Source organism: Hemitrygon akajei, chromosome 16, assembly GCF_048418815.1.
Source record: "Hemitrygon akajei chromosome 16, sHemAka1.3, whole genome shotgun sequence".
In the NCBI taxonomy this organism is placed as follows: Eukaryota; Metazoa; Chordata; class Chondrichthyes; order Myliobatiformes; family Dasyatidae; genus Hemitrygon; species Hemitrygon akajei.
Genome location: NC_133139.1, coordinates 69,380,252 through 69,605,171, shown reverse-complemented (window position 1 = coordinate 69,605,171; position 224,920 = coordinate 69,380,252). Strand labels below are relative to the sequence as shown.

Here is a 224,920-nt window from a genome sequence, read left to right as displayed (position 1 = left end):
AAGTTTAAAGGAGATGTGTGGAGCACTTTTCTTTATAAGCACTAAGAGGGTGTGTGCCTGGAAATAGCAGCCTGGGAGAGTGGTAGCAACATATAGGATCTCGGCATTGAAGAGAGACATGAAGGGACTGCAGACAATGGAATCTACAGCCACCAACAATCTACTGGAGGAAATCAGAAGTTCTAGTCGTGCTTGTGAGCAAAGAAACTTTCAACATTTCCAGTCAAAATCTTGCACCAGGGCTTTGTGGTGTTTCAGAGGCTGCCAGGACACACATGAATATGTAGAGAGTTGATCATGGGTAGGCAGAACAGAATTAGTTTAAAATGACACATTGGTCAGCACAGACATTGCGGGCCGAGCTTTCCCGTACTTTACTGTTCCATGTGTCACACGCGTTGTTCATGATCAAGCATACGCTCTGTAAAACCCTGCAAGTCATCTTGAGCTGGATAAAGTAGAGTCAGAAACCAATACAGCTCAGATACAGGCCCTTCAGCCCAACAAGTTCATGCTGACAATTGTGCTCACCCAGTTTCCTGCTGGCTCATATCCTACTGAGCCCCAGTCTATTCAGTGCTTCTCAACTGATGCTATTGTACCTGCCTGAACCACTTCTTCTGGCAGACTCCCTACCTCATCCCAAATTAATCCCACTAGTTCTGGACTCCCCTAGCCTGGGGAAAAGGTTCTTACAATCCATCTTAGCTATGCCCCTCCTAATTTTAAACTTTTCTATAAAGTTATAAAGTATAAATTCAAAGATTCAAAGCACAATTGGAGTGCCGCGCAGTTGCAACAGGAACGTTCCCGCGCGGGTCTGACAAAGAGCTTGAAAAAGCACCAAGTTTTTCAATGGGAGTCGTCGACTGGAGTACTGTGCAGATGCAACAGGAGCATTCCCATCCAGGTCCAACAAAGATTTTCAATGGGAAACCCAGTCTCTATAAAAGAGAGGTACTGCCTAGCAGAGTGGTCCTCATGGGACCAGTCGTCATCAGAGTAGTCTGAGTCAGAGTAAGAAGGCTTTGGCTCAGCAGGGCCTCCACGAGAACTATAAGAACGTAAGAACGTAAGAAATAGAGCAGGAGTAGGCTATCTGGCCCATCGAGCCTGCCCCGCCATTCAGTAAGATCACGGCTGATCTGTCTGTAAACTCAGCTCCATCTGCCTACCTGCCTTTTCCCCATAACCCTTAATTCCCTTACTATGTAAAAACCTATCTAACTGTTTCTTAAATATATTTAGTGAGGAAGCCTCAACTGCTTCCCTGGGCAGAGAATTCCACAGATTCACCACTCTCTGGGAAAAACAGTTTCTCCTCATCTCCGTCCTAAATCTTCTCCCCTGAATCTTGAGGCAATGTTCCCTAGTTCTAATCTCACCTACCAATGGAAACAACTTTCCTGCTTCTATCTTATATATCCTTTTCAAAATGTTGTATGTTTCTATAAGATCGCCTCTCATTCTTCTGAACTCCAGAGAGTATAGTCCCAGGTGACTCAATCGCTCCTCATAGGTTAACCCCCTCATCCCTGGAATCAACCTGGTGAACCTCCTCTGCACTGTCTCCAAAGCCAGTACATCCTTCCTCAGTATGGAGACCAGAACTGCACACAGTATTCCAGGTGCAGCCTCACCTGTACCCTGTATAGTTGCAACATGACCTCCCTGCTCTTGAATTTAATCCCTCTAGCAATGAAGGCCAACATTCCATTTGGCTTCTTAATAACCTGTTATACCTGCAAGCCAACTTTTTGCAATTCATGAACAAGCACTCCCAAGTCCCTCTGCACAACAGCATGCTGCAATCTTTCACCATTTAAATAATAATCTGCTCTTCTATTATTCCTTCCAAAGTGGATGATCTTGCATTTACCAACGTTGTATTCCATCTGCCAGATGTTTGGCCCACTCACTTAACCTATCTATATCCCTCTACGCTTTCCACATCCTCTGTACAATTTGCTTTTCCACTCAGTTGAGTGTCATCAGCAAATTTTGCCTCACTACACTCAGTCCCCTCTTCCAAATCGTCAACGTAAATGGTAAACAGCTGCGGGCCCAGCACCGACCCCTGTGGCACCCCACTCACCACTGACTGCCAACTGGAGAAACAGGGATGGGAACCCACACAGAAATGAAGAGGGAAGTGACGCAGAGACCAAAGCTAGAGTTAGTGAAGAAAGGAGTAAGAGTAGAATGCATAAAAGTAAAAAGCAAAAATCGCATAGGTCACTAGATTCTAAAAGGACAATGAGTATAAGGGCACTTTATCTAAATGCCCATAGTATTAGAAACAAGGTTAATGAACTTGTGGCACAGATCAGTACCAAGGCACATGACTTAGTGGCCATTACAGAAACCTGGTTGCAAGGTGGAGATAACTGGGAATTAAATATCCAAGGGTATCAGGAAATACGGAAAGATAGGCAGAAAGGCAGAGGAAGTGGGTGATGCTCTTGATTAAGGATGAGATTAGGGTGATTGTGAGAGACAGCTCAAGATCTATGGAACAGAATGTTGAATCCATCTGGGTAGGGATTAAGAATAGTAAAGGGAAAAAATCACTGGTGAGAGTTGTCTATAGGCCACCTAATAAAAATACTGCAGTGGCAGAGGTGATTAACCAAGAAATAACTGAGGCTTGTAAGAATGGAACAGCAGTTGTCATGGGGGATTTTAACTTCCACATAGATTGGGTGAATCAGGTTGGTCAAGGAAGTCTTGATGAGGACTTCATAGAATGCATCCGTGATGGCTTTCTTGAGCAGCATGTTAGTGAACCTACAAGGGAAAGTGATATCTTAGATCTAGTCCTGTGCAATGAAACAGGTAAGATTAATGATCTTGTAGTCAGGGATCCTCTTGGAAAGAGTGATCATAGTATGATTGAATTTTGCATACAGATGGACGATGATTTAGTTAGATCTAAAACTAGTGTATTATGCTTGAACAAGGGAGACTACAATGGGATGAGAGAGGAGTTGGCTAATGTGGATTGGGAGCACAGGCTATTTGGTAGGACAGTTGAGGAACAGTGGAATACTTTAAAAGAGATTTTTCACAATGCTCAACAAAAGTATATTCCAGTCAAAAGTAAGGACAGTAAGTGTGGGGAGAGCCAGCCTTGGAGAACTAAGGAAATAAAAGATAGAATCAAATTAAAAGCTCATGTATACAAAGTCGCAAAGAGTAGTGGGAGACTGGAGGATTGGAAAACTTTAAAAAACAACACAGAACAACTAAATAAGAAATAAGGACAGGAAGATAGAGTATGAAAGTAAATTAGCACAAAATATAAAAACAGATAGCAAAGGCTTTTATAAATATATGCGGAAGAGGGTGGCCAAAGTCACCTGACTCCGGTGGAGTCTCGATAGGTTCAGTCCTTATTTCTTATTCAGTTCTAGAGAGGATGTCTACAAAACCAATGTTCTGTTGTGGGTGTCAGATGTGGGATTTCCAGCCTCCTCAGTGCCCACATCTGTGCCAGGTGCATTGAGATGCAGCTCCTTAGAGACCGTGTTAGGAAATGGAGCTGCAGCTCGATGACCTTCGGCCTGTTAGGGAAAGTGAGGCAGTGATAGCTACAGGGAGGTAGTCACCCCAAGGCTACAGGAGAGGGAAAGGGGAACTTCAGATAGTGGAGAGCACCCCTGTGGTCTACCCCTCAACAGTAAGTACTCCATTTTGAGTACTGCGGGGGGGGGGGGGGAAGGGGAATGACCTACCTGGAGGAAGCAACAGTAGCCATGCCTCTGGTACTGTGGCCTAGAAAGGTCGGGAACTGAAGAGGATGGCAGCAGTTATAGGGCACTCTATAGCCAGTGGGACAGGTAGGTGATTGTGTAGATGGATGCAGTTTGCTTCCCAGGTTTCTGGACACATGCACAATATGCTGAAAAGGGAGGGTGAGCAGCCAGAAGTCCTGGTACATATTGGTACCAAGGACGTAGGAAGGAAAAGGGAGCAGGTCCTGAAAAAAAATACAGGGAGTTAGGAAGGAAGCTGAGAAGCAGGACCTCAAGGGTAGTAATCTCGGGATTACTGCCTGTGCCAGGCGCCAGTGAGGATAGGAATAGAATGAGGTGGCAGATAAATGCGTGGCTGAAGAATTGGAGTGGGGGCATTGATTCAGATTTCTGGATAACTGGGACCTCTTCTGGGGCAGGTGGGACCTGTACAAAAGGGACAGGTTGCACTTGAATCTGAGGGGGATCAATATTCTTGCGGGCAGATTTACTAGAGCTGTCGGGAGAGGTTTAAACTAATATGGCAGGGGGATGGGAACCAGTCTGATAGAGCTGAGGATGAGTCAGCAGGTTTACAGGTAGATGATGGGTGTAACATGAACGTAAGGAAGGACAAACCATTGACTGGGTACAAATGCAGACAGAGCAAAGAGTTAAGTTATAGTACAGAGACAAAATTCGAAAGGGCGAAGAATGGAGAAGTGCTGTATTTAAATGTGCATAGCTTTCAGAGTAAGGTGGACGAACTTGTGGAACAAATACAGATTGGTTGGTATGACGTTGTGGGCGTCACTGAGTTGTGGCTGAAACAAGGCCATAGTTGGGAGCTTAATATCAAAGGATATACTTTCTATCGAAAGGACAGGCAGGAAGGCAGAGGCACTGGTGTGGCTCTGTTGGTAAGAGATGGAATTACATCCTTAGAAAGAGGTGACAGAGGGTCAGAGAATGTTGAATTTTTGTGAGTGGAATTAAGAAATTGCAAAGGTAAAAAAAAAATTATGGGAATCATATACAGGCCTCCAGATCGTAGCCAAGATGTGAAATTGCAGCGGGAGCTGGTAAAGGCATGTAGTAATGGTAATGACACAATTATAATGGGGGACTTCAATATGCAAGGCGATTGGGAAAATCAGATTGGGGTCGGATTGCAGGAGAGGGAATTTGTTGAGTGCCTACAAGATGGCTTCTTAGACCAGCTTGTGATTAAACCTCTCGGGGAAATGATATCTTAGATTGGGTGATGTGTAATAACCCAGATCTTATTAGCAAGCTTAACATAAGTGAACTCTTAGGAGGCAGGTAGTATGGCGGAGCAGACTCAATGGGCTGAATGGCCTAAATCAGCACCTATGTCTCATGTTCTAATTATTATCAAAATATGTATGGAGTATACAACCCTGAAATTCATCTTCCCCACAGGCAGCCACGAAACAAAGAAACACCATTCAAAGGAAAACATCAAACCCCCCCCCCACACCAAAAAAAAACAGATGGCAACAACAAAAAAGGCAAAAAACACGGAAGATAAAACATAAAATCAAGGTGTCTTACATTCTAAGGAATAAAAACCTAGCCTGGCCAACCTCTCTCTATACCTCAAGCCTTCCAATCCTGGCAAAGTTATGATCAGTCTGGCATAGCCAGTCCCACCCCAGCTGGAATCCAAACACCGTGACAGAATGCAAATCCAACCTGACCCAGAAATGTCAGGTTGCCCTGTTGAACAGTCGGAAAGTCCAAGTGCGGATTTCATCCATCAGGAATGCAAGAACGCTGCTCTGCTTATTCTGCACTTTGACACTGTGCTCCAACCCAGATCTCTGGGATTGTTACACTGACAGGTTCAAACCATGACCTGCACCTGATGTCCCATCTCCAATCCCCTGCAATTTCTCCACACTCGTGATGACGCAGTCCTGCTGTGGCGAGGCAATGAGCCAAGTAGGTAAGCGACATTTTTTAAATGCAAAACAGAATGACTGCAGATGCTGGAAGTCTGAAATAGAAGGAAAGGATGCCGAGGTACACAGCAGGTCAGGCAGCAGCATTTCAGATCACTGAAGAAGGGCGATTGCCCTGAAATGTTAAGACTCTCCACAGGTGCTGCCTCATTTACTGAGTAATCCTGGTATTTTCTGCTTTGTTTTATATTTTGTAGGCATAGGGTGCCTCAGTGGCATAGTGGTTAACGCCACGCTATTATCACTTGGGATGTTCCAGAGTTCAGAGTTCAATTTTGGCGCCAAATGTAAAGAGTTTGTACATTCTCCCCAGATGGGACTCCTCCGAGTGCTCTGGTTTCCTCCCAAATTCCAAAAAAGTACCCGTCAGTAAGTTAATTGGTTATTGTAAATTGTGCTGTGATTAGGCTAGGGTGAAATAGGTGGGTTGCTAGGCAGCAGGGCCTGTTCCACTCTGTAACGATAAATAAAGTTAAATAAGCAAGTAAATGCATAATCAGAAACAAGAAAAAAGTCTGCAGATGCTGGAAATCTGAACCACACACACAAAATTCTGGATGACCTCAGCAGGCCAGGCAGCATCTATGGAAAAAAGTACAGTTGAAACCCTTCGGCAGGACTGGAGAAAAATGCTGAGGAGTAGATTTAAAAGGTGGGGGAGGGGGGAGGGGAGAAACACAAGGTGATAGATGAAACCTGAAGGTTGGGGGATCAAAGAAGCAAAGAGCTGGGAAGTTGATTGGTGAAGAAGACAGAAGGCCATGGAAGAAAGAAAAGGGGGAGGAGCACCAGAGGGAGGTGATGGGCGGGCATGGAGATGAAGTGAGAGAGACAGGGCGATGGGAAATGGAGGGGTGGGTTTGGGGGGCATTACCAGAAGTTTGAGAAATCAATGTCCCTGCCATCAGGTTGGAGGCTACCCAATTAAATAATCAGAATCAGATTTATTATACTGTCTTATATGGTGTGATATTTGTTCTGTTGTTGTGGAAGCAATGTAGAGCAAAACAAAATTGCTATAACTTACAAAATAAATAATTAGCACAAAAAAAGGAATAAGGATGAAGTGATCATGGACCATTCAGAAATCCGATGATGGAGGGGAAGAAGCTGTTCCTGGATGGCTGATACACTGTATAAAACAATTTCAAACATAAAACAAGAATGCTGGAAGAACTCAATGGGTCAGGCAGCATCTGTGGAGGGGAAAGGTATAGCTGGACATTTCAAGTGCCCTGGATCAGGACCTGCCATCAATTTCGTTCCATTTTTGTCCTCTAAACCCATTTCCAAGCAGGTTTCTAAAGTATCACTGGTGTGTTGCAAAGACTGTTAACATCAAGATAAAAATTGTTTCAAAGGAGGCTTTGGAAAGGATGCAGAAGAGGTTCACTAGGATGCTGACTGGATTAGAGAGCTATGAGGAGAGGTAGGACAAACTGGGTCATTTTGGCTGGAACAAGAGGCTGTAAGGGTCCTTAGAGTGGTTTGTAAAGTGATGAGAGGCAGACGTAGGGCACAGAATCACCTGCCATCAAGGACACAGACACAGAAAGATGCCGGAAAAAGGCCAACTACATCACAAAGGATCTCACCCACCCTGTTCATGGACTGTTTGTTCCGCTCCGAACAGGGAAGAGGCCTCGCAGCTTCAAACCCGCCCACGAGGCTCAAAAATAGTTACTTCCCCCAAACCGTCAGGCTGATCAACCCCTCACCCACCCCATCACATCTCATCTCACCTACATATACATCACCTAGCGTTACTTTATGTGTGCGCTATCAGTCTATGTTACTCATACAGTGTGTTTTATAAGATTGCTATCTATTATGCTTCTTATCTTATTCTTTGTATTTATTGTCCTCTTTATGTTGCATTGGATCCAGAGTAACAATCACTTTGTTCTCATTGACACTCGTGTACTGACAATAATCAATCTTGAATCACAACAGAGGCTTTTCCTGAGCTAGAAATGCCCAATACCAGGGGACATGGCTGTAAGGTGAAATGGCAAACATTTACAGGAATTGTGCAGATTAAGCTTATTTTACACAGAGAGTGGAAGGAGCCCAGGAACCATTGCCGGGAAAGCAGTGGAAGCAGATTTGATCGTGGCATTTAGACAGACACATAGAAACCCAGGACTGGAGGGATACGGATAATGTGTAGGCAGAGGGGTTTGGGTTGGTTTAATTTGGCTTCATGGTCTACACGGACATTGTGGGCTGAAGGGCCTGTTTCTATGTTGCTGTACGTTCTGTAAAGATTTTTAAACAAATGGAGCTCTGTATTAAAATGCTATAAAACAAATTAAGCCTAAGACAGTGCTCTCTGAGCAGACCCCGCTTAAGCAATGTTAAGTTGAAACCTTGCGGAATAAGAAAGTCAAGACTCTAAATGACACTGTAGATTAGGATGGAATACGTTTATTAAATGTACTATACATACAGAGTATAGTACTTCCAAAAAAAGAGCGACAAAACTCTTGTTAAAAACCAGAAAATAAAACAAAGGGGGATTTGAGTCAAAGAACCATGGCATTGAACAAGTGACATTTGTGACTGAATTTGGGGAAATTAGAGTAAGGGTACAATTCAGGGCCTCCCTGCCCTGCCATATGCTTCTGGGACAGCAGGGATGCCTTTGCCAAATTCCCCCAATGCATTGGGAGGGGCAACGCGAGTGCCGAGTATCCTTATCCAGGCCAACATCCTCCGTGTAACGACTCAATCAGCTCCACGGACAGGTCGCGTCAAGACTTCCACATCAGGCAGTCTGTTGCTGCCCAGGCCATGGGGAAGGGTTGCATGTGGACACAGCAAGTGACTTGCCTCAAGATGCCTCGAGGAAAGTGACATCCTCACCTATTCTGATCTACCCAGATCCTCCTACACTCAACCCAGTCCCTGTGAACCTGTTTCCCCATCCTCCCCCCATTCTATCCGCCCCTCACCCCACACTACCTCTCCCACCGTCTGCCCTCCCCTTCTACTCAATCTGCCTCTCCCACTTCCTGCACTCGGATCCATCCTCTCCTATCAACCTCCATCATCTGCAGCCCTTTGTCACCTCCGCCCATCACCTTTTCCACCCTCCCCTCCTCTATCTGCCTCACCCAGATCCATCTATCACTTGCTCCACCCCTCCCCTCGCCTCGCCTCCTTATACCATCCCCCCCTCCAACTTGTCCGTCCATTGCCCCCGACAGATGCTACCTGACACAAGGCAATGTTGAGGCTCTATAACGCTCAGGTCAGTCCACACTCGGAGTATTGCGTTCAGCTCGGGTTGCCTCATTTTATGAAAGGTGTGGAAGCTTTAGAGAGGGTGTAGAGGAGACTTACCAGGGTGCTGCCTGGATTAGAGAGCACGTCTTATGATGAAATGTTGAGCGAGCAAAGGATTTCCTCTTTGGAGTTGTGGAGGAGATGATAGAGGTGTTCAAGAGGATGAGAGGAATAGACAGAATGGATAGCCAATGCCCTTTCCCGGGGCAGCAGTGGTTAATACAAGAGGGCAGAGCTTTAAAGTGATTGGAGAATTCCAGTCATAAGGAGAGATTGAATAGTTGGGGTGGTTTCAGCCCATCTAGTCCATGTCAGACTGTTATGCCGACTCATCCAATCGACCCACATCTGGAGCATAGCCCTCCACACCCCCCCCACCCCCATCCATGTCTGTGTCCAAACTTCGCTTGAATGTTGCAATCAAATCCGCACCCACTCATTCCACAAGAGGGAAGGGGCGCAATTGTTTTCACAGCAGATGGTGGGAGTCTGGAAAGTGCCACTTACAGAGGTGTTGGGGATAGATGCTTGAAAAATACTTGAACAGCCGAGGCATAGAAGGCCCTTAGCCATGGACATATTGCAACTAAATGAAATCAGTGTAGATAGGTAGGACATGATGGGTTGAAGGGCCTGTTTTGTGCTCTATCATTGTGGAAAATTCTGAAACCCACAAAGAGATACATCCTCTTACCATTTACCCTCTTAGAATTGTATAATAATGTCACCTCTCATTCTTCTAAGCTGTGCCAGACCTTCCAATTCCACACCCTTATTTCCTTCAGGAAGTCTGGATTCCAGTCCCACCAAAGGACCAAAACAAGGGTCCGGCCACTCCATTGGTCTGCTCTTGGGATGGCGGGAAGTTCCACACTTCCGCAGCTCTCAAGACTGTGAGGGTTAAATGCCAGGTAACGCAACAGTCCCCTCCTGAGTAACTGGAGATATTTACTCCTGGGAGGAAAGCAAACGTAACTTTTTGACCTTTTAGTTAAATGCATTTATTGCAGTTTTTATATGTTCCATTTTTAAAACATTTTAAATTTCTGAGGATTATTGACTATCTCTGATATTTAATGAGTGAGGAGGTGGGATCTTGCCAGCTGTCAGACCTGGAACGTGAGAACAGCCAGTTTGCCTGTAGTGAGCTGGGACCGGGACTACTCCTGGTACAGAGAGGCAAGCCACAATGAGCAAGCATTTGGTACAGCGGAAGATCTTTCCCCACTGCTTTTCTCGGGATATATTCTCAAGTTCAACTCCTGTGCTGTCTGTAAGGACATTTTCCCAATGATCGCGTGGTCCGCTGGTATCCTCCTATAGTCCAAGGATGTACTGGTCAGTCGGTTGACTGGTCGCTGTAAATTGTCCTGTGATTAGGCTAGGAGTAAATCGGTGGATTGTTGGGTGGCGCTGGAAGGGGCTGTTCCGCATTGTATATATAAATAAACAGAAGTTAATTTACAAATAGCTCCCTGTGCAAATGTTGTGATTGTAAACAAACCACTTGAGAGCCAGTGTGAAGTTTCCTACAGCTTTATTTGGAAGTTTATCCACCTCAGAACCTGTACTTCTTGCATACAAAAGACGTGACTTAAAATACTTTTCTGTACAGATTAAAGCTACATTTTTTTTTGTAAAAAGTCTTGAAGTATTATAAAATGCCTAGAAAATCCTTCTAAGAATAAACTGCCAAGTACATTGGCTGTGTTTCTGTGTGATATATGACTAATAGGAAATAAATTTTTTTATTTTGAGTACATAAAACATTTCAAACAACAAAGTACTTTTGAAATGAGTAAATGTTTTTTTTTGTTCTTCAGTTTGATTTATTTACAGTTTGTTGTCTTTTTTTTAAAAAAAAATCAGTTAATGCTATAAATGTACATTCTACTGTTTTGAGTTGTGTTTTCTGACCAAGAATATTGAGAAAAAATATATAATATATATATATAGGTCCTTCATAATTTCAGTCCTCTGGCAGGAAGTAACCCAGCTGTCTGGTGCTCTCCCTCTTTCATGAGCTTTGCAAGAATTAAATAAGAGAATCCGAGTGATTTTGAATTAGCTTTACCTTGTCTGTTCCATCCATGATAGGAAGCAAAGTAACCATTATATCTCTTCCTCATACCCTGCACCTCCCCTGACCCCTAGGGCTTAATATTTCTACGTTACCCTCCTCACCTACAAGCCTCAACACGATATCTCTCACACCCCACCTGACTCATCTTCTGCCTCTTCTCCTTCTCTAGGTTTGGCTGCTCATTCCCCAGTTCTACGTGCCCAGGCCTATCTATTATTGTTAAAAAAAAGGATATAAAAAATGTTTCTACCCTCTTCTTTTTGGTTATGTGTTAGTAGTCAATGAACCCCGGCCAACAACAGGACAGTCTGCTGAGTTCAGATAACAGTTTCCTCCATGTCTACCACAAGAAAGCGCTACCCTTCTCCTTCCTCTTGTGATTACAACTGTACAGCTTGTCAACACATTCGGGATGGGGACGCTTGAGCCAATGAGTCCAAGATTTAAAACAAACCAAAAGCGCAAGGGGAAACCTTCCTCCATCCACCTCATCACACCCCAAGCCAATTGATGTGAAGGTTCAAACTCAGATCCTGCATCTCCTCTGACTGGGGTTCTTCTAGGGCGGCTCTCTGGCCCCAGGTCGCCAAAGGGTGACCCTGGTCTGGGTAAAAAGCTCTTCCTTTTTATAGCATCTGCCAGTGTTGCGAAATATAAGGGGGGAGTTAGAAAAAAGATTTTGCTCTGGATTAACCAGTGGGGCTCTGAATTAAATTAGAATAAGACAACACCATGAATTCACTTTAATACATACAACTTTCCTTGCACTGTAGCTTGTGCCCCTTTGCCCAGGCTCGCAAAGAGAGTAGTTTGACTTCCCGACGTAGTTTGGGGATAGGTTGCATGCACAGAACAGATCTGAAGAACTGACAGAGAAACCAAACGGTTATGATCAAATGGTGGGGCAGAACTGATGGGCCAAATGGCCTAATTCTGCTCCAAAGACAAGCCCTGGTTTTTAACCACTCGCTGATCCTATCAAATTAAAATCTGGGCACTCATACTGTCAGAGGTTCAGTAGTGGGAATTTGAATCAACGGGGAAAATTCAGGTGTTCTACTGTAATAATGTCTGTCACTGGATTCAGCTGCACGGAGCAGCTAACCGAGCCCCCGAAGTCTGTTCTGATCTGAACATGAAGGGGATTTCAAGTCTCTAGACAAGGGCAGTGCGGATGGTTTGATTCCAATCAAACAACTCCCATTACGAATCGGATAGTGATTTTCGCACAAACTGTGATCAGCCAGATCCACTCCCACAAAGAAGAGCCAGGCTAAACAACGCAAAGCTGCACTGGGATAAACCTGTTCCTTCTTCGAAGGACAGTATCAGGATGACTTTTCTGGCAAATAACTACAGTGGAAATTTGACATTTCTTGGAAAAAAAAAGCATATTATCGTCAGGAAACTGGTAATTCAGATCATTTGAGCTTCTGAGTACGTCTGGCGTGGATCCTATGAATTGGAAAACCTCACTGATTATCTATTGGCTGATGATAAGCTCAGTATGAGCCCTGTGCTACAGTTGGCTTGAACTGAGTTGGTTTTTGAGGCCAAGGTTTGTCATCAAGCTCTGATTTTCCAACTGCAGACCCTGGATTTTGGACGCTTTGTGGAAAGATCTCCCAGACTCCCTCCTTATAATGGACAATAAAAAAAATAACAAGTGTTCCTGTGAAACACTTAAATAATCACAGTGACACATGGCAGCAACTCCCAAAGGCAGTAAGTGTTAGCAACGTTTTACACTGAGTAAGTGAACAGAACCACAGGGAAGGAAGTCATAACAATTCTGTATAATTAAATGGCAGCATTTTTCTGCTTGAGGATTTAGTGAGTTAGAGAATTACCTCAGGAGTTACCATAATGCTTACAGATCATTGGAGATTCCAGGCCACACTGGAGTCCTATGGAATTGGAACTCCATCTACTGTAACAGGTTAGCTATGTGGCACCGTCTCCTCCTTATCCACGAAAGATGGTAGTGTCAGTTTTCTGGCCCGAGTCTTTCTGAAGCCATCTCTTTTTATTAAAAATGGGAACTGGCAAATGCCTGAGGGTGCCAGGTATCAGTCACACCAGCAGAAGGCAGGGAACGTGCAGAGAACCGAGTCGGGACTGTGGCGGCAGAGGGTTCATTGGCTTGGGCAGTAGTGAGGGATTTTTAAACCCTTGACGAAACTGATAAAAATGTAACAGTGGACCTCGTCGGCGCTTTAACAGGCAGTGACAATAGTGAGGCCGAAATCCTTCAGTCTTTTGCTTTGTTAAATGAAAAAGAATCTCTATGAATTTCAGAATTAAAAGATGATCCCACTGTAGGTCCCGGCAGTGTTGACTCAGAAATGAGCTCCTTCCCACCTGTCTCTTTGAGATAACGAGAGCAGGAATCACAAAAAAAATTAAACAACAGCCCAGGTCCTTATATCCTTTAGGTATTCTTCTTTTGAAAAAAAATCGAATGAAGTATTTTATGCAAAAACTTGCATTTTGGTTACTTGTTCAGTCATGTGCTGCATCTGGGCCTGGTGTCCAATTATGGCAGGGCTGGGGCTAGAGTCTGACCAATCAGACATGGAGTGTGGCGAGGGGCTGGACCACTGTTCTGGAGACTCCGGCGATGGGGTCAGGTACGGGTGCTCATTCTTCAGGTGGAGGTAATGCTTGGGCGCGCCATCGTGCCCTGCTGTGTAGCCGTGCTTCGAGGTGGGGGGCAGATAGTCCTCAGATGGGGCGCCGCCGTGCTGCTTGAAGAAGGGCGGGAGGCCTGCTTGAGACGGCTGAGCCTCCTGAGGGGAGAGGCCCTGGCTGCAGCGGTCTGCCCTCCGTCCTACCTCACCCCTCAGCAGGCCCTGCTGGACGGAGGGAGGGATGCACCTCGGCTGTCCATTGGGGGCTTGCGAGGGGGCGGCCGGCTGCTCGGCCCGGTTCTTGACCGGGCTCTGCTGACCTATGAGCTGAGGCCCCATGCTGCCCATGGTCAGGTGGCTGGCCTGAGGCAGTAGGAGACCGTGCTGTGAGCTGCCCGCCCGGGCACGCCACTCGAAGGTGCCCATGCTGAGGCCCAGGTTGCCGCCACTCAGCAGGCAGCCAGGCTGGGCCACCATCTGGGGCACAGAGAGGCGGGGCAGTGGGGGCCCACGGCCCATGGAGAGTACAGCAGCGGTCGCATTCTGGCCCGCCAGCTCGCCCAAGTCCCCCAGCCGGGCCAGGGAAACAGTGAAGGGGCCCTCCAGGATGCTGCCGACAGGCTGGGTGGCCAGCATGGACAGGGAGGTGGCCGGGTGCAGGATCCCCGAGGTGGTCACCACCGGGGAGGTGGGGTTGGCGACGTAGGTGCGTGGCGAGTCCAGCGAGTCCACCGGAGACAGCGTCACGGAGCTCTCCAGGAGTGAGGCCTGGCAATCCAAGCTCAACTTCTTGCCCTTGGGCTTCACGTCCTTCAACTCCTTGCTCAGGTTACCAGAGGTGCCGGGGGCCGAGTTCTTCGAGCTGGGCCTCCGGGCTTTCTTGCCCTGGGGCGTCTGCTTGAGGTTGCCCAGGTAGCCGTTGGGCGGGCACATGAGGGGGGACATGGAGTGCCCCCCAGCCCCCTGCGGGCTGCGCACGGCGTTGTACTCGTCCAGCAGCTGCACGATGTCGTGGTGCATCCGCTCCTGCGCGATGTCGCGGGGCAGGCGGTCCATGTGGTCGGTGATGTCCCGGTTAGCGAAGTGGTCCAAAAGCATCTTCGCTGCCTCGAAGCTTCCTTCCCGGGCGGCCAGGAATAGCGGCGTCTCCTCCTGAAAGACAGGTCAGAATGACATTCAGATCAGGTTCATTGTCACCTGCATATCTAGTCCAATACATAATCACTACAATAAGACACAATAAAAACAGTGCAATAGAGGAATAGCAAGGTAGTGTTTCTGGAACGTTCCGAAATCTGATGGCAAGAGGAAGAAATTGTTCCTAAAATGTTGAGTGTGTGTCTTCGGGCTCCTGTAGCTCCTCCCTCATGGTAGTGATGAGAAAAGGCCAAGTCCTGGAAGGTGAAGGTCCCTCATGATGGATGCAGCCTTCTTGAGACTCTGCCTTCTGAAAGTATCCTCCAAGATGGGGAGGGCTGTGTCTGGGATGGAGCTGAGTTAGTCCACAACCATCAGTGGCCTCCTTCCATCCTGTCCATTGGAGCCTCCACACCCGGCAGTGATGCTGTCAGCCAGAATCCCTCTGCTGGAATTTGCAAGAGTCTTCGGTGACACTCCAAGCCTCCTCAAACCCCTAATGAAGTATAGCTACTGGCCTGCATTAACACTTTTGACCAAGGGTGCATCCTTGGAGATGCTGACACCCAGAAACCTGAAACTTGTGATGGGGTTTCAGAGAATTCACTTTGGCCACAAATAAAACAGTGATGGAAGTGAGTAAATCAGAAAGACCAGCTGTACTGGAGAGAAGTTCCTCTGAAGAGGCCGAGGACAAGCAACACAAAGTTAGTTCTAGGGACGCTCCTTTACAGGAGGTGATTGGGGTGTAGAATTGTTAATTTTCTTATAGTTTAACTTTCCTGTGCTTACTAGTATTTTTATATAATCACCTATACATGTATAATTGTTCAGTGAATTTTCCAATAATTACACTGCTGGTGTTTAGTGCAGTACAGGAGGTCCTCCATCTCTGTCAGTCCATAGTGTCTCACACAGATAGACTCTTCATTGCTGCTTCCATAACAATTCTTTGATTGTTAGCCCTGAGCTGAACCCCTGAATCTGGAGGACCGGTGGACCACTTTTAGTCTGGCCTCTACCCTTTGATCTGTTTAGCATGGGTGACCCTATCAAGATCCAAAGTTCAAGGCCCTGATTCTAGTCAACGAAGCTCTCTGGGTCATTGAGGCAAGCAAGCCTCCAAACCGTACGACAAGGTTGTGGTTATCTTGGAGGAGTCGCAGTATGAGACGAGTACGTTTCGCTTTATTTTTTCTTTGTTCTCAGTTCTCTCTTGCTCATTTTCTGCTCTTGTAACACTCAATAAAATGATCATAAGCAATAAGCTTTATGCCTCATTTGTGACCTCTGAAAAATCTTTGGATCGCAAAAATATCAATATCCAACATTAGTTATTCCAATGGTGGCTGTGGGCATGAGGAGGGGTATTGAGGAGGGCAAATGGAAAACTCAGGTCATGGGTTTGTAATCCAGTTCTAGGAAATTACCAACAGTAATTCCAGGATCTGAATGCTCACAATTCCCCCTGGCTCTGGCTCTGGCTCTGCCTCTCCCATCAGTCTGCGTGGAGCTGGATGGGTGAGCAGAATCAGGGCTGGGAACTGGATCAGGAGCATCAACAATCAGAAATGGGGGTGGGTTTGCGCCTGAAGCAGGGCTCTCGAGTGCTTTCGAGTTTCAGCAAGTGACGTTTACAAACTGATATTTACAAGCTGAAATTCACCCAGCTCAGCCTCCTGCTCCCCTGAACTCATGGGAAAGTTTATATTACTACCCCCACCCCAGGTTACCAACGTTCGACTTATGTATGGGCCTCACGAGCATTTGGGAGGGCGGAGGAATGCGTTTTCTGGGTGCTGCGGGGCTGCAAGCACATTCTGCCTGAGAATACAGCCACATTTCTGACTTCTGAACCGTCGGGTTACGACTGGCTCACAGGAATGGAACTCCCTTGCGACCTGGGGAGCACCTGCACCTTGTAATGTTGCAAAATTCTGAAACAGACATGTTGAAATATAATGAGTTGCACCCAAGAATTTGGGAAATACGCTGCCTTCAACGTTACAAGGACTTGGAGAGTCAGAAAATTCAGCTGATTTCATTCCTCACATTTGACTGAGCACCAACCACCCAAGCTGCCTTAACAGACAAAAAGTTAGATTTGACTGGTGTTACTGAGGAATGGGCTCCGTCCAGCCCAGCGGCCTCAGCCTGGCCCAGCAAACTAATGACTGAACTTCAACAATACCTATTAGCATATTCATCATTATTGATATTAGTAAGAATTAATACTTATTTATTAGTAATTGATAATAACAATTTTGAAAGTACTTAACTATTACTCTAATCAAATGATATTGTTAAATATTGGCTAGTAATTATTAACTACTAAAGTTAATTTCAACTGAGGCACGGGAAGAATTCCAACCAATCCAGTACTCACGGCCTGGGTGAGTGGATTAATGATCTGTGAATAAACAGGTCACTGTGGAAAATCATTCAGTAACTTTGAACAGGGCCCTGGGACTGAGATACAGAGGATTCTGATTAATTGGAATACATTGGAACCAGTCCATTTTGACTGCCAGTACATTAAGCAGCTACCCCAATTAGCCAAGGTTTCATGGAAATAGTTAAAAAGGTATATAAAAAAATAAGCTACCTTTTAACTGAGTAACAAATTATGTATTCACATGAAATGCAAAACAAATTAGATCACCAATGCTTCTACAGTACTATAAAACTCTGTATTAGTTCCTAATAGTTAACGATGGAGGAATTTATCCAGAGTACGCTGCTGTGTATGGGGTGTCCAGGGAGGAGGTAGCACCTCTGGGTCAAGTCCTGCTTACTCCTTTCCATAGATGATGCTTGACCTGCTGAGTTCCTCCAGCACTTTGAGCGTGTTACTCTGGATTTCCAGCATCGACAGAACCTCTTGTGTTTATAATTGAGCTCCATAACATGCGGACTCAGGCAAAACTAAAGCGTTAATGGTTAAGCCAAATTATTAGGAAGAATCTTCCAACAGGTAATACAGTAAACCATACAGCTCCTGCCTTATCACCTCCTTAAAATTCCACGAACTTAACCAGGCAGTTAGTGGAAAACGGTGAAATTATTCAGCATCTTTGAAGAAAGAAACTCATTTAAGGTGAATAAACTTTCATCAGAGCTGTTTGGAGGAAGGGGGTGTCAGAGGTTGCTTTTTTTAGTCGGGTGCGTGGAACACTCTGCCAGGGGTAGTGGTAAAATAAAACACATTAGGAATATTTAAGAAACTTTTCAATAGGCTCATGGATAAAGGAAAAATGTAGGACTATGTGGGACGGCACGGTTAGATTCATAGAACCATAGAACATTACAGCACAGAAACAGGCCTTTTGGCCCTTCTTGGCTGTGCCGAACCAATTTTCTGCCTAGTCCCACTGACCTGCACCTGGACCATATCCCTCCATACACCTCTCATCCATGTACTTGTCCAAGTGTTTTTTAAATGTTAAAAGTGAGCCCGCATTTACCACTTCATCTGGCAGCTCATTCCACACTCACACCACTCTCTGTGTGAAGAAGCCCCCCCAATGTTCCCTTTAGACTTTTCCCCCTTCACCCTTAACCCATGTCCTCTGGTTTTTTTCTCCCCTAGCCTCAGTGGAAAAAGCCTGCTTGCATTCACTCTATCTATACCCATCATAATTTTATATACCTCTATCAAATCTCCCCTCTTTCTTCTACACTCCAGGGAATAAAGTCCTAACCTATTCAACCTTTCTCTGTAACTCAGTTTCTCAAGTCCCGGCAACATCCTTGTAAACCTTCTCTGCACTCTTTCAACCTTATTAATATCCTTCCTGTAATTCGGTGACCAAAACTGCACACAATACTCCAAATTCAGCCTCACCAATGTCTTATACAACCTCACCATAACACCCCAACTCTTATACTCAGTACTTTGATTTATAAAGGCCAATGTACCAAAAGCTCTCTTTACGGCCCTATCTGCCTGTGACGCCACTTTTAGGGAATTTTGTATCTGTATTCCTAGATCCCTCTGTTCTACTGCACTCCTCAGTGTCCTACCATTTACCTTGTATGTTCTACCTTGGTTTTTCCTTCCAAAGTGCAATACCTCACACTTGACCGCATTAAACTCCATCTGCCATTTTTCAGCCCATTTTTCCAGCTGGTCCAGATCCCTCTGCAAGCTTTGAAAACCTTCTTAAAGCAGGTTAAAGGATCAGCACAACATGGTGAGGCTGTGACGTGCTGTACTGCTTTATGTTCTATGAGAAGTTAGTGAACATCACCCTCATCCCGAGGACAGATTTTGGGAAAAAATGAGCTGTGTGTTCACGTTCCCCATGAGTTCCTTGAAGGCTGTGTTGACTTCACCATTGGAGCAGAACGGTCAGGGTGGAACTGGCCAAGGCTGGCAGCAGGGTGTGTGACAGGCTTTCCCTGTGGTAGATTATTCAACAATAAAACAGCTGTTCGTGGAGTGCAGGGTGAAGAGGAGCCTCTAATAGTGGTGAGAAGTAGGACGCCCTTACCTTACTGTCCTGCATGTCCTTGTTGGCTCCGTTCTTCAGCAAGACCAGCGTGGCATCGACATTGTTCACTGCCGCAGCCCAATGCAGCGCCGATTTACCTAAACGTCCAGGGAAACGGACACTTGTTGGTTCACTCATGGCAGAATCACAGCAAAGCTTCGATGATCAGATTATTCACACTATGTGTACACTGCTCTCCTGGCAACTCATCTTCCCTCCTCCCTCCACAAACCTCACCTTCACAAGCCAAGCACCTGGGTCTCATTCATCCCCACCTCCCAGATCCTTAGACTTACTTTAAACTTTCCATCCTAGTGTGTTCAAGTCGCTCTGCCTCCCCCCTGCACCCGATAACAAGTCATGCAGTGCCCACTTCTCCAAAGATTCATGATCTCCCCCCACTCCAACACTTGCATCTGTGCCCTTAGCCAGCAGACTCTAACCCTTATATCCCAAAGCCTCTCTCCTTTTTCCAAACCTGCTGCTTTGACTAATCTTCCGCTCACACTCCTAGTACCTCCCGCATGTCGTGTGCTGCTTCGGACTTCCAGCATCTGCAGAATCAGGAGGTACAGGAGCCTTAGGTCCCACACCACCAGTTTCAGGAACAGTTATTACCCTACAACCATCAGGAGGTACAGGAGCCTTAGGTCCCACAGCACCAGTTTCAGGAACAGTTATTACCCTACAACCATCAGGAGGTACAGGAGCCTTAGGTCCCACAGCACCAGTTTCAGGAACAGTTATTACCCTACAACCATCAGGAGGTACAGGAGCCTTAGGTCCCACACCACCAGTTTCAGGAACAGTTATTACCCTACAACCATCAGGAGGTACAGGAGCCTTAGGTCCCACACCACCAGTTTCAGGAACAGTTATTACCCTACAACCATCAGGAGGTACAGGAGCCTTAGGTCCCACAGCACCAGTTTCAGGAACAGTTATTACCCTACAACCATAAGGAGGGTACAGAAGACTCAAGTCTCACAGCACCAGGTTCAGGAACAATAACTTCATTTACCTCAGCCCTGAACTGATTGCTTCCATAACCTATAGATTCATTTTCAAGGACTCTACAACTCAGTACAATTTATTATATATTTTTTAAATTTGCACAACTTGTCTTCTTTTTAACACTGGTTGTTAGTTGGTCTTTGTTTACGTACAGTTTTTCATAGATTTTATTGTATTTCTTTACTTTCCTGTTAAATGCCTGCAAGAAAATGAATCTCAGGGTCGTATACGGTGAACGTATGAATAAATTGATGATAAGTTGACATTGACATGTGACTTTCAAGTTGGAGAGGTCACGAGGTGGTGGTGCTCCCCTGTTAATGCTACCCTTTTCCTTCAATGATGTAGTAGTTTGGGGCTGGGGAAATTATCAAGATGAAATTAAGTAATAAATAGGTTAATATGACCAATTAACCCCCTAGCCCATATCCCTTTGGAATGTGGGAGGAAACTGGAGCACGAAGAGCAAACCTGCGTGGTTACAGGGAGATTGACAAAACCCTTTCAGACAGCGGTGGGAATTGAACCCAGCTTGCTGGCCCCTGTACTACTGCCCTGCCCCGGTTCTCCGGTCTGCTCGCTCCCACATCCTGAAGGTGTATGGACTGGTCGATCGATTATCAATTGTAAATTGCCTCTAGTGTGTACCTGAGTGGATAGGATTAAGGGGAGAATAAAAATGGATTGTGTCTAAGTAGGTGTTTGATGGTTGGTTCAGACTTGATGGATTGAAGGGACTGTTTCTGTCCGTATCATTCTAAAATCCCATTAACCTCTGTTCCTAATAAATCAAGGCTGCCGTACAATTGCAAGCTGCTAATGGCAATAACTATTTGACTTCAAGGGCCTGGATGCTGGTTTGAGGTTAGTGTGAGGTGTTCTCAGGCTCACCTATCTCATCAACAGCGTTGACGTCAGCATGGCACGCTATTAATTCCTCTACCATTCCTTCCACGGCAAGTCGGGCAGCCAGGATCAGAGCTGTGGAGCCGTCCACCATCCGTGCATCTAGGTCTGTAGCTCGATTCCTTATTAGGATCTGGTAGAGAGAGAACCAAACAGACTTTATCATTTCGATATCCGGTAAACACATGCGCTGGAGTTGGCACAGTCGAGTGGCAGCTAGCGTAACACTACTACAGCGCCAATGACCTGGGAGCAATTCCCGTCATTTTCTGTGAGGAGACTGTACGTTCCTCCCCTGACTCTGTGAGTTTCCTCCAATGCACTGGTTTCCCCACATTGCAAAGAGGTACAGATTAGCAGGTTAATTTTGTCACACAGGTGTAATTGGGTGGCGAGGGCTCGTTGGGCTGAAAGAGCCTGCTGTACCTCGAAAATACAAGGCAAAGACTTAAACTAAGATTTATACAAAAATACCTCTTGGACTTTATTTGGGTCTCGCATGCGGATTTTCTCTTACTTCATTAGACAGTCATCAACTTTCATTTTGCTTTTCCACTAGGGCAGCTTTTGCTGGCCATCTCTTACACGGAGAACATTCTGACTGGTTTGATCTGGTCAAGGGATATGGGGAGAAGGCAGGAACAGGGTACTGATTGTGGATGATCAGCCATGATCACTGTGAGTGGCGGTGCTGGCTCGAAGGGCCGAATGGCCTACTCCTGCACCTACTGTCTATTGTCTATTATCTCTGTCTGGTATGCAGGGGCCACTACACAGGATCGGAAAAAGTTGCAAACTCAGCCAGCTCTATCCTCCCCACCAGAGAAGACATCTTCGAAAGGCAGCATCCATCTTTAAGGACACCCACCACCCAGGACATGCCCTCAACTCATTACTATCATCAGGGAGGAGGTACAGGAGCCTGAGGACACACATTCAATGTTTTGGGAACAGTTGTTTTTCCCCTCTGCCATCAGATTTCTGAATGGAAAATGCACCAGAAGGCCATAGGAATAGGAGCAGAATTAGGTCATTCACCCATTGAGTCTGGCTCCACCATCCCAATATGGCTGATCTATCCCATCCCATCAAGCGCACAAATACTACCTCAGTATTTCTGCACTACAACTTTCCCAACAAATAAACCTAATTTTCTGATCCTGAAGATGGGAATAAGCTGCCTTTGTGAACATCAATCCCTCAAGTGAAGGGGGTCCCACTGTGCTGCTCGGACAATGGTACACATCCGCACCAGGTCAGAGGGCACGATGGAGAGGTCACAAGGCTGAGGTGCTCCCCTGTGAATGCTGCTGTTTGTGCTTCTTGTGACTAGTGGATACTGCAGCAATTTGGTGCTTGGGTCTCAGCTAATCCTGACTTGGCTGAGGGGATAGGTTCAACTCCACTGCTGTCAGTGAGGAGTTTGTACAGTCTCCCTGTGACTGCACAGGCATGCTCTGGTCTCCTCCCACAGACCAACGACGTAGGGTTTAGCATGCGTAGTCACATGGGTGTAATTGGGAGATGTGTGATATGCTTCTTAGGGCTGTAGGGGCTTGTTACGGTGCTGAATCTCTGAAAGAAAATGAAGTGAAAGGATGTAGAGGTTTGGGAACGCTAAATTATCAGGATCAAACTCGGGAAGCAAATATCTTGGAGAAAAGGTCTATCTTCAGATCTGCAATTTAAACCCGAGATATCATAGTGCATTAGTCAGCCAGCCTTCACCAAGAGAATCACAGAACACTACAGCACAGTTACAGGCCCTTTGGCCCCTCTAGTCTGTTCAGAACTATTGTGCCTAGTCCCATTGACCTGCACATCCCTCCCACCCTGGTGCTTATCGAAACTTCTCTTAAATATCGCATTTGAACCCTCATCCACCAGTTCCCTTTGCAGCTGCTCCAGCCCTCTCACCACCCTCCGAGTGAAGAAGCTTCCACTCAGGCTCACCTTACAATATACCTTAAATATTTCAACCTTAGCCCATGACCTCTGGTTCTAGTCTCACCCAACTTAGCGGAACCTTGCGTTTACCTTATCTGATAATTTTGCATACGTCTGCCAAATCTCCCTTCATTCTCCTACACTCCAGGAATAATGACTTTTTAATTAATTTAACCTTTCCCTATAACTCGGATCCCCAAGACCCAGCAACATTATTATAAATTTTCTCGTTCTCATTCATCCTTTTTGATATTTTTCCTGTAGGAAGGTGCCCAGAATTGCAGATATTACTCCAGATTACACCTCAGCAATGTTCACTGAATGCCAGTTCCCTTTGCCAGAGCACCAATCATTGCCAGTGTCATCATTTCTCTACGTTACCTGAAAGACCCCTTGGGCATCAGCGGCGACGGCAGCGTGGAGCGGGGTGCGCCCGGTGTTGTCCTGGGCATTTGCATCAGCCCCTGCGTCCAGCAGTCGCTTGGCAGCATCCGCCCGTGCGTAGCGGGCGGCCAGGTGCAAGGCAGTCTCTCCCGTTCGGTCCGTCTGGGCGCACAGGTTGGCTCCCTGGTAGATGAGGTCGGAGATGATGTTGGCCGACGAGTCCTCCTGCTCCTCTTCCTCGGCCAAGCCCGTGTCAAGCCCCCCGCCGCAGTAGGAAGCCAACATCAGCGGAGTGAAACCATCTACAACAGAGAGGCCTCGCTGATCAAGTGATTCAGTTTACTGTCACGTGTGTAAGGACAGTGAGCTACAAGTACATTGAAAAATTTGCTTGCAGCAGCATCCCGCACACATGACTTCAGACACAAATTAAGCTGCACGGTTACATAGCAGTTAGTGAAACGTTTTACAGCGCCAGCGGTAACCAACAGGGTGCTCAATTCCCACCACTGTCTGCAGGATATTTCTACGTTCTCCCTGTGACCACATGGGTTTCCTCCGGGTGTTCCACTTTCATCCCACAGTCCAAATAAGTACAGGTTAGAGTTTGGGTTAGCGAGTTGAGGCATGCTATTTTGGTGCTGGGAGGGAGGTGACACCTGCACATCCTTGGATTGTATTAGTCGATAGAGCAAAACGACGCGTTTCTAAGTACGTGTCACAAATGCAGCTCATCTTTTGTTTGGACAAAGTGGTCCAAATTGCCTTGCAAAACCCGTAAGGAAGCATTATACAGGGAACGACAACCCCAACCCCTTAAACAGTGTCAGAGTCACAAAGGGAGGTGAAGCGTCCAACTCAATTTCCACAAACATTGCTTTCAAATACACTTTTTTTTTTGAGTGATACACTTTTTTTTTGTAGTGTTCCAGCTCTAATGACCGGGGTTCAATCCTCCCAGATCACAGTATGGCTAAGATGGAGGGCAACTACATTGCTACCGGAATAATATCATAGCACAGCTCACCGTGAATGCACAGAATCGAAGTACTCTGCTGAAGGAAACCACAAGCTGCAGAAGGCAATGTAACCCCAGCCTTCAGGAGCTAAACCTGTCTCTGTACCGTGTCAGAACGTGAAAGTACCTGGGCCTCGGACGTTCACGTCCATGCAGTCGGAATCAAACTCTCCCTGCGGAGGAGTCAGGGCCATGGAGGGAGGCATCCGGATATCTGCCGCAGCAAGGTGATGCTGCGTCCACTGGCGACAGTCGACTGCGTCTTCGTTATCCGACAAGGAGGTTGGCTCCTCCACCTAAGGAGTAGAAGAGGGAGCTCGAAGGACCAGATAACCAATACTGTAGTAGGGTCACGGAAGCTCAGAGGGACCTGAGTCGACATTTACACCTTCAGTCTACAGGGCCACCCCCCAACACTCCGTGTCATTATCAGAAGGAAACAAACAGCCTCCTCCAGCACTGCACAAGATCACTGAAGGTCCTGGAACCTACTGGAGTGCACACGGCTGGGTAGAGGCTGAATGAATGTTGAGAAGTAATTAAAGAGAATATGGTGTTGGTATGCAGCATTGTGGTGGGGGGTGGAAGAGAAGGGGAGGGAGAGTGATTGGATAGAGACAGGCACAGAGAGAGAGGCGAAAAATATTTATGGGGGGAAGAGAGAGATAGAGAGACAGACAGACAGAGGCAGAGAGAGAGCAGAAACAGCACTGGCCTGAAATTCTGTGAACTTTGCTCTCAATTAATGTTGACTTAACTGCAAATTGGATGCTCTACTTTTAAAGAGGCTTATCAAATGCTATATATATCTAAAATAAATCAGATGGACACAGATCCAGGGCAAGATGGCAAATTGGATCCAAGGATAGCTTGGTAAGAGGAGGCAGAGGGGGATGGAAAATTGTTTTCGTGACCATTCAAAGTAAAGTATGTATAGTCATCATACATTACCTCCAGACACGTTTCCTTGCAGGGATCTACAGGAAAAATAAATAAGAACACGGGTCCCGCACCAGCACAAATTATGCAGTTGAATATCCCACAATTGGGGATATTGCACACCCAAGGACCTATGGGATAGCTTCATCCTGTAACCTCGGCCCTCCTGCTCACCGATGATTCCCTGCTATTGGTGCACCATTCTGATCTCTTCCACAATGCTTGCTGTTTGTGATATACACTTAATGGCCACTTTATTAAGTACACCTGCTCGTTAATACAAAGATCTAGTCAGCCAATCATGGGGCGGCAACTCAATGAATAAAAGCATGCAGACACAGTCAAGAGGTTCCATTGTTGTTCAGACTAAACATCACAATGGGGGAAAAAATGAGATCTAAGTGACTTTGACCAGGGACTGATTGTTGGTACCAGATGGGGAGGTTTGAGTATCTCAGAAACTGTTGAGCTCCAGGGATTTTCACAAGCAGTAGTCTCTTGGGCAGGGGTTCCTTTTTTCATGCCATGGACTCCTACCATTAACCAAGGGGTCTGTGGACCCTAGGTTGGGAAACCCTGCGCCTAGAGTTTACAGAGAATGGTGCAAGAAACAAATAAAAACATCCAGTGAGCAAAAGTTTTGTGGGCAAAAATACTTTGTTTACGAGAGAGGTCAGAGGAGAATGGCCTGACAGGAAGGCAACAGGAACTCGAGTAACCACATATTCCAACAACGGTGTACAAAAGAGCTTCTCTGAACACACATGTTGGACCTCAAATGGATTGACTAGAGCAGCCCAAAACCATGACCATATTCTCAGTGCTCACTTTATTAGGTACGGGATGTACCCAGTGAGGTGGTCACTGAGTGGACACTCACAGAAATTGGTGGTGTTATTGACAATGTAGCTGGCTGGTGGCGTAGTGGCATCAGCGCTGGACTTTGGGCTGGAAGGTCTCGAGTTCGAATCCAGGCGACTCCCGTGCACGCTTTCCACCCGTGCTGGATTGAGCGTCGAGCTAGCAACTCGACCTCGTAAAAAAGAAGCTGCCTGCTACAGAAACATCAACAGCAAAAAGTTGATGGCCTATGCTCTCTCGTGAGTTGAAAGGCAATTTCTTCTTCTTTCTATTGACAGTGTGGAAGGTTCTCTTACAATACGTCATGAGATAGCAAGATGCGTGGGGAAATGGCAGATGAAATTTAGTCTTGATGCTATGACATGATCCATTTTGGAAGGACTGATAGGGTTAGGCACAGAAAATGAATGGTCAGGCAATCAGGAGCATTGAGACAGTGCAGGGAGGTTACTGTACATACATATAAAACTATAATGGACTACCATGTGCAAATTTAGCTGGCCATTTATAGGAAGGACGTGATGCACTGGTGAGGTGATTCATCAGGATGTTCCCCGGGATAAAGTGCTTCAGTTATGAGAGCCTGGAAAGGACACATTTACTTTACCCTGTTCCATGGAAAACAAGAGATGTAAAGAAGTTATGAGGGAGGATAAATAGTAAGAAAAGGAAAATGAGAGGAGATTTGAAGGAGGAATACAAAATGATGAGGGGGTATAGATAAGGTAAATGTAAGAGAGGCTTTTCCCCACCGAGGCTGAGTGAGACTTCAAGTGGAGGTCGTAGGTTAAGAGTGGAAGGTGAAATATTTAGCAGGAACCTCGTCACTCAGAGGGTGGCGCAAATGTGAGACAAGCTGCCAGAACAAGTGTCCAACTGCAACACTAAAGAGATATTTGGATAAGTACATAGATGGGAGGGGTATGGAGGGCTAAGGTCCAGGTGCTGATCGACGGGACTAGGCAGAATAACTGGTTGGCAGGGACTAGATGGGCCAAAAGGACTGCTCCTGTGCTGTAATTTGCCAGGGCTAAACTTTTTTCTCCCCCCAGTAGCAGGAATATCTAAAACCAGAGGTCATACATGCTTCAAGGATATACGTATTAAACCTTCCTTTTCCCTCACGCCTTAGAGAGGATCAGAGGCAGATTCGTTTTACCCATGGGTAGCTGGAATCCAGAACACACTGCCTGAGGAGCCACAGCACCTGGCCAAGCACGTGAATTTGAGAAGTTATATGGGCAAGTGGGGATAAATGGAATTGGTGTGGATGGGTATTTTATAGCTGGCAATGACCTGGTGGAGTGGAGGCCTGTTACTCTGCTTGACTTTATGTAGACTCCAAAGATCTGCCAGGGGCAAAGAACAAGTCATGTAGAGAGTAATCACCTTGAGCCGCTTTGCTTCAGGACATTCAGTGTCCAACCACTGCTCGGTCTGCAGGCCTCGCTCGCTGATCAGACCCCCCTCCACCATAGACTTGGAGATGTGCCTGATGAAAAAGCAAGACGACAGGAGATGTAAGAGCGCTCCGGTTAAATGGGCCTTCTTCCTCATCATTCAGACAAAGGGAACCACGCACAACAAGCAATCTGATGGAGAATCGCAGTGGGTCATGCAGCATCTGTAGAGCGAAAGGAATTGTCGAGGTTGCGGGTCGAGACCCTGCAGTCGCACGTCTTACATAAAGGTGTTTTAACGATTGTGAAGGTTGCATTAAGACTTTAAATCAAACGTTACTCAGTTGACAGAAATGACCTTCTCTGGCACCCTCCTCCATCCCCTTTCCAGCTTTAAGAATTCTGCTGATTCTAATAACTCCCAAGACATCCATGTTCTTCAAACAGGGAGCATCCAGAAAGAACGAGCATTTCAGATTTGTGCCTGTGCTGGTCAGAATGGTATAAATAGAAGGTTAATATGGTAGCCTCCAACCTGACAGCATGAATATCGATTACTCCAATTTCCACTACCTCCTCCCTTTTTACATTCCCCATTCTGGCTCCCTTCTTACCCCTTCTCCTCTCCTCACCTGCCCATCACCTCCCTCTGGTGCCCTTCTTCCTTCCCTTTTGCTCATGATCTACTGTCCTATCCTATCAGAATCCTCCTCCTTCAGCCCTTTACCTCTTCCACCTATCACCACCCAGCTTCTTTCTTCATCCTCCCACCTGCCTATCCCCTCACCTAGCTTCACCTGTTACCTGCCAACCTGTACTCCTTCCCCTCCCCCATCTTCTTATTCTGGCTTCTGCCTCCTTCCTTTCCAGTCCTGATGAAGGCTCGCAGCTGAAATGTCAACTGAAATTTCCATCCCTAAATGTTGCCTAACTTGCTGAGTTTCTCCAGCATTTTGTGTGTTGTTCTGGGTTTCCGCCATCTGCAGAGCCTTTAGTGTTGAGGTTCATTTTGAAGTGAATGCTGCTGAACTCAACCTAGACTCTAGGTGTTAGCAGTTAATCCTATTAACTTCTTTCTTCTTCAGCCCTCTACCTCTTCCACCTATCAGCTGCCAGCTTCTTACTTCAGAATCCCTTGTGTTTAAGGTGGATATGGGTGTGGTCAGATACTGTAGTTGGGGTGTAGGGAAAGCTGAGACAGGGGCTGGTAAGAGATGGGAGGGGAGGATGATGGGCAGATAGACTCAAGTAAGGAAGGGGTGCACTGAGACGGAGGTTGGTGTGTGATAAGAGGACTCAGAAAAGGAAGATTTGATGGGCAGATGGAACGGGGATGGAGAGGAAGGGTGAGCAAAGAAAAAGTAAACGAGAATGTAAAACTTAAGTATGTCTTCAACTCTATTCATGGAACTTCATGCCGTGAGCTTAGCGTTGAGGATTACCACCGTGAAGAAGGGTGGCGGAGAATTTGAGAACCCTTACTTCATTCCCAGGGCGTCCTGTCCCACTGGCTCACGGCGGTTCTTGTTGCTGTTGTCTTTCTTCAGGGTGAAGCCCTCCGGGAACCAGAGCAGGCTCTGCTCCCTCTTGCGCCTCGCCACCAGCACACCGAGGATGAGGATGATCGTGAGAATCACCGCGGCCACGATCATGAGCGGCAGCAGGTTCATGGGGGGCGACGGCAGTGTCAGGCGCTCGCCTATGGTGAAGAACGGTTGAAAAGAAGCGTGAGTGCTCACCGCCAAGGTGGCTGGCAACAGATGCAGTCAACCTCACTTGGTCTAAGGTGGCGAGATCAGATACAACCATCTGCCCGCTCTCTACCCTCTGGTATTCACCATGGAAATCAATGTTCCCAATCACTCTCAGAAATTTCTACAGGTGCACTGCAGACGGCATACTATCCAGATGCATCACAGGTTGGTACAGCAACTCTGATCACGAGAAATCGCAGAAAGTTATAAACATTGCGCAGTCCGTTACACAAATTATCCTCTCCTCCACTGGCTCCGTCTATACTTGGAAAAGCAACCAACCCTCCCACCTCAGCCAGTCTCTCTTCTCCCCCAATCTGTCCTGCCAGACAGCAGAAGAGGTAGTCTAAAAGGTGGAGCTCTTGATTGACCTCTCACACACGAATTTTGACTCTTGATCTCCTAGTCTATCTAGTGACCTTTGCTCTTTATTTATCTACCCGCACTGCACTTCCTCCGTAGATGAAACACTACCTTCTGCATTCTATTTTTTTTTCTATTTACTACCTTGATGTGGCATGATCTACCTGACTTGCCAGCAAAAGCTTTTAACTGTATCTCGGTACATGTGACAATAACCAACCAACTTCAATCCCAACGGCTTTTTGAAGAGGCACAATTGTCAACAACTAGAGTTGATGTTGTCAAGCAGAAAGCCTCAGGTTGTGCCAGAAGCTGCAGGGTGGGATTCATAGATATGTTGTCAGGCTATTGTTCAAAGATACCTCCATCACTGTACCTGAAATGGTGGAGCAGATTCAATAGGCCAAATGGCATTATTGTGCTCTTACGGCCCCCGTTTGGTTAACTGTCCCAGACATCCTCTCATCCAGCATTTGAAGATTTTACACTTGGAGCAATGTCCTGAACTTGAAGAAACAGTTCCACTACTACAACCCATCACGGGTCAGGTTTGTGGTTGGAACCAAGGTCTAGAGTGCCCCCGTATTTCCTGTCCCTTTGAACTACCAAGTACGCTGGAAAATTTATTATATTACAGACCACAAGACATTTGAGCAGAATTAGACCATTGGGTCCATCGAGTCTGCTCTGCCATTCCATCATGGCTGATTTATTATCCCTCTCATTCTCCTGCCTTCTCTCCATAGCCTTTGATACCCTGACTAATCAAGAACCTATCAACCTCCGCTTTAGAAACACCCAATGACTGGCCTTCACAGCCATCTGTGGCAACGAATTCCACAGATTCACCACCCACTGGCTAAAGAAATTTCACCTCATCTCTGTTCTAAAGGGACATCCTTGTGCTCTGATGCCGTGTCCTTGGGTCCTAGACTCCAACTCTATAGGAAACATCCTCTCCACGCTCACTCAATCAAGGCCTGTCAATATTTGATCGGTTTCATTGAGATCCACCCCCCTGTCCTTTTAAACTCCAGCATGTCCCCAGGTTCTGAACACCCGACGTCGACATCTCCACATACCAATGAGCTCTTGTAATACTATTAAATTCACAAACCTGTTGTATATATAAACAGCAGAACTAGTCTCCCTATCTTTCTTAACTTTTACTAGTTTTTTTCTTATGACTCTCATGTGCTTTTGTTGCTATTCATTACAATGCTGCAGTGTGCTGTCCAGATTGAATGATTTCTGTGGATTTTCCAGTTTATGGACATTTGTAGAAATAGAAGCTGTTTTGTAACTGAGGGCAGCCTGCAAAAGCCCTTCAATTCCTCAATGGCCAATGAGGCTAAAAACAAACTACAGGGACAACGCTTCATATTCCCCCAGTTAGTCTAGAACCCAATGGCTTAACAATGAATTCTCCAGCTTCCGGTAACCTGTCCTTTTCTTTCTCCTCCTGATCTGAGATAAAGAAAGATTAGCTTTCCCTGTCACGTGAGACAAGTAACGCCATACAATATGTGAGCAGAATTAGGCCATTTGGCCCAGCAAGTCTATTCCACTATTCCATCACAGTAGACTTTCTTTTAATCCCACATTCTCCTGCCTTCGCCCCATAATACTTAACCCCCTTACCAATCAAGAACCCATCAGTCTTTGCCTTAAATTCCCTCAATGCCTTAGCCTCCACATCCCTCTGACCACAGATTCACCACCCTCTGGCTGACTCTGATGCCATTCAGTACAAGCACTGTGGAGGTGTGGTTAGCACATCAAGTGATTTTTGTAAATGGCTCAATTTACAGACAAAATAGACTAATGGCTATCTGCAAATTGGGGACGGTCTGTTGCCTGGGGCTATGTAACATATCAAATGAAAGGTTTGGGGGGCATTATCAGGAATAAAGCCCAAAATTCTGGAAAGCCTGTTGGCTAGCCTCCTCGAAGTTCGGAGAGTGTTAGATTACCTCTGTACACTGTTTACCCAAACTGCGGGGCAGTGGGAGCCACTTACTTTTGACGTCCTTGATGGGGTACGGGAAGTGGAGGTTCCCAACTGCGGATAAAGCCCCCATGTAGGCAGCAGCACTCTCTGCCGTTGGGAAGCATTCTCCCGCCCCTTGGAGGCACAGGCGGTTGTCAATCTCCAGATTCACCTTTGAGCTGCAGGAACAAGAACAACCCATGTCAGCCGCTGCGGGGACAATGCTGAAGGTGATGTCAGACCTGGTGATCTTGTTGAGACTACCATTTGTTTCTGAGTGGTGGACAGGCTTGAGTTCCAGAGGTCCAATCTTTCCAAGTCTTGGGACATTTCACTCCCTGACCCTGGACCCAGAATCCCTTTCATTAGTTGGCACGTTCTCAATAACCACCCCCACTCCACCTACCCAGGTCCATTCCCATCACCCCCCGCCCCCCCATCCCCAACAATCAGCATTCCATTTTGAACCCTGGCCCAATCACATTCCCATGCCCCATTCTCAACTCCTCCGCCTGATCCCAAACTCTTAATCCTTACCCCAATCGCTAACCATCCCACTAACTCACTGACCACACCCCCCGTCATTAACTTGCCTCCAACCTTGAACTCCCTCCCTAATCTGCCCCACGCCAACCCTATTCCCCATCCCTCATTGCCTCCCCCCCCACCACTTTTAGCAGGCACAGAAGCGAGGGAGTTGGCAAAATACTTTACAGCACCAGTGATCGGGTTCAGTTCCTGCCTCTGTCTCTTCAGAGTTCATACACTGCGTTCTTCCCCTAGGCACGTTCCAGCCTTCTGACTCAGCAGTGAACTCTTCAACTTGTTTAACTCACTCTTACTTTTTAAACTGGCCATTTACGCCTGTCATCACTTGGTGTTAGATTTTCTATTACTGGAGCCAGACCTCCTCGGCATGGTCCACTGCTTTACCATCTGCAGCAGTACGCAGCCCACTAACCAGCGCGACCCAGAAATCACGGGGAGAAGGAACAGATTCCGTGCAGGCAGCAGGAGGAATCGAACCGGGTTGCTGGGTCTAATAGCACTACGCCCCCAAACTTTGAGCCGGGGTAGCTTGTCTAACCTCCTGCCAAGGAGCTGGCGTGAAGTGCCAGTGACCCCTTACCCGATGATCTCCTGTCCAAGCTCCCGTGGGCTCCGCCCGCTGGCCATCGAGCGCTTCTTGAGGTGGGAGCTGGTGCCGTAGTAAGGGTAGATCATGTACTGGCCGTTGCTGTCCCTCTTGAAGCGCAGAGTGGCGCGCAGGATGGAGCCCAGCTTCTGCAGGAAGTTGGCGCCGCTCTTCAGCAGCTCGTCAGGGGGCAGCAGCACGATGACGATGAGCGTGCCCTCCGCCAGCTGCTCCGGGATGCCCGCCGCACAGTCCAGACCGTCCCAACCGCACTCCTCGTTGTTACAGCCCTGGTCGCAGCGCTGATCACCATAGTGGTCTGCGCAGTACTTCTCGTACAACGGACTGCAGACAGACACAGAGACGCGTCACTGGTTTGGCTGCTGGTGGACAGGGCGCTCTATATTAGTGTTCTTATAGATGGTATGTAGGCTAAGTGCCGCCAAGAGTAGGTACGTGCATGCCCATGCCTGGACTGTGTGCAATATGGTTACCGCCTTGTGGTTTGTACATAAGACGGTAAGACAAAGGAGCAGAAGTTGGCCATTCAGCCCATCGAGTCTGCTCCGCCATTTTATCATGAGCTGATCCAATCTCCCCTTTAGTCCCATTCCCCCGCCTTCTCACCATAACCTTTGATGCCCTGGCTCCTCAGATACCTATCAATCTCTGCCTTAAATACACCCAATGACTTGGCTTCCACTGCCGCCCGTGGCAACAAATTCCATAGATTCACCACCCTCTCGCTAAAAAAGTTTCTTGGCATCTCTGTTCTGAATGAGCACCCTTCAATCCTTAAGTCACTCCCTCTCATACTAGACTCCCCCACCATGGGAAACAACTTTGCCACATCCACTCTGTCCATGCCTTTCAACATTGGAAATGTTTCTATGAGGTCCCCCCTCATTCTTCTAAACTCCAAGGAGTACAGTCCAAGAGCGGTCAAACGTTCCTCATATGTTAACCCTCTCATTCCTGGAATCATTCTAGTGAATCTTCTCTGAACCCTCTCCAATGTCAGCACATCCTGTCTTAAATAAGGAGCCCAAAACTGTACACAGTACTCCAAGTGAGGTCTTACCAGGGCCTTATAGAGCCTCAACATCGCATCCCTGCTTTTATACTCTATTCCTCTGGAAATGAATGCCAACATTGCATTCGCCTTCTTCACCACCGACTCAACCTGGAGGTTAACCTTAAGGGTATCCTGCACGAGGACTCCCAAGTCCCGTTACATCTCAGAACTTTGAATTCTCTCCTCATTTATATAATAGTCTGCCAGTTTATTTCTTCTACATGTTATGTGTGTGCATGTGCCTGTGTTTGGGTGTAATGCCTATGTGAGCTGTGTGCATTAACATACGTGTGCGTGCATGTGTGTGTGTTAGATTATGTTTTTACATATGTGTACATTTGTCCTGTGCGTGTGTGTTTCTGTGTGTGCACGTCTGTCGTTAGGTTGAAAGGAGGAAATAGCCCTCTCAGTAGGTTAAGCTGCCAATGTCAGCTGGACCAGGGAGGACGTTAGGACGGTGAGCTTACCTACATCTTATCAATAGCGTGAGCACGGAGACGTTAGGACGGTGAGCTTACCTACATCTTATCAATAGCGTGAGCACGGAGACGTTAGGACGGTGAGCTTACCTACATCTTATCGATAGCGTGAGCACGGAGACGTTAGGACAGTGAGCTTACCTACATCTTATCGATAGCGTGAGCACGGAGACATTAGGACGGTGAGCTTACCTACATCTTATCAATAACGTGAGCACGGAGACGTTAGGATGGTGAGCTTACCTACATCTTATCAATAGCGTGAGCACGGAGACGTTAGGACGGTGAGCTTACCTACATCTTATCAATAGCGTGAGCACAGAGACGTTAGGACGGTGAGCTTACCTACATCTTATCAATAGCGTGAGCACGGAGACGTTAGGACGGTGAGCTTACCTACATCTTATCAATAGCGTGAGCACGGAGACGTTGCAGGGAAGTGACAGGTTTAGGCTGCAGGCCAGTTTGAGAGTGAGGGACGGAAAGGACCAGCGGACCCGCCTGGCTGTCCCGGACTTACTTGCAGGCCCTCTCCTGGCTCTGGCAGTTGAAGTTGTCGTACAGGCACTTGTGGGTGTTGCAGAGCTCGTCGCAGACGTTGTTGTTGAAGTAGCGCCAGCAGTGCTGGAAGCTGCACTCCTTCCAGGGGTTGTCGACAGACAGTGAGCAGTCGCCCCCGTCCCACTGGCAGCTGTGGGTGTTGCACTCCCGGTCGCAGTAGCCGTCACCCGCCCTGCGCTGGCACTCCTGCAGGGAGCAGCCCGCCTCCCGAACCGGCGGGGTGTGCGGCCACGGGACCTCGCAGTGGCGCCCGATCAGCCCTTTGGGGCAGAGGCAGTGGTAGAAGGGGGGCTGGCGGGAGGGCCTGCACGCCCCGCCGTTGCGGCACGGGCGGCTGGCGCAGGTGCTGTTGGGCTGGGCTTGGCAGCGGGCACCCAGCGCCGTTTCCACGCACAGCTCGCCTCTCCGGCACCCCAGATCTTGGCACCTCCGTACGCTCCGCTCGCAGTTGCGTCCGGTGTAACTCTGCAGGGGGTGGGGGTAAAATTGGAAGTTTGCAGAGTCAGAATCAGGTTTATTATTACTGACTCGGGTTGCAAAATTTGTCACTTTGTAGCAGCAAGACGTAACAATTAGTGGAAGTTACAATTTTAAAAAATAAATAAATAATGCAAAGGAGGGACAGTGAGGGAGTGTTCACGGTCCATGGACCATTCAGAAATCTGATGGCAAAGAGGAAGACGCTGTTTCTAAAACACTGAGCGTGACTCCTCTGGCTCCTGTCCCTCCTCCCCAATAGCAGTAATGAGAAGAGGGCACGTATTGGATGGCGAGGTTTCTTTATAATGGGTGCCCCCTTCTTGAGGCAGATTAATTCTTGATTAATTCCCTATTCTCCCTCACTGTGGCTCTTGCAGTTTATATTATCTACCTGCACTGCGCTGTCCACAGCCCATTTCGTTTTCCTTTTACTCCCTCAGTGTACCCCAGTACGTTGGCGCGTGGCCAAGTGGTTTGAGCATTCGTCTAGTGATCTGAAGGTCGCTAGTTCGAGCCTTGGCTGAGGCTGCGTGTTGTGTCCTTGAGTAAAGCACTTAACCACACATCGCTCTGTGACGACACCGGTGCCAAGCTGTATGGGTCCTAATGCCCTTCCCTTGGACAACATCGGTGGTGTGGAGAGGGGAGACTTGCAGCTTGGGCAACCGCCAATCTTCCATTAAAAAAAACCTTGCCCAGGCTTGCGCCCTGGAAACTTTCGAAGGCGCAAATCCATGGTCTAGCGAGACTAACGGAGGCCTACACACTACACACACCCCGGTACGGACCGAGGCTGCATGCAAGACAGAAGCTTCTCATTGCCCGCGTGACAAGAGCAAACCAGCTCCAATTCGCAGCCACGTCGGCCTCTCGGTGGAACAGCGTCGCCACTCACCAGCTGGCACTTGCAGGTGTAGCTAAGGGGGGTGTTGATGTTGACTTCACAGCGGCCCCCGTTCTGACAGGGCTGTGAGTCGCACATGTTGACCACGCTCTTGCAATGGCGACCTGAAGAGGAGAAGAACACATGCAGGATGAGCCAGGCTGTCGCGATGGTTAGGAGGTCTCCCTCCGTTCGGTGAGTCTGTGCGTACGAGTGTGTGTGTATGAGTGTGAGTGGGCGTGTGTCTCGGGGAGTGTGTGAGTGTGAGCGTGTAAAAATTTATGCATGCCTGCATGCACATGCAGCCGTGTACGTGTGTGTCTGTGGCAGAGAAAAAAATCTGAATAAAAGTACGCCTCATTTTCCTTTTGGTTTGGTTATAGTTTGTCTAAGTTAGAGGGTGTGTGTGTCCGTGTGTGCATGACTCTCCACACACTTCTTTCAGGGTTTCAGAGCAATGTGGGTTCCTACATACAGGACTGTGTACGTGGGGCCACGGTCACATATAACTCTCTACGCACTAGGCACGCATGTGAGACAGGGTTACGCCCGGCCGCGGTATGAGCGATTACCGGTGGGTGCACGGGGTTGAATGCAAGACACAAGATCAGAATGATATCAAGCTAAAGTGCGAGAGCAGGCAGATGCCTGGGACACAAGGCAACCTCAAACCCAGGGGGAGTCGGTGGACGGACCTGTGTATCCCGGCTTGCAGATGCACTGGTAGTCATTGGGCAACTGGATGCAGTCGATGGTGGTCTTCACGTTGCAGGGGCTTGAGAGGCACTCGTTGATGTCGCCCTCACACCGGTCGCCAGTGAATCCTGGAGGACAGTTACAGGTGTAGCCCCCGATCCTATCCAGGCAGGTCCCGTTATTCATACACTTCGGCACATTCGTGTGAGGGGACGGACCACAGTCATCCTCATTAATTTCACAGAGTACGCCTGCCAATGACAAACTCAAGTGATTAAAAGTCCAGGAGTGGTCACAATACTGCGCACATCCCTGGTTTAAAAATTCAGAGAGAGAAAACTAACTCGGAATTAAAAGTAATTATTTACTTAAATTGATTCACTGTTTGACCCAGAGTTCCTCATCAACTTTGTAGTTTGGGAAATCAGATTTAATTTGCCCAGTTAATTCCATTGCCGCAGTTATTAAAATTCCATTTTCCCCAGAACGTACTGGTGCAATTCTACACTGCCATTGTAGAAAGCACCCTCACGTCAGCCATTACTGTCTGGTTTGGTGCAACATCTTCTCACAATATACAAAAACTGCAGCAAACTGTCAGGTCAGCACAATAGGTCGCTGGCTGCAGCCTACCGTCCCTGCAGGGCTTGTATGTGTCCCGGGCAAAGAAGCAGACAGGAATAAAATCACTGCGGATACTACCCATCCTGCAAACTGCCTTTCCAAAAGCTTCCTTCTGGAGAGTAGTATAGGGCTATTAAAACAGAAAGAAAACTTCAAGCCATCTTAAAAGTTTCTTTCCCCCGGCAGTTAATCTGATCAACCGTTCTAGTTAGTCCCCCGCCCACCTCTATCTATTACCTCCATCCCCCAATCGCAAACACTTCAAACCACTTTTTAAAAAACATGCACTGTCTTTGTACCTCGTTTCAGTAACTCCCTTGGCTTATGGACAAGAGAAAGCAGATGCTGGAATCTGCAGCAGCGAACAATCTGCTGGAAGAACTCATTCTACAATTCTTTCCTCATCCTTTCCTCTCACAGAAGCTGCTGCACGCACTGAGTTCTTCCGGCAGATTGCTTTCTGCCCTTGGCTGGTAGAAGGGTATAATGATACACTGACAGTGTCACAGCGGGCTTACCCAGAGTTCCTGGTGGGCAGGAGCAGATGTAGCGGCCAATCAAGTCAAGACAAGTGCCTCCATTCTGGCATGGGTTTGATTCGCATTCGTTCACCTCCGTCTTGCAGGTTTTGCCCTTGTATCCCGGCATACACTGAGGGAAAAGAGCGTAACGTTCAGTTTGTGTGCAGAGAGACATTTCCACTGTGTGATCTGCTGTAAGGAAGGTGCGACTGCGACAAACTGATCCAAAGCCAAATCAAAACGACTGTTGGCAACCCGCCGCACCACCCCGTGCCCATGTGGGCACATGCCCACAGCTCCAGACAGTCAAATTCCCTATTTCAATCCTTCATTAGCAATTAGCAAGTGTACAATTCAGCACTTTTGACCGTTACCTCAGTGGTCAGCAAAGACATGACCTCCACAGTCCCAAGCTACAAAATGCCATGGAATGAGCAAGAATATGCAATTTACTCCTGACGTTACTACCTCGCCCGCACTAATGTGATCAGTTACCATAATATACAGAATACATTACTCTGCATTCCATCCTCCCAATTATTATGCTATAATAATTACAACTACTTGTTACTAAGATACAGAAGACATGAAATCTCCTCATTTACACGAATGTCCTCTTCTGGTAAGCAGTCTATCCTGGACTGTGCTCTTTTCCTGCCAAAGCAGGTTGTGCCTCTTGACTGTGTTCAGGAAAATCTGTCTTGAATCTCTGCTACCAAAGCTCATCGAAGCACAAAGCTGTGGTCCCATTAACTGTTAGTTAGTTCTGGCCGAGTGTAGTCTCTTCTACCATCATGGTCTCATTTTAATGGTCCATTAACAGTCAAACCCGCCGTTGTTCCGATTGCATAGGGTCCATCGTTAAAACTGTGAATCACTTGTAACGGCTCAAATGCCTTCAGCACACGTATAGTCTATCAACTGCTCAATTTCTGAATCAATTCCGGCAAATAAACATGCTTCACGTGAGACCATTCCTGAAGATCTCTCTGATGAAGAATATTCCCCTGGCGGACAGGCATACGTCCCTGTGTTTCGATTTTAGGCAGTTCCCAGTAGTTTTCGCTACCTAAGCCAGCTTCTTCCAATCCCAAAGCAACGTCGCGACTCACAACGCTCTCTTGACCCATCACGCATAAGGGAATACGTGGTCCTTTCCTTGTCATGTTCTGCTGGTTCACCAGGCCCTCTGAGCAGAACATTGCTGGATTCCTTGAACTAACAAAGTACAAGTAACCACTGGTTTGTTACTCTTCGTAGATTGGAACGATAGGAAGTCATGGTCACCCACCCCAGGAAGACCATTAGACACCAGAGCGAGACTCGCTTCATTCACGGCTTATTTCGTATCTGCACTCTTTCCATCAGCTCTGGGCTCAGCTTCACTTGCCACAGTAGTGGCAAAGCTGCTTCCTTTAGCTCGAGAATGAATCTGCGATCCAGTTTTGTTCTCACTTTCATTTACTGCCAATGATGCAGCTTTCTATTTCTTCCCCACACACTGGGCGTGTGGCCATCTTCACTTGCCCTTCCAAAAAAATCAACAATGTCAGTGAAAGTAACCTTACGGCTGCGCCTTTCGTGTAGTACACCGCCAAACTCCAAAGTCGATCGGTGTGTTTATTTACGGCAATCTTCATAATAGCAGGCGTGTCCAACTCATGCATGTCTTCCATAGCATTATAACACTCTCTGAGAAAAAGACTACCGTTCTGAAGAGCTTTGCGTCTTCCGATTTTCCACGAAGCCATTTCCATGAAGGCCACAGCAACTCAACAACAAAATGTTGCTGTAATATAGCTCGGGTCTTTAGACATTCTTCCTCCAGACTGGCCTGCTGGCAACTTTTGACAAGCTTGCTCAGGTGACCTTCACTGTACTGTTCGATAAAATAGAGATGGTCACCATAATCTTCAGTATTTCCTTCAATGCTATTCTTGAAAACCCTCATAAATGAAAGATACTGCAATGGATTGTCATCAGAGATTTGAATCTCTCTTTTAGGAGGAGATGCAATGTGTTGCATCACTACGCTTGTTATTTCCTTTCGCGTGCTTATGGCCTCCGTCTCAGTGTTTAAACCTGTATCACCTGAAGCATGAGTGTCATCACACTGTAAATGAACGTTCCCAGAAGCACTTCGCGTGTTATAAGTTCAGAGTGTCTCCATGGTGCGGGCTGAGAGTGAGCATCCTGAACTACCCCTTGGGGTTCAAACCCCATGGCTCAGAGGCATTTCATCCTCAGACGTATCCACATTGACATCGAGCATGCTGGATTTTCTCTCTTCCAACATAGCAACTCTCACCAGAGTACACTTAGCACCCACAGCACTTGAATCCCTTAGTACTTTAATTCGAGCCATTTCGGCTGCAATTTCTTTCTGGAACTTAAACTCTTCCATTTCTCTTCAAAGTTGCTCTTCCAAAGCATGCTTCATTTTCCCTTGAAGCTGTTCCTCCAGTTATTCCTAGTTTCTTCAAAGGTGTTCCCCATTTTCCTCCAAGGCGGGCTTATCCCTCAGTATCTGTGGTCTTGCATGTAACTCAGCTTAATCAACCTCCATGTTAAAGCATAGCAATGTGATATTAGACGCATGGGATATCTTGCCAACAAGAACGTGCTTCACACACCTTAGACACGCTGTCTCCCGTGCGTACGTCATCCTGTCACTCATCACCTTTATATGTAGTCACAGTTTACTGTTTGACTTTGTAAATATTTTCATTTCTCCCAGAGAACTGATCTCTACATGTTTGTTTAATTTCTCTCTTGGCTTCAAGGTCACTGCTTCCAGCTGAACACATTTTGTTTTCCAAGTGCGCAAACAAGACAAAGCAATGGCAGTTTCGATTCAGCTTTTCAACGACAGAAGGAACTCAGTTACTTCAATTCTTCAGTGTTTCAACAGAATCAAGGGTCAAACACTTCAGGCAACCTCCACTACGGTTTTCACATCCTCCAAATTGGACACAGCAATGTCTGACCACTTCAAAACTATGTTTCAAATTCAAACACACAGTGTGAACAACAAACAAGAAGGCCGTACTCACCACAAGCTGCTGTTCATTTGGCAAAACTGTCAAAATCTTTGCTGACAAAATGTGTTCGTTAAGGCAGTGCCAGAGACCAGCACAGACACAGGCACTGATTCACTGAGCCTGCGACGACCATCAAGTACCCATTTAAGATTAATCAGCACTGCAACATGGCAGTAAATGTAACATCATTACAGCACCAATGATCACCAACTGAGGTTCAATTCCCACTGCTGCCTGTAAGGAATTTATACATTTTCCCCCACAACTATGTGGGCTTCCTCCCACATCCCAAAGACACCAGTCAGGGTGAGAGTTAGTGAGTTGCCAGTACACTACGTTGTCAGCAGAAGCATGGTGACATTTGTGGGCTGCCAACAAATACAATCCTCACAAATTTGATTTGATGCAAACGAGCCATTTCCCTGTCTGTTTCTATGTACATGTGATAAATAAAGCTATTCTTTATCTGATCTCTGACACATTCCCATCAATTCTAGCACCTGAGGCGACAATTTAGAGGGCAACTAACCCGCTGACCGACATTTCTCAGCTGACCGATGATTAGCAATGTGTCAGCATGCAGGGAAACCCACTTGGACTTGTGATACGCTCCAGCTGCTCATACAACCATCCACACGTGGCCTCACGTGACCCTGATCGGGGGCTAAGCAGGTGCCCAGCGGTGGCCTGCAGACTAGCAGAGGGAAGGAGCACCTTACACCTCCATTGGTAGAGACGTATCTCCACCCTGCTACCCAATGATAATAATAATAATAAATAAATATGCAATAAATATCGAGAACGTGTGATGATGCGTCCCTGAAAGAGAGTTCAGAGGTGTGGGAACAGTTCAGTGATGGAGCAATGAGGTGAGTGAAGTTGTCCCCACTGGTTCACGCCAGATATTTGAGGGGTAACAACTGTTCCTGACACTGCTGGTGTGGGTCCTGAGACTCCTGTACCTTCTTCCTGATGCCAGCAGCGAGAAGGGAGCATGATCTGGGGCTTCTTGATGATGGATGCTGCTTTCCTGCATCAGCACTCTATGTAGATGTGATCAGCGATGAGGAGGGCCTTACCTGCAATATACTGGGATGTTTCAACTACTTTTTTTAGGATTCTCACTCAAAAGCATTGATGTTTCTATACCAGGTTGTGAGGCAACCATTCAATATATTCTCCATCGCAAATCCATAGGTTTGTCAAAGTATTAGAAGCCATGTCGAACCTTCGCTAACTTCTAACGAAGTAGAGGTGCTGCTACGCTTTCTTTGTAATTGCACTGAAATGCTGGGCCCAGGACAGGTCCTCCGAAATATTAACACCGAGGAATTTAAAGTTGCTGTCCCTCTCCACCTGTGATCCTCCGATGAAGACTGGCTCGTGGATCTCCTCCTGAAGACCACAATCAGCTCCTTGGTCTATCTGACACTGAGTGAGAGGTTGTGGCACCACTCAGCCAGAGTTTCAATCTCCCTCCCACGTGCTGATTTGTCACCCCCTTTGATTCTGCCTGTGACAGTGGTGTCATTGGCTTTGGAGCTGAGCTTAGCCACACAGCCAAAAGTGTGAAGCAGGTAGAGCAGGGGACTACGCACACACTTGTGGTGCACCTGTGCTAATGGAGATCGTGGAGGAGATGTTATTGCCAATCATCTACAAGTAAGGAAATGGAGGATCCAATTGCACAAGGTGCTGAGGCCAAGGTCTTGAAGGCTGCTGATTAGTTTTGAGAGGATGATGGTATTGAATGCCAAGCTGTAGTCGATGAAGAGCATCCTGATTAGCGAGGAATGTTTAAACTGTGTGTGTGGACAATGGGAACAACATCCCGAAGAATAGCGAACAGTTTATTTTCTGGCGCCTCTCCAGAAGGGAGCTGTTCAGGGTCTAATTAGAGGGCAAGAATCTTTCATGACAGCAATAAAAAATAAACATAAAATGGGAGGCACAGCACAGAGCGCTATTCCAGATCCAGTAATCCCAATCGGATTAATTCCCATTGTTGCCCACAAGGATTTCATGGCTTCTCCCCGCATGGGTCTTTTCCAGGTGCTCTGGTTTCCTCCCACATTACAAAGACAAACAGTTCAGGGCGCGTGAGCAGTAGGCCCTGGAAACATGGCAACACCTGCCGGCTGCCCATTACAACCCTCGCTGAATTTAAGAAACAATCTGCTGGAGGAGCCCAGAGGGTTTGAGCAGCAGCTGTGGGGAGGGGAGGTGGGGGGAACTGTCAACACCTCAGGTCAGAACCCTGCACCAGAAACCAGTCCAATGCAGAGTTTTGACCCAAATCGTCAACAGTTCCCCACTCTCTTGTGTCTCCAGTCTCTAACGACATTTTCTTGAATTGGTTTTTAATCACTGGAAAAGAATTTATTGGGAAGGAATTTTCAGGAGCTCCCTCTTTCTTTCCTGTGTAAATGCAAAACATTAAATCTGCAGATGCTGGAAATACACCGTACAACGAGACGATGATCCAGAGGGATTTCTCATTTCCCACCGGAAGGTACAGACTCTACGGTGGGTGGGAGGAAGGGCTTCCTATTGAAGGGTCTCACCTCACAGAATCAACTGTGGACCCCTCTCCGAAGATGCTGCCTGACCAGCTGAATTCCTCCAGCCCTCCAGCGTTTTGTGTGCAAAAAAAAACCTCCCTCTTTCATCCCACCCACCTGTGCAACACATAAACTCCAGGACAGGCTTCCGGGCCTCCAGTCTACAGGCTTCAATTTCCAGACTCTCAGATCAACCTTCAGACTTCGGTCTTTGGTATCAACCGCTGGACTAGCTGGTGGTGGGACTCCGAACTCCAGACACAAACTCCGATTGGGTGGACTCGCACAGAAGGTTTCTCTTTTGGGAGAATCTAGGGATCATTGTTTGGGAATAGGAGGTGCCAATTTAAGATAGTATGGAGATTATATTCTTTCTCCCTGCGGGCTCTATGTCTTATGGCGTACTCTTCCTGAAAGGCCAGTGGAAACAAAGTCCTTGAATACTTTTAAGGAAGAGGTGCAGAGATTCTTGATAAGTAAGGAGGTGAAGGATGTTTGGGCACAGGCTGGAATATAAATGACTGAGAGGACCAGGGGGTTCACCTGTTACTCATTCATATTTTTGGGATGATGCGTGGTTCAGCAGGCGGCCTTGTTCGGGGTAACGGTGATCCTTGCCGGATCTGCGCTCGTCCAGGCAACTGGGGAGGGTCCCGTCACATTCTGCCCCGTGCATCGCAGGTACTGGAAAAGCTGTGCAGAGACACGAAGTGAGCCACTCGCTGGAGGATTCCCAACCCCGGGCACAGCAACTGCGTCTTGGTTTCATTTAGAGATCTAGCATGGAATCAGGTCTTTGCAGCTGAGCACGACCAATCACGTCCAAGTAACCAATTAACCTACCGCCCTGCAAGTCCGTGGACTGTGGGAGAAAACTGGCGTACCTGGAGGAAACTCACGTGGTCACAGGGAGAACCTGAAAACTCCTTACAGACACCGGTGGAACTGATCCCAGGACAGTGGTGCGGTAATACACTACCCTGCCACCCCAGCGGAGCCTCTGATCAATGGCAGCTCGAGATCGGAGGACTTGACGGTGATACTTTGGAATGGTGCGACTACTGATGCTTTTAAATGCCCAGCCTTTCCATATGATTCAAGTGGCAAACCACTCAGCGATCTGACCGATGCCCTGTTCTGTATACAAGCTAAACTAACACACGCAGTCCAGGTTGGGCTCAGCAACATTCCATCCAATACAATCCTTAAACTCAAGAGATCCTGGAAATGCCAGAAATCCAGATTAACAGACACAGAATGCTGAGGAACACAGGCAGCGCCTGCCGAGAGGAACAGGCAGTCAATGTTTCAGTGCACGGCCCTCCGTCAAGACCGGAAAGGAAGGGGGAAGAAAGCAGAATAAGGAGGTGGGGGGGGAGGGAAGGGGAAGGAGTACAAGCTGGGCAGGTGAGAGGCAAGGTGGACGGGTGGGGGAGAGGGACTGAAGTGAGCAAATAGGAGGTGACAGGTGGAAAAGGTAAAGGGCTGAAGAAGAAGGAATTTAATAGGGTTAGCCTCTGACAATGGAGTTCAGCAACATTCAATTCAAAACAAATCTCTTTTCCCTTTTCTCTCCAGGAAAAGGTTGCTGCCTGACTTGTTCTAAAAATTTTATGGAAGGTACGTGCAAGAAAATAAAAGTTTGAAAGCTGTACAAATGCAACAGGACATTGAACACAACAGCAGAGTATAGTCTCTTCGACCCACAATGGTGTGCCGAACTTTTACCGCACTCTAAAATCAACCTAACTCTTCCCCCCCTACATAGCCATCCATGTGCCTATCTATCTTACAAAACCGTAATGTTTCTCGCTCTACCACCACCCCGGTAGGGCATTCCACACACCCACCACTCTGTGTAAAAAAACTTAACTCTGACATCCCTCTAAACACTGTAAATTTATGCTCCCCCCCCCGCCCCCCATATTAGCCATTTCTACCCTGGGAAAAAGTCTCTGGTTATCCACTTGATCTATCCCTCTCATCATCTCCAACAAATCACCTCTCACCCTCCTTCACTCCAAAGAGAAAGGTCCCACTGAATATTTTTCTCATAAGACGTGCTCTCTAATCCAGGCAGCATCCTGGTAAATCTCCTCTGCACCCTCTCTAAAGCTTCAACATCCGCCCTGTGATGGGGCAACCAGAATGGAGCACGATATTCCAAGTGAGAGACAGGGAACCTGCGGCGAGAGCAGCAAGCTGCCGGTTGCTCACCTCACATCGGTAGCCTCCGATGTAGCTCCTGCAGGTGGCGCCGTTGTGACACGGGCCGGAGGCACACTGGTCCACCTCGGTCTCACAGTAGCTGCCGGTGTAGGTCTTGGGGCAGACGCAGTAATGTGTGCTCCCGGCACTGAAGCACGACCCACCATGGTGGCAAAGCTGGGTGACGGCCACTCCTTTAGGGAAAAGCATGTTTCAAAATGAGAACTGAAGGCATTCGTTCCTGTATCATAAAATTCAAAAAAAAAGAGGTGGGGATGCACGGAGCAATGTTTTTATGCCGACGGCATCGGGGCCTGGAGAGGGTACCGGTGGAGGTGTATGCGACAGGGGTGTTCAAGAAGATTTTGGTTCAGCACGTACAATGCAGAGAATGGTTCAGGTGCAGGCGGAGGAGACTAGCTTAAATTGGCATCATGCTCGATCCAAATTACATTAATCAAATGATCTGTTCTGTAATGTTTCACGATCCACTTTGGGCCCCATATCCAAGAAAGGACGTGCTGACATTGGAGAGGGTCCAGAGGTTTACAAGAATTATCCTCGGAATGAAAGGGTTCATGTACAAGGGGCATTTGATGGCTCTGTGCATGATGGAGTTTAGATGAATGGGGGGGGGGGGGGGGGGATCTCAAATATTGAAAGCCGAGACAGAGTTGACATGGTGAGGAGGTTTTTAAATAGTGGGAGAGTCTAAGACCAGCCTCAGAATGGAAGGACGTCCTTCTAGAAAGGAGATAAGGAGGAATTTCTTTAGCCAGATGGCAATGAATCTGGAATTCATTGCCACAGACAGCTGTAGAGGCCAAATCATATTTGAAGTAGAGGAGGAAAGGTTCTTGATTTATACGGCTGTCAAAGGTCACGGGGAGAATGGGGTTGAGAGGGAAAATAAATCAGCCAGCAGACTCGATGGGCCGTATGAGTTATGATGACTTATGGACTAAAAGCTTCATACAAACTAAGCAGGAATGGAGCCGGTTTGTGAACAGCAGATTCAGAACACACGGCGCAATTTCTTGTTGAGTAACTGCGTGGGTTTTGTGGATGCAGTGGTGCTACCATCAAATGCAAGGAGTGACCGCGACGATCATGCAGGCCGTTTCGACCTGGTGCACGATGTCCCCCTACGTCCTTATGGTGCCAAGGACATCACTTCAGACTCGTGCACAGGGCAATCCCAACCCTTAGAGTCAGCTTACAGAGGCCAATTCATTTACCGACCTACCCACCTTTAGGAAATGGGGGAAGCCACAATGAGGAAATCCAACATGGTCCCAGGGAGAGCTAGAGTGCTTACCTATTTAGTTTTCAACATTAGCACGAACTTCCTCAAAACCCTCGAAATGTAAGGGTTTGAAGGAAGTTATCCGCGTTGGTTCATAACGGCCACAGAACCAGTATGGATAACTTTCTGCACCTCCACACTGAACTTATTCCACAATGGTACACTCTCCCAGAGACCCATTTTCAAGGACTCTACAACGCATGTTCTCGTATTATTCATCTATCTATCTGTTTATTTGCACAATTTAAATTCTTTTTCACATTGGTTGGTTGTTAGTCTTTGTGTGTAGCTTTTGCACTGATTCTATTTTATTTCTTTGTTCTACTGTGAATGCCTGCAAGAAAATGAATCTCAGGGTGGTATATGGTGACAGGTTCGTACTATTTTTTAATAATAATTGTTACTGATTATTATTTTTGAACTTTGAACAGGTTTGGAATGGTCCAGCACCTTTTGCAACTTCTACCATGTTAAGCCCACTATCCTGACACCTCCAGCTTCTATGTGACTTATTGTCGCGGTTTCATGCTTCTCCATACACCCTGAGCGGCTGCCGCAGCCCAGGAGCCACCGCGACGCAGGCTCCCTCACCTCTCTGTAACGCAGCGACTTCGCAGGACATGCTGGGGATGTCGCAGTAGCGTCCGGTCCAACCGCTCACACAGTCGCAGGTGAAGGACTGCCTCGTCACTCGACACTGCCCACCGTTCTTGCAGGGGAACTTGCTGCACCAATCCGTCGTCACCTGCTGGGGGGGGGGGGGGACAGAAGAAGGAGACCATCCCCATTAAATATTCTTATCAGGGCAAATTTCCTCGAGGCAGTGCAGTGCCACCCTGTGAGCTCGTGATGAACTGGGACAGAGAGAGACTAGTCCGGCTTCACTGTCCTCAAGAGGGAGAATCCATTCCACACAACTCCACCCTGACAACAAATCTGGGGACACACAGGAGGGCGTACAGGTGCCTCAGACCCTGTCTGCACTTTTCTGCTGCCTCAGTAAAGCAGCCAACATAATCAAAGACACCCCAGACATTCCCTCGTCCCCTCAGTGCCAACATCTCAAATGATGTTGGGCCCACATATTGATGCACTTATGAAGAAGACGCGCCAGCGGCTATACTTCATGAGGAGTTGAGGAGATTTGGTAACCATTTTCACAGGTACCATACAGAGCACTCTAACTGGTTGCATCACCGTCTGATATGGAGGGGCCACCGCACAGGATCAGGGAGATCTGCACAGCATTGTACATGCCAGCCAGCTCCATCATGGGAACTAGCCTCCCCACCATCAAGGACATCTTCAAACAGGCAATGCCTGAATAGGGCGGCATCCATCAACAGCCCTCTTCTCATTACTATCATCAGAGAGGAGGTTCAGCAGCCTAAAGCACACACTCAATGTCTTATGCCCCACCACAAGATTTCTGAATGGTCGTGAGCTCACGAGCATTGCCTCACCGTCGTTGCCCTCTTTGAACAACTTGTTTATTTTTATATAAGCTCTCAGGATAAGGCTTTTCATTCCAGAACTAAGGAGATGTCCTCCTTCTTCAAAGAAAGGGCTTCCCTTCCTTCACCATCAACGCTGCCCTCACCTGCATCACCACCATTTCGCGCAGGTCTGCCCTCACTTCATCCTCCCGCCACCCCACCAGAGATAGGGTTCCTCTTGTCCTCCACTACTACCCCACTAGCCTCTGGGTCCAGCACACAATTCTCCGTAACTTCCGTCACTTCCAAGTGGGTTCCACCACCAACCACATCCTCCCCTCCCCTGCAGGGATCGCTCCCTATGCGACTCCCTTGTCCGCTCATCCCTCCCAACTGATCTCCCTCCTGGCACTCATCCCTGCAAGCAGAATAAGTCCCACACCTCCTCTCTCACTACCATTCAGGACCCCAAACAGTCCTTCCAGGTGAGGCACCACCTCACCTCTGAGTGTGTTGTGGTCATCTACTGTACCTGGTGCTCCCGGTGAAGCCCCCTGTCCCAGACCTGATCTACACTGGGAGACCACTTCACCGAGCGCCTGCACTCCGCTCGCCAAAAGATCCGCGATCGCCCAGAGGCAACCCATTTTAATTCTAATTCCCATTCCCATTCCGACATGTCAGTCCATGGCCTCCCCTACTGTCGCAGGTTGGAGGAGCAACACCTTATACTCCGTCTGGATAGCCTCCAACCCGGTGGAACGAACATTGATTTCTCAAACTTCTGGTATTGCCCCCCTTTCACCATTCCCCATCCCTTTTCCCCTCTCTCACCTCATCTCCCCACCTGTCCATCACGCCCCTCTGGTTATCCTCCCCCTTCCCTTTTCCCCTCTCTCACCTCATCTCCCCACCTGTCCATCACCCCCCTCTGGTTACCCTCCCCCTTCCCTTTCTCCCTTCCATGGCCTTCTGTCCTCTCCCATCAGATCCCGCCTTCTCCAGCCCTGTATCTCTCTCACCAATCGTCTTCCCAGCTCCTTACTCCACCCCTCCCCCTCTCCCGGTTTCACCTATCACCTACCACCTTGCACTTCTTCCTCCCCTCCCGCACCTTCTTACTCTGACTTCTCATCTGTTTTTCCAGTCCTGATGAAGGGTCTCGGCCCAAAACGTCGACTGTTAACTCTTTCCCATAGATGCTGCCTGGCCTGCTGAGTTCCTCCAGCATTTTGTGTGTGTTGCTCAAATTTCCCAACGTACCGTATGTCAATGATAATAAACCCGACTCTGATCCAGAAGCCTGAAAGCACGTACGACAAGGCTCAAGGGCAGTTTCTACCTGACTATTGAATGGCTTCCTAGTGTAAGATGGACTCTCTACTCCACACCCTCCCTTGTGATGACCTTACACCTGACTGTCTACCTGCACTGGAATGTTCCTGTAGCAGCTACACTTTCTTCTGCATTCAGTTATCACTTTACCTTGCTCTGCCTCAGTGCACTGTGTAATGACCTGATTTGTATCAACAGTGTGCAAGACAGGTTTTTCACTCAGTACATGTGACAATAATAAACCAATTCCAATCTCACCAACATCAGTGGGTGCAGTCAGGCTGTAAATAATGGGTAAGTTATTATGTACAGTTAGTTACTGGAGGGGGTGTAGAATGGGAATCCTGGATGTCAGACAAGGTGGGGGAGTACACAGGAAAAAGGGAGGAGGGCAGGTGGGGAGACAGGGAAATAAAGGGACAGAGTGAGGGAGGAGAGAGAGGGAAAGAGAGCATGTATGCAAAATGGAGGGATGGTAAAGAAGAAGAGGTGAGGAGAGACAGGGAGGAACACAGAGAGAAAGACAACAATAGAGAGACAGGGACTTGGGGAGAGAGACAACGAGAGAAAAGGAGAGACGGGGAGAGAAAGAGATGGAGAGAGAGACAGAGAGATGGGGTAGAGAGAGAGAGAGAGGGAGAGATAGAGACACAGGGACAGGGAGGGAGACGGGGAGAGAAGAATCAAGTAAAAAAGATATACAGAGGAGATATGGAATTACACAAGAGATACAGTGTCAAACAAAGCTCACCTGACACCGGTCCCCTGTGTAACCATGGGGACAGGTACACCTGTAAGACTCCAGCCCATCGACGCACACCCCACCATTCAGGCATGGCTGGGAATAACATTCGTCAATGTCATGTTGGCAATTGGAACCGGTGAAGCCCGAGCGACAGTAGCAGGTGTACATGTTAATACCGTCTATGCAGGTCCCTCCATTGAAACAGGAGCTGAAATAAATAGTAAAATTAACATTTGCCCTCTGATGTGAAGCAGTTCTGACCACAATCAGGGTTTTCATGTTGTGGTGGTCACGCCAGACCCTCTCAATAACCGCTGGCAGGTCCCAGCGAATATCAAGCAGGATATTCTGCTGCACCGGCTGAAAAATAATCGACCATAAAATATTGGAGAACAATTAGGCCACTGCATCCATCGAGACTTCTGAACCATTCTCTTGCCTTCTCCCCATAACCTGCAAATCCCTGACTAGTCAAGTACCTGTCAACCTCCACTTTAAACGTACCCTGGCCTCCATGACAATGAGTTTCACAGATTCACCATTCCTTGGCTAAAGAGATTTGTCCTCATCTCCGTTCTCAAGGGATGTTCGTGTATTCTGAGTCTGTATTCTCTGGTCCTAGACTCCCTCACTACAGGAAATATCCTCTCCATGCCCATTCTGTCTCGGCCTTTCAACACAGGGTAGCTTTCAATGAGACTATCCCTCATTCTTCTAAACTCCAGCAATTACAGGCCCAGAGCCATCAAACGCTCCTCCAATTTCATTCCCAATATCCGTATCATGAGCTTCCTCTCCAAACCAGCACATCCTTTCGACATCACCATGCAAGAAGATTGTCTGATTATGACCTTGAACTGACATAACCTAATCTAGTGCACTATTTATTAGCTGACCGGAAACAGGTGTCTAGACTAAGTCCTTGTTGAAAATGTTTTGCCTGAACAAAGTCTACAATTTTAGTTTGATTAACCGTAGCAGTGTGCACTGCTTCAGTTAACTAGTCTCTTCAACAAGAACAAGCTGTAATTGGCAACTCACCCAGAAGGTAAATGCGAGACATACTCTCCCCTCCTCCCCCTTTTCCATTCTCCATTCCGGCTCCCCTCTTTCACCCTCTCTTCTCCTCACCTGCCTATCATTCCCTTCTGGCAGCCCTCTTGGTTAGTCTCAGTGCAGGAGCAAGCTGAGACAGCTGTTCAGCTGGGATGGCTTTACACTCAGTGGCCACGTTATTAGGCACACCTGCTAGTTAATGGAAATATCTAATCAGCCAATCACGTGGCAGCAACTCAACGCATAAAAGCATGCAGACATGGTCAAGAGGCTCAGCTGTTCTTCAGACCAAGCATCAGAAGAAGAAAGAAATGTGATCTAAGTGACTCTGATTGTGTAATGTTTGTTGGTGCCAGACAGGGTGGTTTGAGTATCTCAGAAACTGCTAATGTTCTGGGATTTTCATGCAAGACAGTCTCTACTGCTTACAGAGAATGGTGTGAAGAACAAAAAACATCCAGTGAGTGGCAGTTCTCTGGGCAAAAACACCTCGTTAATGAGAGAGGTCAGAGGAGAATGGCCAGACTGGTTGAAGTTGACAGGAAGGGGACGGCATCTCAAATAACCACGCAATACAACAGGGATGTGCAGAAGAACATCTCTGAACACACGACACGTTGAACGTTGAAGTGGATGGGCTACAGCAGCAGAAGACCACGAACGTACACTCAGTGGCGACTTGGTTAGGTACATAATCTGATCAGAGTAAGATCTGAAACGTATGCGTAAAGAACATTAAATCTGAAAACTGGGAAGGCATAGATAGACCTGAAGGAAATATGAGCAAGAGGGAGCTTTGCTTCATGTGAATAACCTCTGCTGTCCTGCGGAGAACGAACAGCAGGAGAGACCGAACACCCGGAAGACCCAACCACCAGCCACAGGCATCACTTACTCCTGCCCACACGGCAGCAGAACATGTGGAATACAGAGCTGCCTCTCCACCCACCTGAGGACCCGCCAAAAGACAAACCCGAGGGGAACATCCTACTCGACTCCAATGATCGCACTACTCTGTGCGAAGAAACGTATGAAAAGCTGCCTCGTGAGACGACCAACAGCAATAACCAGAAGGCCACCAGTCCCTGAGAAGGAACTGCTGCGTTGAAATCTGACCAGGTTCTTCCAGAATGAGTAATACTTAAAATGCAAGTTGTGGATTTTGAAGATGAGAAATTAACTAAGGAATTGTGCAACCTAAAGAGTTAATGAGTTCTGTTTAAAACTAAGTGAATCTTTCAGCAGTTTGAGCTGATCTTGATTAAGATAGGAGCTTAGTTATTAAGCCAAAGCCTTGTTTAATATCTCTTATCATGTGATATACTTAATTGGCAGTGTCCCAATCAAACATGGTTCTAGGCAGGTTTACTCAGTCTATAACTAAAGTTTCACAGTCATCCCAGAGTACACAAATTGACATTACTACACCCTTCCAAGTGCTGGGATGAATTATGGATGTATGAACCTTGTGCACCTCACAATACTTTGATTGAGCTAGGATATTTTGAGTGTTTGGAGTCTTTAGACAATCCATGGGAATCTCTTTGTCCCAGTGAGGTGTTTGCTTTATCGGTAATTCTTTGTCACTGTTGAAATTGTACTTAATCACCTGCAGCTATATTTGTACTTAAAGGATAGCAAAATTTGACATATTTCATTTTATTCAGAGATAAAAACATGATAACAGGCCCTTCCAGCCAATGAGCCCATGGCGCCCAAACATCAATTAACGTGTATGCCTTTGGGATGTGGGAGAAAAATGGAGCAACCAGAACAAGCCCATGCAATCATGAGGAGAACGTACAAACTCCTCACAGAGAACGGAATCTGGTCGCCGGCACTGTACAGCGTGGCGCTAACCGCTGCACTACCGTGCCACTCCTGAACTCGAACTAAACCTACTCTGAGTTCAGGGAGATTTTCCTCAACAGGGATCCCCTATCCGTCAGCTTGTGATAATTAAAACCCTGCTGCGTCAACAGATCTACATGGCTCATCAGAGCACAACAGCTTTGACAGGCTGAAACATACAAGCCAAAACTTGCAAGCTTAAATTTACTGCCTTCTATTTCCCAATCCTATTGAGCTCACTTGGAAAAAGAGTGAAATATAAACATGTTGCCAAACTCAGGAGTAACATTAACATCCATTCGAACTGCAGGGAGTTGTGAACACCTAGTCCATCATGCAAAGCAGCCTCCCCTCCATTGACACCAATTACACATCTCGCTGCCCCAGGAAAACAGCCAATGAAATCAAGGAGCCCTCCCAGCCAGGTCATTCCCTTTCTCCTCCCTCCCATCGGGCAGAAGATATGAAAATTTGAGAACATGGACCACCAAGTTCAAGGTCGTCTTCTAACCCACTGTTATCAGACTCTTAAATGGACCTCTCAATGGCTAAATATATGAGAAGTCAGGTGACCTGCTTTGCCCCCAGCACATAGATGCCATCACAAGGAAGGTGCTCCAACTTCTTTACTTTCTCAGGAGGTTAAGAAGGTTCGGCTTGTCACCAAATGCTCTAACAACCTTCTACGGAGGTAGTGCTGGAAGTATCCCGGCTGGGTACAGCAACTTGAACGCACAGGAATGCAAGAAGCTGCAGGAAGTAGCGGACGCAGCCCAATTTATCATGGAAACATCCCCTCTCCACCATTAGCCGTATCTACAGGAGGCGCTTCCTCAAGAAGGCAACATCTCCACCATCTAGGTCTTGACTTTTTCTTGCTGCTGCCATTAAGTAGGAGATGCAGAAGCCTGAAGGCCCACCCCATCAGGTCAAGAACAGCCACTTCCCTTCAAACAATCAGTTCCTGAAACTACCTGTGCAACCATAACCGCTGCGGTTTAGCAACACTATAACCACGTTGATCAGTCAGCACCAGAACGGACAATGCGTTTTTTTTCTTGTACAACTTGTTCATAATTTATTTGTGAATGCTCCTTTACTGACACTAGGTAGTAAGCTTTTCATTGCACCTGTTCACACATGTACTTGTGCATATGACAATAAACTTGATTTTGGCTGGAACATGACCTTTTGATCTACCTGTTGGTGGCCTTTGAAATGTATTTTGTCTTCCTGCACTGCACCTCCTCTGTAATGGCGACACTCCCTACATTCCTCATTCTGTTTTACAGCATTGATGTACCTTTGTAGGGACAGATCTATTTGGATGGCATGCAAAAGCCTTTTGCTGTATCTTGGTACACGTGACAATAGTAACCAATTCTGGCATGTCCAGCAACACCCAATAAGCTTGGTTAGGTACCAGAGAGAATGGTAGGCCACTGAGGGGTGGAGAAAAACAGAGGGATCTGGCAATACAGATCCACAATCTCTTGAAAGTGGCATCGCAGAAAAGTGGTGTTGTGTCGTGATCTTTTGGCCTTAATGAATCGAAGTATTGAGTCCAGGAGTTGGGATGTTGTGTTAAATGTTGCTGAGGTGTGATTGTGGAGTATTGTGTGCAGATCTGGTCACCTACCTACTATAAAGATATCAACAAGATTGGAAGAGAACAGAGATAATTTACAAGGATGTGGCAAGGATTTGAGGACCAGAGGTATAGGGAAAGGGTGAATAGGTCTGGAGGTAGGAGAATGAGGAGAGATTTGATAGAGGTATACAAAATTATGTGGGGTATGAGTAACTGCAAGAATTTTCCACTGAGGTTAGGTGAGACGAGAACTGGAGATTAAGGGTGAAAGTTGAAATTTTAAAGAGAACCATGAGGGGATCTTCTTCACTCAGAGGCTGGTGAGAGTGTGGAACGAGCTGCCAGCAGAAGTGGCGGATGTGGGTTTCCTTTCAGTATTTTAGAGAAGTTTGGGTACGTCCATGGACGGGAGGTTTCGTAGGGTTATAGTTCAGGTGTAGATCAATGGGACTAGGCAGAATAGTAGTAGACTAGATGGGCTGAAGGGTCTATTTTTGAGCTGTAGTGCTGTATGACTCTGAAGTGCTGAGAATGCCAGATTTGAAAATCTTACTGTAATATCAGCTTGCAGTGCAGCTTGGGGAGTTGTGAGCTAGTGGCACACTCATGTAGTGCGGTAGGGAGAGCAGCTTGACTCACTGACCTTTCTGTGCAGTCCTGAATGTTGTTCTCACAGTGAAGACCACTGAACCCAGCCTTGCAGCTGCAGGTGTAGCTGTTGACGTAGTCCGTGCAGGTGCCTCCATTGCGGCACGGGCTGCTCTCGCACTCGTCGACCTCGTCCGCGCACTTGGCGCCCGCGAAGCCCGGCAGGCAGCTGCAGACAAACGAGTTGACGCCATCCAGGCAGGAGCCACCATTCACGCAGGGGTCTGGGGCGAGAAGAACAAAAAGTTAACGTCCGCACTTCATCTCACCCACAGAAACGTGGCAAGCTTTTAGGTTATTACGAAGTGCAGCAGCCCACTTGTGGGCAGGAAGCTCCTATTGTCAAGGGGTAAATGGGAGGGAGGGTGTGGTAGGGTACCAGGAATGTGGACATGACATCACAAGCAAATCAGCTTATTAATTGGCAGAGAAGGCTCAGAGGCTAGTGGCTGTCACTATTTTGGAACTTTGACAGAGTCAGAAGAGTTCCACAAAAATAATTCCAAGAATAAAGGAACTTAGTTATGTTGATCAACCAAAGAAGGGACTACCATTCTTGTAAACGATAAGAACGCATAGAGATTGGAGCAGAATTTAGAAGGGTCGAGGCAGAGAGAACCTCTTAATTTTGGCAACATATCAATACCCAATGGAAGCAGAGTGAAGGTAACTGATAGAAGAACCAAAAACGCCATGAGGAAAACTTGTTGGAGTTGTTAGTGTCGGAAAAACACTACCACGGATGTGGAAGCAGATTGAGTTGTCTCGTGCAAAAGAGAGCTGGACAAGTATCTGAAAGCTTGCCAGACAAGAGGGAATGGGAAAGGCAATGGAGCTTGGATAGTCTTACACAGAGCCAGTACAGATTTAAAGGGCTGAATAGCAAACTCCTCACTGTGACTCTGTGAGTCGAGCACGGTGGCTAGGCCTCAGGGCTCAGATCCCAAGGCCCTGCCCCCAGAACACACAGACGACCACTCACAGCGCACCGCTGTTCAAGATTCAAGATCGTTTATTGTCATTCTTCTGTCCACGCGTGTAAAGGAGAACAAACCGTTACTCCGGATCCAATGCAGCATAAAGAAACAAAGTAAACATAAATATAAAGCAATCCTATAAAACACAGTGTACAAGTAATTGTTGAGTCTGGCCATACACATGCTTCTATACATAGACTGATTGTATGTACACAGTATAGCGCGGGCATTCCGTAAGTTCAGAGCTCAATTCCAACACCGTCTGTGAGCAGTTTGTACGTTCACCCCATGGCCATGTGGGTTTCCTCCCACAGTCTAAAGACGAACCAGTTAGTAGATTAATTGGTCATTGTAGGCTGTCCAGTGATTAGGTCCGTGTTAAGTAAGAGGATGGCGTGGCTTGCTGGGCCACAAGGGCCTGTTCCACGCTGAATCTCAGAACAAATAAATAAAACAAGGTGAGTCTGTCAGGAAATAAGGAAGTGACCAAGTTACTCTCGGCAAGAGGATCTCCTCTAGGTAGCAGTAGGGTATATGGAAACACAGTAGGTCAGTGTCTGTGTCGATGTCGGAATGAGCTGTGGAGTATAAGCGTAAAATGGCAGTGCATGGTTGGGGGGGTCAAAGGTGCTGAGGGGCTGTGGAGAGTAGTGGCTAATGTAGATAGCTTAAGGCCTTTAAACAATATCCATTAAAAACTATTCAAATAAATGATTGAAAAGAAGTTTTAAAAAGTAAACAAATGCAATGTAAAGCATCAACTATTAAAAATTAATGGAAAGTAATTTTCCATTAAGTGTTGGACCTCCTGCGCTGACCCTCGTCATTAGGCTGGGGGGCAGATGTGGCCCAGCGAATCTGCCTCCACCATTCGATCCAGCGCTGAGTCATGCAGCAGAGTTGGGAGTTGCACGTGTTGGACCCTCACCTCTGACCTCTATTTCCCAGCAGAGGGGTGTCAGAGCCAGAGAAGGGCTGAAAGGCCCGTGGCCACACTTGCGAACGGCGAGTTCTGGTTTTGTGTTTGGGGTCAATGGCTTTTCACTTTAAAATACAAGCAGCTGAATTTTTATATTATTCTACTTAAACATACACCACAGTAACAGGCCCTTGCGCCCTACTGCACCCATGTGACCAATTCATCTTCTAACCCGTACGTCTTTGGGATACGGTAGGAAGCCGGAACACTCAAGAGGAAACCCATGGGGTCACGGAGAATATACAAACTGCGTGCAGACAGCAGCGGGATTTGAATTGGGTCGCGGGCACTGCAATATCACGCTAACCACTACTCCACTGCAGTTGAGGGAAGTGATTTCAAGTGCACGGGTGAGGATGCACAGAGCCCCAGCAGACATGGGGGAAGTTAGGATAGGTAAAAAGAACTGAGCAGGGGAAGATGGAGCCTAATCCGGGGACAGAATGGGATTTCTCTCTCTCTCGGTTTAGGAACAACTGAGGAAGGGGAAGCAAAACCGTGGAGGAACGTCTCGTGTTGCACTAGCTCTCAAGCAGTGAGCACTGATTGTTAGATCACTAATAAATACTCACTTGGATTACAGTCATTGACGTCGGTCTCACAGTCATGACCTGCAAAGCCCGGCCCACACGTACAAATATAACTCCCCAGCGTGTTGGTGCAAGTGCCTCGATTCTTGCAAGGGTTGGATGCACACTCGTCAACATCCACTTGACAGATGCGTCCTGGGGCCGTGGGTGTGTGTGTGGGAAAAGGGGAAAAAGAAAACCGTAAGGACATGGATCACTCTGCATTAATCATTGTGCACAAGCACCACACACAGAATTATTATCTCCAGCCCCCACTGCCAGGGAAGGATTCCTGCGTCCCCGTTACCTTGCCAGCCATCTGCACAGGTGCACACAAAGTCCTCGTAGTCAAGTGTGTGGTCACAGAAGCCACCGTTCTCACAGGGGTTGGGGGAACATGGAACCAGCACATTCTCACAGTTTTCACCTGCAGACAGAGGAAGGCACAAGTGTCACTGGTTTTATTTTTTTGGTCTATGGGAGTTCTGTTTGTGGGACTCTGGGTAACACAGATGCCTTGTGCAGGAAGGCACAGAGTCGAATGTACTTCCTAAGAAGGTTGGCGTCATTCAATGTCTGTAGTGAGATGCTGAAGATGTTCTATAGGTCAGTTGTGGAGAGCGCCCTCTTCTTTGTGGTGGCGTGTTGGGGAGGAAGCATTAAGAAGAGGGACGCCTCACGTCTTAATAAGCTGGTAAGGAAGGCGGGCTCTGTCGTGGGCAAAGTACTGGAGAGTTTAACATCGGTAGCTGAGCGAAGGGCGCTGAGTAGGCTACGGTCAATTATGGATAACTCTGAACATCCTCTACATAGCACCATCCAGAGACAGAGAAGCAGTTTCACTGACAGGTTACTATCGATGCAATGCTCCTCAGACAGGATGAAGAGGTCAATACTCCCCAATGCCATTAGGCTTTACAATTCTACCGCCAGGACTTAAGAACTTTTTAAAAGCTATTATTAATGCTTTTTGAGATGGTGATTTAGATGCATATCATATTTTTTTTTTACTGAGTTAAGTATTGTATGTAATTAGTTTTGCTACAACAAGTGTATGGGACATTGGAAAAAAGTTGAATTTCCCCATGGGGATGAATAAAGTATCTATCTATCTATCTATCTATCTATCTATCTAAATGCTTCCACAGGACTGTCTTGTTAATCTCACCTCAGGTGGTACTGGTGGGAATCTCCATTTCTCTCTCCCTCTGCAAACCCACCAACAGCATCAGCAGGACATTTTTTTTGTAAGCCCAATCAGTGGCGTTAACAGGATTCATTTTTGTAAACTCATGAATTGGGCTCTCTCTGTAAACCCATCCAATGGCCTGAACAGGATTATCTCCATAAACCCACCCAATGGCCTGAACAGGGCCATCTCCATAAATCCATCCAATGGCCTGAACAGGATTATCTCCATAAACCCACCCAATGGCCTGAACAGGGCCATCTCCATAAACCCATCCAATGGCCTGAACAGGGCCATCTCCATAAACCCATCCAATGGCCTTAACAGGATTATCTCCATAAACCCATCCAATGGCCTGAACAGGATTATCTCCATAAACCCATCCAATGGCCTGAACAGGGCCATCTCCATAAACCCATCCAATGGCCTGAACAGGATTATCTCCATAAACCCATCCAATGGCCTGAACAGGGCCATCTCCATAAACCCACCCAATGGCCTGAACAGGATTATCTCCATAAACCCATCCAATGGCCTGAACAGGGCCATCTCCATAAACCCATCCAATGGCCTGAACAGGGCCATCTCCATAAACCCATCCAATGGCCTGAACAGGGCCATCTCCATAAACCCACCCAATGGCCTGAACAGGATTATCTCCATAAACCCATCCAATGGCCTGAACAGGGCCATCTCCATAAACCCATCCAATGGCCTTAACAGGATTATCTCCATAAACCCATCCAATGGCCTGAACAGGGCCATCTCCATAAACCCATCCAATGGCCTGAACAGGGCCATCTCCATAAACCCATCCAATGGCCTGAACAGGATTATCTCCATAAACCCATCCAATGGCCTGAACAGGATTATCTCCATAAACCCATCCAATGGCCTGAACAGGGCCATCTCCATAAACCCATCCAATGGCCTGAACAGGATTATCTCCATAAACCCATCCAATGGCCTGAACAGGGCCATCTCCATAAACCCATCCAATGGCCTGAACAGGGCCATCTCCATAAACCCACCCAATGGCCTGAACAGGATTATCTCCATAAACCCATCCAATGGTTTTAAGAACATAGAACTTAGAATAGTATGGGCTATGATGTTGTGCCGACACTTTAACCTGTCCCTATATCAATCTAAGCCTTCCATCCTATGTTGCCCTCCATTTTTCTTTCATCCATGTACAGTATGTCTTAAATATCCCTAATGTACCTGCTTCTACCACGCTTGGCAGTGCATTACATGTGGCTACCACTTTCTGTGTAATAAACCTGCCTCTGACAAACATCTCCCCTAGATTTTCCTATCAATGCCTTTTAAGTTATGCTTCCTTGTGTTAGCCATTCTGCCCTGGGAAAATGTCTCTGGCTTTTCATTCGATCTATGCCTCTCATCATCTTGTATGCCTGCATCTTAACAGTACCATCTCTATGAACCTAACCATTGTGTCAGGTTCAATCCAGAAACCCTCCAATGGTGTGAGTCAACATCTTTCTGTAAACCCCCAATGATCTTAATGTGACTCCATACTCCCAAATTACTTTTGGAGTTTCAGAGCAAGGTGTTGCACTCTGGGAGATTAAATGTAAGGGGAAAGTGTACAATAAGTGGCAGGACCTTTAACAGCATTGATGTTCAGAGGGATATTGGGGTTGGTCGAAGTTCATAACTCCCTAAAAGTGGATGCACAAGTATACAGGGTGTTAAAGAAGGCATATGGCATGCTTGTTAGTCCTGATGATAGGTCTTAACCCGAAATGTCAATTGTTTACTCTGTTCCACAGATGCTGCCTTGCCTGCTAAGTTCCTCCAGCATTTTGTGTGTGTTGATACGGCATGCTTGCTTTTATTAGTCAGGCAACTGAGTATAAGAGGCAAAAAGGCACAGGAGACTGCAGATGCTGAAATTAAGAACAACGAACAATCTGCTGGAGGACCTCAGTGGGCTGAGCAGCTGTGGAACAAAAGGAACTGTCGATCTTTGGGGTCAAAGCTGGACATGAGGAACAATAACATTCAGAAGTCATGTTTTAGCTGTATAAAAGTCTTGTTAAACTATGCTTGGTGTTTTCTAGTCTTGAATTACAGAAGACCAATTGAAATACTTCAATGCCAATGGAAATGATAGATGCAGGGTGGATTTCAACATTTTAGAGAAATTTGGACAGGTACATGATTGGGACGGGTATGGTCTGGATTCAGGTCAATGGGACTAGGCAGATTATAGTTTGGCACAGACTAGGGCCAAAGGGCCTGTTTCTGTGCTGTAGTGCTCTAGGACTCTATCATAGAGTCTATCAACCTCTGCCTTAAGTATACATAAACCTATTAGAAAATAGCCAACCCTTTCATTTCTCCTTCTAAATTGCATGACTATACATTTCCCGACACTGTATTCCATCTGCCACTTCTTTGCCCATTCTCCTAATCTAAGTCCTTCTGTAGCCTCTCTACTGTTTCAAAACTACCTGGCCTCCACCTATCTTTGTACAGTCTGCTAACTTTGCAACAAAGCCATCAATTCCATCATCCAAATCATTAACATATAACATAAAAAGAATCGGTCACAACACAGACCCCCGTGGAACATCACTAATCACCGGCAGCCAACAAGAAAAGGCTCCTTTTATTTCCACTCTTTGTCTCCTGCCAATCAGCCACTGCTTTATCCGTGCTAGAATCTTCCCTGCAATACCATGGGCTCATGCTTATTCAGCAGCCTCAGATGTGGAAACTTGTCAGTGACCCTCTGAAAATCCAAATGCACAATATCAACTGATTCTCCTTTGTCTATTCTGCTTGTTATTTCTTCAAAGAATTCCAACAGATTTGTCAGGCAAGATTTTCCCTTGAGGAAACCATGCTGACTATGGCCTATTTTATCATGTGCTTCCAAATACCCAGAAACCACATCCTTAACAATTGACTCCAACATCTTCCCAACTAGGGAGGTCAGACTAGCTGGACTATAATTTCCTTTCTTCTCCCACTCTTCTTCTTCTTTAAGAGTGGAGTGACATTTGTAATTTTCCAGTCTTCCAGATCCATTCCAGAATCTAGTGATTCTTGGAAGATAAATACTAATGCCTCCACAATCTCTTCAGTCACCTCTTTCAGAACCCTGGGATGTACACCATCTGTTCTCGGTGACTTCAAACTTACAGTTTCCCAAGAACCTTCTCCCTGGTGATGGTAACTTCACACACTTCATGACCCTTGACAGCTAGAACTTCCACCATACTATTAGTGTCTTCTGCAGTGAAGACTGATGCAAGATACTAATTCAGTCGTCTTGTCATTTTGTTGTCCCCCTTTACCTCCCCAGCATAATTTTCCAGTGGTCTGATATCCACTCTCGCTTCTCTTTTACACTTTATGTATCTGGAGAAACTTTTGGTATCCTCTTTAATATTACTGGCTAGCTTACTTTCATATTCCACCTTTACCTTAATGACTTTTTTAGTTGATCTCTGTTGGTTTTTTAAAAGCTTCCAAACCCCACTAATTTTTGTTCTATTATATGTCCTCTCTTTAGCTTTTACATTTGCTTTCACTTCTCTTGTAAGCCACGGTTATGTCATCTTTCCTTTAGTACACTTCTTCCTCTTTGGGAAGTATATATCCTGTGCCTTCCAAATTGCTTCCAGAAATTCCAGCCATCATGGCTCTGCTGTCATCTGTGCCGGTGTTCTTTTCCAATAAATTCTTGCCAACTCTTCTCTCTCATGCCTCTGTAATTCCCTTTATTCCACTGTAATGCAGATACATCTGACTTGGATGTCCTTCTCAATTTTTTGAGTGAATTCAATTATATTATGATCACTTTCTCCTCAGGGTTCTTTTACCTTAAGCTCTCTAATCAATTCCAGTTATAAGACCATAAGATATAGGAGCAGAAGTAGGACAATCAACCCAGCAAGTCTGCTCCGCCATTCAATTGTGGGCTGATCCAAAGCTTCCAGTCATCCCCACTCCCTTGCCTTCTCCCCATACCCTTTGATGCCCTGGCTAATCAAGGACCTATCTATCTCTGCCTTAATTACACCCAATGACTTGGCCTCCACAGAAACTCATGGCAACAAATTCCACAGATTTACCACCCTCTGACTAAAGTAATTTCTCCGCATCTCAGTTCTAGATGGACGTCCTTCAATCCTGAATTCGTGCCCTCTAGTTCTAGACTCCCCTACCATGGGAAATAATTTTGCCATATCTAATCTGTTCAGGCCTTTTAACATTCGAAATGTTTCTATGAGATCCCCCCTCATTTTCCTGAACTCCAGGGAGTACAGCCCAAGAGCTGCCAGATATTCCTCATACGGTAACCCCTTCATTCCTGGACTCGTTCTAGTGAATTTTCTCTGAACCCTCTCCAATGTCAGTATATCCTTTCTAAAATAAGGAGCCCAAAACTGCACACAATACTCCAACTGTGGTTTCACGAGTGCCTTATACAGCCTCAACATCACATTCCTGCTCTTATATTCTATACCTCCAGAAATGAATGCCAACATTGCATTCGCCTTCCTCACCACTCACTCAACCTGGAGGTTAACCTTTAGGGTATCCTGCACAAGGACTCCCAAGTCCCTTTGCATCTCTGCATTTTGAATTCTCTTCCCATCTAAATAATAGTCTGCCTGTTTATTTCTTCCACCAAAGTGCATGACCATACATTTTCCAACATTTGTATTTCATTTGCCACTTCTTTGCTCATTCCCCTAAACTATCTCAGTCTCTCTGTTTCCTCAACACTACCCAGTCCTCCACCTATCTTTGTATCATCAGCAAATTTAGCCACAAATCCATTAATCCCATAGTCCAAATCATTGACATACAGCGTAAAAAGCAGCGGTCCCAACACCGACCCCTGTGGAACTCCACTGGTAACCAGCAGCCAGCCAGAATAGGATCTCTTTATTCCCGCTCTCTGTCTTCTGCTGATCAGCCAATGCTCCACCCATGCTAGTAATTTCCCTGTAATTCCCTGGACTCGTATCTCGCCTCATGTGCAGCACCTTGTCAAAGGCCTTCTGAAAATCCAAGTGCACCACATCTACTACATCTCCTTTGTCTACCCTACTTGTAATTTCATCAAAAAATTGAAATAGGTTAGTCAGGCAGGATTTTCCTTTCAGAAAACCATGCTGGCTTTGGCCTATCTCGTCACGTGCCTCCAGGTCAATCAATTGCAACTACTTCCCAACCACTGATGTCAAGCTAATAGGTCGATAGTTTCCTTTCTGCTGCCTCCCACCCTTCTTAAATAGTGGAGTAACATTTGCAAATTTCCAGTCATCCGGTACAATGCCACAATCTATAGATTCCTGAAAGATCACTGTTAATGCCTCCGCAATTTCTCCAGCTACTTTCTTCAGAACCCAAGGATGTATTCCATCAGGTCCAGGAGATTTATCCACCCTCAGACCATTAAGCTTCCTGAGCACCTTCTCAGTCGTAATTTTCACTGCACAAACTTCACTTCCCTGACACTCTTGAATGTCCGGTATATGGCAGATGTCTTCCACTGTGAAGACTATTACAAAATACACATTCAGTTCCTCTGCCATCTCTGTGTCTCTCATTATAATATCTCCAGCATCATTTTCTATTGGTCCCATATCTATCCTCGACTCTCTTTTACCCTTTAAATACTTAAAAAAGCTTTTAGTACTTTATATGATATTAGTCACCAGCTTCCTTTCATAATTCGTCTTTTCATTCCTAATCACGTTCTTAGTTTCCTTCTGCACGTGTTTAGAAACTTCCCAATCGTCTATCTTGCCACTTGCTTTGGCTTCCTTGTATGTCTTCTCTTTTGGTTTTACTTTATCTCTGACTTCACTTGTCAGCCACAATAGTGTCCATCTTCCATTCGAAAATTTCTTCTTATTTGGAATATATCTGTCTTGCACTTCCCTCATTTTTCACAGGATGTACACTGAATATCCTTGGATGTTCAGCTCCCAATGGCACAACACCCAATCCAGAACAGCTGATAGCCTAGTGGGCTCAGCTATGAGCTGCTGTAAAAAGCGATCTTACAGGCATTCTAGAAATTTCCCCCACTTGCAATCCAACACCAACCTGATTTTCCCAATCTACCTGCATATTGATATCCCCCATGACCATTGTAACATTGCCCTATTGGCAATATCTCCCATTGTAATTTGTAGACCACATCCTTACTACTGTTTGGGGGTCTGTATATAACTCCCATCAGGGTCTTTTTAGCCTTGCAGTTCCTTAGTTCTATCCACAATGATTCAACACCTTCCAGCCCTATGTCATCTCTTTCTAATGAGTTGATTTCATTTTTTACCAACAGAGCCATGCTGTCCCCTCTGCCTTCCTGTCTGTCCTTTCAATACAAAGTGTATCTTTGGACATTAAGCTCTCAGCTATAGTCTTTTTTCAGCCATGATTCAGTGATGCACACAACATCCTACGTGCCAATCTGTAACTGTGCTACAAGTTTATCTACCTTATTTTGTATACCGTGCACACTCATATATAACACCTTCAGTCCGGTATTCATCACCCTTTTTGATTTTGTCCCCCTTTTACACTGCAACTCATCTAATCGACTGCAGTTTTGCCCTATCATCAGCCTCTCCTTGCTACGAGTCTCACTACACTCCGCCTCTGTCTGTAATCCAGCACTATCACTCCGGTTCCCATCCCCCTGCCAAATTAGTTTAAACCCACAGGAACAACTCTAGCAAACCTACCCACTAGGATATTGGACCCCCTCGGGTTCAGGTATAACCTGTCCAATCTGTACAGATCATACCTTCCCCAGAAGAGTTTCCAATGATCTATAAATTAGAAGTGAAAAGAGGCACACGATATCTCATATATGGATAAGATTAAGTTAAATCCCAAAGTATTTTATAAGCATTGTAAGGCCAAGAGTGCATCCAAAGAAAGAGTTCCTCAGGTGAACTTCTACCTCAACACCATTTTCTTGCCTTTTCCTGTTTTCTCCAGATCTCTGAATAAACAGACATCTACTGCCCCTAGTGCTGAGTGCATTCAGTGACTGAATACACTGCCCTCTGGAGTAGAGAATTCTAAAGAGTCAACAGCCTTTGAGTAAAGAAAGGTCTCCTTATTTCACAGTTAATGCCTACCCTTTATTTTGAGTCTGACACCCTTGTTCTAAATACCTCATCCTTTCTCCTTGAGCCCTCTGAAAATTTTGTTTATTTGGAGTGAGGCCACCTTACATACTTCTGAACTCAGAGGCTTGATCTACTCAATTCCCCCCTTATACGACATATCCATGAACTTGTCCAAATGTCTTTTGAACATTGTAACTGTACCTGCTGCTCTTTCTATATACCTATCAGCTTCTCCTGTGAGAAACCTGCATCTCAGATCCCCTTTAAATCCTTCCCCTTACCTCTTTAGAGCTAGATCCTGAGGAAAAGTCTACCCCACTGTTAAAGACTATCGAATTGTTCCTTGGTATGACAAGGTGGACTATGGACCTCACAATCTGCCTCATCATCACCTTACTGTCTACCTGCACTGCAATATCTCTGCAGCTGTTACACTTTATTCTGCATTCTCTTATTGTTTTACCTTACACTACCCCAACGTACTGTGTAATGATTTGATCGGTATGAGCATTATGCAAGAACTTTTCACTGTACCTTAGTAAATGTGACAATAATAAACCAATTCCAATCTATACCCATCATGAGTTTATAACCCCTCTATAAGTCACGCCTCAGCATCCTTCATTCCAGCTAAAACACTTCCAGCCTATCCCGTTTCTTCTTGTAACTCAAACCCTCCATTGCTGGCAGCATCCTTTTTGTGCCCTCGAGCTTAATCTTATCCTTGTGTGGTATTTAAAATCAGGAAGCACCTTTCCAGAGTGAGTCAGGAGTAATTGTCCCCATCACCAATGATAAGGCCATAAGACGTAACAGCAGAATTAGGCCAGTTGGTGCTGAGTCTGCTCCACCATCCGATCATGGCTGATTTATTAACCCTCTCAACCCCATTCTCCCTGTAACCTTTGTCAAGAGGACATAAAATGGAGATGATTGTGAAGGGAAGCAAAATAAAATGACCGTGTGGTTAGCCTTTAGAACATACTTCAGGGGGTGAGTAGTAGATCTGGTTGCATTGTCAGTCAGAAAATTGGGGGGGGAAAATGTATAGGCCGCGGGGAATGCGACTCTCTTGTTCACTCTTTCAAAATCAGCACAAGTCTGATGGGCTGAATGGCCTTGTTCTATGTTGCAACCTTCCTGTGATCCTGTGACAATTCAGACTTGGAGGGGGTAAATAAAACACATGCCAATTCTTGTCCACACCATTTGCAGATGGAGTTCCCCTTTACTCGAGAAATTTTTTTCTTGACAGAGATCTCGGCTGCCCAGGCTACTCTGAAAGCATTCCAGGCCACGGGTGGGTGGGTAACTCGTATTACTAATTAACAGGGTGAATTCCTATGGTACCATATGTAAGCAAAACATTAGCGTGTTGACATGTACAGCACGGTGTCTACCTGCAGGTCATTTGCATCTCGGGGCAGCTCACTGATGAAAGCATTCATCAATAAACAGCAAAGATATGCAAATGACCTGCAGATAAAGCCCGGCCCAAAGCAGTTGCCAGGAGCAACTAGCGAGGTGCCAAGTTCGGACCCTTACCTGTATAAGGGAGTTCACACTGACAAGAGTAACTTGCAATTCCATCCACACAGACGGCTTTGTTTAAGCACGGGTTTGAGGCACAATCATTGATGTTGAGTTGGCAGTGCTGGCCTGCGTAAAGAGACAAAATTCAAATTGCACTGTTTACATGGTCTGCAGTTTGTTAGGCAGGCAGGACACCTACTAGATTGGAGCTCTGAAGTTTAATACTGAGAGCATCACTCTCCAAACCTATACACCAGAGCTTTACTTGTCACACGTACATTGAAACATACACTGAAATGTGTCATTTGCGTCAACGTGCTGGGGGGGGGGGGGGGCAGCACGTACAATATTCAGCAATAAAAACCGTGCCCTTTATTTAAAAAGCAGTTACATGGAGATCTTTCTTTGTGCTGGGAGTTATTACGAACTGCTAAGCTCAACTTGACAGGACGTAGTTCAACTGCAACTTCAAAAGGGAATTTCTGGATCATTGCGACATCCAGTATAAAAACTGCCCAGCGTTCTGAATTAAATATCCAATTATTCTAAACATATTTTATTCATACACACTTTATTTGTGGTATATTTACAGTGAAAGCAGATTACATGAGGGAACTCTATACATTATAAATGGAAAAAAAATAAATCATCCATTTAAAAAGTGTGCAGAATTCTAAATATTTATAAAGCATGTTATCTATAAAATGTATTATCTGTAGTATTTACTATATTAGTTCTATAGAAATAATTCTATGTCTACAGTATATTTATAAATTATGTAGACCATAAGACATAGGAGCAGATCTGACCCATCGAGTCTGCTCCGCTGTTTAATCATTGCTGATCTTATTTTCTCCTCCTTAACCCCATTTCCTGGCCTTTTCCCTGTAACCTTTGATGCCACGTTCAATCAAGAACCTATCTATCCCTGCCTTAAAATATATTTATAAAATGTGTAGAATTATATGGATTCTATATGAATAGGCATAGGAGCAGAATGAGGCCACACGACCCATTGAGCCGTTCCATCATGGCTGATTTATTATCCATCTCAACCCCATTCTCCTGCCTTTTCCCTGTAACCTTTGATGCCTCGATTAATCAGGAAGCCGTCAACCTCTGCCCTAGGTATACCCAGCGAGTTGGCCTACACAGCCATCTGTGGCATATCGATTAGAATTAGATGGGTAAACTAGAGTGCAAAAAGATGAGATGTGAACTCAAGCATACAAAGCACTTAGAGGGGTGAAAGGTGGACGTGGTGATAAAGTCTCCCCTTGACTCAAGAATCTCGGACTAAAGGTCATGGCCCTAGAGTTAAGGGGAAGACCTGAGACACAAATGTCTACACACAAAGATACCAATTCTTCAGAATTCTCAGTCGCAGAGATGTGGAGGCTGGGGCAGTGATTTGATCCACAGCAAGCATCAGACAGCTTCTGGGATTTTGGGGAATTATCACATGTAAAAACTGTGCAGGAAAATGAAACCAAGGTAAGTGATCAGCCATGCCCTCAACGAATGGCAGGAAGGGCAAGATGGCCATATCTTACCCTTGTTTCTTACGAGAATCAGATTTATTATCATTGTCCTATCTGACATGAATATTACAGGAGCCTATAATACAAAATGACGACTGGGGTAAAGTTTTACAAATCTCTCTCTACGCACCTCGAAAGCCTTCTTTACATTTGCAAAGGTAACCGTTCACCAGGTCAGTACAGGTCCCTCCGTTCTGGCAGGGGTTGGAATTACATTCATCCTTGTCGATGTCGCAGTTCATTCCGGTCCACCCTGCCTCACAATCGCACCTGTACCTGGACATGAGTTGTTGCAATTAATTCGGTTCAAGAACGACGAATCGGAACATGTTCTGGAGCAAGGTGAGAGGAAGGGGCTCCGGGGGTGGGAAGAAACGGGGTGGATTGCGGGGGGGGGGGGGGGGGGGGGTATGGGACAGTGAGAGAAAAAGCGTACAGACAAGGGGATGGGAAAAAATAAATGATATAGAGGAGAAAATGAGCGAGAGGAGGGAAAAGGAGTTGTAATGAAAGCTATGTTTTCCCACTGGAAACAGCAGAATGAACGACTTGCTCCATTTAGCAGGTGAGCGCGAGAATCAGACTTGCTCCAAAAAGCTGGAGTGAAGGAGACAGAGAAGTCTTTCCCTGATCAGTGATTCATGATCCCTATCATGGAAACCGTAAGACTGAATGAAAGAGCATCCTTACTGAGCAACCTCAGCCCAACTCATTCATCAGGAAGCAGATGGAACACTGGCCTTCCACTCCATTCCCACTGTTTAACCCAATCCCATGGGATTCCTGACCGGAGGCTCAACTCCTTCACTTTTCCAGGAAGGACTCTGTACCTCGGAGAGAGGGGCAGGACGGAGCCAGCTGGGCTCTCAGGCCACAGTCAGTGCTTCCTGACTGAGGAACGGGAGGGAGGGTCCGGGACCCCGTTGTCTTACCCGTTAACATCATCGTGGCATGATCCATGTACACAGGGGCTGCTGCTGCATTCATCCACCTCAGAGTAACACAGGGGATCATGGTAACCCTCTGGGCAAAGGCAGGAGAAGCTGTCCTCACCGTCAATGCACGTGCCACCATTCTGGCACGGACTTGAAGCACACTCATCGATTTTAAATTTGCACTGCGGCCCTGGATGAAGGGAGGGACATTTTTTTTAAACAGAGAGCACCAGTGTAAGAACATATGAAACAGGAGCAGGAGCAGGAGTCGGCCATCTGGCCTGGTGAACCTGCTCAATAAATCACCGCTGATCTGGCTGTGGACTCACCTCCAACCACCTGCCTTTCCCCCATAAACCTTAAATCCCCTGCTATGTAAAAATCTGTCTGTGTCATAAATATCTTTATGAAGTAGTTTCTACTGCATCCCTGGGCAGAGAATTCCACAGATCCACAGTTGCTCTTCAATACAATAGGCAATATCACAATCAGTACCCTGTTCCTGCCTTCTCCCCATATCCCTTGACTCTGTTATCTTTAACAGCTCTATCTAACTCTTTCTTAAAATCAGCCAGAGAATTGGCCTCCACTGCCTTCTGAGGCAGAGCATTCCACAGATTCACAACTCTCTGGCTGAAAAAGTTTTTCCTCAACTCCGTTCTAAATGAATACGCCTTATTCTTAAACAGTGGCCTCTGGCTCTGGACTCCCCCAACATCGGGAACATGTTTTCCGCCTCTAGTGTGTCCAATCCCTTAATAATCTTATATGTTTTAATCAGATCCCCTCTCATCCTTCTAAATTCCAGTGTATGCAACCCCAGTCGCTCCAATCTTTCAACATATGACAGTCCAGCCATCCTGGGAATTAACCTCGTGAACCTACGCTGCACTCCCTCAATAGCAAGAATGTCCTTTCTCAAATTTGGAGACCAAAACTGCACACAATTCTTCATCTCCGTCCTAAATCTATTCCCCGAATCTTGGAGCTATGCCCCCTCACTCTTGTCTCATATGGCAGTGGAAACAATTCTCCTGCCTCTTTCTTCTTTATCTCTTTTATAATTTTATATGTTTCTATAATATTTCTTCTCATTCTTCTGAATTCCAGTGAGTATAGGCCCAGGCAACTCAATTCCCCCTTCTTCAGCTAAACCCCTCATTTCTGATCAAACGTCATCTCAAAACCTACTTATTTAACCTTGCTTTTAACTAACATAATTTTGTCTTTTATTTTTATGTTTAAACTTTGTCCCATTGTAAAGCATTGTTTGTATGAGAAGTGCTCTATAAATATTATTATTATTATAATATTTTTATTTTTTTCTCGGCTCAAGCTGGTGAAACTTGAGGTACAAGCACACTCATTTCTCAATTGCGAGGAACTTTCGGACTATTTTAGTGGCGTTTAGTATCACGCCCTTTGGGAGACTTACATAAAATTGCTGTGTAGGCCTAATTGTTTAATGCTATTGTGTAGTGACTTTGGGTGATAGTAGCTATAGATATTACTATTGGGACAATGTAAACTCTGTTCATCTTCCATAGTCTTTCAGTTTCCCCTTTTCTGATGTTTTTCACTTATTGATTTCTGTATGTTAATGTGTTTGGAATGGCCATATCTAAGAAGTAAATTGTTCTTACTGGCTAATGCTGTAATATTAATTCCGTGTGGTTATTATGGATAGTCCTATCTGTAATAATGGATTGGACTTAATATAGATTGTTGGACTCTGATTTTAAAACTGGATCAGCCTTGTATTTACAGTGAGGTACGGTGTCTATTATGAGTTTATATATTAAAGCATGATTTTGGTAAATGATATTTGCCACTTGATTGTGCTTGTGTATGTAATCAGATTGCTGCAGGATTCTGTATTGTGTTGGATTTTTTGTGGTTTCTCTTGACATTTTCTGCATTTATCGTTTTGAAATAGTTGGTCCTTCATCACGGATTTTTTGTGTATTAACCGCCTAGTCCTGTATTGCCGCTAGGAACCCCCTTGTTTCTGGGTGGAGTCTCCAACTCTGAGCCAGATGTTCAACGTTTCCTTGGGAAAGTACGGGCACGGAGAGCAGTCACTGACCAGAGCCCAGCGCAATCTGGATACAGCCGTGCCTGAAGTTGTTTCTGTTTTGTTCTGCAGGTGATATTTTATTTCCCACCTGCCCTGCATACCTGCAGAGTATTTCCCAATCTGCCACCGGTGGACACACCTGATGGGGGGGCAGAAGACCTCTTCACCCCCCCACAGATTATTAATGTATTCTTATTTTTTTCTCAGGTCAGGCTGATAAAACCCAATAAATATTATTAGTAGTAGTATCATAATCTCTGGAATCAACCCGCTGAACCTCCTCTGCACCATCTTCTAAAGCCAATAGGTCTTTCTACAAAGAGCAGCACCCAGTCCTCCAGGTGTGACCTCTCTAGGACCCTCCGTAGTTGCAGCATAACCTCCCTGATCTTAAATTCGCCCATCCATCAGCACTGTAGGAATCACTGCACAGGCTGCCTATGTCCAATCTCACGGTTTTACATTCACTGTACAGACCAGAGAGCGAACGAGCTGGCGAGCCTGAGGTACACACCCGTAAAGCCTGGCTTGCAAATGCAGTCGTAGCGGTTAATCCCATCGTGGCAGATCCCGTAATCACAGGGTTGGCTGGCGCAGTCGTCATGGTTGATCTCACAGTTGACACCTGCAGATAACAGTACAAATTAGTCAAGCGAAACCAATCCCAACATGCACTGGGGGAGCCACTTAGTCACTGATGCTCTGTGCTGGTTCCCCAGGTAAAACTGAAATTTCTAAAGGGGAGAAAGTTGTAACTATCCTCTGCAACACACACACAAAATGCTGGAGGAGCACAGCATGTCAGGCATATCTATGAAGTGGAATAAACAGTCAATGTTTTGGCCCAAAACCCTTCATCAGGACACATTTGTACAAAGGATGTTTATGCTGCCTGACCTGTTATGTTCCTCCAGCATTTTGCTCAACATTTCTAGCATCTGAAGAGTCAGGAGCTACTGGAGCCTTTGGTCCCTAACCACCAGGTTCAGGAACAGTTACTACCCAACAACCATCAGGTACAGGAGCCTCAGGTCCCTAACCACCAGGTTCAGGAACAGTTACTACCCAACAACCATCAGGTACAGGAGCCTCAGGTCCCTAACCACCAGGTTCAGGAACAGTTACTACCCAACAACCACCAGGTTCAGGAGCCTCAGGTCCCTAACCACCAGGTTCAGGAACAGTTACTACCCAACAACCATCAGGTACAGGAGCCTCAGGTCCCTAACCACCAGGTTCAGGAACAGTTACTACCCAACAACCACCAGGTTCAGGAGCCTCAGGTCCCTAACCACCAGGTTCAGGAACAGTTACTACCCAACAACCACCAGGTTCAGGAGCCTCAGGTCCCTAACCACCAGGTTCAGGAACAGTTACTACCCAACAACCATCAGGTTCAGGAGCCTCAGGTCCCTAACCACCAGGTTCAGGAACAGTTACTACCCAACAACCATCAGGTACAGGAGCCTCAGGTCCCTAACCACCAGGTTCAGGAACAGTTACTACCCAACAACCACCAGGTTCAGGAGCCTCAGGTCCCTAACCACCAGGTTCAGGAACAGTTACTACCCAACAACCATCAGGTACAGGAGCCTCAGGTCCCTAACCACCAGGTTCAGGAACAGTTACTACCCAACAACCACCAGGTTCAGGAACAGTTACTACCCAACAACCATCAGGTACAGGAGCCTCAGGTCCCACACCACCAGTTTCAGGAACAATCATCACCCAACAACGATCAGGAGGTACAGAAACCTCAGGTTCCACACCACCAGGCTCAGGAACAGTTATTAACAACAACGATCAGGAGGTACAGGAGCCTCAGGTCCCACACCACCATGTCAGGAACAGTTATCACCCAACAACGATCACGCCCTTGAATCAGCAAGGATAACTTCATTCACCACAACTAGGAACTGACTCCACAACCTATAGACTGACTTTTGAGGTCTTTACAACTCATGTTCTCAGTATTATTTATTTACTGTTTATATATTTTTATTTTTGAACAATTTGTCTTCTTTTGCATTCTGGTTGCTTGTCAGTCTGTATGCATAGCCTTCATAAATTCTACTGTATTTATTTTCTGTAAATGTCTGTAAGAAAATGAATTTCAAAGCAGTATATGGTGTCATATACATGCAGTGGCCACTTTATTAGGTACCTCCTGTAGCCCATCCACTTCAGGATCCAATGTGTTGTGTGCTCAGAGATGCTCTTTCGCACACCACTTTTAAAGTGGGATTATTTAAGTTACTTTTGCCTTCCCGTCAGCTTGAACCAGTCTGGCTATTCTTCTCTGACCTCTCCCATTAACAAAGTGTTTTCGCCCACAGAACCACCGCTCACTGGATGTCATTATTTTTGCTTTTCGTACCATTCTCTGTAAACTCTGGCATGAAAGTCCCAGGAGTTCAGCAGTTTCTGAGATACTCAAACTATCCCCATCTGGCACCAACAATCATACCTCTTGACCATGTCTGCATGCGTTTATACATTGAGTTGCTGCCACACGATTGGCTGATTAGATACTTGCAATAATAAGCAGGTGTGCACTTGTCCCTGATAATGTGGCCACTGAGTGCATGTACTTTGATGATAGATTTACTTTAAACTTTGAAACTCTACCTCCCTGGATATTCGTTATGGTTTATCTGGAGGTGATCTGAAACCTTTACAAGCTGGGCGCATCTGAAATCTCCGTTTAAGGGCAGTGACAAAGACAGCAGTTGGCTAACTTTACCTGACGTTCCCGGCAGGCAGTGACAAGTGTACTTGTTCACGAGGTCCATGCACTTCCCCGAGTTCTGGCACGGGTTGCTGTGGCACTCGTTGATCTGGTTCTCACAGCGGTAGCCCGTGTAGCCTGGCTCACACTGGCACGTGAAGCTGGCGATGCTGTCGCTGCAGGTGCCGTGGTGGCACGGGTCTGGATTGCAGTCGTCCGTGTTCCTCTCGCACACCTTCCCCTCAAATCCTGCAGTGGGGGCAGTAGAACACGAGTTAAGTTCAGAAGAATGGGGCAGAAAGTGTCTGTGGAAGATTTGATTCACGCTACAGGATAGAGCGCATCGGAAGTTGCCCACATCCTGTTACTTGGGGAGTAGCACGTCTGGTAAGCTCTCATAGGGACCCTGTCTGATGCTGTGTGGTGCTTGTAAGTTGTTTCTTTTCTTACGTTCTTCAGGAAGCCAGCATTATCCTGTTGATGTTAGATTACCGAGCACAGTTTGGGGCTTGCTGGGCCTTCCAAACAAAGCTTGGGATTAGTGTAAGGCATGAAATGGCCTCCCCCAGCTGTCAGTAACTGCTATGAGAAGTGCGGACAACGCTACAAAGTGAATGCTCGGCACATCTTGTGGTAATCCCGAGATCTGGTCGCGGCCTCAACCTCATCCCCTGGAACTGATTCTGAGAGAGTGTTCCTCTCCACATCGGCTTCTCCTATCCCTCTCGGGTGGCCAGCGTAATGCTTCCCAGAGCCAGAGACTGAGCTTCAACCCCCCCACGCTCTCTGCAAAGTGTTTGAACATTCTGCCCGTGGCCACGGAGGCTTTCTCTGGACCCTCCGGTTTCCTCCCACATTCCAAAGGGTGAGGGTTAGAGAGTTGCTGGATGCCATGTTAGTGCCAGAAGCGTGACGAGCCAGCACATCCTCGGACTGTGCACGCCGTTGGCACAAATGACAGATTTCACTGTGTTTCAATGTACGTTTGGTAAATAAGGATAATTCTTATTCTTTAATCTCCAGATGGGCAGTCTAGGGGAGCTACAATAATGTCTCCTTGCTGGGAGGACCACAAGCTTCTAGAATTATTCACCATGGAGGGCTCTGGAGGCTCTATGAATGAGATGAAACAGATTCTTGGATGTGGAAATAAACCCCAGCAGGGACCAGGAAGGAATGTAAATAGGGATCGACTACGACAGACTTGTGGGGTTACGTGACTAACAACTGCTCCTGCTTCCGGTCCCCGCACAGGATCGGAAAAAGCTGCAGAAAGTTGCAGTGTAAGCCAGCTCCATCGTGGACACCAGCCTCTCCAGCATCGAAGACAAGAAAGGCACCTTATCGTTAAGGACACGCATCACCCATCACTCATGCCCTCTTCTCATTGCTACCATCAGGAAGGAGGCGGAGGCACACAGTTCAGCTTCTTCCCCTCCACCATCAGAATGGGCAACGAACCCACGCAGACTACCTCACTACTTTTTACTTCTTTTGCTCTCTTTCTGCACAACTTATTTAATTTTTATATGTATCTTCTTGTTGTAATTTACAGTGATTTTTATTATGATGCATTGCACTGTACTGCTGCTGCAAAACAACAAATTTCACGACACGTGGAGGTGATATTAAACCTGATTCTGATTCGGATCCTAGTAACCTGGTACGCTGGCATCATAGTTAAGATGAATAACAATGATCATTTTACACTTTAGACACGAGTTAGGGAATTTAAAATGCAATCTCTTAAGCAATTCTTGGGAGCTTCAGTAATAATAAATTATGTTAAATCCATGCAGTTTACCATTATCCGTCATCCTTACCAGAGTGACTTGTTGGTGAATTCAGGCTCACCAGTGTTGTTTACTCTCAACTAGGGCAGTTACAGATGGTGAACCATTTTTGAATGAATAGACAAGGGAATAAGAATTGACTGCCACAGAAAAGGATTAAATGTAAAAAAACAACTAGAGTTCAAATATCACAAAATGAAATGACCAATGATAATCTTTTTGTTGTTCAATATTCTCCCCCTATTCCTCTCCGCACTGCACCCCAAGTTCTCTCATTTCCCAGGGAGCTCACTCACACTGCTTGGTTAAGATCAGCTCCCAGCCTCTGTACCTTCCCTGAGAATGGGCAGTGAGTGGGCAGCAGGGAGTTCCCATGGGGGGGGGGGGGGAGAAAAACTGTTCATGAGTTGCAACTAACCTAGAGTGGTTTGTGAGAAAGGGTCACAGAAACAGCGGTAATGGAGAGCCACTCTGACACTGATTCTGAGCGAAAGAATCTGTCCCGTTCTCTCGGCTCTGCTCGGCTCCACCTAGTCCCGGATTATTACTACTTGTAAGGGGTGGGAGGGAAGGAGAAGGCACGTGGAAATTTCCCTGTTCCCAGAGGAAGCCTACAGCCCTGCAGCAGCCAGTCAACACTCTCACTGAAGTCAGGGAGCCCGTCAGGATAGGCATGGTAGTGTAACGGTTAGCGTTACACCAGTGACCAGGCAATTCCTGCCGCTGTCCGTAGGGAGTTCGTACGTTCTCCCACGGTTTGCCCCCACATTCCAAAAGCATATTCAGCTTTGCAGGTTAATTGGTGACCCGGGTGTAATTGAGTGGTGTGGGCTCGTTGGACTAGTAGGGGCTGTAACCGTGCAGTATCTCTAAATAAAACAAAAATGAATAAACCTGGGAGGGGGGGGGGGGTGCAGGAGGGGTGGTATTTTTACGCTGGAGATGAAGGAAGCCTCATCCCTCCTCCTTTTCCTGATCCAACACGTCTGCTGCTCTGCCAAGGCCAGGACTTGAACTTGTGTCTTCTGGTGTCCAACACTGAGACTGGAGACGTGCCCACCGTTTTGTATATGATCATATGGTTCTGATTGTCCCTGTAGTCAATTAGCCTCCGTGGATTCAAAAACTTCAGAAGTCTCAAATAACTTCCAAGATCTGGGTCTTATTTTTGTTTCTTCCCCGTCCGCCGCTGTCTGACACAGACGCAAAGCAAAACTGGTTCTCACATTCACTCCGTGCAACACCTCTGCGCTGATCTGAGCCCTTCGCGCAGCAAGGGAAAAAAAATAGGTGGGGGGGGGGGGTGGTGTGGAAAGATCGCACAAACCTGCTATTGTTCAGCAGAATATTCTATGAGCTCTCTGCACAATAGACATCATATCCAACAGGCATCCCTGGTGCCTGCGTTTAGATCCTGTGAATACTAATCAGGCTCACATGAACAATGCAGCTTTATCTATTCAGAGGCCTTGTTAGTGTCAGTCCGCACTTCGGGGTTGATTTCTCCACCGTTCGTCTGTATATAAATGTAACATCTTCTGAAAAATGACACAAGAAGCCTCCCTTGACTGGGCTGACATATGTATTAATCCTACATTTCAAATAATTCAAGGGTCTTTAATATCTGGCCCAAAGATCATTGTCGGCCTCGATAATTTCTCTTCCTGTTTTCTCCACTTTGACATTTGAGTAAAGGCAGATGCTTATGATGAGAGGCTATGATTTTGTCATTAAAATAACTGTGGGAGGGTAACTATAAGCTGTTGAAACTCAACTACAAACAGATATAAACAGTTCAGATTTTATTTTTTGGTGCTGTTTGTATTTTGACCTATCAAGTGTAACACTGAGCTGTGAATGAGGGCAATAGAACATATAACTCATGAGAGGACTGTGTCTGCTTCTATAGGTGTACAGACAGTACGTCCCTCCGGTTTGGGCCGGGGGAGCGGCCGGATTGGGATTTGAACTGCCTTCTGCCACTGACAGGGTACGAAGGGTAAGTGGTCTGAGGAACGGGGGAGGGTGGGATAGTGCAGAGAGGGAGAATATAATGCTAAAAACACAAACTGGGTTACCTTTGCCCATTTTTCTCCCATCTTAAGAGTTACACACACACAAAATACCAAGGAACTCAGCAGGTCAGGCAGCATCTATGGAGAGGAATTAACAGTCAATATTTTGGGCCGAGACCCCTAATGAAGGGTCTCCTTAGATGCTGCCTGACCTGCTGAGTTCCTTCAGCATTCCTGTACGTGTGTGCTACTCTGGATTTCCTGCAGAATCTATTGTGTTTATGATCTAGCTTTACATTCAATCCTTTCTTGGCAAATAAGGGCTTATTAGCAAGATTATGTGGTAAGATAATTTCCCGTCCCCGTGACTCATGATATTTACAGCCCCAAAGATGCCAGTTTCTATTTCCAAGGGCCCAGTTCTTCAAAGAACAAAGTTGGACCCGTTGACCAAGGGGGCATTGCAAGCAGAACAGTGCTGGGATCTGCTGAGGAGACGGCAGCACAGCGGAGTGCCTTGTGTCTGTGGTAACTGGCTTTGACTGCCAGGTCAGAGGCTCACCCTCTGCACATTTGCATTCGTATCCGTTCGGCCTGTCCATGCACTTGGCTCCGTTCTGGCAGGGGGTGCTCGCACATTCGTCAATGTCAATGTGGCACATCGCTCCGGTGAAGCCTGCCAAGTGAAAGGAGGAAAAGAGGTCAGTGTTCGCTGCCGTCAATCTCCGCAGTGAGTGGCCAGACAGGCCCAAGGGGCTGAATGGCCTCTTGTTCCTATGCACTTGACCAGCCCAGAGGTGTTAAATTGGTCGTCCCTCCGTTCACTCTCAACCAGCTACTGACTCCAACCACACTTACTGGCAGATTGGTACGTGCCCAATATTGGCTTCCGGTAAACACACAGAGCTGCTTGTAAAACCTCTCAAATCTGCTGCACCATTCAGTAAAATCTTTGGTCAGTTCACTTTCCAGCCAATGCCCACTTCTCTATTAATCTCTACAACCCATCCCAGCCCTGAAAGGCTCAACATTCACAGGTCTCTGGCATTGAACTTGAAATATTTATGGCCCTTACAGAAGAAATTGCTCCTCATCTCCATTTTAAATGGACAATCCCTTTCTACTAAAACTATGTCCCCTGCCTCTGGATTTGCCACTAAGGGCAACATCTTCTCAGTGTCAACTTAAACTCCCCTGGAGTACAAAAGTGCTCCCGTGGTTCCATCTCCCCGGCTTCCCCCCAAAAGGGGAGAGCAGGAGCAAAACTTCAGGTAGTCAGCGTGTTCTGTAAAACGGACGGAATTCAAGAATGCTATAATTCAAGTTGCTGTGAATGAGAGTAATCACATTGTAATGAGGGGTCAGTGAAATGGCTACAGGGCAGATACACTCTCCTCATGGATTATTTTCAATGCTTTTAATCTTTCTTGTGACTTTATTTCTTTTAACTTTTCAACGGCATTTCTTTTTGTACTTTCGCCATCTAGTTCAGGGCAGTATGGTAGTGTAGCGGTCAGTGCAGTCGCTTTACAGTGCCAGTGAGCACTGACTGGAGTTCTACTCCCACCACGGCCTGCAAGGGGTTTGCATGTCTCCCAGTGTCAGTGTGTGGGTCTCCTCCGGGCGCTCCTGTTTCCTCCTGCATTCAGGTCGGGGTTAGTGAGCTGTGGGCATGCTACATTGGCGCCAGAAGAATAGCGACACTTGTGGGCCGCCCGGCACAATCCTCACTGATTTGATTTGACATTTAACAACTCAATCTATTGCATGTTTTGATGTACATGCTACTCTTGTAAGACTACACAATGTAGAAGCAGAATTAGGCCATTCAACCCACAGAGTCTGCTCCTCCGTTCCATCATGGCTGATTTATTATCCCTCTCAACCCCATCCTCCTGCCTCCTGCCCATAATCTTTTATGCCCTCACCAACCCAGAACCTATCAACCTCTGCTTTAAATATACCCAAAGGCTTGGGAGTCCTGAGACATCCGTGGCAATATATCACAACCTCTGGCTGAAGAAAATCTGTTCTAAAGAGATGTCCTTACACTCCGAGGCTCTGCCCTCTGATCCGAGACTCCTCCACGATAGGAAACATCCTCTCCACGTCCCCACTCTGTCTAAGCCTTTCGATATTCAATAGTTTTCAATGAGATCCCCCCTCGTTCTTCTAAACTCCAGTGAGTACAGGACCAGAGCCATCAAGTACTCTTCATGCATTAACCCCTTCATTCCTGGGACTTAGAAGATTATGGTACTGCAGCAAAGTGAGAGGACACATCCTCTGGATGAGAAAACTCCCGTGGCACGATTTTGTGGACGTCCACTGGCACACTCCCCAGTGCCCTGCCAAGTATGGATTGCTGACACAACATTAATAAAGGAAATTATTTTCCTGTCACGTCTCTACTTGTGGGGCCTGAATTTGTTCCTACTTTCCTGCTTTACAACAGTGACCACACCTCAGTAAGTATTTCATTGGTTGTATGGTATTCAGGGCCGGCATGGCAGCATAGTAGTTAGTGTAACGCTATCACAGCCCCAGCGATGCAGGTTCGATTCCCACAGCTGTCTGCCAGGAGTTTTTATCTCTTCCCCATGGGTTTCCTCTGGGTGCTCCCACGTTCCAAAGTGGTACGGATTAGCAGGTTAAATGTTGTCACTGGGCCAGAAGGGCCTGTTACCGTGCCGTATCGCTAAATTAAAAAGATAAAGCTGAGACTTCAAAGTTGTGGAAAAGTTCAAAAGAAAAGCAAGCATGTTCCCTATTTCATTACCGCGTGAAAGAACCAGTTCCGTAATGAGATACCTTAAAATCAGGAAAGACACAGATACAGAAAGCTAGGCCAAATGTGTCAGCTTGTACCCTCAAAATGTGCGGTGCTTTTTGCTTTAACAATCTGAACAGTCCACAGCTTGTGGGCTTTGCCTCCACTTATTATCCATCCTCAATTGGCCCTTGAAGCAGGGGGCTTGTCCAAGCTATCTGAGAAGGCCGTTCGGAGCCAGCCACACTACTCCAGGTATGGACTGGACCTGCTTCCCTTCCTTCAAGAACAGGAATGAACCTTGACCTTTTCCAGGGGATAGTCACTGACATCAGCCTTCGATTCCACATTTCAGTCAATTAGTTCAACTTAGTTTCCTAGCTGGAACGGCAGGATTCAACTGAGGTGTTCCAATCAATAGCCCAGACATGAAAATATTAACCACTTCATCATTAGATTCACGCTTGATAATGTCACCAGCATAACATGGATCAGTGCCAAGAACAGCTAACATTCTAATGTAAATAGCTAATTCAACTAAATACCATGCTCAATACATCCAAATGAGGGCGTGAATAATTTAGCACACAATCACGGTTAAATTGTACGTTCATAAAATCCTTTTAGTTAAATCCAGGTGTGCTGCACGGCATCTTGGACGGAACGTAAAAAGAGTTTAACATCGTAGCATTGTGGTCAGTGTAAAGGCTGATTTATACTTGTGTGTACAGGCTACACCGTAGCCCTGATTTTCACTTCTGCGTCGCTCTATGCCGTAGCGAGCATGCGTTGGTGTGCACCAAAACGCTAGTTGGCGGTGGGGTTTCTATGCCACTGTGTTGAGTTTCTTCGTGAGAGACGTGGACGAGGAAATGCATTTCAAACATTCTTGCATGTCGGCGGGTAGATTTGACGATTTGGTTCATCTATTTTGTGTCGGTGTACAGACACGGCGGAGAAGAAGCAACCGGAAATGCGATGCTACCAAGCGGACCAATCACAGTTGTTGCCGCCTGCGTCGCCCGAGTTACCTTTTTGGGGAGGTGCGTGTCACCCTATGGTGTAGGGTACGTGGTACCTACGGCGTCGATGCGACGCACAAGTATAAATCAGCCTTTGCGCTAGTTAACGTTTAGTTAAACGCTGCACGGCATCTTGGAAGGCACGTTAAAAGAGCAGCTTTGCAGCGCTGCGGTTAGATAAACGCTACACTGCATCAGCAACCCGGACTCAGCTCCGCCACTGTGTATGTATGCTCTCCCCCACACCCCCCCCCCCCCCACTACATGGGTTTTCTCCTGTTTTCTTCCACGTTCCAAAGATGTACAGGTAGGTTAGACGGGTGTAATTGGGCGTCACGGGCTTGTTAGGCTGGAGGGGCCTGTAACCACGCTGGACCTCTACATCTAAATCTGAATCTGTAAATCCTCAAATTATTGGGGCTGGCAGATCCCATGTCAACACCTAGTCAGGCTTCTCTGCTGTCCGAAACACCACATTAACCCCTGAACCCGGAAGACCGAGTCATATTTGTTATAACTGGTCATCCAGCGTCCTGTTAGTGGGATGTTTGGTCGGTTTAAACAGTCCCTGTGACGGTCTACCCAATAACCACGACACTCCCAAGTGATAGGATGAGGAGCCCACGCGAGCCTCCGCCGACCGGCACTCCCCGTCGCATACCTGAGGTCTGCTACGAGAAGGATGTGGGAGCTTTCGAGAGGGTGCAGAGGAGGTTTGCCAAGTTGCTGCCTGGATAGAGAGCATATCATATGAACATAGGCTGGGCAAGCTAGGGCTTTTGGAGCAAAGGAGGATGAGAGATGAATTTATAGATGTGCAAAAGATGATAAGAGGCATAGATCAAGTGGATAACCAGAGACTTTTTTGCAGATGAGAAATGGCTAATACTAGGGAGCATAATTTTAAGGTGATTGGAGGAAAGTATCGGGGGGGGGGGGGGGAGATGTCAAAGGTAGGTCTGTTTTTTTTTACGCAGAGAGTGGTGGGAACATGGAATGTGCTACTGGGGGAGATGGTGGAGACAGTTACATTCGGGGCATTTAAGAGACTCGTAAATAGGCACATGGATGATAGAAAAAAGGAGGGCCACATAGGAGGGAATGGTTAGATTGTTCTTAGAGTAGGTTAAAATGTTGGCACAACATTGTGGGCCAAAAGGCCTGTACTGTGCTGTAATGTTCTCTGTTCTATTTAACTTCTGTCAACATTTAATGAACATTTAGTCAAAATTAAAGAGCCTTCCAACGCTGCCCAGTAAAGCAGAAGGTTTACAAAGTGAAAGATACAGTATCTGGATAGCCAACGCACAGGTAAGGTTCCCTCAAACACCATGGGATTCTGCAGCAAATGACCCAAAGGGACGTTGGTATTTCATTCCTTTTGACTGGTTCATAGTGTCAGCTGACCCACCAGGCAGCCTTTGGTCAGGAATCCATTTTTAAAAAAAAAACCCTCGCTAATAATGAATTCCCGTTCAATGGGAAAGATTCTTCTCAAGGCCAAGGTTGAATGGGTAACTAGGGCCAACTGCCTCCCACTGGCGAGGAACTCCTCTCAGTTGTTCAGGTAAGCCGAGGTCTGTACATAATCAATGCAAACTCAATGGCTGGGATACAAGAACAGGGCAGGTGAAATATCTGGGAAACAAACCAAGAACATTTTGCGGATGAATATGCTCCCTGCTACATATGCCATGTAGCTGAGGAAAGCTTTGAAGGATCTTGTTAAAATGAAGCTGTCTAAATTCACATCTGAATCGTACAGTACATTCTGCAGCTCGCTAAGAATTGCAACAGAAAATGTATTCAGAAACTTGGGAGTTCTCAGTGAATATATTCCTGTGTCAGCTTACTGAGAAAGGGAAGGCAGAGCGACAATTCAGAATAAGAAAGGAGAGCGGGAGCATCGGGCGAACTGACTGAATCTGACAGCTGTATTCTGAGGTGCTGCTCCTTCAGGCAGACCGTCAATGGCTGCGTGTGAGACGCACTGAGCGCATGAGGGGCCCTGTGTCTGCCCCAAATGTAAATTGTGCCTGAAAGAATTGAGCCTCCCTCTCATTAAGGGCAGCTCCTTCTCAAGCGAAGGGGAGCAGAGGCCCTCGGAACAATTGGGACATTGTCTGCCTCAAGGAGATAACAGACACGGCCCCCTCTTGTCAATCAGCCACCAACAGAGAGCTTCTTCAAAGGACTAGCTGAGGTACACTGCACCCTGACCCCTGAATAACCTCAGTTACAAGACAAGTTGGTGAGGCCTGGTCTGAAGGCCTCTCACGAGCTAGGCACCTACCAAGCAGCACACAGGGCAGGGATTGTATTGGTCAAAAGAAAAGATTCCAGTACTCAGTGCAATCTATTCTCTTATCTGGAATTTGATTATCAATGCAATTAGCTAATTTTTTGGGCAGAAGAGCAGCCAATCAGTTTGGAGAGTATACATTTTCAACAATCTCATGTGGTTTACTCTGTGAGGCCTACACAGCCACACACTTCTCAATTATCAAAGATAAAATATATTCCAGTCTTTGGCACCCACTATTGAGATTTTCCTCATTGTCACAAACAATTTGTGCGGTCATATTATACTGAGGATCCCAATGACACTTCAGAGTAATGCAATCAAGGCAGAAGTGTCATAGTCAAGGCGATCGGATGGTTTGGTGGGAAAGGTGGGCTTTAGGGAGCACCTGAGTGAAGGTGTATGTACGGGAACTCTTTCCCGGCGGTGCTGTGAGAACATCTCTACCAGACGGATTACAGCAGTTCACGAACCTAGCTGAACATCAAAGCTGCAGAGGAGATTCACCAGGATGCTGCCTGGATGAGGGAGCACGTCTTATGAGGAAAGGCTGAGTGAGCTAGGGCTTTTCTCTTTGGAGTGAAGGAGAAGTAGCAGTGCACAAGATGATAAGAGGCTGGGTAGACTCGACAGCCATCATCACTTTCCTGGAGCATCAAAGGGTAACACCACAAGACGTGTGTTTAAGACAACCGGAGGAAAGTATAGGGAGGATGTCAAAGGTAGGATTTTTTTTTACACAAAGGATGATATGTGCCTGGAATACAATGCCGGGAGATACATTAGGGACATTTAAGCAGCTCTTTGATGGCCGCATGGATGAAAGTGAAATGGACGGCTGTGTGGGAGGGAAGGGTTAGTTGGATCTTGGAGTAGGTTAAAAGGCTGGCACAACATTGTGGGCCGAAGGACCTGTACTGTGCTGAAATGTTCTGTGTGTATTCTGGAGTAACAGTTGATTATTTTGGTCCCACACATCGTGGCGAGGTTAGTGAGCGGTTCCTCTTAGTCGTAGAAACTGTCCCTTCAGGCCTCTGAATTCACGGTGATGGCCAACAACCCACGTGCATGAAACCTACATTAATGGTATTTAATTCTCCCCGCACCTCATGACTTCTCCCTCTGATTCTACCCCTCACCTACACACTGGGGGCAATTACAGTGGCCAATTAACTTAGCAACCTGGATGTCTCTGCAACGTGGGAGGAAACCGGAGCAACCAGAGAGCACCTGAGAACGTGCAAATCGCAGAGAGGCGACGACACTGAACACCGCCCGCAGATGTATGTCCCTGTGTACCCCTACCCCTGACACCCACCACTCTCTGCGTGAAAAACCTATCTCCCCTTTGCTCTCCTCCAATCACCTTAAAATTAGGCCCTCTCTCGTTATTAGTGTCACTGAGCTGAGCTCTGGAAGCCTGACGATACATGGAGGACACTGGCCTCGCTGACTTGATGGGACTCGAGCAATGCATTTCACAGTATGTTTCGGTGTACATGTGACAAATAAAGCTAATCTTTTAAAAAAAAAACTGGTGATAGAACAGAACAATACAGGCTCTTCGGCCCACAATGCTGTGCTGACCTTTTAACCTACTCCAAGATCAACCTACCCCTTCCCTCCTACATAGCCCTCCATTTGTCTTCCATCCACTTGCCAATCTAAGACTTTCTTAAATGTCCCCAGTGTACCTGCCTCTACCACCTGGCAGCATACTCCACACACCCACCAACTTCTATATAAAGACTATATCTCTGACATCCCCCTGTACTTTCCTCCAATCACCTTAAAATTATGCCCTCTCAATTAGCTGGGAGAAAGGCCGTGGTCTGCCCACTCGATTAATGCCCCTTATCATTTTATACATATCTATCGAGTCGTTTCTCATCGTCCTTTGCCCCAAGGGAAAAAGTCCTAGGTCACTCAACCATTCCTCAATGACATGCAAGCAGCGTAACTCTTTTCTTCACCCTATCTGAAGTTTCCAAATCCTTCCGACAATGAGGCAACCAGAACGGAACACAGTACTCCAAGCATGGACTAATCAGAGTTTTAGAGCCGCAACATTACCTTGTGGCTCTTGAACTCGAGCCCGCTCTCCCCAGCCAATGAAAGTCAACATATCGTATGCCTTCTTAAAATCCCCATCAACCTGTTGCATTGTCAGTACCAATATCTGTAAGTATTTCACGAATGTGGCCCCGTGTGATGTCCTCCAAGGAATTGAGCAGGTGCCCCAAACCAGTGCAAATCAAAGTTTTCTTGTACAAATTACAAGCTCTAGCAGCAGACATATGGAATAAAATTCAGGATCAAGAAACATCTAATTTGGTTAGTAATTATTGATGAGAACAGATCTGGAACTGCGAGGGGGTTATGAATGGGAAGCGTTATGCATGCTGAAACCATCATTGTGTGTAACATGTGAACTTCTCACTGCTTTATTGGGTAGACTATGCACAAGTACTCAACAAGGGTCAGTGTCAAAAGCCCACTTCTCTAGATATCATTAAAATTACAATGTCAATGGCTGCTGATCTCTGTAGGAGGGGGATGGCTGGGAGTCACTACTCATCCAATGGCCTGGAGTGCAATCTCTTAACGGGAACAGAAATCAGACTTGATTGTTGTCCCCATAGTGCAAGGACTCAGAGAGAAAAGGTTTCAGGGTTAAGGGGATTGTTCTTTTAAAGAGTCAAGACAGGCCCTAACAGGCCAAATGTCTTCCTCCTGTGTTGTCTGGGGGGCACACTATCTCAGGTGCTACCTCACAAGTCCAGCGATCTGGGTTCAATCCTGACCCCCAACACTGTCTGTGTGGAGTTTTCCCGTTCTCCCTGTGGCCGTGTGGGTTTCCACCATGTGCTCTGGTTTATGCCACATTCCAAAGGATGTACCAGTTATAGGTGTATCCAAGTTCAAGATTGTTTAATGCCTTTTCCTGTACGCAAAATAATTGTTACTCCAGATCTGATGCAGCACAAAAAGAACACACCAAGATAAAGAACACATAGTAAGGAACACGGTAAATATAATACACAAGATAGCTGAAATACACAGCTTGCTTGTATGTACATAAAGAGAGGCAAGGTACAGGAGCGTCTGTACATAAAGGGACTGACAGGAGATGATAAAGTCATGGTAGTGTATGGGTGAGTGAGTGGAGCTGTCTGGGGAAAGTAGCTGTTTATTTATTATTAACTGATATTGGGCACAGAGTTGCAATTGGGTGGCGTAGGCTTGTCAGGCCATGCTGTATCTCCAAGTAAAATAAAAATCCCAAGGATATGCAGGTCTTGAGGTTAATTTACTGCTGCAAACAGGTTAAGTAAGGCATCTGGGTTTTTTGGTATCCGCGAGGGGTCCCAGAACCAACCCCTCGCGGATTAGGAGGGCCGATTTTACGCATATTGGCCACTTTATTAGGTAATTAGCGTACCTAATAAAGTAACCACTGAGTGTATGGTTATGGTCTTCTGTTGCTGCAGCCCACATTCACTTCAAGGTTGTGCATTCAGAGATGTTTTTCTGCACACCACTGTTGTAACACAATAGACAATAGGTGCAGGAGTAGGCCATTCGGCCCTTTTAGCCAGCACCGCCATTCAGGCTTGTCAGGCCATGCTGTATCTCCAAATAAAATAAAAATCCCAAGGATATGCAGGTCTTGAGGTTAATTTACTGCTGCAAACTCTTGGTGGGATAACGTGGCGAATAAATTGGGATTAGGGGAGAATTTGAGTAAATGAGTACTGGACAGGTTTGGTGCACGAATGGTTTGTTTCCATGTTGTAGGAGTCAGAGACTCTGAAGATTCTATCAGTGACGTAGGACAGTAAATGGAGCTGTTTGCCATGCTGTCTTCTCCATTGTTCCAACACACAGCCCGAGACTCTCTCTCTCTCCTCGGCGAAGTGAATGACAGCTGGTACAATTTCTGGGCCTCTGAAAAAATCCCAACATTTCGTTTAATCTAATGTTATCCAACCGTATCCAATTGCATTCCTCAGATGATATTTCCATGGATCCGGCAGGACTGTTGCCATGGGAACCGTGTATCTTGGACTCAAGACAAAGTCAGTCACAGTGCCTGTTGCTCAATAGAGTCACTGTGACATTTCCTTGTGGTGAAATAAAAATCCAAACAGCCCTTGGCAGAGTATTTGAGAGCCTTTTACCTGGATATTTCCTCATTGTTCCTTTAAACTTTATTTCATGGGTGTGCTCCCTGATTTGAAGAACACAAATCCTTAGCACTCTCTGTGTCTGTCTCCTTATCTTTGTATCTTTCTCTCCCCCTCTCATTTCTGCACCACCACTGCGTAAAGCTGGATGAGTCTGACAATGCTAAATAGAAACCTGCATTTATATAACATTTCCAATAAACGCACTGCTTGAGTGTGGTATCAAATCTAATTTTACATACAGGCAATGATCCCATATCACTGGAAGCTCGGCCAAAGGGGCAGGTTCATTGTGGCTTAAAGGAAGGAGAGAGAGAGACACACACACACACAGAAAGACAGAGAGAGATTGAGAGAGAGCAAGAGAGGGTGAAGGGAGTGTGAGAGAGAAGCAAGGGGGGGGAAGAGAGGGAGGGAGAGAGGCAGAGAAGGAGGTGGGAAGAGGGAAAGAGAGAAGGGGGGGAACAAAGGCAAGTTCGGCACAGCTTTGTGGGCCGAAGGGCCTGTACTGTGCTGTAGGTTTTCTATGTTTCCTCAAAGATTCTGAAAGAGATCAAGGTAGAGAGAGAAATGGAGAGCGAGAGAGAGGAGTGAGGGAATTCTCAACTGAGATTCAACTGCATTGAAAATTTGGAGAAGACGGAAGTCTTTTGTGATCAGGGCGGTTGAGAGATTAATAAGATGCCAAAAATCAAGAAGCATTTGGACAGATAAGTACAACTCATTTTCTGTGTAAGAGTAGCAAACTTGAAGACACATATTGAAGGTGACAGCCTGACCTTCAGAAGCTGCCCCCAGGCTCTTCACACTAGGTTTGTGGTCAGTACCGTGCTCTCCAAAAGGGCAGTGGGAATCTTGTGTGAACTTACCAAAGGGAATTCCGTCATCGGAGAGAGAGGTGTAGCAGAAAGGTATGGAGTGCTGGTGGTCCAAGTACCTCCTGAATCCCAAATCTGATGAGCTAAGAATTTAATTAAAGCTAAATCCAATTCCACTCCTCCAAGATTTCCTGCATGCCCTGGGTGGTGGGGGTCCCTGATGGTGGTGGTGGGTGCTTCCCTACGACAATGTTCAATAGTGGAGAAAGCTTTACCTATGATGAACTGAGCTGCATCCCCTACTTTTTGTAGGATTTTCCCTTCAAAAGCATACGTGCTCCCCTAACAGGCTGTGATGCAGCCAGTCAATATACTCTCCGCTGCACGTCAGCAGAAGTTTGTCAAAGTTTTCGATGTCGTGCTGAATCTTCACGAACTCCTAGGGAAGTAGAAGTGTGCCGTGCTTCCTTCATGATTGCACTTGCGTGCTGGGCCCAGGACAGGTCCTCCATAATAGTAACACCAAGGAATTCAAACTTGTTGATCCTCTCCACCTCTGATCCTCCAATGAGGACTACCTCACGGACCTCTGGTTCCCCCTCCTGAAGTCGATAATCATTGCTGACATTGAGTGAGAGGTTGTTGTTGAGGCATCACTCAGCCAGAGTTTCCACTAAATGCCCATTCGTCAACACCTTTCACTTGGCCTGCAACAGTGGTATCATTAACAAACTTGAATACGAGGTTGGGTGATTCCCAACCTGTCCAACTGTACTACTTCCTCAACCCTGTTACTGGCAGCAAAGCCAAGACTGACTATGTTTCAGAAGCTTGACTACTCCCTGCCTGCCGTAGCTCAGAGGGCAGCTACTTCTCCTCTTTACGGTCATGGGTTCAAGTCAAGTCTCACTCCAGTAACCTGAGCACGAAAATATCTCCAGCGTAGCAAGCACAGTCTTTTCAATAAGACATTAACCGAGGCTCCATTTGCCTCAGGAAGTGTAAATGATTCTTAAAATGAGGAAGGATGGATTCAGATACAAGATATTTATCACACGAACATTGAAACGCACAATAAAGTGAGCTGTTTGCCAATAACAACCAATAAAACCCAAGGATGTACTGGGGCAGCCTGTAAGTGTCACATAGGACGCCCACGATGCTCAGCAGGACAACACAGAACACAAGAAGCAACAAAACAACAGCAAAACGAGCCCCATTCCTCCCTCCCACCCACCCACGAACATACACAGTCCTCCAATCATCGTCAACGGTATCCAAAATCAATAGCAGTGGAAGAATCAACACTCGCGATTGCAGTGTGGGATCTTTGCCACCCTGCTCCATACCTGATGGACACTTGCAGACGAAACCATTGATGATGTCAGTGCACGCGCCGTTGTTGACACACGGGTTGCTCTCACACTCGTCGATGTCAATCTGGCAGTAGGTCCCGGCAAACCCTAGAGATAAGAACACGGCAGAGTGTTGGTTTGACGCCTCGTTTTGAAGATGAGCAAAAATAAACCTGAGAATGTCTTACACAGCAGCAACAACATGCAAACTGCTGGAGGGACTCAGCAGGTCAGGCAGCATCTGTGGAGGGGAATAAACTGTCAATGTTTCGGGCCGAGACCCTTCCTCAGGAGTTTGTGGGTGTTGTTCGAGATTCCCAGTGTCAGCAGTATTCTGTGCTTACATGGCAGGAGGTCATTTGACACAGTGTACGTCACCCTAACCCTACGTGCCACCTCCAACTCCATCTAAAAGTTTGCAGACGATACCACAGGTGTGGAGTGCAAAGTGCAAAGGTTGTGTTGCCTGGGGTAACACACTACCAGTCGAGATATTAGGTTTCAATGCCATGTGAGAAATCACGTGTGGTGGTTGGCACGATGCTGTGGTGAACTACATATACCTGTCTGGACACCCCCCCGCTGACTGCTCCTGTGGCTCCTCCCACAGACCCCGGTATAAAGGCGATTGGGGCCTGAGCCCTGCCCTCAGTCTCCAGGATGTAGTGTGGTGGTCAATTGCTGCTTGTTCTTTCTTCCGGCCAATAAAAGCCTATATCTCGCCTCACGTCTCCGAGAGTTATTGATGGTGCATCAGATGCTTTACAGTACCAACAACCCGAGTTCAACTCTGCTGCTGTGTGTAGGGAGTTTGTCCGTTCTCCCGGTGACTGTGTGGGTTTCCTCCGGGTGCTCTGGTTTCCTCCCACAGTCCAAAGGTTAACCTTTCATTGTAAATTATCCTGAGATTAGGCTAGGATTAAACCAGGGGTTGATGGGTGGCGCAGCTCGAACGGCCAGAAAGGCCTTTTCCAGGCTATAATCAGTCAAAAAAAAGCCAGGCCAGCTTCTTAGAAGAAAGTAGTTCTTATTATTAATGGAACCACAGGCAAGTCTTATGCACAAAGAGGACAGAGAAAACACTTCAAAAATTCCAATTACTCTCGCAGTCTCAATCGGGTATTTCTGATTGGCTGCAACACAAAAGTGAGGTCACATTATGTGGGTGGAGGATAAATAAAACAAAAAGTATGATTTAGAAGTGGGCTATTCAGCCTTTCATGGTCACACCTGCCAATGACAGATATCAGATTAATTCCACTTCCCAGCTCCAGGTTCCAATCTGGGCCCGTTACAGGTTAACGATATACATATTAAATGTAGCGAGGGCTTCTGCCTCCTCCTCACCCCTACAGGAAGTTTCCACACTCTTTCCCCCTCACTGTCCCTTAAACACCTCTAAAATCAGTAACCATTGCCCATAAACCACCTGCTAATGCCGGAGAATCTGGGCTGGCAACTGGAGGTGGCCCGTCCTGCGCTTGAAGGCCCGGAGATGGCCTGTCCTGGGCTTGGAGGCCCGGAGATGGCCTGTCCTGGGCTTGGAGGCCCGGAGATGGCCTGTCCTGGGCTTGGAGGCCCGGAGATGGCCTGTCCTGGGCTTGGAGGCTCGGAGATGGCCTGTCCTGGGCTTGGAGGCCTGTCTGTGTGTGGAGTGGGAGGGAGAAAAACGGCTTATGTTGCTGTTGTTGTTTTGTTCTTGTTGTTCTGCTGAATATTATGGACATGCTATGTTGGCACCTGAATGCGTGGGGACGCTAGCGGTCTACCCCAGCACATCCTTGTGTGTGTTGGCTGACAACATGAATGAGCGTTTTGCTGTGTGTTTCAATATGCTGTACATGTGATAAATAAATGAATCTGAATTTGAATAATGGAACAACTTCCCTCGCGAAACTAGTCCTGATACTAGGCCTGCATCAAAGTTGTCTCCAGTAGTGCGAGAGTCTCCGACCAGAAGGCATTGCTTCAGAATAGAAGAAAATCCCTTTAGAATAGAGACAAGGATGAATATCTTTAGCAAGTGGGTGGTGAATCTGTGGAATTCATTGCCACAGATGGCTGTGGAGGCCAAGTCATTGGGTGTACATAAAGTGGAAGTTGAGAGATTCTAGATTAGTAAGGGCATCAAATATTACAGAGAGAAGTCAAGAGAGTGGGGTTGAGATGGATAATAAATCAGCCATGATTGAATATCGGAGCAGACTTGATGGGCCAAATGGTGTAATTCTGCTCATGTGCCCTCTACTAAATCTCTCAACCCTCTCTGCTCCTCGGAAAACGTCAAGCTCTCTGATCTAACTTGGATGCCTGTGGGAAGGTGAGAAGCAGAGGGAAGAGGGGTTGGCAGAGGTGAGTTGGAGAGAGGGAGGGTGAGGATAATGGCAGGAGCAGCTGTGAAAGGAAACAGGCCACAGAGTGATTTGAATCAATAGATTACGGATTCACTTCCTAAGTGCAGGAGGGATCTAAATGCTGGGCGGTGAGCCAGAAGAGATAAGGCAAGGGTAGGTGGCTCTGATAAGCTGAAGTGAATGAAGAGTGGTGGGTGGGTCTCATCAGTGAAAGGAAAGGATGTGGAACGGTGAAGAGGGAAGCGATCGCTGCAGACACGGGGTAGGTACAGGCAATATGCGTCAGGCACACGCAGACAGCCAGAGGAAAGTTTGTCAGTTTCTGAGTGTGTGAGAGTGTGAGTGAGTAGTGAGTGAGTGTGTGAGAGTGAGTTACTGTGTGAGTGTGTGAGTGAGTGTGTGTGTGAATGAGTGAGTGTGAGTTACTGTGTGAGTGTGTGTGTGAGTTACTGTGTGAGTGAGTGAGTGTGAGTGCGTGAGCGTGTGTGTGTGAGTGAGTGTGTGTGTGTGTGTGTGTGTGTGTGTGTGAGTGAGTGAGAGTGCGTGAGTGAGCGTGTGTGTGAGTGAATGTGTGTGAATGAGTGAGTGAGTGAGTGTATGTGTGAGCGAGCGAGTGAGTGTGTGACTGAGTGAGTGAGTGTGAGTGTGAGAGTGTGTGAGTGTATGTCCATTGAGAAAGAGACTGACAGACAGACAAAGTGAGCGCAGGAGAGAGGAAAGACATAAAAGACATTGAGACGGGAGGGGGACAGGGGGAGGGGGAGGGGAGAGGGATGGGATCGGGGGAGGGGGACAGGGGGAGCCAGGGAGAGAGAGAGAGAGGAGAGAGAGGGACAGGGAGAGAAAGGGAAGGAGAGAGACAGGGAGAGAGACACACACAGAAGAGGGGAGAGAGGCAGAATGCAGATTATGCATGGGCGCATGTCTCTACATGCACTTCTATGCATGCATGCATGTGTGCCAGTCTGCACAGGTCTGAATATCCAACTCAGCATCAGAGTATTGCCCACTATCCTGGCCCCCAGCCCTCATTCCCCTCCATCCCACGACCGTAACACAAACACAGCTCCAAGCTCTCGAGGCTGAGAGCATGGATTGAGGGGCCTACCTCTCGGGGTTAGGGGGCGGGGAGCATCCTCTCTCATGCCTGCAGAATTCATCAGATTTAGCCAGCTTTGTTGGCAGGCAGGCCAGCAGGACTGGCAGTGAAAGCTATTGAGCAGCAAGGTTCAAAGGAAAACTGTGCAAAGAAGGATGATGGCCCTTTCTCTTTTCCCATTCCACAGGAGTCTAAGTGCCTTTGTGGGTTTACAGATCCCTGTCTGGTGTGACAGTAATGTAGTATGTGAGTGACAGGCTGTCTTGAAAAGCACTGGCATCATACAGTATACTTGTGTCTGCACAATGGACTATTTACATAGTAACGTAAAGCGGATTCCAAACGATGGGATTAATTGGAGGTTCATTAAAATAGAATACATTGCATAATTAACCTTTCTCGGGCCCTATTTTCACGGGAAGTAGACCTTTTCATCTTTCTGTCAGTGACAGAACAGCCATATCTGGTGTGAACTAGGCTGGTAGTTATTGAGAAGCAGGCTGAGACTGAAGTCGTACAGTCGCTGTTTTACGCCAAGGTGTACGCGCTCTACGTTAGTGCCTTAGGCCAGTAAATCCTCAAGCCAAGTTTGCAACTACTCAATGGTGGCAGTGCAATCACTTGAACTCAGTACGATGTTCTCTTTTAACGGAGAACGCCCACCCGAGTTTAGTTAACACGGGGAAGCTGGCGCACGGGCATCCATCATGTAATCCTTGACCGATCAGGGTCCGGGTCCGGGTCCGGTGGCGTGGCATCCACGACTACTGGGGACCCTTCACTGCTGCAGCCTTCCTCCGCCTTCACCGCCGTTGTGATGTGTCAGCATCTTCCGCCAGCTCCACCACTGAGATTGGTTGGATCGCTCTTTCTTTGGAACCTCCCACTTGACCTTACCGTCATGGGTGATCCTAGCGCACGAGCTAAGCTCCAGACAGAGTCACTCTTGGGATCTCAGGAACTCACAAGCCTCTCCACCACAACAAGATGGAGATACAGACCAACACAGCATGAAAACAGGCCCCTCAACCCAACTCCATCAAGGTGCTTTCCTGACATAGCCCAAATTGCCTGTATTTGGTCCATATCCCTCTGAACCTTTCCTATCCATACACCTGTCCAAATGTCTTTTCTTTACTGCAATGTTAGCCACCTCAATTCCTTGCTCCAAATGCCCATCGTCCTGTGTGGAAAAACCTGTCCCTCAGGAGCTCTAAAACTTCCCCTCTTACCTTTAACCTGTGCCCTCTAGTTTTATCCTCAAAGTTATTCTCATGTTACCATATAATACCTTGAGATTCATTTTCTCATTTACAGGACAAAATTTAAAAAGAACCTTGTGTGTTTCCATAAACACATCCTTGTGTTTCCAAGGATGTGATTAAGCTAGAGAGGGTGCAGAAAAGATTCTCAAGGAAAGAATCTTATATAAAAAAATACATCAACGGAATCATTACACTAAAGAATCTGAGAAAATAAAAATAATACTGAGGAGATGAGTTGTAAAGAGTCCTTGAAAGTGGGTCTGTAGATCCTAAAATCAGTTCAGTGTAGTGGAGCCTGAAGTTATCCACACCCGTTCAGGAGCCTGATGGTTGTAGGGTAATAACTGTTTCTGAACCTGATGCTATCCTGAGAAACAGTCAGTAACTATCCATCCCATAATTTTATGAACCCCTATAAGGTCATCGCTCAGCCTCCTTCACTCAAGAGAAAACAATCCCGGCCTACTCAGTCTCTCCTCATAACTCGAGCCCTCCAGTCCTGACAACATCTTTGAGAATATTTTTTGCACCCTCTCTAGCTTATCACATCCGTCAACACACAATATTCCAGGCGGGGTCTCACCACCGTCCCTTACAGCTGCAACAAGGCTCTCCAACTCTTGTACTCATTGCCAAATACAATGAAGCCGAGTGTGCTACATACCTGCTTCACCACATTGTCTCCCTGTGTTGGGACTTTGAAGGGACTTGTATCCCTTGGCAACACTCCCCAAGGCCCCATCTTTCACTGCGGATGTCCTGCCCTGGTTTAACTTTGCAAACTGCACTGATCCACACTTATCGGAGTCAACTTCCACCTGCCATTCCTCACCACTTACACAGATGATCTAGATTCTGTTATAACCTTGGACAACCTTCGTCATTCTCCCCCACACCAACAGCTTTGGTGTCGCCTGCAAACCTACTACGCATGCTGTCTACATTCTCATCCACGTCACTTGTATGGCCAAACGCAGTGGACCAGCGCCAATCCGTTTGGCACCCCACCGGTCCTGTCCGAGAAACAGCACTCCACTCGCAACCTCCGACTCCTTCCACTAAGCAAACTTGAGAGTGAGTGTGTAGATCACAGAGTCATGTTATCCATGCTGGTTCAGGAACTTGATATTTGTAAAATAATTGTCCCTGAACCTGGTGGTTTCTTTGTGACTATCCACCTTTATCTATGAGACTCGTGACTTTATGATTCTCTATAAGGTCACCTCTCAGCCTCCTTCACGATAACTTTAGAGTGATACAGTAGAGAAACAGGCCCTTCGGCCCACAGTGTCTATGCTGACCATCAGACAGCCAATTACACAACTCTGACATTTATCCTTCCCACATTCACTTCAATTTTTCCCAAATTATACCACTCACCCACACACTAGGGGCAACTGACAGTGACAGTTAACCTACCACCACACTCCTTCGGGCTGTGGGAGGATACCAGGGCACCAGGAGGAAACCCACATGATCACAAGGAGGGCATGCAAACTCCACAGAGAAAGCACCCAAGGTCAGGGTCAAACCTGGATCTCTGGCACTGTGAGGTAGACCAGCTCACTTCAGCCCACGGCTGTGGGAAGAGACCGGCTTCCGCGTCATAGACCCTTCATCATTTACAGTAAAATCCCTTTATAAAAATACTCTCCCCAGTTCCCTCCAGATTCTTCCCAATCCTTGATTCCAGGACACAGACTGGGAAGGTCAACAGACAAGATCCCCAATCCATTGCAGTGTGGTTGACATGGGCGCCCTCTTACTTGGCCCACAAACACTCAGTTCCAGGAGCAATGGGGGCAGCATAATACTGACCCTGCTAATGATGTTCAGTCTGTAATAAATAGAGAAAAGGGATACCATTCCCTAATTATTCCATGAGCCTGTCTTTGTCAAACAAAATGGGATGATCCAGAGCATTAAAGAGGTTTTATATCTCCCCAAGTAATCGTTTAAATTCCAGGGATAGAGACAGGGGTTTATCAATCCCCAGATTGGAAACTCAGATCCCTTTGGCTATTATTAAGAAACATAAAGGTTTTACAAAATCTAAGGATACCTTAGAAGTCTCAGTTTTAAACTTGCTGGGGTTGAATCTGAACTTGTGATTGATTAATAAACTTCATAATAATGTTTATGATGTAATAATGAATTCAGGTTATTCCTTTTATCCATTCATTCACAATTATTAGACTATGAACATTACCTGAGCATTGTAAACATTATAGTTCGAGCAGAATTTGCCTCCCGAAGTAACTTCCTAGAATGACTCCAGTTAAATATTATTTGCCTCAGTATTTAAATACTATTCCCCTTACAAAAGCTAGCCCACAGGCATTGCTGTCATTACTCTAGCACTTGGCGAATGGCGAGGCTCACCTGTAAATTACTACCGAGTCCATGGCTCCTGATGTTAACAGATATACAACATGGCACAGACATTGATACATCGGTGTAGCTAACAGAGCAGTTGCTCTCAATTCTAGGCTCCAGAGCTCAGTTCAGGTCTCTGGTATTGTCTATAGAGAGTCTGCACGTCCTCTACGGTTGCATGCGTGTCTTCTGGGTGCTCTAGTTCAAACTGTCCCTAGGATACAGCGAGTGGAAGAATCTGGAGGGAATTGGGGAGAATATTTTACAAGAAGGTTTTTCCTGTAAATGATGAAGGGTCTACGACCCACAACCCGGTCTCTTCCCACAGATGTGGGCTGAAGTGCAGAGTATCCTCAGCAACTTCTGCTCCTGCTTCCAATTTGCATCACCTGCGGTTTTGTTTAATTTCACTGGACAAAAGAAAGCCTAAAGATCAGCTTTATTTGTCACACGAAACTTACAGTGAAAGGTGCCGTTTGCGACCAACACAGCCCAAAGACGTGCTGGGAGCAGCCTGGAGCCAACGCAGCACACCCTTAACTCACTGACCCAAAACCGCACGTCTTTTGGAGGAAACGGGAATACCCGGAGGAAATCCACGCGGTCGCAAGGAGAGCAGACAGATAGCGGTGGGAAGCTTCAGCTTGCCGATGCCGTGAAGCATTACGCTAACCGCCACACGGCCGTACCGCACTACTGCCGGTCAGCGTGGACTTGATGGGCCAGAAGACTCGTTTCTATGCTGCACAGATCTACCACGAGACAAGTCAGCATCCCTCAGATACACATTCTACAACGAGCACGAGCACAGTGAGGAAAACCGAGGCAGTGTCTTAGCTTATTTGTGGCACATAATATTAAAACAGAACACCAGTCTGCACTTGCTGGGGCTTGAGTCAGGGAGAGAGGGTGAGCCCATTGGGACGTTTATCACTGGAGTTTCAGAGAGAGAGGACTGATTGTATATAAAACCAGAATGGAGATTAGCATAACACCCCTACCAAAGATGACACTCAATACAATAAGTTCATGCATTGAAGTTTAACTTAAATATCGGTCTGCTGCTGATGAATCTCACACTCAAGCCATCCTTTCCTCCCAGCTCTTGGCCAAACACGGGACCTTCACGCGTCTCTGTGATAATCTAATGCCCAAGCAGCTGGAAGCCTGTGACCAACACTTCTAAGCTGCCTCTAAAGGGACTGGGAGATACATTTTGGCAGGAGGCTTGCTTGTGCAGGACAGCTGATACACACTTCCCTCCTGTAGCTACTGTTAAATGCAAAATCTCCCTTCCAGGGCCCAGCATTAAAAGGCAAAGCAATTTTTTTTTTTATTATTGAAAGCTTTCCCCAGGGAAAAAAATTTAAACTCCACTGAAGTCTCAAGGGTTGAAATTAATGATGGAGGGAATATTCGGCTTCCCAATATGTGGTGTACAGGCAAACAAAGAGGATTTCCTCAGTGAAGGGGGGCAGGCCAATCCTCCTGTACTCTGCCACATATTAACATTCAGATCACACGCCCAGTGTCTCGTTCCCACCTCCTCTTTGGCTCACAGCAGCTTCAAGGTCTGAAACTAATCTGGAGGTGTTCCTCCCCCCTCCGTTCTGCCCCACATCTTCAGAGCAAGACCATAATGGTAACAGTGTGTGTGTGTGTGTGTGTGTGTGTGTGTGTGTGTGTGTGTGTGTGTGTGTGTGTGTGTGTGTGTGTGTGTGTGTGTGTGTGTGTGTGTGTGTGTGTGTGTGTGTGTGTGTGTGTGTGAGAGAGTGTGTGTGTGAGTGTGTGTGTGTGTGTGTGTGTGTGTGTGTTAAATTGTCTGGCTGTAAATTGAACCTTACGAAGGTTGTAAGTTGAACGCCATGGCTTGACGAAGCATTGCGCGGTAAGGAGAGAGGATTCTACCACTGCCCCCTTCTCCCTCGCCATGCCACCTTTCCTCATATTCCCTTGCCCTGTGAGCAGAGGCATAAAGGATGCAAGATTCGGGACAGGGCCTGAACGGACAGATATTGGACGACCCAAGGGGGCGGTGGCATAGTCTCAGGGGAAAGGGGCGACCACATACAAGCGGAATTCTCTCAGAGGGCTGGACTCCAGACAAACATGGCCGCTGAGTCACTGTTAACCAAGGGTGAAAAGGTTATGGAGGTCAGGCAGGAAAGGGGAGGTTACTCCTGCTCCTATTTCTATCTCACTTTAGGCCATTCAGCTCGTCATCCCCATTAGACCTCTGAAGAAGTTACTGTGGCTGTCGGCTCCAGGACCACAATAGACTGCCCAGCAGAATTCAGTCCGATTCAAAGAAAGTCCTAATTTTTTTTTTTAAGATTAGTTTTTTTTGGTCACATGTACATTGAAACGTACAGCAAAATGTGTCCTTTGTGTCTCGTCAAAATCAGAAAGGATTGATTGCGCAAGAGTCACCCTGCTTGCACCATCTTAACCCATACGTCTTTGGAATGTGGACAGAAACCAGAGGAAATACACGTAGTCACAGAGACAGTGTCCAAACTCCGAGCAGATCGCACTGGGCACTGAACCCCGATCTTACAGTGGGCACTGTAAGAGCTTTACACTAACCACTACACCACCCGAGAACTATCCACTGGGTCCTGCAGATGGCCATTTCTGCTCTCTCCCTCTGCGTTCAGTAGCCCAGTGGTGGTACCTTCATTCACTGCGTCCAAGCTTAACTGCAAACAGTCTGCCGGAGGAACTCAGCCGATCGAGCAGCGTCTCTGAGGGAGCGAGGGAAGGCGGGAAGAGGGAATGGTGACATTCCGGGTTGAAATCCTGCGTCAGGTCTTAAGGCGTCATCCTGAAATGTTGACGATTCTTCTCCCACACCCTCCCCCCCTCACAGATGCTGAGTTCCTCCAGCAACCACTCTAATGTGCCAGATTGAAGCACCTACAGTCTCCTGTGTCTTCAGGTGTAACTCTAAAAGGGGACAACCAATTACCAACAGACGACTCAAAGACACTGGAATAGGGGAGGCTTTATAGAGGTTAGCATGAAAACAGGCAACAGCTTGCTGCTGTCCTGTTCTACAATCCCTTTCAGACACCTCCTACAGAGCGATTCTACCTCTTTTTGCAGCGTTCCAGACCAATTTCATCCCAATTCTACTCAGTTTTGGTCCCTCTGTTTGCAAAGAATAAACCTGTTTAGTAATGCCTGTTTTTTTAAAATATAGAACATTCAACGTGAACATGCCTCTCTGAAAGCATCTTAAATGCCACTACCATATCTGTTTCCATCACTACCCCGGCAGCCCGTTCTAGGCACTCACCACTCCTTATATTAAAGAAACTTTGCCCCCTCTCACCTCAAACACATGTCCTCTGGTATTTAATATTTCTATCCTGGGATAAAGATATCCACATCAATGGCCCTCACAATTTTATAAACTTCTATCAGCTTTCCCCTCAGCCTCCGACACTCCAGGGAAAACAATTCAAGTTTGTCCGGACTCACACCCCCTAATCCAGTCGGCATCCTGGTGAACTGCCTTTCCAAAGCCTCCGCATCCCGGTTGGAATCAGGGAGCCAGAAGTGCACACGATTCACTTCCGCTGCTTGCTTCGCGGAGGTGGTGGGAGCGGCCCTTACCTGGCATACAGATACAGGTGAACTCCCCAATGCGGTCCAGGCAGGTGGCATCGTTCTGGCAGGGCATGGACAGGCATTCGTTGATATCCGTCTCACAGCGAGGGCCGGTGTAGCCGTTCCCACACTGACACTGGAAGGAGCCCTCGGTATTCACACACTTCCCAAAGTGTTCGCACGGATTGGCCCCTTCGGAAAACAAATGAACACACGGAATTTAAACAGGAACAAAAGCAATGCGACACACTTCAGGGGGAAATACGAGGGGTGATTGATAAGTTTGTGGCCTAAGGTAGAAGGAGATGAGTTATACAGCTCTCGTTACATGCACATGCAGGTCAACTCTCTGAGTGATTATGCAGAAAGTTTGAAGTTAATAACTCATCTCCTACCTTAGGCCACGAACTTATCAATATGAGGTGAGGCATCAGCACAGGGTCTCATTATCCAAACCTACACTCGCAGTGGCCACTTTATAAGGTACGCCTGCACCCTGCTCGTTAATGTAAATATCTAATCAGCCAATCACATGGCTGCAACTCAAACCATAAAAGCATGCAGACATGGTCAACAGGTTCAGATGTTGCTCAGACCAAACATCAGAATGGGGAAGAAATGTGGTCCTGGAATGATTATTGGTGTTAGACGGGGTAGCTTATGTATCTCAAAAATTGCTGATCTCCTGGGATTTTCACGCACAACAGTCTCTAGAGTTTACAGAGAGTGAGGCAAAAAAAAACATCCAGCGACTGGCAGTTCTGTGGGTGAAAATGCCTGGTTAATGAACGAGATCAGGGGAGAATAGCCAAACTGGTTCAAGTTGACAGGAAGGTGATAGTTACTCAGATATCCACATATTCCAAAAGTGGTGTGCAAACACATCGAACCTTGAAGTGGATGAACTGCAGGAGCAGACGACCATATGCATACAGGAATACACTCAATGGCCAATTCATTAGGTATCTCCTACACTTAATAAAGTGGCCGCTGAGTGGACGTTAGGTGTGGAGAACAACAGAGTGCAAATCCAGACACAAGAGGCACAGACAGACAGCCAATGCCTCTTTCCCAGGGCAGCAAACGACAGATTTTTAAGGTGACTGGAAGAAAGACAAGTTATTTTTTTTTTTACACACAGAGAATGGCAAGTGTAGGTGATGGTGGAGGCAGATACATTAGGGACATTTAAGAGACTCTCAGACAGTAAAATGCATTAAGAGAAGAATTTGGCCATCTGAAATGAGACAGTGAAAAGAAGCAACGGCTGGGATCTCCAGTTGTTACCCAATGGCTAACGGGACAAAGTGTTGTCACTTCCCCCGGGCACAGTGTTCATCTGTACCTATCGAGCACTCGTCCACATCCTGATTGCAGGCAGGCCCGGAGAATCCCGAGGGGCACGTGCAGATGGCTTCCCCATTGACTGGGTTGGTATCACAGATGGCGCCTTCGTGACACGGATTGCTAACGCACGCATCCTCCAGGTGGCAAAGCAAGCCTGCAAATCAATGAGGGAAGAGTTAGGGGGTCCAAGGAGAAGCCAGAGGCTTTGTAAGCTATTACCGGCTGTGGCACGCCAACATAGCGAGCTGGAAACCATCAAAGTGCCAAGTCAGCCCACAGACTGGTCAGATAGCATCTGAGGAAACAGAAAGAGAGCTGACCTTTCACGTCAGAGAACACCACAGCACAGAAGCAGGCCCTTTGGCCCATCCAGTCCTTGCTTAATCAATATTCTGCTTAGTCTCACTGCTCCCAGATCATAGTTCTCCACACCTCTCTCATCCGCTTCTCTTAAATGTCGAAATCGAACCAACGTCCAACACTTCTGCCAAGTTCTCAAGTTCCAAGTTCAAGTTCACTGCATACATGCCATTCAACTGTATGCACATGTAAAGGTAAACAAAACGTTCCTCAGGGACCCGGGTGCAAAGTACTGTCCATACACCACATAAAATAATATTAACAGATAAAATTGTTCTGTAGATGTACAAGTTGACTTAAAGTGCTTATATGACATATAATTAAATTTACAACAGTGTATTGTTACTGGTGCTCTCATAAACACAGATGTTCCCTCCCCCCCCCCTTTACAAAGGTAGAGTGTTCCTGTGAAACCTTTCTTAAGCTGAAATGGCATAAAGCGAAGAACCATTAATTTATACGGAAAAAGTTTTCGTAAAAGCGAAAATCCTCTTTGTAATGCAAAAACGGGTTACTAATGTAGGTCTTCTGTAAAAGCGAAGTGGCGTAAAGCGAACATTCATAAAATAGGGGAGGCCTGTAATGTGCTCCACACTCTCACTACCAAGTAAAAAAAAGCTCTCCCTCATGTTCCCTTTATAGTTTTTACCTTGCACCGTTAACCCTTAGCCTGTTTATATTTAACCTATCTATCTGGATACCTATATATGTGATCTAAGATTTACTGTCTGAAGGGTTTCTAGACAAAACCATGAACTGTGTTTCCTGTTGTACCAATGCTGTTTGATCTCTTCAGTGTTGCCAGCAATTTCAGTTTTTATTTCCGACGTACAGCATTTGCAGTTTTTGATGTCTTCGATTTCTCTGAGCAATAGTTTTGATTATATGTACGTGCAGTATAGAGTGATAAGCATAGAACCTGACCCTGTGGCCCAACATGTCTTCCAGACTACCCAGCATCCACTCACATTGATCCCACTCAGAGCCAACACATTCTCCACGCATTCCCCTCAGCTCACTCCAGATCCCACCTCTCACCTATGCACTCAGAGCTGCCTACAGTGGCCAATTTACCTGCCAACCCACACAACGCTGAAACGTGGGAGCAGCCAGATGAAACCGTCATTATCATAAGGAGAACGTACCAGCACCTCACAGACTGCGCCGGTCACAGGCTGAAGGTGAGAATGGGAAGATTTAAAGGGTAACTGAGGGACTAGATTTTCCACAGGGAGGATTGGAAATAGAGCGAGCTGCCAGAGGAAGTAGTAGAGGCAGGCGCAGGTAAAAGACCTTGGACAAGTAAACCGATAGTAAAGGTTTAAAGCAATAAACATGGACCAATGGGCCTACCTCACACTGTAGTCAGCATGGCCAAGTTGGGCTGAACGGCCTGCTTTCCTGCTGTATGACTGACCACATAGATAGCAGTGGGTCAAGACAATAACTTCGTGTCACTGCTTTAAGAGCAAACGCAACAAGGCGTGGACTGTTGTCAGTAAATTATTGGCCCTATGACATAGGTTGAAAGGGGGAAGAGGCTGAAGGGCAGGACCTCCGAAGTAGCCATCTCTGATTACCCCCAGTGCCATGCGCTCGTCGGGGCAGGGATAGAATGACAGTGCAGGTGAATGAGTGGCTGAGGAACTGGTTCAGGGTCCAGGGATAATTACGATCACCTATGGGGAAGGTATGACGTACAAAAAGGATGGGTTATACCTGAACCCGAGGGGTCCAATATCCTTGTAGGCAGGTTTGCCAGAGCTGTTTGGGAGGGCTTAAACTAATCCGGCAGAGGGATGGGAACCTCAGCAAGAGGACTGAGGATGGGGCAGTTGGTATACAAGTCAATGCATTGTGGGGAAGGACAGGCAGACGACTGGGTAAAATTGCAGTCAGTGGGATGAGTTGAAGTGTAACATGGGGGCAAAATCAAAAATGGTGATCAATACAGGGCTGAAGGTGGTATATTTGAATTTACGCACTGCACGGAATAGCATAGATGATCTTGTAGCACAGTTAGATATTGGCACTTTGGTAGAAGAAACAAAGATGTAGACTATTTTCAAAATGGGGAGAAAGTTCAAAACCCCGAGGTGCAAAGAGACTTGGCTGTTCTTGTGCAGGATTCCATTAACATTAACTTGCAGCTTGAGTGTGTGGTGAGGAAGGCAAATGCAGCGTTAACACTCATTTCAAGAGAACTAGAATATAAAAGCAAGGATGCCATGCTGAGGCTTTAGAGGGGCGGCCCGAAACATCGACTGTTTATTCATTTCCAGAGATGCTGCCTGACCTGCTGAGTTGCTCCAACATTGTGTGTGTGTGTGTGTGTGTGTGTGTGTGTGTGTGTGTGTGTGTGTGTGTGTGTGTGTGTGTGTGTGTGTGTGTGTGAGAGAGAGTGAGTGTGTGTGAGTGTGTGTGTGTGTGTGTGAGTGTGAGTGAGTGTGAGTGAGTGAGTGTGTGTGTGAGTGTGTGAGAGTGAGTGTGTGTGAGTGTGAGTGAGTGTGTGTGTGTGAGTGTGAGTGAGTGTGTGTGTGTGTGTGAGTGTGTGTGTGTGAGTGTGTGAGAGTGTGAGTGTGTGTGTGTGTGTGTGTGAGAGAGTGTGAGTGTGAGTGTGTGTGTGTGTGTGTGAGAGTGTGAGTGTGAGAGTGTGTGTGTGTGTGTGTGTGTGTTAGGCCCATATCTAAGAAAAGATGTGCAGGCATTGGAGGGGGTCCACAGGAGGTTCACAAGAATGATTCTGGGAATGAAAGGGTTAACGTATGTGGAGCTTTTGATTGCTTTCAGCCTGTACTCACTGGAGTTTAGAAGAATGAGGGGGGAATCTCATTGAAACCTACCAAATATTGAAAGTCTTAGACAGAGTGGGTGTTTCCTATAGTATGACAGTTTAGGACCAGAGGTCTCAGCCTCGGAATAGAGGGACATCCATTTAGAACAGAGATGAGGAGGAATTTCTTTAGCCAGAGGGTGGTGAATCTGTGGAATTCTTTGCCACAGAGGCTGTGGAGACTGAGTCATTGGGTATGTTTAAGGCGTCAAAGGCAATGGAGAAAAGGCAGGAGAATGGGATTGAGAGGGATAGATCATAAATCAGCCACGGTTGAAATGTGGAGCAGACTCAATGGGCCAAATGGCTTAACTCTGCTCCTATGTCTCCAAGTGAATGGATATGTGTTGCAGACGGAGGGTGGAGAGGAAGAAAAGTACCTGTCTTCCCAACGGGGCACTCGCAGAAGAAGGATGCCACTCGGTCGTGACACGTGGCGCCATGGAAACAGACTGCCGTGGCACAGTCGTCGATGTTCTCGCTGCAGTCGTCCCCCGTCCACCCGTTGACACAGACACACGTGTGGCTGCCTTGAGTATTGAAGCAGGTCCCGCCATTGTGGCAAGCGTTGGGCTGCAGGTGACACTCGTCAACGTCTTCTGTGCAGAACTGACCTGAAAGGGCACGATCCAGAGGGTCAGATAACATATTTAGTCAAATGATCAATCAGGCTTGAATATCCCTCAAAACAATTCAGTATGGTTGGAAGTTGGCTCAAGCTGGTACAGTGTCCATTGTCATAGAAATACAATCCGAAACAGATAGATAGAGAAAAAGACTGGCTTGATTTGTCACAGGTACATTGAAACGAACAGTGAAATGTATCATTTCCTTCAAATCAGATTAGCAATGATTGTGCTGGGCGGCCCACAACAGTCACCATGCTTCCAGTGCCAACACAGCATGCCCACAGTTTACTATTTGTACATTTATTGGAATGTGGGAGGAAACCAGAGCACCCTGAGGAAACCCTCACAGTCACGGGGAGAACTTACAAACTCCTCGGAGACAGTGGAGGGAATCGAACCCCGTTCTTGCAGACGGTGCTGTAAAGCATTGCAATAACTCGCTGTGCTACCATGCCACCCAGTCCAAGACTGCCAACACATCCCAAGCCAGAGTGGTGTGGTTACCTGCCTGGTAATCCAACAGATCAAGCTAACTACCAGAGAAACAATGTCAAATTCCACCACAGCAGTTGCTTATTAAGTAATTAAAGATTCAGATACATTTATTACAAAAGAATGTTTAAATTATACAACCTTGACATTTGCTTGCTCACAGGTTGCCACAAAGCAAGAAACCCAAAATAAGCCAATTAAAGAAAAATAAAGAATAAAAATAAAAAGATCAACACTCAATACATCAGAGAAAAGGGGGGAAAAAAACAAATCATGCAAACAGCAGCACTCCGACCCAAAACTGAGTCCTCAGATCTAACCCCAGGGTAGGCCCAAAGCCTTACTTTTCAGTTCACCATACTAGTGGGCATGGAGCACAGCAGTCGGGGCAGTCTTCGTAGCCTCAGCTCCATGGAGATGACCATCACGGAAAGAATGGGATAATCGGCTCCCATCCCGACTGGCACCCTGTCTTACAGACTATCTTGGCTGGACATTTAAATGTACTTAAATAAAAGTACCTCATCAGCAGTGAACGTGAAAAGCCCGGATGTTTGCAAAAGTCTCTCGGGTTCACTAATGTCAGAGTAGGAAATCTGTTGAGGAGATTCCAAGCAAGGTAGCAAACCCTTAAGTGCCCTGATCAGCTACTTAATTAACTGCGTTAATATAGAGAATCTGGGAGAAGTGGGGTTCACGCTGTAGCAGCGGTTCAAGAAGTTGGCTCAGCACCATCTTCTTCAGTGCAATTAGTGACAGGCATAAACAGTGGCTTTCAGGCAACACCCACCTTCTGAGAAATTAATACACACCACAAAATATATTCAACGTACAGCACCGAAGCAGGACAATTACCAGCCCCCCCCCCCAACAGAATGCACCCTCACAACCTGTTTAATCTAATCCTGTCATTTTAATCCTTTCATCCTCATAGTTGATCCAACCTTCCGTTACATAGTTAATGAGCGAGGTCAGAGGAGAACGGCCAGAGCGATGGTTGAAGCTAACCGGAAGGCAACGGAAACTCAATAACCAGGCCTAACAGCGGTGGTGTGCAGAAAAAAAACACGCCAAATCTGGAAGTGAATGGACTACAGCGGCAGAAGATCACAAACACACAGTTCGACACAAAAATCTTAAATATACACAGACATACACAAAGCAAGGGTGCCTAAGACTTTTGCACAGTACTGCAGTAAGTTTCTGCGTTGCGCTACACTGCTGCTGCTGCTGCAAAAAAGACTAATTTCATGACATATGTGAGTGATGATAAAAACCTGATTCTGATAGGGGGCTCTGCTGTAAACTGAGAGTGGGAGAGGGGAATCATGGTTGGGAAAAGGGGTAGGGAGAGGGGATGGAGTGGGGAAGCACCAGAGAGACATTCTGTAATGACCAATAAACCAGTTGTCTGGAATCAAATGACCTTGCCTGGTGTCTCAGGGTTGAGTGTGCCTGCACACGTGCCACCTCCCGGCCTTGACACTCCCTCTCTGCCACCTGTCCCACACCCCTCCCGTGACGCTCCGCCCTCGATGTTCCCGACATCCTGTGCTCCCGCCAGATTTACAAACTCACTCTCCATTCCACGTTGACAAATACAGTTCTGCCCAAAAGTCTTAGGCGCCCTAGCTATATATATGTGCTTAAGACTTTTGCACAATGCTGTACACTCAGTGGGCACTTTATTAGCTACAGGGGGTACCTAACAAAGAAGCCACTGAATGTATAGTAACTATATCCTCTTTTCAAAGATGATTAGAGATCGACAATAAATGCTGATATTACCATTAACGTCTCATGAGGAATTAGACAAAAAAATTCCCAAAAGATAAATACAAGTCCTTCCTCCTTTCATTGGTGTTTATGGTATCTTACCTGCCCTGCTAATGTGATTCTTGCTAATGCTGACATACCTGTCCACTCAGGTGTACACTGGCAATTGTAGGTGTTTACCCCGTCAATGCAGGTTCCGCCATGCCCACAGTTGTGCTTGGGGCAATCGTCAATGTTGATCTCACAATTCTGCCCCTCAAAACCTAATGAGGAAAGAAAGAAAGAAAACAAGGATCAAGCTTCCGGAATAATAAACTGAACGGGAGTTCCATGCAGGTGGACCCACACCTGGGGCACTCTGTGCAGCCTGGACTTTCAATACAACTTGCAGTGGAGGCAAGTTAGAGAAGATTCAGCAGGTTGATTCTCTTGAGCGAAGAAGCCATCTTACAAAGTGAGGTTGGGCATGTTGGGGCCACACTCACAGTGTCAGGAAATGTAGAGGAGGCTTGACCCAAACACGGAGCAAGCGGAGACAATTTAGCACTTTAATAATAAACTGCAAAGCAACAAGCCACAAAACAAGAGAGACCAGATACTTAACGACAAGGCAACCGGGTAACTGAAGGCTAGCAGTGACTGATTGAATAGGTGGCCAAGGACCGTGGATGAGAGCTGGGTTTAAATAGGCTGCAGGTGACGAGTTGGAAAGAAGTGGCAGGTGACTCCTGTTATCCTGGTGCTACCTGCCTACGCAGGCCTACACATTGGGCATTAGAAAACTGAAAGGTGATTTTATTGAACATATGACTGAGCGGGGGATTGACTGGAGTAGGATGTTAGGACAGAATGTTCTCTCCCTCCCCCCAACCTCAAGGGAGAATCTAGAACTTGGACTAAATTAAGCCAAGGATCAAATTTCTTTACAGAGAGTTGAAAAACTTAGGGATTCTCAACCTCCACAGAGCTGACATTGAATGTATTCAAGGCAATGTTTGGGCAACATGGGGAACAGGCAGAAAAGTGAATTAAGGCACAGCCATGATCCCACTGAACCATGACGTAGTGATGAGGTGCTGCGTGGCCTGTTCCAGCATCTTTTCTTAATGCTGTATCCTGAAGGCTGTGAGTGAGCGGAGTTACAAAGCCCACCAATTCGCATTGCAAAGTATCTTTTTATATCTACATTGTTTGCATAAAGTGCTTCTATATAACTATTCAGAGAACACTGTGTAGGTTTGCAATTCATAATAAAAAACATATACCAAAAAAACATAAAAACTTTTGCATTCTTCAACAGTACATTAATAGTAATAACATACTTTTAAAAGAATAGCACCATTGCCACCTACGTGACCACCCTGTGATGATACACCCTGTCACTGGTTCCCTATTCAACTCAGCCCCTATGCGTCCTGCAGTACAAGAAGTCCGGACAGGTGCCAGTGAATCACTGTTCCACACCACATACAGGGGAGTGGCACGACAGTGGGGTTGAGGAATTCACCTTCAGTCCACTATGGTTGAGATTATATCCGGGCAACTGAGTGTCAGCAGAGTAGAATGGTTCCCAAAACAGTGCCTTTGATAATATTGTGGTGATACAGTTAGAAAATTCACAAGTATAAATAAACAAAAATCTGGGGTCACAGGCACGTGAGAAGTGGCCCCACAGATAGGCGAGTCGGTGAGACTGGAGATCAAGGCCTCGTGGTGGGAGTCTGGTCTTCAGCAAGACTAGAGCTCGAGGCCTGGAGTTCAGGGTGATCACTCGAAGTCCCGTCATCAGCGAGTCCTGGGGTCAATACAAAGCCCAAAGGTCAATTGGAGTCGAGAAGATGAGGCCCGACAGCCAAAGCCCTGACTCTGGGAATCCACTGGGGAAGTCAAGGGACCAATGTCCATGAATCGCCGGGTCCACTGCAGGCCTGTCCTGGGTTACGAGACGGGCTTTGGAGGGAGGAATGGGGCTCGTTTTCCTGCTGGTGTCTCGGAGCTCGTTGTGTTCTGTGTTGTTCTGCTGAGCGTGGCGGGTCTGCTGTATCGTCGCCAGAATGTGTATTTGCTCCCAGCACACCCTTAGGTTGTGTCTGTTAATGCAGACGCCACATTTGTATATGTGATAAACAAATCAACCTGAATCTCCAAAGTACTGGGCACTGCGACGTTCCCCTGGACAACTTCAACTCCCAGAAGTGGTTTGCAATGCCGTCATGCTTTGTCGTGGGGTAGGAAGGGTATTTTACTGAATACCAACAGAGTGAGCTCTCCTTCAAGAAGGTCAGGACCCTGTGGATTGAATCATTACTACGTTGACAATGACCACGTTGACCGCCATCTCCTTCAGCCGTTTCACCCGGCAGGAATTACGTGGGGCAGCACAGTAGCTCAGTGTTTAACACAATGCTTTCCAGCACCAGCGACCCAGGTTCAATACCCACCACTGTCTGGAAGGGGGTGCTCCAGTTTCTTCCCACAGACATAGCGATTGGTAGGCAATTGGTCATTGTAAACTGTCCCGTGATTAGGTTAGGGGTTGTTGGGTTGCTGCAGCTCAAACGGCCAGAAGGGCCCACTTCGTGCTCTATCTATTTTCGTTCAAAAATGGTGGGGGGAAATGCTAGCTTTGTGCTAAGCACTTGCTCTTGATTCTAATGGGGAATAGTATTGGGTTGTCGTCCAGGTCCACATCAATCCTCAGTAAAAGTGATTCTTTCCCAAGGGTCATCACCTTGTCATGGTGGAGAGGCCTGGGAGTTCCTGAGATCCCGAGAGTGATCCCATCGGGAGCTTTGCTCCTGGTTGGGTCACCATGGCAATAGGCTCAAGGGAATTCCAACCAAGACCTCAGTGGTGGAGCTGGTGGAAGATGACGACACATCACAATGGCAGTGAATGAGGAGGAAGGCTGCAGAAGTGCAGGTCCCTGGCCATCTTACACTCCATGCCATTAGACCCTGACCCCGATCAGTCAATTCCCTTCCTCATCCCAAAAACATGGGTTATTAAGTTCATTAGCTTCTGTAATTTTTCCCTAGTGGAGAACTGGGGAAGCAGCCAGGAAACAGGCCCTTCTGCCCATCGAGCCCATGCTAGCCATCAGGCATCCACTTTATCCTCCTTCACATTCCCATTAACTCTTGCCCAGATTCTACCACTCACCTACACGAGGGTCAGTTTACAGAAGCCACTTAACTTGCCAATCTGCACGGTTTGGGGATGTGGGAGGAAACCAGAGCACCCAGAGGAAACCAACACCGTCGCAGGGAGAATGTACAAGCTCCCGAGAAAGAAATCGCCCGGTGGCACAGTAAAATGCTCCCGGAGTACCATCGACCCTGTGCCTTTGTGGTTCCCCTCACTGCGCGAGACGCCCTTCTGGCCTCATTTATTGCAATTGATGCGAAATACTTCCAACTGCTTCCTGCTCAGTAGAAAAACATTTCCTCCCGAGACCTGTGAGCATGAAAAGAATCCGACATCTGACATGAATGTCCCCCTTAGTTATTCAGGAAGCAATGACTAATTGCCGAATAGTCATTTTCTTTTACTTAAAAATAAATTACAAGAAAAGCAAAACCAATATGAACTCATGACCTTGAATACCAGCAATATCTTGACTTTGGTCGCGTTTCTTGTTTGACACCACAGCGTTGCCACATCCGCCTGATCTCTTTGGCTTGGTTTTTGCCAGCCTGGTATCTGTGGCCCTTTTCGCACTGGCTTGTGGCACCCTGGCATTCAACGTTTTTCCCAGAAGAAGCTAAAAGAACATTCAGGAAACCAAGCAGGCCCCAAACGGCCTCGTCTTCCTGTTGTGTCCGCATTTCTGGCTGCTTTAATCTGTCAATTTCATTAATTGACCTCAGTTGAATCCCAGCTGTAAATATTAAAATAAAACCAACAAGTGGCTGCTGTTACGTGACATCGTGCCAAGTGCACGGCTTCTCATGCATGACGTGTAGACTGGTTGTGAATCACTGGTGTGGTTCAGGATTAGGTTCAAGGAGTTTTTCCAGGAAGAGTCGCTCTAATCTCTCCATGGGCAGCTGCTCAGACATGAAGTTCTGAAATTCCTAAAGGCCAAATGAGGAATGAAACTCCTGCGTGGTTCAGAGGTGTGAGACTTTCTGCACCCTCCTGCCGCGACATCACGGGCACCGTGGTTGCGTAGCGGTTAGTGCGACACTATTACAGTCCGAGGTGTCAGAGTTCAACTCTGGTGCCATCTGTAAGGAGCTTGTAGCCATGACTGCATGGGTTTCCCAGGGTGCTCCGGTTTCCTCCCACAGTCCCAAGCCGTACCAGCCAATAGGTTAACTGGTCTTTGGAAATTATCCCGCGATTAGGCTAGCGTTAAATTGGGGGAGGGCTGGAAGGGCCTACTCTCAGTAAGTGAATAAAGCTGGGATCACCCGGTGAGTTGTCGGGTGGACTGGAGCACTAAATAACTAGATAGATAACAAGCATCTCCATCGCACCTCATCTATTTCCTCCATCTCTGCGCTCACTCTCTCCTCTCCACTCCTAGTCAGGGCAATATCACCGCTTTCCGGTCCTCAGCTCACACCCCAGGGGCACCTGCACTCCAAGGGGCAACCCTCGGAAGAGGAAGATGGAATTACCCAGTGGGAAGGTGTGGACATCAGTGGATGCCATGGGCGTTCACCCATCTCAGTGTCAAAGCAATGTGCACTTACGTTTGCGGAAATACTTTCCCATTGGCTCACATCTACACTACTCCAGATATGGCCATTCAAACCTGCGGCATCTCCTCCTTCATCCACATCTGTAACGTTATACCCCTTCATTCACATCTGTAACGTCATACCCCTTCATCCACATCTGTAACGTCATACCCCTTCATCCACATCTGTAACGTCATACTCCTTCATCCACATCTGTAACGTTATACCCCTTCATTCACATCTGTAACGTCATACCCCTTCATCCACATCTGTAACGTCATACCCCTTCATCCACATCTGTAACGTCATACTCCTTCATCCACATCTGTAACGTCATACCCCTTCATTCACATCTGTAACGTCATACCCCTTCATCCACATCTGTAACGTCATACCCCTTCATCCACATCTGTAACGTCATACCCCTTCATCCACATCTGTAACCACACCTCCTCCAACATTCACCTGCTCAAGTACCCACATGTGTAACGAATCTTTCTTAATATTGTTCACACGTGTAGCAATGGGTCCCCATTTACTCACATCTGTAGAAGGATCTTCCCACTAGCTCACACCTTCTGTTGAACCAGTGACCTGTGCAGAGTGAAGCCAGGCCTGTGGATCTAACTGAGACCTATGCTGAAGGCATGGCCGCTAAGTTGCTGCTCCGGTTTCTCAGAGCCTGAGTCCAAATCCCACCCAGGCAGCTAAGGAACTTTAATCCATGTAATGAACTAAGCCGGGAATCAAAAAGTAATTTCTGTAGTGATAAACACAGAACCAGTTTCTATGTGGTTAAAATCCCTTCAGGTTCACTAAAGCCTTTTCAATTAGGCTCCAAACCCCGTAGTGTAATTAGAACAGAGCATAGAACAGTATAGCACAATACAGGCCCTTCAGCCCACAATATTGTGTCAACCTTTTAACCTACTCCAAAATCAATCTATCCCTTCCCTCCTCCGCAGCCTTCCATTTTTCATTCATCCATGTGCCTATCTGAAAACTCCTTAAATGTCCCCAATTTTCTTTAATTGAGATACAGCAGGGAACAGGCCCCATCCAGCAATACCCCAATTTAATCCGAGCCAAATCACAGGACAATTTACAACCACCAATTAACCTACCAACCGGTACATCTTTGGACTGTGGGAGAAACCGGAGCACCCGGAGGAGACCCGCATGTAACCGGGAGAACATACCAACTCTTGACAGGCAGCGATGGGAATTGAACCTGCGTCATCTGTACTGTAAAGCGTTGTGCTGTGCCACCCTAGTTATCTGCCTCTATCTCAGCTGACTAAGTCAACTGACTTTTAATTCCTTCTTAATTCAGGAATACTGTATGTCAGCCTTGCAGCCAAACACACTGAAAATGTAGAAAAAGCTTCACTTAGTCCTCCATTATTCCAACGCTGATCTAGGGGCAATAACAACAAATTAAGCCTCTCCGGGATACTGGATAGGAAGCATCGTGGCATTTGGGTTGTATAGAATTGAGGTGACTAGCAGACACAAGGGGCTTCAATCACTCACATTCACTCTGGCATTTTTAAGGGAAAGAAGAGGGCTTCCCCACGTTACAAACACCCGTTTTAAACGACCGAGCGTTTGGAAAGTCAGTGGGATGGATCGGGGTAGATTCACCGGGCGCTGTGGGCATCTTTCAGCTTCCCCACATGCCTCATCTCCCCCACCCGGGCCACAGCCAGGGGGTGGGGTTGCTGGACTGTGCCGAGCAAAGCTGACAGAGTTGAGCAAGCTCACTGTCACAGCCAGCCGCTCTTCCCGTTCGTGCTCATTCTCCCGTCACCGCTGTTTCTGTGACCTTCCCTCACGCACTGTTTCTTGTTTCTTCCAACAGAAAAAAAATCAGGTCACAAAATGTTCCTGGGAATGGAATCTTGTAACTCGGTTTCTGCCTGTAGAGTGAAGACTGCTGTGGGGCAGAAACATCAGTACAAACCTGATGGGCCAAATGGCCTAATTCTATATTCTAATTCACTTACAATCTCTGTAAGTCTGCTGGAGGATAGAGGCCGAAGACAGTCTCTGTTTTCTTGGGTTCTGTTGAGCGTGCTGCCCCCAGCACATCCTTGGGAGAATTGATTATTCACCAAATGACATATTTTGATGTATACGTGGTAGATAAATCTTAATCAGAATGTAGATACCAGAAATCCGGAGCGACACACACAGAGTGCTGGAGGAACTCAGCACCTATGGAGGGGAATGGACAGTCGACGTTTTGGGTCGAGATCCCTCACCCAGTCCGGGCAAAGGGTCTCGACCCCAAACGCTGACTGTTCCTTTCCCTTCACGCCCGACCTGCCGCGATCCCCCAACACTCCGTGAGTGTCGATCCACCCCTGAGGAAGCGACACACGCTCTCACCTGGCAAGCAGGCACATTCGTAAGTCAGATCGCCAGTCTGCCGGCAGGTTCCTCCGTTCTGGCATTGTGAGGGAGCGCAAGGGACGTAGACGCTCTCGCACTGGCGCCCGGTGAAGCCGGCCGGGCACTGGCAGTGGAATGTGCCGGGGGCATTGACACACGTCCCTCCGTTCCTGCAGAGCTTCGGTGTCTTGCACTCGTCGATGTCCGTTCGGCAGTGCTTGCCGGAGAAGCCGGGGGCGCAGGTACAGTTATAGCGGTTGTTCCAGTTGGTGCAGCGGGCTCCGTTGGCACAAGGATTTGTGGCGCAGGCATCGACCTGCGAGCAGTTCACTCCTGAGCGGGCAAGAAAAGAAGGCATCACAGGTCATCACCAAGGAACGCAGAAGTCCTATGTACGCAGCAATACCTGGAAAACCCCATCAATACTCTTCCACTTTTTATTTAGAGATTAACAAGCCCATCCCACACAAGGAGACCATGCTTTCCAATCACGCCATGTGACTAACCAATCTACTATCCCATACGTCTTTGCAATGTGGGAAGAGACTGGAGCACCCAGAGGAAACGCACATGGTCATGGAGGGAATGGACACACTCCACGGTGGGAATTGAACCTGGGGAGGTGGGGCTGTAATAGTGTTCTGCTAACCCCTACGCTTCTGTGCCACCCCTTTAAAATAATCTCTTTTTGAATGCTAGAACGGCTCATTTAGAATGCAGGTACTAGAATCGTGAGTAGAACACAAAAAAGGATCTATGCTTTCCCAGCGTATGTGACAAATAAACTCTTCTCGGGCTTCCAGCCGGGTACAGGAGTCGATTATAATGACCAATTCTACCTTCTTCATCAGGTCCAGTGGTATTTGCAGCCCTAGACATGCCCGGGCATCATCCCTGATGAAGATGATGGAGTTTGTTATTGAAACATCGGTTAGAATTGATATCTGCACCCGGCTGGAAGCCCAAGTCGAGCTTATTCAAACGCAGGAATACGTGGAGACACAGTGTGTTATGCTCTATCTCAGGAAGGAAATGGATAGGCAATGTTTTAAATCAAGCCGCTTCATCTGGGTGCAGAACAGATGTCCAGATGAAGGATCTTCTCCTAAAACATCAACTGTTGGATGTGTGGTGACACTTGTGGGCTGCCCCGGACCATTCTTGGGCATTTTGGTTGTCAACGCCAATGACAGTCTTCGCTGTACGTTTCCACGTGATGGGTAAACCTGAATCTGAAGCTGTTCGTTCCTCTCCATAGATGCAGCCTGACCTGCTGAGTTCCTCCAGCTTTTTTGCGTGTCACCTCACTCAAGGTGCTGCCCTTATAGGGCAAGTTTGATAGGGGGCCAGAGGCGTTTGAATGTCACAGAGTCATTCAGCAAGGAAACGTGCCCTGAGACTGCACCATCAAGCACCCACTTACATGAATCCCTACATACCCATGCTCTCAGCACTCAACCTGAGGATCTGCTCGACAGATGCATACTCAAAGCCCCACGACCATGCAGGGCTCCGGACCTGGTGCTTGAAGCGGGGACTGGACTGTGGGGCTCTCTTCAACTGGTACAGACACAATAGGCCAAGTGGTCGGTCACTCCCTCACGTCTAAAGCTGTCTTTGACCGCAGGGCTGCCTGTACTTCCCAACCATCACCACCAGATGGCAGTGAGCAACGGGAACCCACACAAAGCGCAGTGGCTACTTCCTGTCCAGCAGAGACGATAGTCCGATCCGGATCCCCGTGGTCCACAGGGTTACCACAACCACACCTAACCACAGTGGTTTTAAGACAGATTATGGTTTACTCTGCACGACACCATTCAACATAGAACAACACAGCACAATACAGGCCCTTCAGCCACGATGCTGCGCCGACATTTTAACTTCCTCCAAGATCAATCTAACCCTTTCCTCACACATAGCCTTCCATTTTCCTATCAAAAAGTCTCTTAAATTAAGATGTACCTGTCTCGTTCACCACCCCCGGCAGTGTGTTCTACACACCCACCACTCCCGGTGTAAAAAAAACCTACCTGTCACCCACCACTATACTTGCCTTGAATTGCTTTAGAAATTACTCCCTCGTATTACCAATTTCCGCACCGGATAAAGGGGTACTTTAGGACAGTTAGCCACCACCCCACTACCGAAAGGACTGCAGATGGCACAGCAGGAATCTGCCAGAACGTGGCCTGGAATGGGATGCTGGTATTAGGAGGAGAGACTGGGTTTGGCTCCCTTGTTGCTGAGATATACAAACTGGTGAGGGCCATGGATAAAGCGAAGAGTGAGGACCATTTCCCGATCACGGAAGCATGCAAAGCCAAGGGGTGAGGAGAAGGAGAGTGGAAGGGTGGCTGCAATTGGAACACGCTGCCTGAGAAGGCGATGGAGACAGTGACTCCCTCAGCACTTAAGCAGCATCTGACAGAGCAGCTGAATGGCCGGGGTACATAAGGCTGTGAAAAGTCTCACGACAAGTCTGACCGTGTGCTGGGGGGGAGGCCACGACTCACTCAGACACAGCACACAACAATCTCTCATTTCCCTCTGATGTGGCAATGTTGCCCTCAGGTCCTCAGCTGAGCACATCTCATGAAAGGAACCTGGTGGCGGGAAAGCAACATCCACCATCGGGGACCTCCCACACCCAAGGCAGGCTCTCTTCTCGCTGCTGCCATCAGGAAGATGGTACAGGAGTCTCAGGACCCACACCAGCAGTTTCAGGAACACTCAACCATCAGGCTCTTGAAGCAAACTTTACTCAACTTCACTCGTCCCATCATTGAAGTGTTTCCACAATCTTTGGACTCACTTTCAAGGACTTTTCATCTCATGTTCTCAATATATATCGCTTATTTATTTATTATTATTGTTCCCTTCTTTTTATTTTTGCAGATTGGTGTCTTTTCCCCATTGGTTGAACACTAGAGTTGGTGCAGTCTTTCTATTAAGATTATTATTCCATTATGGATTTATTCAGTATGCCCAAAAGAAAATGAATCTCAGGGCTGCAATGGTCACAAATACGTACTTTGATAACAAATTTACCTTGAACTTTGAAAGGAGATTAGCATAGGTAAGTAATGATGGTTGGTATGGAAATTTTGGGCCTGTTTCTGCTTGCAAGATATCTACAATTCGACACGGGACCTAACAAGCAAATTGATAGAAGGGAGCAGTTGAGAAGAATGAGAGAGGTTAAGATCTGGGCAGCGGAAAACATAGCAGCTGCTGGTGTGTCAGGATTACAGAGTTGTAGAGGGCTGGCGGAGGTGCAGAGTTAGAGAGGGGCTTGTGAGGTTTAGTAAGTGGCAATGCAAGTCACACAGAGGCATCTCAGCAAGTCAGGCAGCAGCTCCGGAGGGCCTGGATCCTTCGTAAACAGCCCGAAACGTCGACGCTTTATTCCTCTCCGCGGATGCTGCCTGACCTGCTGAGTTCCTCCAGCACTTGGCGTGTTACTCTGGATTTCCTGCATCTGCAGAACCTTTTGTGACTGAGGTTTTCTGCCCAGGAAAGGACAGGGTGCAAGTTCCCCATCCTTGCTGGGGCAGAAAGGAAATGGAAAGTTGGGGAAGACAGAGCAGGAGGAGAGAAAAGTCAGCGCACGATCAATGCTTAGCGAGTTTCTTTGCCCTATTCACTGGGAGAGCCTGACTTGTCCAGCCCTGATACCTTCCATCACTTTGCTCTCCTGGGCCGTGAACATCGGCCAGTTATTTGTTCCCGTACAATCACCAGTACTCATAAACAATCACGAATAGTTTGAAATGCCGCCTCCCTCTCCACCTTGAGACTGGGCCCGCTTCACGTGCAGGAGCATTGACGCGTCAGTGTTCTGCCCCTGCAACAGCTTTACCGTTAACAGCATCGCCATCGCGGCAGCGGCTTACCTCGGAACCCTCGCGTGCAGCTGCAGGAGTATTGTGCCGAGCCGTCCACCACCACACTGGAGCATATTCCTCGGTTTAAACACGGCGACCTTTGACACGGATCAGGAAACTGGCACAGATCCCCAAGGTAACCAGGCCGACACCTGCACAAACCGAGAAAAAGAGGAGGCCTTAGCTCCTTTCGTGTTCCTTTTAAGTAACCAAGTCATGAAAAGCCAGATTATATACAATAACAAGGAAAGCAAAATAGGAGTAGGCCATTTGGCTCTTCGAGCCTGACCTACTATTTTATCTGATCATGGTTGATCAGCACGAGGCCTCATCTTCTGTGTCAGTTCTCCACAGCCACCAAATCCCAAATCGCTCAAAAAGATGCATAAACATCCTCTCTAAATATCCCCCAGGTTAAGGAACACGAATGAAATCACAGATGCACCATCAGTAACTCACTCTGAGACGTAAGAAGCGAGATATCGGCTTTTATTGACTGGAAGAATGAACAACACTACATCCTGGAGAATGAGGCCGGGCTCAGGCCTCAATCGCCTTCATACAGGGCTCTGTGGGAGGAGCCACAGGAGCAGTCCAGACAGGTATATGTAGTTCACCACAATCACAAACAGGTCTGTATCACAAACACAACACACAGCATGGGAGTGTAATGCTTTACGGCAGCGACGATAAGGTTTCTATTTCTGCCGCTGTCTGTAAGGAATTTCCACATCCTCCCTGTTCCCGCATCCCAAAGCCCTGGAGGTCGGAGTCAGTAACGCAGGTGCAGGAAGCATGGCCACTCCGCCCCCAGCACATCTCCCACCGTGTTGGCACAAACCACACATTTCACTGTACAGCATGTTTCAGAGTGCATGTGACAAATAATACTAATCTTTAATCTTTTAAATCTGGGGATTTAATTGTTCTTAAATTCACCTTAGCAGTGGAAACCCTGAAGCTGCCCGATTGTTGTGAAAAAGCATTGCCATCAACAGTGCCCTCCAAGAGAGGAAAGCACCTCCCCTCATGTGACCACAGACTCACAGTGTGATTTATCTCCTAACTATGCCCCCCACCCTCCCCACCTCCGTTCAGGGACAGCCGAGGTTGGGCAATAAATGCTGGCATTGCCAGTAACATCCACATTCTCTTGCTTTCACCAAAAGGCCTGTTCCTTCTCTGTGAATTTCAATGCAAGCACCACAAACGAAATGCTGGCAGGGAGAGGCTAACATCGACTGAAGCTTTTCCGAAAGGAGAAGAATGAGGAAAGAAAGACCTTGGAGTGGTTACATCAGTGCAGTAACAGAACTTGCAGGAACAGCATTGCTGGAAATACTTCAAGCCCAAGCTCCTCGTTCTCAGGCCTCCGGTCCCACAGCTTGTTCTCGTCAAGCTGCCCGAACTTCAGCACAGCTCCACTTTCCCACACTGTCACGTCCCCGGCCGTCCGTGCAGCCAGCTGCGGTCCGTCAGCTGCCCCACCACGGCCCTCAACACTCCCCGTAACCACGCTACCACCCCTGTTCCCAAGGGGGTTGAGGAGAGGATGAGGCAAGGAGATCCTGACTGACCAGGTGTGCCTTCGAACGGGGAGCATCACTGTGAGCAGCCTCCTTTTGTGCACGATGAACCAAGTGCAGGTTATTCCCCCGAGCAGGTTAGGGGATTGTTACATCGTGCAGGGGGTGGGCCAGGCAAGGATTAAAGAGCCGCCTTTGCGTATAATCCAGCTGTTCCCCGCAGCTGCTCGGCAGCAACAGCAATAGACATTCCATCGGCGCAGGCAAAGGCCAGAAAATGTGAGCTTGCAGGGGAAGGATCTGTTCAAGTCGTGGTGAATGAGGTTACCCGCGTCGGTTCGATAATGAGATGTCAGTCACTGAACGCCATCTCGGCGGGCGCGAAGCATTTTGTTTACTTTATTTAGAGATACAGCGTGAAATAGGCCCTTCCGGCCCAACCCAGCAACCCACCCCGGCCTAATCACAGGGCAAATAACCTAACTGGCACATCTTCTGAATGTGGGAGGGAACCAGAGCAGCTGGGGGGAACACTGTGTTCATGGGGAGGGGCGCACAAAGTCCTGGCAGGCGGCACTGGAGCCGAAATCTAAACTCTAAAGCTCCGAGGTTCACAAGACCATAACGCACAGGAGCAGAATTAGGCCCCTCGAACCATCGAGTCTTCACAAACTCCTAAGAAACTAGAGGTGCTGTCATACCTGCCTTCTTGTCTGCTGGACTCAGGGCAGATGCATCAATGCCAAAGAATCCCATGTCCTCTCATACGTCAATCGCCAGAATTGTTTCTATTACGGAGGTCATCACCCAGAGAAACCAGCAATGATCTTCCCATCATGTTAAACATGGAATGCCAAACCCTACAGTTCGGGAAGAATTATCCCAAAACTCTTCATTGCTCAAGAAAAACTTCCTCCCTTGTTTGGGCTCAGAGCCAGGTTCTGCCCCAGTCTGAAACAAGCTAACTTTGTAACTTGCTTAAAGAGTAGAACTAGGGTCAACAGAAGCCTTCCTCAAAGCATAGGATGCCACAGGCTACTCAGCCCATCCTAGCCATGCCAGGCTTCCCTCGTGTGTGCTCCTGTCTCGTTTCATTTTTGCGGCTGCTCGCTGTTGAATGGTTTCCAACCGTCCACAACTGGATTCACCCCATTGAAACTGGAGTCTGGAAGAACGAAGGGGGATCTCAATTGAAACCTGTCAAATATTGAAGCATAGAAACATAGAAAATAGGTGCAGGAGTAGGCCATTCAGCCCTTTGAGCCTGCACTGCCATTCAGTATGATCATGGCTGATCATCCAACTCAGAACCCTGTACCTGCTTTCTCTCCATACCCCATGATCCCTTTAGCCACAAGGGCCATATCTAACTTCCTCTTAAATATAGCCAATGAACCGGCCTCAACTGTTTCCTGTGGCAGAGAATTCCACAGATTCACCACTCTCTGTGTGAAGAAGTTTTTCCTCATCTCGGTCCTAAAAGGCTTCCCCTCTATCCTTAAACTGTGACCCCTTGTTCTGAACTTCTCCAACATCGGGAACAATCTTCCTGCATCTAGCCTGTCCAATCCCTTTAGAATTTTATATGTTTCAATAAGATCTCCCCTCAATCTTCTAAATTCCAGCGATATAAGCCTAGTTGATCCAGTCTTTCTTCATATGAAAGTCCTGCCATCCCAGGAATCAATCTGGTGAACCTTCTTTGTACTCCCTGTATAGCAAGAGTATCTTTCCTCAGGTTAGGGGACCAAAACTGCACACAATACTCCAGGTGTGGTCTCACCAAGGTCTTGTACAACTGCAGTAGAACCTCCCTGTTCCTGTACTCGAATCTTGGACATACTCGAAAGGCTGGACATTGAGAGGATGTTGTGGGGGGGGTTCTAGGACCAGAGGGCACAGCCTCAGCATAGGACAGAATTTGAGGAGGAATTTCTTTAGCAAGAGGGTGGTGCCACAGACAGCTGGGGAGGCTGAATCCTTGGGTATCCTTAAGGCGGAGGTTGATCTATTTTTAATCAGCAAGGGCATCAAAGGTTATGGAGAGACGGCTAGAGAATGGAGTTGAGAGGATTAATAAATCAGCCATGATGGCACGGTGGAGCAAACTCCATGGGCCAATTGGCCTAATTCTGCTCCTATGCCTCCTGGTCTTAGGTGAATCTATCAGCATACCTTCTAATATGTACCACCCAACTCGAGGGCAGCCACTATCCCGCTATCATCCAACCCTTGAGAGACCTTAACCTCCCAGTTCCAACGTTCTGTAGCCCTGGTACTTCATTTGTCTACCGACTGACTACATGTGCCGTGTTTGTGCTGTGCACACTGGTCCCAGAGGAACGATGTTTTGTTTAGCTGTATACTTGAGTATGGCTGAGTGACAATAAACTTGAACTTTCTCTGTAACTCTAGCACCGAAGGGTCTCGGCCTGAAACGCCGACTGTACTTCTCCCTATAGATGCTACCTGGCCTGCTGCGTTCCACCAGCATTTTGTGTGTTGTTGTTTGAATTTCCAGCATCTGCAGATTTCCTCGTGTTTACTGTATTCTGTCATCCTTTTTACTGTCTTGCTGGAATTACACATGGCATGATCTGTCGGGATGTTGTTTGATGTGTTCTGTGTTGTTCTGCCGAGCATTGTGGGGTGCCAGAATGTGACACTTGTGAGTGGGCTGCCTCTCGGATGTGTTGGTCACTAACACAAACATTTCACTGTATACATGATAAATAAACTTAATTCTTGAAACAAACTTGTATCTCAGATGACGCACGAGTAAAAGCTCTCCAGTGTATCCCAGTGCGTGCAACAATAATAAACCCAACTGTCCCTTTTTCCCTCACGACTTGTCCAGCCTCCCCGGAAATGCATTTTACTAAAACATCCTCCAAGCTACACCCTTGGGAAATGTTTTGTGAAATGAAATTTTCCAAGTTAAAAAAGGCTGGGCAGACGTTTGTACAGTGCATTCCTGTAGGTGGACACTTTTCGTTGGTGAGACAGAGTTTGAAGTAAAGTTGGAGAAGTTTAGGAAGGAACTGCCAGAGCTTGCAGTTGAGCCGGCTAAAGGCATGGCCACCAGCAGCAGGGCCAACGATTTTTACTTAGAGATACAGAGCAGAACAGGCGCTGCCCAGCCCAATGAGCCACACCCCCAAGGTAGGGAGCGGTGAGGTGAGAAATGAGACTGTGTTGCCCAGTAAATCTCAACTGTCTGCACTCCAAGTATCTGCGTACACAGCCCAGCAGGAACTGCCCTCCCCACCACTGAGCACATTTACAGGGAGCTGCCACAAGAAAGCAGCATCTATTATCAAAGACCCTCACCAACCAGGCCATGCTCTCTTCTCACTGCTACCATCGGGCAGGAGAGGCAGGAGCCTTCGATACCACACCATCAGGTTTAGGAACAGCTGTTACCCTACGACTTTCAGGCTCCTGAGCCAGTGTGGATAACTTCCATCGCCTCAACTCTGAACTGAATCCAACTTACAGACTCACTTTCAAGGACTCACATTCTCAGTCTTATTTATTTGTTTGTTTGTTTACATAATTTGTCTTCTTTTGCACATTGTCAATCTCAACTTACTGTACATATAGTTTTCATAAATTCTATTGTATTTCCTTAATTTCCTCTACATACCTCCAAGGAAATGAACCTCAGGGTTGTATATGGTGACATATATGTACATTGATAGCAAATTTACTGTGAACTTTGAACTTCAAAAAAACGGCACTGCCTCGGTACTGCCTGAAGCACTGGCCTGCATGTGTGCGTCTCAGTAGGACTTGAACCGCCAATCTGTAGGCTGAGGGGCAACAATGCCACAAACCACGCCACAGCCCACCCTCCCATTGTACGGTCTGGAGGTTGACTTTAAAAACGGTGGATGCTTACCTTCGTTGTTAGGGGCAGAGAGTGTGAAGGTTAGGAGGTCATATTGCGGCTGTATAAAACCCTGGTTGGGCCACACTTGCAGCATTGCCTGAAATTCCGGTCGCCTCATGACATGAAAGATGTGGAGGCATTGGAGAGGGTTCAGAAAGGATTGACCCGGATTGGAGGAGGCTAGCGAAAAGGAAAGATAGGACAGTCTAGGGTTGTTTTCTCCAGAGAGTCGAAAGCCGAAAGGGGACCTGATTAGTACACACAGAGTGCTGGAGGAACTCAGCAGGCCAGGCAGCACCCATGGACAGGAGTACAGTCGACATTTTGGGCCAAGAGCCTTCCTCAAGAGACCTGATAATAGTTAGTAAAATTGTAAAATTCTGGATGGGCAGCCAGAATATTTCTCCCAGGGTAGAAATGGCAAATACAAGAGGGCAAGACTTTAAGGTGAGTTTGGGGACTTTTTCATGCAAAGAGTGATAAGTACAAGGAACGGGCTGTCAAGAGGCTTTTAGATAGGAACATGAATACGTACCGGAGGGGGGATATGGATCATGTGCAGGCACAAGGGATTGAGGCTCAGTACAGACATTCTGGGCTGAAGGGCCTGTTCTTGTGCCATATTGCTTTACCTGTTTTCTCCAGCACTGGAGAGCACAGATACAAGATAACAGGGGAGAGATCCTCGGAGCCCTGAGGGGCCACTTCCTTAAACGGAGGATAGTAAGCGCCTAGAGTGAGCTGCCGGGGGAGAGATCGAGGCGAGTACACTTGGAAAATTCAAGAGGCATTTGGGCAGGTACATGGAGGGGAGGGGTTTGCAAGGTTGCGGGCTGAAGGCAGGTAACTGGGACTAGCAGGGTCAGCTTGGAAGGGCCCTTTTTCCGGTGCTGTATTACTCCATAACTCCACAGCAAAGTGTCTTCCCACTGACGAGTAGGGGCAGCTTCTGCAGGCTACTTGGGAGAGGGGGCACTCACCACGAGTTGGGAAAAGGCCAAGGGCTGACCTGTACGTTGGGGGGAGAAAAGACAGCCCGGCCTGAAGGGGTCAGTGTTGCCGTGGAGACTTGCAGTCTAGGTCTGCGGGTGTCAGGGGAGCTGCACTAACCTCTGCCTCCCCACCATTCATTCACAAGCTGGCACGCTAGAAAGAGTTTACATTTTTATGGCGGGAGAGGAGGAGAAGAATTCAGCGCAAAGAAAAAGCCATTGATACACGGCGAGAGTAAGATGTGAAAAATGATTTAAAATGATTAACAACGGGGCAGAAGGAGTTGCCCCCATTGTTGTTCTGTGGTGGTCATTTTGCCTCCTTTTGTTTTCTCTTAATGGACACAAGAATTAAGACTAAAACACGGCATTGTGGGGAGAGAAAGGGGGTCAGAGGGTCACCTGCCACACAAAGAGGCTGATTTAGGCCCCAAGCTCCGTCCTTCCATGCTTAAAGTTCAGAGGCTGCATTCCATAAGCTGCTGTCTCCAGTGCTGCGGAAATGGGCAAATCCAGTCATCGTAAGCAGAGCTTGGATAATGAGGTATTACACAGCCCCTCCCTCTGAGGCCCAGCGGGTGCCAGGCCCCTCCAAACCGTATCACCCTCCCACAAAACACGCCCTCAGCTCCCACTTCTTCCCAACGTAGACACTCCCTCCCCTACCTGTCAGAGAAAACACCTTGTGACTGCTGCCCAACAGGTGAGTGTTGGAAAGCGTGCACACACGGGAGGGAGAAGTAGGGAACCTGCTGCTCTCTGGCACAGGCTGGCTGTGAGCTGCCAGACCAAGTGGTTGAGGCAGGTGCAAGAATATCATTTGGAAAGCACTGGGACGGGTATCTGGAGGGTGGGATACGAGTGAAAACAGGAAATTAGGACCAGCAGGGTGGATGTGGTTGGCATGGACGAGTTGGGACTAGGGGAACTCATCAGAATTAGGTTTACTATAACAAAGCGTACATCATGAAATGTAAATTCATTGTAAATTACAATAAAAATATATAAAAGTTAAATATATCTCTTATTGTAATTTAGATTATTTTGTGGCAGCAGGTGAGTACAAGACAAAATATACTATAAATTACAATAAGAAATGCATATATATAAATAAAATTTAAATACATCTCTTATTGTAATTTATAGCGTATTTTATGTATTGCACTACACACACACACGCACGCACACACACACACACACACACACACACACACACACACACACACACACACACACACACACACACACACACACACACACACACACACACACACACACACACACACACACACACACGGTCAGGTAGCATCTACGGAATTGAACAAGCAGTCGACATTTCAGGCCTAGACCCGTCATCAGGCCCGAAACATTAACTGTTTATTCGTTTCCATGGATGCTGCCTGACAAGCTGAGTTCCTCCAGCATTTAGTGTGTGTTGCTCAGAATTTCCAGCATCTGCAGGATCCCTTTGTAAAATCTGACAACATGCGTCAAAGGTAAAAAAAAAACAATTTTGACTCTATAACTCATCCCCACCTCTAACTGCTCCAGTTTCCTCCCCTTATTGTGCAGGAAAGTTTGGGGGGGGGGGGGGAGGTGGAATGAATGGGAATTTATACGATGACCATAAGACATTGGATCAGAATTAGGCCATTTGGCCCATCAAGTCTATTCCACCATTGAATCATGGCTGATTTACTTTCCCTCTCAGTCCCACTCTCCTGCCTTTGCCTGGTAACCTTTAACACCCTGCTAATCAACAACCTATCAACCTCTGCTTTAAATGTACCCAATGGCTTCACAGCAACAGTAGTCTGTGGCAATGAATTCCACAGATTCACCACAATCTGCCAGAAGAAGTTCCCTCCTCTTATCTGTTCTACAGGGATGCCCTTTCGGACGTGAGGCTGTGCCCTCCAGTCCAAAGATGTATGGGTTAGGGTTAGTAAGTTGTTGGTGGCAGAAGCTCAGCGTCACTCGTGGGCTGGCTCCAAAGTATCCTTGGAGTTTGTTTGGTGCAAAAAAGGGGCATTTCACCATGTGTTTCCACGTACATGTGACAAATAAAGCTAATCTTAATCTTTACCCAGAACTGGCCTACATACGGCTCGACCTGTGCTTCTGTCATTTGCCTCTAGCACCTCAGAAATGACCACCTGACATGTCTTCATCATGCTTGGTTTAAGTAAGTCAAACAGGCTCGAGTCATGTACAGGCTAATACTGCAGTGAAACAGGCAATTCATCGCCTAATTAACTGAATTTAAATTCCCCAGCTGCTGTGGCGGGATCTAAACTCCTCTTTGGAAGCCGTCCAGGGCTCTGATTATTAGTCCAGTAACATTGCTGCTATGCTGCATGGCCTTTTTAAAAACCTAACGAGGTTTAACGTTCACACAAGAGATTCTGCAGATGCTGGAAATCTTGAGCAACACACAGAAAATGCTGAGGGAACTTGGCAAATCAGGCAGCGCCTATGGTGTGGGGGGGGGGGGGACAAATAGTCGACATTTCAGGCTGAGACCCTTCAGCAGATCCTGATGCAGGGTCTCAGCCCGAAACATCGGCTGTTTTTGCCCCTCCGTAGATGCTGCCTGACTTGCTCAGCTCCTCCAGCATTTTGTGTGTGTTGCACAGTGAGCTGGTGGCACTGCTCAGTGCTTGTAATCTGCTCCCCATCCCCAACAGGGTCAGAGGTTAACTTTCAGATACTGAGATGGAGATGAACTGGCTCTCCACTTCCCTGCCAGCTTAATCCTTCCTCCCTCACATCTCCCCCCTTTGGAAGGATTTCCAACAAAGTTAATACAACTCGGTTGGTAGGGCTTTCCAAAGGGCCAATAAGCAAACTTGATTAGCCACTAGTCACCACACATAATTAGCAATCGTTTCACCCCCAACTACCCTACTGAAGCCCTCAGCAGTATTTTTGTGGGTGGTATATTTAAAGAAACAACTTTATTTGCCATATATATTTACATGCACTAGGGATTTGCTGTGGTGTGTCAGCGTGACATGCAACAAAAAACAACATTCAACAATTATACAGAGTAAAGAATTATATAAAAATAAAGTTAGAGGTTAAAGTTCAGATATGGAATAAAATGTACATAATTACATAAATACTGTACCAGCTCATGGATGGTTGGAAGAAAGTTTCGAAGGAAATATTACACTCAGTGGTCCCACTATCAGATACACCTGTACACTTGCTCGTTAAAACAAACAGTTCCAGAGGACTTTTTGTACCAACAACCTCTTCAGATCGAGCCAATATAACAATAAATATAACGACACTTTATTAGGTACACCTACTCATTAATGCAAATATCTGATCAGCCATCACAGCAACTCAATGCACAAAAACATGCAGACATGGTCGAGAGGTTCCGTTGCTGTTCAGACCAAACATCAGAATGGGGAAGAAATGTCATCTAAGTGACTTTGACTGTGGAATGATTGTTGGTGCCAGATGGGGTGGTTTCAGAAACTGCTGATCTCCTGGGATTTTCACACACACCAGTCTCTCTAGAAGGGAACCTGGGTCACTGGCGCTACGAACTGTTACGCTAACCACATGCTGCTCTCATGTATTAGTATAGGATTACGGTAGGATTAGTGTGAAATTGGTGATGCTCAGTGCCAGCTTGGTGGCCGAAGGGAGGTTGCTGAGGTGTTCCCTCCATTGCTCCAGTGGAATCCCTTTCTAAAGCCTACTGCCCACCGTGATATACTGAGATGAGCTCACAGTATCCCTGGTGGTGTATCGCCCACAACCAGTCCCTGCTTTAGGCAGGCCAATAGCTGAAGACAACAACAGCAGCCTGGAAGGGCTATGCGTCCCAGATCACTCAGATTTTGGACTTTGTTTTAGGATTGTCCTTGTTGCCACGGTTATGACTCTGCTGGTCTCATCTATGTGAATCAGATTCCTCTGATTAAGAGCAAATGGGAAATTAAGGTCATGTGGCCTCCACTGTGGTGGGCACCTCTGCTCTGGTCTCACTGGAAGGCACAGAGTGAATGGAACTAGGGAATGAAAAGCAATCAGTCTTCTGCACCATGTAATAAGATTAAAGATGATCTAATTACAACCTTAATTCCCCATTTCTGTCCTACCTCCATAACCTTTCACCCCTTGCTCATCAAGAATCTATCTGCCTTAAAAATATTTAAAGACTATCTCACAGCACTTTGACGAAAAGAATTCCAATGACCCATGATACCAAGAAACACTTCTACCTTATTCCTTTCTGTGTCGTAATAAAAAAGTGAGACAGCTGAACTTGTTTTACTGTTGTAGTCCGGTCATCTTAAGAATTCTTGCTGCACTTTGAAACCAACACAGTAGGCACATTGAGGGGAAAGATTTTCCAGTACACCGGACTGTGCAAAAGGTTCCCGTGGCAACGGCAGATAAGTGCTGCTCACAGTGACCGTGACACATTTTGCCATCACCCACAGAAGAGAAAACATTTTCTGCAATTGTTCTTCTAATCATTTCCCTCCCCACATTTGGTCTCAGCCATCACCAGCCAGATTATACTCTTTCCCCTCCACACACCTTGTTATCCTGGCTTCTATATCCCTTTCCTTTCCTGATGAAACACCTCAAGGGTCACCACGGTAACACAGCAGTTAGTGCGATGCCATTACAGCTCTAGTTGTCAGAGTTTGGAGTTCAATCCCAGCATCCTCTGGAAGGAGTTCATACGTTCTCTCCATGGGATGCATGGGTTTCCTCCAGGTGCTCTAGTTTGCTCCCACAGTCCAAAGACGTACCAGTTAGTAGGTTAACTGGTCATTGTAAATTGTTCTATGATTTGGCTGGGGTTAAATTAGTGGGTTGCTGGCAATGTGGCACAAAGGACCACAAGGGCCTATTCTGCACTATCTCTTATTAAATAAATAACCATCGACTGTTCACTCCCCTCCATCGATGCTGCCTGACCTGCTGAGCTCCTCCAGCACTTTGTGTGCGTTGCTCAGGATTTCCAACATCTGCAGAATCGCTTGTGTGTAAGGGTAAAAAAGAGACTGTTTCCCTTCATCGGACCTCTATAGGAAATCCACAAGGAAATTAGGCCATTTACACCAGCAATGGGCATTTGAGGTAGGCCGAGAGTTCAGAGGTCATGTGATGTCATTTCCAGGAATACGTCCAAACCCGAGTTGGTAACCTAACCTCCAGCCATCTTTGTGGTTGGCTCGTAACCACAGTCTGGGACAGACAATTCGCATTGTCAGTGATGCCCACAATCTGCAATCTATAATCAATTAGTATCGTCAGTGATGCCCACAATTTATAAACAAATAAATAGAAACTGCACCTGAGAGCTTTGCAGCAGTAGATTTTGGTCAAATATTTATTTATCCAGGAAGGCAGTATGAGGTATAAAAGGTTGCCAATGGCGCCAAGGAATATGCAAATCTAAAAGGGGCCTAGAAATCAGGCTGAAATACTTCAAAGCATTAACTGTGGCTAAATCAGGTATTCAAGATATCACACGCCTGATAACATGACCACTTGGAGAAGAACATGCTCCCATCCTGTCAACATAGACAATCAATATTTATTTTCTCAGGGCTGTTTATTCTTTTCTTAGAGATGCAGCATAGGAACAGGCCCTTCTGACCAAATGAGCCCACCCTGCCCAATTACACCCACGTGACCAATTGACGTACTAACCCATACACCTTTGGAACGTGGGAGGAAACCAGAGCACCCTGAGGAAATCAGCGTGGTCAGGGGTATTACAAATTGTAACTTCAAAACATTAAACTAGTTCAATAGGAAGACACGGGAGTCTGAAAATACGGGCCTAACTTTGAGCTTAAGTGAGCTGTGCACGTAGCCTGTGGTAGTGTGATAATGTGTGCAATCCACTTATTTATACATATAACCCATAATGAATTATTTAAACAAACAGGAAAGCTTAATTAATGAATATATAAACAAAATTACACAAATATTATTGAAATATTAAATACACAACAATGGGGGAAATGTACAAATTCCTTACAGACAGCAGCGGGAACTGAATCTGGGTCACTAGCACTGCAATAGCATTATAACCATTACAATTTACGTACACTCCAAATCAGACTCAGGAACAGGCACATATGGTTCTGAGTCAGTTCAGGTCGGAGACCGCTCAGTGCAGTAGAGAGAAAATGGCCAGAGTTAGCCCGTGAAGGTTAGCAAATGCAAAGGCGGCCAACAAGAAAAAAGCTAGTCCACCCTCCCTCACAAATGGGTTGAAATCGCTCTGCCTCCATTCTAAATGTGTTGCCTGTTCATCCATCACCACTCTTGTTAGCAGGGTGGCAGGAATACAATGGGCCAAATGGCCTCCTCTCATGTTATAAATTCTATACCTCCATGATTTTCACTGAACCACCGGAGAATATCCTTACATAAGTAGGGCAGAGGGAAAAAAAAGAACTTGGCCCAAAAGAAACAGCCACTGACCCACGATTTAAAAGGTTGCTATGGCAATACAGTGCTCTCTGCATTAAAAAAAGGGGGATCCCAGGTTCCAGCAACACAGGGAAATTTTCAGACAACCAAATTCCACCCCTTCCATTGAACCAGGAAATGTCAGTTGGTCAGTGAATGAGCCTGCATTAGAAATCCACTCTGTGCCTTCCAAGACCCTGCAAGCAATTCACTATTTGTGTTGGCATTCAAAATGGCATCCGTCCAGTTCTTGAAAGGTTTATTGCCTGGAAAACAAAGGCAACTGCCTGCTCGGTGCATCGCAGAAAGTACCGGGACAAATAGCCACAGAAAGAGGCACTTTCTTCAAATGCAATCAGCTGGCTCCACACCTCGGGGATTGGTTAGTGTCGGGTCTTCGTGACCCTATCACAGCTCGGGACGTTCCAGGTTTTGGAACTCAATTTCAGCACCGCCTGTATGGAGTCTGTACATTGACCTGTGTGCGTTTCTTCCGGGTACCCGGTTTCCTTCCACAGACCAAGGTTAGTAGGTTAGTATGGTCCCTGTAAATCGTCATGTGATTAGGCTGTAGAGTTAAATAGGTAGTGCGGCTCTTTTGGGCTGGAAGGGCCTGTACTGCACTGTATTTCTAAATAGATAGGTAAGTGGATCTGTACGGGCCTCACCCCCAGCTTCGTTCCTGTACAGCGGATATGGAGCAGGATGGTCACCTGGCAGGGGCGGGTCTACCGCAGCTTGTACTCAAGGTGCGGTGGGAACTGGTCGCTGAATTAGGCAAAATGTGCTGAGCCTGTAATTCATTCTCATGCAACCGATGTGCCCTGACAAGAATATCTTTCGTGCAAGTGAGTTGCAACATCAATAGACCATTATCCTACCCAGAAAGGTAGAGCTCAGAAGCTCAACCACGGGGCTTACTCATCTGCCTGCAGCTTTCTGGGTGGTATTTGTCTTTCGTGTGGGGTCACTGAAACTACGGAACACAGTAGATGACTTAACAGGTCACACCTAAAGCTGACACAGTAATGACAGAGATTACTTGTGGTTGAGAAAACACAGGAAGACTGGAACAGAACCAACATCAGATTTATTATCACTGACTAGTAGTATATATTCATTCAACAATTGCCAACCAATTAGATGCTCCAGAGTAAAAGACTTACCATTTATAAAGCACCTTCCATGATCACGAAGCACTTACAGCCTAAGTTATAGGTTTTTGATGTTTATAAGTGTTAAGAGATACAGGAGCCTGAAGACCCACACTCAGTAACTCAGAAACAGCGCCTTCCTCTCCGCCATTAGACGTCTGAACCGTCCACAAACCCATGAGCATTATCTCATTATTCTGGTACTCGCACTGTATTTATGTTTGTAAATTTATGTCTTAGCACCATATTCCTGCTGCAAAATAACAAATGTTACATCGTCGGGAGAACACGCACCAATTCCTATTGAGGGATCAGCGATTGAAAGGGTGAGCAGATTCAAGTTCTTGGGCAGCAACACCGACTCTGAGGGTCTATCCTCAGCCCAACTTATTAAAGCAATCACATCGAAGGCACGCCAGCAGCTAGGCCTCATTGGAAGTTTTACGTCATCAAGGACTCTGTCAAATTTCTACCGATGTAGGGTGGAGACCATTCTGACCACTGAGAATGGAGACTCCAAAGCTCAGGATCGCGAGTTGCTGACTCAGCCAGCTGCGTTACGAGCACTGCCTTCCGCACCATGGAGGACATCGTTAAAATCCGTCACTCGGGACACGCTCTCTTCTAATTACAGCCATCAGGGAGGAGATACGGAGCCTGATGACCCACACTCAACATATCAGGAACAGCTTCTTCCCTTCTGCCATCAGATTTCTGGATGGACGAAGAGCCCGTGGACACGACCTCACTACTTATCTTTCGCACTCTTTTTATACACTAAGTAGCCACTTTATTAGGTACTTACAATGATTGTATGTTCATGGTCTTCTGCTGCTGTAGCCCATCCACTTCAAGGTGCAACATGTTGTGCATTCGGAGATGCTCTTCTGCACACCGCTGTTGTAACGTGTGGTTATTTGAGTTACTGTCATCCTCCTGCCTACTTGAGCCAGTCTGACCATTTTCCTCTGACTTCTTTCGGTAACAAGGTGCTTTCGCCCACAGTACTGTTTTTTTTTTGGTTCCTCACACCATTCTTTGTAAACTCTAGAGAAAGTCCCAGGAAATCTGTAGTTTCTGAGATACTCAAACCACCTCGTTTGGCACCAACAAGCGTTCCATGTGGTCATGGGGAAAAGATAAAAACTCCTTAAAAATGGCGGCAAGAATTGAATCCCGAGTGGTGATTTGATTTTACGTTTCGATGTACATTTGACAATTTAAATGCAGGCCCAGATTGGAGGCGAGAGCCAATTTCGCTTGCTCACCACAATCTTCACTCTTTTCTCCATGGTGCCGGAGCCTTTCACTGGTTCTGCTGTTTGGTCAATTTAAACACTGGCCAAGACAGACTGAGGAGGCAGAGTGTTGGTCGGGATGAGAGCCGAATTCGCTTGTTCTCCGCAATGGTCATCTCCATGTCACTGAGGCCATGAAGAATCCCCCGGGTGCTGTGGTCTGTACCCACTAATGTGATGAACTAATAAGCAAGGCTTTGGGCCTACTCCGGGCTGCTCCAGGGTTCGGATCTGAGGACTCCATTTTGGTTCAGAATGTGGTTGTTCGCTTCAATTCTTTACATGATTTGTAATTTTTTTCTTCTTTCTCTTGGGCATTGATTTGTTTGTCTTTAAATTGTGTTCTTCCATGTTTTTTGCTTTGTGAGCAAACACATCTCAAGGTTGTATAATTTATACGTTCATTGATAATAAATGAATCTTGAATCTTGATTGCTGGCTCTGTAAAGTTGATTGTGGTAACCACTATGATACCACACTTTCTCAGCATTCAGCTATCCTAACTAATCTGCTTGCAACTTCAAAGTAAATTTATGATCAAAGTACATATTTGTCACCATATACTAGCCTGAGATTCATTTTCTTGTGGGTATTCACAGTAGGTGCAAAGGAACACAAAAGAATCAATGAAAAACCACACACAGAGACAGTCAAACAACTTTGACATTTGGTTGACCAAGTCCTGTTCCATCCCAGAGTTGATGTAGGTCAACACAACTGACCAGTTAAAGATTTATTGAAAATCTCGATAATTATTCATACCCAAATTGTTATTAACAAACCACAGTCATTAATAAATGTGTGTTCTTCATAAAAATGCACGAGGGAATAGGACACAAACCGTTGAACTTTGTACAGTGTTTTTGCACAGGTCACATGCTGATGTAATTTTAACTGCGGTGAACTTGGTAAATCAAAGACAGTGGTGAGAATGCAAATGATGATGTCACCATATAGAGCTCAAGGCAATTGGACTGGAGACAGACTTTCTACTGGCAGTTCTGATGTAAACAGGACTTTCAATAAATGGTCTTCATCACAGGATCAGCGAGTGAGAGTGCACTGCTGTATACAGCCTCTACTGAATGCAAACTAGATCACTTATAAATCAAATCCTTCCTCACCTCACTCAGAATTAGATTCTTTAATCGTGGTTCTTGTTCTCTCCTTCATGCCTCTTGTAAAAGAGTTTCAGTTGCAAAGATCAAGAACAGAATTAAATCTCACGACGTATGTTGGCGATGATGACCCTGATTCTGATGCAGCTCAATATGAGCACAGCACGTACAGCCACTGCCTCGCGGTTCCCGTGACCTTCTGTCTAGGTGGAGTTTCTACATTCTCCACGTGCTTTCTACTGGTTGCCCTGTTTTCCAACCACATCTTTAGGTATTGCAGTTTGGGAGGTTAAGCTCACTGGTCTTGGGCAAGTGGTAGAATCCAGACGTTCTGAGACACAAAATGCTGGAAAAACTCAGTCGGCAAAATGTCGACTATTTCTTCCCCTCCTGACTTGCTAAGACCCCCCCCCCCCCCCAGCATTTTATTTGCATTGCTCAAGCATCCCTTGTGTTTATGCCATGAGAAAGGTTGGGAGAACAAAAAGGGTTAAGATAGGATTACTGTAAATGGGTCTTCAGATTCAGATTTAACTGTCACGTCTATATTATAGCACACAGAAAAATGTGTTGTTTGTGCTAAGGACGTGCTGGGGTAGCCCACAAGTGTCGCCTACACGGCCTGCCCACAGTGTTCAAACACAACACGAAACAGGAAACACGCCCCTCTCCCACCTCCCCACATGGTGGGCCGAATGGCCTGTTCCTCTGCCATACTGTTCTGTTCCACAAACAGTGGCTTTGAGTGTGAAGAAAGATATTGTAGCACAGCTCGGAGAGAGGGATGGTGGAATTCTCAAACATGTAGAGAGGGTGCAGAGGAGACTTACCAGGATGCTGCCTTAGTACGTCATCTGAGGATAGGCTGAGAGAGCCAGGGCTGTTTTCTGAGAGTGAAGGAGGATAAAAGGTGACTTGATAGAGGGGTATAAGTGAGTGAGTGAGTGAGTGAGTGAGTGAGTGTGTGAGTGAGTGAGTGAGTGAGTGAGTGAGTGAGTGAGTGAGTGAGTGTGTGTGTGTGTGTGTGTGTGTGTGTGTGTATACACACACATAAATCTACAGTGTATATAAGTGTATAGTGTATATATGTCCATAAGTGTACAGAGAGTCGTGAGGCTCAGCATGGATTTGATGGGTTGAATGGCCTGTACTCGTGTTGTATGGCTTACTGGCTATGAGCAGCATCTAAATGCTGCTGGGTCACGTTATGAAAAAGCAGTAGCAGTGCCAAAATTAAGGCAATTGGGATAGAGACAAAACTAAAAAACAATTCCTTATTGTTTCTTATAAAAAAATAGGGAATACTTTGGGACAATGAGTGAAGATGCACTGAACCACAATCATGGTAACTGTGGATCACAGATAATGCTGAAACACCAAAGCAAGGGCTAATGACAGACTCTGTAACATTAAAACCAGGACAGCCATGTAGCGTGACCTGTAGGAATGTTGGGCTGACGTCGAGAGTTGTGAACAGTAATAAGGAAACGACTCTGGAGATCCTCTCACTTTTCCTCACTCTGAATGCAATGAGAAAACCACAAACATGGCCCTCTTCACTCGCCCAGCCTTTGTTTACAACTTCGTGCCCCAAAATTGGGCTCGTAATCCACAACGGGGCTTAGAGACTGTTGTGACACTGGAGATGAACAACATAAAGATAATATTCCCCAAAGGCTTTGACAAGACGTAGCTGAGATGTCGACTGAGACCATGGCACTGTAGGTGGGGCAGTGAGATGCCATCTAGTACTGTATCCGGGATGGTGACAGACCCTAAAACTACAGCTCTGATTGTCTGGCACATGTTAACTATGACTGAGATTGAGTCAGAAGCACAGTCTCACTAGATTAACAAGCAACGACTCTGTTGTTAACCAACTGAACAGAGTTTGTGTGAATACAACCTTAAAATATCAGACCCTTAAAACCTGGAAGAGGGTCAGCAACCATTCTCAGGAGCAGCTCACACCTTTTTCACCAGCTCGGCAATCAATTGAGCTCGACTGCACGGTTGGTTGAGAGGTCCCAAACTGTGCCGCCATTTCCTGATCAAAGTAAATTTATTGTCAAAGTACATGCATGTCACCACTTACCACACCCCGAGATTCATTTCCTTGTGGGTGTTCACAGTAGGCACAAAGAAATTCAATAGAATCAATGAAAAACCACACACAAGGACAAACAATGTGCAAAAGATGACAAACTGTGCAAATATAAATCAACAGACAGATAGATGAACGTTATTGAGAACATGAATGGTGGAGTCTTTGAAAGTGAGTGCGTAGGTTTTGGAATCAGTTCGGTGTTGAGGTGAGCGAAGTTATCCATGGTGGTTCAGGAGCCTGATGGTTGAGGGTAATAACTGTTCCTGAACTGCTCCCGAGTCTCCTTCCTGACGGCAACAGCAAGAAAGGAACATGGCCTGGATGGCGGGTGTCCCTGATGATGGATGCTGCTGCTCCTTGTAGATGTGCTCAAAAGTGGGGAGGGCTTTTCCTGTGACGGACTGGACTGCGTTCACCATGTCCTACAGGATCTTACTTTCTTGCACATTGGCGTTTCCATACCAGGCCCTGATGCAAACAGTCAGGATACTCTCCACTGAGGCTTGTCAGCAGCTCGTGCTCACGGTAAGAGCACGCGCAGGCTCCAGGCAGCGACTGGACAGCTGACAGCTACTGGAGGGAGAGAGGGGACATCCACGGCCATTTGCCTTGTCTAGATATTCAAGAAATACCAAACCTGATCGCCTTAGGATAGATGTCACCAACAGTGACGTCCCTCCGTAGAATCTTGCATCAGAGTTGGAGGCTTAGCAACAGCGAGAAAATGAGTAACTGCACAACGTGTAACACCTCCACCAGCCATTCGATGGGCCAAATGGCCTCGTACAGCTACTGTGTCTAACAGCCTTATGGCCTAAAGGGCAGAACTTCAAATGTGGAGCCAGCGTTAACGGTGCAAACCTATTGAAGTCACGAAGAATGCATTTCATTTGAACAGGCAGCACAGTGCAAAGTTTCACAGCCATGGCGTCACTCTCAAGTGCCATTACCGTACAGAAACAGCACAGGGTTAGTGCTCCACCCAGATTTCACCAAAATAGTGATGAATTTAAAAAATCTCACTGTAGCCAAATTTAAACTAAAGAACACAATGGAATGCTCACAGTGTCCTCAACCCCGAATACTTTCAGCAGGTTTCTTTGTTAAATTATTTCACAGGCAAGTCGGCATCACAAATGGTTCACAGCGGCACACTGCACAGAAACAAGCCCTGGAGGCAAATGAATGTGCAAGCACCTACCCACACAGTTCTCCCCAGAGTCTCGTCAGCTCCCCACATATCCTGCCACTACAAAGGGCAATTTATGATATTTATTTCTATTTAGAGACACAGCATGGTAACCAGCCCTTCCAGCCCATGCCGGCCAATTACACCCACGTGACCAATTAATCTACTCACCCGCATGTCTTTGTAACGTGGGAGGAAACTGGGATGTCTGGAAGAAACCCACCCAGTCATGGGATGAACGTACAGGCAGCGGTGGAATTGAACGCAGGTTGCTGGTGCTGTGATAATGTTACGCCAACCGCTACACTACCGTGGTGCAACAAATTTACTGCGATCAATTAACCTGCTGCCCCAGACACCTCTGGGATGTGCGGATAAACTGGAGCACCCGGAGGAAACCCAAGGATGTGCAAAGTGAGATCAAGATTAAACCAAAGTCTTCGCACTCTTTGTGATTTTTATAAGCGACTTGGATGAGGAAGTGGAAAGGTGATTTGGTAAGTCTTCAGATGGCATGGAGTTTGGTGGTGTTGTGGATAATGCAGATGGTTGTCGTGGGTGGCAATGGGGCATTGGGTGCTGAACTGGATTGAGAAGTGTCAGATGGAGTTCAATCCAGGAATGTGTGAAGTAATATTGTCCGGAAGGTTGAATTTGAGATCAAAGTACAGGATTAACAGCGGGATTCTTAGCAATGTGGAGGAACAGAGGGATCTTGAGAGCAAAGACCATTGATTCCTCAAGTCAAGTCAAGTCACTTTTATTGTCATTTCAACCATAACTGCTGGTACAGTACACAGTAAAAACAAAACAACATTCCTCCAGGACCACGATCAAAACGAGTTGATAGGTACGGGCAGAGTAGTCGGGGGATTGATTGAGTTCAAGAGCCACAGCTCTATAAAGCTCTGGTTAGACCATATTTGCATTCAGTTCTGGTCGCCTCATTATAGGAAGGATGTGAAAGCTTTAGAGAGGGTGCAGAGAAGATTTACCAAGACGTTGTCTGGATTAGAGAGCATGGCTTTATGAAGAAAGGTTGAGTGAGCTAGGACTTGTCTCCTTGGAGCAAAGGAGGATGAGGTGTGACATGATAGGGGTGTATGAGATGATGAGAGACATACATAGAATGGACAGCCAACATCTTTGCCCCAGGTGGAATAGCCAACACAAGAGGGCATCATTTTAAGGTAACACACAAAATGATAAAATCCCTACAGAGTTTGGTGGTGTTACACCAGATTTCCAGCATCTGCTGAAGCTTTTGTTTTTATAATCTTAAGGTAACTGGAGGAAAATATTAGGGAGATGTCAGAGGAAGGGTTTCTCTCTTTTTTTTAAAAAAAAACACAGAGAGTGGTGGGTGCACAGAACACACTGCCAGGCATAGTGGTGCATTCAGATACGTTACAGACATTTAGATGGGCACATGGATGAAAGAAAAATGGAGGACTATGTGGGAGGGAAGTGTTAGATTGATCTTGGAGTAGGTTAAAAGGCTGAAACCTGGGCCGAAGGACCTGTACTGTGCTGTCTGTTCTATGTTCTATATTCTGTCCCGGGCCACGACACAGCAGCTTTCCCAGTGTGCCAGCCCAGGATCAGCTACAGCAAGGCAGCTAAACTATCTTTAGGTGGAAGATTAGGACACAAAATTAAAACGAAAGGAAAATAAAAATTGCTTATGCCTAACTAGCTACCCTCAAACTAAAACTAAGTCAGGACGCAAGAGTTTCAGGTCTGACGCAATCTGCTCACACAAGTGCTGACAACTCAAGTGGGGGAGTAGTGGCATTTAGTAACACTGCAATCAAAGCCCAATATAGGCCAAGGCCCTGAGGAAGTGCGAGGTGAAAACTGGGAGGTGGAAGGTGTGTAATGAGACCAGCACACATCTTTTAAGGCAAGTCATTGGTGCCTGGAGCAGGTTACTTATTTGTCGTGCCTGGACCTGTTTCACTTCGGTCTGAACAATCAACACATGGACTGTGGGTTTGGGCACAACCAGCTCCAGTCTGCAGATCCAATAACATTACAGAGCAAGTACTGTGATCACTCGAGTGGAGGGCGATGGGGGTTGTCTATTGGTGGGTCCTCAGGCTGACCGGAGATCTACAGAACTCAGGGATGTTAGGGTGAAGTCCTTTCATGGAGAATGCCTGTGTGTGACTTGGGTCAACGTGTGGAGGCTGATGGATGGGGAGCCACCATATAGCCTTTGACAGATCGGGGTTAGGGTCCAGAGGCATGGAATGCAAGACCACTACTGCAGTCTTCCCCCACCTTCACTGCTGTCATGGTGTCTCATCATCTTCTGCCAGCCCCACCACTGAGGTCTCGGCCGCATCTCTCTTTGTCCTGAACCTCCCAGGTGATCTTACCACCATGGGTGACCCTCCCAGGAGCTAACCACCAGATTTCTAAACTCCAGACGGCATCATTCTCGGGATCTCAGGAACTCATAAGCCTCTCCATCACGGCAAGGTGACGATCGTTGGAGAGGCCAACAACATTATGCCAAATGGTCTACTTCTGCACCTATTGTCTATTTCGCATTACATCACTTCCCAAATTTCAAGTTTGCTCGCTGCTCTAAACTTTCCCTCCGAACCGTGATTGATACTATGCAAAGATTAAACAACTGAAGAATCTCATCGTTGCCAGATTCTGAATTTGACTGGTTAACTTCAGGTGAAAAACTTGTGAGTCACAAACCACACTAACGTCATATGTACCAAGACAGAGTCAAGAGCTTGTGCATTGAACCAGAATAAGGTAAGGCAACAATAATGCAGAATAAAGTAAAAAGTATCTATAAAACTTATTAGAGACAACATGCATTTAGTCCCAAAATGTCTTGTGGCCAACCAAGTACTTTTACTAAAGACACAAGAAACCCTGCAGATGCTGGAAATCCAAAGCAAGACACACAAAACGCTGGAGGAACTCAGCAGGTCAAGTGGCATCTATGGAGGTGAATGAGTAGTCCACGTTTCAGCCCGAGACCCTTCATCAGGACAGCATGCAGTGCAGGGCACACGGCAACATGTAGACACAGCAGGATTCAACAAAATGCCATGTGATAATGACCCAAATAAGCAGTTTTCATAATTCTGCCAATGAGATGTGCGCCCTGCTCTTTCAAATAATGCCCTGGGATTTCCTATGCCCCTGTGAGGGGCACTGTCTCATCTGAAAACAGGCTCCTCTGACGGCGTGTCACACCCACAACACTACTGCTGCCAACCTAGGTGTAACGCTCAATGCTGCAGAACGTGGTGTGAATCCATAATCTAATGAAGGACTCAATCCAAACTGTCGACTGTTTATTCCACTCCAAAGCGAGTCCCTCCAGCGCTTTGTGTGTGTTGAATCCTGACTGAGGGTTCACTGAGCCACGGCTGATGTTTGAACCATGACTTTTGAGTATCACCTCTGGGCTGTATCTGAGGCCCAAGCATCGCCAATGATTTTTTTTACATATAGATATAAAAAGATAAAGATTAACTCTATTTTTCACCTGCTCATTGAAACATAGCGGTTGCACAATCACTTTACGGCACCAGTGATCACTGACTGGGGTTCAATTCCCACCGCCATCTGTTAGAAGTTTGTACGTTACCTCCGTGACCGCTTGGATTTCCTCCGAGTGCTCTGATTTCCTCCCACACACAGGTTAAGGTCAGTAAGTTGTTGTATACTACGGTGGTGCTGGCAACACTTGCGACCTGCCACCAGCACCTCCTTGGACCGTGCTGGTCACTGACAGAAATGACTCATTTTTACAACAACACACACAAAATGCTGGTGGAACACAGCAGGCCAGGCAGCATCTATAGGGAGAAGCGATGTCGACGTTTCGGGCCGAGACCCTTCATCAGGACTAACTGAAAGGGAAGATAGTAAGAGATTTGAAAGTAGAGGGGGAGGGGGAAATGCGAAATGATAGGAGAAGACCGGAGGGGGTGGGATGAAGCTAAGAGCTGGAAAGGTGATTGGTGAAAGTGATACAGAGCTGGAGAAGGGAAAGGATCATGGGACGGGAGGCCTCAGGAGAAAGAAAGGAGGGGGGGAGCACCAGAGGGAGATGGAGAACAGGCAAACAACTAAATATGTCAGGGATGGGGTAAGAAGGGGAGGAGGGGCATTAACGGAAGTTAGAGAAGTCAATGTTCATGCCATCAGGTTGGAGGCTACCCAGCCGGTATATAAGGTGTTGTTCCTCCAACCTGAGTTTGGATTCATTTTGACAATAGAGGAGGCCATGGATAGACATATCAGAATGGGAATGGGACGTGGAATTAAAATGTGTGGCCACTGGGAGATCCTGCTTTTTCTGGCGGACCGAGCGTAGGTGTTCAGCGAAACGGTCTCCCAGTCTGCGTCGGGTCTTGCCAATATATAAAAGGCCACACCGGGAGCACCGGATGCAGTATACCACACCAGCCGACTCACAGGTGAAGTGTCGCCTCACCTGGAAGGACTGTCTGGGGCCCTGAATGGCGGTGAGGGAGGAAGAGTAAGGGCAGGTGTAGCGTTGTTCCGTTTACAAGGATAAGTGCCAGGAGGGAGATCGGTGGGGAGGGATGGGGGGGGACGAGTGGACAAGGGAGTCGCGTAGGGAGCGATCCCTGCGAAAAGCAGAAAGGGGGTGGGGAGGGAAAAATGTGTTTGGTAGTGGGATCCCGTTGGAGGTGGCGGAAGTTACGGAGTATTATACTTTGGACCTGGAGGCTGGTGGGGTGGTAGGTGAGGACAAGGGGAACCCTATCCCGAGTGGGGTGGCGGGTGGATGGGGTGAGGGCAGATGTGCGGGAAATGGGAGAGATGCGTTTGAGAGCAGAGTTGATGGTGGACGAAGGGAAGCCCCTTTGTTTAAAAAAGGAAGACATCTCCTTCGTCCTGGAATGAAAAGCCTCATCCTGAGAGCAGATGCGGCGGAGACGGAGGAATTGTGAGAAGGGAATAGCTTTTTTGCAAGAGACAGGGTGGGAAGAGGAATAGTCCAGGTAGCTGTGAGAGTCTGTAGGCTTATAGTAGATATCAGTAGATAGGCCATCTCCAGAGATGGAGACAGAAAGATCAAGAAAGGGGAGGGAGGTGTCGGAAATGGACCAGGTAAATTTGAGGGCCGGGTGAAAGTTGGAGGCAAAGTTAATGAAGTCGACGAGCTCAGCATGCGTGCAAGAGGCAGCGCCAATGTAGTCGTCGATGTAGTGAAGGAAAAGAGGGGGATGGATACCGGTATAGACTTGGAACATGGACTGTTCCACAAAGCCAACAAAAAGGCAGGCATAACTGGGACCCATACGGGTGCCCATGGCTACACCCTTGGTTTGGAGGAAGTGGGAAGAGCCAAAGGAGAAATTATTGAGAGTAAGAACTAATTCCGCTAGACAGAGGAGAGTGGTGGTAGAGGGGATTTGGTTAAGTCTGGAATCCAAAAAAAACCGAAGAGCTTCGAGACCATCTCGGTGGGGGATGGAGGTATATAGGGACTGGACGTCCATGGTGAAAATAAAATGGAGGGGGCCAGGGAACTTAAAATCATTGAAAAAATTCAAAGCATGAGAAGTGTCACGAACATAGGTGGGAAGAGATTGAACAAGGGGGGATAAGACAGTGTCAAGGTATGCAGAAATGAGTTCAGTGGGTACAAGAGGCAGCGCCAATGCAGTCGTCGATAAGGGGGTATCCATCCTCCCCTTTTCCTTCACTACATCGACGACTGCATTGGCACTGCCTCTTGCACACATGCTGAGCTCGTCGACTTCATTAACTTTGCCTCCAACTTTCACCCGGCCCTCAAATTTACCTGGTCCATTTCCGACACCTCCCTCCCCTTTCTTGATCTTTCTGTCTCCATCTCTGGAGATGGCCTATCTACTGATATCTACTATAAGCCTACAGACTCTCACAGCTACCTGGACTATTCCTCTTCCCACCCTGTCTCTTGCAAAAAGGCTATTCCCTTCTCACAATTCCTCCATCTCCGCCGCGTCAGCTCTCAGGATGAGGCTTTTCATTCCAGGTCGAAGGAGATGTCTTCCTTTTTTAAACAAAGGGGCTTCCCTTCGTCCACCATCAACTCTGCTCTCAAACGCATCTCTCCCATTTCCCGCACATCTGCCCTCACCCCATCCACCCGCCACCCCACTCGGGATAGGGTTCCCCTTGTCCTCACCTACCACCCCACCAGCCTCCAGGTCCAACGTATAATTCTCCGTAATTTCCGCCACCTCCAACGGGATCCCACTACCAAACACATTTTTCCCTCCCCCCCCCCCCTTCTGCTTTTTGCAGGGATCGCTCCCTACGCGACTCCCTTGTCCACTCGTCCCCCCCATCCCTTCCCATCGATCTCCCTCCTGGCACTTATCCTTGTAAACGGAACAATGCTACACCTGCCCTTACACTTCCTCCCTCACCACCATTCAGGGCCCCAGACAGTCCTTCCAGGTGAGGCGACACTTCACCTGTGAGTCGGCTGGTGTGGTATACTGCATCCGGTCCTCCCAGTGTGGCCACAGACTGGGACACCGTTTCGCTGAACACCTACGCTCGGTCCGCCAGAAAAAGCACGATCTCCCAGTGGCCACACATTTTAATTCCACATCTCATTCCCATTCTGATATGTCTATCCATGGCCTCCTCTATTGTCAAAATGAATCCAAACTCAGGTTGGAGCAACAACACATTATATACCGGCTGGGTAGCCTCCAACCTGACGGCATGAACATTGACTTCTCTAACTTCCGTTAATGCCCCTCCTCCCCTTCTTACCCTATCCCTGACATATTTAGTTGTTTGCCTGTTCTCCATCTTCCTCTGGTGCTCCCCCCCTTTCTTTCTCCTGAGGCCTCCCGTCCCATGATCCTTTCCCTTCTCCAGCTCTGTATCACTTTCGCCAATCACCTTTCCAGCTCTTAGCTTCATCCCACCCCCTCCAGTCTTCTCCTATCACTTCGCATTTCCCCCTCCCCCTCTACTTTCAAATCTCTTACTATCTTTCCTTTCGGTCAGTCCTGACGAAGGGTCTCGGCCCGAAACGTCGACATCGCTTCTCCCTATAGATGCTGCCTAGCCTGCTGTGTTCTACCAGCATTTTGTGTGTGTTGTTGTTTGAATTTCCAGCATCTGCTGATTTCCTCGTGTTGACTCATTTTTACTGTATGTTTGGATGTGTAGCATGTGACAAATAAAGCCAATCTTTACCTTTAAATTATTTCCACGAGCTGTACCACTAAGTGGCATTTGCGACATGCATTGTAAGTGAGACAAGTAATTCTCAATGGGCTGAGTGTGGGGTTTATACCCTCCTTCCACTCTTTGCATTCAGTGTCCCTTTGCTCCTGTTGGGAATGGCTTGTAGGAAATTCTGGGGTGTTTCTCTGCCAGTCTTGGGCCTTGGTTGACTGAGCATGTTAAATTAATTTCCAGGAGACTAAAACGCTTTTTCTTGCCTTTATGACATCAATTTAACATGACACAAAGACAGGCGGAAGGGCAAATCATGATAAGGATATTGTGATTGTGGCGGTATATACAGTACTGTGTAAGTCTTAGGCACCCTAGACTTTTCATATTGCTTCAGATGGTACAGCTTCCACAGGCCTTGATCTCAATATTATCGATGCTGTCTGGGATTACCTGGACAGACAAAAGCAAGTAAGCAGCCAAAGTCTGCAGAAGAGCTGTGGCAAGTTCTCCAAGACACTTGGAACAACCTACCAGTTGATTTTCTTATAAAACTGCACAACATGTACTTAAAGATAATTGATAGTTTTAAAGGCGAAGGGTAGTCACCCCAAAAACGATTTGATAGTTTTTTTTTACTCTTTGCTACTCTTTATAATCACTTTTTTGATATCTAAAAATTTTTAGCTTTATTATTTTTACAGATTTTTTTATATGTGCTATGTCCACAATAGACCGGATAATTTTGAAAATGCCAGTTTTGCATAAAAACAACAGGCATCCACACTATGCGTTTTTGAGAATATCTCTATCCACATTGAAACGGAGATTTCGGCGAATCTCCTCCTACTGCGTATGCGCAGGACACAGCTACTGAAAACAAGCGAAATGTTTGCTATCGAATCTCACCGTGAAAGACTTGGTGCGCGTTTGTTCAGTTACAGACTACAAAAACTTAAAAGACAGACAGCTGTTGGGTCTCGCGCAGAGAACTTAAAAGTAAAAAAAAACAAATACTGGAGAGTATGGAGGCAACTGACAGGGAGTTCACGGACAGTGTGATCCGGCTGATGACGAACACTGAAAAACTGACGAACTCTGTTGCATTAATAAAGCACCTTGTTAAATGTGTAAAACATGTCTGCATCAGTATTATCTTGTATTTCCATACAATGTTACATTAGACTGTTACACATCTATTGTCAGAGAAGTACTTGCATAAATAGGTAAACCACCTTCATACGAGCAAGGACAGAAAACAGGGCAAAGTGAGTATACTTATTTATTCAGTAAGTTATGGGTCAAAGTATTTGGTGAGTACATTTCTAACTCTTCTGGCTTCAGTCTTGTTGCCGTCTGTTCTGAAATTGTTAGGTTGCGTTCAAGAAAACAATGAAATGGCGCGCTACCGTCACCATCTGTTCCGGCACGTCATGACAGCGTTTTCAGATTTCTCCAGTTACCCCGTCCACACTGCTCTGCCCACGCGGCATTTTCAAAATTATACACCCTGGAGAGTGTTTCTGAAAATTTCCATTTTCAGGGGACGAAAACTCCGTTTTAGTGTGGACGAAGGGTAAAAACGAAGAGAAAAGGCTTCGGTTACGGGTTTATCCAGTGTAGTGTGGACGCAGCCTAAGGACTTAGCCTACATTTTTCTCTTCGTTTTTACCCTTCGTCTACACTAAAACGGAGTTTTCCTCCCCCAAAACCGGAGCTTTTCAGAAACGTTTTCCAGGGTGGGTATTTTTGAAAACGCTGCTCGGGCAGATCAGTGTGGACGGGGTAACCAGGGAAATCTGAAAACGCTATCAGACGGCAGCGCGCTATTTCATTGTTTTCTTGAACGCAACCTAAAAATTTCAGAACAGACGGCAATGAGACTGAAGCCAGAAGAGTTAGAAATGTACTCACCAAATACTTTGACCCATAACTTACTGAATAAATAAGTATACTCACTTTGCCCTGTTTCTGTCCTTGCTCGTATGAAGGTGGTTTACCTATTTATGCAAGTACTTCTCTGACAATAGATGCATAACAGCCGAATGTAACATCGTATGGAAAATACAAGATAATACTGATACAGACATGTTTTATGCATTTAACAAGGTGCTTTATTAATGCAACAGAGTTAGTCAGCTTTTCAATGTTCGTCGTCAGCCGGGTCAATCTGTCCGTGAACTCCCTGTTGGTTGCCTCCGTACGCTCCAGTATTTGTTTTTTTTTTACTTTTAAGTTCTCCCGCGCGAGAGCCAACAGCTGTCTGTTGTTTTAAGTTTTTCTAGTCTGTAACTACACAAACGCGCACTTTTACGGCGAGATTCGACACCAAACAAGTCGCTTGTTTTCAGTAATGTGTCCTGCGCATGCCCAGTAGGAGGAGATTCACTGAAATCTCCGTTTCAATGTGGATAGAGATATTTTTAAAAACACATAGTGTGGACGCCTATTGTTTCCGGCGTTTTCAAAATTATCCGGTCTAGTGTGGACGTAGCTAAAGACTTTTGCACAGTACAGTAGATAGGCTGAGCAAGTGGGTGCAAACTTGGCACAGATTTAATGTGGGTGAGATCATGTCTCTTACGTGGAATTAAAAGGCAGATTTCTATCTAAAGGGAAAAAAACACCGCAAATGAGTTCAGAAAGATGCCCTTACTGCATGAGTCACAAAAAGTTAACAGGCAAATTTAGCAAGTAGTTAAAAAGAGAAAGAACACATTGTCTTCATTGCAAATAGTTGCAGTGTAGAAACAAAGAAATTTTGTGATAATTACACAGGATTTTGATGAGGCCACACCTGGAATACTGTGAACAGTTTTAACCCCTTATCTAAAATAGAAGAACCTACAGTACTAACCCTGCAGGCATCTTGGAAGAGATTCATCAGGCAAATTCCTGGGATGAGAAAACTATCCTACTAAAATAGACCAACAGGTTAGCACTGTAATCCTTCATCTGGACACAGTTGATGATTTGGGCGAAGACCCTTCACTGGGACTCTGATGAAGGGTCCCAGCGAGTAACGTCAACTGTTTATGCCTCTCCATAGATGCTGCCTGACCTGCTGAGTTCCTCCAGCATTTTGTGTGTGATACATCTTTGCCAATTTGATAGTGAACATTTAGCAAACATTGTTTAGGTGCTGATGTGGACAGGGTACTTCCTTGCCCTCACAGGAGTGCATCAGGAACAGAGGGCAGTAGAGAAGGAGTTTGTCCATTGCATTGCATTGGCTGAGCTCTTGCTTCACAACAGTAAGGGTAGATCAGTCAGATATCTGCTCACACCACTGCTGGCTTTAGTGTAAGGGCCTCAATCTGCTCCTCTAATGTCCCCATGCTCTCGTAATCTGGCTCATTTTATTTCCTTCACCTTCCTGATGCTGTAAAACCAGTTGTTTCTGAGGGGGCTTCTTAAAAAAACTAATTAAAAATCTAGCTCCGACATCAAACACTGGAACAGGGGCATTACACTGGTTCCTGGTGAAATATTCATTCAAATATCCGTTTCGCGTTTTGGTGAAACATTTGTTAAGAAACAAGAGATTGATAAGATTGCTGTATAAGAAGAAAATCAAAGAGTGTGGTGACAGTGCAAGAAAATGGGAGCTGAGATTGATGATCAATTGTCACAAGAGAATTAGGAGCTATTCAACCCATCGAGATTGTTCTACCTTTCAGTTTGATGATCTAATCTTCTATTTCCAAATTCTTTCCCTCTCCTTGATGTCTAAAAATCTATCCGTCCCCTTTTTTTTCCCTAGGGACGGCCACCACAGGTTCTCTACTAACAAATGGAGAACCATTTTCTTCATCCCGGCTCCAAGCATCTTCCCCAATCAGTGATTACCGGCTCATTTCTATTCCAGACCCCTACATCCAGCAGAAACATCTTCCCTACACCAATCTGAACCATCTTTTTCAGAATTTTGCATGATAGCCAGGCAGTCTACTGATGATAATTCTTTTAACTTTATGTAGAAATCATCTGAAAAAAACAAGTCTCCAGCTACAAGAAAGCAAATCAACATCCTGTTGTTTTTAATTCAGCAGCAAGGATCCACTTATGCATCGGCAACTGCAATCTTGAAACAGAAAGTGACTGGCTGTTAGGTAAAGTGTGAACCTAGTGCGCCCATTGTCCAGTCTCGCCTCGTTCAGCATGGCATTGTGTGATCTTAATGGGAGATTACAGGGGTTGGAATCTGAAGCAATGAATAAATTCAGAGACTCCAGAGATTGCAGATGCTGATATCCGAAACAACAAGCAATCTGCTGGAGCATCTCAGGAGGTTCAAGCAGCATCTGTGGGGGAAAGGAATTGTCAATTTTCAACTGAAAACACCCACTGTCCAATTTCTCTACAGATACTACCTGACTGCTGAGCTCAGTAAGACATAGGATCCGAATTAGGCCATTCGGCCTGTCGAGTCTTCTCCACCATTCCATCATGCCTATCTTATTAACCCTCTCAAGCCCATTCTCCTCCCTTCTCTCTATAACCTTTGATGCCCTTAATAATTAAGAAACCATCAACCTTCACTTTAAATATAGAACATGGAAATCTACAGCACATTTCAGGCCCTTCAGCCCACAATGTTGTACCGACCATGTAACCTACTCTGGAAACTGCCTAGAATTTCCCTGCCGCACAGCCCTCTATTTTCCTAAGCTCCATGTACTTATATAAGAGGCTCTTAAAAGACCCTGTTGTATCCACATATATTGTATCCTCAGTGACTCGGCCTCCACAACTGTCTGGGGCAATGAATTCCACAGAGTCTCTGCCCCCTGGCTACAGAAAGTTCTCATTGCTGTTCTAAAGGGATGTCCTTGTACTCTGACATTGTGCCCGAGTCCTAGACTCCCCCACTATTGGAAATACCTTCTCCATGTCCACTCCATCATTAGGGCCAGGTATCTAATACTGGTCCTGTGCTTAACCGTGATCCTCATCTCACATGAAGGTGGAGGAGAAGAGAGGCAGAGAGCTCTAAGGTAACATTTTGCTGTGCAAGTCCCCAGAAGCAAATGGTACATCGGTTGCTCACAACAGTCATTCGGTCCAATGAAAGCTCCATAAGAACAGAATTAGGCTACTTGGCCCACTGAGTCTATTTCCTTAAAAATAAATCCCATCAGAGCCATTCCCCTCTTTTTCCTTGCAAGCTTGCAACTCGTTCTCTCTCACACTTGCCACGGCTACCCTTAGGCTTCTGTGTCACCTTGCCACCCTGAGGGGATGATTTACAGCGGCCAGTTAATCCAGCAGCAAGGAAACTGGAGCTCCAATGGAAAACCACCACGATCGAGGAGGGAGAAGGCGCAAGGTGCTCCTGGGCGGCAACAGAGGTGTGAGGCATCAGCACTAACCGCTGTGCTCCCATTGAAAGGGGGACGCACCGGAGATCAGTATTGTAGTACAGGTAAGCACAGAATCGGATGAGGAGACAGGATAGAGAGAAGCCATGGAAAAATCTGGAACCATGCAGGATCAGCCTTTAACAGCTGCCTTTTCCACATCTGGAAGCACTTGGCTGGACCCACGGCCGTCAATCAGACGGGGGGGGGAGGGGGGATTGGACAGAGACATTCCTTCATTTCCTCAGTACAGGACAGTAAGTGGTTTATTTTTGTACTCCTGTGAGATGTGCAAAACTTGGCAATTCTGAAAATATCGCTCAATTCTTCAAGTACAGCCAAGAGATTCTTGCCAGGAGTGACTGAGGGGGTTAGAAATGACCTGGAAATTATCACCATCACTGTCTACTTCGTTATAAGCACGTCCCCAATTACCTGGCGGTGAAATTAACAACAGCAGCAAATTAAATATCCAGAAAACTGTAGAAGTACTGAGTGGAAGTTGAGTGGGGGGGGTGTGGGGAGTGGAGTTGGAAAGCTGGAAAAGATGCAGACAAGTGTATTGGCCAAAAGGTTGAAGCCTCTGGATCAGCAGGCCTGGAGGCAGCATGTCCTGGGACTGGAGACCCGCCCTGGGGTTGGAGGCCTGTCCGTACGTGTGAGTGGGTAGGAAATGGGCTCATCTTGCTGCTGTTCCGCTGAACATGGTGGGCATCTATGTTGGCACAGGAATCGGTAGCGAGAGTTAGCCGGCTTAGGTTGTGTTGGTCGTTAATGCAAACAATACATTACACTGTATGTTTCAATGTACGTGTGATAAATCAATCAAAGGATCTAATTAATTTGATTAGTCTATGATACCGAACGGGGGGATCTCCTGCTAATGCATTCCATGAGCACAATCCAATCCTTCAACCCAATGTTGCCTCTGACAGAATATTCAATTAGTTCCCACTTTCCACCCTTTCCTGGCAAATTTCTTTATTACCTTTTCAAAGTGCAGTTCTAATTCCCTTTTAAAAGTTCCTACTAAACCTGCTTCTACAATCCTACCAGGAAGTTAACTCCTGCTCTTCGGAAAGAATCAACTTACCCCTTCTTGGAACTTTTTTTCTGTAATGTGGTTATCTAACCTATCTAACCACCTGTCAGTGGCAACGGCTGTTGTTTCTGTTCTTACTGGATGAATGCTTTCTGCTAAAAAAAATTTCGGTCAGTTGCGTTAATGCGTTCTTTTAACTTTTTTTCCTTGAGCCTGCACTGGGCTCCAGGCAGGAGTGGGAAAAAAGTGCCAAGTAACATTTTATTTCTGTAGGATGCTATTTTCTGTTCTGCAGGGGAAAGATTATTCTTTGCTCCTTCTGGTTAAAATGGCAGAATGTCAGGGAGTGGAGGCCTCAGGGACTGATTACTACCTCCCGCTCTGTGGGAAGTGGTGGGAAATTTCAGCGAGCTGTAATTTACTCCAGATGTACTGTTCTTTATCTGACCCCATCCTCTGCCTGAAGCCTCAGAACATAATGGATATTTTGAAAAGGAAAACCTCTGGAAACCCCACTTTGCTAAACTCACACACCCCTACAAACACAGCTCACTGGATAATTCAGCTCCCATAAGACATAGGAGAAGAATGAGGCCATTTGGTCCACAGAAGCTGCACAGCTGATTTATTTTCTCTCTCAACCCCATTCTCCTTCCTTCTCCATGTAGCCTTTGACGGCCTTACTAACTGAAAATCAATCAACCTCTGCTTTAAATCGGGGGGTGGGGTGGGTGATCTCATTGGAACTCACTGAATATTGAAAGGTCTAAATATGGTGGCTATGGAGAGGATATTTCCCATGTTGAAGGAGTACAAGGACATACCCAGAACAGAGCCAGAGAGCAGTGAATCTGTGGAATTCATTGTGACACACGGCTGCAGAAGCCAAATCATTTGGTTTATTTGAAGCCGAGGATGACAGCTTCTTGATTAGTCAGGGTGTCAAAGGTTACGGGGAGAAGGAAGGAGAATCGGGTTCAGAGGGATGATAACTCAGCCATGATGGAACGGCACAGCAGACTCGATTGGCCAAATGACCCAATTCTGCTCCTATATCTTATAGTCTTACAACTTAAATGTATAAATTGACTTGGCCTCCACAGCCATATGTGGCAATGAATTCCAGATTCCTGGCCCTCTGGCTGTAGAAGTTCGTCCTCACCTCCGGTCCGTTCACTCCATTGCCTCTCCTCTCCGTGATCTATAAAACTCTGAGATCACTGCATCCCTCCCAATTCTCGCCTCTTTCTCAACCCAAAATTTAATAACTCATCATTCTGCAGCATCGATTACTGACACTCCAGTCTCTAGAAACCCCTCCCAAAACATCAATAATCCCCTGTGATTGACTCCTGCCAGTAGAATAGCCCAGTACAGGCCCTTCAGCCCAAGATGTCGTGCTGACCCTTTAACCTACTCTAAAATCAATCTAACCCATAGTCCTCCATTTTGCTATCACCCACGTGTCGATCGAAGAGTTTCTTAAATGCCTCTAAAGTATCTGCCTCTCTCACCACCCCAGAACGTTCCATGTACCCACCAGGCTCTGTGTAAAGACACTTACTCTCTGACATACCCCCTATGTTTTTCTCCCATCAAAATTATGTCCCCCTCTCCCCAGCTACAGCCATTGCTGCCCTGGGAAAAAGCCTCTGGCTATCCACTCGATCGATGCCTCTTACACTCCTGCTGTCACACAGCTTGGAAGCTGTTCCTCAGCCATAAGACATGGCAGCAGAATTAGGCCATTCTGCCCATCAAGCCTGCTCCACCATTCCAACATGATTGATTTATTATCCCACTCAACCCCGTTCTCCTGCCTTCTCCCCGTAACCTTTGACACCCTTACTAACCAAGAACCTGTCAATCTCCACTTTAAATAACTTGGCCTCCACAGGTGTCTATGCCAATTAATTCCACAGATCCACAACCCTCTGGTCCTAGACACTCACTCTCTCTCTCTCTCTCTCTATTGGAAACATCATCTCCATGTTCACTCCATCTATATCTTTCAATATCTGACAGGTTTCAATGAGATCCCACCCTCCCTCATTAGAATGGACCATCATGCCCATGCTAAGCACAAAGCACCCATTTACACTAATCCTACACAAGTTCATATTAATTGTAAATCCCACCCCCAGCAGTGGCCCATGGATTACACACACACACCCCCCAATTTACAGACGCAATTTAACCTACCAACCCTCTCGCCTCTGCAAATTGGGAGGGAATCAGAGCACCATGCAGTCACAGGGAGAGCATGCAAAACAGACTTGGGCCCCATATCCAAGAAAGGATGTGATGACACTGGAAAGACATCTGACAAGATTTAGAGAATGTTCCCGGATCGTACGGGTTAACGGATGAGGGGCCATCGCTGGAGTTCAGAATGGGGGGTGGGGGAGTTCATTGAAGCTGACTGAATACTGAAAGGCCTATATAGAGAGGAGGGGATGTTCCCAATCGTGGGAGAGTCAAGAACCAGAAGGCAGGGCCTCAGAATACAAGGCCATCCCTTTAGAACAGAGATGAGGAGGAAGTTCTTTAGTCAGAGAGTGCTGCAGGAGAATAGGGATTGAGAGGGAAAATAAATCAACCAGAATCAAATGTCAGAATAGACTTGATTGGCCATTCGGCTCCTCTGTCTTCTCCTGTTATTTATTCATTTGGCCCTTCGAGTCACACTGCCAGCAATCCACCTCTTTACCCCTAACCTAAGCATGGGACAATTTACAACGAGCAATTAATCTACTAACCGGCATGCTGCTGGTTTGTGGGAGGAAACCGGAGCACTCGGAGCAGACCATGCTTCCCATGGGGAGGACGCACAAACTCCTCACGGAGAATGCCAGGATTAACTCCAACGTTCAGCATCACACTGACCACTATGTTACCATGACACGTGTTACGGCCCTCTCATTTTCTCCTACTCCAACTGTTACTCCAGCTCCCACATGCTATTCAAGGAAATCACTTCTACGTGCCTTTGCAAGAGTGTGGAGCCCTGAAGCATTGATCGTGCCTGGGCTCCGACCAGGAATATTACAGAGTGGGGGGTTGTAGCGGAAAAGAAGCCTGAACCAGGAAAATGTGGGGTGGAGGGGTATGGCCATAACTCAGGAAATGGTAGGTGACGATGGTTTGAGCCAGTGTTGGGGACAAGAACAGCGGCTGCTATCACAGGGATTTTTGACAACTGGAAAGTAAGGGGAGAAGGCTGCAGAAAGCTCCTTTAACGCAGTCCCACACCTCTGAGGGAACTGATCACCTCATGGAAGCCATCCTGCTAGGCCGTGTTGCAGCAATAAATTTAACAATGGACTGCTACCATTCTGACCTCTCGGTTTAAATCCGTAAAGCAAGCACCCTGCCATCCATGCCTTAATACCCAACTCAAGAGAAAATGGAATTGTCAAGCACTGGGGAGAACAGTATTCTAACCCCACTTGTTAATCACTCCCAACGATCCTCTGCCACTTGTGGTGGTGGGCCAAGAGCTCAGCCCAGGTATGCCTCTTCCCGACACGGATTGGAGTTGGGGGGGGGGGGGGGGTCTGTAAAATAAGAAGTATCCCGATTCCCGGCATCAACCCCTCTCAAAGCGATAGGCTAAATATTCGCGCACACATACCACTACCAACACACAGCCCTAATACGGTGAAACACAAGACACAGTGCCTCCAAATACAGACACACACACTGAAACACTGACCCTTACAGGGTTGAAAGTAAATTTATTATCAAGGTATGCATACCTCACCAAATACTATCCCTGAGGTCCATTTTCTTGCAGGCATTCACAGTAGAACCAACGAACAGAAAAGATGAAACGCTACACACAAAGACTGACAAACAACCAATGTGCAAAAGAAAACAAAGAAATAAATAAATACACGAGGTGTACAGACCTTGAAGGTGAGTCTATAGCACAGTGTTCAGTGTTGAGGTGAGTGAAGTTATCCACCCTGGTTCAGGAACCTGATGGCTGAGGGGTAATAGCTGCTCCTGAACCTGGTGGTCTCTCTATGTAGAGTTCCTGCACCTCCTTCACGATGGCAACAGCGAGAAGACGGCATGGTCTGGATGCCCCTACGAACAGCACACACACACAAAGCAGGACCACCCAGGGAAAGTTTCAATCACCTAACCACCCTCCAAAGCAGCTACAAAAGGATCTTGATAAAAATCCAACTCTTCATTCGCAGTTATTTGCTTCCTCTCCAGTGGCTGATGTTAGTCCAAGTTTCTGGCATGACTCAAGCCCATTATGTGGCACAGACTTCCTTGATAACTTGGGATAGGAGGAGCTCCCGTCCTGGATGTTTTTGGAAATGAGGAGGTGTGAGTGAGTAAGTGAAATGTACACACAGTGTCGATACCTTCCTTCAAGTACCACGACTGGAAATCTTTTCCTCTCGGCGTGCCAATATCTGTTGTCAGTGTTATCATCTGCCTTTCCCTGATGAAAACGCTAAAACAACTTTAAACATTTTTACGGACACAAGAGATTCTGCAGATGCCAGAAACCTTTAGCAACACACACACACACACAAAATACAGGAGCAACTCAGCAGGTCAGATGGCATTTATGGAGTGGAACAAACAGTTTATGTTTCGGGCCATGACCCTTCATTAGGACTGAGTCATCTGATTATTTCCCTCTGTAGATGCCGTCTCCTCCAGCATTTCAAGATTTCTAGCATCTGTTGAGAATCCTGTGCTTTATTTCCAACCCTGAATCACTGCTGTAGGAAGAGCAGCGGCCTACGTATGCATGGCATGGTAAAAATCCCACAAACTGTAGTACACCCAGGTTTGGTAACGGGAAACTCTTTTAGTCGATAGCTGCTACTCAGACTTCAGGGAGCCAGATGTCCTGATTGTCCACCTCTAAGCCAGAGAGAGAGGACAACCAGCCTCAGGCTTTTCAGTCCAACTGACGCATCCTCGTCTGAGGAACTTTAACTGGGAAAGTGCCAAGGAGACAACCCAGAGATGTTTGGCCACCTGCTCTGACTGGTTTGTGTACATATCATTAGGAGACTAAGGCTTACTGGTCTACAACTAGATTCAGGTGGACATGTGCAGGGCCTGGACTGAACACTGGTCATCCGGAATTCCCAGGAAATTCTGTACTTTTCCGATAGTCTGAGGCAGTTGTGCTGCTTTTGAGGAACCACAGAGCCTAACCCAAGCCTTCAGCGCACAGAAATCTCGCATCGTTCCTTTCAGTAGACCACCTAGCAACACCTCAATGTCGTCCCATGAAGGACTCTGCACCTCCACCCTCTCTAAAGCTAATGCGTGCACAGCAGTCACCAAAACAAACATGTCCACAGTCACATGACCAACCCTAACAAAGGTTTGGCCAACCGATAGATGGGATAGGAGCTGAGTCAAAACACAAAATTCCAGATGGGTTTTGGCAAAAGATGTGAGTGTTTTACAAGGAGTTCAGACTTCCTGAGTTTTGACAATATTACTGATCTCCAACCCATGAGGAAAATTTTGCTCCCATTCCTCAACAAACACATCAACAGACATTCCCGCCAAAATGGCCACTCTCCCACTAAGACTTTACCAGCCCCCCCACCCAATCCTCCCTGAGAAACAACTAAGATCTCCTGCTCTCACCTGAACCATCAGCCAACCTTCCCTCACCCCTCCAAAGCAACAAGGCCTCCCAGCCCAGACCATGAGGCAGCCCCTCCTTGGCCAGGATCATTCAGCCTTCCCATCCTCAAGCTCTGAGCAACCAGCCCCCTCTTCCCTAAAACCACCCCGTGTCTCCAGGAAATTAACCCCTTTCCCCATCAAAAAGGATCAGGCAATCCAGCAGGGCTCAGGAAAACCTCGCCACCTTCTCTAGGATTCACGTTGGCGTGATAAAGTGGGGGTTCACATGGCCAAAGAGCTCACCTGAAGACCAACCTTGCATCACTACAGCTGTTCCAACTTGGCTCAGCCTCTGTTCTCCCACCCTCCCAAGTGATGTCACATGTTGCAGCCAATCAGCTGGCAGAAGAAGGGCGGTCAAACAACACTCAGTCATCTTGCCTGTTGACTAGAAGCTCTACAATAGCTGCCACTGGCCACATACACTCCAATCTGCTCATCATTTCCGGAACAAAATTCACACTTAGTTCATTCCCTCTCACTAGCACTTAACTACGAACAGAGCAAAAAAAATTGTGGAGAGAGACACAATAAGGAAAACAGATACAGGTGGTCATTTTTCTTTCAAAGTCAGTCAGGATGTGGGCAGCACTGGTAAAGCCAATATGTAGTGTCTACTACAAGATGCCATCTCCCCAGTCAACAAGCATAGGCCACGCAGACTACCTGGGTCGGCATATCCAGAGATTGGAGGATTGATGGCTGCGAGCTTGAGAGCCAAGGACTGGAGGTTGGAGGCCCAGAGGCTGCCTGCCCTGGGCTTGGAGGCCTGTTCGTGAGTGAGAGTGGGTGGGCGTTAGGGTAAGAAAGGGGCTTGTTTTCCGCTGTTACTTTGTTTTATTGTTGTTTGTGTTAGTCTGCTGATCACTGCAGGCTGGAATGTGTGACAACATTTGCGGGAATACCCCAGTACATCATTAGGTTGTGTTGCTTGTTAACACAAACAACACCTTTCGCTGTACGTTTTGATATACATGTGACATAAATCTGAATCTGAATCCCCGGTATGATTTATCTTTTGGTTCAGGCCTATCTTCCTATTCTTACCCAATATTATTTCATTCCTATAATATTCAAAAACTTATCAATCTTGAATATACTCAGCAACTGAGCCTCCACGTCTCTCCTGGGTGGAGAACGCTGAGGATTCACCAGCTCCTAGGTGCAGTCTCCCGTGTCTCCATTTTCCTACTTCTCTGCGGCCACTTCAAGCTACGAACGCTGTACAGAGGTTTTCATCCTTGCTTCGACAGGGGCTCTCTGAGATGCTGCCCAGTGAGTCCAGCTGCTCGATTTATGGCTTGCTCCCGAAAATTCCACCCCTTTCCTTCACCTTTGTGTACTATCTCCCCCCTCCCTGTCTTCCAATCCAAACCCAAAATGTTCACTGTCCATTTTCCTCACACAGATGTCACTTGACCCATTGAGTTCCTCCAGCATCTTGTTTGTTGCTCCAGATTCCAGCACCTGTAATCTCTTGTGTTAAGAAATTTCTTCTCATTCCCAATCGGAGTGGCTAAACCCTTAAGGCTGATTTATACTTGTGCGTCGCATCGACGCCATAGGTACCGCGTACCCTACGCCGTAGGGTGACGCGCACCTCCCCAAAAAAGCAACTCAGGCAACGCAGCGATGCAGACCGTAACAACTGTGATTGGTCCGCTTGGTAGCATCTCATTTCCGGTTGCTTCTTCTCCGCCGTGTCTGTACACCGATGTGAAATAGATGAACCAAATCGTCAAATCTACCCACCGACATGCAAGAATGTTTGAAATGCATTTCCTCCTCCATGTCTCTCACGAAGAAACTCAGCACAGTGGCATAGAAACCCCACCGCCAACTAGTGTTTTGGCGCACACCGACACATGCTCGCTACGGCGTAGAGCAACGCAGAAGTGAAAATCAGGACTACAGCGTAGCCCGTATGCACAACTATAAATCAGCCTTTATTTTGTAATTGGTTGGAGACGCCTCAGTCAGGAGAAATATCATTCCTGATTCTATTGTCAAACCCCAGCAGACTTTTGTGATTCATTGAGAACATCCCCCGTTCTTCCAAACACAGAAGTGTCTAGTCAATGTTACCTCAGATAACAATCCACCATCCCAAGAATCAATCACGAATTTAATTTGCCCTAAGGAAAGCACACCATTCGTTGGGTAGCAGGAACAGACTCCAACACCTCACCAGATCCCAGATCCAATATAATTACAGCAGGATGCTCTACTCTCCAGCTGCTCCCTGTGCCCACTGAGTCGACTCCAGATGCTCTGGTTTCCTCCAACATAACAGAAATCTTTGGGGTTTTTTGTTAAAGGCTTTTTTTAAGCTTTGTCGCACGTACATCGAGACATAAACGCACAGTGAAACGGGCCATTTTGTGCCAACGACCAAAACAGTACGAGGTTTGTGCTGGGGGATGCCTGCAAGTATCACGAAGCCTAACTCTATAGGCCAATTTATACTTCTGCGTCGAATCTACGCCTTAGGTACGACGTAGCCATGTACCCTACGCCGCGGCCTGATGCACACCTCCCCCAAAATGTAACTACGCATCGCGGCAAAACAGACGGCAACAACTGTGATTGGCCCGCTTGGTAGCATCGCATTTCCTCCTATGCATTTCCGGTTGCTTCTTCTTCTCCGCCATTTTCGAATTGAGAGCGAAGAAGAACGTGAGTTGGAAAATGGACCAAATCGAGGAGAGGTTAATTGAGGAAGTCTGGAAGTGTGTACACAGAAAATTCACCCTCCTTCCGCCTCACTCCGTTCAATGGTCGTCTTTTCTGCATTGCAGTAATTTCAATAAAAATAACCCTTGTTCAACATTTATTAAATCCAACTCCAGCTTGATGCGCTCAGTCGCCATTGTCTGAAGTGCACCAAGAAACTCTACACTGGGGCACAGAAACCCCACCGCCAACTATAAATGCTCACAACGGCGCAGGCCACTTGCGTAGGCTACGGCGTAGAGTCTAGGCAGAAGTATAAACCAGCCTTATGTCCTTGGAGTGTAGGAGGAAACTGGAGCACCTGGAGGAGACCTAAGGGGAGAACTTCTCAGATCGCGGCAGGAATAGAAAGCTGCTCAGTGATCGCTGCCATGGTAAAGCGATCGCGCTGACCGCTATGATACCGCGCCGCACCGGTAGACTAATTGACTACTGCAAGTTGCCTTTGTTGTAGATGGGCAGTAGAATATGAGAGGGATGTTGACAAGAGTCCAAAGTTCAAAGTAAAATCTATTATCAGACTACGTACATGCCACCACATACAACTCTGAGATTCTTTCTTGCAGGCATACTCAGCAAATCTATAGAACAGTAACTGTAAACAGGATGAAAGGACAGCAAACTGTGCAAATGCAAATATAGATAAACAGCAATAAATAAAGAGCATGAAATAACAAGATAAGGAGTCCTTAAAGAGAGACATCAGTTGAGGGAACACCAAAAGCGGAATGAGTATAGTTATCCCGTTTTGTTCGAGAGCCTGATGGCTGGGGGGGGTAATAACTGTGCTTGAACCTGGTGGTGTGAGTCCTGAGGCTCTCGTACCTTCTACCTGATGTCAGCAGTGAGAAAGAGCACGACCTGGGTGGTGAGGATCTTTGATGATGGATGCTGCTTTTCTATGGCAATGTTTCACATAGATGTGCTCAATGGTTGGGAAGGTTTTACCTGTGATGTACTGGGCTGAATCCACTACTTTTTGTGGGATTTTCCGCTCAAAGGCATCGGTGTTCCCGTACCAGGCCGTGATGCAGCCAGTCAGCACACTTTCCACCGCACGCCGATAGAAGTTTGCCAAGCAAAAACGGGAATAGAATGGGAGCAGAAGATCAGTGTGAAAACGGATGGTCAGCATGGACTGAGGAGATTCTTCCCCGGATGTGTCTCTCTGTGACTCATGGCGCACAGCTAGTGCCAGTAAACACCAATCGCAGATTGATTCCCGCTGCTGTTTGTAAGGAATTTTTATGTTCTTCCCGTGATCACATGGGTTTCCTCCCACATTCCAAAAACATACAGCTAGGGTTCGGGTTCGGAAGTTGGGGGGATGCTTGGTTGTCGCTGGAGGCACGGCGATACTTGCCCACTGATTTGAATTTAAACGACGCATCTCACTGTTTCGATGATTCCGTATATACCCGACTAAGAAAGCTAACCTTTACTCTTTAACTGTAGGTAATGCCTCTATCACAAGAGTTCCAGCTCCAGCAATCTAACCTTGATTCTCCAGGGAATCCAGTGCCCTAGGGGATGAAACTGCACCGAGAGCCAGCAGAGATTTGATGGGCTGAGCGGCTTCCGTTTTACATTACAAGGAGGTATGAATATGAACATTTACATCGTCTCTCAAACAAGCCAGGCCACGCTGATGGGCAATTAACACTGGCCTCATCAGTGACCTCCACATCCTGTGAATCAGTTTAAACAGAAACCACCACTTCAGCCTGTTTTTCTTAATAAGTGTAGTGTCTCATTGTAAATTACGTCTATTCAGTGTTGATTCTCATTCATGGGAACTGCAATTACAATTGCCCTGCCAGTATCCCACACAGTAAGATCAATTTCCCCCAGGGTGAGTGACTAAGAGAAAAATAACTGGCGAATGGAGACTCGGTCCCTTCCAACATAGTTTTCAGCTGTACACAAGTAGAGCAGACCTTTTTCTTGGGAAAGACCAGTGCTGCAAAGGTGAAGTGCTAGCATTCCTATGGGATTGCAAAGAAACCACTTAACACATCTCTGGTTTGGGATTTCAAAACAAATGGAGTGGTCTAGCTTTAATTAAATAAAACAGAGAGGAACGTAACTATGTGGCAAAGTGTGTAGGTCTAACAAGGCTCAAGGGGGTCACTAGCTCAGGCTGGGTGAATTCCTACAGGTTAGGCCGCGACCTCTCACCTCAACTTGTTCCAGCCCCCACACTTGCAATATTGGTCTGTCCTTCTGACAGAGGCTAAGGGATAAATTAAACTCGGCTGCCTTGGTTTTAACCCGACTGACATGTAACCGCAGACAGAGGATTGAAAAAGAAAGGAAAAAGTAAAAAGGACTCTGTTGGAACAATATGTCAACATATTCAAATCTGACACTTATCGGGCAACAGGAATCTTGAGTCAATGTAGGCTGTTAATGCACAAATTCCAAATGGCTGGAGATGACTCAGTAGGCATTGCCATTTCCACAGGCTCAGACCCTTTCCTCCCGTACAAAATGTAGAGGAACTCAGCAAGTCAGGCAGCATCTGTGGAGGGGAATGAACAGCCAACAATTCAGGCTCTCGACCCTTCATCGGACCGGAAAGGAAGGGGACCGAAGTCAGAATAAGGTGGTGAGGGGAGGGGGAGGATGTCAAGCTAGCAGGTGATAGGTGAGGCCAGGTGAGAGGGAAGGCTGGTGGGTACGGGAGGAAGGAATGAAGTAAGAAGCTCGAAGGTGATAAACAGAAAAGGTAAAGGGCCAAAGAGAAATTAATCTGACAAGAGAGGAGAGTGGAACATGGGAGAAAGGAAAGAAGAAGCTTTGATGGGCCGAATAGCCTAATCATGTCTTATGGACTCACATATACTGTATTGTACACGTATGTCAATCCTTTGTACAATAATATGCCTGTGACCATTGTTAAAATGAAACAGTGGTCACGTCAATAATAGCCTTGCCTCAAAAACTTATTTTGAAGCTTGTTTATTCTTTTCCACTGGTTTTGTCTATTCCCTTACTGCTCCCTTAAAAATAACAACTTCAGGGTCTGTAAAGTGTTATTAATCAGAGCCACACCTCACGCACACACTGCACACCCATCCTCCCGAAAGATAAAAGCTATCCGTCTGGATAGGATGAATCCCAATGGCACTGACAGAGAAAACACTCCAGGGGCTGAGGTCTCGGGCGTGGTGGGCGACTGGAACATTCAGCAACTGCTGTCCTCAAATCTGTTTTAGGTCACTGGGAATAATAAAGACAAATGGGAGATAGAGAAATTGAAGAGAGACAGAGAGAAGTGTGGGGCAGAACAAAGTTGGAAGGAAGAAGTTAAAATTCCAACTCTGTCGCTCTTTACACAAACTCAGGATTTCCGAAACGCAACAAGGCACTCCGTCCTCCACGGTAATTTGTGGACGTACACTGACACAGGGGTTTGAGAAGATTTGGTATGTCACCAATAACTAGCAAATTTCTACAGATGTACCGTGGAGGGCATTCTAACTGGAGGCATCACTGAAGGCTCCAAAGAGCAGGATCGCAAACGCTGCAGGGGTTCGCAGGCTCGCCCAGCTCCATCGCAAACGCTGCAGGGGTTCGCAGGCTCGCCCAGCTCCATCGCAAACGCTGCAGGGATTCGCAGGCTCGCCCAGCTCCATCGCAAACGCTGCAGGGGTTCGCAGGTTCGCCCAGCTCCTTCGCAAACGCTGCAGGGGTTCGCAGGTTCGCCCAGCTCCTTCGCAAACGCTGCAGGGGTTCGCAGGCTTGCCCAGCTCCATCGCAAACGCTGCAGGGGTTCGCAGGTTCGCCCAGCTCCTTCGCAAACGCTGCAGGGGTTCGCAGGCTCGCCCAGCTCCATCGCAAACGCTGCAGGGGTTCGCAGGCTCGCCCAGCTCCATCGCAAACGCTGCAGGGATTCGCAGGCTCGCCCAGCTCCATCGCAAACGCTGCAGGGATTCGCAGGCTTGCCCAGCTCCATCGCAAACGCTGCAGGGGTTCGCAGGTTCGCCCAGCTCCTTCGCAAACGCTGCAGGGGTTCGCAGGCTCGCCCAGCTCCATCGCAAACGCTGCAGGGGTTCGCAGGCTCGCCCAGCTCCATCGCAGACGCTGCAGGGATTCGCAGGCTCGCCCAGCTCCATCGCAAACGCTGCAGGGATTCGCAGGCTCACCCAGCTCCATCGCAAACGCTGCAGGGGTTCGCAGGCTCGCCCAGCTCCATCGCAAACGCTGCAGGGGTTCGCAGGCTCGCCCAGCTCCTTCGCAAACGCTGCAGGGGTTCGCAGGCTCACCCAGCTCCATCGCAAACGCTGCAGGGGTTCGCAGGCTCGCCCAGCTCCATCGCAAACGCTGCAGGGTTTCGCAGGCTCGCCCAGCTCCATCGCAAACGCTGCAGGGGTTCGCAGGCTCGCCCAGCTCCTTCGCAAACGCTGCAGGGATTCGCAGGCTCGCCCAGCTCCTTCGCAAACGCTGCAGGGATTCGCAGGCTCGCCCAGCTCCATCGCAAACGCTGCAGGGATTCGCAGGCTCGCCCAGCTCCATCGCAAACGCTGCAGGGATTCGCAGGCTCGCCCAGCTCCATCGCAAACGCTGCAGGGATTCGCAGGCTCGCCCAGCTCCATCGCAAACGCTGCAGGGATTCGCAGGCTCGCCCAGCTCCATCGCAAACGCTGCAGGGATTCGCAGGCTCGCCCAGCTCCATCGCAAACGCTGCAGGGGTTCGCAGGCTCGCCCAGCTCCATCGCAAACCCTGCAGGGGTTCGCAGGCTCGCCCAGCTCCATCGCAAACGCTGCAGGGGTTCGCAGGTTCGCCCAGCTCCATCGCAAACGCTGCAGGGGTTCGCAGGCTTGCCCAGCTCCTTCGCAAACGCTGCAGGGGTTCGCAGGCTCGCCCAGCTCCATCGCAAACGCTGCAGGGGTTCGCAGGCTCGCCCAGCTCCATCGCAAACGCTGCAGGGATTCGCAGGCTCGCCCAGCTCCTTCGCAAACGCTGCAGGGGTTCGCAGGTTCGCCCAGCTCCATCGCAGACGCTGCAGGGGTTCGCAGGCTCGCCCAGCTCCATCGCAAACGCTGCAGGGATTCGCAGGCTCGCCCAGCTCCATCGCAAACGCTGCAGGGTTTCGCAGGCTCGCCCAGCTCCATCGCAAACGCTGCAGGGATTCGCAGGCTCGCCCAGCTCCATCGCAAACCCTGCAGGGGTTCGCAGGCTCGCCCAGCTCCATCGCAAACGCTGCAGGGGTTCGCAGGCTCGCCCAGCTCCTTCGCAAACGCTGCAGGGGTTTGCAGGCTCGCCCAGCTCCATCGCAAACGCTGCAGGGGTTCGCAGGCTCGCCCAGCTCCATCGCAAACGCTGCAGGGATTCGCAGGCTCGCCCAGCTCCATCCTCCCTGGCATCCAGGGCGTCTTCAAGAGATGGTCCATCGAGAAAGCAACATCCATTGTTAAGGACCCTCACCATGCCCTCTGCTCATTACACCATCAGGAGGTAGTCCCGGAGTCTGAAGATCAGGAACAGCTTCTTCCCCTCCAACGTCACATCTCTGCACAGCTGCCATTCTTCCTTTGAACTATTTATTGATTTTCGTAACTTAAGAGTAATTTTTATGCATCGCACTGTACTGCTGCCACAAAATGCCAAACTGTACAGCACACTATTAGTGATAACAAACATGATAATGAACCTGATTCTGATTCTGCAGTGCTCCACCGTAAAGACCTGCTGGCTGTTATGTTACCTGCCCACTGTAAATCACCCACAGAGTGTAAATGAGAGGTAGAAACGGAGAGGAATTGATGGGAGTGTAAGAAGAATTAATTAGTGAAGAATGAGTGATTTTGGTTGTTCAATAGTTTACATAAGCTCAATAAGCCAAAGGGCCTGAACGGCAGCTCAGGGCAGGAAGTGGAACAGTTATATCGGCCACGGGCGGCAGGGTCACATCCTTCTCTTTCTCAAGGCTCAAGGCTAGGGAGCACCTAGGATGTACAGTCTCACTGCGGAGAGAGAGTTCGGATACTGCGCGACACAGAAGTCTGAAGTAATCATAAGAAGATAAACATCTTTGAGAATCTTGGCCGAGAGCACCTTTTAAATTTCCACTTCCACAGAGCTAGCCAGTGGATTGAAAATTCCCAGCCCACGCAGGAAGCAATCATCACGGCAAGATGCTTTTGGTTACTGCTCTGAACTTTAACCACACTGTATCTAGCCTCCTACTCGGGAATCAGACCATTTAGCCCAACTACTCCACGTGAGTATTTATATTCCTCGCAAGCCTCCACTCATCCCATAAGTAGCAAACAAAGTACAGGAAGCAAATGACTTCGGCCATTACACAAAAACCAAGCCTGAAGAAACCTAACGTATCAGCGACCGCAACGGATCAGTACTGGAAAGTGCTGCTGAGGTAAGAGGTGAGCCGTGACACTAACGAGGGTAGGAACAGACCTGAGGGGGCGATTGGTCTTTTCCTCCTTCCATTCCATTCCACTCAGTGACCACTTTACACCTACTCGCTAATGCAAACATCTAATCAGCCAATCATGAGACAGGAGCTCAATGCATAAAAGCATGCAGACGTGGTCAAGCGGTTCCATTGTTGCTCAGCCGCTTTGACTGTTGGCGTCAGATGGGGTGGTCTGAGTATTTCAGTAATCACAGACCTCCTGGGAGTTTCATGGACAAGATCTAGAGTTTACAGGGGATGGTGTGAGGAACAAAAAGAGACATCCAGTTCTGTGGATGAAAGCACCTTGTTAATGACAGAGATCAGAGGAGAATAGTCAGGAAGGCGGCAGTAACTCAAATAACCACGCGTTACAACAGTGGTGTGCATCTCTGAATGCACAGCAAGTCAGACCTAGGATGGGTTAAAGAAGCTGATACGCTCAGCGTCACAAAAGTTTACAGGGAATGGTGCGAAGAACAAAAGAGCACCCAGTGAGCGGCAGTTTTGCGGCCGAAAATGAATTGTTAATGAGTGAGGTCAGAGGAGAATGGCCACTGAGTATATATTCTTGCTTTTGCTTGACAAATAAAGAGTGGAAATATGGCCGTGCATTCCCCCACCCCGCCCCTCCACAAAGCATGGCATCCGTGAACCATCATCAACGAACAAGTGGTCATGATGTCAGTTCAGTTTACAAGCATCAGGTGAAGCCATCCATCTCGTTTTATAAAATGCCTGGAGCCAGTCAGAAGAGAGAACACTTTCTTCATTTTGTTCAGCAACTCAAGCTGTAAGTAACAGGAGTAAAACTCTTTAAAAATGTCCCCACAAAGTCGCCCATTGTGAAGCCCAACGTGGACAAAGGCACCGACTGTTTGTGAACTTTTTTTACGCCGGAGCCACAGATCACAATTCTGCGGCGAGAAATGCAGGTGGCCACTTCAACCGCGTGGAAAACCTGCACATTCTGTTCACAACCCTCTAAAGAGCAGTATTCCTAATAACGAAGGTATTCCCACATCTCCACAGCCTGCCACACCTGTCAACATTCCTAAGTGCACTTCGGCCAATGAGATGGGGTCACTATTATGTATTACGGCCAAACGTCCATAGAAGAGGAATTACAATACACTGTAGAAAACTTTCAACATTTGATCGATTTCAACGAGAACTCCCCCCGCCCATTCTTCTAAACTCCAGCGAGTACAGGCCCAGAGCCATCAAAAGCTGCTCATATGTTAACCCTTTAATTCCCAAGATCATTCTTCTGAATCTCTTCTGGACCTTCTGACCCTCTTTGATGCCAGCACAGCCTGCCTTAGAGAAGGGGCCCAAAATCGCTCCGAATACTCCAAGTGCAGTCTGATCAACGCCTTTACAAAGCCTCGGCATCACATCTTAGCTTCTACCATATATTCTAGCCCTCTCGTGGGCCTGTTCCTGTGCTGTTCCGTTCTATGCTTCCACTCTGCATGACTCAGAAAACAGGATATCTGTTAAATGTCACTTTCATTAGCTGATCTCTAGTAGTAACAGATAAAACAACACATGTAAACACACCGGAAGCAGCAGAAGGGACTATCCAGAAAGGAAAACAGAACGCGTCTCAATGAACTGGAGTCGACAATAGACTTTCCCACAATACGGTTCTGCTGACATGTGAAAAATCATGAAACCTTGCGCAACATCTCGTGCCTGAGTCCAACACAGATTCTGCTTGCTGAACTTTTGCAACATGTTGACAGACGATGAGCCGAGGTTCCTTTTTACACACAGGCATTACGCAACATCAAAACATGATCTAATCATGAGTCAAAAGGACAGCAAAGTTAACCATTGCAATTCCACGTGTTCTCAGTTAAAAGGAATCGGGTTTTTGCAATGGTGTCAGATGATTTAGTCATAATTGTAATGTAGGGAACAGCCCAGCTAATTTGCACACAGCAAGTATCTACAAGCGTCACTGTAATGAACACCAGATATCTGCTTGAGAGATGTCGGATAGGGGATAATCTCCAGAACCACAAAACCAGAAAACATAGGAGCAGGAAGAAGCAGGCCACTCAGCCCAAAGAATCTGCTTCACCACGCCATCCTGGTTGATTAATTTTCACTCTCAACTCCACCCCACTGTTACATTTGAAGCCCTTACTATTAAAGGCCTATCAACCTCTATTTTAAAGACTTGTCCTCCACAGATTTACCAGCCTCTGGCTAAAGAACTTCCTCCTCATCTCTGTCCTAAGGGGACATCCTTATATTCGGAGACAGTGCTGGTCCTAGACTCCCCCACTATTAGAAACATCCTCTCCATGTCCACTCTACCTAGGTCTCCCGATAGTCCTGACAAAGGGTCTCGGCCCGAAACGTCGACAGTGCTTCTCCCTATAGATGCTGCCTGGCCTGCTGTGTTCCACCAGCATTTTGTGTGTGTTGCTTGAATTTTCAGCATCTGCAGATTTCCTCATGTTTGCTCTTCCAATATTCGATAAGTTTCAATGAGATCCCCCTAAAATCATGAATACAGGCCCAGAACCATCAAACATACCTCAAACATTAACCCCTTCATTCCCAGGATCATTTTCGTGAACCTTCTCTGGATCCTCTCCAATGATAGCACATCCTTTCTCTGGCACCCGCTCTCCATAGGAACAGTGTCCTGGGGTCTTTCACGCTCAGTTGAAAGGGCAAGTGGGATTATGGCTTATGGTCAAACCTCTGAGAGTGGAGCACTGCCCTGATGCAGCACCGAGGACCAAGCAATCGATCAGAAAGCCAGTGTATTTCACATGACCCACCCAGCAGTCAGAACGAATTCTTTACATTCTCGCCCATTGAAGCTGAATGCCGCACACTGAGACAAGTCACTCAACGCTGGGATATTTCCGGAGCTGCAGAGATCCGAGCAGAACTGTCTGGGGCAAACGCAGCTGACCTACTCCTCACCGTGAGCACATTACACACCGCACGCATCCTTCACTGAAAATTCTCTACCAATTCTCATGTGCAAAGTGGCTGTTGGGATTTGATTACTGCCACTACAGGACATGGGCCGTGTTTTGGAAAATAGAAATGGATACTCTTTAAGCAGAAGGTTCCAGGAAGGACTAGGGGGGTGTGCTTTGAATATGGGATTGAGAAGGAAAATACATCAGCCATTACTGAATGGTGGAGCAGAATTGATGGGCTAAGTGGCCTGAGTCTATGTGTTAAAACATTATAACATTATTGTACTGATCGGCTCTTTTTTTTTGTCATTTTCTCTTGAGGAACTGGTTTCTTCACAGCCTGGTATGGAAACACCAATACTCTTGAATGGAAAAGCCTAGAAGAATCAGAGGATACGGTAAAACCCTCCCCATCATTGAGCGCATCTACATGGAGTGCTGTCACAGGAAAACAGCATCCATCAACAGGGAACCCCCCCTCACCATCCACCCATTAAAAAGGAGATACAGGAGCTTCAGGACCAACACCAGCAGGTTCAGGAAGTTATCTCCCCTCAACCATCAGGTTCTCGAACCAGAAAGGACAACTTCCCTCACCCCAACACTGAACTATTCCCACTAGTATGGACTTGCTGTCAATGATTCTTCATCTCATGTTCTCAATACTTACTGCTTATTTACTTATGTCTTTCATTGGTTGTTTGCCCACCTTTAGTGTGGCCTTTCATTGATTTTATTGTTCCTTTATAGTTACTGTGTTTGCCCACTGAAGTACAGACTGGGGGCTGTATATGTACTTTCAGAATAACTTTTCTTTCAGCTTTGGGAAGAGAATCTGAGTGGACCCTGCTTCCATTGCCCGTGGGGGTTCTATATGAGCCTGGAGAGGCAGGAAGATGATCAGACCAGTGTAACCCCAGCTGCACCTTCCAGCACCAACGCAGCATGCCCACTACTCACCCTAACCTGTATACCTTTGGAATACAGGAGGAAAGCAGAACCCCCGGAGCAAATCCACATGGGCACGGAGAGTACAGGCAGCGGCGAGAAGTGACTGCTGGCGCTGAAAAAGCACGGTGTTAATTGCTGCACTTATCACCTATTTCAACACTTCTTGCCACTTATTGGAGTCTCCATACCCCTTACTATAATGCAACTCACCACCAATTATGATGCCCTGTGCCACCACTCACCATCTTCTATTATAGTACTCTCTGCCAACTTCTGTTACAATCCAAGCCACAGATTATAAGGTTTTCCACTGTCGCACCAAAATGTTTTGTGTCATTTTGTATTACAGTAGGGCTAGTTTCGCCAAACAACACCCCCCCCCCCATCTATTATCTCAGTTACTGCACTGCAAACGTTTTAAACCATTTTTTAATGCCGTTGTAAATACATGCTGGTATTTATATATTGGGCTGGCCGGTGGTGCAGGGGCATCAGCACTGGACTTCGAGGCAGATGGACCAGAGTTCGAATCCGGCCACATCCCAACTTAGGCAGTAGCAAAGTCTGTTCGGAAGAAAGACTTGGCTATCTGCTTCCGTATCTTGCCACAAAAAAACCCCAAGGACAATACACTATCCATAGGGCTACCATGAGTCGACAATACCTCAACAACAACAACTTATATATTGATGCACATTTTGTTGAATATCTGTACTTTAATCTTTGACTTTATGTAGCGGCTTTTTGCTGCGTGTTGTATACTGACCAACACACCACAGCAAAATACCTACCGGTAATACAAGATTCAGAATTGTTGAATGTCCTTTCCAGTACACAAGTGTAAAGGAGAACAAAATAATTGTTACTCCAAGTTAGACATGTAAACATACACGACGAACAAAGTTGGTCCTTGATAATGCAACTATTTCCTTATAAATCAAAGTTGAAAGATTTACACAGCCTTATTTTTCAGGAGAAAACTTTAAAAGGGTATTTAAGTATGGGTTACTGAGCAGTGTTACTACATTATAAATATGCTTAGCTTGTTTGCTTCTTACCAAGTCACACTGATTTTCATTTTCTCTCTCTCGTGTTCTCTCCCCTCTCTCTTTCTGTCTCTCTGTCTCTCTCTCTCTCAAATCCTGGCAGAGTTCTGCAAAGCCTTTCTTTCATCAGACGGGCTGGTCACTCTGCCTCGGTGATCAGTCAGTGAGAAGCTTTCGGGTGACAGGGAGACCAGTTTGTCCAGTTATCCGCTACCCACTCACTGCATCCAACCTACAGCCTCCCCCAACCCCACCGTGGGACCTCCTCCCCACAGCAATGAAAGAGAAGCAACTTCCGATGCCTCTTAAGAGGAGCTATGCCATGCCATACACGTAAGGTGCCTTAAAGAAACAGGAGGAGCTGTTTAAAATGGGAGTCGGAGTGGGGGCGGGGTGGAGCATACCATTTCGAAGGAGCAGACTGAATTGTTGGTGTTGACCTCTGTTCCGCTCTGCTGCGCTGTCGTAAAGCTGCAGCCGGCTACCGGCAGAACCGCAAACACTCTGCCATCTGCAAACACCAGCGTGCCCCTCCTGCGGCAACCCAACCTCCCCGCGTGGTCAGAGTCACCCCGGTAAATTACTGTGCTTCCAGAACAGAAGCTCTGCATTCCTATAGCACCTTTCACAACTTCGGCACATCTTAACACAAGAGACTCTGCAGATGCTGGAAATCTTTACCAGGAGGCACTACCAGGGGTTCCTCCCACCCATTCCACAATCTCTTTGACCCCCTGCCATCAGGCAGGATAGTGCCATGTTCAGGGCTAGGACTGTCAGGATGGGAATCAGCTTCCCCCAGGCCATGAGGCTACCGAGCTCCCCGCCACCACCCAGGTCTCATGACATATGAAGCGCCCGTGGCGTTATATTCTTTACTTTTTAACATGTCGTAAATACACCCTTTTTCTAAATGTCACATCATCTGGAATATATTTCATTGTTTGTTAATTTATTTGTGATAATATGACTTTATTTGTTGTGCGCAAGTTACATGTACTGGCTGTCCATCGTTTCCTTTGGTGGTATACATCTGTGTGGCCGAATAATTAACAAACTTGAACTTGAATCTTGAGCAACACACAAAATGCTGGAGGAACTCGGCAAGTCAGGCAGCGTCTATGGAGGGGAATAAACATCCCACATTTAGCCAGGAGCCTGCATCAGTACTGGGAAGGAAGGGGTCAGAAGCCAGAACTAAGTCGTTAACTGGCATCTGCAGTCTGTACGCAGCACTCCCCTGGGTGGGCCAGAGACCACCGCAACCCACCAAACACACTGCACTCCGCCTCCAAATGAGGAGCTCACAGTACCAAGCATCTACAAAACGCACTGCAGTGGCGTAACGGTTAGCTCGGAGCATTCTGGAGTTCAGAGTTCAATTCCGGCACTTCCTGCAAGGAGTTTGCACAGTACACTCTCCCGATGACCACATTGGTTTCCTCCCAGTCCAAAGACCGGGAAGGAAGAAGGCCAGAGCCTGCAGAGAGATGATAACACCTACAGCTTGCCCTCCAAGCTGCACATTAGAACTCGGATCCCCTCAGGGTTGGGTCTGAACCTACCCAAACACTGTGGGCACAGGTAGCGGAGAAATGATGAACAGTCTCAGCCCGGAATGTCAGTTGTTTATTCCCCTTCATAGATGCTGCCTGACCTGCCAAGTTCCTCCAAGAAAAGAAAATAGTTTAGTTTAACACCAACCATAGTCCCCTATAATGACAAAACATCAATGTGGAGCACCTCAAGCCAAATACGAGTCTTTCCTCTCCTATCCAGTTACACAGATGGCATTGAGACCTCAGTCAAATACAGTACATAATTTCTACCTCATTTAGATCATTACTTCTTTGAAATCCAAGCTTCCTTGCTCTAAAGTAAAGGAATTTCTAGTATTCCAAAGGCATTCAATGGCTAAAATATAGATAAAATACTTCTCTTTTGGACAAGAAAAACTTTAAAATACCTCATATAAGATAGGCACTAATAAACGTCAAAGAGAGGCGAACAGGAAGGATGGATTTCCAGACAAACTTGAGGAGTACGCAAGGCAAGGGGACAGAAGAGGAATTCTCAAACCTAAGATCATGAACCAATGTGGAATCACAAAGGCACAAACAAAAGCTTTGCAATGGGTCGGACAGCACCTACAGAGGGAGACGGGCAGTTTATGTTTCAGATTTAGACCCTTCATCGGGCAGTTGAGAAATTTAAATTCAAGTAATTACAAGTCTGGAACCGAAATATAAACAAGTTAACCTCAGTAAGAGATTGCCATGATGTTAATGAATTACATCGAAGTGGACATCTGTTCACTAGAGGAAATAATCTGCTTTTCATCACCAGTCTGGGCTGGATAGGACTCTACGCTTTGAGAGTGTGTGCCCACACACTCTCAGATAATAATGCTCAAAGATATTTTCTCACCTTCCATGGTAATTTTGAGCACAGTTTACCATTGATAAATTAATTAGTAACAATAATTATGAACTTTTTTTTAAAAAGGGAAAGGGATGAGTCCTGTGGCTTATTTATGTGTATTCATTGCTTTACTGTTAATAAAACTATAACAGACAGATTGAAATAAATGAAGCATTTGGCAAACAGGTTCAAAGATATTTATATCAATCTTTTAAAAAGGAAATTGAAAAATATTCTTGCAGCCAGCTAGCTGGCGCCAAGTATGAAATATCTTACTGCTCTCGAGTTGTTAAATAAATCATCTGTAGCTTCATTTTTGGCAGTAAAGATAATCATTATGTATCTTTTTATTATGAGTGAGGTTTAAAGAATCATGGGGCATTGAACCATGTGCCAACAAAATGTTTGCTTGTGGCATAGGCTCGCCTCTAGACCATGAATGTGGTTGACTTTAAACTGCCTCCTTAATTCAGGGAGGATAAGGGGTTGGCAATATATGCTGGCTGCTAGAGTGTATTCTGCAGTTAGATTATATAGCAAAATATTAACTTCAGCAATCAATCTGAAGATGGATTGTAGATTAAATTTAAAATGCAGTCCTGCTTCCTGGAGCTGTGGACAGTGGTTAATTTAAATCCCAGACAATTCTGATTAACATTCATTTTGGGTGTCTGGAGTGTGGGTGCGAAGTAGGAGGTGTGAAAATTATACGCGATTCAAAGAAGGCATTGTAACTGCAGAATCGTCCTTTGATCTTTAGTATATAATACTGTCATGTAATATTGGGTCAAGCAGACCTCACCCACCGAGACTGGCTCATTTTCTTAAATAAGACACTTCTGTATTCACTAGCTTCAGTGTCTCCCTGGGGAGTCTGTACATGTTACATCACTGGCAAAACCAGCAACATCCACATCTTGTGAGTGAGTAAATTAAAGAAAGGATAGCTAGCTGGTTTACAACCAGAATGACGGCATCCACCAGTGAATAAAAACAATAACAGATATTGTCGTGCACGCTGAACTTTAATGTCACAAGAAATCATCAACAGTTTAAAGACTGGAATCACTTCGTGGAAGTTCTTGAGATAGGGTGGGAAAGGCTTAGGTGGAGGTTAAAACCTGGCATGGATTATTGGAGCAAATGCCTTACCCCTATGCTGCAAGGTCCAAGGAACACTATTATAAAATCCAGTCCAGGCCTTTTCAAATGCTGCCTCGAAGACACTTCACCTGCACTGCTCACAGGCTCTTTGTGCTCCTGAGCTGTATTCATGAGCTTAACTCCATCCACCTGCCCTAGAAATTCCAGCACAGATGGGATTTCACCTGCTCTACATACCTGTCAATTTATGTGAGTCTGAGAGATTCAAAACAGACTCTGGCTTAGGCCTTCTAATCAGAGGAGAAATCTCGTCCTTCACATGTCTTCATAACACACATCCAGAGTGCCAAGCCTTCAGCGTCGATCTTATCAACAGGCCTTACACTGTGAAGCAATGTGGATCACACTTCACTAAAAATGCTTAGAAGCTGTCATGACAGGCTGTTTATTAAGGAGGCAGTTTCTCACCAGCTCACTTCAACGAAAAAGCCCACATCAATCACATACACATAAACTGACTTGAGGATTTGAAATATTGGTATAAGGGTGTTATCGCACATACTTGTCATAAACATCACCTTCAGTAAAGGTTCACAGCTCCAGGGGACTCCCGTTCATTTCTGACCGTGTAGATTGCAAGTTCTCCCTGAGATCCTGGTGCAGCATCCCAGAAATCACGCTCGTCAACAAGATTAACTGGACGCTGTAATTACCACTTAGATTTTCAGCAGGCTACAATCAGCGCGAGAGATTTCTCAGTGGTGTGGCAGCATGAGGTTTAAAAAGAGCTCGAGTACTTTTGGATATCCCCCGCCCCCCCGACCCCCCACGGGCTGCAACCAGCGCGGAAGAAAGGAGGCGCTGTGGGAGCGGGCCAGCGCTAGAGTGGTCCAGCTTTGGCTCAGCAGGCTAGGGCAAGCACAGCAAGTTTTATTTTCCTATTAGTACCTAGCCAGTGCGCTGATAATGGGTTTGGAGGTCGTGGTATGTTCTTTGTGCGAGATGTGAGACCTCCAGTCTCCCTGATAACTACATCTGCAAGAAGTGCACTGAGCTGCAGATCCTGAAAGCCCACGGTAAGGAACTGGAGCTGCAGCTCCTGACAGCCCACGGTAAGGAACTGGAGCTGCAGCTCCTGACAGCCCACGGTAAGGAACTGGAGCTGCAGCTCCTGAAAGCCCACGGTAAGGAACTGGAGCTGCAGCTCCTGAAAGCCCACGGTAAGGAACTGGAGCTGCAGCTCCTGACAGCCCACGGTAAGGAACTGGAGCTGCAGCTCCTGACAGCCCACGGTAAGGAACTGGAGCTGCAGCTCCTGAAAGCCCACGGTAAGGAACTGGAGCTGCAGCTCCTGAAAGCCCACGGTAAGGAACTGGAGCTGCAGATCCTGAAAGCCCACGGTAAGGAACTGGAGCTGCAGCTCCTGAAAGCCCACGGTAAGGAACTGGAGCTGCAGCTCCTGACAGCCCACGGTAAGGAACTGGAGCTGCAGCTCCTGACAGCCCACGGTAAGGAACTGGAGCTGCAGCTCCTGAAAGCCCACGGTAAGGAACTGGAGCTGCAGCTCCTGACAGCCCACGGTAAGGAACTGGAGCTGCAGCTCCTGACAGCCCACGGTAAGGAACTGGAGCTGCAGCTCCTGACAGCCCACGGTAAGGAACTGGAGCTGCAGCTCCTGAAAGCCCACGGTAAGGAACTGGAGCTGCAGCTCCTGACAGCCCACGGTAAGGAACTGGAGCTGCAGCTCCTGACAGCCCACGGTAAGGAACTGGAGCTGCAGCTCCTGAAAGCCCACGGTAAGGAACTGGAGCTGCAGCTCCTGACAGCCCACGGTAAGGAACTGGAGCTGCAGATCCTGACAGCCCACGGTAAGGAACTGGAGCTGCAGCTCCTGAAAGCCCACGGTAAGGAACTGGAGCTGCAGCTCCTGACAGCCCACGGTAAGGAACTGGAGCTGCAGCTCCTGAAAGCCCACGGTAAGGAACTGGAGCTGCAGCTCCTGAAAGCCCACGGTAAGGAACTGGAGCTGCAGATCCTGAAAGCCCACGGTAAGGAACTGGAGCTGCAGCTCCTGACAGCCCACGGTAAGGAACTGGAGCTGCAGCTCCTGAAAGCCCACGGTAAGGAACTGGAGCTGCAGCTCCTGAAAGCCCACGGTAAGGAACTGGAGCTGCAGCTCCTGAAAGCCCACGGTAAGGAACTGGAGCTGCAGCTCCTGAAAGCCCACGGTAAGGAACTGGAGCTGCAGATCCTGACAGCCCACGGTAAGGAACTGGAGCTGCAGCTCCTGACAGCCCACGGTAAGGAACTGGAGCTGCAGCTCCTGAAAGCCCACGGTAAGGAACTGGAGCTGCAGATCCTGAAAGCCCACGGTAAGGAACTGGAGCTGCAGCTCCTGACAGCCCACGGTAAGGAACTGGAGCTGCAGCTCCTGACAGCCCACGGTAAGGAACTGGAGCTGCAGCTCCTGAAAGCCCACGGTAAGGAACTGGAGCTGCAGCTCCTGAAAGCCCACGGTAAGGAACTGGAGCTGCAGCTCCTGAAAGCCCACGGTAAGGAACTGGAGCTGCAGATCCTGACAGCCCACGGTAAGGAACTGGAGCTGCAGCTCCTGACAGCCCACGGTAAGGAACTGGAGCTGCAGCTCCTGAAAGCCCACGGTAAGGAACTGGAGCTGCAGATCCTGAAAGCCCACGGTAAGGAACTGGAGCTGCAGCTCCTGACAGCCCACGGTAAGGAACTGGAGCTGCAGCTCCTGACAGCCCACGGTAAGGAACTGGAGCTGCAGCTCCTGAAAGCCCACGGTAAGGAACTGGAGCTGCAGATCCTGAAAGCCCACGGTAAGGAACTGGAGCTGCAGCTCCTGACAGCCCACGGTAAGGAACTGGAGCTGCAGCTCCTGACAGCCCACGGTAAGGAACTGGAGCTGCAGCTCCTGAAAGCCCACGGTAAGGAACTGGAGCTGCAGCTGGGTGGCCTGCAGTTCCTACGGGAAGATGAGGAAGTGACAGATAGTAGTCACCCCTAAGTTGCAGAAGGTAATGACTGTCAGGGGATGGAAAGGGAGAAGGCAGCCAGTGCAGAGCACCCCTACGGCCACTTCCCTCGGTATAAATATACCGCTCTGGGGAGGGGACAACCTAGGAGGGGGAAACCGCAGCAACTGGTCTCTCGCTCCGAGCCTGCCTCTGCGGGTCAGAAGGGAATGGGGGAGAAGAGGAGTATAGTAGTGATAGGGGGTTCCAAGTTTAGAGGAGCAGAAAGCAGATTCTGTGGACGTGAAAGAGACACCCGGATGGTATGTTGCCTCCCAGGTGCCAGGGACAGGGCGTTCTAAAGGGGTACGTATTAGTACGAAAAGGGATGAGGTCCTGAAGAGAGAATTTAGTGAGTCAGGCAGAAAGCTACCCTCACTTACACATGGCACAGACAGCAATCCAGAAATTACTATCCGGGACCTCCAGCATAGTAATCCCTGGATTGCTGCCTGGACCATGTGCCAGTGAGGGTAAGAATGGGATGATTTGGCAGATGATACATGGCTGAGGAAATGGTGCATGGGTCACGGGTTCGTATTTCTGGATCATCGAGATCTCTTCTGGGGAAGGTACGACCTGTACAAAAAGAACCCATTAGGGATCGATATCCTTACAGGCTGGTTTGCTAGAGCTGCTCGGGAGGGTTTAAACTAACTTGGCAAGGGGGGGGGGGGTGGCAACCAGAGTGTTAGTCTGAGGATGGGGCAATTGATATGCAAGTTGATGCAGTGTTCAGTGAGACTGAAAGGAAGTTTAACATCCGAGGATACACATTGTATCAAAAGGACATGCAGGGCAGGCAGGTAGAGGGTGTGGTGGCTCTGTTGGAAAAAAAATTTTAAATCATATCCTTAGAAAGAGGTGACATAAAATTGGAAGATGTAAAAAAAGACTCTGATGGGAGTTATATTTAGGCCTATGAACAGTAGCCAGATGGGCTACAAATTACAATGGGTGACAGAAAACGGTAAAAAGGGCAATGTTGCAATAATCACAGGAGATTTCAATATGCAAACAAATCAGAAAAAAATCAGGTTGGGGCTGGATCCCAAGAGAGGGAATTTGTACAATGCCTACAAGATGTCTTGTGGCTGAGCCTGCTGGGGAACTGCTGTTCTGGATTGGGTGTTATGTGATGACCCAGATTTGATTAGGAAGTTTAATGTAAAGGAACCCTTAGGAGGCAGTGATCGTAATATGATCTACTGTTTGAGAGGGAGAAGCTAGAAGTCGATGTATCAGTAGTACAATGTAGTATAGGGAATTACAATTTCTTCCCCCAAGCTGTCAGACTGCTCAATACCCAGAGCCTGGACTGACACCTTACTGCCCTATCGTCCTGTTTATTATTTATTGTAATGCCTGCACTGTTTTGTGCACCTTATGCAGTCCTGGGTAGGTCTGTAGCCTAGTGTAGCTGTTCTTTTTTTTCTCTGTGATGTTTTTTACGTAGGTCAGTCTAGTTTTTGTACTGTGTCATGTAACACCATGTTCCTGAAAAACATTGTCTCATTTTTACTATGTATGTAGTTATGGTGGAAATGACAATAGAAGTGACTTGACTACAGAGGCACGGGGGAGCAGCCGGGCAAAGTCAATTGGAAGGAGCAGGAATGACGTCAGACCAGCAAAGGCTTGTGTTTCTGGGGAAATTCAGAAGTTGCAGGAAAGATACATCCCAACAATGAAGAGGTATGCTAAAGGGAAGATGAGCCAACTGTGGCTGACAAGGCAAGTCAAAGACAGCATAAAAGCTAAAGAGGGGTCATATAATATAACAATAATGTAAAGGATTGGGAAGTTTTTTTAAAAAAACAACAGAAGGCAACTCAAAAGAGCCATATGGAGAGGAAAGATGAAAAATGAACATAGGCCAGCGTATAACATAAAATGAGAGTACAAAAAGTTATTCTTTGATATACAAGGAGTAAAAGAGAGACAAGAGTGGATGTTGGACCACTGAAAAATGATGCCGGAAGGGTAGTATTGGAGAACAAAGAAATGGCAGATGAACTTAATTAGTATTTTGCATCAGTCTTCACTGTGGAAGACACCGGCAGCGTGCCAGAAACGAGAGAGTATCAGGCGGCAGAAGTGAGTGTCATTGCTATTACTAAGGAGAAGGTTCTTGCGAAGCTGACAGTGCTGAAGATAAATAAAATCACCTGGACCAAATGAACTACACCCCAGGGTTCTGAAAGGAGCAGCTGAAGAGGTTGTGGAGGCATCAGTAATGATTTTCAAGAATCACTAGATTCTGGAATAGATACTGGGGACTAGAAAATTGTAAATGTCACTCCACTCTTTAATATAACCCTTCGGCCCACAATCTACATACGCAAACACTGAATTAAACAAATTATCTTCTGCCTGTAGAAGATACTTGTCCCTCTATCTCTGTATGGCCTAGTTTTAACAGCCCCTTTTAAAGGCCACTATCATATGTGTTTCCATATTACCAATGGCATTTTTCAAGAAGGATAAAGACTTGGTGACGTAGAAGAAAGGAGGGAGGCAGAAGAAAGAAATTTATAGGCCAGTCAGCCTGACTTCTAGTTGGGAAGATGCTCGAATCTATTTATTAAGGATAAGGTTCTGGAGTTGAAAGAGGCAGATGATAAAATAGCCCAATATCCATGTTAGTTTTCTAAAGGGGAAATCTTGCCTGAGATATCTGCTGGAATTCTTTGGGGAATTAACCGGTCAGATAGACAAAGGAGACAGAGGAGTTTCATGAGATTGATTAAGAATGAAAGTAAGCATTTGACAGTCTGGGCCTATACTTGCTGAGGTTTAGAAGAATGAGGGGAATCCCATTGAAACCTCGTTAGAGTGGATGTGGAGAGCATGTTTTCTGTAGTTGGAGAGTCTAGAACAAGAGGGATCCACCTCAGAATTGAACGACATCCATTTAGAACAGATATCAGGAAAAGTTTCTCTAGCCAGAGTGTGTTGAGTCTGTGGAATTCATTGCCACAGACAACTGTGCAGGCCAAGTCATTGGGTATATTTAAGAAATAGTTTGATAGGCTTTTGATTAATCAGGTTTTGGGGAGAAGGCAGAAGAATGGGGTTGAGAAGGATCATAAATCAGCCATGATGGAATGGCAAAGCAGACTCGTTGGCCCGAATAGGGTAATTCTGCTCCTGGGTCTAGTGGTCTTATTGTAAGAGACTGACAGAAGAATCAGGGGACAGTCGATGAACATGCAGGAGAGAATAGGTTGCAAGGAGATGAGATGGAAAATGGGGCCAATGAATGTGCCCTGAGAGCCACGACAGACTTGATGGGCCAAATGGAAGATACTTTTCAAAACTATTTTTTGGAGTTTGTATTTCCATTTTTGTTCATGTTTGACTAAGTTGTAAAATTAATAACACAATGTTATTAATGGGAAAACTTGATTGCTTTGCAGTAAAAACACAATACTTATAGGGGTAACACTATTTTTAATATTATTTTTAAATTATTTTGAACACAAGATTATTTTTAGTTTTCCTGAAACTGGAGCATGGTTGCGGTATAAGAAAATGACACTTACACCTTCCTCAAATTTAAGGTGATGACATTTGATAGCTAAACATGGGAGTTAAAACCGGACAAAAAACTTAATGAGAAAGAGAGAGAGAGAGAGTCCAGGCAGATAAAGGCTCGACTACCAGTGATAGGCCTCACGTAGCAACATAATGAACACCCTCACTCAGCACAACATGAAGGCCTGAGTTTGTGTCTGAATGTGAGTGCGGCTCTACAGTTTGTAAGGAGTGTTTCTGACTCCTCATCGAAGTAACTCCAATTCTCCCAGCGTGCCTCTTTCCCTTGTCATCTTGGCATCCGTCAACAAAGTGTTGATGACTTCCTACCTCTCCCCTTCGCCTTCCCTATCAGCAGGAAAGTCCTCAATGCTGAACTGCCACTGCCTCGGAGAGAGGAGCAGCAGGCGCACGTGGGGGGAGTCCACAGTTCTTGGTGCCATGTATCCTGCCACTCCTCGTACAACACCCCCCCCCCCCCACCCCGACCATAATCCCAAGCATTTAGCCACATGCTCTACATTGGTGCAGCCAGAAAGATACACCAGCATAGAGAGAGTGATCGTGGGCAGTCACCAATCACGCTTTAAAAATACCTCCAGGGGGCTACAGCAAACTTTGTTTCTGAAACACAAGCGATTCTGCAGATGCTGGAAACCTTGAGCAGCACACACAAGATGCTGGAGGAACTCAGCAAGTCAGGCAGCATCTGTGGTGAGGAATAAGCAGCGACATATTCGGAGACCCTTCATCAGAGTGTTTCTATAGGACACTCACACGTGACGGTCAGAACTGACCCCAGTTTCCAACTGACTTTCTTCACCTCTCCAGAGGCATTCCCATTTCCAACCAGAATTCTGCAGCCCCTTTCCCAGTGCCAAGAAGGTGACTGGCAAGGAGCATTACAGGAGCTTTTGTTCAGCCACTGACTGATGCCAGGTACTGGGCAACATCATCCCTTCTCCATTCTCAATAATCAATCAACAGCTGCACCTTAATACTGTGTGTCCCTGTGTTCCAGTCTTGCAATAGGTACTGTGCAGATTCCAAATATATTCCCATGCCTCTTAATATTCAGTTAAAACACTGGGTCCTGTTACACGCTTAGTAGTACAGCTTACCTCAATCCTTGCTCAACGTATTGGACAAAGTTACAGACATGGTTTTAGCACAAACTCAATGCGCTGAATCTGGGCATTTATCCCCAACCACAGCCAGTCTCCAAATTACCTCAATTTCACACATTCTCACAACACAGCTGTCGTACAAGTGTCCTCTCCTGTTACTGAATGCAGAGGATTGCCTGTGGCATGTCAGAGTCTGCACAGATATTGAAGCGAAACGCCACCCCCCCACCAAAAAAAAATCCTTAATCACCCATCTTTAAAGCCATACATCACAAGACCCCATGAATCGGAATTAATCGCTATTTGCGGCCAGTGAGCAGAAAATCTGACTTCTACGCACGATAAGTCCTGGACTGCACTGCATGGGTCCTGCTTCAGCTGGACAAGATATTGAACAAAGATCAGTACAGCACAGGCCCTTCGGCCCACAATTTCTGTGATGACCATGATGCTAAAATGAACTAAGACTATCTGCTTACACATCATCCATATCCCTCCTTAAGGTTAAGACGTCTGTCTAAATGCCTCTTAAGCACTACAATCAGGACTATCTTAATGTATTTGCACTTATATTTGTTGTGCTTTTTTATTGTTGTCTTTATCTTATGACGTGTTTTATTTATGCATGGGATCCTGATAACAACTATTTGTTCTCCTCTACACTTGTGTACTGGAAATGACATTAAATAATCTGCAGTATAGACATGTCTACTTCCTCCGCCAACGCTGCAACGATATTCCAAGCTGTGTAAAATCAATACTGATCAAGAACATCTCCATTAACATCACTTTCTCCACTCCCCCTCCACCCATGCACCTGAAACCAGCGGGAAACTTCACTGAATCGTTGCAACTACTGAAACCAGCACTTGTGGTTTCGCATCACAGAACTACAGACTCTTCAGCCCACAGTTCATTCACTGTTTGTGTTTGGAAGGGTCCCAGTGACGGATTAGCAACTCAGTCGTGAATACTGGTCAAAAACATGTACGGTATCTTCCTTAGAATCGTGAGGTTTCTCAAGACAAAGCAGTAACTAGTGTCCCACAATAGCAGAAACTAATTCCTGCCTCTGACTAAACAAGGTCAAGCTGTTGGCTAAAGTGTACTCCTTGGTACTGAAATCACTGACAGCTCCAGTGGCCCAGACTTAACCCCACTCCACTGCCTCACGTTGGAGACCAAGATGCTGAAGTGGTCACAGATAAATCTGCTCCACGTCACCTTGCTGGGGTAAACAGCCACAATCGACAGGCTGCTTTCAAGAACATCCCAAAATCTTCTCAGCAAGTTGCTCTCAGGGAGAGTCACTGCCTTCCAGCTCAGCAGCCTCTGTGGTGACCTTCAACTAATCACTGATAGGAATCCTACACAAATCCCTTTTTCTTTCCCACCCCACCACTCCGTTCAACTCCCCCCTGCCCATCCGGATTCTACCACTCATCTCCATACCAGAGGCTTTCTATAGTGGTCAGTTAACTAAATACGTTGTTAGAGGTTAATTGATCACTATAACAGGCCTTTGTTTGAGTTTGTGGGGACAGAGAGAGGAGTTGGAGGTCAGATGAGGGTTTAGGGACAGCGATGTGGAGGAGTTAAGAGCACAGGGCTTTGCACCACGTCTGAAGTCCAGGGACATGGGCACGTGACAACGGATAAAAGATTGATAAATGTTAATCTGAATCTAACAACCAGCACATTTGTGAAAGGTAGAAGAAAAGCACAGAGCAATGGGATGAAACGCACACAGAGAACCTGCAAACACCACACAGACAGCAACAGGAGGTCAGGATTCAACTGGACTGCTGGAGCTGTGTAGCAACATCTTTAACCCAGTCACCTTTTACCACATTCGAACCCCAGTACATAGTCTTTTCACACGATATGGTCCATACAGCAAAATGAAAGATGTGCTTATTCATGAAACTCCTAACTGCATTTCCACTGTTCAGCTCAACCATTCCGTTTGGTCACAAACCCCACATTCTCACCCTGCCCTGAAGTTTCTTCTGAACCCTTCGTTGAATTTAGCAAAGGCGGTTCAAATGGCTCCCAGTTTTGACAGCCGGAAGGGGAAATAGGGGTACCTCTACCAGCAGACATTTGACACTGATTTGCCCCACACTGGACACGATATTGGCCCAAGGCCCCCTCAAAAGAGGAGGAAAGAACCCTTTTAGGTAAGTGTCCCAAAGGTTTACAGGCAAGCACTGACTCTAAGAAGCTTTTCAAGAAATGATTTCCTTTGGAAAGTAAGAGATTATAAAACAATTTTATTTAAATATCCAGCATGGTAACAAGCCCTGCCTGCCCAACGAGCCCCCGCCACTCTATTATACCTCTGTGACCAATTAACCAATTAACCGGTACGTCTTTGGAATGTGGGAGGAAACCAGAGTACCCAGAGGAAGCCCATGTGGTCAAGAGGAGGTCAGACAAACTCCTTACAGACAGCAGTGGGGCCACCTGTAATTTTGATTGGAGAATATGTTTTTTTTTTAATCATAATCCTATCATTTGGCCAGAAAATAATTCACATCTGAAGGAGCCATGGATGGCCAGTCCATATAACGTTCACCATGTACGTTCAGTCCCCATACACTTCTATTCCCCATCAAGAAGGCCTTAAAGCTCTCCACTTCTTTCTCAACAAGAAGCCCAACCAGTTCCCCTCCACCACCACCACCCTCCTCCATCTGGCAGAGCTGGCCCTCACCCCCAACAATTTCTCCTTTGGCTCCTTCCACTTTGTCCAAACTCAGGGGGTAGCCATGGGCATTGGCACAGGCCCCAGTTATGCCTTCCCTTCATTGGCAATGCAGCACAGTCCATACTCCAAGCCTTCCCTGGTAAAGCTCCCCAACTCCTCCTCTGCTACATTGATGACTGCATTGGTGCTGCTTCCTGCAACCATGCTGAGCTCGTCAATTTCATCAACTTTGCCTTCAATTTCCATCCTGCCCTTAAATTCACTTGGCCCATTTCTGACACCTCTCTGCCATTTCTCGATCTCTCTGTCTCCATCTTTAGAAACAAACTGACTACCAAAATCTTTTATAAACATACCAATTCCTATGACTATCTTGACTATACCTCTTCCCACCCTGTCGCCTGTAAAAATGCTATTCCCTTTCCTCAGTTCCTTCCTGGGATCCTGGGATCTGTTCCCAGGATGAGACTTTCTTCAAAGCACATTTTCCTTTCCTTCACTATTGATGCAGCCCGCGTCCGTATCTCCTCCTTTTCCCAGATATCCGTGACCACCCAACTTCCTGCTGTGTTAACAGGGACAGATTTCCTCTTGTCTTCACCTACCACTTCAAGCATGAGCCCCTGCATCCAAAACATTATTCGCCACAACTTCTGCCATCCTTGACAAGATCCTACCAGCAGACACATCTTTACATCCACTCCCCACCCCATTCTCTGCTTTCTCTCTTCACACATATCCCTGCAAGGGACAGAAATGCTACACCTGCCCATTCACCTCCTCCCTCACCAACATTCAGGGCCCCAAATAGTCCTTCCAGGTGAGGCAACACTTCACCTGTTGAGGTCATCTACTGTACCTGGTGCAACTTCCTCTACATTGGTGATACCCATCATAAATTGGCGAACCACTTTGTCGAGCGCCTCCGCTCCATCTGCCAAAAGTGGAACTTCCCTGTGGCCAAACATTGTAATTCCTATCCCTATTCTCATTCCGACATGTCGGTCCGTGGCTTCCTCTTTACCAGGAGGAGGCCACTTTCAGGATGGAGGAGCAACACCTTATATTCCATCTAGGTAGCCTCACACCCAACATCGATTTCCCCTTCCCTCTTCATCTGCTGACGCCCTGACTAATCAAGAACCTATCAACTTCCACTTTAAATATACCCAATGACTTGGCCTCCACGCCGCCTGTGACGATGATTCCACAGATTCAACACTCACTGGCTAAGGAAATTCCTCCTCTATTCCAGGGGTCCCACCCTTAATGGTATTGGTCCATGGCATAAAAAAGGTTGGGAACCCTGCTCTATTTAATGGTCCTAGTCTCTCACACTATAGGAAACATCCGCTCTATCTAGGCCTTTCCATATTCAACAGGTTTCACCCGGGGGAAGGGATTGTGAACAGGTGGGACAAAATGCAACACATATTGCCGAAGTACACTTGCATACATCGAAACACATCAAATAGTCTCGGATCAAAAGAGTAACTTACAGGCATGACGCATCCCCGTGAGGACTCCTGATGCACTGACCGTTGTTTTCGCATGGACGGTGGTTGTCCAGACACTGCAGAGCTGTGAGGGAAAGAGTTAAACGTCACCTTACAAGGCTATATTGGCAAAATATCAAATAAACTGAGTCCTGGCAGTCCCCGATCCAAGAACATATGAAGTGTTCTTCCTTGCATTGCAAGATCACACAAACAAATGACAAATAATCAGATGGTCCTTTTGGGTGTGTTTTTTTTCGCTTGCAGAAAAGGGAAGTGATGCTGGTTCCAGACTAATCATCGGCCAGGATAATGGGCATGACTGCCCCAGTACCGGAGGAATGGAAAGAGGGGGATTGAGTTCAAGAGTAGAGAGGTCATGTTGCAACTCTACAAATCTCTGGTGAGACCGCACTTACGAGTATTGTGTTCAATTCTGGTCACCTCATTATAGGAAGGATGTGGAAGCTATGGAGAGGGTGCAGAGGGGATTTACCAAGATGTTGCCTGGTTTGGGGAACAAGTCATATGAAGCAAGGTTAGCAGAGCTGGGACTTTTCTCTTTGGAGCGTAGAAGAATGAGAGGGGACTTGATAGAGGTCTACCAGATGATGAGAGGCATAGTCAGTACCTGTTTCCCAGGGCACCAAAAGCAAACACCAGAGGGCATATGTACAAAATTAAGGGAGGGAAGTTTAGGGGAGACATCAGGGTAAGTTTTTTTTACACAGAGGGTTGTGGGTGCCTGGAATGACTTGCTAGGGATGGTGGTGGAGGCTCAAACATTAGGGGTATTTATGAGCCTCTTGGACAGGCACATGGATGAAAGAAAAATGGAGGGTTATGGGGTAGTGTGGGTTTAGTACTTTTTTTAAGGATTATACGGGTCAGCACAACATGGAGGGCTGAAGGACCTGTACTGTGCTGTGGTGTTCTATGTTTCTATGTTCTATGGGAGGCTGCAGGGGTTTGAAAGAGAGAAGGGGGTGGGAGGGGGCAAAGAGGGAAGGGGTGGGAGGGGGCGAAGAGAGAAGGGAGTGGGAGGGGTGGAGAGAAGGGGATGGGGAGAAGGGAGTGGGAGGGAGTGGAGTGAAGGGAGTGGGAGGTGCAGAGAAGGAAAGGAATTGGGAGGTGCGGAGAGGGAAGGGAGTGGGAGGGGTGGGGAGAAGGGAGTGGGAGGGAGCAGAGGGAATGAAGTGGGAGGTGCGGAGAGAAGGGAGTGGGAGGTGCGGCAAGGGAAGGGAGTGGGAGGTGCGGCAAGGGAAGGGAGTGGGAGGGAGCAGAGGGAAGGGAGTGGGAGGGAGCAGAGGGAAGGGAGTGGGAGGGAGCAGAGGGAAGGGAGTGGGAGGGAGCAGAGGGAAGGGAGTGGGAGGTGCGGCAAGGGAAGGGAGTGGGAGGGAGCGGAGGGAAGGGAGTGGGAGGGAGCGGAGGGAAGGGAGTGGGAGGGAGCGGAGGGAAGGGAGTGGGAGGGAGCGGAGGGAAGGGAGTGGGAGAGAGCGGAGGGAAGGAAGTGGGAGGTGCGGCAAGGGAAGGGAGTGGGAGGGAGCGGAGGGAAGGGAGTGGGAGGGAGCGGAGGGAAGGGAGTGGGAGAGAGCAGAGGGAAGGGAGTGGGAGGGAGCAGAGGGAAGGGAGTGGGAGAGAGCGGAGGGAAGGGAGTGGGAGGTGCGGCAAGGGAAGGGAGTGGGAGGTGCGGCAAGGGAAGGGAGTGGGAGAGAGCGGAGGGAAGGGAGTGGGAGGTGCGGCAAGGGAAGGGAGTGGGAGGGAGCGGAGGGAAGGGAGTGGGAGGGAGCGGAGGGAAGGGAGTGGGAGGGAGCGGAGGGAAGGGAGTGGGAGAGAGCGGAGGGAAGGGAGTGGGAGAGAGCGGAGGGAAGGGAGTGGGAGGGAGCGGAGGGAAGGGAGTGGGAGGTGCGGCAAGGGGGAGTGGGAGGTGCGGCAAGGGAAGGGAATGGGAGAGAGCAGAGGGAAGGGAATGGGAGAGAGCGGAGGGAAGGGAGTGGGAGAGAGCGGAGGGAAGGGAGTGGGAGGTGCGGCAAGGGAAGGGAGTGGGAGGTGCGGCAAGGGAAGGGAGTGGGAGGGAGCGGAGGGAAGGGAGTGGGAGGGAGCGGAGGGAAGGGAGTGGGAGGTGCAGCAAGGGAAGGGAGTGCAAGGGGACAAGAGAGAAGGAATTGGGGAGGGGAAGAGAAAAAGAAAAGCAAGACGGAAAGTACACAATTCCTTTTGATGAAACATTATCAAACACATGCACACACCCTCACCAGGAAAGCTACACAGCAGCTGGAATCAGTTTTTACAACCCAGAGAAAGGTTAATCACCTGGATGTGCTTGCACTGGCTCAGAACAAGGGGTCAAACTAGGTCCCACGCTCCAGCATTTTCCTCATAACCCTGCAAATTAGTCCTCATCATGAAAGTACCCAATGCTTTCTGAACCTTCTTGCCGAGTCTGCTTCCACTTTTTGGGTAGTGTGTTCCAGATGTCCGTGTGTGGAAAACATTTCCCCTCATTTCCTGTCTATTGGAAGACGCCGTATAACAAGCAACAACCCAGAATCATAACCGGATATGGCACAGAATAGGACACCTGGTCCATTTCCTCCAGCGTCAGCTCCTGAATACTCAACTTGTTGCATTCACCTACTCCGCTGTTTTAGCCTACCTTTTGACCGAATGTTACTATCAACACTGTTTCTGGTAAAAAAAAATACAGTACAAGGTATTTTCCACATGATAACCAGCTTTTTAAATTGTGTACTCTCATAACCAACCCTCCAGCCGCTGGAAACAATGCAATGAAAGCCTTCACTGTCTGTAAGCATCAATCAAATCTCCTCTCATTGCAACCTATCAAATATTGAATAGCTGACAAAGTGTGGATGTGGAGAGGATGTTCCCTATAGTGGGGGAATCTAGGACCAGAAGGCACAGCAGCAGAATTCAAGGACATCCCTTTAGAATTCAGATGAGGAGAAATTTCTTTACCCAGAGGGTGGTGAATCCCTGGAATTCATTGCCCCAGACAGCTGTGGAGGCCAGGTGATTCGGTATATGTAAGGCAGAGCGTGATAAGTTCTTGGGCATCAAGGATACAGGGAGGATGCAGAAGAGTGGGGCTGAGGGGAATAATAAATTAGCCATGATGGAATGGAGGAACAGACCTGACGGGTTGAATGGCCTGGCGCTACTCCTCGGTCATATGGCCCTCTCATTTCTCCTGCTCCAACCATTACTCATGCTATTCAAGGATATCACTTCTGCACCCAAGGCCGTACCTTTGCTGAAGAGAGGAACCCAGAAGTAACACATTTCTCCAGTTTCTTATCAAATGATAAAGCCAAGGATTTCTTCCACTTGTGCTGCAAACGTTAGTGTGCATTCCCCTCCCAATCTCCCTGCTGCTGCAGCCTCAATAACACTCTGTGACCGTCTTCATTATCACAGCCAAAAGGCACCACTTTTCACTTCAATAAAAACAAACAGAAAATGCTGGAAAAACTCAGCAGGTCAGGCAGCTTCTGCGAAAGAGAAACAGTTAATGTTTCAGGTCTCAGACTTTGCACCAGAGCTCAACGTTCAGAGGGTTTTTTTGCCAGCATTTTCTGTGGGTTTACTTCAGATTTCTAGCATCTGCAGTTTGGTGTTTATCTCCCCTGTTAAACTTCCTATTCTATGTGCCTGGTCTTTTAACAGGACTGCCATATGTGTCACCTTATCCTATGGGCAAATGTGCTGTACACTAGCAAGAGCATCATGCAGTCAATTAAACTCATTTTAAGAATCAGATGGCACTAATGCTTTCATGGTGACATGAAACTAACATCAGGTGTTTAATACAACCTTTCTCTCTAGCCACTCTTTCACTGCCTCTTATCTTTCTTTCTCTTCCTCCCTCTTTTCTCTATCCCCTCCCCACGCCTCCCTCCCCAATCCTTTTAAGTAGGGATCAATCCTCCATTACATTTTGAACTTACAAGCCATCTGCAGACTTTGGAACCGTGTCCTGTCAACTCAAGACGACGATTAACACGTGATCAAAAACAGCAGAGGTCCTAACAGAAGCCTCCTGACACACTATTGTAGTCTTCCCTGCATCAGTTGTAACTCTCTTCTCACTGCCCCTTAACATCTCCTTCAACTCTGTTGTTTTTCCTTTCGTGTGGTTCCTTGTCAAATGTCTTTTGAAAGCGCGCACACACACACACACACACACACACACACACACACACACACACACACACACACACACACACACACACACACACACACACACACACACACACACACACACACACACACACACACACACACACACACACACACACACACACACACACACACACACAATTTCCTGTCACCCATCTTCATTAATTCATGTGAAAGATATCTTCAGTAAGTAAAAGATTCATTTAATAACCAAACATGCCAACTTTGATATTTCCTCTGTAGTTTACCTATACAATTAATGCCATGCCAGTTTATTGTTCTTAAAAGTTTCCCCATATTTACAGAGTCATGTTAAGCTGACCCTCCTGGGATTGCCAGTTTAACCCCCTCCCATGCAAATTCTACAACTCTCCATATCGAAAGAGATTTGAAAGATTGAGGCCACAAGCTCCCTAATTTCCAGTCACACTGCAGTACAAAAGCAGGGAGTTGCTGCTTGTGTAATTCTGCTGGACACCGTAGGCACGCCGTGTTGGTGCCGACTCAACACATACATTCCTGTTAGCACAAAGGATGCCGTTCATGTACGATTCAAAATGGTGGCCGTTAACACAATCGGGGTTCAATCCCCGCTGCTGTCTGTAGGTAGCATAACGATTAGTGCAATGCTTTACAGAAACCAACTTCCATGCTATCCGTAAGGAGTTCGTACGTTTCTCCTGTTTCCGCCCACACTCCAAAGAGGTACAGTTAAGGTTAGTGAGCCTCAGGCATGCTTTGTTGGCACTGGATGTGCGGAGACTCTCGCCGGAGGCCTCTGGAACAATCCTCGCTGGTTTGATCTGATGCAAGTGGCATGTTCATTCTATGTTTCGATGTTCATGTGACAAAGGAAGCCAATCGAATCTTTAAAATAAATCTGAATCTGAGATTGTGCAAGGCAGACCATGGCTGAAACGGTGCATCCAAATCTGCTCGTCCCACTTTAGGAAGCATGCAAAAAGCAGGTGCAGAATTACCAGCATCGTTCCAGAGATAAATGCTTTCCTTTTCAAGTGTCTTTTATTTCAGCCATTTTTTTTTAAACTTTCATTTTCTGTAACATTCTGGCTAATTAGATCTTCCACTCAAAGTTCAAAGTAAATTTATTATCAATGTACATGTATGTCACCATATAATATCCTGAGATTCATTTTCTTGCAAGCATTCAATGAAAAATAAAGAAATACAATAAAGTTTATGAAAAAGTACACATAATAAAGACTGGCAAACATTCAGTACGTAAAATAAGTCAAAATGTGCCAATAATAGATAAAAGTATAAACAAATAATACTGAGAATGTGACTTGTAGAGGCTGGAAAGTGAGTCTATAGGTTGTAGAATCAGGTGAGTGAAGTTATCCATGTTTGTTCAGGAGCATGACAGTTGTAAAGTAATAACTGTCCCTGAACCTGGTGGTGTGGGACACAAGGCTCCTCGACCTCCTGGCTGATGATGGTAGCACGAAGAGAGCATGGCCTGGATGCGGGAGTCCTTCCCATCACTGATTAGTCAAAAACCTTAACAAACTCCACCTTAAAGTTAGGGACAATGATCTGACGGCAGGTGCTCAAGTTAGGTGGAGAAACTTCATTCTTCTACACACTGAAAGTACGTTGTTATCTGTAAGAGCACTGGGAACACAGGCAATCTGAACTTCCAAAGAGAATTGGATTGTCAAGAAAGAATATTTAGTCATGATTCAGAAAAAGAGGAACATGAGACTGTTGAGATAGCACTATAAGAGAACTGATGGGCCATTTTTTCTACACTGCATGCATGAGTTGACGTTTCTAAGAATAACAAAGAATACCACCCACACAAACCACGGAATTTTTCTACATTGTGGACATTGCCAATACTGTACACACCTTCCTTCTATTTTCGTTATATCCAATGTCACTACAAACTTCTCCCCCTCCCCAAGTGACATTGGCAGCATCCTGTTTGCCAATCTAATGCTTCAGCTTTTGCTCTTTGTCTCCAGGAGGGGCCATTTTAGTCCCTGATTGATCCCAGCCTTAAATTAACTACCCTTCAGATTCCCTTCAAGTTAGCAAGTAATTTCTCTATTCTCCCTCAGAAATCTTTATATATTCTCTAGCATCTGGCAAAGTCTCAGAGGACTGGTTATTAACCAGTGTTGTTCCTCTGATTAAGCATGGCAGTTGAGACAAATCAAGAAATCAAAGGCAGGTGAACCTTGTGCCAGTGGTGGGGAAATTACTGGAGCAGGTACCTACTCGCATCTAGAAAAACATGGACATAGTCGAGATAGTCAGCTTGCCTTTGCATGGGGGAGATCATGTCTTACAAATTGTTCAGCTTTTTGATGAGATACCAAGAGGATTGTGATGAGGACTTTGGTAAAACTTTTTCTTACATTTCATAACTCCAAAACAGAAGGGAAACGCAGAGTCTGGAATGGGTGTCTTAATTTTGTATTTACTTTTAGCGAGACGCACATTTATGCTGTGGTGGGACGATGAGGTATGCCATCCGCATACTTTTATATATAACCCATAATGAATTCTTTACATGAAGAATGCTTAATCAGATCAAATATTACTGAAATATTAAATACACAACACTCCTCTCTACTTAGCTATAAACTCCAACATCTAACATCTCATCACACATGCACACACTATACTATATAATACAACTACCATACAGACACCCATAGCAGAACAAATTTTAAATTGTCCCATTCAGGCCTAAAGGTTTAATCACTGTAGGGGATTTCTTACTCTTGTGGAATAACGCCTTTCCTGATGGCATGGGGGTTTCATTCTGCCTGGCGGGTGAGACCTATGGCTATGAACCAATCGCATGTTCTGGGACCTCCTCCGTGGTGGTTGTAGGAGTCGACTCAGGGACTGCAGGAAGTGGTTCTGACATCTCTGGACTCCTTTCTTCTGGATGCGTTGGCATCCTGAACAGTGCATGGTCAGCTGCTTGATCCACCAGACAAAGCTTTGAGCCAATGCTCTCATCTGACCACACCTAAACGACCGGCATGTAGCTCCTCCGACACTTCATCTCTCAGCTTGGATGGTGGAATAACTCCTAATCCCCACATTAAGGCAGCCCCCATTAAGGACAAACTCATTCCAGCACTGTTAAAAATGGGGAAAACTGGGATTTCTGCTGCACATTCCAGCTATTTTGGGTTGCCATGTGGACCTGAGACAGTGTGGGGTCTTTTCCGGTTTCCCTTTGGAGCATCTCTGCTGTAAAAGGGAGATTTTGAGTTGCATTACGGAGAATGCATCATACGGAGGGTCCTCAATTGTCATTTTTTCAGGTATTTCCTTTTCCAAGGGTAAATGGGACAATCCATCAGCACTTCCATGATTCAACTTCAAATGCTCTCGAATTTGACTTTGTAGTTGTGTCCTCTAAGAAACAGAGCCCATCCCCTCATTCACGCCGCTGCTGTTAGTGGAACACCTTTCCGTGAATCGACAATGGACACCAGTGGTTGACGATCAGTAACAAAGGTAAACTCTCTCCCATACAGGTTGTGGTTGAAACGTTCTACATCCCACACCAGACTCAAGGCCCCTCTGTCAATCTGTGCGTAACTTTTCTCTGCAAAAGTTAGGGAATGTGATACAAAGACTAGAAGGGAGTCAATTTTAGAAAACCTGGCACATTTATTTTTCAATATAGTCCCCTCCTACATTTACACACTTAGTCCAGCGGTCGTGGAGCATACGGATCTGGGACCTCCAGAAAGTGTCCACAGCAGGGGTGATTGATAAGTTTGTGGCCTAAGGTAGAAGGAGATGAGTTATACAGCTCGTTACATGCACATGCAGTTCAACTCTTTGAGTGATTATGCAGAAAGTTTGAAGTCAATAACTCATTAAGTGACCTCCCAGTACATCACTAAGCTCATTACTGCAATGACAATCTCTTCAATTCAGCCCCATAAGCCAAAATGGACTCTACTTCTTCTTGATTCACTTATGAAACCTAAAGCATTCTGCAATCAACAATGGTTTTGTTTCTAAATGCTCCTGCATTACCTTCATGATATCAGCAAAGCTCATTTTGACTGGCTTGATTGGAGCAGTCAAACTTCTAATCAAACTGTATGTCTTCAAACCCAATACCCTCAACAAAATTGCCTCTCGCTTCTCATTGCTATTTCATTTGCTTTGAAATACTGCTCCATTTGCTTAGTGTACAATATCCAGTTATCTCTTATGCAACCAAACGTATCTTTCCAACGTAGCCAGACAGTTTTGCTCTTCCTTTTATTTATGATTATTATTACACAGTACTGTTTATGAACACACAAATTCGTCCATTTTCTACCTTTTTTTTTAAAACTTCCCTTCTGAAGACACATGCTGTGCTTTTTTAAAAACTCAAATGTCTCACTGTTCTTCAACAGGTAGGTAGTCCTCTCAGGTTCGTTTAATGCTTTCTCGTTGCCACTGTTATGTTTCGTAAACTACAAACACAAAACTAATTGAAAGGAAAACACAGACAGTCTGGAATGTGTGTCTTGGTTTTGTTTTTACATTTAGCAAAGTGCGCGTGTATGTCATGGTGAAGTGATGGCCTATGCCATTCGCATACTTTTACGTAGAACTAGTTATTAATTACTTAAACAAACAAGAATGCTTAATCAAACAATATACAGTCGGCCCTCCTTATCTGCGAATTCCACATGCGCGAATTCAACCAACCATGAATCGGGAAAACCCGGAAGTGCTCTTCCAGCACTTGTTGTTCGAGCATGTACAGACTTTAAAGTATACTGATTTAAAGTATACAGGAGGATGTGCGTGGGTTATCGTGGATCGGGATCGAAAAAAATCAGAAGTTCTTACTAAGTAAGTCGGAACAGGTACATCCAGTATTATTTAGCGTCAGTTAGTCAAACGCTTGTCTTCATATATAGTATATATTTTACCTTTCCATGCATATAAAATACTTAAGAAAGTATGTTTCAGCGCCGGGTTCAGAAACAAAAGTTCCCGAGTTCAATCTAGTAACAGACCGCTCTCAAGAGCGCTCTGCACTGTGCCGGGCTGATGTGGAGGATCAAAAACCCAATAATTAAACCACTGCATTACTTAGTAATAATTGTAGCTTTCATCAGGGCAGGGCCTTTCTCATTTTATCCTTTAAAATTGTTCCGATCGTTGACCGACGTAGCCTAACGCTTTTCCAATGACCGATGGCGTTTCACCTCTTTCCAATCGTTTTATTATTTCCACTTTATTTTCAACCGTTATCGTAATTATTTTCGTGAACAGAAACACTGCAGATTCAGATCTCTGCCGCTGGGTCCTAACATCCACCACTCTGAGACAGGTTAAATAAGGTCTGGGGTTCCTCTGGGTCCTAAGATCCACCGCATTGAGACAGGTTGAAAAAGGGACTTGAGCATCCGCAAATTTCGATATCCGCGAGGGGTCCCGGAACCAATCCCTCGCGGATAAGGAGGGCTGACTGTATTTACAATATTACTGAAATATAAGCCAACATGTAGATGAGCTGATTAGCTGTTTGCGGATAACACAAATATTGGTGAAACTCTGTATTGTGAGGAAGCTTTTCAAAGGATTCAGCAATGTTTAGACCAGTTGGAAATGTAGGCAGAGAAATGCCTACATTTAATTCAGACAAATGCAAGTTAAGTGAGAACTTTGGGATGTCAAATAAAATTATATAGTAAATGACAGAACTGTTAGGAGCATTGATATACAAAAGGGATCTTTGGGGTCAAGTCCATATCTCCCAGAGAGTGGCAACACAAGTCTGTTTGTGACATTACAGGAAGGATGTCGAGGCCCTGGAGACCAACCAGAAGAGTTTCACTAGGATGTTGCTTGGATTAGAAAGTATCAGCGGCAAAGAGAGGTTGGAAAAAATCAATTGTTTTCTCTGGAGCACCAGGGGTTGAGAGGTGACCTGATAGTATACAAAATTCTGATAGGCATAGATAGGGTAGGTAGTCATTCTTTTTTCCAGAGTGGAAATATCAAATACTAAGGAGGAAGGGAAAAGTTTACAGAAGACTTACTGTATGAGCCAAGCTCTTTGTCAGAGGTGTCTGGAATTCACTGTCACAGAAAGTGGTGGAAGCTGATTCGATAGCAACGTTTAAGATGTATTCAGATAGGCACGCGAACAGACAAAAAAAATGTAGGAATGGCTATTGACCATGTGTAGGTTTATGTGATCAGTTTGAATTAGCGTCATGGTCAGCACAGATATTGTGGGCTGAAGGGCCGTCTCCTGTGTTGTACTGTTCTGTGATATTTAAATATGTCCTGCATTTAGCTTGTTCGTCTACTATAATATAAATCTATTTGTTCTGTCTTCATTTCCTGATACATTTTATTTTCCATACTGTTATTGATCCAGAAAGCTGATCTGCTGAGATTTCACTTGAACCAGCTCTTTGTTTTATGTCCAATACTTTCATTCTAGTCTGTCTAGACCATTGAAACTATTGAAATTAATCTTCCTACTGCTCAATCAGTTTACATTTGATTGCACCTGGTCAAACAGTTCCAAGCATGATATTAAGATCACTATTCCTCTGTATTCTAGCCTTCTTAAGGATTTTTCCCTCCTCTCTCTACTTCCTCCATCATGAGGGTGGAGGCACAAGAACTAAGAAAGCCAGTAAAATTTATCAATGTTAACACGTGCATGTTCAGTTCTACCCTTGCAGTTCACATTCATTGAACCTGAAATCAACATACATCACAAGTTTAACACAAACCAAGACAGTGAATTTCTATTTCAGAAGGTCTACACCCATTTTGTTTCTCATATTGTTACAATCTCAGTCTATATTCAAAAGATACAAATCTACATTTCTAAAACTCTTTCAATGGCAAATTGACTTAGGAGTAGACAATATAGCAGAAACCTGCTCTGTCTACCATTGAATAAGATTATGACCTATTGATATACATTCATCAGTACCTGATAAACATAGGCTTTTGTTCCTGCAACAGACAAAAATCTGTGAACCTTGCTAAATCTGTTCCATTTATCAAAATCTTACTCAGGGATACTGGTACACATACCAGTAAACTCACAACATTTTAACCATAAGCCTACTGTAATATATATATAACAGTAATCTCACTGATACATAGGTCAAAATGTCTATCCATATATTCACTGATGTACATGCCAACATATACACCAGTGATGTCAAAATCCAAATCAGGTTTATTATCACTGACGTATGTCAGAAATGAGTTGTTTTACAGCAGTAATACAGTGTAATATGTAAATTATACTATATGTTAAAAAATGAAATATAAATAATATAAAGAAGTAGTGCAAAAAAAGAGCACAAAGTGAGGTAGAGTTCATGGGTTCATGGAACCTTCAGAAATCTGATGGCAGAGGGGAGGGAGCTGTTCCTAATGTGGGCCTTCAGGCTCCTGTGCCTCCTCCCTGATGGTAGTAACGAGAAGAGGGCTTGCCCCAGTTGATGGGGGCCCTTAATGTTGAGTGCTGCCTTTTAGAGTCATCGCCATTTGAGGAGGTCCTCGATGCTAGGGAGGCTACTGCCAATGACGGAGCTGGCTGAGTTTACAGCCCATCTTATTCTGCCCCTTCCATACCAGATGGTGATGCAATCAATTAGAATGCTCTTCGCAGTCCATCAGTAGAAATTTGCTAGAGTCTTTGTCTCATCGTTAAAAGTACTTTAAAGCTTCTGAGAGTTCAGAGTGAAATACGTCAAATTTGCGTCAACTCAAACCAGCGAGAATTCTGTCATCACACTTCCTGTGCCAACATACCCACAAATAAGGCAACAAATTCCGAAGAGAGGCAAAAAAAAAGGGGAGCGAAGCTCCGAAATGATGGAAGCTACAGGGAATGAAACGGGAACAAAAGGCACTGTGACATTTGACGAACAAACGGCAGAGTGAGTTATTACAATCTGAAATGCACTGCCTAAGAGTGAGCTGGAGCCAATTCAAATGCAACTTAAAGGACTGTGCAAAAATGAAAATGTTTCCAAGGATCAGAGCAAGCCCTGGATGACCCTTCCAAAAAACAGCAGAGGAACAAAAGCCTTGGAGCCTGTCTCTGAGTCATATTCAAACACAGAACTTGGACAATATAGCACAGTACATTGTGTTGACCTTTTAACCTACACCGAGACTTCCAAACTACATAGCCCTCCATTTTTCTATCATCTGTGTGCCTGTTTAAGAGCCTCTTAACTGCCCCCAATGTATCTACCTTGCACATACACCCACCACTCTCTGTGTAAAAAAAACTGTTTTTAAAATTGATTCTACAATGCATTAAAAACATTCTACAATAATTTCTTAACTCACTGGAGCAAAGGTTTCATTAATACATCTGTTGATGAATTACAGGATCCACAGCAGAATATTTAACACTATATTTTCAAAAGGATGCAAACCTACTGCTACAACAACCAACAATCCAGCACTTACAGTGGCAATGTGGTGTTCAAAGGAGTTGGGGCTGACTCGGGATGAAACAGAAGCTATCCTTGTGAAAACAGAGCACCAAGTAATAACAGTGTCTTAACAAGCAAGAAAGTCCATAAGACATTGGAACAGAATTAGAGCATTTCAGCCCATTGAATCTTTTCCACTATTCAATCATGGCTGATGTATTTCAACCTCATTCTACTGCCTTCTCCCCATAACCTCTGATGCCCTTACTAATCAAGAACCTATCGACCTCCACTTCAAATATACCCAATGACTTGGCCTCCACAGTCATTTGTGGCAATGAATTCCACAGATTCACCACTCTCTCGCTAAAGAAATTCCTCATCATCTCTGTTGCAAAGGGATGTCCTTGTGTTCAGAGACTGGGCTGGACTATCTCACACGCTCTCCACAGCCATTCTATCTTTGCCTTTCAATATTTCAATGAGATTCCCCTCATTCTTCTAAACTCCGGTGTGCCATCAAGTGCTCCTCGTACTTTAACTATTTCATTCCAGCGATTATTCTCATAAATGTCATCTGCACCATCTTTGCCATCACATCTTTTCTTAGATATGGGGCTCAAAACTGCTCCAATAGTCCAAATGTGGCTTGACCAATAAGTCACAGAAAAGGAATACTTACAGCAGAATAGCAGAAGAAATAGAAAGGTATTATGTGAGAGGCTGACATAAAGTCTGCATGTCTTGGGGGGTGAGGGGTCGGGTGGGTGAGAGTATACATCCTTAATATTGTCAAGGAAGTAAGAGTGCTCACCATCCAACTGTGCAGGCAAGTGCCAGAGTAGCACTGGAAGTCTGTGAATCATGCACCCTTCTTCAACGGTGAGGAAACACAGAAGAATAGCTCCTTAAAACAAGCTGTCAAGTTGAAAACTTAGACATCACGTATTCTTTTGGCAGGTGTGATTCAGCAACAGGAATGGTTGGTAATGGACGTGTTACTGAGATTTTGTTAGGAAGATTCTCAAATCAAGAATCACAATTAAATTCTTCCATGTTAACGTACTCAATCAGTTTAAGGTCACCAAAGAGAAGTTTCTCTGTAAGTTTTGGTTGTCTGGGTTACATAAAGAAGGAAGGATGGAACATTGATAGTCAATTGCAAAGAGGAAGCTGAACCAAGTGAGGATGGAGGTAGGGTAGGTAGACAGGAGATTAATTAAAGGCCTTCGTCAAAGAGCCAGCATAAATACACTGAGAACCTTCTATGCTTTATCAGTCTATCCTTTATGATCAAAAGTACATGCGGAAAATTCACTGATCCATTGCACAATCAGACATAATTCCTTCTTTCTGCCCCTTGTATTCTTTTCTCCAATCTATACTGAGATAACTAAAATTCACAATTATTAAGATGTTGCTTTAATATCCTTTGGAAATGTATTCTCCTTAGAATATTGGTATCCACAATATATGATAGGTAATGTTATAGTTCTACTTTACCAAACAGGTGTACCCTCAAATTTCAGACTGTGATAACAGCCTTCACACCACAACTAGTTTGTACATCCTCCCCGTGACTGCTTAGGTTTGCTCTCCCAAGTTCCAAATTAGTAGGTTGGTTGGTCACTTGGGTACAATTGGCCACTGTGTCCTCATTGGGCCAGAATGGCCTGTTACAACATTATATCTCCAAATAAAAATAAAATATTACAATATTCATTTATTTTCCCTCTCAATCACTTGTTCTGTCATTCAAAGTAGATTTATTATTAAAGAACATACATGTCATCATATGAAATACATTTTCTTGCAGGCATGCTCAATACATCCAATAACCATAATGCGATCAATGAAAGACCAAACCAACAGGGTGGACAACCAGTGTGAAAAAGACAACAAAATGTGCAAATATTAAAAAATTGAAAAAAATGAAAAAATGAGCGAGACTGAGAGATAAAAAGAAGCAAGCATAGATATCAGGATCATGAAATGAAGAGTCCTTGAAAGTGAGTCCATAGGTTGCAGGAACAGTAAATGATGGGCAAGTGAAGATGACTGAATTTAATCTCTTTGGTTCAGGAGCCTGATGGTTGAGGGGTAATAGCTGTTCCTGAACCCAGTGGTGTGAGTCCTGAGGTTCCTGTACCTTCGTCCTGATGGCAGCAGTGAGTAGAGAGCATGACCTGGGTGGTGGGGTCCCTGACGATGGTTGCTGCTTTCCAGCGACAACACTCCATGTAGATGTGCACAGTGGTGGGGAGGACTTTCCTCAGCACATTGGGGATGGCTTGACCTACCCCTATTCATAATACCACCAGAGGTTTGGAAGGTTTCAATGAGATCTCCCATGCATTCTTCTAAATTCTGGTGAGTACAGGCCCAAAGCTGCCAAATGCTCCTCATATTTTAACCTCTTCATTTCCAGAATCATCCTCATGAACTTCCTCTGGACTCTCTCCAATGACCGAATGTTAAAAGGCCTGAACAGATTAGATATGGCAAAGTCATTTCCCATGGTATGGGTGTCGAAGACAAGAGGGCAGGACTTCAAGGTTGAAGGACGTCCATTTAAAACAGAGATGCAGAGAAATTACTTTAGTCAGAGGGTGGTAAATCTGTGGAATTTGTTCCCACAGGCGGCTGTGGAGGCCAAGTCATTGGGTGCATTTAAGGCAGAGATACATAGGTTCTTGATTAGCCAGGGCATCAAAGGGTATGGGGTGCAAGCAGGGGAATGGGGATGACCGGAAGAATTGGATCAGCACATGATTGAATGGCTGAGCCAACTCAATCGGCTGAATGGGCTATTTCTGTTCCTATATCTTATGGTCTAATCCTTTCTAAGGTATAGGGCCCTAAACTGTTGATGATACTCCAAGTGCAGCCTGACTGGTGTCTTATAAATAGCATTACCTCCTTGCTATTATATTCTATTCCCCTTGAAATAGATAGATAGATAGATAGATAGATACTTTATTCATCCCCATGGGGAAATTCAACTTTTTTTCCAATGTCCCATACACTTGTTGTAGCAAAACTAATTACATACAATACTTAACTCAGTAAAAAATATGATATGCATCTAAATCACTATCTCAAAAAGCATTAATAATAGCTTTTAAAAAGTTCTTAAGTCCTGGCGGTAGAATTGTAAAGCCTAATGGCATTGGGGAGTATTGACCTCTTCATCCTGTCTGAGGAGCATTGCATCGATAGTAACCTGTCGCTGAAACTGCTTCTCTGTCTCTGGATGGTGCTATGTAGAGGATGTTCAGAGTTATCCATAATTGACCGTAGCCTACTCAGCGCCCTTCGCTCAGCTACCAATGTTAAACTCTCCAGTACTTTGCCCACGACAGAGCCCGCCTTCCTTACCAGCTTATTAAGACGTGAGGCGTCCCTCTTCTTAATGCTTCCTCCCCAACACGCCACCACAAAGAAGAGGGCGCTCTCCACAACTGACCTATAGAACATCTTCAGCATCTCACTACAGACATTGAATGACGCCAACCTTCTTAGGAAGTACAGTCAACTCTGTGCCTTCCTGCACAAGGCATCTGTGTTGGCAGTCCAGTCTAGCTTCTCGTCTAACTGTACTCCCAGATACTTGTAGGTCTTAACCTGCTCCACACATTCTCCATTAATGATCACTGGCTCCATATGAGGCCTAGATCTCCTAAAGTCCACCACCATCTCCTTGGTCTTGGTGATATTGAGACGCAGGTAGTTTGAGTTGCACCATATCACAAAGTCCTGTATCAGTTTCCTATACTCCTCCTCCTGTCCATTCCTGACACATCCCACTATGGCCGTGTCATCAGCGAACTTCTGCACATGGCAGGACTCCGAGTTATATTGGAAGTCTGATGTGTACAGGGTGAACAGGACCGGAGAGAGTACGGTTCCCTGCGGCGCCCCTGTGCTGCTGACCACCGTGTCAGACCTACAGTCTCCCAACCACACATACTGAGGTCTATCTGTCAAGTAGTCCACTATCCAATCCACCATGTGAGAGTCTACTCCCATCTCCGTTAGTTTGTGCCTTAAGATCTTGGGCTGGATGGTGTTAAAGGCACTAGAGAAGTCAAGGAATGTAATCCTCACAGCACAACTGACCCCCTCTAGGTGAGAGAGTGATTTGTGCAGCAAATACGTGATAGCATCCTCCACTCCCACCTTCTCCTTATACGCAAACTGAAGAGGATCCTGGGCGTGCCTGGTTTGTGGCCTCAGATTCTGTATTATCAGCTGCTCCATGGTCTTCATAACGTGCGACGTCAAGGCAACAGGTCTGAAGTCATTCAACTCCTTTGGTTGTGGTTTCTTCGGTACCGGGACAATACAGGATGTTTTCCACTGTCTGGGTACTCTTCTCTGCTCCAGGCTCATGTTGAAGATGCGCTGTAGTGGTTCTCCCAGCTCAGTCGCACAGGCCCTCAGTAATCGTGGGGATACTCCATCCGGTCCGGCCGCCTTGCTGGTACAGATCTTCCTCAGTTGACCTTCCACCTGTGCAGCCATAATCCTGGGCGTGGGCAAGGTCTCCTGTGAGTGGCTATTTTCCTGTGAGGGAAGTAAGCCTGGTGTGGATTTCTGCGGTGAGGATGAGATTGAGCTGTCGAACCTGTTGAAGAAGTTGTTCAGCTGGTTCGCTTTCTCCACATCTCCACTTATGTTCGCCCCCCGCTTTGCACTGCATCCGGTGATGATCTTCATCCCATCCCACACCTCCTTCATGCTTTTTTTCTGCAGGCAATGCCAACATTGCATTTGCCTTCTTTTCCACAGAAAACTTGTAAGTTAACCTTCTGCCATGATTGAATGGTCGGGCGGACTCAATGGGCCAAATGGTCTAACTCTGCTTCTTGTGTCCTATGGACCTTATTTTGAAAACATTTTATTCTGCTTAATTCTAATATTTTGGATCATGCTATATACTATTCACCAACCCATGCCTTTTTTGAAATTAATGACCATACCTATCGAAAGTCAGGGCCACATAGCACAGAATCATGCCCTTCAGCCCTACTGTACTATTCTGGCCAAGAATACCATCTAAGCATTTACCTGCATTTGGCTTATATCCCTCTGAACTAGGGGTTCCCAACCTGGGTTCTATGGACCCCTTGCTTAATGGTATTGGTCCACGGCATAAAAAAGGTTGGGAACCCCTGCTCTAAACCTTTCCAAATGCCCATCCAAATACCTTTCCAATGCCATTAATGTCCTATCTCAACCACTTCCTCTGGCAGCTCTGGGTGAAAAGGTTGCTGCTCAGGTACCCATTTCCACACCCTAAAGCCACGTCCCCTAGTTCCTGATTCTTCAACCGCAGGGAAAGGACCATGCGTGTTCTTCATGATTTTATACACCAATCGATGATCCAGGTCTTTGAGTGTGTTAATTGCTGTCTTACTAGAAAATAATTAAAAAGTGGCTTTGAAAATAATTAAGGAGTCACCTGTGCATTGAAACAAAGTGAAATGCATCATTTGCGTTAAGTCAAATCAGTGAGGATTGTGCTGGGGACAGATTGTGACTGTCACCATGCTTCCGGTGCTAACGCAGCACGACCAACTCACTAACACTAACCATATATCTTTGGAACATGGGAAGAAACTGGAGCAAACCCATGTGGTCACGGACAGAATCTACAAACGCCCTACAGGCAGTGATGGGAATTAAACCGCAATCAGCGATCTCTGGCACTGTGACAGTGTCACACTACCGTGTACCCCACCCCCCAACCCCCAACTTCTTCCGTCCTGGAGTCACGTTCACTGGGAGGGTCGAGCAGATGACACAGAAATGATATTGAACTGCAGCACACAAGAGGAAATTGTCCAAGAATATTACAAGAATGAAGGCAGGAAAGTAGAAGAGGTGGACCATGGGGAGGGGCATTGGAAGAAACACTGTGAAACATAGGGAAGCACCACTAGTTACCCTTGTTTGGGAAAGTGACGGAAGTCAGCCCTGTCCATGATCACCATTCAGTTGCATTTGCCTGACAAACCAAGGTTAAATTCCCACGCAGCTTCCTACCGCTAATTTAATAGTCCAAGTGCCAAGAGTACAAACTTAGACTGCAGCCTCTGCGGCTCCAGCCTCTTCACATTAATTAAGTCCCAGATCCCATTCCAATGGTAAGTTTCTCCTGCACCTTCTGCAGGAATCGCCATTGTTCTTCAAAGCATGGTGCCCAGAACTGAACACAATACTCCACCTGGGGCCTAAGAAATGATTTATAAAGGTTTAGTAGTACGTCTCTGCTTTCTGCCTCCTTTTTAACATTTTTTTAAAATCAGCTTGTCTTAACCAGTCGTCATCAAGGATGTGAGCTGATACCCCCTCATGTCTCTTCTGTTCCTCTTTGAGAATGCACTGTTCAGTTCATTTCTCTTCCCCTCAATTTTCCTGCCAAAATGCTTCACTGAACAATTGTGTCGTTCCGCGGGCATTGTTAGTAAGCTGCAGAGCGAGTTTCTCAGTGGACGCAAAGGCAGAAAGAGATTAAGCTCACCATTTGGCTAGGGGGTTTTTTTTACAGCTTACATGCAGCTGAAACTCCAAGTGAGTCACAAAAGATGCCCCTGGCAGAGGCATATAGCAGAACTCTGATAATTAGGACTTTGGTAATGTAGAATCAGTAGGTTTTCCAGACTTTTGAATGTTACTCCTAATTCTATCCCAACACACTTTCACTTTGTCAACTGACACACAATGGTATAATATATCTTCCCAGTGAACCCAGTGTTTAACAGGTTTGTGAAATACAGAAGGTATCCAACCCCAATCTGTCTAGAAACCATGATCCTAACCCATGATGTTCCACATAACAGAACAGGCCAAGTCAACACAGGAACAGCTTTTCAACCCACAATGACTATGCCAAACACAATATCAAATTAAACTAATTCTCTTTTTCCTGCACACGATCCATATTCCAGAACTTCCTGCAGATTTTAGCGTGTTTCTATCTAAAAGCCTCTTAATCACCACTGTCATCTCGCCCAGCAGACCATTCAAGCACCAAGCCCTCTCTATCTAAGGATCCCGCCCCACAGATCTCCCTTAAACTTTCCCCTCTCACCCAAATTCATGTCTTCTAGTACTTGTCATGTTTACCCTGGGATAAAGGTTCTGACTGTCTACCCTGTCTGTGCCCTCTCATAATTTATAAGCAGGTCACCCCTCTGCTTCCAATGCTTCAGCAAAACAACCATGTTTCTCCAACCTCTCCTCATTCCTCACATCCTCTACTAGAGCCTATATTCCGGCAATCCCTTTGTATCCTGTCCAAAGTCTCCACATCTTTCCTGTAATGGGACTGATTGCTCACAATACTCCAAGCGCAGCCTAACCCCAACTCTGGTGTCCTCCCACTCCACACCCTGGTCCTGCCGTGACCACACACCCCAAGCTCTAATTCCAGACCGATCCCTGAACTTCGGAGTTTCCAACAAGTGGACACTGGGTTACTGGAATTTTACTGTAATCATTACTCTTCATACTTCATGAAATGATATGTTGGGAGACCAAGAGAAAGGAGGCAACTGATTAGGAGATACCAGACAGTATGACAATTAGAATGAACTTCAGATTGGCAATGCCCCACTCCAGGAACGCCAGTGATGACCATAAAGCACAAGACACAGGAGCAGAATTAGGCCATTCAGCCCATCGAATCTGCTCCACCATGGCTGATTTAATTTATGTTTCATTTTATTTAGAGAACTGGCCACACAGCAACCCACCTCTTTAACCATAACCTAATCACAGGACAATTAACCTACTAACTGATACAGTGCCTATAAAAAGAATTCACCTCCCCCCACCTTGGAAGTATTCATGCTCTATTGCTTTACAACATTGAATCACAGTGGATTTAATTTGGCTTCTTTTGACACTGATCAATGGAAAAAGACTCTTATGTGTCTACAAAGATCTCTACAAAGTGATCTAAATTGATTTCAAATATAAAAACAAAATAATTGATTGCATAAGCATTCAACCGCTTTAATATGACACACCAAATCATCACCGGTGCAGCCAATTGGTTTTAGAAGTCACATAATTAGTTAAATGGAGATCTGTTTTTGGAGACCTGTGTGCTGTCAAGTTGTTTCAATTGACTGTAGTAACAATACACCAGTATCTGGAAGGTCCAACTGCTGGTGGGTCAGTATCCTGGCAAAAACCTCACCATGAAGACAAAAGAACACTCCAAGCAATTCTGTGAAAAGGTTATTGAAAAGCATGAGTCAGGAGATGAAAAAAAGAAAATTTTCAAGTCATTGAATTTCCCTAGGAGTACAGTTAAGTCAATCATCAAGAGATGGAAAAAATATGGCACAGTTGTAAATCTGCCTAGAGCAGGCTGTCCTCAAAAACTTTGTGACCATGCAAGAAGGGGACTAGTGAGGGAGGCCACCAAGAGACCCATGACAACTCTGGAAGAGATACAAGCTTCAGTGGCTGAGATGGGAGAGACTGCGCATACAACAACTGAGGCCCGGGTGCTTCAGCAGTCACAGCTTTATCAGAGGATAGCAAAGAGAAAGCAACTGTTGAAAAAAACTCACATGAAATCTTGGCTTGAAGCATGCCTGATGCATGTGAGAGACTCTGAACTCAGCTAGAAGAAAGTTCCATGGTCTGATGAAACCAAAATTGAGCTTTTTGGTCATCAGACCAAATGCTACGTTTGGCATAAGCCAAACACAACACATCATCAAAAACACACCATCCCTACTGTGAAACATTGTGAAGTTAGAGGGTAAAATGAATGCAGCAAAATACAGGGAAAACCTGATGCAGACTGTAAGAGAACTGCAACTTGGGAGATTTCTTTCCCAGCAAGACAATGACCCCAAGCATAAAGCCAAAGCTACACAGGAATGGTTTAAAAACAACAAAGTTAATGACCTCCAGTGGCCAAGTCAGAGTCTAGACCACAATCCAATTGAGAATATGTGGCTGGACTTGAAAAGGGCTGTTCCCTCATGATACCCATGCAATCTGATAGAGCTTAAGCTGTTTTGTAAAAAAATAACGGGGTAAAATTGCAGTGTCCAGATGTGCAAAGCTGATAGAGACCTATCCAATCACAAATAAGAGAAAATCTACAGATGCTGGAAATCCAAGCAACACACACAAAATGCTGGCCAGGCAGCATCTATGGAAAAAGTGTACAGTCAATGTTTCTGGTCGAAACCCTTCAGCAGAACAATCTACAGTGTCCCATTCACACAGCCTCAAGTCTGTAATTGTTGCTAAAAGTGTATCTACTAAATACTGACTGGAAGGGGGTGCGTAATTATGCAATCAACTATTTTGTGTTTAATAATTGTAATAAATTTAGACCAATTTGTAGAAATTTGTTTTCACATTGATACGAAAGAGTCTTGTGTATTGATCAGTGTAAAAAAGTCCACTGTTGTAAAACAATAAAAATGAAAAATTCTGGAGGGGTGGGGGGGGGAATACTTTTGATAGGTACTGTACATCTTTGGACTGGGGGAGGAAACTGGTGCACCCAGAGAAAATCCACGCGATCACAGGGAAAAAGCACAAACTCCTTACACGGATGTGCCGGAAATGAACTCCAACACCCAAGCTGGAAGAGCGTTACACTGCCTGCTATTCTACCACGCTGCCCCATCCAACCCCAATCCGTCTGCAAGCCACTTTCCCCTTCAACACCATCTTCTTGCCTTCTCCCCGAAGCATTTGCAACACACACAAAATGCTGGAGGAACTCAGCAGGCCAGACGGCATCTATGGAAAAGAATAGTCAAGGTTTCAGGCTGAAACCCTTGATGCCCTTACTAATCAAGAACTTATCAACCTCTGCTTTAAATATACCCAATGACTTGGCCTCCACAACCATCTGTCGCAATGAATTCCACAGATTCACTGAACTGTATCAGATAGTATGGGCCTCCTACATGCAGAGTTTTTGCAAAGCCTTTCAAGCACACGTGATTTGTCTCAGTGGACCTGGTTCATCGCTCACACACTACAAGTGGCCCAATGTATATTGTTAATAACATGACTGTTATAACGTTTAATCTTGCTTCTCCGTTGTCATTCTTGCTCCTTTGGCTAAAGAAACCCCATCTCACTCTGTTCTAAAAGGAAACTATAGGCCAGTTAGCCTGACCTCAGTAGCTGGGAAGATGTTGGAGTTGATTGTTAGGGATGATGTCTCAAGGTACATAGACACACACATGATAAAATAGGCCGTACTCAGCATGGTTTCCTCAAGGGAAAATCTTGCCTAACAAATCTGTTGGAATTATTTGTAGAAATAACAACCAGGATAGACAAAGGAAAATCGGTGAATATTCAGAAGGCCTTTGAAGAGCTGAGGCTGTTTAACAAGACAAGAGGCAATGCTATTACAGGAAAGATTCTGGCATGGATAGAGGATTGGTTGATTGGGAATAAAGGGAGCCTTTTCTGGTTGGCTGCTGGTGACCAGTGGCGCTTGGGAGGGGTTGATGTTGTGACTGCTTCTTTTTATGTTATACGTCGGATTTGGATGATGGAATTGATGGGTTTTGGGCCAAGTTTTCAGATGATACAAAGACAGGAGGCGGAGCAGGTAGTGTTGAGGAAGCAGAGGCTGAAGAATGACTCAGACAGATTAGGAGAATAGGCAAAGAAGCAGCTGATGAAATAGAGTGTTGGTAAGTATACAGTCATGCTACGGGTGGAAAAAATAAAAGCATAGACTATTTCCTAAACAGGCAGAAAGTGCAAAAATCCGAGGTGCAAAGGGACTTGGGAGTCCTCATGCAGAACTCTGTAAAGGTCAGTTTGCAGGTTGAGTTGGTGGTGTGGAAGGCCAATGCAATGTTAGTATAAATTTCAAGAGGGCAAAAATATAAAAGTAAGGATGTAATGCTGAGGCTTTATAAGGCACTGGTGATGCCTCACCTGGAGTATTGTGAGCAGTTTTGGGCCCTTTATCAGAGAAAGGATGTGCTGACATTGGAGAGGTTTCAGAGGTGATTCACGAGAATGAAAGGGCTTACCGGATGAAGAATGCTTATTGTTGCGTGCTTGTACCGGCTGAAATTTAGAAGAATGAGGGGAAATCTCTTTGAAGCCTATTGAATGTTGCAAGGTGCGGACAGAATGGATGTGGAGAGAATGCTTTCTGTAGTGGGGCAGTCTAGGACCAGAGGACACAACCTCAAAATAGAAAGACATCCATTTACAACGGAGATGATGAGGAATTTCTTTAGCACGAGGCTGGTGAATTTGTGGAATTCATTGCAACAGGTGGTTGTGGAGGCCAGGTCACTGTGTGTACTTAAGGTGGAAATTGATAGGTTGTCGATTAGTCAGGGCATGAAAGTTACGGAGAGAAGGCAGGAGAATGGAGTTGAGAAGGAAAATTGTTCGGCCATTATGAAATGGCAGGGCAGACTCAATGGGCTGAATGGCCTAATTCTGCTCCTATCTCCAATGGTTTTATGGACATCCTTCTATTCAGAGGCTGTGCACTGTAGTCCTACACTCTCCCTCTACTTCAGGAGCAGAAAGCCATCAATCCTAGCTCCACATCAGCTGGATTATTACAGAGGGGGCACTGGTAGATTTAGTGAATGGATAGAAACTTTGGATCAAAGAATCCATCTCAGAATTGTCCTTTTGCAGACAGATTTTCAAGCCTTTGCATAAGAAATATTGAGAGCCAGAAGATTAAAATCAAAGAGGCCAGTGGAATACAAGCCCATTATTTCAGATATCCTGGAAAGCAAAGGAGTTTTTAACGTTTTTTGTTAGATCCTACTCAGGTGTGGTGTTCAGCTCTGAATGCCAGGAAGGGTACTTCGTGAACACAGAGCAACACACACCAACTGCTGGAGGAACTCAGCAGGTCAGGCAGCATCCAAGGAGGGGAATGAATAGTTGATGTTTTGGGCCGAGACCCTTCATCAGGACTGGAAAGGAAGGGTGAAGAAGCAGAAATAAGAAGCTGGCGAGAAGGGGAAAAGAGTACAAGCTGGCAGGTGATAGGTGAGACCAGATGAAGGGGAAGGTGAGTGGGGAGGGGGCAAAAGTACGAAGCCAGGAGTTGATAGGTGAAAAAGAATAACAACTAATAATATTTACGACGGGGAGAGCTTTGAATGAATCAAGCTCACATGTACTTGATATAGAAACGTGTATGGGGAAAACTAACTGAAGTAATTAAAGGATTTGATAGAATGGTGAAAATAAACTATTTCCTCTAGTAGTGAACAATGGGAAAGAACACTTAGGCTGAAAATTAGAGGTCAAAGGTGACACAGCGTGTGTCTTCATAGAGGAGCTGTGTACGTCTCCCAAAACAAAATTGTTGAGGCCAAGACCAAATGAAAAATTCAGAATTAAGACTGATAGATTTTCGATGGGATGGCATGTTAACTGTTATAGCAGGAGGCAGGTGAAGTTTAGACACACATCTAATCTGAAGAGGGGCACTGACCTAAAGAAGAGAATAGTTGAAGTTTCAAAGCAAATTTATTATCAAAGTATGTATATGTCACCATATACTACCTTGAGATTCATTTTCTTTTAGGCATTTACAGGAAAATAAAGAAATACAATAGAGTTTATGAAAAAACTATACACAAACAGACTGACAAACAACCAATGTGAAAAAATAACTCTCTTAACCTCCAGGTTGAGTCGGTTGTGAAGAAGGCGAATGCAATGTTGGCATTTATTTCTAGAGGTATAGAATATAAGAGCAGGGATGTGACATTGAGGCTCTATAAGGCACTCGGGAGACCACACTTGGAGTATTGTGTGCAGTTTTGGGCTCCTTATTTTAGGAAGGCTATACTGACATTGGAGAGGGTTCAACAAGATTCACAAGAATGATTCCAGGAATGAAAGAGTTACTGTATGAGGAACATCTGGCAGCTCTTGGGCTGTATCCCCTGGAGTTCAGGAGAATGAGGGGGGATCTCATAGAAACATTCCGAATGTTAAAAGGCCTGAACAGATTAGATATAGCAGAGTTATTTCCCATGGTAGGGGAGTCTAGGACAAGAGGGCATGACTTCAGGATTGAAGGACGTCCATTTAGAACTGAGATGCGGAGAAATTACTTTAGTCAGAGGGTGGTAAATCTTTGGAATTTGTCGCCATGAGCGGCTGTGGAGGCCAAGTCACTGGATGTTTTTAAGGCAGCGATAGATAGGTTCTTGATTAGCCAGGTCATCAAAGGGTATGGGGTAAAGGCAGGGGAGTAGGGATGACTGGATGAAGTGGATCAGCCCATGACTGAATGGCAGAGCAGACTTGATGGGCCAAATGGCCTACTTCTGCCCTTATGTCTTATGGTCTCTTGTCATGATGATGGTAAAGGTTTGCAGAGTACGATATGCTGGAAGTTACAGGAAAGATCTAAGATCAGCCGTAGCAAAGCGCAAAGCCCACTCAGCGTAGAGACCAGATGTATCCGGCAGAAAAGATACTGCAGGCTGTCACCAGTCCTGTTTGATTTCTATCATTGGCAGCTCTCTAGAGGAAAAAACTGCAAAGAACTAGGTAGAATACACAGCACATCTTGTCTGTGATGGTCACGCTCCACACGGTAAAGGGAGAAGGAGAAGGAATCGGTATCACGAGTGAACTCATGATGCCATGGAAAATACAAGATTACAACATAACAGGAAAGAGCAGTAACCAAGAGCTTTGATTTCTTAACAACTTGCATCTCTTACACAGTACAGCATTTTGAGTTGCTTAGAAGTCCTTTTTCCTGATTTTTCTTTCCTTGTGCAACACCGATGCACTTAATGTCCGGAATATCCATCTGGCTGGTGTGGAAACAAGCTTTTCACTGCATCTTGGTGCTCGTGACAACAATAAGCCAATTACCAGGACTGAATGCACGAGATTCTGCAGGGGCAGGAGGAACTCACCAGGTCCGACAGCATCTACGTAGCAGAACAAACCATCGACGGTCTCAGCCCAAACCATCGACTGTTTACACCCCGCCATAAGTGATGCCTGACCTGCCGAGTTCCTCCAGCATCTTGTGTGTGTGAACCCATGTCACTGGAGACACTTGGGCAGATAAAATTGGTTTATTGTCACGTGTACAGAGGTACCGTGAAAAACGGGTCTTCTGAGCCATCCGTACAGTTTAACTCATTACAGCACAGCAGTGAAATAGGGCAAAGCAATAAGTAACACTGGGCAGATGTCTAACAACTTTGTTACAGGGTGGTGTATGGTCAGAGGAACAGAAAACGTGTGGGAAGGTTGACAAGGGCCAAAAGTTTTTGCAACTGAAGCCTCTGCCAGCAGAGTATCGTCCTCCCACGATCGAACCACCAGAGATGGCCAAATTTCATTCAGGATCTGAGGACATTTGGTTTCTCAACTAAAACACTTGAAAATTTTTACAAATGTACCGTGGAGAGCATTCTGACTGGCTGCATCACCATAGGGTATGGGGGCGGCGGGGCACAGCACAAGGTCGAAGTAAATTGCAGGAAATAGTAAAATTAGTCAGTTCCATTCTCCGCAGTATCCAAGACATCTTCAAAGAGCTGGGCGTTAAGAAGGTGGGGTCCATCATTAAGGACCCCCAGCACGCAGGGCATGCCCTTTTCTCACTGTTACCATCAGGGAGGAGGTACAGGAGCCTGAAGGCACACACTCAGTGATTCAAGAACAGCTTCTTCTCCTCTGCCATCTGATTTCTAAATGGACATTGAACCCATGAACACTCCCTCACTAATTCATTTCTGGGTTTTTGCACTACTTATTTTTAAACTTAACTATTTAATAGTCATCAGCATTTTTTCTCTATATTTACTTATCACGTATTTAATTGTACCGCTGCTGTAAAGTTAAGAATTTCATGACATATGCTGGTGATATTAAACCTGATTCTGGTTCTGATTTTGTAAGATCCACATCCAGCCAGTCCTAGTCCCCAGATTATTCTCCATAACCTTCTCTCTTCCCTTCTCCCTCATATTTCAATAGAGGCGTCCAAGATGATAGAAGGACTAGGTCACGTGGGCACCCAGAGGCTTTTTACCAGGGTGGTAATGGCCAATGAGAGGGCCACGTGGGAGTGTAGCGGTTAGCATAACGCTAACACCAACCCAGCAACCCAGGTTCAATTCCCACCAGAGACTGTACCTTCTCCCCATGACAGTATGGGTTTCCTCCGCATGCAGGTTAACTGGTCACGTGGTAAGGGCTTGTTACCGTGCTATAGCTCTAAATAAAAATGCAAAAAAGTAATAATCTTAAGGTGATTGGAGGAAAGTATAAGGAGAACGTCAGAGCTAGCTTTTTTTAAACACAGAGAATGGTGGGCGTGTGGAAAGTGCTGTCAGGTGTGATGGTGGAGGCAGGCCAGTAGGAACATTTAAGAAACGTTTAGAGAGGCACACGGGTGACAGGAAAGCGGAGGGCTGCGTGGGAGGGGTTAGATCGATTTTATGTCAGGTTAAAAGGTCAGCGCAACATCGTGGGCCAAGGGGCCTGTACTGCGTTGTAACGTTAGATTTTATTTTGTCTGGTTAACTCCCCTGATTAAATTTGCTTCCACGGTCCTTCCATGCCGGGAAGGCTGGTCCAGGGCCACTCGATGAGTGAGGAGGCTTATTCCCACGTCACGCCGAATTCTTTTGCCGATCACCTTGAACCTCTGTCCCCTCCCGCGACCCTTCTATGTTTGTGTTTAGAGAGAAGCCAGCACTGGAGTCTAGAAGGGCAGGGTCACAGAGATCTCCAGAACGGGAGACGGGGAGGGTAGATCACGAATCCCAATACGTCTCTTTTATTCCCACACTGATATATGGAAGAGGACGGGGACGGGGGGTCATTTCTGAAGAGCTTCTCCATGTTCCGTGCACGGTGGAGCTTTTCAGGAATAACAATCCACCTTCTTCCAGGGTGCTGTAAGATACCAGGCTAGAAATGGATGAACAAGCAGCGGAGTTTTTTTGAATGCCCCTAAAGTATATGCCTCTACCATCAGTGCCGACGGGGCATCCCGCACACGCAGAACTCTGGATAAAGAATTGATCTCTGACATCCTCCCCACCCCACCCCACCCCCATTACTGTCCTCCAATTATCTTAAAATTACGCCCCCTCGTATTAGACTTTTCCACCCTCTGGTTTTCTACTCCATCTTCGTGTCTTATGCACCTCTCGCCCTCCTTCGCTCTGAAAAGACCAAGCTCGCTCAATTTATACTCGCAAGACACGATCTCTAGTCCACGCAGCTTCAATTTGCAAAGGAGTGGAGAGGAGATGGGGGGGGGGGGGTGTTCACAATGGTTGAGCACCAAGTTCAAAATTGAGATTCCTGCCTGAGAGGGCAAACTCGAATCCCTCCAAAGTAAAACCTCCACAACACTGTCGCTCACAACATCGCCCTGCTGGAAGGGACGGGGGGCGGGGTGGTGGTGGAAAAAGAGACTCGGGTCACCGCTGAGAAGCAAAGTTTTTTTTTGTTTGTTTGGCGGGGAGGGAAGAGATCCTTGGCAGGAGTGAACTGCATTGCAACTCCTGCCTCGGGCTACGGCCAGACAATGGAGAGAGTCAGTGTCTGCTCAGTGACGGGGATCTCGCCTGGTCGCGCTGGGACTAACAATGCCAAGTAAAAAACTCGCAGATTCTTTGTAGTGGATCTACCACTGGGTTTCCCGTGAACCAATCCAGCTCCTACAAAAAGACAAGCAGCACCCCCACCCCACTTCACCGTCCCGCCTTCGTCCAACAGTTGGTTCCCAAGGAGACAAGACGGAGAAGAGTTGCCCGATGCATCCGCAGTAAGCAGATCCCCATAACCCATGCTGTCGCTCTGTTCCCAACACCCACCCCCGCCCGTCCCTCTGCAAATAATCGACTTAAACTTTAAATTTTTGGAAGAAATTTTTCTGCATAGCCGCAACCAGGATTCACAGAGCTCGCTGCCCACGCATTGCTGGAGGGGCATGCGAATAAAAAAAACTCGGAGGGATCAAATGGTTCTCCGCAGTGGGGGAGGAAAAAGATTCTTCCCTCAGTTGAAGTTCCTGCGGTCCTGTTAACATCCTATGACAAGAAATCTCTGCTTCTTTGGAGTTCATAGCCAAATTCAACACAATCATCCGGTGGGCAGAGCGGTTTGCAAATTTCCAAGGGGGGGGGGGTCAAAACTGGGAAATTAGAGCTCTCTTCACAACTTTATATACAAGTTTGTATCGACACGCACGCGCGTTAAAGTGCCTGTTATGTGTGCAAGACAATCGGCACGGATGCAAGGGATTTTTTTTTGGTCCATATTGCGGCAAATCTGCGCATTAAACTGCTAAACAAGTGGTAAACTGGAACCCGGCGCATTTAGAGTGCGAGTTACATGTGCCGCCGTGTATCAGAGGACTCTCCGTGTGTGTGTGTGTGTGTGTGTGTGTGTGGGAGAGAGAAATCCTTTTTAGAACTACATCTTAAAAGCCTCTAGATAAAATCTGTTGTGCTGGGCTACTTTCCACAACGGCCAGCAAAAGCTAAATAAATTAGTAAACTTCCTAATGCCTGCAACTGCGATCAGAAGTTAGTTGAATTTAGCTCAAACACAAAAGGGTTCTTGTACCATCCCTACAGGAGCTGTGAAAAAGTAGTTATTTGCAACCAGCAAAAAAAAACATTCCCACGATCTCTCGGAATATATTGTTTTAAATAAACATGCATTCTGATACTTCACACAAACCCTCGCAAATTCTGATTGTCCCTACTTGCCGCAGAAACTCCTTGCAAATAAAAGCCCTCGTGAGCTTTTCCTTAAATCAAATCGTACCTTCACACAGCGCAGTCAGTAAGAGTCCCCAAAGTAAATTCCAGAGTTTTAAATCCCCCATTGCTTGCAGTTTTAAAGTTCCGAGATTTCTTCCGATTCCACTACTAACTTATACATCCATTCAAACGTGCTGCCCAGGTTTTCTGTGTTATCATCAGGCAAGGCAAGGCGTTTTTTAAAAAATGAAACACGATGCGTCGGGAGAATCCTCGATTCGAACCCCTGATTCCGCGCCTCCAAACTCCACAGCAAACTTTTTTTGAAAAGTTCAGCACCGCAGGCAGCCTTGAGTGGTACACAGGGTTGTATCCATCCGCGCGGGTGGGGGGGGTGGGGGTGTGCTCCGGCGGGAGCTGTCCCAACTGACTGGGTACAGTACTCACCCTGTCGCCACTATTAAACACCTAGGCAACAGCTCTAGATTACGTTCCGTCTCGCTAAGGAGTCCCTCTTCCTATAACTGGGGGGGGGGGGGGGGGGGAGCGGTTTGAACTACTTCTTAAAGGCAAAAAAAAATGCTCTTGAAAAGTTTGTTGCTGTTAAATTCAGAATGTTCGGCTATTTTTTAACCTTAGAATGACGCAGAGAAGGATTGGGAAATGTTGAGGAAGTCTGGGCCAAGGGGAAGTATGCTTGAGATCAGATCATTTCTGAGAGAGCCGGGGAAGAGTTGTCATTCACATCTGCTCCGCTCGGTCCGCTGACTGTAGTGAAACATTGGGAAGCTGTGATGAAGCTTTCACTGAAAGTGGCGAGACGCTGGGGAGAGGTCCCTTTAAAAGTGAGAGTTTGGTCCCCTTTACAATTGGGATGAAGGACCCTTTAAAAGTGAGGAGCGATCTCCTTTACAGATGTGCCCCCCCCCCGTTAAACACAGAAAGAGAACCCATATAAAAAAGTGTGTGTGTGTGGGGAGGGTTCATTTAGTAAAATTTGGGAAGAGAGCGGGGGGGGGAATCGCAGAAATTTGGCAGGTTGCCCTATAAAATTGATGAGTGCACCCCTTAGTGGGGTTATTGCCCCATTAAAACTGGAAGGACTGTCCCTTTAAAAGTGGGGAGATTGTCTTCTAACGATGGCAAGAGACTCCGTAAGAGGCTGGGTAAATTTTCCTCTAAACGTGGGAGTGAAGTCACTGTAAAATGGATAGTGTGCCCCTTTTAAAGAGGACCGACGGCTCCCTTAAAAGTGGTGACAGGGTCTTTGAGGAAACGTGCTCACTCAAAAGTGGAAGTGGGCTCCTTTAAAAGAGGGAGGAAGTGCCACTTTAAGAGCTTCGGATGCTGCTGCGGTGGTATTCATTACCCGGCGGAGCCTGGGAACGCAGCGAGCAGATAAATCAGGTTATTGCAGCAACATGGCGCTGCGGCGCTCGTCGTCTCAGACACTGGGGTCATGTAACACAAGGATGGGGAGGGGTGGAATTGAGGAGCGGAACCACTCGGGGTTTATCAAAAGAGGGACTGAGAAAGAATAAAGTACAATATTACGAAGATTGAGAAGTTTGTGATGTAGGTCAGAACTTTCAAAACCTTTCCTTGCTGTGGTCCAGCAGTGAAATGTATTCCCACCTACTAGTTAATTATAAACATTGAACCAATTTGTTTTATTTACTTGTATCTCTTCCTGCCTTTACCAGCCCTCTGCTCACCAAACCCAGCCCACCTCTGTTGGGCTAGCTGTGGGGTGGGGCAAGGATAGACCGGGCTGAATTCCCCTTTTCAAGGAATTAATCAAGTACTGTATTAGAGAAATTATTTTTAGGAAGCAGCAGCAGCTATTCAAATGGTAAAGTGATTTAAAGAAAATCCCCCTGGAATATGTCCACCAGTGTAGACTGAGTCCCAGCGGGTTTAAAAACGTACCCTGCCAGATCGGCAGGAGAGATATGGAAAGGAAAAACAAACTGGCCAGCTTCTCCTCCATACCAAGCACAGAATGACTCAGAGCTTAGGGTGGGCTGTGATGTTCTCACCAAGAGCCATGTCCTAGTGATGGTGAACAGGGGCAGAGTTAGCCCTTTCACAGCTGCTTCCGTACCAGAGGAGCTGCTGGTCCCCAATGAGGGCGACAACAACTTTACAACAAAACAGGAGGAAAAAATATAAACACAACATATTCTGTAAATGCCAGAGATTCAGAGTAACACACACACACACACACACTCACTCACTCACACACACACACACACACACACACACACTCACTCACTCACACACACACACACACACACACACACACACACACACACACACACACACACACACACACACACACACACACACACACACACACAATGCTGTAGAAACTCAACAGGTCAGGCCGTATCCATGGACGGAAATAATGGGTCAACGGTTTGGGCTGAGACTCTTCATCAGGACTCACGATGAAGGTACGTGACCTGACGAGTTGGCATACTGTACCAGTAAGCTACTGGTACATGACTTATCGTGTGTCCTGATGAAGGTATTCGGCCCAAAACGTCAACTTTTTATTCAGGGATTAACACTGGGGCACCTCGGTGCGTGCTTACCCACTGCTCTACTCTCTCTATACTGTGTGGCTAGGCACAGCTCAAATTCCATCTATAAATTTGCTGATGATACAACCATTGTTGGTAGAATCTCAGGTGGTGATAAGAGGGCATACAGGAGTGAGATATGCCAACTAATGGAGTGGTGCCACAGCAACAACCTGGCACTCAACATCAGTAAGATGGAAGGGCTGATTGTGGACTTCAGGAAGGGTAGGACAAAGGAACATAGAGGGATCAGAAGTGGAGAGAGTGAGCAGTTCCTGGTGTCAACACCTCTGAGGATCTAACCTGGTCCCAACATATTGATGCAGTTATAAAGAAGGCAAGACAGCGTCTATACTTGATTAGGAGTTTGAAGAGATTTGGTATGTCAACAAATACACGCAAAAACTTCTATAGATATACTGTGGAGAGAATTCTGACAGGCTGCATCACTGTCTGGTACGGAGGGGCTACTGCACAGGACCGAAAGAAGCTGCAGAAGGTTGTAAATCTAGTCAGCTCCATCATTAGCCTAAAAAGTACCCAGGACATCCTCAAGGAGCGGTGTTTCAGAAAGGCAGCGTCAATTATTAAGGACCCCTATTCCCAGGACATGCCCTTTTCTCACTGTTACCATCAGGGAGGAGGTACAGAAGCCTGAAGGCACACACTCAGCGATTCAGGAACAGCTTCTTCCCCTCTGCCATCCGATTCCTAAATGGACATTGAACTCATGAACACTACCTCACTTTTTAATAGATAGTATTTCTGTTTTTTGCACGATTTTTAATCTATTCGATATACGTACACTGTAATTGATTTACTTATGTTATTTTTTTTTCTATATTATGTACTGCATTGAACTGCTGCTGCTGAGTTAACAGATTTCATGTCACATGCCGGTGATAATAAACCTGATTCTGGTTCTGAATTTCCATAGATGCTTCCAGACCAGCAGAGTTCATCCAGCATTTTGTAGGACAAAAAATATCCACTTAAGTACTTTACTGTTCTTGTCAAATTTAGTGCAGTGCTCCAGACCACGCGACAGGTAAAACAGAGAATCCTGGAAAAATTCAACAGGTTAGGCAGTGTCTGTGGAGAACGGCAATGAGTTAATCTTTGAGATGAACGGTCACCCAGGTGGGTGCACAGGACGGAAGAAAGGGTCTAGTTTTTCTATTCTGCTGAACATTGTGGGCATGCTATGCTGGTGCCCGAACGTGTGGCTACTCTTGTGAGATGCCCTGCTGGACATCTTTAGGTTGTGTTGGTTGTTAAAGCAAACGACACACTTCGATGTATGTTTCAATGTGTGTGTGATAAATTAATGAATCTGAATCTGATCTGAAATGATGAAATGTTATCGACTTCAAATATCACCTTGGTTTGTCTCTCTCCATAGCTGCTGCCTGACCCACTGAGTGCCTCGCCACATTGACTATTTTTTATTTCAAAATTCCAGCACCTGCGGATTTTTTGTTCTGGCAGTTTCTGTCAGGGTGGGGCAAAGGCAGGCTGATGATTTTGTCATTGAAAATTTGGAAAAATGTCATGGATAAGTCATGGAAAATTGAGCAATAAAATCACACGTACGCACTTTTCTGATTTGTGTCCGTGCCTTATGTTTCTGGTACAGTCTGAAATTATTGGTCACAACTTGCTTTCTATTATACGCTCTTGGTACATTACAAAAGACACAATTCAGTAAATTTCTGCTCTTCTGAAATATATTTCTGGTATCATGATTCTATGCCAAAAGCTGCCATTTCACCAATGTCAACACCAGGGGCTACAAATGCTCCCACAAAGGATAGCATTTGCCCTGAATATTTGACTCTGCTTCTCTCTCCATAAATGCTGCCTGACCTGTTGAGTGTTTCCACCTTTGTTTACTTATATTCTCGAAGTTCAAAGTTCAGAGTAAATTTATGATACATACATGTCACCATATACTGCCCTGAGATTCATTTTCTTGTGGGCATTCACAGTAGAACAAAGAAATACAATAGATTCAATGAAAAACGACACACAAACAAGACTGACAAGCAATCAATGTGCAAAAGAACACAAACTATGCAAAAACAAAAAAAAAACAAAAAATAATAATAAACAACAAACAAGTAAATAAATAATACTGAGAACGTGACTTTTAGAGTCCTTGAAAGCGAGTCTATAAGTTATGCAATCAGTTCAGAGCTGAAGAGAGTG

The 224,920-nt window shown here is 46.4% G+C and overlaps 1 protein-coding gene across 3 annotated transcripts; it reads right to left on the bottom strand.

The window, feature by feature from the left end:
* Positions 1-10,527: 10,527 nt before the first annotated feature.
* notch3 (notch receptor 3) lies at positions 10,528-220,472 on the bottom strand. 3 transcript variants are annotated; one of them, XM_073069111.1, is made up of 34 exons: positions 220,192-220,472; positions 189,746-189,827; positions 121,206-121,348; positions 117,307-117,642; positions 110,368-110,490; positions 107,711-107,944; positions 104,136-104,291; positions 102,797-102,982; positions 92,079-92,192; positions 80,193-80,306; positions 75,838-76,071; positions 73,609-73,719; positions 71,015-71,207; positions 70,213-70,358; positions 68,554-68,667; positions 58,991-59,110; positions 58,687-58,839; positions 56,154-56,382; positions 51,019-51,220; positions 48,088-48,244; positions 46,200-46,384; positions 38,378-38,510; positions 37,235-37,486; positions 36,552-36,664; positions 35,136-35,641; positions 33,056-33,406; positions 31,957-32,105; positions 29,302-29,518; positions 27,809-27,911; positions 24,747-24,915; positions 23,599-23,903; positions 21,256-21,403; positions 19,351-19,448; positions 10,528-14,872 (listed from the first exon to the last, which is right to left on the bottom strand). In XM_073069111.1, exons 1-34 carry the CDS (start codon positions 220,250-220,252, stop codon positions 13,562-13,564), a joined length of 7,248 nt encoding a protein of 2,415 aa, XP_072925212.1. In that variant the 5' UTR covers positions 220,253-220,472; the 3' UTR covers positions 10,528-13,561. The 3 variants fall into 3 exon arrangements, with proteins under 3 accessions (XP_072925212.1, XP_072925214.1, XP_072925215.1); XM_073069113.1 differs by having other exon boundaries at positions 48,088-48,241; XM_073069114.1 differs by lacking the exon at positions 117,307-117,642.
* Between the last annotated feature and the right edge of the window lie 4,448 nt (positions 220,473-224,920).

Bases quoted from the DNA above. Each gene is read 5' to 3' on its own strand.
- notch3 (XM_073069111.1), bottom strand. From the start codon at position 220,252: ATGGGGGATTTAAAACTCTGGAATTTACTTTGGGGACTCTTACTGACT. The intron at 48,245-51,018 runs GTGAGCTTTGTT...CCCCCCCCCCAG, and splicing joins ACACAGGGGACCGGTGTCAG to CAGGTGACGACGGATTGGTG. The intron at 36,665-37,234 runs GTCCGTCCACCG...TCTCCTCTTCAG, and splicing joins CTGCAAGCCGGGATACACAG to GTCGCCATTGCAAGAGCGTG.